Consider the following 242,954-nt stretch of genomic DNA (forward strand, 5'->3'; position numbering starts at 1 on the left):
CCCCTATGGACTTATTGAACTTTTCTTCCTCTAGCCCAGCTTTACAGGGAGAACTGGGTCCACCGGTCACCTTTTCAATAATTAGTATTCTGACACTTCTCCGGACGTGTCCAGGGTCTTTAGATTTCTTCACTCCCGGCTCTAATACACACCTTCTATTAACTATTTTCCAAGGTAGCGCTACCCACTTCCCCGGAGAATAGTTATGGTATTTGTGCCTATTAATTCGTCACAGCACTTAATACCTTGTATTAGAACCCACACTATTGCAAATGTATTACTGGAGAATTACGGATTACCTAATGTCTTATTCCAGTGTTACGCCTAAAATATCACTGTTGTTGACAACAGACATGACCAAAATTATTCACAGTTGTCTTCTTATTTCCACATAATCTGTCACGGTTTCCTGCCCCAATAGGGCATAAACCAACCTCTCTTGATGTTGCTACTGCTAATATACTCAAATCATGTTCAAACAACATTTGAAAATATTTTTTATTTTCTAACCATGGATGAGGCTCTCCTCCAGAACATTTAGGCAACCTTCTATACTAGTACCCAAGCATGACACTATATCCTTCCACTTACACTATACTGCCTCACAGCCAATATGGCTGAGACGTTCACCCTCCTTATGGGTCTGGCTGATAAACCACTACACTAGGGATTTACCCTCCACAGGACCACCCTGTTCAGGACTTACCCCCTCTCTTTACGAGACTTACCCTCCACACGAATGATCCTGCACGGGACTTACTCTCTCTCTAAAGCTACGACCAGTCATACATAATACAATGGGACAACTGAATAAGCTCAGGATTTCTAGGTCTGTGTCCTATAATTGATTCGGCCTATGACTTTCATCTCCCCAAGATGTCAGCTTGAGAAAATATTCACCCCCTTGGCATGTTTCCTATTTTGTTGCATTTCAAACTTACAAAATGAAAATAGATTTTTTGGGGTTTTGTATCATTTGATTTACACAACATGCTTTACACTTGTAAAATATTTTGAATCTTCAATTGTGAAACAAACAAAAAATAAGACAAAAAAACAGAAAACTTGAGCATGCATAACTATTCACCCCCCCCCAATGTCAATACTTAGTAGAGCCACCTTTTGCAGCAATTACAGCTGCAAGTCTCTTGGGGTATGTCTCTAAGCTTGGTACATCTAGCCACTGGGATTTTTGCCCATTCTTCAAGGCAAAACTGCTCCTTCAATTTGGATGGGTTCCACTGGTGTACAGCAATCTTTAAGTCATACCACAGATTCTCAATTGGATTAAGGTCTGGGCTTTGACGAGGCCATTCCAAGACATTTAAATGTTTCCCCTTAAACCACTCGAGTGTTTCTTTAGCAGTATGCTTAGGGTCATTGTCCTGCTGGAAGGTGAACCTCCTTCCCAGTCTCAAATCTCTGGAAGACTGAAACAGGTTTCTCTCAAGAATTTCCCTGTATTTAGTGCCAGTATTCCTAGTCCCTGCTGATGAAAAACGGTATTCTCAGGGTGAAGAGGTGTTGGGTTTGCGCCAGACATAGTGTTTTTCTTGATGGCCAAAAAGCTACATTTTTGTCTCATCTGACCAGAGTACCTTCTTCCATATGTTTGGGGAGTCTCCCACATGCCTTTTGGCAAACACCACATGTGTTTTACCTTATTTTTTCTTTAAGCAATGGCTTTTTCCTGGCCACTCTTCCGTAAAGATCAGCTCTGTGGAGTGTACGGCTTAAAGTGGTCTTATGGACAGATACTCTGCAGCTCCTTCAGGGTTGTCTTTAGTCTCTTTTTTGGCTCTCTGATTAATGCCCTCCTTGCCTGGTCCATGAGTTTTGGTGGGCGGCACCCTCTTGGCAGGTTTGTTGTGGTGCCATATTCTTTCAATTTTTTAATAATGGATTTAATGGTGCTCCGTGGGATGTTCAAAGTTTTGGATATTTTTTTTATAACCCAACCCTGATCTGTACTTCTTCACAACTTTGTCCCTGACCTGTTTGGAGAGCTCCTTGGTCTTCATGGTGCATCTTGCTGGGTGGTGCCCCTTGCTTAGTGGTGTTGCAGACAGGGGCCTTTCAGAACAGGTGTATATATACTGCGATCATGTGACAGATCATGTGGCACACAGGTGGACTTTATTTAACTAATTATGTGACTTCTGAAGGTAATTGGTTGCACCAGATCTTATTTCGGGGCTTCATAGCAAAGGGGGTGAATACATATGCACGCACCAGTTTTCCTGTCATTATTCTTTAGTAATTTTTTTAACCATGTTTTTCTTTTCATTTCTCTTCACCAATTTGGACTATTTTGTGTATGTCCATTAAATGAAATCCAAATAAAAATCCATTTAAATTACAGGTTGTAATGCAACAAAATAGAAAAAACACCAAGGAGGATGAATACTTTTGCAAGGCATTGTATTCCTACCTTGTTCCTGTTCACTGATTCGGACTCTCTAGTGCGACTGTAAATCGTGGTGAACCCTGCTTGCAGTGCCAACTGTAAAACTCACAGACGATTAGTAAAACTCAAACCAAGTTCATTCACCCAAAGACATGTTTGACTTATACCCAAATTTGTGTGGAGTATCCTCCTTCTCTTTAAACATGACATCTTTATTGCTAGGCAGGTTAAGTGATGCAGGCAATAAACTGTTCCTTCTCCCTTAATGTGACCTGACCTCAGCCCCCATTCTTCACTAAACCACATCTCTCCACCCTTATCAGTGCCTGCAACTATGTGATTGCCCTTCCTTTACTGAATACATTCCAAGCTTAATTGCCTCCACCATATACATTCCCGCTACAGATAACCATTAACATTAGGTTTACAAACCAGTCTATGTCACTCAATTATTCCATAGAATACCTGATAATTAACAATGTTTCAAGTTTTGTAGTCATCAGTGGTCTCACAGAAGAAGCTTATGACAGACAGCTTCTGTCAGAGAAGGACCTGACTTTCTAGAAAGCCTGTGATATCGCCCTTGGACTCGAGCTTGCCCACAGCGATACCATTGAGCTATCGGGAGATGCTGAACTTTAGAAAGGAGTTTACAAAGTCAGTGACACACGTGGAGGACAACACTCACAAGTCACACTTTTCTCACTCAAGGCTACACAAAAAAACAGCAGCCCACATCAGAAATGACAAATTCAAGTCACTACAGATGTGAAGGATATAAATCACCACAGTACATGTTGATTCATGTCACAACTGTGGAAAGTTGGACATTTACAGAGAGTATGTATAATAACGGAGCTGTGAGTCGGGAAGCAGGTGCAGATGAAACGTTTAATAAAACAAAACTAGTAACGAGACAATTCCATAAATTCCATATACGCTGGTAAACAAGAACAATACCAACTGGTGAGAAAACACAAGGGAGTGACATATAAAGGGGCGGAAATGATGAGGGTAATGAAGTCCATGTGTGAATCATAATGATTAACAGATGCGCATAATAATGAGTGCCAGGTGTGCGCAATGATTAATCCCAGGACCGGTGGTTAGTATTCTGACAACGTCGTAGGCCGGGGGGGATAGGAGAAGATGTGGCAGTATGTGAAGCTCCAAAATGCACAGCAAGAGCTCACAATGTGTCACACACAACACAAGACGAGGAAGGTACAGTTGAAACAGTACTGGAACTGTTCACAAAATACACAGCTCAACAATGGAAAGATGGAATCTACCTCTGGAAAACCAGTAAACATGCATTTGGACATCAGAGCTTCTGTATCTCTTGTTCCAGAGCGAATCTACGAAGAAAAATAATTCCCTCTTCAGCAGCATCCATCCACCTTTCATCATACATTGTTGACACTATTCCTGTGTTAGGACAGATCCAGGTACCAGTAGGTTGGTGGCACCTTAACTGGGGAAAATGGGCTAATGGTAATGCCTGGAGTGGAATTAGTGGAATGGTATCAAATACATTAAACAGACGGATTCCATGTGTTTGATGCCATTTAATTTGCTCCGTTCCAGCCATTATTATGAGCCGTTGTCACGTTCTGACCATAGCTCTTTTGAGTTTTCCTTGTTTTAGTGTTGGTCAGGACGTGAGCTGGGTGGGCATTCTATGTTGTGTGTCAAGTTTGTCCGTTTCTATGTATGGCCTGACATGGTTCTCAATCAGAGGCAGGTGTTAGTCATTGTCTGTGATTGGGAACCTCCTCTCCAGCGCTGCCAGAGTCTCCCGTCTGTCAAGAGCTGCTAGAGTCTCCCGCCTGTCCAGAGTTGCCAGAGACTCCCGCCTGTCCAGAGCTGCTAGAGTCTCCCGCCTGTCCAGAGCTGCTGGAGTCTCCCGCCTGTCCAGAGCTGCTAGAGTCTCCCGTCTGTCCTGAGCCGCCAGAGCCGGCAGTCTGCAGGGAGCCGCCAGAGCCGAGCCTGCCAGGAGCCGCCAGTCTGCAAGGAGCCGCCAGAGCCGCCAGTCTGCAAGGAGCCGTCAGAGCCGCCAGTCAGCCAGGATTCGCCAGAGCCACCAGTCAGCCAGGATCTGCCAGAGCCGCCATTCAGCCAGGATCTGCCAGAGCCGCCATTCAGCCAGGATCTGCCAGAGCCGCCATTCAGCCAGGATCTGCTAGAGCCGCCATTCAGCCAGGATCTGCCAGAGCAGTCAGTCAGCCAGGAGCGGCCAGAGCTGTCAGTCAGCCAGGATCCGCCATTCAGCCAGGATCCGCCAGGATCCGCCATTCACCCAGGGTCCACCAGAGCTGCCATTCAGACAGGATCCGCCAGAGCCGCCAGTCTGCAAGGAGCTGCCAGAGCCGCCAGTCAGCCAGGATCCGCCAGTCAGCCAGGATGCGCCAGAGCCACCAGTCAGCCAGGATTCGCCAGTCAGCCAGGATCCGCCAGTCAGCCAGGATCCACCAGAGCCGCCAGTCAGCCAGGATCCGCCAGTCAGCCAGGATCTTCCAGAGCCGCCATTCAGCCAGGATCTACCAGAGCCGCCATTCAGCCAGGAGCTGCCAGAGCCGACAGTCAGCCAGAAACTGCCAGAGCCATCAACCAGCCTGAGCTACCTCTCAGTCCTGAGCTACCCCTCAGTCCTGATCTACCCCTCAGTCCTGAGCTACCCCTCGGTCATGAGCTACCTCTCAGTCATGCGCTACCTCTCAGTCATGAGCTACCTCTCAGTCATGAGCTACCTCCTCAGTCATGAGCTACCTCTCAGTCATGAGCTGCCCTTCAGTCCGGAGCTGTACCTCAGTCCGGAGGAGTTTCCTCAGTCATGAGGCACCCCTCAGTCCAGAGGCGCTCCTCAGTCCAGTGGGGCCCTTTGTTAAGGTTCCTAGGCCAAGGTCGGCCCAAAGGACGCTAAGGAGGTGGACGCTAAGGAGGTGGATAAAGACAATGGTGGAGTGGGATCCACGTCCAGTGCCAGGGCCGCCACCACGGTCAGATGCCCACCCAGACCCTCCCCTATAGGTTTAGGTTGTGCGGTCAGAGTCCGCACCTGGGGGGTACTGTCACGTTCTGACCATAGTTCTTTTGTGTTTTCCTTGTTTTAGTGTTGGTCAGGACGTGTGCTGTGTGTCTAGTTTGTCCGTTTCTATGTATGGCCTGATATGGTTCTCAATCAGAGGCAGGTGTTAGTCATTGTCTGATTGGGAACCATATTTAGGTAGGTTGTTTTGTGTTGGGGTTTGTGGGTGGTTGTTTCCTGTCTTTGTGTTCTCTGCACCAGATAGGACTGTTTCGGGTTTTGCCACGTTTGTTATTTTGTATTTGTGCAGTGTTCACGTTATCGTCTTTCACTAAACATGTTGAACACGAATTACGCTGCATTTTGGTCCTCCTCTCTTTCGACGGAGGAAAGACGTTACAGCCGTCCTCCCCTCAGCAGCCTCCACTGCAGTCCGGTATAAGGGGAAGGAGTGGACACTACCACTTATCATTGTCAAAGAAGAGAAGAAAATCAAGCTGAACTGCGGAAACATTAGTCTGAGAAATTACAAACCAGTGAGTCAGGCTTCGCTTACAAACATGCTGGAGAAACACAAATAACTTTTCAAAGATGGCTATTGCGAGATACGAGACTTCACGTCAAAAGTCAGAGTGCAAGAAGGAACCGAGCCCATCTTTCACAAACCACATGCTCTTCCAGTAGAGAAAGAACTGGAGCCCCTACAGAAGAATGAGATAGTCACGAAAGTGGAGGGGTCACAGTCAATCGCTACATACTACCAGAGGAATATACACTGCTGAATGCTTAAAATCTGTTTGCCACTCTAGTCGGTGGGAAGGTTTTCAGTAAGCTGGACCTGTCGTTTGCTTATCAGCAACTGACCGACCAGAACTAGCTAGACTAGTGGTCACGAATCTCAAAGCCATTCCTTGTTGATCACCAAAAATGTATTTTAAGAAAAAACAACGATAAAGCTTTGCGTTCCTATTTTTTTGGATTCACGGTTAGTTGAAGGCTTTGAAATCTAATACTCATACTGGATTTTACATTCTGCATCCCTTTTTTGCCTCCCAAGTTTACTATTTTACAAAACAATATGAATCTACGGCATTACTTATACATAGGACAAAAGCTTTCATGTAAAATACTAAATAAAACAAATTATTTGAACATCAATGTGCAGCTAGTGTGGTTACAAAGAAAAAAACGTCTTATTAGTAGGCCCATGACTTGGTTGGGACTCAACCCCTTGTCTATATGTCTCAGAGTTCCTGCTGAGCTATCATTCAACTCTGAAAAAGTTTTTTTCAAACGCCTCTTAATTTCCTCAATCAAAGTTTGTACCAACAGATGTAGCCAGTTGAATATGCATAAAACGCATTCTCCAATTGCAACGTCTGCCTATGCCCACACATATTGTCTAAAGAACATTTAAAAAAAATAAAACCCTCAAACACCAAGTTAGGCATAATGCTATCTAATTTCAAAATAGCCATCATCATTGTCAATCATGAATGATCATTCTTCAGGTTTTACTGAAGAAATGTCAAAACTGCATCTCCATGCCAATCATTTGCTTGACCTCAATCAGTTTAATGGGAATATGCATTTAGATCTTCTTGAATTACTGTTTTATGAGTGAATTAGAGTACATGGTGTTAACAAACTATTATACTTTATTGTATTTTGTTTCAATCAAAGCATATCCTGCCTGGAGTTTTGGTGCATGAGAAAATCATTTGTATATTCAGCTTCAGCGAACCATCTTAAAATCTCATTAGAAATTAGACATTTTTGGTGTAATAGTAATGTTACATACCTACTCATTAGAAATGTAGGGTGTAATAGTATGTTATATGCCTACTACGCTATGGTATTATATTCGGTTATGTTATGTAAAATGCAAATGAATTATTATGTGAATCATTGATTCAGCTTTGATATAACGTTACTAAACGAGCACCATTGTTAGAAGTGATAATTCTATTTCTATTCTATTTGTAATTGGAAATAATACTAATTTGTAAAGATAATGAGTATGATTTAAGCGATTGGAGCGCCGATCGTTTTTTTATGGTATTTTCGTGGTAATTAAATAAAATTAATTTCGAATGTATCTGAATACATTTTCCAGAAATTGTTTTACTAGCTCCGTTTATTCTCAAATTGAAAAAGTGATGGAGCACAGCAAATCGGCATCGAAAGCTTGTCAACATTAACATATTGTAATGAAACAGCAGGGAGCAGATATCGAACCCTCGATCTTCGAGCCCGAGGTCCGGCGCGCTATCCACTGTGTCACAAAAGCATGCTCGTGCAGCAGAGTCGATTTCCGCGATTATAAACCCATTGTCGTTTCAATATTTTGACTACATAGAAACTGCATGGGGCAAAGTTGCCTTCAATGAGGAAACAAAAATAGGCAGAAGGGAGGTCTGCAAAATAGTTCACAGCAGTGTTTTTTGAGAATGTTTGGTAATGCTATTCTCATTTAGTAGCTCACCTATCCCTTATTCAGTGGTGCCTATAGCCTAGTCCTCGGACATCAGATCCTGTAGGCAACCCATCAGGAGCCCTATACAAGAAACAGCCTACTGAACAATGGCACGAAAGTCAATACCAATATCAGCTAATACCAGTAGAGGTCGATGTTTGAAAGCAACTCAGAATCGAAAGAACCGAACCCATGTCGAAATCAGTGGGAACTCGCATTTTGCAGCACACGTTTCAAAAAAAGCATGTGATCAAAAGAAGCATCGGACATCATTGATCACGTGGTAATCTTACTCTGAAACAAGCATCAGTACATTATATCGGATCAGTAGTTCTTTGAAAACTGCATCGGAGCTCCGGTATCTATCTATCAAGCGTCCCTTCACGAGCTAGTGTTGACATTCACTGACCGGCTACTACAGCCTGGGATTGTCTTCTCCGAGACGAAACCGTGACAACCGAGAGGCTTGGTCGTGCGTTGAGAATGGAAAAGCACAAAGGTATGGGCATAATGTATCTAAACTTCCAAAGTGAATTGAGGAAACAACGTATGAGTGAGTCTGTGTTGTTTTTCTAAGCGCCTGGTCCTGTAGCCTTCTGGACCTTACTCAATATCTTGGATTGTGCAGTCCTTTTGCAGTGTAACGACAGTTAGAGTGCAGTTTAACTGCAGTTCAACTGCAGTTATTCTGCAATTACTGGGTCCAAAATACCACAGTGGAGTGCAGTTTCAAAACTGCAATCTTGTTTTGTAAGGGCAGGAACGCAATCAGATTAGAATGAGATTCCCTTGGTCCGACAGTGTTAACCCTCATGAAAAAATACTATAGTATTCACAGTAGTGTTTTTGCGGATTTTTCTGTAGTATCCCATCTAAAGTCTGCAAAAACACTACAGTGAACGCTATTGTTTATTTTAGTGTACTGTAGTATTTACAGTTAACTATAGTATAAATACTGTAGTAAACAAACTGTAGTAGTATATACTATAGTAATTGTAGTATACTGTAGTATTTACTGTAGTGTTTTTGCAGATTGTAGTAGTATATTGTAGTATTTACTGTAGTGTTTTTGCAGACTGTAGTAGCATACTGTAATGTTTTTTGCAGACATCACTGTAGTACTTACTATAGTGTTTTTGTTTTATTATCTTTGACATAGAAGTGGAGACTTTCTCCATGACAAAATCTACTGGAGAAATGCTAAAAGAGCAAATTGTCAATAACAGGTAGATGGGTCTAGGCTCTGAACCGATAATTCATCACTTCTGCTATTTTCTATAACCTGTTGGGGAAACAAAATGGTCTATACATGATATGTAGGCTTCTCACTTATGGGTGGCACACATTGGATATGGGGGAGGGGAATAGGCAGGGTACAGTATATGTAAATTAAATACTGTAGTATTTATACAGTATTTATTACTACAGTAAAAAAATGAGTGTTTTTGCATACTAGCGTTTTTGCAGACATTTGCAGATAATATTTACTAGTATTCTACTATAGTATTCTACAGTATACTATAGAATTATATAGCAAGTACTACATTTGATCGAGGGATACTACAGTGTGTAGTATAGTATTCCACAGTTTACTACATACTTCTACAGTAAGTACTGGAGTATTCTATAGTAAACTGTTTTGACAAGTAAATATCTGTTCTCTCTGCTTCCTCTGGGAGGAACAATGTATATGTTTCATCCCTCCATTCCCAACCCTCCATTAATGGTTTCTCTCTCGTAAATAAACACAAGTTCATCCACAGCAGTCACTGGAGATGAATTCCAGTAGCAGCAATTGTTCTCCCAAGATTCCGCAGATTCCTGCGGTTACTTTTCTCTCTGAGAATGTGTGCAGCAGTTAATGCTTTATTATTACTCACTGATAGACCCTGAGACGTGGGTGTTTAGGGAATACATTACCACCTTGACTATTATGACTGCATGTAATTAATTGCATTACAGACACAGATCAAGAAAACACACATGGCTTATAAGTTATCTTACATAGGATTCGTTTTACTTCAGGACCCCAACCAAAGTAGAATGGTGCTTCATATATGGCTGTCATCATTATCGTTAAATTTAGCCCAGTGGGAAATGTTGATTTGAAACTCTTTTCATCATATGGTTCATTTAGTGCCTCAGACCTAGGCAACAGGTAAAACAAAAGTGGTACACATCTCGAGGTCCTAGATGCTGTGAAAACCCCTTGTGTATTATTCACATACCTCACTGTGTGGGAGGCATTGGCCTCAGAACAATGTAGTTGTGAGAGTTTTGACGCAGTTCTCTTTCACTTCATTATTTGTCTTCCTCTTGAGAAAACTGAACATCTATGCTATGTGATGTAAGCCAATGTAAGCAGGATTTATATCCATGCACACAACCTACATGTCAAAGGCTGCGTTTAGACAGGCAGCCCAATTCTGATATTTTATTTCCACCAATCACTTCCAATCTTTTCACGTCAGATCTTTTTCAGAGCTGATCTGATTGGTCAAAAGACCAATTAGTGAAAAAGGCTCATTCAACAAACAACTCATTCAACTAATCAAGGGCTTGGCAGTTAATTGATTAATGGAATCTGGCATTTTAGTGTTCGGGTAGAACAAAGATGTGCACCTTCTGGTGGATCGAGAAAACCCTCTTTTAGGGCATCTATGTCACCAGGTACGTCATCTAAACCTCAAAGTTATTGGCTGTGTTCAAGAGCATCAAAATCGTGATGTATCATGGGTAAATTGTGACTGATTGACTGACCTACAAATAATATTGAGTAGTTATTTATGATAAAAGGTGGTCAGTCTCGACCCGCCTGTAAAGTCAGCTGCAATGTCGAACATCTGCAATTACCCTGAATATTTGAACACTGGATGGGCTTTGAACCTGTAACCTGCCTTTTTGGGTTTAAGGTTCAGTGGGTTTGCCTGGTGTTGGTATGTAGAGGAGGCTGGCTATAAGTTCTCACTGGGAAAGGGGTGCGTGGGTAATTCAGGAAGCCGAACAGGACAATAAAAATGATGAAAAGAAGGCTCTCTTCCTGCTCAGCAGCGGTAGGGCGCTGAGTTTCTTTGGGGGTTGTGTGTGTGCTGTGTTGCCCTGTGGGTTTCACACATTGAAACATGCTTTTGGGTGATTCCTCGTGTGTGTGTGTTTGCACGTGGCAAGCGTTTGTACATTCACTCTGCCAAAACAGTACACAGTTGCAGTCGCTCAAACTTCTCGATAACTTCAAACAGTCTAACCAGGACTTGTGTCGCCTAGGCTGGTGTGCGACCAGTGGAAACGTTGGTTTGACATAGGCTATCCAATCTCTGGGGTTAGTTAGGGACAGTCAATAAATTACACAATATAAATGGGACAATATCTTCATGTTGCACATATTTTAGTTGTCTCATTAAATGCTTTACATATTTGTATATGAATTGTTATAGTTGGTTTGAATTTTTTGGCGCCATTGAGGCAATCTCCATTTTGGAGTAGTCAATTTTCCTTTTTTCTTTCCTTTTCTTTTCTTTCTTTCTTTCTTTCTTTCTTTCTTTCTTTCTTTCTTTCTTTCTTTCTTTCTTTCTTTCTTTCTTTCTTTCTTTCTTTCTTTCTTTCTGCCTGCCTGCCTGCCTGCCTGCCTGCCTGCCTGCCTGCCTTTATTTAACCAGGAAATGCCCATTGAGACCCAGAGTCTATTTTTCAAGGGAAAACTGGCCAAGGCAGCAGCAACAATCAATACATTACATAATTAAAACATACAACATGATCCAGCCTAAAAAAATAATTTACACTCCTCCGTAACAGAGTCTCCCATCAATATTTGATATTAATTCAGTGGCACTAACATATCTAGATGAAGCATGGATTGTAGACTTTTCCATGCCTCTGGTGCACGAGAAGAGAAGGCAGTCTTGCCTAATACTGTGAATGTCCTTGGGACTTTAAGTAGCAACCACCTAGCAGACTGGGTATGGTAACTGCTGGTTTTGAAGGAGACCAGACTACAAAGGTAAAGAGGGAGTTTACCCAAAAGGGCTTTGTAGATGAACACATACAAATGTATATTTCTGTGCATATAAAGTGAGGTCCAACCTACCATTTGGTACAAGGTGCAATGGTGGGTGAGTGACTTGGCACTTGTAATAAAGCGCAAGGATGCATGATAAACAGAGTCCAGTCTCTGTAAGACAGAGGATGCTGCATGCATTTACAACACGTCACCATAATCAATTACAGAGAGAAAAGTGGCCTGAACAAGCTTCTTTCTAGCTATAAGTTCCCACTTATAGCTAGAAAGAGGCTTGTGCAGGCCACTTTTCTCTCTGTAATTGATTTATTACGAAAATAAAAACCCAATTTCAATTTAAGCTTTGTCACAAGATTATCCACATGAACTTTAAAGGACAACTTGTCATCCAACCAAATACCTGGTATTTGTAGGATGACACTTTTTTTCAATGGATAAGCCACCAGATGTGACAATGCTAACCTTCTCTGGCAGAGTTCTAGCTGTGGTAAAGGTTATGAATTTAGTTTTTTGTACATTCAGGACCACTTTGAGACCATAAAGGGAGGCTTGCAGTGACTGAAAAGCAGTCTGGAGCTCTTCAACAGCCTGAACCAGAGAAGGAGCACATTAATATATGACAGTATCATCATATAGATGTACATTTGCAGGTTGCATCCCATTTCCCAAATCATTAATAAAAATTTAGAACAACACTGGAGCTAAAATGGAACCCTGGGGCACACCTATATTAATCTCAAGAAAGCTAGTCTTGTGATTGTCAGTATATACACATTGTGTTCTGTCAAAGATTATTCCTGAACCAATTTACTGCCCCTTCACTGAGACCAATGTTTCTGAGTCTAGCTAGCAACAATTCATGGTCAACTGAATCAAAGGCCTTTGATAAAGCCACAAACAGTGAGCACAATGTTGCTTTTTATCAAGTGCATTAATAATGTCATTTTCCACTGCCATAGGTGCAGTTGTGGTGCTGTTCCCCGATCTAAAGCCAGACTGAATCCCGCTCAGTATGTTCTTTTCAATTAATATGTTTTGAGTTCACTAGGGATTAATAGACTTTGGCCAGGATAGGGAGTTTGGCGATAGTTATTTGCATCTGAGGGATCTCCTCCCTTTAGCAGTGGGAGGACATAAGCTGATTTCCAAATGCTGGGTATGGAATTGGTCAAGAGCCTCAAGTTGAAAATGTGAGCCACAGGTTCAGTAATAATACCAGCTGCTATCTTTAAGAGGTAGGGGTCCAGGTTGTCTGGACCTGCAGACGTTTCAGTGTCTATTGCCTTTAGTGCTTTATAGACATCCGTTTAAGAAACAAGCTCAAAGTTAAAATGGTTCACATGAGGGCCTATATCATAGTTGACTGTAACAGAGCTTACATTAAGAGGCCTGGTCCCCACCATTATTAAAAACTGAACCAGCATATATGAAGTGCTTATTAAAAACCTCTACAGTATTGGCTTTATCTTTCACTTCATCCGTCCATTCGTCCATCATTAAATGGTCAGGAAGGCCAGATAATACATTAGAACCTGATACTGATTTGATTAGCTTCCGGAACTTGGTAGGGTTGTTTAGGTTCTCTGTGACTGCTTTTAAATAGTAATCTGATTTGGACTTCCTGATCAAACCTGTGCATTTGTTTCTTAGCACTCTGAAGGATGCCCAGTCAACAGGAGCATTTGTATGTCTAGCTTGAGCCCAATATATATTTATCTTTCTAATTAATTCTGCCAAGTTATCTGAAAACCAGGGATTGTCCCTTCCACCGATTCTACATTTCTTCACAGGGGCAAGCTTATCACAAGTGGACACAAATTTCATATAAAAATAGTCCCAGGCAGTGTCAACATCGGGAATCAGACTTACTCTGTCAATATTATGGTACAGATCATGTAAGAATGCTTGCTCATCAAACTGTCTAAAATGTATTAAAAAAAATATAACGGGGTTTTGTTCATTTTTGTATTTCTAACACAAGCAATTGCACAGTGATCACTGACATCATTACAGAATATCCCAGTCGATGTGTATTTGTGAGGGGTATTCATTAGAATAATGTCCAATAGAGTTGATTTGTTTCTGTGCTCTGGGATTCGGTCTTGTCGGCATTAATTAATTGAGTGAGATTCAGAGAGTCATACAGTTTTTAAAAGAGTCCGATACAGATGTAAGCATGTCCCAGATCAAATCTCCTAAAATAACGAATTCAGAGTCATTTAACTTGTGCAGGACATCAGAAAGAGAGCTTGGTGCATCTCCCGAAGCCGAGGGCGGTCTGTAGCAGCCGACTACATTTACATTACATTTAAGTCATTTAGCAGACGCTCTTATCCAGAGCGACTTACAAATTGGTGCATTCACCTTATGACATCCAGTGGAACAGCCACTTTACAATAGTGCATCTAAATCTTTTAAGGGGGGGGGGGGGTGAGAAGGATTACTTTATCCTATCCTAGGTATTCCTTAAAGAGGTGGGGTTTCAGGTGTCTCCGGAAGGTGGTGATTGACTCCGCTGTCCTGGCGTCGTGAGGGAGTGTGTTCCACCATTGGGGAGCCAGAGCAGCGAACAGTTTTGACTGGGCTGAGCGGGAACTGTACTTCCTCAGTGGTAGGGAGGCGAGCAGGCCAGAGGTGGATGAACGCAGTGCCCTTGTTTGGGCCTGATCAGAGCCTGGAGGTACTGAGGTGCCGTTCCCCTCACAGCTCCGTAGGCAAGCACCATGGTCTTGTAGCGGATGCGAGCTTCAACTGGAAGCCAGTGGAGAGAGCGGAGGAGCGGGGTGACGTGAGAGAACTTGGGAAGGTTGAACACCAGACGGGCTACAGTGGTGTATGAGTCCTTATTTATTTAGTTCACTTTATTGGCTGATCTCTCCTGATGACCAGGTTGGACATGACTCCAACAGGGTCACTATATGACCCAACCCAAGGAAAACTGTTAAGGGACCTTTCATTCAGTGACATTCTGTTTTTTCTAATAATCTCGCAAATCTCCTTTTTGGACAAGATGGACTTTATGACCAAAATGATCCTATTTACACTTTGTAGTCAATTTGTCACATTAAATGTTTCTCCTTTTCAACACCAATAGATAAACAAACTATGATCTTGTATATTCTTTAGGGTTAGGAAAGTATTTATGACTTAAACTTTTTTTAAAATAGTTTGGAAAGCCTTTACGCACAAAATAAAGCATACAGTGGTTTGATTCATCCTGAAAATAGCCATATTCAATTGTTCAAGCTATGAAATATTGGAAAGTGAGAAAAGTGTACAGTAGGGGTTGAAAAGATTTCCTTTAAATGTACCCTAATAATACTCACTAATCATGGAACCAGTCATTGTGAACCGTGCGCCAGGCTCCAGGTTTAAAACATTCTCGAAACTATAAATCAACTCGGTAGGTTTGGCGATATATTTTCATTTGCACATGGCTATAGAATTCTATAGCTTGGGTCTACAAATGTCATCCCTGCCAGTTACAAGGTCAGCATTTCATAAACTTCACTTTGGAAAAGGTGATATGCTTCAGTTTACTGCCATATGACTAGTTTCACATTTGTCTCCAGCGATCATGAGATAAAATAGATAAAAAACAATTGTCATTTATGTTTACAAACCTCTTATCCAAATGGCTTACTCATTTACCTAGCTTTTATCAATAGCTCTTATCAATTTGTAAATTACAGTGCATGGAGAATTTTTATTGGAAAAAACTTGGAACCGACAGGTTGCTCGACTTTATTCATTGTTTCATCGTGGTGGTGTCATTCTGAGGGAATTAAGACATGGTCAGAGTACATAATGTGTAGACACACCTCTGCCACACCAACAATTCTTTGATCTCCCTCCCAAACAAATAGCGGGTGAATAGCATGCTACTCTCATCACTAAGTTCAATGACAGAATACGCATAAAAAGAGAATTATGTTCCATTTATGTGCACTTAACTCGGGGGTCAGAATTCCCCTCCAATATGCATAGTATTTTGAAGACACCTTGCATTCATGTGATTTAGTCAATTTCAAATTATGAAAAATGCTTTTCCTCTGCCACAATTGAAGTGTTTACTTCCCAGGTGTAATGCAAGGCATTATGCTTGGCATAGGAGGTTAAACTGGGATATGAGGTTGTGCAGCGCACAATCGGCCCAGCATTGTCCGTGTTAAGGGAGGGTTTGGCCGGGGTAGGCCGTCATTGTAAAATAAGAATTTGTTCTTAACCGACTTTCCTAGTTAAATGAAGGTTTTAAAAAAAAGAAAGTGTTAGAAATGTGTTCATATGCTTACCCTGTCCCAATGCTCAATTTACTCCATATTTTGTTAGAAATAATTAGGCTTGGGCCTGGGTATTTGGAAAAAGCCACTGGATGGTTTTTCAATACCGTCAAAACTATTTATTTGGAGTTTTTCAATAAATTCTTATATTTGTAGCTACTTTTTAAGTTAAAACCTGCAGTCAACTTGCACAATACGTTAGGAGATAAAGCAGATTGCGTTCTTCATTTCAACTGTCACATTATTGTACATTATGAAGCTTACCGTAGTTCACTAGAACAGTTGAGCCTCATACAAATGTGTTTGTTTGTAAATGTTCTATATCTATCTGTTGTGCAGCACATGAGGTGATGAAGTTACACTTGTATGTAATTCACAAGCAAATATTTGCCGTCAGATATCTTAGAATGTAATTTTGTCAGAAGTCAGAAGCTCTGGATGAGTTATCTGTACAGTTGCCATTTTTTTCCCTGTGCTTCCTAGAATTTTTTTTTCTCATCCGTTCTTCTCCCCGCTGCTTCGTGTACACATGCTGCTCATCAAAACTTTGATCATTTGCACAGTTTCTCTCATTCACTTTGGCTTGTAAATATCCACACTCACTGAACATGACATTCAGTAGCTGCTAGCTATGCTTGTATAACTTTAGGAGCAGGGTTTGCCTGTCTTTGCAATTAGTTTATTTTTGTTTTCGTTCGTTAGCATTTAGCTGGCACGGTCTATGTGGTTTTGCTATTATTTTGTGCTAATTTTGTTAGCATTCTGGTGCATTTTAGCACCCCTTTGTGTGCTATGCAGGTAATACCGTACATCCCAGGATGAGGGAAGGACGGTATGACAATATGAAAATCTGGATACCGCCCAAACCTAGAAAGAATACTATATGTCCCATGACGTACTGATGCTGAATATGAAAAATGGCTCAACATCTCCCCCCTACAGACAAAATCGGCATTGTAGGCAATCTAACCAATCACAGCCCCCCTTTTACTTGTATCATTGCACATCCGGCAAATCACAAGCAGAGGTCAACCATTTGTAATCCATTTTAACATTCACTCTGTTGGTTATGCTTACAAATTGGATTATAATTCTAAAAGTAACGAAGATCCCACTCTGAAACTTTGATATGCCTGTAGAGTAGATTATTTTCAACAATATGTAACGACCCTGGGTTTATAAGAGCAGAAATCGACTCTGCCACGCGAGCATGCTTTTGCGGCACAGTCGATAGCGCGCCGGACCTCGGGCAAGAAGGTTGAGGGTTCGAGACCTGCTCCCTGCTGTTTCTTTATATGGAAAATCTACCAAATCTACATGTTTATATTTTCTATATTCAGGTTTTATATTTTTCATACATTTATTTCAGAAATGTGTTATTGAAATCAAAATACTACTCATTACATAACAGGTGGTAAAGCTTCATATGACACAAACTTTTGCTTTGTAGCACATACAGAATAATCATTATGGAGGACAAAATGTCAGAAATATTCCAACTTCAATGAATTATTTCTCAATTATGCTTTAAGATACAAATGTCAATTAAATGTCAACAATCCTTCCTTCAAAGGACCCTTCTATGGATTCAATTGTGTGAAGAAAATACATTACAAAAAATACAAAAATACATATTTGTTATAGTTTCATGAAGAATCTCCCTTTTACTCATTGGTAGAATCCACACCTGCATTCTTTTTTAATACTGTAACGGTTGTCGTTGGTGGAAGAAGGAGAGGACCAAGGTGCAGCGTTGTACGTGTTCATGATCTTTAAATTCCACTGAACACTAGAACAAAAAGAAACAAACGAAACAGTCCTGTCTGGGACAGAGACAGAAAACAACTACCCACAAACGCCAGGTGGGAACAGGCTACCTAAGTATGGTTTACAATCAGAGACAACGATTGACAGCTGCCTCTGATTGGGAACCATACCAGGCCAAACACATAGAACTTTAACACACAGAACATAATAACATTTAGAAAATGGTTTTATGTAAAAACCACACTTTCTGCAATGTTGTTCAAATAATTTGTTTTATTCTGTTTTAAGTATCCTAACTAATGTCATAGATTTAGTTTGAGTTTCTAATTTGAAGGCAAAAAAGCATGCAAACTTTTTTTTGAATTTTACCCCTTTTTTGTGGTATCCAATTGTTTAGTAGTTACTATCTTGTCTCATCTCTGCAACTCCCGTACGGGCTCGGGAGAGACGAAGGTGGAAAGTCATGCGTCCTCCGATACACAACCCAACCAAGCCGCACTGCTTCTTAACACAGCGCGCATCCAACCCGGAAGCCAGCCACACCAATGTGTCGGAGGAAACACCGTGCACCTGGCAACCTTGGTTAGCTCGCACTGCGCCCGGCCCGCCACAGGACTCGCTGGTGCGAGATGAGACAAGGATATACCCTCCCTAACCTGGACGAGGCTAGTCCAATTGTGCATCGCCCCACGGACCTCCCGGTCGCTGCCGGTTACGACAGAACCTGGGTGCGAACCCAGAGTCTCTGGTGGCACAGCTGGGGCTGCAGTACAGCACCCTTAACCACTGCGCCACTGAGACCCCGGACCTGGTATTCCAGGAGCCATGGTGTCTTGATAGAAACAGTAGAGAAAAAAACGTGTCTATTTAATTACCACATGTTGCTATTCATTGCCGGACAGCAGTCATTAATGTGCATTGTGAACAGATAATTAATCTCAGAGTAATGCCTTCAGAAAGCCTTGGTTTCCCATCGCTACAAACTAGTAGCCTACTCTGCAGACACTGTTGAATAGATCAGTAAAATGTACCTTGCCTTGAATGCAACCATCTAATCTAGGACTACGAAAAGGGGACACAAATTGTACAATATACAGTTGAAGTCAGAAGTTTACATACACTTTAGCCAAATACATTTGAACTCAGTTTTTCACAATTCCTGACATTTAATCCTAGCAAAAATTCCCTATCTTAGGTCAGTTAGGATCACCACTTTATTTGTCAATGGCTTCAGGAAGAAGCATAGCACAATTACAGCAGCCATTAAGGTTTTCAATGATATCCCTGAAGCCATTGACAAAAAAGCACTGTTTCTCTCTAAGGCTTTTGATACAGTTGATCATGCTATACTAAGGCAGAGATTGTCTTGTGTAGGTCTTTCAGAGCATGCAGTTGCATGGTTTGCTAACTATCTGTCTGATAGAACTCAGTGCACTCAATTTGATGAGCTTATGTCTGTTAAATTGTCTGTCTTGAATATTGTGCCCCAAGGCTCTGTACTTGGTCCTCTCTTATTCACTATTTATATAAATTATTTAGACAAAAATGTCCAAAATGCACAACTTCATTTTTATGCTGATGATACTGTTATTTACTGTTGTGCCTCGTCTCTTACAAAAGCTTTCCAGAACATGCAAACAGCTTTTTATACTGTTCAACATACCTTGTGTCAATTGAAGCTTATCCTCAATACTGACAAAACTAAACTAATGGTGTTTTCTAATGCAAGAAATAGACCTCTGAAGCTTTCACCTATTACTATCTGGCAGGGCAAGGAGATTGAGGTTGTAACCTCATATAAATATATTGGAATTTTAATTGATGACGGCCTCTCTTTTAAATTGCATATTCAACAACTTATAAAAGAATTGAAGCTGAAATTGGGATTTTATTTTAGGAATAAGGCGTGTTTTTCTTTTGAAGCCAGAAGGAGGATAGTATCAGCTACATTTATGCCTTTACTAGACTATGGGGATATTTTATATATGAATGCTTCCGCGTTGAGATCAATTGACACTCTTTACCATGGCACATTGAGATTTATTTTAAACTGCAAAACCCTTATGCACCACTGCACTTTGTATACCAGGGTTGGCTGGCCTTCTCTAGTCACTTGTAGGCTCAGTTACTGGTATACTTTTATTTACAAAGCCATTTTGGGTTTACTACCTTTTTTATTTGTGCATTTTTATTGTTCAGAAATGTGGTGGGTACTCTCTTTGTTCGCTGGACTTTATCCTGCTAACTATTCCAAATGTCCGAACTGAATTTGGTAAAAGGGCTTTTATGTACTCTGCGCCATCGTCTTGGAACACCTTACAAAATACTTTTAAACTGGAAGAACTTGTCCCGATTGGTGTTTTTAAATCACTGATGTAGAATTTTGAGGCTGATTCCCCGACCTGTCAATGTTTTTAATTTGCTGTTTTATACTCTTGTGAATTCAATGCTTTTTACTAGATTACTTGTAGTTTTTCATGTTGTCTGTACTTTTTTTGTAATGACTTGTGCTGCCTATCTTGGCTAGGGCGCTCTTGAAAAAGAGATTTTAATCTCGTTAAATAAAGGTTAAATAAATAAAATACAATTTTAAGAATGTGAAATGTCAGAATAATAGTAGAGAGAGTAGAGATTAATTTCATCACATTCCCAGTGGGTCAGAAGTGTACATACACTCAATTAGTATTTGGTAGCATTGCCTTTAAATTATTTAACTTGGGTCAAATGTTTCGGGTAGCCTTCCACAAGCTTCCCACAATAAGTTGGGTGAATTTTGGCCCATTCCTCCTGACAGAGCTGGTGTAACTGAGTCAGGTCTGTAGGCCTTCTTGCTCGCACACGCTTTTTCAGTTCTGCCCACAAATGTTCCATGGGATTGAGGTCAGGGCATTGTGATTGACTTTGTTGTCCTTAAGCCATTTTGCCACAACTTTGGAAGTATGCTTGGGGTCATTGTCGATTTGGCACACCCATTTGCGACCAAGCTTTAAGTTCCTGACTGATGTCTTTAGATGTTGCTTCAATATATCCACATAATTTTCCTACCTTATGATGCCATATATTTTGTGAAGTGCACCAGTCCCGCCTGCAGCAAAGCACCCCAAAACATGATGCTGCCACCCCCGTGCCTCACGGTTGGGATGGTCTTCTTCGGCTTTACAAACCTCCCCCTTTTCCTCCAACCATAATGATGGTCATTATGGCCAACAGTTCTATTTTTATTTCATCAGACCAGAGGACATTTCTCCAAGAAGTACAATCTTTGTCCCCATGTGCAGTTGCAAACCGTAGTCTGGCTTTTTTATGGCAGTTTTGAAGCAGTGGCTTCTTCCTTGCTGAGCGGCATTTCAGGTTGTGTCGATATAGGACTCGTTTTACTGTGGATATAGATAATTTTGTACCTGTTTCCTCCAGCATCTTTTAAAAGGTCATTTGCTGTTGTTCTGGGATTGATTTGCACTTTTCGCACAAAAGTATGTTCATCTCTAGGAGACAGAACGCGTCTCCTTCCTGAGCGGTATGACAGCTGCGTGGTCCCATGGTGTTTATAGTTGCGTACTATTATTTATACAGATGAACGTGGGACCTTTTAAGCGTTTGGAAGTTTCTCCCAAGAATGAGCCAGACATTTAATTAATTTCACCTTTATTTAACCAGGTAGGCAAGTTGAGAACAAGTTCTCATTTACAATTGCGACCTGGCCAAGATAAAGCAATGTGGAGGTCTACAAATCTTTTTCTGGGGTCTTGGCTGATTTCTTTTGATTTCCCCATGATGTCAAGCAAAGAAGCACTGAGTTTGAAGGTAGGCCTTGAAATACATCCATAGGTACACCTCCAATTGACTTAAATTATGTCAATTAGCCTATTAGAAGCTAAAGCCATGACTTCATTTTCTGGAATTTCCCAAGCTGTTTAAATCACAGTCAGTTAGTGTATGTGAACTTCTGACCCACTGGAATTGTGATACAGTGAATTATAAGTGTAATAATCTGTCTGTAAAGAATTGTTGAAAAAATGACTCGTGTCATGCACATAGTAGATGTCAGTAGAAGTAGAAGAAATTTGTGGAGTGGTTGAAAAACGAGTTTTAGTGACTTCAACCTAAGTGTATGTAAACTTCCGACTTTAACTGTAACATCCATCTAGCCTGGAAGAAATGATTGTTCCAAGAAAAACTTTCCAGTGGTACTGATCCAATAATCCACCGATTATGATTTGTCAACGCTGATACCGATACCGATTTGCGCGCTGTCTGTTCTCTCTGAGAGAAAGACGCGCAGGCTGGCAGCTTCTCTCCAAGCGATGCTCCACAGGATCCTAAAGCCATCCGTTACGCTAAACAGCCGCTGCATTTGAATCGGGATTGGAATGATTTCAGTCTACTTTTTTGTACACTACTATTACATTTTTTGGTTTTGAACTAGGCCATACCCTGAAATATCCAACTGATGCCCCTGGTTTCTCCCTCTCACCAGGCTTCATAAGCTTGTAAAACTGTTATTTGTCTTGCTGTGTATGCTGTGCAGTGTGTAACTGTGGTTTAGAGAGGTCTAAACCACAGTTACACATTGCACAGAATATACAGCAAGATAATGGTCATTTCATGTAAAAAATAAAATACTATAGAATACTATGGTAAAAATACTATAGTATTCACTGTAACATTTTGCTCACTTTACTGTAATATTCACTGTAGTGTTTTTGCGGATATGATTGTAGTATACTGTATTATTTACAGTTTGCTATGGTTTAAAAAAAACATAGTATAGTAGTATTTATTGTTATATTTATAGTTATAATGTTTTTGTTTGATTATCTTTGACATCGAAGTGGGGGCTTTCTCCTTGTGGAAGCCTAGTGGACAAAAATAGCATGTTTTCCATAAACTGTAGGTAGGTAGGTAGGTAGGTTCTGAGTGTATAGTTCAAAGCTTCAGCTCGTTTCTATAACCTGTAGGGAAAATAATATATGGTCTATTCATGGCATGCAGGTTTCTCATTTATGGGTAGAAAAAATGGGGATATGGGGTAGGGCAGTGGTTCTCAATGTTGGTCCTGGGGACCCAAAGGGGTGCACATTTGAATTTTTGCTCTTGCACTACACAGCTGATTCAAATGATCAACTCATGAGGCTTTGATGATTTGAATCAGGTGTGTAGTGCTAGAGCAAAAACAAAAATGTGCAGCTCTTTGGGTTCCTAGGACCAGGATTGAGAACCAGTGGGGTAGGAGAATGGGCAGGGTGTATGCAAATGAAGTACTGTAGTAGTATTACTATAGTTAAGACACTTTTGTGTTATTGCGGACATCACAGTAGTGTTTTGTACAGTGTTTCTTTTCCGGATAATACTGTAGTATTTACTATAGTATTCTACAGTATACTGCAAAATTATATAGTACGTAATACACATGATAAAGGAATACTGCAGTATGTAGTATAGTCTTCTACAGTTTACAACAGAGTTCTGAAGCAAGTACTGTGGTATTCTATAGTAAACTGTAATATTTTTTCCATGTGGGTAGGTCAGATGTGTAGGCCTACAAATGTTTTGTGTGTTTGTCATTTTTGCTCACTCACATTTGCGTATGTGTGCCTGCATGCGGGCTGTAGTATAAGCTGTGAGACTGTATCCTACTTCAACTCACAAGCATACAAACTACACATACATAACCATATCTATTTGACTTGAATGAAAGACGGATACATTACTCATGTCATCGTGTCCCTTCACACTCATGATTGTGGTCAGAGGCTGCCTTAAGGCCCTATGCCATGAGGAGTTTTGTTTTTGTAAGATAAGGCAGGGAAGAAGGGAGTGAGGGAGAGATAGAGGCATAGCAGGATGCTTTAAAGAGGTGGCATCGGGTACAGTCAGCTTAATTGAATCAACAGTGTGGGGGTGACATATTATTCACCACTGTGTAGATCCGTTTGTTGGAAGAACTGCATCAGTGGCATAGAACTGTGAATCGGTCATTGAGATGCAATGGCTCTACGTTCTGGGGCTCTGCTGTCCACTTCCTTTTTAACATTTGGGCAATTCCGTGACAGAGTGCCCCAAATATATTTATGATGTTTTGGATCTTCCTGAAATGAAATCCATAAAATGGTACTTTGAGGGAAGGAAGCCCGTGTTGGTTTCATCTGAAACCTTAACCATGTGTTCTAAAATATGAATAGTGTTTAGAAAGGAGAATACACCTGATTTATTATGTAAATATCTCAAAAGTGACCTCTGATTTTGTTAACTTTTAGACATATTGTTAACTCCACAAGTACATCAAATTGGGTCTCTGCTACTTTTGAAGTTATAATACATTGTTATGTGCCCCACCAACACAGTGAATGTGAAAATGGATTCAAAGGGAACTCCCTCTGCTAGTGATTTGCTGAATGCACAATCCTAAAGGAGGGCTTTGATTGGATAATAGCCTATAAAGTCAATTTATAAAATGGGTCATATCTTCAAAGTATCAGAGAGCCCATTTCTGGAAGATCTAAAACAACAAAATGGAATTGCGCCATGATATTTGTGTCTCACATAGCACATTTGATGTGACTAGTTGATTTTTATGTTCTAGAACCCTGTGTGTTACTAATTTAGGCTTAACAAAGTTGATTTACGTTTAATGGATGACCTGCTTCACATTTCCACCCCCGTCTTTTTTAAATAATTTTTTTATTCATATGAATCTATTCTTTTAAACAATTATTTTTGACAAAATGAACGATTCACTTTGCCATTGTAGTAGTTTGGATTCAGTTCAATTGCGGTGAATCGAATCATGTGAATCAAAATAATAATTTGTGAATTGCGAACAGCAATTTTTGGAATAAATATTAGCTGTAGTCTTCCTTTTTGGATTATGTAGCTGGAAAACTTGTTTTGTAGATACCTGAAGTTGATCTGGGCATTCAATTTATGGGACATTGCAACTCGAGATGCAAGTCAACCTGCAAAGTAAACACTTCTAAGGTAAGATAAATATGACTAAACTAGAAAAGATACATTTTCTGAAGAAAATGTGTGTGCTTTCTTCAGCTGTCTAAAAATATTTCTATGGTAGGGCGAGATGTATTAAACGCCCACACCAGTAGAAATGATATTTTTCTAGCCGATGATCTGAGTTTACCCATGCTGTTGCACAACGATTTACATCAATATGTCATCGTTTTAGTCAAAGTATGATTTGTAGTGACAATTTCGAACTGCCCATTGTGCAAATCTGTGTGAATGCGGTGTCTTTCCCTATGATATGATGTATAAATTATTTTGTTTCAGGGCAGGGGTTTATTTGAATGTTACCAATCACCAGCATGGCATTGTTTATTAATCAGAAACAGCTGCAAAGTTATTCCTCTTTGCGACTGATATGAGCCAAACAGCCTTGTGTCCACTTGGCCGCCTGAGCCATGGAGCAAATTAAAATAGGAGGTTCCAGACATTTTCCGTAACCTATAATTGGATAATTGGTACATTTTCACTTATTTTTTTAACTAGTCTGAAATAGTCGGTATAAAAAATATATATCTGAACATTTTAATTGCGTGGTATGATAGCATTTTGCAAACCCACTCCCCCCGTCGCCCCAAGATGAATGGTTTTGACCCATAAAGTTTTACGTCACTGCTTTGATTGGTGTAATGTTAGCTAGAAACCAAAAGTGTCTATTCAGATAACGAAAAGGCACCCACGAAGGAAAATTCAAGGAGCTTGTCATTTGCAGCATGCATTATCATGAGAAAAGTCATTGTAGCCTATCATTTCACTTCCCGTGTGAGAACCATCAGCACGAGCTGACTTGTACCGCAGCTGAAGCCTGCCAGCAGCCTACCTACCAAAGGTTGCACAGTGTCCATTACAATAAAAAAAATGGATATTAGCTATCTTTCAATAGTTATCCATATTACTGGAGCTTAATCTTATTCTTTCTAACTATTTATATGGCGTATTTGCGGACCATTTTGGCGACCAGTGGGTCAGTAGTTTACATGCACTCAATTAGTATTCGGTAGCATTGCCTTGAAATTGTTTCACTTGGGTCAAACGTTTCTTGTAGCCTTCCACAAGTTTCCCACAATAAGTTGGGGGAAATTTGAACCATTCCTCCTGACAGAGCTGGTGTAACTGAGTCAGGTTTATAGGCCTCCTTGCTCTCACACGCTTTTTCAGTTCTGCCCACAAATTTTCAATAGGTTTGAGGACAGGGCTTTGTGATGGCCACTCCAATACCTTGACTTTGTTGTCCTTAAGCCATTTTGCCTCAACTTTGGAAGTATGCTTGGGGTCAATGTCCATTTGGAAGACATATTTGCGACCAAGCTTTAACTTCCTGAATGATGTCTTGAGATGTTGCTTCAATCTTTCCACATAATTTTATTTTCTCATGCTGCCATCTATTTTGTGAAGTGCACCAGACCCTCCTGCAGCAAAGCACCCCCACAACATGATGCTGCCACCCCCGTGCTTCACAGTTGGGATGGACTTCTTCGGCTTGCAAGCCTCCCCCTTTTTCCTCCAAACATGACAATGGTCATTATGGCCAAACCATTTTATTTTTGTATTATCAGACCAGAGGACATTTCTCCAAAAAGTACAATCTTCTTCCCCATGTGCAGTTGAAAACTGTAGTCTGGCTCTTTTATGGCGGTTTTGGAGCAGTGACTTCTTCCTTGCTGAGCGGCCTTTCAGGATATGTCGATATAGGACTCGTTTTACTGTGGATATAGATACTTTTGTACCTGTTTTTCCTCCAGCATCTTCACAAGGTACTTTGCTGTTGTTCTGGGATTGATTTACACTTTTCGCACCAAAGTACATTAATCTCTAGGAGACAGAACTCGTCTCCTTCCTGAGCGGTATGACGGCTGCTGGTCCCATGGTGTTTATACTTGTGTACAATTGTTTGCACAGATGAACATGGTACCTTCAGCCGTTTGGAAATTGCTCCCAAGTATGAAGCAGACTTGTGGAGGTCTACAGTTTTCTTTTTCTGAGGTCTTGGCTGATTTCTTTTCATTTTCCCATGATGTCAAGCAAAGAGGCACTGAGTTTGAAGGTAGGCCTTGATATACATCCACAGGTATTCCTCCAATGGACTCAAATGATGTCAATTAGCCTATCAGAAGCTTCTGAAGTCAAGACATAATTTTCTGGAATTTTCCAAGCTGTTTACTGTATGTAAACTTCTGACCCACTGAAATTGTGATACAGTGAAATTATAAGTGAAATAATCTGTCTGTAAACCATTTTTGGGAAAATGTCTTGTGTCATGCACAATGTAGATGTCCTAACCTACTTGCCAAAACTATAGTTTGTTAGCAAGAAACTTGTCGAGTGGTTTAACAACAGGTTTTAATAACTCCTACCTAAGCATATGTAAACTTCCGACTTCAACTGTAGATGGGAGGGCAATCAATTCACATATGGATCAAGGGCACAGCTGGGAGCTGATTTGGGTCTATAACAAGCAGCAACAGTGATGGACTTATTCCTGGAGAGATGGATTTTTAAAAGTTGAAGCTCAAGCTGTTTGGGTATAGACCTGGATAGTATGACAGAACTCTGCAGGCTATCTTTACAGTAGATTGCAACTCTGCCCCCTTTTATCAGTTCTATCTTGACAAACAATGTTGTATTTGGGGAAGGAAATTTCAGATTTCTTTGGTGGCCTTAAACCTGGATTCAGACACGGTTAGGACATCAGGTTTGGCAGAGTGTGCTAAAGCATTGAATAAAGCAAACTTAGGGAGGAGGCTTCTGATCTTGACATGCAAATGAGAGCGCCCGGGGACACGCAGGGCCTGGGTTAACCTCTACATCACCAGAGGAACAGAGGAGGAGTAGGATGAGGGTATGGCTAAAGGCTATAAGAACTGGTCATCTAGTGCGTAGGGAACAGAGAATAAAAGGAGCAAATTTCTGCATGTGGTAGAATAGATTCAGGGCATAATGTACAGAGAAATGTATGGTATGGAGCTACCTGTGACATGTTCAGCATGTTGAGCAGGACTAGGGCTCCTCAGTAAAATAAATAATGAGAGCTACCCTGAAATACAGTATACAAGCCATATTGACATTAGAGGGAGGCATAAAGCAATCACAGGTGTTGATTGGGAGAGCTAAGACAACAATGGGTAAGACAACAACGGGTAAACAACTAGGACAACAACAACAGGTAAATGGCGATGAATGGGCAGAGAGGGTCATTTAGCTACACACAGGGCTTGAGTTCGAGGCTGGGGCCGACAGATAAACAAAATGAAGTATTGTGTTAATGAACAGTCCAGCAGGCATCAGCTGTGTGGCCGAGTGATCATAGGGTCCAATGAGCAGCAATAGATGAAACAGGGAGCCGTTCGGTAGTCGTTACTATGCTGGGTGAGTGGGAGTTCAGAAAGCTAGCGTGCCTGGGCTTGCAGATGGGTCTTCACCAACATCCACGACGCAGAGGCCGGTTGAGAGCACATCAGCCCGAATTCCAGCAGACCAGTCGTGATGGATCGGCGGGGCTCCGTGTCGACAATGGGTCCTGGCCAATTGGCAAGAGAGGTATTGTAGTTGGTGTACTTAGTTTGCTAGCCCGGGAGATTGGCCTAGCTCGAGGCTAACTGGTGCTTGCTTCTAGTCAAGGGCGTTAGCCACAATAACCACTCGGTAGCAGCTAGGTAGCTGCGATGATCTGGTGTGATGGTCAAGAGCTTGCAGCAGGAATCCGGCAATGTAGTTGGAAAAAAATGTGGTCCGATATGCTCAGGGCGGATATCGCGCTGTGCAGACTGGCAGGTATTATCTGGGCTATCCAGGCTGAAGAGGCTGGTGTCTGAGCTAAAGGTAAAGTGCTAGCAGTGGCTAACAGTGACTAAATAGCTAGTAGCTAATTAGCTGGCTAGCTTCTGATGGCTTGCTTCAGATGGAGGTTCCAGTTATAAGGTCTAAAAAAAATAGGAGATCCGTACCACATTGGGTGAGGCGGGTTGCAGGAAGGTATATTTAATTGGAAAATGGAAAAAAAGGGATTTAAATATATTAAAATGTATACTGAAGAAAACAGAAAAAAACAGAATATTTACACGGGACAAAAACAAACACGTCTTACTGCTACGCCATCTTGGATGTAGATGATTGTATGCCATCTATAAATACAAATACAGTTGTTAAATTATGAGCCTAGTTGGTTTCGCCACTGAAAAAAGACAGTAACCTTCCGAGAGATGAGTTCGGATTGATCTGCCATGGAGTACGCTTCTGTCTATAACATGAACTGGTCAGTATGTGTAGGTAATCCTTTCTAACACTGCTTTAAAAAAAAAGATATCACATTGTAGAACTGCATAAGTGTTGTTCTCCAATTTCTGGAGGACCGAGTGGAATTAGAATATGATATTTAAGGAGATGGAGAAAATTCAGGGTTTGATTGCAAGTCAGAAAGAGAACACACAGAATGCTGTTGTGTAAAACACCTGTTTCTGGATTACATCTTCAAACTAAGGGTAACCATGGCATCCGTGACAAATAGGGAGAAGCGTCCATCCATGTATTGGGGTAAGATAGTCTAGCTAGCTACATTTTCAGATATTATATGTTTCTAATTTTGTTATAAAGTCGTTCTTATTTCAAGTTAAAGTGTACTTTTAGCTAGCTAGCTAACGTTACGTGCATGATCTGTGTAGGAATATTATTCGTATCTCAGAGCCATTTGCATTGCTAGTTATAGCCTAATGTTAGCTAGCTAATTTCTAAAAATCAATCCCCTATACAATGTTATTACAAAACAGGTTTTAAATTCTCTGTTAATACCAATACGGAATACTATCAAATGCTTCTCAAAGATGCCCTCTGGTGGTCAAACTAGCAATAACTTGCAGTAACAGAAAAAATGGCTGAGAGTTAAATGATGTGCCACAGAAGCACGCAAGGTGTGCCACAGAAGCACGCAAGGTGTGCCACAGATTGACGCAATTTTTAAAGGTGTCTCTTTTCAACACACTAACCCAATAGGCTACATGTAAATGTATACTTTTCACAATCTGCGACAATTACATGGACCAGGCATTTTTACACAGAGAGCAATTTCACCAGTCAGTCAAATACACGTAATAGCCTAGTTGCTTTGATGATCAGAACGTGCTGTTGGTATGTTAAGGGCGCTTCCACGAACAAGTGTTGGAGCACGTCCAACTAAATCTACGATTTTAATTGGCTGCAGAAGTTGTGCCAGGATGTAATCACTGCCACCTTGTGAGGTTAGCAAAGGGCTAATGTGTGTCATGTGATCTGATGGGACCTTCTACAATTTCGCTTTCTGTCACATGCAAGTAAATCGAAAATGTTTAATTGTCTGATGTGCATTTTGTGTGTGAGAACCGGTTTAACTTTAAATTCTTGCTTATGTTCGCATGTAGCAGAAAGTAATGAACCACAACTTGAAACAAGACAGTAATAGTAATTGTTGGTCAGAGCACTCTACATTGTATGGGGAGGGGAACTCATCTTACCCACTGCCAATGTGTAGCAGCACCCACCTTTTCTTCTTTAGGCTTTACTCACAGATAAGTTAAGTTTCTAACACTGTCCAAAACTGACAATGTTTGTTCTCTCTGTGTCCTATTCTAGTGCTGGATCTACTCCTGGAGGAGCTGCAGCGCTTCCTCCTGATCCTGGATCGGGAAAACCTGAGTGGGAATGCCACTGTGCAGAAAGGCATGCTGTCTGACCTGCTGCAGTCCTACAGATGCTCCAACGGTATGTGTAACCAGTGGAAATCTGACATGGCCCAGCAAACATGCCCACATTGGCGTGAGGTGGGCCCAAAGCGGGCAAATATATTGGCCCCATGTAGGTTTCCGACATTGGGCCGATGCGCCTTGCTCATCGGCTCATTGACTGCCCTTATTGGTCCCCAAGATAAGCTCATGGTAATGACCATATCGGGTTCCCGAGTGGTGCAGCGGTCTTAGGCACTGCATCTCAGTGCTAGAGGCATCTCTACAAACCCAGGTTAAATTCCAGGCTGTATCACAACCAGCTGTGATTGGGAGTCCCATAGGGCGGTGCACAATAGGTCCAGCGTCGTCTGGGTTAGGGTTTGGCTGGGGTAGGCTGTCATTTTCAATAAGAATTTGTTCTTAACTGACTTGCCTCGTTAAATTAAGGTTAAATAATATATGTATTGTATGTTTGTATGGCCCACCAGGCACGTGCACAGATACGGTTATACCTGTGCCGAGCACATGCCCCTTTGCCCTCCCACTCACCAAGTGCCCTTTTGGGTGGTGTTATAACTTTTGTTGTTGTGTACTGTCTTTGTCATTGTTCTAAACCCACTGCCCCCAAGATGTTGTGATGTCGTCAAGTTCGCCACCCCTTACCCTGTCCAGTGGTTAGCCCTGTACAGAGCTCACGTGTGCCCGGGTTGCCTTTTTCTCAGTCCGCCCTGTACAGAGATTGTGTGGGCCGGGTGTGAAAACATGCATGGCCTGAGATGTGGTCACTGGTCATGTGTGTAGCGAGCTACCCAGTTTAAAAATCAACAGTAGACTACTGCCACAGCAGCATAACATTTGATTAACACTTGATTTATATCATCATCAATATTCGGTTTGGTTTGCAGCAGCATTTAATTTATTTCCTTATAGAATCAAAGCTGCGGAAAGCCTGGTGAATTTAAATACATTTGCCAAAGTTATAGAATTACTTCTGTCAGTTCAGAAAGAAATTGGATAATTCTACACCATGAGTAGAGGCGGCAGGGGCGGCAGGTAACCTAGTGGTTAAGAGTGTTGGACTAGTAACTGAATTGTTGCAAGATCGAACCCCGAGCTGACAAGGTAAAAAATCTGTTGTTCTGCCCCTGAACAAGGCAGTTAACCCACTGTTCCTAGGCCGTCATTGAAAATAAGAATTTGTTCTTAACTGACTTGCCTAGGTAAATAAAGGTTAAAAATATATATAATTTAGACACAGAGGATCAATAGCTTCTTTTAAAACATTGCCTAGCTGTGGATTGTGTGTAGCCCAATAACAAAGGATAGCCTACAGTGGGGAATGCACTGTTAATCTGTCAGACAAAACAATATTTCTAATACAATCGCGTGCAAATGGCTCTTGCTGAAAAAAGAAGACCGTAATCTGTGTGCTATCAACATCCAATAGGCCAATTGCAAAGTAGGCTAAAACAACAGAGAGAGAGGCTTTTGGCACTACTTTGTAAAACAATGTTTGCTCACAATTAAAAAAATGTTTTTTTTTTTTTTTAAGGCCTCCTGTGAGGATGGGATAAAAACTGAATAATATAAAATAGATATAGGACAAAACACACATCACGACAAGAGAGACAACATAACACTCCATAAAGAAAGAGCTAAGACAACAGCATGGCAGCAACACATTAAAACACAGCATGGTAGCAACTAGGGATGCAACGGTACAGTGGGTCCATGGTTCGGTATGTATCGCGGTTTGTGGGTCACGGTAACGGTACGGTTTCGGTATCTTTATATTTTAGAAAAAAATAAAAACACATCTCCCTTTAAACAATGAACTCTTTATTTTGCCAAGAGACAAATACAACTTTCCATTCAGAAAAGTGTATGAAATCAAGGGGAAAAAAACATTCAAATTAAAAGTGCTTCTTAGCTTTGACAACCTGTAGGTGCTTTGCCTTCTCTAGTTTAAATAAACATGGTACATACTTGTATAGGCAATATGAAATGTAAAAATAACTTGAATTGCAACATCAAGTTGGTACCCTATATGAGATATCTATTCCTTTATGTTGAGGTTCTTCTTTAAAAATATAAACACGTCAACATTCTCTGAAGTCAGACGAGAACGGCTTGCACTGACATTGTCCCCTGCAGTGGAGAAAACTCTCACTTGCAACAGAGGTTCCCGGGACACTGAGGCACATCACATTTTAACGCACATGATAAAAACAATATCATGAAAAATAATTTTAAAAAATAGGTAATACCTGATGTTCATGCTCCACAATTTCTTTGATGAGATCCTTGTAGACTCTGTCACAGCAGGCTGGCTCGGGATTTAAACCTAGGATCAAGAGCTGTAGCTCTGTGAAGGTAGTCTGGAAGATCCCTGTCTGTATCTTCTCTCCAAGTCCTGAATGATGGCTGCCTTGGCCTCCCTGATGGTTGCACTATCCTCAGGACCTGGTGCCATGGATTTGAGAATCATTGTCTTTAGAGGGAGAATCATTGATGAGGTGGGACTTGTTTCACTGCTCATGAGAGTTGTCATTATTTTCAGGGGGCTGGGTAGCTGAATGAGTTCTTCTGCCAGCGTCAGTTCACTGTCAGTCAGCATGGCTATGTCTTTAACTGAATTCTTCACAGCCTTGTCCCTTACTGCAGAGTAGATGGCCGGTTGCTGATCCACATGACGTTCCAGCATGTCATGTATGGTGTTCCAACGGGTTGTGACATCATGGATTAATTTGTGCTTTGGTATATCTAGCATCTCTTGCTTGACTGTCAACTTGGTGAGCACTTCTGCTTTCTGAAAAAAAGTCACCAGTTTTTCTGACCTTCCCCAGGAGGCGGGACACTGCCTTGAGAGAGACTGCCCTCTTGGCTGCGAGGTTCACGATGTGTGTAAAACATCCAATGTCGGGCCCAAACCCATCAGCTTCATGGATGGCATTCACAATGTTTTGTGTGTAGTCTGTAGTGGCTAGGATTGTGATATTTGGTCTCTCTAGCTTCCACTCAGTCACATCATTCATTCATTCTAGGGCTGAGTGTGTGCTTGTATGACTCTCATACGAGTTTGCACGTAGCTCTTCATCTCCCAATCCAGTACGTAGTTAACCGTCACAGTGAGGTAGCTTTGAGTTGCTCTGGCGGTCCAACTATCAGTGGAGAGAGTTAGATAGGTTGTCTTTCAATTTGTTTTCAATTTCTCTCTGTGATGTTTCATAGAGTTTGGGAATTACGTTGCTGCTGAAATGTGTGCAGGAGGGGACATTGCTACGCGGTAAAACATTTTTTTTTTTATCAGGTGACGAAATCCCGAGTCAGTAACCACCGAATAGGATAGGGCTGCAAATCTTTGGCTATGAATACTCCCACTGCTTTCGTTATTTCTTTATGATTTTCTGAATTTGTCTCAAATTGTTGTTAGAAGGCAACAGCGAGAGATTTGTTGTATTTTTGCTAACGAGTGGACTCTCCTTGCTCCAGCTGCACCTGAAAGGGATACGGCTGGGTGATGGCGACGTAAATGACACATCATGTTAGAAGTGTTTCCACTTGAGTAGCCGACAGTGGCAAAGCAATGCTTGCAGACTGTACTTGGTTTGTTTACGGTCTTCTTACCCTCGCCTCTTCAAATTTGCTTCTCTCTGTCTCACTAGCGCACACCATTGTCACGTTGGAGCTGAGAGAATATTTGTTTTTAGTTTCCCTTCTCTTCATGGGTCCCCTTTAGGAAGGTTTCCTACTGATGTCATTGCAAATCGTCCATTGGCTGTTTAATGGGGAGGGGGTTGCAGTCACTGCGGTTGCCACATTTTGAGACATTGCTGTGAAGTTTTTCAGTCCACAAGGAGCCCCCTAACGGCTTGGGGCCACAAGCAGTTGCCTGCCTTGCCTGTTCACAAGCTGAGTGTTTGGTTCTGTGGATCTGAATGTACAACGTGTAAGTCGCTCTGGATAAGAGCGTCTGCTAAATGACTTAAATGTAAATGTAAATGTAGTATGCAATGGATTAGGGAGATTCCTACTGCTTGAGCTATGTTGTTGATGTAAATTGAGAAGAGCGTGGGGCCTAGGATCGAGCCTGAGGGTACTCCCTTGGTGACAGGCAGTGGCTGAGACAGCAGATGTTCTGACTTTATACACTGCACTCTTTGAGAGAGGTAGTAAGCAAATCAGTCCACAGACCCTTCAGAGACACTAATACTCCTTAGCCGGCCCACAAGAATGGAATGGTCTACCCTATCAAAAGCTTTGGCCAAGTCAATAAAAATAGCAGCACAACATAGAATGACATCATTTAGGACCATTAAGGTTGCAGTGACACATCCATAACCTAAGCGGAAACCAGATTGCATACCCGAGAGAATACTATAGACATCAATAAAGTCAGTCAGTTGATTATTGACACATTTTTACAACACTTTTGATAAACAGGGCAAAATAGAAATTGGCCTATAACAGTAGGATCAGCTTTATCTCCCCCTTTAGGTAAAGGATACACCGTGGCTGCCTTCCAAGTAATGGGGAAACTCAGAGATAGGTTTGGCGATGATGGGGGCAGCAACCTTAAAGAAGAAAGGGTCTAAACCATCTGAACCAGATGTTTTGTTTGGGGTCAAGTTTAAGGAGCTCCTTTAGCACCTCGGACTCAGTGACTGTCTGCAGGGAGAAACTTTGTAGCGGGGGAGGGGCAAAAGGAGGAGCATCGGGGATAGTCCCATTAAAAGGGGTGGGAGATGAGAAAATGTTGGATGGGCAAGGAGGCATGACAGAGTCAAATAGGAATCCTGACTTAATAAAGTGGTAATTAAAGAGCTCAGCCATATGCTCCTTGTCAGTAACAACCACATCATCAACGTTAAGGGACATGAGCAGCTGTGAGGAGCGTTTATTCTCCAGTTCTTTAACAGTTTTCCAGAACTTCTTGGGATTAGACCCATAAGGAGAGTACTGCTCCTTAAAGTAACTAACTTAGGCCTTCTGGATAGCTTGAGTGCACTTATTTCTAATTTGCCTGAACGAGAGCCAATCAGCCTGAGTATGCGTGTGTCGAGTGATTTGCCAAATGGAATTCTTGAGGTGTTGTAACTCTTCCAGATCACGGTCGAACCAGGGACTGAACTTGTTTTTAATTCTCAATTCTTTATGGACACGTATTTGTTAACGATACCACTGAAAATATCAAAAAAGAAGATCCAAGCATCTTCGACAGAGGGGATTCATCTGATTGTATACCAATTTACAGAGGCCAGATCATAAAGGAAGGCTTGCTCATTAAAGTTTTTTAGAAAACATCTAGGACAAGTCAGGACAGATTGTTTCATTGAGTAGCCTTTATGAACATAGGTTGTAAAACAGTGATCACTTAGGTCATTACAGAAAAACACCAGACTGATACCTATCAGGATTATATGTGAGGATAACATCAAGGGGAGTTGCCTTTTCTGGGTGTTTGGAGTCATACTTTGTGAGATTGGTAATAATCTGAGAAAGATGTAGGGAGTCCCATTATTGCTTTAGGAATTGGTCTGGTGGTTTAAGCATGTCCCAGTTTAGGTCACCTAGCAGGACAAATTCAGACTTAGTGTAAGGGACCAGGAGAGATAGGGCATTTCGGGTGGCTGATAACACCCAGCAACAGTCAACAAAGAGTTAATTGAAAGTTTAATGTGTAAAACCAGCAAATCAAATTGTTTGGGGACAGACTTGGTGGAGACAACTGAACACGGAAGGTGTTCCTTTGTAAAGATTGCCACTTCACCAACTTTGGAAGATCCGTCTTGCCAAAAAAGGTTAAAACCAGAAAGGTTAACATCAGTGTTCAAAACACTCTTTCTTAATCACGTCTCAGCAATGACCAACATATCTGGATTGGAGCTGTGAACCCACACTTTCAATTGATGCATTTTAGGTAATAAGCTTCTAGTGTTAATGTTAAGAAATCCAGGCTTTTACAAGAACAGGGATCAGTGAAGCAGATATCAGAGCATAAATCAGAATTGGGGCTAGCAACAGTAGATGGGCCAGGGTGTACATGTACATTTCCAGATATAATCAGCAGTAATACAAATCAGGGCACGGCAGAGGACAGGGAGAGCTCTGCAGTGTTGATTTATAAAATTTGCATGTGCATTAGATGGCAACAAGATCATATTGCACAGCAATTTCATCAGGTAACATGAATACAAACCTGTCGAGAGGTGGTTAGAGTAGGATGGGAGGCCAAGAGTTTGTGTATCCAATAGACAGTCAGAGTCTGGAGTGTATGAACAAACATAGACTGTCCTACGGTTGGGTAAACAAGCCATATAACAACTTGGGGCTAGCCATTCTAAGTTCAGAGTCACTCGCCTCAACAGTGCATGTGTGCTGGAGGCGAGCGAAAGCTCGGGACAGAAAGGGGAGTGTGGCGAGGGTACCTATACCAGACAGGGGGAGACAGGCCAGGGCAGTCAATTAACAGATTGCCAGGTGGGATCCAAGCAGCAGTGCAGCAGGCAACTGGAGTAGCTGTCACACCCACTTGAGAGAATATTTTTTTCAGGAGGCAGATTCCTTGTAGAAAATCCCAGCTAGCCAACTAATATAGATAGCAAGTCTTTGTCCGTCTTTTCCACATGGAAAAGGAGGTTGTTAGCTAGCTATAACTTTTCAGTGTCTGCAAATGGTCCTTTACGACGTCCAAACAAAGTTGTCCTATGGCTGTTGTATTTTGGGGATTCTGAGGAGGATATCTTCTCTGCACAGATGGAGGGGGCTTCAAAAGCATCTGCATTTGGGTTGGGAGGGGCTGTGAATCTCTTGCCATTGTTAGGCTCAAGAGTTTTCACACCTTTCACTTCACACTTCAGTGCTAGTTTCTGTCAGATTCTTTCCTAGCAGTTTGGTAGCCTTATTTATTAAGGACACAATGCAGATAGCCCGGTTAGCCAATGTGTGGGAGCACTGGTTGGTCGGGCCAATTGAGGTAGTATGTACATGAATGTAAAGTTAAAGTGACTATGCATATATGATAAACTATCTTCTGTATACCACCCCTACCATCTCACAACATAACTGATTGGCTCAAACGCATTAAGTGGGAAAGACATTACAAAAAATGTACTGTATCTGTTAATTGAAATGCATTCCAGGTGACTACCCCATGAAGCTGGTTGAGAGAATGCCAAGAGTGTGCAAAGCTGTCATCAAGGCAAAGGGTGGTCATTTGAAGAATCTCAAATATAAAATATATTTTGATTTGTTTAACACTTTTTTTGGTTTCTACATGATTCCATATGTGTTATTTCACAGTTTTTATGTCTTCACTATTATACTACAATGTAGAAAATAGTAAAAATAAAGAAAAATTCTGGAATGAGTAGGTGTGTCAACCTTTGACTGGTACTCTCTCTCTATATATATATATATATTTACTGTAACACCTTTTTTGGGGGTAGGCACAAAACTACCTTCATACTTCCATATTTTTTTTTATTATCCGGTGCCGGTTACCTTCATAGGAGTCCCGTGACACTTGTGGGGGGTCATAGAGCATAGAACACCATCGTGTTCGTGATAATATCCCCTTTCCACGTTCCACAGAAGTTCCTATTAGTTTTTAGCCCAAACGGTTCGGAAGCTATCAAACAGAAGTTGCCACACTGACGGTACCGACTTCAAACAAGTCTCTTGACACTTGTGGGGATTGTACAGCAAAACAGAGAACACCATCGTGAGAGTCTCCCCTTTCCATAGTTTGCAGGTCAAAACGTTCGGACGCTACAAAATGTAGCGCTACAGACGCTACATTTTCGGTATTTATCATGGTCAATGCAGCACATGCAACAATGTTGATAACAATGATGCTGTTTTCACATTGCTTCTTAATATAAATCCAGTAGTGTTCTATAATTACACTATTAGTTTGTGTTTCTTACATCTGCAAACAGCTAATATGTATATTCTTAGCAAGTGGAGCCTCTATGCTAATCACTAGTTAGCTGGCTGGCTAGCTAGCTAGCTAATATATGTACTGAGTCAGCACAAACATAATTAGCTATACAGCTTGATAATACCAGTATTTGTGTAGACCTAAATCAGCATGTTGTTTGTGCAACAGAATCTTCTAAATCAAGGAGGAATTTGCGAAGCATGAATATGTTAGCTTCATGAAGTAGCTAAGAGAACATTCAATTGAAGATTATAGGGTCCCCTAGGAAACACTTATCAACACTTTGGTTCCTACCCTGTCACAAGATCTCCTCCCTGGCATTTTAATTTGTTGTCATGTTAAACAACACTGTATTCAAAGTGCCCACTATTATTTTCTAACTGTAGAATTAGATTAATCATTATATTTCCATGATTCCAACAGTTCACCCAAATGTTTTGCTCTAAATTGCAAGTGAAATTGCAACATTTGGTTAAAAAGAAGGCCTAGGGGTCTTCCCGAGTGGCACAGTGGTCTAAGGCACTGCATCGCAGTGCTAGCTGTGCCACTAGAGATCATGGTTTGATTCCAGGCTCTGTCGCAGCCAGCCGTGACCAGGAGAGCCATGGGGTGGCGCACAATTGGCCTAGTGCCCTCCGGGTTAGGGGAGGGTTTGGCTGGCCGGGATGTCCTTGTCCTATGCTTACTAGCGACTCCTGTGGCGGGCCTGGTGCATGCACTCTGACACTGTCTGTACCTGTAAGACTGTAACTACCAATTGGATACCACGAAAAAGGGGTAAATATATATATATATATATATATGAATGGAGAAGACTTAGACTGTATGTGTTGAGAGTAACACAGTATTCATTAAGCACATTTTTAACTTGTATTATTCAAAAACATTAAATACTGTCAAAACAATGTACACCATGAGATGATATTTTGGAAATATCTCCCAGCCCTATTTTAGCATCCCACTAATAGCAGGTTTCCACTAGTTTTCACTACTTCTACTCATGGTCTCTAGCTGTCTGTTGGTCCTCCCGTAGTTAGCTAGCTGATCTGGTGAGTTTTTTAACTAGCCCGTTGCTTACAGCGCTGCATGCGGTTCTGGCTAGAAACCTCTGGGCTGAACCCCACTCGGTTTGCTTGGCTAAACTCGAGCTATGCTGTTTCTTCAAGTGTGTTACACCAACATGAAGCACAATCCTTTACATTCCCCTTTAAAATATACACCGAGCTAAGCGTTTTACTTCGAGTTGCTTAGTTTACACACGAGTCAGCACTTGGCATTAATACACGCTACTTCCACTCATGGTCTCTGTCAGTCAAAAACATTTGGCGGTAGCTAGCTGAAGTGCCGAGTATATGAGCTATCTAGTTGGCTAACAGCAGTTTTTAACTAGCTATACTCGAGCGGTACTGTTTCTTCAAGTGTGTTACCCCAGCTGTTAAGCACAATCCTTTACATTCCCCTGTAAAAGATCATCAAAGCTGTGTGTTTTTTATGTTAAGTGACTTGGTTTACACACACCGAGTCAGCACTTGGTATTTACACGCGCTTAGCTAGCTATCTATCATCACTCAGCCAGCTAATTAGCTAATATCCCTGTTAGCTCTACTTTCCCTACCCTGAGAGTATTTAGACCACTCCCCTGGTAAATAAAGCTTTCTGTTTCTACTTACCTGTCTTCCAGCTATTGTTACCCCGATAGTCTAGGATTACTCCCATGTCTTGTCCGAATCTCGGTCAAATAGCAGCGTGTGTGTAGCTAGCTAGCCTCCTCCCTGGTAATTCCTGTTTTCTGTTTTCTTCCGTTCGTTTGAAACGATGTCCTCGAGTGCACCGACCAAGAAGTAGAGAAAGCAGCGCAAGCCTAGCAGGCCGGCAATTGCAGCCACTACATGTCACAGTCTGACTCCCTTAGATCTGTGCTACTTGCCTTGGCGTAGACCACACTTTGGCGGCTCTCGTTGACTCTGCGAGCTGATGGGCCCCGGTGTCATCAAAGGTAGATCAAGGTACATGGTAAGTATTGCCCAGGCCTCGTTCTTGCTTGAGGTAGATTTTGTTTACAACAAAGTTCCAAAGCAGGGAGAAGCTGTCCAAGCTTTCCATATGCCCCTCTACTTGAGCTCCTGGCAAGATTAGGTGGTCCATCTTCCCAGGGGACGAACCTTTCAGACAAATCCAGAAGTGAGGACGGCGGCATGTCTCTTGCTGCTTCAGGCAACGCCCCACTCTGACCAGGAGGTGGATTACACCCCTGAGGAAGAGTGGCTCCGGTCAGCTTGTGCTGCCCAGCCAAACCAAGGAAGTAGGGCAGGATCCAATGGGCATGTTCGACATTGCAGCCAACTTTAAAGGCGAGTCGAGACCTACAAATCACATTCCATCCTAAATATCTACTCAATATTGTTTGTAGATCAGTCAGTCACAATTTATCCATGGTACATCTCCATTTTTAATGCTCTCGAAACACGGCCAACGACTGATCTCCCTTTCTTTGAGGCACTCCGATGCACTGTCACCAAACTCGAGGTCGGGTATCCTACGCCTCCCCCACCTACAAAGAAGACTAGGATGGTTGGAATCACCCCTCAGGGTAATTCCACATCCTTCCCACAATGTATACCATCCTTCCCAGACTGTGTGTCTTCCAGGATGGAGCCACATAAGTCACCTTCTCCGGTGACAACCTACCCCCACTTGGATATTTATGGCATGGAGTCATTGAGATGGTTCAGCTCTCCTGTCGTGGAGCCTTCCCTGGTTGAACACCTCGACCCAAGGCTCGGGGAGCCGGCTGAGCCCCTCTGACCTTAACAACCAGAGTCTCCTCGGGAGTCCTGTGTCAGGTCACTCCAGAGCCCCCCATCCCATAAGTCCCTGTGGGGCGGGTCAACACCACTGTCCCCCCAGTTCAGCTATCTAATAAAGAGTTCCCATCACATCCAGGCCAATGGTCCGAGGTTGATAGTTCAGAATCTTTCCATTCAAAACAAGCAACCTCTTGAGGGCTACCTTGTCTAACCAGCAGGTCTGAAAAGTTATTTGTTCTTTCCACGGGACAGGTTGCCCACATGCGCAGTCCTACCAGGGAACAGGTGACTTCTCTTGCTCCTCATCTGGAGCAGTGGCGCACGTGTACAGTCTCTCCCTAGTTCCTACGCACCATAGGCCAGGGGTACAGACTACATGGGAATAGTGCAGTCCACTGCACAGGTGGAAGCATCCTGAGCACTCAGACAAGATACCGTCTCTGTTTGCCAAGGGAGCCGCACGCGTGGTGCCAAGTGAAGAACCTCACCAGGGCTTCTTCTGCTATATCTTGGTCCTCACAATCGTATCAACTACATTTATTTCCCTCAACAAAGTATTTTTCAGCAAACGTCTGTGCTAATTGGAATAGACAAGCGCCGTGAGAGTTATTTAAGATCCTCTTCAAAGAGGTAGGTTTCAGATATTTTTGGAAGATGGGTAGGGACTCTGCTGTCCTGACTTTAGGGGGAAGCTAGTTCCACCATTGGGGGGCCAGGACAGAAAAGAGCTTTGACTTAGCTGAGCTGAGCGGGGGTAGGGGTGGGTAGGGGTGGGAGGGCCATCGTAAGGGTGCGAGGGCCAAGAGACTTGAGGTGGCGGAATGGAGTTCTTGGGATGGGCTGTAGGGTTTAAGCATAGCCTAAGGATTTACGGCACCTCAACAAGCGTCTGAAGGACAGTAGACCACAAGGATTGCCTATTCCTTGCAATGAGAGATCACAACATCCCTCACGCTAACCCACTAGAGGTCAGACGGGCTTCTGTACGCCTTCCCTCCCTTGGGCCTGATTCCCCCCACTCTGGACAGTGAAAGCAAACAATCTAGCCCTCATCCTGATAGCCCTGCCACTGTTAAGGTCTACTTGGCAGCAATCTCAGCCTGCCATGTAGGATTAGGTGAGATGACGATTGGGGCTCACCCCTTTCGTTTGTGGTTTTATTTAGGGAACGCACTTCTTATAAGATGGACAGTTGCTTGCCTTGGCCAATGCCAAGCGTGTTAGCGACCTTCATGTGCTCTCGGTTCAACCTTCATGCACTCAGTTTGCCCCCGACTATTCCAAGGTTATGAAACGTCCTAATTCTGCGTTCATTCCTTGTCATTTCCATGACTCATAATAGCCTAGTCGAGCCACTGATATCTCCGTCTCAGACATTTGTGTACAGGCTAGTTGGGCTTTCCCTCACACCTTTGTGAGGTTCTATTGTCTGGGTGTCACTGTGCCACAGTCATTGGTGCTGGAGCTGAGTAGGATGGATCAGGCTCACTAGCAAGTACACCAACACAGGCTTCTCAGGAAAAGGGCTAATGGCAATCGGGGAGTTTTGCAAGTGTCCCGTAGTGAGATGTCAAATCGAGTCGACTGTTAGAGAACTATGAGTTAGGGTATGCAATCCAGGTTCTGTGAAGGAGATTAGGGAAACATTTTCCCAGATTGCCTCTCTTGCACGACTCGTAGAAGAGGTAGTTTGTTGAATGAGGAAACAAGAGCATTGTGGGTGCAATATATACACGCGGGGCTCACACCCACAAAGCGTCTGTTAGGCATGATTTGAATAAAGTTTCAGTAAATAGGACACGAAGGGGCGTGTCCCATAATGAGATGTTTCCCTCATGTCTTTCAGACAACCGGGGTTTCATACTGTAACCCATAGTTTTTTCTCCTCAGTAGTTTGTATCTCTCTCACAGAGTGGTGTGTTTCCATGTTCTGGTCTTGGGCTTCTCCTTACTTCCTCCCCTGGCTCCAAACTATCATTTTTCCAAGGCTGCTTTTATCCTCCTGGGACTTTCACTTCCTTTGAGTAGCTGCTTATAAATAGCATTCATTTCCATCCTCCAAATCTGTTTTCACTGTACCAGGAAAACATAGTCTAATTCTGCTGCTGTTATATTTCTCTCCTGATATTTATATAAAAGGAATGTCCGTTACTAGAGTATTTATTACTGGGGTTACACCAAAATCATAGTCCTAGGTTTTTCTCTGTGATTCTCTTGGTACAGCCTCAGTGAGATCATTGTCAAATATATATTTGAGAATGGGATCATTTTGGAAAAATAAACAGTGTTTTTTGAACTTGTTAGCCATGAATAATTATAGTTCTATGGCTAACTCATTATCCCCTTTTTATATGATATCTTCTGGATAATGACCCAAACTTGTGCATTTGTATTATCTTTTATATGTTGTTTGTTATTTTGGCCAGATCATCATTGCAAATGAGAATTGTTACCCAACTCACTAACCAAGTTGAGAACGAATTACATTTGAGATATTTTAATTAATAACCAATATTCTTATATCAAAATCATCAAGCATAATAACAGTTCTAATAGTTAATAATAATGGCGCCAGAGGAGTGGCTGCTGTTTACGGTCCCCTAAACCAATTGTGATATTGTGTGTGTTGTTTTTGTGTGATTTGTAACTTATTTTTTCAAAATGTCTCTGCCCCCGTCTCTTATTACTGAAAAGAGCTACTAGGTATCAGGGCAGCGACACCATACTGGAAGATTTTTTCTTTCACGAGTCGAACGTGAAAGATTTACTTCAGACGCCCGACAAGGCCCTCATCCCTGTCATTCGCAGGAGAACGAGATGTGGATATCGGGACGTAGGTCTGGGTGCCTTGTAAGGAACCGACAGCGAGTGGTTACCTGCCTTTACCATCGGTCCTATTAGCCAACTTACAATCATTGGATAATGAAATGGATGAACTACGAGCACGCATATCCTACCAACGGGATATTAAAAACTGTAATATCTTGTGTTTCACAGAGTTGTGGCTGAACGACGACCTGAATAACATACAGCTGCCTCCGGGAAGAAATGGGTGGTGGTCTGTGTATATTTGGAAACAACAGCTGGTGCACGAAATCTAAAGTCTCAAGTTTTTTTCTCGCCTGAGGTAGAGTATCTCATGATAAGCTGTAGACCACACTATTTACCAAGATAGTTTTCATCTATATTCTTCGTAGCTGTCTGGATTACTGCAACTCGCTGTTGGCTGGGCTCCCTGCCTGTGCCATTAAACCCCTACAACTCATCCAGAACGCCGCAGCCCATCTGGTGTTCAACCTTCCCAAGTTCTCTCACGTCACCCCGCTCCTCCGCTCTCTCCACTGGCTTCCAGTTGCTCGCATCCGCTACAAGACCATGGTGCTTGCCTACGGAGCTGTGAGGAGAACGGCACCCATACCTCCAGGCAAACAGGCCCTACACCCAAACAAGGGCACTGCGTTCATCCACCTCTGGCCTGCTCGCCTCCCTACCACTGAGGAAGTACAGTTCCCGCTCAGCCCAGTCAGTGGAACAAACTCCCTCACGACGCCAGGACAGCGGGTCAATCACCACCTTCCGGAGACACCTGAAACCCCACCTCTCTAAGGAATACCTAGGATAGGATAAGTAATCCTTCTCACCCCCCTAAAAGATTTAGATGCACTATTGTAAAGTGGCTGTTCCACTGGATGTCATAAGGTGAATGCTCGCTCTGGATAAGAGCGTCTGCTAAATGACTTAAATGTAAATGTAAATGTATTTACCACACAAACCGATGCTGGCACTTATGATGCAAACAGTAAAACCTCAAAATGGCCATATTTGCAAGGAACCTAAAATCCATATTTCCTCATTTCTACCAGCATGTTAAATGTGCAACCAGAGGGAAAAAAAATCTCTAGACCACCTTCACTCCACACACATAGATGAATACAAATGAATACAAAGCACTCCCTCCCTCCATTTGGCAAATCTCACCATAATTCTATCCTCCTGATTCTTGCTTACAAGCAAAAACTAAAGCTGGGAGCACCAGTGACTCAGTCAATAAAAAAGTGGTCAGATGAAGCAAATGCTAAGCTACAGGACTGTTTTGCTAGCACAGACTGGAATATGTTCCGGGATTCTTCCGATAGCATTGAGGAGTACACCACATCAGTCACTGGCTTCATCAATAAGTGCATCGATGGCGTCGTCCCCACAGTGACTGTACGTACATACCCCAACCGCACTGAGCTAAAGGGTAGAGCTGTCGATTTCAAGCTGTCGATAACCCGGAAGCTTATAAGAAATCCCGCTATGCCCTCTGACAAACCATCAAACAGGCAGAGTCAACACAGGACTAAGATTGAATCGTACTACACCGGCTATGATGCTCATTGGATATGGAAGGGCTTGCAAACTATTACAGACTACAAAGGGAAGCACAGCCGCGAGCTGCCCAGTGACATGAGCCTACCAGACGAGCTACATTACTTCTATGCTCGCTTCAAGTTAAGTGATACTGAAACATGCATGAGAGCATCAGCTGTTCTGGACAACTGTGTGATCACCGACTCGCCGTAGCTTATGTGAGTAAGGCCTTTAAACAGGTCAACATTCACAAGGCCACATGGCCAGACGGATTACCAGGATGTGGACACTGAGCATGCGCTGAACAACTGGCAAGTGTCTTCACTGACATTTTCACAACACGAAGGTAACCTGCTTAAATGGTTACCGGCCCATAGCACTTACGTCTGTAGCCATGAAGTGCTTTGAAATGGGGGTCATGGCTCACATCAAACACCATTATCCCAGAAACCTTAGCCCCAATCCATTTTGCATACTGCCCCAACAGATCCAATCTCTATTGCATTCCACACTGCAAAAGGAACACATATGTGATAATGCTATTCATTAACTGCAGCTCAGCGTTCAACACCATAGTGCCCCCAAAACTCATCAATAAGCTAAGGACCCTGGGACAGAAACACCTCCCACGCTGATCCTCAACACGGGGGGCCCCTCAGGGGTGTGGACTCAGTCCCCTCCTGTATTCCCTGGTCACTCATGACTGCATGGCCAGGCACGACTCCAACACCATCATTAAGTTTGCTGATGACACAACAGTGGTAGGCCTGATCACAGACAACGATGAAACAGCCTATAGGGAGGAGGTCAGAGACCTGGCCGTGTGGTGCCAGGACAACAACCTCTCCCTCAGCTTGATCAAGTCAAAGGAGATGATTGTGGACTACAGGAGAACAGAGCACGCCCCCATTCTCATCGTCGGGGCTGCAGTGGAGCAGGTTGAGGGCTTCAAGTTCATTGGTGTCCACATCACCAACAAACTAACATGGTCCAGACACACCAAGACAGTTGTGAAGAAGCCTATTCCCCCTCAGGAGACTGAAAAGATTTGGCATGGGTCCTCAGATCCTCAAAAAGTTCTACAGCTGCACCATCGAGAGCATCCTGACGTGTTCCATCAATGCCTGATGTGGCAACTGCTCGGCCTCCGATCGCAAGGCACTACAGAGGGTAGTGCGTACGGCCCAGTACATTACTGGAGCCAATCTTCCTGCCATCCAGGACCTCTATACCAGGCGGTGTCAGGGGAAGTTCCTAAAAATGGTAAAAGATGCCCGCCACCCTAGTCATAGACTGTTCTCTCTGCTACCACACGGCAAGCAGTACCGGAGCACCAAGTCTAGGTCCAAAACGCTTCTTAACAGCTTCTACCCTCAAGCCATAAGACTCCTGAACAGCTAATTAAATGGCTACCCAGACTATTTGCATTGCCTCCCTCCCTCTTTTACACTGCTGCTACTCTCTGTTTATTATCTATGCATAGTCACTTTAACTCTACCTACAACTACATATTACCTCAATTACCTAGACTAACCTGTACCCTCGCACATTGACTCTGTACCGGTACCCCCTGTATATAGCCTTGCTATTGTTATTTTACTGCTGCTCTTTAATTAGTTGTTACTTATCTATTTTTTACTCAACATGTATGTTTATTTAACTGCATTGTTGGTTAAGGACTTGTAAGTAAGCTTTTCACTATAAGGTCTACCTGTTGTATTCGGCGCATGTGACAAGTACAATTTGATTTGATTTGATTTTCTAGAACATTCACAAAACAGGCTACACTCTTAGAATTAATGTTGACTTGAGGATCCCTGGAGATCCTCAAGGAGCCCTGGACTTTCTCAAGGAGCCCTGGACTAGTCAATGACATCATATTTGCACCTTTGGTTAGTTGAGGGTTCTTGGAGGATCATTTAATGGTTCAATGTAGCAAAGGGTTCTTGGAGGAACCTTTTCGGTGGCGCTTTAAGAGCATTTTGAATTCATTTTGCCTTTGGATTTGCCTGTCAGACTCAGCAATGGAGTCAAGGACTGATGTAGCTTGTCTAACTGTACTTAAATTGTATTTCTAAATGGAATTTCCTGGCTTATTATTTGCAGTTGAAGTTTATTTATAGTAAAGTGTATATATTGTATATGTCAGAAGACAGAAGGCGTGGCTAATTGGGGGCATGGCTTTCAAGAAGTTATTTTAGGCCATCCGTGAGAGTAATTGTCATTCCTGTTCATGTGTGCAGTTGTATAGTCATTAAAGGTTACAATCATTGATATATCTATGATTGACCTATTTCCACCTCTATTTATCTGCCTACTGACTTGAAATTCAACAGAAAAATATCCATTCACTACTCCTATAAACAAATGCTTTGCCAACCATGCTCCTCCCCTCCACAAAGTCGACCAATCAAAGACGGAAGCAATGGATAGAAGAGGGCTGTCCCACCAAGACCAAGCTACATACTACTTAAAGGTTAAAGGCTGACATAATGTGAACTTAAAGGGCAAAGTAGTATTCCATTACAATAGTCACCATTTTGTTACAATGTATTATTGATAGTTATTATGATATTAAAATACTAATGTAATGCATTTACTATAATAATAACAATAATAATCATGTCAGTAATAATATATTACAATTAAGGTTCAAATTTGAACCTCTCTCCTCACAAAAGAAGTTCCTGTTTGAACCTTTACAAATGTGAACTTTTTCTAGAGGGGTTCCTCGAGGAACCTTTTTGATTCGAAACGGTTCACCCACAGTGACATCATCATTTTGAATCCCAAAAGGTTCTTCGAGGCTCCTTTTCTTCTCGAGAGTGTACACTGCAATAGCCAAAGCCAACTATCCCCGTCTCAAAAAACCCTTATCGTATACTTTGTATGTGACTCTTTCTCCTCGGAGCCCCCGCAGACACTCGTGTTGTACAAAGCATTTGACAACTGATGTACAATGCATTTGACGTTGATTGTGATTAGGGCTGTGGCGGTCACACAATTTTGTTAGCTGGTGATTGTCAAGCAAATAACTGTTGATCTCACTGTAATTTGAACGTTTATTAACATAAAAACATTTAGCATCTCCAGGCTTCCACACATAGCCTACAAGCTATTTTAGAAAGTTGAATACATCTATGTAATATAGCCTACACCTTCACAATAAATCCATTATTTATTTTAGACTGGTCTGAAGAAGCATGATTTGAAGAAAATGTAGTCTATTTCAGAATAAAATAATATTGTACTCTTGAGTTGTCCTGATGTGGCAATGTCAAATGGCTGTGGGCTACAACAGCTGTGGGCTACACTAGTTAATTTAGCTTATAAGATTAGCTTATAATTCCATGGCATTATTTTATATTATTTTATTATTTTATACTATGAAGAATACAATTGAACAAATAATATAAATATTTTCTCCAAACGATTTGAGGGAGTACGCAGATGCGGCTATTCTGTGTTGAGTGGTTGACAAAGAAATTCTTTCACTTATATAACTCAATTTAGAGTTATTAATGTAACTTTAGTTGTTCTACAAACATTGGGCTATATGTTTGGATTTTTAATACATTGTAAGGCTGCATGATGAGACTCCAGTGATGATTTGAAAAAAGTCGTTTGAAAGGCATGAGCTCTGCTTAGTTTTTTTTGCGCACGTTTTACACACTCCAAAAGTCTCTCATTCACAATTTGACAAGCATTTGATAATGCCTCGAATTTCATGGCGGCATTCCCTTTGTGGCTTTAATACACCCTAAAAAAATCCTTGCCTTTTGCGGCCCGAAGTGCTGTGTTGTGCCCTTCTCCCTGAGTGTGCTGCGCAATCCGAAGCGTCTTTTCACTCACACGGCTCTCCTTCACATGATCAGGTCTTTCTCACAGGCTACAAGTTAAGACAGACACATCGGCGACGCAACTGCGCGTGTCCTTATTCAATTCCAAGGTGCATATTGAAGATATTGGAAGAACTGTCTACATTTACTTTTCGTCAGCCAACAAGATGTTGCAAAAGCACGAGCCTATATCACCTTACTATATCCCCCATAGTACAAAAGTTGACATGTTCTATTCTGTGCGAGAAATAAATATTCCAAACATAGTCTGGGACAGTTGTGGGATGCGATAGATCCCAAATGAATACAACCACTAGCATAAAAAAAAACAGATCAGAAAGTTTAGCTTAAAATGTTGATAAATTCTTAGGCTATTTCCTCACATTATAAGCGCAGCAATGCACACATGGTAGTAGGCTATAAGCACAAATATTCCATTAGAGGAAAACACCATTATCAAAAGTGACCGCAAATGCAATTATGCATGTAATGCTTTTATTATAAAGGTGCATTTGATAGTGATCTTCCCCAAACTAGAAACTCACGCGCTGCTTATATATGCCAGTTAGGCTCTACATCCCTTGTAAAGTAGATTAATGTGTTTCATTTTAAGAAGTTATTTGGCCACTTTAGTTGTGATACAAACCTTATTAAAACATACAGGCCTATGGTTTAGGCTACATGAGGTGTGCGACTATGATTCCAACAAAAAGTCATGGTTTCTTATGCTGGGCATCATTCACAAGTGTTAATATGTCATTCACAAGTGATAGGATAATATTGTCACCCATCAGACTATGTTTGATTTAATCTTGTCTTTCCATTTACTAAATAATATATGTGTGAAATTTGTTTTGATTTAGAATTTACCATTATCATGCACCTGCATTGTGACAGGGGCAGTGGGGATAAATACATGCCATCTATGCATTTAAATAGCGAATGGAGGATGCTTTTTCCCAGAGTTTATTTTCATGCCAGCCAGGGAGGCTGTTCTCCTGTTGTAAATATAAGCAATGCTAATGACCAGCAGCAGCATCAGAGCTCAGAGACGTCTAATTACCGTGGTACTAAACGGTCATGTTGAATTTGACTGCCTTCATGACTCGTGACCGCCGGTGTGGTGGTAATACAGTCACCGCAACAGCCCTATTTGTGATACTATTGATAATATTTTTCTGATACAGAAATACTTCCACAACTGTTGTACTGTCTCCCCACAAAACTTTTGTAGTTATTTGTTTGGGCATAACAACTATTTTGTTATATCACTACATGTTTGCCAAATCTGTTGTACTTCAATTGTACAACTTGAGTGTGTACAGGGCCATAGTGTAGTCTTTACATGATGTGTAACCCTTGATCCAAACAGATATAGTAGGATCAGAAAGTGTAAGTCAGGCCTGTGATCTTTACAACCTTCAAAAAGAGGGGAAGTTTCTGACTCATGTCTGATAAATGCACCATGAGCGTGCATGGGAATAATAACCTTATAAAACGTTTTTTTTTTTATCTCTGTTTATCCATAGGTTTTGATCTCACTAGAATGTATATTTGTTCAGGGTGAATTTTGGAATGTTGTTATATAGTAGAAATGTTGATAGACTATCAGTGTATTCATCTCAATAGTAATTTATTCATCTCAGTAATTTATAAAAAATAGTTGTTAATATAGGTTTTGATCTCACTAGAATGTATATTTGTTAAGAGTGAATTTTGGAATGTTGTTATATAGTAGAAATATTGATAGACTCAGTGTATTAATCTCAATAGTAATTTATTAATCCCAGTAATTGATTAAAACTTTGTTGTGAATTACATTTACATTACATTTAAGTCATTTGGCAGACGCTCTTATCCAGAGCGACTTACAAATTGGTGAATCTTATTTTCTTTTGAGTTTCACCTCTGACTTCCGTGGGCTGCCACAATGTACAGTATCATAGCATGATTCTGTTCATACAAAACATAATTCTGAAGTAGGTTGTATCAGCAGCATTCATAATGAAGTATATTTCTCATGTTGATTGATGTTACTGTTTTCTCTCAACTGCTATGTTTCAGGTGGTGGTGGTGGTGGTGGTGGTGATGAGGAGTACATCTACATGAACAAAGTCATTGTGACTGGGCAGGGTCAGGACAAAGCTGACGGAGGTGAGAGTTCAAAGGTTGTTTCCTACAAGGTGGAACCTGCTTGATGGTGTAGCACTCTGTACTTGTTTGGTTCATACATTGTAAATTAGTATTATTGAGGCTTTACATACTTTCATAATCCAATATTTGAGGTGTACTTAATTTAGCTTGAATTTTGCACTTTTGGTATTTGACCTACGTATTTGAACCCAGGTCTGGCTTAAACTCAAGTCACAGTCCCTCACAAATAAGAGTAACATAGAATAAAATTGCTTAATGTCAATCAATAAACCAAGTTTCGCTGTGAAAACCCAGAATTATGCACGTAAAAACACAGTCACGGTTGTTTTGTTGGGACTATGCTCTTCTTAAACCACTGGAAAATTGTATTGCTGCTCATATGAGGTTCACCATTCAATCACAGGTTTTATGTGCTTGATAGGCTACATCACACTTTCCACAGGTGAGACGAAACAAAGTTTCCAACAGTAGCTGTCAGTGGTGTTTAGGAGTGTGAAAACAACCTTTCCACACCATTCCCCCTCCCCCACACACACACTCGTTTCCTGTGTATTTCTCAGTAGTTCTTTCTTTGTCCCCCCTCTTCAAACCCACCACCTGAGGCGAGCCATTTCGTTTGGACTGTGATAAAAAATGAGCAGACCAAACACTAGACTTAACAGACATCTACCACACCGAAGGCCAGTAAAGCCACAGGCTTTTTTTTATAGCCACCCCAAGTACAAGGGTGTTCTCAGATCAAAAAGATGTCATGCATCTAGACCATTTTCTTTATTTGAATGGAGGGGTTGGGAAGGGTGTTTATTATAACATAGACTAAAGACTGCATATGTATGGAAACATTGAGATCCTTTTTTTTGAAGGACACAAAAGGGAATACCTGTCATGTTGGGTGTCTTGTCTAACTTGCATCTCATGTACCCACATGGCTAGACAGAAAGCCTTTCTTTCAACCAACTGTTTTGAAACTCAATATGAGGGTTTGAATGTGTTTATGTCAACAGCATAGTGATTTAGTGATAACAGCCAGATGTATTGAATTTGTGAGCTCTGCAGAGTTGTTTAAATGTAATTTCTGTAACTTTCAGTGACTCCTGTGAATTTACGACTAGAGGTGTCCAGTATAAAGCACTCTGCTTGGGTTCCTATGACAACCCAGATGTCTACATGCTGAGAGGTGGAATGTCTGTCGAGAGGGGAAGACTGCTGTTTTGGCATGTGCATACAGTAGCTTAGAGACAAGGACCCACTGTCATAATGAACAGAGAAATAGGCAAATAACTATTAGGCAAACGTGAGGCAAAATATTAACATTGCTATTTTGGCTAGAAGGCTAATGTAACCAGCATGCATCACCCAGGTGTATGCTACACATTGGTGTTTAAGAAGGAAGGTTATATAGTTCAATATAAATTACAAAGGGGAAGACAATCCCATGTATAAAGTAAAGTCCTTTAAGACCTAGTGAAAAAGATTAAGGCCTTACAAAAAGCGTGCTGTTTTTATCCTGATTGTAATATTATGATTCTCTTAGGCAGTATTCTTCTTTGCATTTGTGAAATGACTTTCTTCCTTTTGATGGCCATTGTTGATTTTCATCTAATGTCCTTCTTCTTTTGTGTCAAAATGACCAGACAACACACCAGATGCCCTGGCCAATGGGAGAGCAGGAAAACATGTCCCTGCCCCACAGAAGAGTCTTCCAGACTTGCCACCACCTAGAACAGTGAGTGATGTTCATTTATCTTACTACACCTTTCCAAATTACACCTAACATCCATGCTAGGACATCCATGAGTATTGAGAAATCGTTCTTTGCATATTGAACTATACAGATTTTAATGGGGTGTCTCTTATCTTTTGATGATACATTTCAGTTATAGATTTTTTTTTTTTTACATAGCATATAATACAACTTTTAAAAGTAATAATATACACACCAAGTGTTTTACCTTGTGTAGGACTACCATTAACATCAAATACTAACGTAACTCACTTGCTAGCATAACTGTTAAGCATCTTTGGCCTCATCCATTTCTAGTCTGGTTTTTCTCACATTCATTTGGTCGTTGTAGCACAGCCATGTTTTTTCCCGTAACTATAAATCCCAGGCCTGCGGTACCATTATTAATCAAGGCTTTAATATGTGTTGTAATCACCCACAGAAACAGGTATTTTATCCTTATACAATTGGAACATTTGTGTGGAAATGAGTGTGTGAGACTTGAGAGGACTGATGTGTTTAATGTTGACTGGGGAGGCTAGGGGTCTCCTGAATTAGCGCTGTGTGAGATTGGAAGGGTCACAGACAGACAGTAGGGTGGGATTATAGCTTTCCTTTGAACACACACACACACACACACACACACACACACACACACACACACACACACACACACACACACACACACACACACACACACACACACACACACACACACACACACACACACACACACACACACACACACACAGAGACACACCCAGCACCGTTTTCTTATTAGCAACATCTGCTGTTGCTGTGGTTTGAGAGCTGTTTTGGTGGCTGGATAGGAGCTCAGTAATGTTTTTCCCCTTGTTCTCCATCAAACAACAAATTTCCTCACACAGCTCAAAAAAAATCTCTTCAGCACTTTACCCCAACTTGGCCAACGCACCGCTGTGTGGAAGGGCACATCTTGATGTTCTGAATGAACCTCGCCAAGAAATGACTGAAACTGAATGGTGGTTCAAGCCCTTGGCCTTGATGAAGTTTACTGTTTTTGTTACAGTTCCCCGTCCTTAGTACTTTACCACAAAGTGCCTCCTGATGTATAATACAGTAGTAATATGTTGTCAGCTCGTCGGGGCAATTCTCCTCCTGTATCTTCTCTCACATCCTCCCAACCAATCCGCTCCTCCCACCGCACATATAAGGTTCCGCATCTGTTGTCCATCCAGTAAGTTTATCCCATTGTAACTTGGTCATTTACACATTTCTCAACTATTTCATTCTAGGTAGAATCTGGCCTATACTGCTGCATCACTCTGTGATTTTGGCTTTGAAAACAGTCTGCTGTTGTACAAGGCCCTTATTTAACTCTGCCACTTTCTGTAGCCTCTGATGTCTATTCAAGTCAGTGTTTTGTCCCATAATTGCACCTTATGTTAAATTCTTTCATTTACGGCCACAGTCTTTTGGCAAACGATGGTCCACAAACAAGTACTCGATCTCCCAACTGTCGTGAAATTCCCTGCCTTCGCTGTCAACTTACCTTCTTTTTGCAATCTTCTGGCTGGCTTGCTGGCTGGCTGGCTTGCTGGCTGGCTTGCTGGCTGGCTGGCTAGTTCTTTTTGATGATGGGGGACATAAAACAGTTGGGCTGTTGCTGAACTGTTAGCGAAAATATGATACAACCCACTCTGGCTGTCTCATGGGTGTGTACACTCTTAGAAAGGATTATTTGCAGAGGGATAGGGTTCTACCATTTTTTTCTACCGTTTTCATCTGAAGAAACCTTTTTGGAAGAAAGGGTTATTTGAAGATTCTTTGGAAGGCAAGAGTGGTTCTACATAGAACCCTTCTGAATAAGAGTGTTTAATTGTTTAATTGCTATATTGTAATTATTTTGCCACTATGGCCTATTTAAATAAAGGTGAAATAAAAAGAATACGCTTTTTTATTGTAATTATTTCAATTTATTTTAAAGAGTCTGAGAATTTGTGTTTACCTCAGCGTTTAAACTTTAACATGAGGAGTTTGTGGAGTCTAAAAAGATAGGTGTGTGGGAATATTTGTGCATGTATCCCTTAATTCCATTTAACATATACAGTACTGACATAGTTAATATCTTTGTCATGATTTCTGTCTTTCAAATGTTGTGATTTTATTCAGAAGAGAGAATGCGTGAACCAGCAGTGTACCATACAGGGCTGCGTGAACCAGCAGTGTATGGTACACTGCAAATTGGCCAGTTTTACCTAGGGTTTATATTGACAAAACAAAGGAGCTAATCGTGGACTTCCAGAAACAGCAGAGGGAGCACACCCCTATCCACATCGACGGGACCGCAGTGGAGCAGGTAGAAAGCTTCAAGTTCCTCGGCGTACACATCACTGACGATCTGAAATGGTCTACCCACACAGACAGTGTGGTGAAGAAGGTGCAACAGTGCTTCTTCAACCTTAGGAGGCTGCAGATTTGTGGCTTGGCACCTAAAACCCTCACACACTTTCACAGATGCACAATTGAGAGGATCCTGTCGGGCTGTATCACTGCCATCAAGGACAACAACCACCCGAGCCACTGCCTGTTCACCCCGCTGTCATCCGAAAGGCGAGGTCAGTACAGGTGAATCAAAGCTGGGACCGAGAGTCTGAAAAACAGCTTCCAAAAAAGTGTTAAACAAATCTAAATATATTTGAGATTCTTCAAAGTAGCCACCCTTTCCTGGATGACAGCTTTGCACACTCATGTCATTCTCTCAACCAGCTTCACCTGGAATGTTTTTCCAACAGTCTTTAAAACCTCTTAAGGATTGGCCCCTTGTTTTCAATTTCCACCTAAAATGTCATACCCAAATCTAATTGCCTGTAGCTCAGGCCTTGAAGCAAGGATATAAATATTCTTGGTATCATTTGAAAGAAAACACTTTGCAGTTTGTGGAAATGTGAAAGGAATGTAGCAGAATATCGCACATTAGATCTGGTAAAAGATAATACAAAGAAATAACTTTTTAAATGTTATTTGTACCATCTGTGATATGCAAGAGAAAGGCCATAATGTATTATTCCAGCTCAGGTGCAATTTAGATTTTGCCCACTAGATGGCAGCAGTGTATGTGCAAAGTTTCAGACTGATCCAAACAACCATTGTATTTATGTTCAAAATCTTGTACCAAGACTGGCCAAATGTGCCTAATTTTTTTACAAATAACTTTTCATGTTCACAACTGTGCACTCTCCTCGATATCTTAACCATCGATAAGAAACATTACTATGCAGCCATATTCATTGATCTGGCCAAGGCTTTCGAATCTGTCAATCACCACATCTTCATCGGCAGACTCGACAGCCTTGGTTTCACAAATGATTGCCTCGCCTGGTTCACCAACTACTTCTCTGATAGAGTTCAGTGTGTCAAATCGGAGGGTCTGCTGTCCGGACCTCTGGCAGTCTCTATGGGGGTGCCACAGGGTTCAATTCTTGGACTGACTCTCTTCTCTGTATACATCAATTATGTCGCTCTTGCTGCTGGTGAGTCTCTGATCCACCTCTACGCAGACGACACCATTCTGTATACTCTGGCCCTTCTTTGGACACTGTGTTAACAACCCTCCAGGCAAGCTTCAATGCCATACAACTCTCCTTCCGTGGCCTCCAATTGCTCTTAAATACAAGATACTAAATCTATGCTCTTCAACCGATCGCTGCCTGCACCTGCCCGCCTGTCCAACATCACTACTCTGGACGGCTCTGACTTAGAATACGTGGACAAATACAAATACCTAGGTGTCTGGTTAGACTGTAAACTCTCCTTCCAGACCCACATCAAACATCTCCAATACAAAGTCAAATCTGGAATTGGCTTCCTATTTCGCAACAAAGCATCCTTCACTCATGCTGCCAAACATGCCAAACTGACCATCCTACCAATCCTCGACTTCGGCGATGTCATTTACAAAATAGCCTCCAATACCCTACTCAACAAATCGGATGCAGTCTATTACATTTACATTTAAGTCATTTAGCAGACGCTCTTATCCAGAGCGTCTATCACAGTGCCATCCGTTTTGTCACCAAAGCCCCATATACTACCGACCATTGCGACCTGTATGCTCTCGTTGGCAGGCCCTCGCTTCATACTCATCGCCAAACCCACTGGCTCCAGGTCATCTACAAGACCCTGCTAGGTAAAGTCCCCCCTCATCTCAGCTCGCTGGTCACCATAGCACCACCCACCTGTAGCACGCGCTCCAGCAGGTATATGTCTCTGGTCACCCCCAAAACCAATTCTTCCTTTGGCCGCCTCTCCTTCCAGTTCTCTGCTGCCAATGACTGGAACGAACTACAAAAATCTCTGAAACTGGAAACACTTATCTTCCTGACTAACTTTAAGCACCAGCTGTCAGAGCAGCTCACAGATTACTGCACCTGTACATAGTCCACCTATAATTTAGCCCAAACAACTACCTCTTCCCCTACTGTATTTATTTTATTTATTTATTTTGCTCCTTTTGCACCCCATTATTTTTATTTCTACTTTGCACATTCTTCCACTGCAAATCTACCATTCAAGTGTTTTACTTGCTATATTGTATTTACTTTGCCACCATGGCCTTTTTTTGCCTTTACCTCCCTTATCTCACCTCATTTGCTCACATCGTATATATAGACTTGTTTCTACTGTATTATTGACTGTATATTTGTTTTACTCCATGTGTAACTCTATGTTGTTGTATGTGTTGAACTGCTTTGCTTTATCTTGGCCAGGTTGCAATTGTAAATGAGAACTTGTTCTCAACTTGCCTACCTGGTTAAATAAAGGTTAAATAAACAAAAAATAAAAAAAATAACATGGTATTATTTCATTGTAATAGCTACTGTAAATTGAACAGTGCAGTTAGATTAACATTAATATTTCCGACAATATCAGATATGTCTATGTCCTGGGAAATCTTGTTACTTACAACCTCATGCTAATTGCATTAGAATACTTCAGCTCAACCGTCCCGCAGGGGACCCACCAATCCTGAAGAAGTGTTTTTAGGAGTTCCCACATATGCTGAGCACTTGTTGGCTGCTTTTCCTTCACTCTGCGGTCCAAGTCATCCCAAACCATCTCAATTGGGTTGAAGCTGGGTGATTGTAGAGGCCAGGTCATCTGATGCAGCACTCCATCACTCGCCTTCTTGGTCAAATAGCCCTTACACAGCCTGGAAGTGTGTTGGATCATTGTCCGGTTGAAAAACAAATGACAGTCCCACTAAGAGCAATACAAATGGGATGGAGTATCGCTGCAGAATGCTGTGGAGAATATGCTGGTTAAGTGTGCCTTGAATTATAAATAAATCACTGACAATGTAACCAGCAAAGCACCCCTACACCATCACACCTCCTCCTCCATGCTTCATGCTTCACTGTGGGAACCACACATGCAGAGATCATCCGCTCACCTACTCTGTCTCACACAAATCACAAATTTGGACTAATCAGACCAACGGACAGATTTGCACCTGGTAATGTCCATTGCTCGTGTTTCTTGGCCCAAGCAAGTCTCTTCTTATTATTGCTGTCCTTAAGTAGTGGCTTCTTTGCAGCAATTTGACCATGAAGGCCTTATTCACACAGTCTCCTCTGAACAGTTGATGTTGAGATGTATCTGCTACTTAAACTCTGCGAACCATTTATTTTGCCTTCAATTTCTGAGGCTGGTAACTCTAATGAACTTATCCTCTGCAGCAGATGTAACTTTGGGTTCTTCCTTTCCTGTGGCAGTCCTCATGAGAGCCAGTTTCATCGTAGAACTTGACGGTTTTTGTGACTGCACTTGAAGAAACGTTCAAAGTTCTTCAAATGTTTTGCATTGACCGACCTTCATGTCTTAAAGTAATGATGGACTGTTGTTTCTCTTTGCTTATTTGAGCTGTTCTTGCCATATGGATTTGGTATTTAACCAAATAGGGCTAGCTTCTGTATACCACCCCTACATTGTCACAACACAACTGATTGTCTCAAACGCATAAACACATTAATTTTTTAACAAGGCACACCTGTTAATTGAAGTACATTCTAGGTGACTACCTCATGAAGCTGGTTGAGAGAATGCCAAGTTTGTGCAAGGCTGTCATCAAAGCAAAGGGTGGCTACTTTGAAGAATCTCAAATATAAAATATATTTTGATTTGTTTAACACTTTTTTGGTTACTACATGTGTCATTTCATAGTTTTGATGTCTTCACTTTTAATAATAATAATAATAACAATAAAGAAAAACCCTCGAATGAGTAGAGGTGGCAAAACTTTAAACTGCTCCTAAATTACAAAATCAAATAGCTAAAAGATCCTTGGTATGAATTTCATAAAACAATTCCATATAGCTTAGTACACCAGATGTTACTATGGGATACTGAAGTATAATTACAAGCATTTCATAAGTGTCAAAGGCTTTTATTAACAATTACATGAATTTGATGCAGAGTCAATATTTGCAGTGTTGACCCTTCTTTTTCAAGACCTCTGCAATCCACCTTGGCATGCTGTCAATTAACTTCTGGGCCACATCCTGACTGATGGCAGCCCATTCTTGCATAATCAATGCTTGGAGTTTGTCAGAACGTTGTTTTTTTTGTTTGTCCACCCACCTCTTGAGGATTGACCACAAGTTCTCAATGGGATTAAGGTCTGGAGAGTTTCCTGGCCATGGACCCAAAATATCGATGCTTTGTTCCCCGAGCCACTTAGTTATCACTTTTTCCTTATGGCAAGGTGCTCCATCATGCTGGGAAAGGCATTGTTCGTCACCAAACTGTTCCTGGATGGTTGGGAGAAGTTGCTCGGAGGATTGACAGGAAGAACAATGATTCCATGCACTACCATCCTTTTGAAGATTCCAGTTTGTTATTCAAACTCAATCAGCATGACAGAGTGATATCCATCCTTGTCCTCGTCAACACTCACACCTGTTTTAATGAGAGAATCACTGACATGTCAGCTGGTTTTTCCGTGGCAGGGCTGAAATGCAGTGGAAATATTTTTGGGGGATTCAGTTCATTTGCATGGCAGAGAGGAACTTTGCAATTAATTGCAATTCATCTGATCCCTCTTCATAACATTCTGAAGTATATGCAAATTGCCATCATACAAACTGAGGCAGCAGACTTTGAAAATTAATATTTGTGTCATTCTCATAACTTTTGGCCACGACTGTACAGGGGTGGTGGTTTTGGTCAAGCTCTTAGTAGTTCTGCCAGGCATGTTGACGGAATCCTTTGAGAAATACTCATCAATACCCGTAGAGTAATTTATGTCACAAATTGTACTACTTTTTCAATCTCAGAAATGAATATAAAGAGAGAAACTAACAAATGCCACAGGAGCTCACTGAAACACGGTGCTCACTCTACGGCGCCATGTTGTCCCTCCAAGAGAAGACTGGTTTAATGTTAAAGGTTATCTTACTTTGAAAATAGTCCTGATCATATAGGCCTAGACGATATCCAAAACAACTAACACCACACTGAATTCATACATTTTAGGTAATTCTAATTGTAAAGTCATGTCTTTCTACTCAATACCAAAACTAATTTTACCAATCTGGGATGTAAAGTATTCAATAACGTCTGTAGCCATGAAGTGCTTTGAAAGGCGGGTCATGGCTCACTTCAACACCATTATCCCAGAAACTCTAGACCCACTCCAATTTGCATACCGCCCCAACAGATCCACATATGATGCAAAATCCACACTGCTCTTTCACACCTGGACAAAAGGAACACCTATGTGAGAATGCTATTCATAGACTACAGCTCAGCATTCAACACAATAGTGTCCAAAGCTCATCTCTAAGCTAAGGACCCTGGGACTAAACACCTTCCTCTGCAACTGGATCCTGGACTTCCTGACTGGCCACACCCAGGTGATAAGGGTAGGTAACAACACATCCGCCACGCTGATCCTCAACACGGGGGCCCCTCAGGGGTGCGTGCTCAGTCCCCTCCTGTACTACCTGATCACCTTCAATGATGAGACAGCCTATACGAAGGAGGTCAGAGACCTGACCGTGTGGTGCAAGGACAACAACCTCTCCCTCAACGTGATCAAGATAAAGAAGATGATTGTGGACTACAGGAAAAGGAGGACCGGGCACGCCCCTGTTCTCATCGACAGGGTTGTAGTGTAGCAGGTTGAGAGCTTCAAGTTCCTTGGTGTCCACATCACCAACAAACTAACATGGTCCAAGCACATCAATACAGTTGTGAAGAGGGCACGACAAAACCTATTCCCCCTCAGAAGACTGAAAAGATTTGGCATGGGTCCTCAGATCAAGAGCATCCTGACAGATTGCATCACTGCCTGGTATGGTAACTGCTCGGCCTCCTACCGCAAGGCACTACAGAGGGTAGTGCGTACGGACCAGTGCATCACCAGGGTCAAGCTTCCTGCCATCCAGGACCTCAGTACCAGGCGGTGTCAGAGGAAGGCCCTAAAAATTGTCAAAGACTCCAGCCACCCTAGTCATAGACTGTTCTCTCTGCTACCGCACGGCAAGTGGTACCGGAGCACCAAGTCTAAGTCCAAAAGGCTTCTTAACAGCTTCTACCCCCAAGCAATAAGACTCCTGAACAGCCAATCAAATGGCTACTCAGACTATTTGCATTGCCTCCCTCCCTCTTTTACCCTCTTGCCACTCTCTGTTTATTATCCATGCATAGTCACTTTAACTCTACCTACATGTACATATTACCTCAGTTACCTCGACTAACCGGTGCCCCCACACATTGACTCTGTACCGTACCCCCTGTATATAGCCTCGCTATTGTTATTTTTCTGCTGCTCTTTAGTTATTTGTTACTTTTGTTTCTTACTTTTTTGGGGTATTTTTCTTAAAACTGCATTGTTGTAAGTAAGCATTTAAGATCTACACCTGTTGTTTTTGGCGAATTTGACAAATAAAATATTGGTTTGATTTGTATTTCAGATGGAATCCTGGCATTAATAATTTAGCTGTGTACTTCCACCACCAGTACAAACTGCTTTCACTTTAAATTATGATGACAATAACAATGTGATCAAATACATTTTTGGGATTATATTATAATGACTGTTATTATGCTAACATAATCATCATGTTTGAAAATGATTGAGCAATTCAATTTGGTTCTCCACACTGTCTAAGTATAAAAGGGATTTCAGGCATTAATAATTTAGCTGTGCATTTCAGATGGAATCCAGGCATTAGACCATACCAGAGGATACCAAAATAGAGCTCATTCTGGCCCCCCAAAAAATTCTGTGACCATACCTGCCCGGAACACCCTGGGGCTGGCTACTTTTTCTATTTGTTTGGCTACTCCATGTACTTATGGAAAACACTGAATGATGGTAACACCAATGTGACATTTGGGGTTATTGAGGATTTTCTTGAATGGAGGCCACAGATGCCCAAATATAAGGCAATTAACCCTTAGAAAATAATTAACTTAAGTGATATGATACATTATTTAGGTCACAATGCTATTTCCCTTCATTTAAATCGAATAACACCAAGTGACACTTTGGATTTAGACACACAAAATGATCAATGGAATCCTCAAATGTTTAACATATTAAAACGGGGGGGGGGGGGATTAGCTAATAACTTTTTAAAAATGTAGATACTTTTGACTCTGAAGAGAATGCTCAAGGTCCTTTGAAATGAGTGACTTTCAAGGCGGTAACACCAATGATCTAAAACTAAGGGACATGCATTATACTAGTGATAAAAATATGCATTTTATTAGTCGCCTTTGTTTTTATTGATCTATATAATATATTACATAATTTTGTTTACTTTCTAGCATTCAAAATAATAGATACAGTGCATTTGGAAAGTATTCATTTTATTACATTTATTACATTTTATTACGTTACACACTTATTCTAAAATTGATTAAATAGTTTTTTCCCCTCATTAATCTGCATGCATTACCCCTTAATGACAAAGCAAAAACAGGTTTTTAGAAATGTTGACAAATAAAAAATAAACTAATATCATATTCACATAAGTATTCAGACCCTTTTTCAGACACTCAGTACTTTGTTGAAGGATGTTTGGCAGTGATTACAGCCTTGAGTCTTTCTGGTAATGACGCTACATGCTCTGGCACATCTGTATTTGGGAGTTTCTCCCATTCTTCTCTGCAGTTATTCGCAAGCTCTGTTAGGTTGGATGGGGAGTGTTGCTGCACAGCCATTTTCAGGTCTCTCCAGAGATGTTCAATTGGGTTCAAGTCCAGGCTTTGGCTGGGCCACTCCAGGACATTCAGAGACTTTTCCCAAGTCCACTCCTGTGTTGTCTTGGCTGTGTGCTCAGGGCTATTGTCCTGTTGGAAGGTGAACTTTTGCCCCAGGCTGAGGTCCTGAGCGCTCTGGATCAGGTTTTCATCAAGGATCTCTCTGTGCTTTGCTCCGTTCATCTTTCCCTCCATCCTGACTAGTCTCCCAGTGTCTGCCACTGAAAAACATCCCCACAGCATGATGCTGCCACCACCATGCTTCACAATAGGGATTGTGCCAGGTTTTCTCCAGACGGGATGCTTGGCATTCAGTCCATGGAGTTCAATCTTGGTTTCATCAGACCAGAGAATCTTGTTTCTCATGATTTCTATAGGTGCCCTTTGGATAACTCCAAGCGGGCTGTCATGTGCCTTTTATTGAGGAGTGGCTTCTGTCTGGCCACTCTACCATAATGGCCCGATTTGGTGGAGTGCTCTAGAGATGGTTGTCCTTTTGGAAGGTTCTCCCATCTCCACAGAGGAACTCTGGCGCTCTGTCAGAGTGACCATCAGGTTCTTGATCACCTCCCTGACCAAGGCCCTTCTCTCCCAATTGCTCAGTTTGGCCAGGCAGCCAGCTCTAGGAAGAGTCTTGGTGGTTCCAAACTTTTTCCATTTAAGAATTAACTGTGTTCTTGGTGACCTTCAATGATACTGACATTTTTTGTATTCCTTTGCCCAGATCTGTGCCTCGACACAATCCTGTCTTGGCGCTCTACGGACAATTCCTTCGACCTCATGGCTTGGTTTTTTCTCTGACATGCACTGTCAACTGTGGGCAGGTAGACAGGTGTGTGCCTTTCCAAATCATGTCCAATAAATTGAATCTACCACAGGTGGACTCCAATCAAGTTGTAGAAGCATCTCAAATATGATCAATGGAAACATGATGCACCTGAGCTCAATTTGGAGTCTCACAGCAAAGAGTCTGAATTCCGAAGGTATTTGTTTTCGCTTTTTCCCTTCTTCATTATGGGTTATTGTAAAACGTTTTTGTTAATCCATTATAGAATAAGGCTGTAACATAACAATATGTGGAAAAAGTCAAGGAGTCTGAATACTTTCCATGGGGATTGTGCCAGGTTTTCTCCAGACGGGATGCTATCTCTAAATCTCCTAAACATGTCACTACAACTCTAAACATCACTACTGGGACAAGCCAATTTGCTTTCCTTAAATACTTGTAATAATGCATAAACAGAGTTTTGCAGTATAAAGGATTTGCATGATTTTTTTATCATTGATAAACAGTTCAATATAAACAAAAACATGTATGATGTGTGACTTTGTATTTTTAAAGTGTTTTTCATGGTTGCACAGGCAAGGGGCGCAAATGCCACCACATTTCAAGAACGACCCGATTTACATTATGAATAATGAAGGAGGTACAAACAGAAAATACAGTTTTACTACTACTGCTAATATACAGTAATTCTAGGCTACCACCAGTAAAAACTGCTTTCACTTTAAATTATGATGACAATAACAATATGGTCAAATACATTTTTGTATTCTATTATAATGACTTTTATTGTGCTAACAACTCTAATTCATTTTCATTGTGTTTGATGATTGAGCAATTCAATTCGGTTCCCTATACTAACCAGTATGAAAGTTGGGACCAAAGTGTCCATAGTTGTGTCACAACTTTCCCTCTAAGTGAGGGAAAGAGCAGGGAGATAGACAGGGACATTATCAGAGCCCTGGACCCAGGATTAACAACACAGCAGCCCTTCTGATTTGTATCACTATCTTCTCCCTCTTTCCCAGCCCAGAGTGAGTGTTTTCGCTGTGCTGAATTCTTGGCATAGGAACGAGGGACTTTCCATGTTCTGGGTGTTCATTTTGTTTTTTTCCCACTCTTTCTCAAAACACTCCCCCCTATTCTTTCCCCCGCGACTGTTATTTTTTCCCTGACTCCTGAACCGCTACCCTGGCCTGCTGTTTCCGTGGTGATGAGGCAGGGGTTATTGTGTGTGTGTATGGTTGCATCCCAAATGGCAACCTATTCCCTATGCAGTTCACTACTTTTGACCAGGGCCCATAGGGTTCTGGTAAAAGTAGTGAGTGCACTATACAGGGAATAGTTTGCTATTTGGGATGCATCCTATGCGTGTGGGGTAGGTGGGGGGGATTCTGGTCGCCGTGGGAAGTGAGACTGTTTGGACTTAGGAGGGTGAAGTCCTAGCAGAGCTGGTTGGGCTGTTATGTTATCCAGAGCGTTGGTGAATGCAACTGTGCTGTGGGGAACAATTTAATGATGCTTTTTTGCCAACGTTTACTGACACCAGCCATATTTAACAGGCGTTGAGCGTCCGTAAATTTGTCAGCTATTCTGCGCTCTGGCACACTCAGACGAGTACGCTGAAATCGGAGTAAATTTACCAGCTACGTCTGTCACAGTGACATCATGAACATTCTATTGAAATGGTTACTTGCATTACTTGCATAGTGGAGTCTTTTGTTTAGACATGTAGCGAGCTAAACAATAAACCATAATCCCAACTCATAACATTATAACCCTGCATGAATCTACAGGAAGCTAACCAACCAGGTTCAATGTTAGCTAGCTAACATTAGGCTATAACTAGCAATGCAAATGGCTCTAAGACAGGAATCATATTTACTACACAGATCATACAAGTAACGTTAGCTAGCTAGCGAGCCAGCCAGTAAACATTAGCTAGTTAACGTAAACGCACCCCATTCTGTACAAATGTGCGTAACCACGATATTCAAACGAGGCTACAAAGAAAACTAATGGGACTGTAGCGACTGTGTTGACTTTAAAATCGGGGGTGTGAACTAGGTTTCTATTCAAGCGTTGATCGACATGGTAATGGCTCTATAGTATTGGAGAAAAGTTGAAAAAACGGACCCTCCGTTACATCGAGACGTGTCATGTCGTAATGTACTGCACGCAAAAAGCAACTTTCTGTCTTACAATCTCTACACCAGGTGTAGCACTTCTCTCATTCTTTAAAAACAAGAAATGGACAGTGATGGGGGTAAGGGAGGGATACCTAGTAATTTTTTTGCGTCATCATTGCATGCAATCATCATTCTCAAAGCTGCTGTTAAAACCTGTTAGGGATAGGAAGAATACTGCCCCCTTTGGAGGAAGTGCGTGCCCATAGTAAACTGAAAAAAAATCTGTCCAAAATTGCTAATATATGCACTTTAAAGCTTCTAAAACCGTTTGAAATATGTCTGTAAGTATAGCAGAACTCACAGGGCAGCCATTCTCCCAAACGATTTCTCTCATCAGGAAAGTTGGGCCAACTTTGACGTCATCGCCCCCATCCTTCCCAACCAGCTATGGATCTGGGATCAGTTTCTATGTCTTTGGCGAGATGTCTTCTTTCAATAGGGCGTTTCATTGTGAAAATCCTGCGATCTTTCACCATTTGGCGGGCAAAGACCTTGGTGTCACGCGAAAATACATGCACTCTCATGCGCGCGTTGCGCCTGGAGTGCCCTTTGTTCCAGGAATCACGACACGATGTCAGTTTGTCTGTTCGAGTTGAGAATTGTTTTGCACGTTTAGAACATCCTAAAGCTTGATTCTGCACTTAGTTTGACCAGTTTAGTCGACATATAATATGTAATTTTGAAGTTTTGATGCGCAACCCCTCGAATTTTGGCTGCATTTCAGCTGGAATTTGTCGCGTTTGCTAACACAAAGACACACGAATTGAAACCAAACAATGTTTTGGGTAAGTACGACTTCTTCCACTACATTATGATCGAAGACCATCAAAGGTAAGGGAATATTTATGTGGTAATTTTGTGTTTCTGTTGACTCCAACATAGCGGAGAAATATTGCTAATGTCTGAGTGCCGTCTCAGATGATTGAAAAATTAACGATTTCTGTAACGTTAAAAATAAATGTGACAAAGCGATTGCATTAAGAAGGAGTGTATCTTTCTAACTATATGTAGAACATGTATATTTAGGCAAAGTTTATGATGTGTATTGCTGTTATCTGGCGTTATCTGGCGGAGTTATCATAATTTCTCCGGACATTTTTGTAGCATTTTTTGAACATGGCGTCAATGTAAACAGACATTTATGGATATAAATTGCATATTATTGAAAAAAACATAAATGTACTGTGTAACGTCCTATTACTGTCATCTGATGAAGATTTTCAAAAGGTTAGTGAATTATTTTTCTTTTAATTCTGCGTTTGTGATTGCATCTTTTGTTCGACAAAATGGCTATATATTAGCTGTGTATTTGGTGGTGGTTTGACATAAATATGTGCTATGTTTTCGCCGTAAAACATTTTAGAAATCTGACTCGCTGGGTAGATGAACAAGGTGTTTATCTTTCAGTTGAGCTATTGGACTTGTTAATGTGTGGAGGTTAAATATTTCTAAGAATATTTTTGCATTCTGTGCGCCACTTTTTGAGTTGAGAGTGTGTGGGGGGGTGCCCTTGGGGAACCTGTAGCGTGGACAAGTTTGAACTTCTAAGATCACTTTAGCACCGCCCTAAAAACCCAATTCAAATTCAAACCTTCAAATAGGTATGTAATGACACATTATGTAAACTCTTTATAGTGTTTTATTTACATTTTAGAGGCGATAAGGTGATAAGTTGGACAGATCAAGTGAAAAAAAGCAATTTTACCAACACAACTTCTCTCCTTCTCACTATCACGCATTAGTTCCGCTTCCCCAACCGCCATTAAAAAAAAGACCCGACGGGGCTCATTGCCTGTCTGAATTATGCAGAAACGGGCAGCGTTTAGGTCATGTAATTGATTCTGTTGGAAAGGGGAGAAATTGTGTTTTACAATGGTATTGACATTACAGTTGATCTGGAAGTATTACGTTTTGGGGGCGCTAAAATAAGGGCAATTGTACGGCCAAGGCTATGTACGAGTTTACTTGAGTTTACTATAGCTAACATTACAATTGAACTTGAAATGAAAACAACTTTCTGACAAAATTAGAAATCTGAAAATGTAGCCCTTCCGTATACATGGATGGACATTCCCCCTCTGTGTCACGGATGCCATGGTTGCATTTGTTTCAAGATGTAATCCGGAGACAGGTATTTTATACAACAGCCTTCCATGTGCTCTCTTTTCGACTATTTGGTTAATAAAAACAAGTCAATATTATGGCAAGAACAGCTCAAATAAGCAAAGAGTAATGACAGTCCATTACTTTGAGAAATTAAGGTCAGTCAATCTGTAAAATTTCACAAACTTCGAACGTTTCTTCAAGTGCATTCGCAAAAACCATCAAGCATATGATGGATGATGAAACTGGCTCTCATGAGGACCGCCACAGGAAATGAAGACCCAGAGTTATCTCTGCTGCAGAAGATCAGTTCATAAATTTACTGCACCTTCAGGGTTCAAGTAACAGACATCTCAATTACATGAAATCCAAATAACAATACATTTAAATTACAGGTTGTAATGCAACAAAATAGGAACAACACCAAGCTGGTGAATACTTTTGCAAGGTGCTATGCATGTACAGTTGAAGTCGGATGTTTACATACACCTTAGCCAAATACATTCAATCTCAGTTTTTCACAATTCCTGACATTTAATCCGAGTAACAATTCCCTGTCTTAGGTCAGTTAGGATCACCACTTTGTTTTAAGATTGTGAAATGTCAGAATAATCGTAGAGAGAATGATATCTTTCATCACATTCCCAGTGGGTCAGAGGTTTACACACACTCAATTACTATTTGGTAGTGTTGCCTTTAAATTGTTTAACTTGGATCAAAAATTACATTTTGGCCCATTCCTTTGGATGACCCATTTTCCATTTGAAAGACCCATTTGCGACCAAACTTTAACTTCCTGACTGATGTCTTGAGATGTTTCTTCAATATATCCACATACTTTTCTTTACTCATGATGCTATCTATTTTGTGAAGTGCACCGGTCCCTTCTGCAGCAAAGTACCCCCACAACATGATGCTGCCACCCACGTGCCTCACTGTTGAGATGGTGTTCCTTGGCTTGCAAGCCTCCCCCTTTTTCCTCCAAACATAACGATGTTCATTATGGCCAACAGTTCTTTTTTTGTTTCATCAGACCCGATAACATTTCTCCAAAAAGTATTATCTTTGTCCCCATGTGCAGTTGCAAACCGTAGTCTGGCTTTTTCATGGCGGTTTTGGAGCAGGGACTTCTTCCTTGCTGAGCGGCATTTCAGGTTATGTTGATATAGGACTCGTTTTTACTGTGGATATAGATACTCTTGTACCTGTTTTCTCCAGCATCTTCACGGGGTCCTTTGCTGTTGTTCTGGGATTGATTTGCACTTTTTGGACCAAAGTACCTTAATCTCTAGGAGACAGAACACGTTTCCTTCCTGAGTGGTATGACGGCTGCATGGTCCCATGGTGTTTATACTTGCGTACTTTTGTTTGTACAGATGAACGTGGTACCTTCATTAATTTGGAAATTGCTCCCAATGATGAACCAGACTTGTGGAGGTCTTGGCTGAATTCTTTTGATTTTCCCATGATGTCAAGCAAAGAGGCACTGAATTTGAAGGTCGGCCTTGAAATACATCCACAGGTACACCTCCAATGGACTCAAATGATGTCAATTAGCCTATCAGAAGCTTCTAAAGCCATAGCAAGTCAGTTAAGAACAAATTCTTATTTACAATGATTTCCTAGGAACCTGTTGTGACTAGGGGGCAGTATTTTCATTTTTGAAAAAAAAAACAGTTTTAAATGGGATATTTTGTCAGGACAAGATGCTAGAATATGCATATAATTGACAGCTTAGGATAGAAAACACTCTCTAAAGTTTCCAAAACTGTAAAAAATATTGTCTGTGAGTATAACAGAACTGATGTTGCAGGCGAAAGCCTGAGAAAAATCCAATCCGGAAGTGCCTCCTGTTTTGAAAGCGCTGCGTTCCAATGAGTCCCTATTGAGCAGTGAATGGGCTATCAACCAGATTACTCTTTCTCCGTATTCCCAAAGGTGTCTACAGCATTGTGACGTAGTTTTACGCATTTATGTTGAAGAATACCCGTAAGCGGCTACATTGCGCAAGTGGTCACCTGATGCTCCCAGAGAGAGTCTCGCGTAAAATACAGAGGTAGCCATTACTCCAATCGGTCCTACTGAAAAACGAATTGTCCCGATGGATATATTATCGAATAGATATTTGAAAAACACCTTGAGGATTGCCATGTTTCTGTCGATATTATGGAGCTAATTTGGAATATTTTTAGACGTTTTCGTGACTGCAATTTCCTGGCGATTTCTCAGCCAAACGTGAAGAACAAACTGACCTATTTCGCCTACAAAAATAATATTTTTTGAAAAAAGGAACATTTGCTATCTAACTGGGAGTCTCGTGAGTGAAAACATCCGAAGCTCATCAAAGGTAAACAATTGAATTAGATTGATTTTCTGATTTCCATGACCAAGTTACCTGCTGCTAGCTGGACAAAATGCTATGCTAGGCTATCGATAAACTTCCATAAATGCTTGTCTAGCTTTGGCTGTAAAGCATATTTTGAAACTCTGAGATGACAGGGTGATTAACAGAAGGCTAAGCTGTGTCTCAATATATTTCATTTGTGATTTTCATGAATAGGAATATTTTCTAGGAATATTTATGTCCGTTGCGTTATGCTAATTAGTGTCAGGTGACAATTCGTTTTTCAGTAGGACCGATTGGAGTAATTCCCAATCTGACCCTCAAACCATCACGGTCACCTAATAATCCCCAGTTTACAATTGGCTCATGCATCCCCCTCCTCTCCCCTGTAACTATTCCCCAGGTCGTTGCTGCAAATGAGAACGTGTTCTCAGTCAACTTACCTGGTAAAATAACGGATAAATTAAATAAATAAAAATTACGCTCCCTCATGTTGGATGGGAAGTCACTAGAGGTTTAACTGCCTTGTTCAGGGGCAGCATTACATATTTTACCTTGTCAGCTCAGGGATTTGATCTAGCAACCTTTCGGTTACTGGCCCAACTGGCACATAATAACATTACCATATATCTTCCAGTAAAACTAATCCTGTCCAACTAGGGCACAATAGGGCCTGACCTATAGCCAGATGTTGAAATCAGGCTTATTTTTGGTTCTGTATAAAAGTTGAAAATAAGTAATCTATAGATGTCTATGTTTGGACCAAATCAAGGATGTTCCAGACCAATCAAACGTCTATGACTGGTTCAGATTTAATCCGGACCGGACCAAAAATGTATGTCTGTGGATGTTGAAATCCAAGCCGGTCTGGACCCCTCCAAATCTGGACCAAACATCGAAGTCTATGATTGGTTCAGATTTAGTCCGGACCGGACTAAAAACCAATGTCTGTGGATGTGGAAATCAAGTCCGGAACGGCACTCAGAAAAGACATCCAAAAGGCGTTGGTGTCGGTCCTTGCTTACTGAGGTGTAGCCTACAGTGTTGCCTGAAATAGAATTTTATGAATGCCCATCTATGCGGTAAGCCTACTGTTTGTAAAACAGGCCGTTGCATTGCCTTTATTAGTCCTGATTCCTGTGTCTAATCAATTTGGCTATTTAAGCTCTGAATATCAGTTACCCAACTTTATCAAATTATATTTTATTTGTCACATGCTCCGAATACAACAGGTGTAGTAGACCTTACCGTGAAATGCTTACTTATGAGCCCTTAACCTACAATCCCAGCATTGATTATCAGCAGGATTTATCACGGGTATTTTACCCGTATTTGTAATGTGTTTACACAGCGGGAAATGCAAAGTATTTTCTCTTTCTCTATGATCAGCTTCTCAGAAAAATGTACAGATACAAACTTGAAACCACTAATCATGACAATGGGGTGAAATTCCTGGACAACAGTTGTCAATTTAAAAACAGAAGAAGATTTAACTGGGCAAGTCAGTTAAGAACAAATTCTTATTTACAATGATGGCCTACCCGGCCAAACCCGGATGACACTGGGCCAATTGTGCGCCTCCCTATGGGACTCCCAATCAAGGCTGGATGTGATACAGCCTGGATTTGAACCAGGGACTGTAGTGACACCTCTTACACTGAGATGCAGTACCTTTTCCCGCTGGGCCACTCAGGAGCCTTAGTGGCTCCTGTCCTGGTTTTAGGATATGTTGTTTGTTAACATGACAGCTCATTTTTTCTTTGATTGAGTGCCATTTAGGTTAGACTATTTGATCAGAGGAAACGGCATGATGTAAAAAGTGTCCATTTAATCCTGCCTAATGAGCGGGCAGGTCGTGCCTATAGCATATTGTCATCACGTTTAATATTTTGTTTATAACAAACTCTGACCATGTGACAGTAACATGGATGTAGAGGACATGACAAATAAACTAAAAACAGGAATATTTATAGGTTGCTCAGGAGGTAAAAGGAAAGACAGATGTGTGGAATAAATGTGACTAAAAAAAGGTAAGGAGCAAGGGCTGCGTGCATATTATGTGTGCCAACCAGGTGCTGTATAGTTTGCAATATAATTTTCCTGACCGTTTGGAACAATGTAAACAACACTAAATAAGTACAAGCATACCAGAGAGTCAATTGTAACTTTTTTTGTCAAGCCTTTTGTTACATTCATTTTTATTTTGTTTAAGGTAATTATTCAAGGCTCGCTATATTTTATTTTAAAACTAAAATGCTTGATTTAATTTCAATCATGAATGACTCGTAAGCTGTGTGACGACCATGAACAAATGAATGATTGATTGATACAGTCGCCTATAAAAGTATTGAAATATAGGCCTGAGTAAGTTACGGTATTAAGACTAAACAGGCCTAGAGCTCGATGGGGGTTATAGAAGGCTGCTATACTAAGCCTACTAATGATAAGAACATTACTTATTATAATAATAATAATGGTAATAATAACAATAAGTAGTACATCAAGAAAATAGAATGTTATTATTATTACAAATGTCATTTTTCAGACAATTTGGAACAGTGTAAACACTACATACATTATAAATAATACCAGGGAGGCTGTTCTAACAAACCAAAAAAGGTGTAAAGCCTTTATTACAGCAAAGCAAAAAACAGCAACATTAGTTTGAGATTATTTTACTGCAACAGTGCTCACTACATTCAAGTTTCCAGAAATAGGCGTTTCAAAGAGCTGTCAGTTAAGGAGAGCGCATGCATATAAGCACTCCACACACTCAACCTGTCTACCTGTCTTTTCAAACTTCCCGGTTGTTAGCCATGAGAGAAAAACACATGTTTCTCAAATTTGGGGCATTTCTATCCCCCAAAAATAGTATGTGTGATATTTTAGTCACTCAAAAGGCTATTTTAAATGGGAATCAGAATGACTGTTTGGGATCTTTCAAACAATGTGGTTTGACCGAAGATTGGAATGTCTTCTTGAGAAGTAGTAGAAATGCTTAATTCTTAATTTATATTCTTCCTGGTGTAGTGAGAAGTCTTGCCAGGCAGTAAATGTTTCAAGCAGTAGACGTTGTGGAGAAACTCAGCAGACCGCTTGCCTGAGGGGATGTTGTAACAGTGTGAATAGTAGATGACTGGACCCGAGGGGATAGAGGTGAAATGCTTGATTGATTTGGGAAAGCTAGGTAGCACAGCCTGTGCTGTGTGCTGTGTTACCTCCCCAAGGCAAAGACATGTGGAATTCCCATCCTAGTCCAGGCAGAGGCTAAGGTCAGAGGAGGATTGGAATTCCTCCCTTTTACTCAGAAAGGAGAGCCAAGTCGAGAGACAGGTGCTTTGACCAATCACCAATCAGGGGAACCCCAAGATTTTAAAGATGTTTCATGGATGTGTGTGTATGTGTGTGTGTGTAATTCAATTGTGTAAGATAGAGCAGGGTTTCTGGAGAAACAGCCCCCCACCCCACACCGCTGACTCAAATAACCAACTCATCATCAGTCTTTGATGATTTGAATCAGCTGTCTAGTGCTGGCGCAAAAAAAACAAAATGCGCACCCAAGGACCCAATTTGGGAAACACTGAGATAGAGTGCAAGAGAAAATAGAAGAAACCTCTCTCTCTCTCTCTCTCCTCCTACCCTTCTGTCTCTCTGCCTCCTCCTTTCCTTCTCTCGCAGGTTATTGTAGGGAGAGAGCCCTTCCCCCAGCCCTCGGCCCCGGCCTGCTTGGAGTTTCAGGAGGGATATTACGAGGAGGCCCAGCCCTATGACTCAGCCATGAACGGTGAGTTTCTGCCCTGTCCCTGATTTTACTGGGAAATTTAAATGACTTTTTACCAAACTAGAGAGACAAAACTCTAGATCACCTTTACTCCACACACAGGGCCTTCCCTCACCCTCCCTTTGGCAAATCAGACCATAACTCTATCTTCCTGCCTACAAGCAAAAACTCAAACAGGAAGTTCCAGTGACGTGCTCAATATGGAAGTTGTCTGGACTGTTTCGCTAGCACAGATTGGAATATATTCCGGGATTCATCCGATAACATAGAGGAGTTTACCACATAAAACACGGCTTCATTAATAAGTGCATTGACGTGGTCGTCCCCACAGTGACCGGCACATACTGTACGTACATACCCCAACCAGAACCCATGGATTACAGGCAACATCCGCACTGAGCTAAAGGCTAGATCTGCTGCTATTCAAGGAGTGGAACACTAATCTGGACCCTTATGAGAAATCCCGCTACGACCTCCGACGAGCCATCAAACAGGCAAAGCGTTTATACAGGACTAACATCAAATCCTACTACGCCGGCTCTGACGCTAGAGGAATGTGGCAGGCTTTGAAAACTTTCACGGATTACAAAGGGAAAACCAGCAGTGAGCTGCCCAGCTTACCAGACAAGCTTTGAGACAAGTGACACTGAACCATGTATGTGAGCACCAGCTGTTCCAGACGACTGTTTGATCTTGCTCTCTGTAGCCGATGTAAGTTAAGATAACGTGCAAATATTCGCCTCCGGACAAGACGCATATTCAAAGCATGCGCTGACCTGACCAGAGTCTTTACTGACATTTTCAACTTTTCCCTTACCCAGTCTATAATACAAACTTGTTTTAAGCAGACTACCATAGTCCCGTGCCCAAGAAGGCCAAGGTAACCTGCCTATCACCCCACATTTATAGCCATGAAATGCCTTGAAAGGCTGGTCATGGCCCACATCAACATCCTAGACACATTGCAATTTGCATACCACCCCAACAGATCCGCAGATGATGCAATCTTTATTGTACTCCATTTTTTTTGGGGGCATTTAGCAGACACTCTTATCCAGAGCAACTTACAGTAGTGAGTGCATACATTTTCATACCCCCCCCCCTCACTTTGTCATTATGGGGTATTATGTGTAGATGGGAAAAATAAATACTTATTTAATCCATTTTAAATTCAGGCTGTAACACAAGAAAATGTGGAAAAAGTAAAGGGGTGTGAATACTTTCTGAAGGCTCTGAATATCATAACCATTGCAGAATAAATTCCTCACATTTTCTGGCAATGATGAGTTCATATTCTTGAAGTAGCCATACACCAAATTACCATGCACATCTCTCATTTAATTGGGCCTTTTAGGCTAGATAGGCTGTGATCATTTCAAACAATTTCATGCTTTTGACAGTGATTGCGGTTTATAACATTACAGTAGAATTTAACAGGTGAACAGACTGTTGATATTTTTGCATTGAAGTGTGTAGGCTACCACTGTTTTGTAGGCCTACTGTAGTTGAAATGTTTTCCAGAGTAGACAATGTTTCAGAATTTGCGGGTGGTGCAGAATATTTAGGTTCAGGAAAAAGTGAATGCAAAATATTTAAATCTAGAATCGGCTTCCTATTTCGCAACAAAGCCTCCTTCACTCACGCTGCCAAACATACCCTCGTAAAACTGACTATCCTACCGATCCTTGACTTCGGCGATGTCATTTACAAAATAGTCTCCAACACTCTACTCAGCAAACTGGATGTGCCATCGTGCCATCTGTTTTGTCACCAAAGCCCCATATACTACCCACCACTGCCACCTGTATGCTCTCGTTGGCTGGCCCTCGCTACATGTTCATCGCCAAACCCACTGGCTCCAGGTAATCTATAAGTCTTTGCCTTTCCTTCCAGTTCTCTGCTGCCAATGGCTGGAACGAATTGCAAAAATCACTGAAGTTGGAGATTTACATCTCTCTATCAAACTTTAAGCATCAGCTGTCAGAGCAGCTTATCGATCACTGTACCTGCAGACAGCCAATCTGTAAATAGCACACCCAACTACCTCATCCCCATATTGTTATTTATCTTCTTGCTCTTTTGCACCCCATTATCTCTACTTGGCCTATTTATTGTCTTACCTCCCTGCTCTTCTACATTTGCACACACTGTACATAGATTTTCTTCTATTGTTATTGACTGTACGTTTATTTATGTGTAACTCTGTGTTGTTGTTTTTGTCGCACTGCTTTGCTTTATCTTGTCCAAGTCGCAGTTGTAAACGAGAACTTGTTCTCAACTGGCCTACCTGGTTAAATAAAGGTGAAATAAATAAATAAATGTAGATGGGAGAAGTATTGAATGTCAGTTGAGGTGAAATGCCTCAATTGTGATGGCGAGCGTGTGCCCAAATTCATTAAGAGCACGGTTAGGGAGAAGGAGACCGAGGTGGCAAGAGTAAGGGCTGTCCAGCATGTCTCCTATCCAGAGGCGTTGAGAAGAGTAAAATAAGGGTGTAACACTGAAGAAAGCATGGTAGTTGGATTAGAGGAACCAGTAAATCTTACTCGCCAACAGGAACCTCACATGTTGCATGTTAAAAAGGTGGACTTTGTATCTTTTATTACATTGGTTCTAAACTGCACAAAGCAAACAAAGAGGAAATCAGAGGAAATAGGCATTGTTGTGAGTGTGGCTGAACATTTCTTTTTACAGCAGAGGCATTACAAGGAATCCTGTCGATGAGTGTTCCATCCTCATAGGCCCTTGCACCTGTGTAGGGATGTGATTTGGACGGTGACTGATGTTTTTATTTTGTTTTTGTTTTGTATACGATGTTAGTTTTTTTCCCGATTTCCCGATTGCCGCCACCTATACAGTAGGTGGAGGCATGCACCTTTTACATTTGTTTGTGGACTGCCATAATACCAGAGAAGAAGAAGTTAGTTTAGGTAGTCTCATTCATTCATTATAACCCTGGCAGTCATTCTGAATGCAGATTGTGGAAATCCATTCATCCTCGATTCTTATAGGAATTAAACATCACATTGCAAGCCTGCATGTGACTTGATGCTGGTTTTGCTTTAGCTTATGCTGGCCACCAGTGTCAAACATAGCAATGGCTGGTCACCAGCGAATTCACATGAAAGCTGGTCACCAGCGAAAACACAACAAAGGCTGGTCTGCCAGTATTTTATTTGTATTTATTTTTACCTTTATTTAACCAGGCAAGTCAGTTAAAGAACAAATTCTTATTTTCAATGACGGCCTAGGAACAGTGGGTTAACTGCCTGTTCAGGGGCAGAACAACATAGTACCTAGTCAGCTCAGCTTCCGGTTACTAGTCCAACGCTCTAACCACTAGGCTACCCTGTCGCCCCGATAAACCAGCTAGACCATAATGGTCAGATCAGCTTGACCAGCCAGACCATACTGGTGTACCAACATAACCAGCTAGACCATGCTGGTCGGCCAGCTTCACTGAAAGGAGTTTTAGTGTGTTGAAAGTAGGACAGAATATATTTGCGGGTCATTTAAGTGGACAGTTAGAATGTTTAATTCAAACAAAAGCCTGCACCCACACTGGCAGTGAGCGGAAGATTACTTTATGCTTTGAATTATGTTTTTTTTTGTTTTACTGTGTTACCGTAACTATACTGTGGCGATTACTTTTTAGTCTCTCTTGACAGACAGATTACTTATCTCAACGAGATGCGCTGGTGAAATGAAGGTTACATTTTGAAAAGCTACAAAAGTGTAACCCAGCTTTGAAAGTTAACCCTGTCATTCAGGTCAAGTCTCCTTTGTTCTTTAGAAGGCTGTGTGTTTGGTTTGACCACAACTTAACAACTTAACAGTAGCCACTTCTCACGTCGCAGGAAATGCACTGGAGGTTCCATTAAATCATCTGCTCACCCACACATCAGAATTAGCAAGCCATGATTCCAACATGAGAATTTATACTATTGGTAAATGCTACACTTTGGAAACACTGTTCGACATGAGTGCATATACACATGCTGGTTTGTGTGCGGTTATTCTCACTCATCTATTCATACAGGTAGGTTAAAGGTTATTAATTGACTATGCGTATTAATGTGGCCATGAAAAGAAAATGTCTCACTGAGCTTAGCTTCTGTTTACTAGCTTATTATTTCTGATAGGGTATGCATCCAAGCTTTTCAGGTCTATAAAATATATAATACAAGAAAATAAATACATTTCATTCCAATTTTTAAGGAGTTATATATGAGTTGCTCTTGTCTTTTCATAGTTTCCTTTATACTGTATAGCATTGGGATAGTGTAACCCTGTCTTATTTTCCGCACTCTTGTCTTCTTCTCCCTTTCTCTCCTTTATCCCTCTCCCTGTAGATGTGGGTTGTTTTGGTCTCCTCGGGAACAAGTAAAGAGCTCAGACAATGTGATCTATGCTGTGATCACATGGGGTACCTGCCTATCAGTGTGCGTGTGTGTGTGCATGCTTGTGGGCTTGGGGGGCGAGGGGTCAACTGTGCATGTTTTCATACCTTTCTGTGATGAGTGTGTAGTCCTCACCTCCTTGTGCGAACTAATTGCCTACTTAACAGGATCACGAAAAGTCATCACACACGCATTTCCAATTGGAATTTCATTAATTCATCCCCCTCATCGTCTTCCACTTCCTCCTTGTCCTAACCTCACCTCTGACCCCCCTTCCCTGTGTCTCCCAGATGACGGCGAGGCAGTGAGCAGCTCCTATGAGTCCTACGATGAGGAGGAAGTGACCAAGGGGAAGTCGTCATTGTCAGCGCAGCACCAGTGGCCGTCCACCGAGGCGTCCATCGAGCTGATGAAGGACGTGCGCATCTGCGCCTTCCTCTGGAGGAAGAAGTGGCTGGGCCAGTGGGCCAAGCAGCTGTGTGTCATTCGAGAACATCGCTTCCTGGTGGGTTGTAGGACTTAGACGGTTTAGATTGTCCCTACCACACACGCGCACACACACACACACACACACACACACACACACACACACACACACACACTAATACATGGAAATACTGTGAGAGGAGAAAAAAAAGGAGAACAAGGGTGACATAGAGCTATAGCCACTAACCACACAGCCATGCTCATAAACCATCCACATTACCCTCTTGTCAAGTGAGGTGCCTTATCGGGTGTGGTGGACAACGTTCACATACTACTTGTAGGCGCTATAGTGAAAATAGCTCCACTTTTACATATACACAAATACATAACCAATTTTGAAATGGAAAGTGCTCTCCTCTCTCTAGTAAGAATATGGTGCCTGACAGACTATCTACAGTGACATGAGGTAGCTATTTGTTTATGTAGTGTCATTTTAGGTGCAGGGTTCAGAAACTTCATTTCTGAGAAAATGTGATTTCCTGTGTAGGAAATGACAGGACATACTGGTTATTTAACATCCATTTATCTGTTGTTAAGGATCATGAGGATCATTAACAATAATTAAAATTTGGTGTCCTAATGGACCATAGGCACGTGCTGTTGTCTAAATTGGCCTAACTTCCTTGAAAGTATAGGTGTTGGATCAAATCAAATCAAATGTATTTATATAGCCCTTCGTACATCAGCTGATATCTCAAAGTGCTGTACAGAAACCCAGCCTAAAACCCCAAACAGCAAGCAATGCAGGTGTAGAAGCACGGTGGATAGGAAAAACTCCCTAGAAAGGCCAAAACCTAGGAAGAAACCTAGAGAGGAACCAGGCTATGTGGGTGGCCAGTCCTCTTCTGGCTGTGCCGGGTGGAGATTATAACAGAACATGGCCAAGATGTTCAAATGTTCATAAATGACCAGCATGGTCGAATAATAATAAGGCAGAACAGTTGAAACTGGAGCAGCAGCACGGCCAGGTGGACTGGGGACAGCAAGGAGTCATCATGTCAGGTAGTCCTGGAGCATGGTCCTAGGACTACTACTATAAGAGCATCTACTAAATTACTCAAATGTAAATGTTAATATGGTCATTTAGTCTGTTTTTTCCCTATGTGACTAAAGGAGGGAAACATGAAACGAAGGTGAGATCTGGTAGTTAATGGAGTGTTGTAATCGATATGCTACCTCGTTGACCCTCCGGAGGACCTTGAAGGGCTCAGCTTCCGGCAGGGCAAACGGGAGGTTCCTGGTGGAGAGCCAGACGCAATCTCCAGGATGGAACACGGGAGCCTCACTGTGATGGCAGTCCGCCTGCTCCTTCTGGCGGCGGACAGCAAGCCAGAAGGGGCTTCGGTCTGGCTCGGGGTCTAGGCTGATATCCCAGGACACACTGGAAGGGAGTCAGCATGATGGAAGAGTGACAAAGTGAGTTCTGGGAGTACCCTGCCCAGGGAAGGAACCAGGCCCACTCCCCCTGCCGGTCCTGGCAGTGACTCCTAAGGAACCTCCCCAGTTCCTGCTTGATCCTCTCCAACTGCCCGTTAGACTGAGGCCGGTACGTAGATGTGAGGCTGGCCGTGGCCCCCAGCTTCTCCATGAAGGCTCTCCATACCCACAACGTGCATTGGGAGGCCACAGTTGGAGATGATGACCTCCAGAAGGCCATTGTGCCGGAGGACCTGCTGCAACAGTGCCTCAGCGACCTGGAGGGAAGTAGCGTGACGAGAGAGGGATAAAACAGCAGGGTTTAGAGAACCACAACAACCATAATAGTGGTAAAACCATCAGTCAGGGGAGATCAGTAACAAAATCTATGGACAGATGGGAACAAGGCCGCTGAGGCACAGGAAGGGGAAGAATTTTCCCTCTCGGAGCATGCCGGAAGATTTGGTTTGGATAGAGGAGTTGACGTAGTGGGCAATATTCTGCACCAGGGTGGGGCACCAGTATTTTGCGGAGATGGATTGAATGGTGCGGGTGATACTTAGGTGTCCAGCGGTGAAGGATGTGTGCGCCCAGGTCAACAGCCGATCCCTTACCCCAGTGGGGACATAAGTGCGCTCCAGAGGACAGGTAGTAGGTGCGGGTTCCCACTCCAGAGCCTGGCGGATGTCCACGTCTACCTCCCAAATCACAGGGGCAACGATTCAGAAGGGCGGAATGATGGTTGCATTTGGGACAGGAACCTCTCCCGAATCATGGAGATGGGACAGAGCATCAGCTCTAATGTTCTTTGAAGCTGGGCGATATGAGACGGTGAAGTTGAATCTATTGAAGAAAAGGGCCCACCTTGCTTGGTGCGGGTTAAGCTGCCTCACTGTCAAATCAAATCACATACACATGGTTTGCAGATGTTATTGCGAGTGTAGTGAAATTCTTGTGCTTCCAGTTCCGACAGTGAAGTAATATTTAACCTTTCTAGCACAGGGGTTCCGCTCGACAACATTCCGCTGAAAAGGCAGCGAGCGAAATTCAAAACTATTTTTCTGAAATATGTAGCGTTCACACATTAATAAGTCCAATACAGCAAATGAAAGATAAACATCTTGTTAATCTACCCGTCGTGTCTGATTTCAAAAATGCTTTACAGTTAAAGCACAACATATGTTAGATCACCGCCAAGTCGAAAAAACACAGCCATTTTTCCAGCCAAAGATAGGAGTCACAAAAAGCAGAAATATAGATAAAATGAATCACTAACCAGATGACACTCATAGGACATCATGTTACACAATACATGCATGTTTTGTTCGATAATGTGCATATTTATATCCAAAAATCTCAGTTTACATTGGCGCCTTACGTGTAATGTTTTGATTCCAAGAAATTTGGAAGAAATACTCATAATAAACATTGATAAAAGATACTAGTGTTATTCACATAATTAAAAGATAGACTTCTCCTTAATGCAACCGCTGTGTAATCTGAGAACTGCGCTCAGAACACAAAACAGCCAGAGGAATATCCGCCATTTTGGAATCAACAAAGTTAGAAACAACACCATAAATATTCACTTACCTTTGATGATCTTCATCAGACGGCACTCCCAGGAATCCCAGTTCGACAATAAATGACTGATTTGTTCCATAAAGTTCCATCATTTATGTCCAAATAGCCACTTGTTGTTAGCGTGTTCAGCCCATCTTCATGAGGCGCAGGCACTTCATCCAGACACAAACTCAAAAAGTTCCGTTACAGTCCTTTTAGAAACATGTCAACCTCTCCCACCTAGTCCATTTATTTGGCGCGTTTGATCCAGAAAAACACTGGTTCCAACTTGAGCAACGTGACTACAAAATATCTCAAAAGTTACCTGTAAACTTTGCCAAAACATATCAAACTACTTTTGTAATACAACTTTAGCTATTTTTTAACGTAAATAATAGATCAAATTGAAGACGGGATGATCTGTGTTCAATACAGGAGTAAAACAAACTGTAGCATGCTTTCTGGTCACGCGCCTCTATCGAATAGTACACTTCAAGTGACCCTCGTTCAAGATGGCCGTACTTCTTCATTACACAAAGGAGAAACCTCAACCAATTTCTAAAAACTGTTGACATCCAGTGTGTAGTATCTGGGATCTACATCTGTTTATATTAGTTACTATGCTGTTACTAAGCTGTAATGTATTACGGCAGTGTTACGTTACTACACCGAATAGGAAATGCACATGCGCACTAGGGTGCCGGGAACTGTAGAGCACGAGGGGTTTTGTCTAAACGAAAACTAGCTGTACTCCCGTCTCCTGCCTGGTAATTTCTCCACAACACAAATATTACACAGTGGAAGCGATAGGAACTGCAAGAAGGTCCCTTAGAAATCTGGATTCCCAATGAAAAGCCATTGAAAAGAGAGTGACCTCAAAAAGAAATCTGAATGGTTTGTCCTCTGGGTTTCGCCTGCTAAATAAGTTCTGTTATACTCACAGACATGATTCAAACAGTTTTAGAAACTTCAGAGTGTTTTCTATCCAATACTAATAATAATATGCATATATTAGCATCTGGGATAGAGTAGGAGGTTCACTCTGGGCACGCTATTCATCCAAAAGTGAAAATGCTGCCCCCTATCCCAAAAAGGTGAACAAGTAATCTAACAATTTCACAACAACTACCTAATACACACAAATCTAAGTAAAGCGGTGGATGAGCGAGTGGCATAGGCAAGATGCAATAGATGGTATAAAGTACAGTATATACATATGGGATGAGTAATGCAAGATATGTAAACATTATTAAAGTGTCATTATTAAAGTGACTAGTGGTCTATTTATTAAAGTGGCTAATGATTTCAAGTCTGTATGTAGGCAGCATCCTCTCTGTGTTAGTGACAGCTGTTTAACAGTCTGATGGCCTTGAAGCTATTTTTCAGTCTCTCGGTGCCAGCTTTGATGCACCTGTGCTGACCTCGCCTTCTGGATAGTAGCGGGATGAACAGGCAGTGGCTCAGGTGGTTGTTGTCTTTGATGATCTTTTTGGCTTTCCTGTAACAACGGGTGCTGTAGGTGTCCTGAAGTGTGGTAGTTTGTCCCCGGTGATGCGCTGTGCAGACCGCACCACCCTCTGGAGAGCCCTGCGGTTGTGGACGGTGCAGTTGCCGTACCAGGCCGTGATACAGCCCGACAGGATTCTCTCAATTGTGCATCTGTAAAAGTTTGTAAGAGTTTTAGGTAACAAGCCAAATTTCTTCAGCCTTCTGAGGTTGAAGAGGCGCTGTTGCGCTTTCTTCACCACACTATCTATGTGGGTGGACCATTTCAGTTTGTCCGTGATGTGTATGCCGAGGAACTTAAAACGTTCCACCTTCTGCGCTGCTGTCCCATCGATGTGGATAGGGGGTGCTCCCTCTGCTTTTTCCTAAGGTCCACGATCATCTCCTTTGTTTTTTTGACGTTGAGTGAGAGGTTGTTTTCCAGACCTCCTCACCTGTCTCGTCATTGTTTGTGTTAAAGCCTACTATTGTTGTGTCGTCTGCAAACTTGATAATTGAGTAGGAGGCGTGCATTGCCATGTAGTCATGGGTGAACAGGGAGTACATGAGGAGGCTGAGCGCGCACCCTTGTGGGGCTCCAGTGTTGAAGATCAGCAAAGTGGGGATGTTGTTTCCTACTTTTACCACCTGGGGGCGGCCCTTCAGGAAATCCAGGACCCATTGCACAGGGTGGGGTTCAGACCCAGGGCCTCAAGCATAAACATGAGCTTGTAGGGTACTATGGTGTTGAATGCTGAGCTGTAGTCAATGAACAGCATTCTTACATGGGTATTCCTCTTGTCCAGATGGGATAGGGCAGTTTGCAGTGTGATGGCGATTGCTTTGTCTGTGAACCTATTGGGGTGGTATGCATATTGAAGTGGGTCTAGGGTGACAGGTAAGGTGGAGGTAATATGATCCTTGACTAGTCTTTCTCAAAGTACTTCATGTTGACAGAGGTGAGTGCTGCGGGGCGATAGTCATTTAGTTCAGTTACCTTTGCCTTCTTGGGTACAGGAACAATGGTGGCCATCTTGAAGTATCTGGGGACAGCAGACTGGGATAGGGAGAGATTGAATATGTCCAGAACAACACAAGCCAGCTGTTCTGCAAATGCTCTGAGGATGCGGCTAGGGATGCCGTCTGGGCCACGTGTAATGTTCTTACTCACGTCGGCCACGGACAAGGAGAGGGAGAGCCCACAGTCCTTGGTAGCAGGCCACGTCGGTGGCACTGTATTATCCTCAAAGCGGGCAAAGGAGTTTAGTTTGCCTGGAAGCAAGATGTCGGTGTCCTTGACATGGCTGGTTTTCTTGTAGTCCGTGATTGCCCATAGACCCTGCCACATCCATCTCGTGTCTGAGTCGTTGAATTGCGACCACTTTGTCCCTATACCAACATTTCTCTTATTTGCCTTGCGGAGGGAATAACTACACTGTTTGTATTTGACCATATTCCCAGTCATCTTTCCATGGTTAAATACGGTGGTTCGAGCTTTCAGTTTTGCACGAATGCTGCCATCTATCCACGGTTTCCGGTTAGGGTAGGTTTTAATAGTCACAGTGGGTACATCTCCAAATCACTTACTTATAAACTCACTCACCGAATCAGCGTATAGATCAATATTATTCTCTGAAGCTACCCAGAACATAAAATTTAAGTGTGGATTCCGATTGGACAGACCAGCCATTGAATAGTTCTTGTCACCGATACATCCTGTTTGAGTTTCTGCCTATAGGACGGGATGAGCAAAATGGAGTCAGGTCCGTATGTACTCCGAGTTCCAGTGGTTAGTGAGAAATGTATCCTTGTGCCCTCCAGCCAGTGTCTCCACTCCTCTAATGCCAACTTCACCGCCAGGAACTCCCGTTAGTGACGTCATAGTTCCTCTCTGCAGGGGACAGTTTCTTTGCGTAGTATGCACATGGATACAATTTCTGTGGGTTACCTTGGCGCTGGGACACGACGACCCCCACACCCACTTCTGAGGCGTCCACCTCCACCACTAAGGGCAGCATAGGATCTGGGTGTTTCAGCAATGGTCGGAGGTGAAATGCCCCTTCAGTAGGAGGAAGGCCTCATCGGCTGCAGGACTCTACACCACCTTACGGGGATCACCCTTGAGGAGAGGCAGTGGAGCTAAAGTTCTTGGCAAACCCCAAAAAGAAGTTGGAAAACCCCAAAAACCGTTGTAGCCCCTTTACGGTGGTTGGGACTGGCTCAACCTTCCTTTCACCCATCATCACTCCCTGTGGCCTGATCTGGTATCCCAAGGAGACAGCGACCTGATGGAACTGGCACTTTTCCGCTTTCGAATACAGGCGGTTCTCCAAGAAGCGCCAACGGACTACTCGGACGTGGGCGATGTGATCCTCCATGGTGTCCGAGTAGACCAGGATGTTGTCGATTATACACAACCACCTGGCGCACGAGCATGTCCCGGAACACCTCGTTTACGAATGCCTGAAACACAGACGGAGCATTGGCTAATCTGTAAGGTATCACCTTGTACTCATAGTGCCCAGACATCGTGCTGAAGACCATTTTCCATTCATCCCGGATCAATTTGTAGGAACTCCACAGGTCCAGTTTTGTAAAAAGAATACATGCCCCGCGAAGCTGTTCGATAGTGGCCGGCACCAACTGGAGAAGGTAGCGGTACTTGGTAGTGGTGGAATTGAGGCCTCTGTAATCGATGCACGGACGTAGACCTCCATCCTTTTTGGTCATGAAGAAGAAGCCTGCCGACGGAAGGGAGGTGGATGGGCGGATGAAACCCTGTTGGAGAACCTCCTGGATGTATTCCTCCATGGCATCGGTTTCAGCCACTGACAGAGGGTAGATGTGGCTGTGCGGAGGCACAGAGCCTGCAAGCATGTCAATGGCACAGTCCCAGGGGTGATGAGGAGGGAGACGGGTGGCGTCTCTTGGAGAAAACCTCCCAGAGATCCTGGTAAACCTCCAGGATGTCGGTCTGGAGGGCAACCACAGGTCTCTCAATCGAAGTGGGACCACAGTGTAAGAAAAAGCAGTTCTTCCAGGCGGTGATTTTCATCCTTTACTAGGAGATGGTGGGGTCATGACGTTGGTGCCACGGGAGGCTCCAACGTCATGACTTTGTGTATGGGTGGGTTGATGATGAGGAAGGAAGGCTTTTCTTGGTGCTTGGGTGCTGGTGAGTGGTGATATGCATTATTGTACCAGATCCCACTGTTCAATTATCCAGGGCTTGGACCTGAAGAGGAGAGCAGAGTGGGCACGAGGTGATGTTCAGAGAGGAGGCACGGGTCTGGTCAATGAAATTCCCTGCGGCACCGGAGTCCACTAGGGCTGTAGAGACAACACGAGGGACAGCCAGTGAAATAGAAACCAGGGACAGTTTGGCAGAAAGCAATGATGATGGAATACTAACACCAACTCCAGGTGACAGATGATCACGGGGCCGCTGCTCTGCCCCTGTGGACCCCGAGTTGAGACACCGCTGAAGCTTGTGCCCCTCCTGGTCGCAATAGGATCAGAGCCCCATCTGTTTCAGGTTACGCTGCTCTGCCGCTGGGAGGTGTGTGGCCCCTACCTACATGGGTTCAGGAAGAGGGGGGCGCTGGTGCTCCCGAAGAAGGTTGTCCAGGCACGCCAACTCTGTCTGGACCTCCTCGCTCAGTCTTCTTCGGGAATAGGGTGCGGAGTGCCGGTTCATTCCATTCGCTAGAGGCTGCTACGGTCCGGCAGGTGAGGATGTACTCTGCAGCGGTCTGGGCACCCTGCCGGAGTTGAAGTAGTCACTCACCTCCCTCTCTGCCCTCCATTGGATGGTTGAAGACAGCCCTGAACAGAACTCAGCTCTTCCTCTCCCAGATGGCCGTAGCCCACTCCATCACCCGCCCAGTTAGCAGGGAAATGACCACGGCAACCTTGGACCTCTCAGTGGTGGGGGCTCCCATCTGATGGGAGAAATAGAGGGAGCACTGGAGTAGGAAGCCACGGCATTTGGATGGAGTCCTGTCATATTTGTCCGGGAGGGACAGTCGGGCATCGTTAACCTGGGCGGAGTGCTGGGTAGGCTGGGGGGCTGGCTCGCTGGGATGACTCATGGTAGGAGGCCCTCTGCTAGTTGGAGGTGAATCCTCTCGGGATGTCTTGCCGTTTGAGGACCCGGAGGACCTCATCCATAGCCGCACCCAGTTGTGCCAGCTGATTGTGGTGTTGGCGGAGTAGGTGTCCCTGTTCGCCGACGGTCTGGGAGATGTCTTTCTCTTCTGCTTCTTCCATATAGAGAGGCAGTATTCTGTAACAAATACACTGCGAGTCAGGAAGCAGGTGCAGAAAATGAGTTTAATGATAAGAATAAAGCAGATAAACAAAACGGGAGACAGACTGAACGTGACCAAAACCAATACTGACTGAGGCTACTGAGGGCTAAATAAAGGGAGAGTAATCCAGGTGATGATGAGGTCTAGGTGTGGGTAACGATGGGTAGCAGGTGTGCGTAATGATGGTTGCCAGAACCGGTGGTTAGTAGACCGGCCACGGCGAGTGCTGGAGCGGGGAGCAGGAGTAGGCATGGCACAATCAAACCCACAACCATAATGCACTCCAACCCAATGTTTCTCAGTCCATTTCTGGGGGCCACCCTGAGTGAGCACATTTGTGTTATAACCCCACACTAACACTAACTGATTCTACTTATCAACTAATAGCAAGCACTTGAATCATGTGTAGTTCTTTCAGAAAGTATTCATATCTATACCTATTCCACCTTGTGTTATGTTACAGCAATTACAGCTGTGAGTCTTTCTGGGTACATCTCTAAGAGCTTTCCACACCAGGATTGTGCAACATTAGCCCATTATTATTTTAAAAATTCTTCAAGCTCTGTCAAATTGGTTGTTGATCATTGTTAGTCAACCATTTCAGATCTTGCCATAGATTTTCAAGTAGATTTAAGTCAAAACTGTAACTCATTCACATTTACTGCGTTCTTGGTAAGCAATTCCAGTGTAGATTTGGCCCTGTTTAGTTTAGTTTAGTTTATTTTATTTTTACAGGGACAGTGCACATTAATCAACGTTTCAGTAAAAGTGCCGGTTTTAGCCAGCCGGCTAATTTTCAACCGCAGTCCCTGGGCAGGTTGTTTTAGTTTATTGTCCTGCTGAAAGGCAAATGAGTATCCCAGTGTGGTGGAAAGCAGACTGAACCAGGTTTTCCTATAGGGTTTTTCCCGTGCTTCAGTTTCTTTTGTATCCTGAAAAACTCCCCAGTCCTTAATGATTACAAGCATACCCATAACATGATGCAGTCACCACTATGATTGAAAATATGGAGAGTGGTACTCAGTCATGTGTTGTATTGGATTTGCCACAAACGTAACGCTTTGTATTCAGGAAAAAAATGTATTGCTTTGCCAGATTGTTTGCGGTATTACTTTAATACCTTGTTGCAAACAGGATGCATGTTTAGGAATATTTTTATTCTGTACAGGCTTCGTTCTTTTCACTCTGTCAATAAAGTTCGTATTGTGGAGTAACTACAATGTTGTTGATCCATCCTCAGTTTAACATTATGGGGTATTCAGTGTAGGTGATAAAACACATGCATTTAATCCATTTTAAAGTCAGGCTTCAACACAAAAAAAAATGGAAACAGTCAAAGGGTGTGAATACCTTCTAAAGGCACTGTATGCTAGTGCTGGGCTAGGACAAAAATGTGCACCTCCCTGGAATGAGTTGCTCCAACCAACTAAGCCATATTTCCATCACCAACCACTGTACCCTCTTGATGTTCCAATAGTGCTACAAGAGCTCCAAGGAGCAGATGCCGCTGTTGGACGTGAGCCTGCTGGGATGCAGCGTGGTCTACAAGGAGAAGCAGCCCAAGAGGAAGGAGCACAAGCTGAAAATCATCCCCATGGGAGGAGAGGCCATCGTTCTGGGCCTGCAGAGCAAGGAGCAGACAGAGCTGTGGCTCAAGGTATAGGGACTGGAGATGGAGAGACTATTGGTGGGGGTTGGAGTCCGACTGTATTGTTGTCACCGCAGTGTTTGAGTCAATTCCATTTTAATTCAGTCAATTCAGGTCGTAAACAGAATTTCTAATTTACATTTTCACAATTTGCTTTTCAATGAGGAAAGTTTGAATTTCTGTTGATTTCCTGAATTAAAATGGAATAAATCCCCAACCCTGATAGTTACAATAATGTCAATGAGGATAATGGATTGGATTGATATATAGCTTTTCCAGATGCTCAGAAAGGGAAAGGGGCTATTGGTCTTGTTTCCTTGTCTCCCCCATCAGGTGATCCAGGAAATCAGCCCTAAACCAGCAGAGGGCTCTGAGATGCAGCACTTTGTGTCCGACTCCTCACGACTCATTTGCACTAAGGTAGAACACCATCAATAGAACACAATGAATTTATTTACTGGTAGTTATGGCTATTGGGTGAGATTGGTTATAGTCTCTCATGGACAGAGACACATAACATAACTGGTATCGTAGCGTATGTCAACAGACTGTGGGATGCGATGAGTAACAAGGAACTTTTTTACGATGCGCAGATTTTTCGTCACCGATCATTTGGTGTTCGCATCTTTAACATTTAACAAAGGAAGGGACATAAAGTGCCTTCAGAAAGTGTTTATACCCCTTGACGTATTCCACATTTTGTTGATACAGCCTGAATTAAAAATGGGTTAAATTGTATTTTTCTTTTCTCACATATATACAAAAGAATATTAAATAAAATCAAGCCGAACAGTTCAAGAAAGAGGACGAAACCGTAGACAAAAGCGTACGTTTCATTTACGTTTTACACAATACCCCATAATGAGAAAGTGAAAACATGCTTTTAGAAATGTTTGCAAAGGTAGATTTTCAAGTCGATTTAAGTCAAAACTGTAACTAGGCCACTCAGGAACATTCATTGTCATCTTGGTAAGCAACTGCAGTGTATATTTGGCTTTGTGTTTTAGGTTATTGAACTGCTGAATGGTGAATGTGTCTCTGTGTCTGTTGGAAAACAGACCGAACCAGGTTTTCCTCTAGGATTTTGCCTGTGCTTAACTCCATTCCGTTTCTTTGTTATCCTGAAAAACTCCCCAGTTCATGCCGATGACAAGCATACCCATAACATGATGCAGCCAAGACCATTTGAAAACATAAGGACTGGTACTCAGTGATGTTATGTTGGATTTGCCCCAAATTTAACGCTTTCTATTCAGGACATAAAGTTAATTTCTTTGCCATGTTTTTTGCAGTTTTACTTTAGTGCCTTATTGCAAACAGGTTGCATGTTTTAAAGTATTTTTATTCTGTACAGGCTTCCTACTTTTCACTCCTACTTTTTACTCATTTAGGTTAGTATTTGTCAGGACCCGGTTACGAACCCGGGTCTCTGGAGTGAGAAACAGTCACTTAACCAACTGAGCCACGAATAGTTGGCAGAACCCAGAAGATGAGGCAGACACAGCAGTACTTGAGACGGTGTATTTAATGAAGTAAAAAGTTAAGTTCTTCAGGAAAACATGTAACTCCACAACCTCAAAAGGTAAATCCACAAGGTGGAAGGTATAGCACAAAAAGCCTAAAAAAATACTCAAAAAACAAACAAACAAGAAAAAAAAACAGAATTCCACAAGAGAGTCCACCGGGATCAACAAGAGTTCACAGAGTACTAGGGCTAAGTGCTAACATACAGACACAGAGCAAAGGACTGAGGAAAACAAAGGGTTTAAATACAATCAGGGGAAACGAGGCACAGGTGCAAATAATAATGGGGATCAAGGGAAAACAAAAGGTCAAAAGGCACAATGGGGGCATCTAGTGACCAAAAACCGGAACAACCCTGGCCAAATCCTGACAGTATTGTAGAGTAACTACAATGTTGTGGATCCATCCTCAGTTTTCTCCTATCACAACCTTTAAACATCGCAACTGTTTAAAAGTCACCATTCACCTCATGTGAAATCCCTGAGAGGTTTCCTTCTTCTCCGGCAACTGAATTAGGAAGTATCTTTGTAGTGACTGGGTGTATTGATACACCATCCAAAGTGGAATTAATAACTTCACCATGCGCAAAGAGATATTATAAACTGGGTGGTTCAGGCCCTGAATGCTGATTGGCTGACAGCCATGGTATATCAGATCGTATACCACAGGTATGACAAAACATTTATTTTTGCTGCTCTAAACTAAATTTGAGAGAAGTAAGCTTTTTGTGCATATTAAAAATGTCTGGGATCTATTATTTCAGCTCTTGAAACATTGGCCCAACACTTTACATGCTGCGTTTATATTTTTGTTCAGTGTAGAAATTAGGCACCTTTGGGGTTTGTTGTTTTTACCCATCTACCAATTAACTTGTAAAAAAAAATGTTTTTAAATGGTGAAGACAATTCCACGTTCACATTATGGGGTATTGTGTGTAGGCCAGTGGAAAACAAAATCTACATTTAATCCATTTTAAATTCAGGTTGTAACAACAAAATATGGAAAAAGTCAAGGGGTGTGAATACTTGCAAGTAAATTGCAAATAGAGGGGGCTGGAGCTACCACCCTGCTTCCGCTCCACGTTCTAGTATATTTTGTAACACGTCTACCCCAGAACTTAATCAAGCAATATTTTAGTTATGGGTTTCCGAGATTAGATTGGTTATAACTTGGTTATATGTTAAAGTTCCAAAGCTGCTGTCAAACAAGGTTTTATCTGACTAGTGTAAGTACAAGTAACTATTTCATCATGGGGTTTCAATAGGGAACATGGGACATGCTTTCTGTTCCCTTGTTGCTGGGAGCTTGTAGAAAGGGCCTGATTGAATCAGATGACGTAAGTGCTGGGCTCGAACAAAAATGCCCACACCTTGGGGGTCCGGCAGCAATGGATTGAAAACCACAATCAATTGTCAATCATGATTCACAAGAGTTGTGTACAATTGTTTATGTTTGAGTAGAGTCTGTGTGTGTGTGTGTGTGATTAAGTTGTGTGTGTGTGTATAGTAAATGTGTGTGTGGTGGTCTCTATACGCAGGGGGAGCTCAGTGAGAGGTACTCAGTTACTTCTGAAAGTGGCAGCAGCACAGACAGCCACGCTGAGACCCTTGAAACTAAAGATGGTGAGTAACGTCTCAGCTCTGATCCTCACCAATTATGGGGAAGTTGCCACTATAGGCTTGGGGTTAGGATTGGGGGAGAAGAAGCTGATCCATCCTAGATCTGTACCTAGGGAACGCTTCCCCCCAGAATGATCCTAACTGGAGGATTTCGCTGATAATAATGTTAAGTCTTTTGGGGATTACTCAAACATGGGTTAATTTAACCATAGTTGGGTTTTTGTTAACTTGCATGCTGGGTTGACCCAGCAGCTGGGTCTTTTTTAATGCAATCTAATCCATAGGTTATTTTTAGGTGGTGTGGCCTATTAGGGGAATTGTTTCATATAGTTATTTTTGGCCACCCGTGACAATACATGTCATTCTTGTTCATCATGTTAAGTTTGTGCAATGCAAATATACAGTTTCATGGAATATTTAATTTTAAAAATTATTAATAACATTGAAATGTACATTTATTGCAACAAAGTGGTAACTATTCCAACATTGGGCTATGCATAGGCTCTTGAAGAACCAATTAGAGCTACAAAAGTATCAGTGTTCAACCTTAACATGTGATACAATACAATACAACAGATGATACAAAACAACAGAACAGATGAACCAGAATGACATTTATAATCATGGGTGGCCAAAAACAAGTACCTGAAAGCCACGCCCCCAGTAAAACCAGGCCTCCAGTCTTCTGATCTGATCTGCTGGGTCATATCTCAAGAACCCAGTATCAGTAACCCAGCCTCAACAACCCAACCATGCTCGTTTAAAGAAAATACCCCAACTATTTGACCCACTGCCTGCTACCCAGCAGTTGGACCATCCAAACAACACATCATTTTCTTTAATGTGCCCTTACTCTTAAATTGAAGATAGTAAGGATAACGTTACCAAGTGTCAATTATAAAGTAAAGTGTCTAGGTTTCCATCCAATTGGTGAGAGATTGTAATGTGAATATTCTAAAATCCACATAAAAACACATTTCCCCACGTTTAGTTCTTTGCCCTAGCACTGGTTCAAATAATGAAAGCTTGATGATGAGTTGGTTATTTGAATCAGCTGTGTAATGCTAGGGCAAAACTCAAAATATGCACCCAGGGGGTGCCCCAGGACAGAATTTGGAAAACCGTGCTTTAGACATCAGCTCGCAGATACAGTGCAGGTATAGCCTAATGCATGATGAGATTATTATGAATGAAAGAGCAAGATTTTTAATTGCCAAACGGTAGCCAAGCATAGATCATCATGTCACCAGAATAAGACCCTCAATATTTATCACCCTGTACTTTCACCACCCTGTGAAGTTCATCATAATTTATTTAACCTAGTAAACTGCATGCTTTCCCGAGTCACAGTGAAAAGACCACACAACATATCATGGTGTGACTCCAAGTTTACTTTGATATGATGGTTATTATATCAATATTTGCATGATGGTTATTGGTTATTTCTCACATAATTAATTTTCCATACACAAAAAGAGCCCACCTTGTCTAGCATATTTTGTTTTGTCGACATTCGGAAAGTTTACTGCCAAATTTGCTGTTTCCATCAGGCCTGTTGCAACATTTTTTATCCGACATGTACTTTACTCGCATAAAAAGGTTAGATGTAAACCTGATTAAAGTAGCTAAGTACTTTCCTGAGCCAATCGATTTTGGGAGATTGCCGATTATGAATATATAAATATACTCTTGTAATGACCTTAACACAATTTACAGTGAAGCATGCATATTTTGTCTAGTACACGCTGAACAGTAGGTGACATTTTTTGTAAGAGTAACTCTTCAGTTATGTTTCAGTCGAGGTGTTATCGTAAGTTTTACTTTTGAGTTACCGGAAAACTTCAATTAAACACAGTCTCAAATAGCCGGCTGTCACTTTTAATAGCCGGTCAACCGCACACGTTTCAGCAAATAAACACCTGTTTCAAATAATCTTAGTGTCTAAATTAATTGCTTATGAGGTTACCATGAATTACCATCGTATTTTAAAGGAGGTTTAATGTTTGATTTGCTAAATTAAATAATTCAGTAATTCAAAGAAATTATGGCAATCATCCATTTTATCACCAATACTAGCCATTGGCTTCTAACAGCTGATAACTGCTAGCCAATGGCAAGCACAAAAACAGTCAACAACTTCAGGAGTACAATTGTCTGATCGCCCTCTAGTGGCCAAAGTATGAAAATGCACTGTCTTAGAGGAGAATAATTATTCTGTCAAGGAATTTTTTTCTTTTTTTTATTGTTTTAGTAGAGGCAATAATAACACGTTAGAGCAGGAAATGAAGCAATGTATTAACATCCTGGAAGTGAACGTTGGAATTAAACAATTACCTATGTGAATGAAATAAGACGCCTGGCTCAAATAGAAGCCTGTCTCTCAGTGCCTGTTGTGTTCAGTGATTTAAGAAAATAAATGCCTGGGTTTTTAATTTAAGTTTTACGTTATGTTTCCATGATTAGACTGAGGACAACACAGTAACTGTCACTACTAGGGGTTTAAAGTCCAGGAATTTTAGAATGGTCCATTTCTAAATGGTTGTTATTGGTTTCAATCAACTTAGTAAGTCATTTGAGAGAATATAGCAGTCTTGTGGATGAATTTGCATCACTCCCATTAACATCAATCCAACCACATAATGTAATGCTCTGCTTAACCTTGTTCTTGATTGTTTACAGAAGTAATCGCTTGTTGGGTCTCTTGGTTTAGAACCTTTTTCTGCCTTCATCCTTTACAGTGAAGAAGAAATACAGTGCAGGTCTGAAGTTCAGTAACTTAATGAACATTGGCAAGAAGAAGACCTCTTCCTTAGACAGTCCGGAGAAATGTGTCGACACCTCAGGTGAGTGGAGATGGCCTCCAGAGATAGGCAAATCAGCCATTACCCTGTTAACATACAGTACAGACAAAGTCACTGGAAAGGATTCAAACAAACCGCAATGCAGTGCAATGTCTGCACATTGCGGTTTATTTGAATCCAGACCTCTCTCTTTTTCACTTTATTTTTCTTGTCTCCTCATTCACCTGCTCTTTGTCTCTGTCATTCCGTCTTCTCTATCTGGTCTTCACTTTCCTTTCCCCTCCTTCTTTCCTTTCAATTTGTTGCCGTGTCTGAATCCTGGCTCAGGAAGGCCACCAAAAATTCTGAGATTTCCATACCCAACTATAACATTTTCCGTCAAGATAGAACTGCCAAAGGGGGAGGAGTTGCAGTCTACTGCAGAGATAGCCTGCAAAGTAATGTCATACTTTCCAGGTCCATACCCAAACAGTTCGAACTACTAATTTTGAAAATGACTCTCTCCAGAAATAAGTATCTCACTGTTGCCGCCTGCTACCGACCCCCCTCAGCTCCCAGCTGTGCCCTGGACACCATTTGTGAATTGATCGCCCCCCATCGAGCTTCAGAGTTTGTTCTGTTAGGTGACCTAAACTGGGATATGCTTAACACCCGGCAGTCCTACAATCTAAGCTAGATGCCCTCAATCTCACACAAATCATCAAGGAACCCACCAGGTACAACCCTAAATCTGTAAACAAGGGCACCCTCATAGACGTCATCCTGACCAACTGGCCCTCCAAATACACCTCCGCTGTCTTCAACCAGGATCTCTGCAGTCAAACGACCACCCCTCATCATTGTCAAACGCTCCCTAAAACACTTCTGTGAGCAGGCCTTTCTAATCCACCTGGCCCGGGTATCCTGGAAGGACATTGACCTCATCCCGTCAGTTGAGGATGCCTGGTCATTCTTTAAAAGTAACTTCCTCACCATTTTAGATAAGCATGCTCCGTTCAAAAAATACAGAACTAAGAACAGATATAGCCCTTGGTTCACTCCAGACCTGACTGCCCTCGACTAGCACAAAAACATCCTGTGGCGGACTGCAATAGCATCGAATAGTCCCCGCGATATACAACTGTTCAGGGAAGTCAGGAACCAATACACACAGTCAGTCAGGGAAAGCTAAGGCCAGCTTCTTCAGGCAGAAGTTTGCATCCTGTAGCTCCAACTCCAAAAAGTTCTGGGACACTGTGAAGTCCATGGAGAACAAGAGCACCTCCTCCCAGCTGCCCACTGCACTGAGGCTAGGTAACACGGTCACCACCGATAAAATCCATGATTACTGAAAACTTCAACAAGCATTTCTCAACGGCTGGCCATGCCTTCCACCTGGCTACTCCAACCTCGGCCAACAGCTCCCCCCTCGCAGCTACTCGCCCAAGCCTCTGCAGGTTCTCCTTTACCCAAATCCAGATAGCAGATGTTCTGAAAGAGCTGCAAAACCTGGACCCGTACAAATCAGCTGGGCTTGACAATCTGGACCCTCTATTTCTGAAACTATCCGCTGCCATTGTCGCAACCCCTATTACCAGCCTGTTCAACCTCTCTTTCATATCGTCTGAGATCCCCAAGGATTGAAAGCTGCCGCAGTCATCCCCTCTTCAAAGGGGAGACACCCTGGACCCAAACTGTTACAGACCTATATCCATCCTGCCCTGCCTATCTAAGGTCTTCGAAAGCCAAGTCAACAAACAGGTCACTGACCATCTCGAATCCCACCGTACCTTCTCCGCTGTGCAATCTGGTTTCCGAGCCGGTCACGGGTGCACCTCAGCCACGCTCAAGGTACTAAACGATATCCTAACCGCCATCGATAAAAGACAGTACTGTGCAGCCGTCTTCATCGACCTTGCCAAGGCTTTCGACTCTGTCAATCACCATATTCTTATCGGCAGACTCAGTAGCCTCGGGTTTCGGATTACTGCCTTGCCTGGTTCACCAATTACTTTGCAGACAGAGTTCAGTGTGTCAAATCGGAGGGCATGCTGTCCGGTCCTCTGGCAGTCTCTATGGGGGTGCCACAGGGTTCAATCCTCGGGCCGACTCTTTTCTCTGTATATATCAATGATGTTGCTCTTGCTGCGGGCGATTCCCTGATCCACCTCTACGCAGACGACACCATTCTATATACTTCCGGCCCGTCCTTGGACACTGTGCTATCTAACCTCCAAACGAGCTTCAATGCCATACAACACTCCTTCCGTGGCCTCCAACTGCTCTTAATGGATGTCATAAGGTGAATGCACCAATTTGTAAGTCGCTCTGGATAAGAGCGTCTGCTAAATGACTTAAATGTAAAAATGTAAATGTTAATAAACGCTAGTAAAACCAAATGCATGCTTTTCAACCGTTCGCTGCCTGCACCCGCACACCTGACCAGCATCAACACCCTGGATGGTTCCGACCTTGAATATGTGGACATCTATAAGTACCTAGGTGTCTGGCTAGACTGTAAACTCTCCTTCCAGACTCATATCAAACATCTCCAATCGAAAATCAAATCAAGAGTCTGCTTTCTATTCCGCAACAAAGCCTCCTTCACTCACGCCGCCAAACTTACCCTAGTAAAACTGACTATCCTACCGATCCTCGACTTCGGCGATGTCATCTACAAAATTGCTTCCAACACTCAACTCAGCAAACTGGATGCAGTTTATTACAGTGCCATCCGTTTTGTCACTAAAGCACCTTATACTACCCACCACTGCGACTTGTATGCTCTAGTCGGCTGGCCCTCACTACATATTCATCGCCAGACCCACTGGCTCCAGGTCATCTACAAGTCCATGCTAGGTAAAGCTCCGCCTTATCTCAGTTCACTGGTCACGATGGCATCACCCATCTGTAGCACGCGCTCCAGCAGGTGTATCTCACTGATCATCCCTAAAGCCAACACCTCATTTGGCCGCCTTTCGTTCCAGTTCTCTGCTGCCTGTGCCTGGAACGAATTGCAAAAATCGCTGAAGTTGGAGACTTTTATCTCCCTCACCAACTTCAAACAGCTGCTATCTGAGCAGCTAACTGATCGCTGCAGCTGTACATAGTCTATAGGTAAATAGCCCACCCATTTTTACCTACCTTATCCCCATACTGTTTTTATTTATTTACTTTTCTGCTCTTTTGCACACCAATATCTCTACCTGTACATGACCATCTGATCATTTATCACTCCAGTGTTAATCTGCAAAATTGTAATTATTCGCCTACCTCCTCATGCCTTTTGCACACAATGTATATAGACTCCCCCTTTTTTTCTACTGTGTTATTGACTTGTTAAAACCTCTTGCTCCTACCTGACACGCAAGCGTCCCGTCTAGACATCTGGAAATGCAAATGCGCTACGCTAAATGCTAATAGTACTAGTTAAAACTCAAACGTTCATTAAAATACACATGCAGGGTATTGAATTAAAGCTACACTCGTTGTGAATCCAGGCAACAAGTCAGATTTTTAAAATGCTTTTCGGCGAAAGCATGTAGCATGTAACACCCCAAAAGACCCGCAGGGGACGTAAACAAAATAATTAGCATAGTCGGCGCTACACAAACTGCACAAATAAAATATAAAACATTCATTACCTTTGACCATCTTCTTTGTTGGCACTCCTTTGTTTGTCCCATAATCACTATTGGGTCTTTTTTTCGATTAAATCGGTCCATATATAGCCTAGATATCGATCTATGAAGACTGTGTGATAAACAAAAAAAAATAGCGTCTTATAACGTAACGTCATTTTTTAAAATAAAAAAAGTTGACGATAAACTTTCACAAAACACTTCAAAATACTTTTGTAATGCAACTTTAGGTATTAGTAAATGTTAATAAGCGATCAAATTGATCACGAGGCGATGTATATTCTATAGGGGTACGTCTGTAAATAATGTCCGGGTAAATCTCAACCAAAATATCCGGTCCGAGACCTGAAGAAATCGTCTGTCTCTTCTTCGTTTGACCAAGAAACAAAGCCTAGGCAAATGACAAGACTGTTGACATTGTGTGGAAGCTGTAGGAATTGCAATCTCGGCTCCAGGTAATTTGCTTTCCCATAGACAATTCATGCAAGTGGCGCATTGATATATTTTCCACTTTTCAGTGATCAGATTTTCCTGCGCTTTTCGATGAAACGCACGTTCTGTTATAGTCACAGCCGTGATTTAACCAGTTTTATAAACGTCTGAGTGTTTTCTATCCACACATACTAATCATATGCATATACTATATTCCTGGCATGAGCAGCAGGGCGCTGAAATGTTGCGCGATTTTTAACAGAATGTTCGAAAAAGTAGGGGGTAGGAGTAACAGGTTAATTGTTTACTCCATGTGTAACTCTGTGTTGTCTGTTCACACTGCTATGCTTTATCCTGGCCAGGTCGCAGTTGCAAATGAGAACTTGTTCTCAACTAGCCTACCTGGTTAAATAAAGGTGAAATAAAAAATGAAAATAACATTTAAAAATTAAAAAAATTGTTGGCATGAAATGACATTTTACCGGGGGTTGCTGAAGATATCGGAGGATGGGCTCAATGTAATGGCTGCAAAGAAAGTAATGGAACGGTATCAAGCACATGGAAACCATGTCTTTTTTGTGTTTGATACACTTCCATCTATTCTATTCCAGTGGTTACGATGACCCCATCCTCCTATACCTCTACCCGCCAGCCTCCTCTAAATCTTACACGGTCAAAGCAAACAGAGGCTCGTTTGCAACCAAGACGCAGAACTTAACACGCAGCTGTGTATAAGCGCTGGATTTCTTAAAACACTACTAACATGTAGTGAAATCCCATGGACTGAAATCCCAGACTAAACCAGCAGATCGGTTGATCTCATGTTGTTACCGTGTCAAGCGAGTCTGATACCAGACAGCTGTGTCTAGGTTCTCTACTCCTGCCCCACAAAAAATATTGACCTATCGGTAACATTGAAAATCGCAAGGCTGGCAATTCATAATAAATACTTATTGTATTTTCATACAAACATTTCATCTTGAATTTCAAACGTAATTAGAATATAATTTGTGTCATTTGAAATACTTTTATCAGACTATGATTTAATGAAAACAGAGATATTAACTGAATCATGATTGTCTGTTTATTGTTACAAATTTTAGATATGGACAGTTCAGAGAGATTTATTTTTCAACCCTTGATAAGAAATTACAATACCATATTAACACAAGTTGTTATTAATGTATTACATTAATTGGAAATGAAAAAGTAAGTACACCAATATATGAGTTTTCCATTCATAAAAATGTGGAAGGTAAATTGCCATCGTAGATGTGCCGTGGTTGTAACGTAGACGCTGGGAGTTGGGGCGCAAGTCCAGGTGGTGAGTTTAATAATAAAGGGACATGAAACAACATCAATACTGCCAGGGAGGAATCAGACTTGTGGAGGTCTACAATTATTTTTCTGAGGTCTTGGCTGATTTCTTTTGGTTTTCCCATGATGTCAAGCAAAGAGGCACTGAGTTTGAAGGTAGGCCTTGAAACACATCCACAGGTACACCTTCAGTTGACTCAAATTATGTCAATTAGCCTATTAGAAGCTTCTAAAGCAATGACATCATTTTCTGGAATTTCCCAAGCTGTTTAAAGGCAAAGTCAACTTAGTGTATGTACACTTCTGACCCACTGGAATTGTGATACAGTGAATTATAAGTGAAATAATATGTCTGTAAACAATTGTTGGAAAAAGTACTTGTGTCATGCACAAAGTAGATGTCCTAACCGTCTTGCCATAACTAGTTTGTTAACAAGAAATTTGTGGAGTGGTTGAAAAATAAGTTTTAATGACTCCAACCTAAGTGTATGTAAACTTCTGACTTCAACTGTAGATAACTCTCTCTTAAACTTCTCAAAGAGTAGGTTTTATTTGTACCAATGATAATATCCACCAGAGCTGGAAAGTATATTGAAAAAGGTTGGCGGCAACCAGGACTTGGAAGTCAACACATCAGTTTTACAGAGTGGTAATACATTGGCCAATAGTGGTGGCAATTGAGATCAGCCTTGCTTTGTGATCTTAGCGCGTGTTGACGGTTTAACGATGATATGGTGACCAATGCTGGTTGCAATAGGCCTTTAAGAACTTATTAAATGTATTATGACGGAAAGGAAAGTATAATATACAATGAATGATCACAATTAGTTGTACAGTCGTAGCCAAAGGTTTTGAGAATGACACAAATATTAATTTCCACGCAGTTTGCTGCTTCAGTGTCTTTAAATATTTTTGTCAGATGTTACTATGTAATACTGAAGTATAATTACAAGCATTTCATAAGTGTCAAGGGCTTTTACTGACAATTACATGAAGTTGATGCAAAGAGTCAATATTTGCAGTGTTGACCCTTCTTTTTCAAGACCTCTGCAATCCACCCTGGCGTGCTGTCAATTAACTTCTGGGCCACATCCTGACTGATGGCAGCCCATTCTTGCATAATCAATGCTTGGAGTTTGTCAGAATTTGTGGGTTTTTGTTTGTCCACCCGCCTCTTGAGGATTGACCACAAGTTCTCAATGGGATTAAGGTCTGGGGAGTTTCCCTGCCATGGACCCAAAATATTGATGTTCCTGGATGTTTGGGAGAAGTTGCTCTCGGAGAATGTGTTGGTACCATTCTTTATTCATGGCTGTGTTCTTAGGCAAAATTGTGAGTGAGCCCACTCTCTTGGCTGAGAAGCAACCCCACACATGAATGGTCTCAGGATGCTTTACTCTTGGCATGACACAGGACTGATGGTAGCGCTCACCATCTCCGGACAAGCTTTTTTTCCCCAGATGCCCCAAACAATCGGAAAGGGGATTCATCAGAGAAAATGACTTTACCCCAGTTCTCAGCAATACAATCCCTGTACCTTTTGCAGAATATCAGTCTGTCCCTGATGTTTTTCCTGGAGAAAAGTGGCTTTTTTGCTGCCCTTCTTAACACCAGGCCATCCTCCAAAAGTCTCCGCCTCACTGTGTGTGCAGATGTACTCACACCTGCCTGCTGCTGCAATTCCCTGAGCAAGCTCTGTACTGGTGGTGCCCCAATCCCGCAACTGAATCAACTTTAGGAGACGGTCCTGGTGCTTGCTGGACTTTCTTGGGTGCCCTGAAGCCTTCTTCACAACAATTGAACCGCACTCCTTGAAGTTATTGATGATCTGATAAATGGTTGATTTTTTTGCACCACTAGGTGCAATCTTACTGGCAATATCCTTGCCTGTGAAGCCCTTTTTGTGCAAAGCAATGACGTGTTTCCTTGCAGGTAACCATGGTTGACAGAGGAAGAACAATGATTCCAAACACCACCCTCCTTTTGAAGCTTCCAGTCTGTTATTCGAACTCAATCAGCATGACCAAGTGATCTCTAGCCTTGTCCTCTTCAACACTCACACCTGTGTTAACAAGAGAATCACTGACATGATGTCAGCTGTTCCTTTTGTGGCATGGCTGAAATGCAGTGGAAATGTTTTTGGGGGATTCAGTTGGGGACTTTGCAATTAATTGCAATTTATCTGATCACCCTTCATAACATTCTGGAGTATATGCAAATTGCCATCATACAAACTGGGGCAGCAGACTTTGAAAATGTCATAGTTGTGTCATTTTCAAAACCTTTGGCCATGACTGTACAGTACAGTAATTACAGGGATAACAAATTCTCTCTTTCACCATTTCTTTCTCACAATCTCCCCCCTCTCTCTGTCCCTCACCACATAATAATTCAATTTATTTAAATTCAGTAGACTTAATTGATATGTCAACAAGTTAAACTTACATTGACAAAGTAAACTTATAACAATACGGTTCCTCTCTCAGGTTACCTCAACGTGCTGGTTAACAGTCATTGGAGGAGCCACTGGTGTCTGATAAAAAATGGGCAGCTGTGGTTTTACCAGGACAAGGGCAAGACTAAAGTGGCCCAGCAGCCTGTGCCTCTGGAGGGATGCATTGTCTTGCCAGACCCCAGCCCTGAGCACCTCTACTCCTTCCGGATCCAGATGGATGGGGCACAGCTAGCCACACTAGAGGTAGGAGGGGGAGGTAGGCAGGCATGGGAGAAGGTAGGCGCTATAGAAAGAAAGTAGAGACCTTATTGATCCGAACTTGGGAAAATGTTGTATCAGCTATCACCATAAAAAAGACCCGTATCAATGAAAACACATGCTCAAAAACACATACGAACTCACGTAAGTCATTGCATGTTAAATAGCAAATTACAACACAAACACACATCTTTAGCCTTTACACTGGATTATTGCATGCTGTACCATTCCATATAAGCATTAATTCTACGCAAATCAGTAATCAAGAAAGCTCTTGTAAAAGCCCTTTACGAAGTCCCTAGTACAGCAGGAGCTGACCTCATATGAGAACCTGGCCCCTGTCCCTCTCCGAAAATCTTACTGAGAACAGTCCCCATTCTGGAAACGCACGCACGCCACGCATACACCAACCCCACCCGCTAGACACATGGCGCCTAGTGCAAAAAACACATACTAGCATTCCTAACACTGAGACTGTGCTGACGGTACAGTGCTCCTCCCAAGAACACTAAACATACTAATTGTACTGTCTGACACACACTACAAACTCTGGCCCAGAGGAGTAAAGGGGAGGTGTGTGTGGGTTGGTTCTTCTATCCTTGTTGGGACCTAAAATCCCCCAAAATCCCCACAAGGATAGTAAAAACAAGGAAAATTCTCCCTCGTGGGGACATCACCCATGACAGGACAGGCTATTTTAAGCTTAACGGTCAGGTTAAGGGATAGGGGTTAGGAAGAATAGGATTTTGAATGGAAATACATTCTAGGTCCCCACAAGGATAGAAGAACATGACACGTGTGCTTGCGTCTGTGTTTTTGTTTAACTATCCTTTTGGGTACCAGAATTCCTCACAAGGATAGTATTTTAGGCTTGGAGGTTAGGTTTAGGGTTAGGTTTAGAATTGGTGTTAGGGTTAGGTATAGTTTTAGGGTTAGGGGTTACAGTTAAGGTTAGGTTAGGGTTAGGGGTTAAGAAGAATAGGATTTTGGATAGCAAAACAAAACTGTGTGTATGTGTAGGGGAGGTAGTGGATGCTCTGGGATTTGTGAGCAAGAGGAACTCCCCTTTTTTTATTTAAGCTTCAGCACCAGCCTGCTTTGGGGCTCCCAAGTGGCGTGGCACTGCATCACAGTGCTAGAGGCGTCACTACAGACCCTGGTTTGATTCCAGGCTGTGTCACAACCGGCCGTGATTGGGAGTCCCATAGGGCGGTGCACAATTGGACCAGCGTCGTCCTGGTTAAGGTTTGGCCGGAGTAGGCACGCCATTGTAAATTCTTAACTGACTTGCCTAGTTAAATAATGGTTAAATAAAAAAAATTGTGCTGTTATGGTCAATGAAATTCCTTTTTTAGTTTTATTTAATGGACTTTAAAAACTAAAATGAAAAAATGTGCTGCAGAAAATTGATAATTAACTAATTTCCTGGGAATAGATGTTTTATTTATTTTGGGTGATCTTCAGACTAAAGCCTTGACATGACTGCCACCTGTTGGTTCATCTACGTATTTTTTATGTTATAATCAAGGCTGTGTTTTCAAAAGGCTGTGTTTTCAAAATGCTCTCCGCTCCTCTCCTGTTTCCTGTCCTCTCCCTCTCCTCTTCTGTCCTTACCGCTCCCATCTCTCCTCCCCTCTTCCCTTGTTCTCTCCTCTATGCCGCTTTCCACTCCCAGGCCAAGTCGTCAGCTGATATGGGTCACTGGCTGGGTCTTCTGCTATCTCAGACTGGGACTAAGACAGACCCTGAAGAACTCACCTATGACTATGTCAACTCTGAGAGGATCTCCAGCATAGTCAATGCAGCCAAGACCTCCTTGTAGTTAGTTAATTCATCACAGTGTCTGTGTGTGTGTGTGTGTGTGTGTGTGTGTGTGTGTGTGTGTGTGTGTGTGTGTGTGTGTGTGTGTGTGTGTGTGTGTGTGTGTGTGTGTGTGTGTGTGTGTGTGTGTGTGTGGTTAGCTGTACAGGACTGTGTGAGAGAAAGCTTATACAGTAATATGTGTGTCTATTCTTCAGTCTGATGCAGGGGAGGTACTCAGAGCCTAGCACCTACAAAGACAGCCTTTCCTCGGCTCCCCACGGTTCAGATGACATTTATGACGATGTGGCTTCTATAGAGGGCGAACTAGAGGTGAGCTCACCACATCAATACAACAACAAATTCAAGAGTATCAATTCAGCCACGTACACACAGTTTATACCACTGATGCACAACCCATTTGACACAACAGCACAATGTCTGCCCAGAAAAGGTCACACAGCGTTCGTGAGACACACAGCACAATGGTTGTGCAAACATTTGTGTGCAGACAAACTCACCATTGTATGACTAGAAATATTTGTGTCCAATGTGTTGCACATCAGTTGTATAACCTGAGTGTGTATGGGGTGTGTATAGCTTCCTGCTCTTTCAGGTTGTACTCTAGTTTGGAGTGCAGAGAGCTAATGGAAACATAATGTATCTCTGAGTGTGTTGATACGTGCTACATTTGGTCACAGCAAATTGGCCAGTGTTAACTAGTGTTGATTTTTTTGTGTAACATTTCTAGTGTTGATTCAAATCAAATGTTATTAGTCACATGCTCCGAATACAATACAGTGAAATGCTTACTTATGGGCCCCTAACCAACAATGCAGTTTAAAAAAAAACAGATCAAGAATAAGAAATAAAAGTAACTAGTAATTAAAGAGCAGCAGTAAAATAACAATAGCGAGACTATATATACACAGGGGGGGTACCGGTATAGAGTCAATGTGCAGGGTCACCAATTAGTTGAGGTAATATGTACATGTAGGTAGAGTTTTTAAAGTGACTATACATAGATGATGATAACAACAGAGAGTAGCAGCGGTGTAAAAGAAGGAGGGGCGGGGGGGCAATGCAAATAGTCTGTGTAGCCATTTTATTAGGTGTTCAGGAGTCTTATGGCTTGGGGGTAGAAGCTGTTTAGAAGCCTCTTGGACCTAGACTTGGCTCTCCGGTACCGGGTTTCGCGTACCAAAACCACGGCCATCATTATCATATTTCCCAGCATGCTCTTTTGCTGGTTGATTTTTAGAATTGTTTATTTCAATATTTATGTTTTCGCATGATTGATGAATTAATAGGCTATTGTTTGCGAACAGCATCAGCTACCCAAACGATTCGTTCTCAAGTTTGAGTGTTGAGCAGAGACAGACTGAGTATGTTTTGGTTCTACAAAGCAGTGACCATCGATAACATTCAATAATAAATTGATTGCTTTCATTCTTGGACCATAAGATCAATTATCAGATCTAGATCATGTGCTGCACATGATAGACGGTGGCGAAGCATTTCTCCGGAGTATCGCATATTAATCCTGCTGTAGAATTCATTGCGGCAAGCAGGTCAAACGAACGATTAAAATGAACGGGTCACTAAAAAAAATGTATCATGACTCTCGAGTCAGTAAAAGGAGTTGTTCAAAAATAACGAATTGTTCACAATCTGCACATCACTAATATCTTAGTCTTCCCAACCTGGAAGTCATTCTGAATGCAAGTTGCGGATTAAATTAAATTCAAAATGTTGTATATCCCCACACTGGCTGGATTACAATAGGAATTACACATCACTTTGTAAGTCATTATAATGTGAGTTTCAAACCTGAAAACCATGAGTTTCAGGCCACTGTATTAGGGTAAAACTCAGCCCTCAGAATCAAATCAAAGTTTATTTGTCACGTGCGCCGAATACAACAGGTGTAGAACCCCTCACCCACAGCCAATAAAATTGCAGGGCTCCAAATACAAATCAACAGAAATCTCATGATTCAAATTTCTCAAACATACAATTATTAGGCACCATTTTAAAGATAAAATTCTCGTTAATCCAGCCACAGTATCTGATTTCAAAAAAGAAAGAAAGCTCCACAAACGATTATGTTAGGTCACCACCAACTCACAGAAAAACCCAGCCATTTACCCAGCCGAAGAGAGGAGTCACAAAAGCACAAATACAGATCAAATTAATCACTAACCTTTGATGATCTTCATCAGATGACACTCATAGGACTTCGTGTTACACAATATATGTATGTTTTGTTCGGTAAAGTTCATATTTCTATAAAAAAAAATCGTATTTTACACTGGCGTGTTAGATTCAGTAAATCCAAAACATGCAGTGATATTGCCGAGCTACATGAATTCACAGAAATACTCATAATAAATGTTGATGACAATGCAGCTATTATACATGAAACTTTAGATACACTTCTCCTTAATGCAACCGCTGTGTCAGATTTTAAAAAAACTGAGAACGGCGCTCAGAGCCCAAACCAGCCAGAGAAATATCCGCCATGTTGGGTAGTCAACATTATTCATAAAAAACATTATAAATATTCACTTACCTTTGATGATCTTCATCAGAATGCACTCCCAGAAATCGCAGTTCCACAATAAATGCTTGTTTTGTTCGATAATGTCCATCATTTATGTCAAATAGCTTCTTTTGTTAGGGCGTTTGGTAAACAATCCAAAAGCGCGATCTGGTCCATTCGGACGAAACGTTCAAAAAGTTATATTACAGGTCGAAGAAACTTGTCAAACTAAGTATAGAATCAATCTTTAGGATGTTTTTATCATAAAAGTTCAATAATGTTCCAACCGGAAAATTCCATTGTCTGTAGAATTGCACTGGAACGAGAGCAACCTCTCAAGTGAAAGCACATGACTGAGATCGAGGCTGTAGGCAGACCCCTTAGTAAAACATCTCCCATCCGGCCCCCCTTCACATGAGCAACCTGAAACCCCGTTCTAAAGACGGCTGACATCTAGTGGAAGTCTTAGGAAGTGAAAAAATAACCCATATCCCACTGTGTACTCAATAGGGGTGAGTTCAAAAACTACAAATCTCAGATTTCTCACTTCCTGTTTGGATTTTTTCTCAGGTTTTTGCCTGCCATATGAGTTATATTATACTCACGGACATCATTCAAACAGTTTTAGAAACTCCAGAGTGTTTTCTATCCAATACTAATAATACTATGCATATATTAGCAACTGGGACTGAGTAGGAGGCAGTTCACTCTCGGCACGCTATTCATTCAAAAGTGAAAATGCTGCCACCACCCACGTTAATGTGGTGGTTCCCACTTTCAGTTTCGCGCGAATGCTACCATCTATCCATGGTTTCTGGTTAGGGTAATAGGTTAGGTTTTAATAGTCATAATGGGTACTACATCTCCTACACACTTCCTTCTGAACTCAGTCACCGTATCTGTGTATGCATCTAGATTTTTTTCACACGCTACCCAGATCAGAGTCCTCGTGATTAAAATAATCCTGTTGCATCGATTCCGATTGGTCAGACCAGTGTTGAATAGGATGAAACACGGGCATTTCCTGTTTGAGTTTCTGCCTATAGGACGGGAGGAGCAAGATGGCGTCGTGGTCAGATTAGCCGAAAGTAGAGCGGGGGAGGGCCTTGTAAACATCCCGGAAGTTTGAATAGCAATAGTTGAGAGTCTTAGTAGCGCGAGTAGGACAGTCAATTTCTTCAGCCTAGTCCTCAGGTTTGCTTTATTAAAATCCTCAGCTACAGTAAATGCAGCCTCAGGATATGTGGTTTCCAGTTTGCATAAAGTACAGTGTTATTCTTTGAGGGCCGTCAAGGTTTCTGCTTGAGGTGAGATGTAAACGGCCGTGGCGATGACGGAGGAGAATTCTCTTGGTAGATAATATGGTCTGCATTTAATTGTGAGGTTGTCACGTTCTGACCTTTATTTCCTTTGTTTTGTCGTTATTTAGTATGGTCAGGGCATGAGTTGGGGTGGGCAGTCTGTTTGTTTTTCTATGATTTTGGGATTTCTATGTTTCGGCCTAGTATGGTTCTCAATCAGAGGCAAGTGTAGCCTGGGTTTCACTGTTTGTGAGTGTTTGTTTCCGTGTCTGTGTTTTTCATCACACGGTACTGTTTCGGTTTTCGTTCGTTTCACGTTTATAGTTTTTGTATTCATAGTGTTCAGTTTGTTTTTTAAATAACCATGGACACTTACCACGCTGCGCATTGGTCCTTCATACGAAGAGGAGGAGGAAAACCCTTACAGAGGTCTTCTAGGTCAGGTGAAGAAAATTACTTGAGTTCCTGTATGTTCCTATAATTGCACCATGAGTCATTAATCATGAAATACACCCCGCCGCCCTTCTGCTTCCCAGAGAGATATTTATTCCTGTCTGCGCGATGTACTGAGAATCCTGCTGGCTTTACTGACTCCGACAGAGTATCCCGAGAGAGCCATGATTCCATTAAACAAAGTGTGTTTCAGGCCCCGATGTCTCTCTAGGATGGAATCCTTGCTCTAAGGTCTTCAACTTTATTAACCAAAGACTGAACATTTGCGAGTAATATACTCGGAAGCAGTGGGTGGTGTGCGCACCTCCTAAGTCGAACCAGCAGGCCGCCTCGAGTGCCTTTCCTCCGCCGGCGATGTTTTTTGTTGGCCTCTGGGGGTAAGTTCTATTGCTCTGGGGAGAGTGTACAAAGGATCTGCTCCAGGGAATTCGTATTCCTGGTCGTAATGCTGGTACTTCTGGTGAGTTACCGCCACTAGTATCCAATAGTTTTTCTTGGCTGTATGTCATGACACAAAACATTTCCTGGGCTAATAATGTTGAAAATAGTACATAAAAAAACAAAATGCTGCAATGCTGCCTTCTTCATCTGCGTCATGTTATCAGTGTGCGTGTGTGTGCGTTGGGACGTCAGTGTAAGTATGTGTGAGTGTGTAGGTAGTGTCCAGTGTGTGTGCATAGAGTCAGTGCAAGAGAGTTGGTACGAAAAAGGTTCAATGCAGTTAGCCATTTGATTAGCTATTTAGCATACTTATGGCTTGGGGGTAGAAGCTGTTCAGGGTCCTGTTGGTTCCAGACTTGGTGTACTGGTACCACTTGCCTTGCGGTAGCAGAGAGAATAGTCTATGACTTGGGTGGCTGGAGTCTTTTACATTTTTTGGGGCCTTCCTCTGACACTGCTGGATGACCACCCTCTGTAGCGCCTTACGGTCTGGTGCCTTGCAGTAAGCAATGATGCAGCCAGTCAAGATACTCTCTGTAGCGGTACCCCCTGTATATAGCCTCACTGCTGTTATTTTACTACTGATCTTGAATGATTTGTTATTAAAAAAATGTTACTTAACACTTATTTTTCTTAACTGTGTTGTTGGTTAAGTGCTTGTAATTAAGCATTTCACTGTAAGGCGAAGCCTGTTGTAGTCGGCCCATGTGACAAATCAAATTTGATTTGATTTATAACTTTATGAGGATCTGAGGGCCCATGCAAAAAATATAAAACCTCCAGTGGGGGTAGAGGCGCTGACGTGCCCTCTTCACCACTGTGTGGGTGTGTGTGGACCATGTTACGTCCTTAGTGATGTGAACACAGAGGAACTTAAAGATTTCGACCTGCTCCACTACAGCCTCATCAATGTGGATAGGGGTGTGTTCGCCCCTCCATTTCCTGTAGTTCACGATCAGCTCCTTTGTCTTGCTGATGTTGAGGGAGATGTTGTTGTCCTGGCACCACACTGCCAGTCTCATCGTTGATCAGTCCTACCACCGTTGCGTCGGCAGAAAACTTGATGATGGTGTTGGAGTCGTGCACGGTTACGCAGTCATGGGTTAACAGCTGTTTCCCAAAACCATTGTTATTAACATTGCACTTGAAAATGCTCGGAATCTAACGTCTGCCTCAGACCTCTGGTAGAACAACTAAGTCAGTCGTTAGATGATTTATACACAGAAGATCTCCGCTAATATGAGTCACATGGTTTATCCATTCTCTGTGACAACCGAAGATAGTTGACTACAAACACAAAGTTGCCAATGTCTTTGCAATTGATACAAACAAGTGACTTATAAAAAATATGCTTCAAATGATAACTGAGATGACTGCATTAAATTATAAACAGTAGGCTGTAGGCCTATTTTAATTAGAAATACATTTCATGTTCAAATGAGTTATATTTTGCTACTTTTGTTACGGCTACTGTCCGTAATTTGTCTCAATTAATTTCATGATGTGTAGTCTATCTAAGAGCTGATCCGTCTTCAGTATTATGAAATAATTATATTGTTAAGATAAGATTTGAGTGGAGAAGGCTGAACCGAGAGCAGCGCTTCATTTATATCAACCAGCGTGTTTCAGGGGAAGGGGGTGTATCTGAGCACCATCAGCTAGGACTTGACTTTGGTCAATCAAATCTCCCCATTCTTGCTAAATTTTGCATGCCTTCTCAAACAGCTACAACTGTCTATAAATTCGCACATCAAGTCCTGTCTTGAGTTGGGCTCGGGGATGGAACAACAGTTGAACATCTGAGCTTGTGGTTGTTTGTGGGGGTAGGGTTGGGTACGTACGTACGTATGTACAGTTGAAGTCGGAAGTTTACATACACTTAGCTTGGAGTCATTAAAACTTGTTTTTCAACCACTCCACAAATTTCTTGTTAACAAACTATAGTTTTGGCAGTTGGTTAGGACATCTACTTTGTGTTTACAGACAGAATATTCCACTTATAATTCACTTGAAATCCTCATGATTGTTTTCGGATGCAGCTTGAATCATTTAGTCACTTGTCATAGACTTGTAAAAAAATATATAATATAAAAGATTTGAGCAAACTCCATTATATACATACTAGCTAGCCCTGTTATGGCCGAATCAAATAAATTGTACTGTACTGAACAACACTGCTTCATGTAAAAAGAGTGCTTTTTACAGAAAAAAACTAAAACTTCTCAAGCACGCTTCTCATCATCATTATTTAATAATCTTGGATAGACAGTGCATGGTTGAGGGTAGGAACACATTTGTAGAAGGAAGAAGGGCTCCCGTCAGGCTGTAGTCTTTACAAAGCCACGTAAAATTTGTCAACCTAGATATCCTGCAATGTTGTGGCAGACAGGAACATCGTTGAGACAAGTCCAATGGCTCTATTAAACAAGGATAACCATATATACTCGCTGCTAGAATGAGTGTGCAATCGGTGAAACACAAAGGCCAAAAAAATTGCTACACAACATGACTCCATTCATTTTTGGAACAGGCAGTAGGTTCAATCAATCGCTGATGTCACTGGTTGATCTCTCTCGGCGCGAGAATTAAAAAATGCAACTTTGGTGCATAATTATGTGTGAAACACCTCTCATCACTCATAATTATGTAGGGAGACTGGAAAAGCAGGATCTCAGTGCTGTGTTGTCCTTCTTTTCTGCCATGACAGGATGCAGAGGAGAGCGGTCTTCTGGATGATCAGGAGAGCAGTGGTCAATGTCGTCAAGACAGCACTGGACCGTGTGGTCAAGATGGCGATGTGGTGGTGGTGGACAGGGCAGGGCAGGACGCAGCGGACAGGGTTTACTTGGACCTCATTCCTGTACGATCGTTCCTGCACACGTCCTGTGGCATAGGGTCCCCAAACAAAGAACCCCCCCGCTCTTCACCTGCCCCCACTGAGGAGCAGCAGGACCTCCCAAGCCAGGTATGGAACCAAATCATTCAGAATCTAAACCCAAGGCTAATACTGTATCCATTGTAATCATGTAAGAATGTCTAAATTATATCTTAAGTCAATTCAGTGAGCATCAATTCATTATCTGATTTGAATTAAGCTTAACCCTGATTTTAATACAAAGGTTTGAACAATACCATTGTTTAGTATCTTGTGCTATAAATAATATTGGTATGGATGTTGTTAGAATAAAACGAGAAATGTTTGTACGTGTAGATAATATAATTCATGAAATGTAATGCATGTCTACATTCCTAGGTTGATTCTAGCATCATATCCGAATCAGAGCTTCCACCATCCCACAATGGAGTGGAACCCACTGCTAACACCAACAGACCTGAGCAGGAGCGCCCCCTGTCTCCCAGCCCTCTACAGCCCTATACCCAGGCTCAAAAGACCTCTCTCCTCAGCCAAGACATCCAGAAAAGGGCCAGTCCAGGCATACAGCACCCCCAGGCCCCTAGTACAACCACCCTTAACACACAGCCCCCCAAAACCCCTCAGAGTCCTGCAGCTACCACTCTTGCATTCAGCCTTCCCCCTCACAGTCCCCAACCTCTCAGAGGCCGGAGTGCCAGCAGTGGAGACCAAAGGACCAAAGTCTTATCCACAGGTGAGAAATGAACCACAGACACAGAGGATATTGGAGAGCAATGTAATTGAACAGTCACTCTAATCAAGTAGAAACTTTTTACACAGAGTGAATGGAAACCGGCACACAATAAATATATCTACTTGTTTATCCTATCCAAGATGGCATAGCAGTTGGACGTGTGTTTGTCTTGTACCGTGTAAATAGTCTGTAAATAGTCTGTTTCTTCATTTTTTTTCATATATATTTTAATCTCACTTTCCATCTACGAACTAAATATACTTTCCTGCAACCCGCCTCACCCAATGTGGTACGGACCTGCTATATTTATACCTTAGAACTGGAACCTCCATCAGCAGCTAGCCAGCTAACTAGCTATTAGTCATTGTTAGCCACTCCTAGCGGTCTTCACATTTAGCTCGGACACCAGCAAGCTTTAGCTCGGTCAATACCTGCCAGTCTGCATAGAGCGATATCAACCCAGAGCATATCAGACTACTTTTCTCTACCACATCACTGGATTCCTGCTGCAAGCTCTGGACCATTACACCGTATCATCGCAGCTAGCTAGCTGCAACCGAGTGGATATTGTTGGCTAACGCCTCTGTCCTGACGCAAGCACCAGTGAGCCTTGAGCTTGCCTCGAGCTAGGCCCATCTCCTGGTTAGCCGGCGAAGTATACCAGCTAATTCTTGGGCTACAATACCTATTTTGTCAATTGGCCTGGACCCTTTATTGTCGACACGGATCCCCGCCGATCCAGCTGATCTCTGCTGGACTGTTCACTAACACGGTATCTCATTTTGTTTATCTGTCGGCCCCAGCCTCGAACTCAGGTCCTGTGTGTACCTAACTAACTCTGCCCATTCATCGCCATTTACCCGTTGTTGTCTTAGCTCTCCCGATCCACACCTGAGATTGCTTTATGCCTCTCTCTAATGTCAATATGCCTTGTCTACTGCTGTTTCGGTTAGTTCTTATTGTTTTATTTCACTGTAGAGCCCCCAGTCCCGCTCAACATGCCTTAGATAGCTATTTTGTCCCACCCCCAGACATGCAGAGACCTCACCTGGCTTAACTGGTGCCTCCAGAGATGCAACCTCTCTCATCGTCACTCAATGCCTAGGTTTACCTCTATACCACTATACTCACATCCTATAATACACTTGTCTGTACATTATGCCCTGAATCTATTCTACCTCACCCAGAAAATTGCTCCTTTTATTCAAGACAACCAGTTCTGTAGCCTTTAGCCGTACCCTTATCCTACTCCTCCTCTGTTCCTCTGGTGATGTAGAGGTTAACCCAGGCCCTGTAGCCCCCAGTACTACACCTATTCCCCAGGCGCTCTCATTTGTTGACATTTGTAACCGTAAAAGCCTTGGTTTCATTCATGTTAACATCAGAAGCCTCCTCCCTAAGTTTGTTTTATTCACTGCTTTAGCACACTCCGCAAACCCGGATGTGCTAGCCGTGTCTGAATCCTGGCTTAGGAAAGCCACCAAAAATTCCAAAATTTCCATCCCCAACGGCGGGGTTGAAATCTACTGCAAAGAGCGTGCAGAGTACAGTTGTAGCCCTTGGTTCACTCCAGACTTGACTGCCCTCGACCAGCACAAAAACATCCAGTGGCGTATTGCATTAGCATCGAATAGCCCCCGCGATATGCTACTTTTCAGGGAAGTCAGAAACCAATATACACAGTCAGTCAGTAAAGCAAAGGCTAGCTTTTTCAAACAGAAATTTGCATCCTGTAGCACTAATTCCAAAACGTTTTGGGACACTGTAAAGTCCATGGAGAATAAGAGCACCTCCTCCCAGCTGCCCGCTGCACTGAGGCTAGGAAACACCATCACCACCGATAAATCTACGATAATCGAGAATTTCAATTAGCATTTATCTACGACTGGCCATGCTTTCCACCTGGCTACCCCTACCCTGGCTAACAGCTCTGCACCTCCCGCAGCAACTTTCCCAAGCCCCCTCCCCCCACACACACTTCAACTTCACCCAAATCCAGATAGCTAATGTTCTGAAAGAGCTGCAAAATCTGGACACCTACAAATCAGCTGGGCTAGACAATCTGGACCCTCTCTTTCTAAAATTGTTGCAACCCCTATTACTAGCTTGTTCAACCTCTCTTTCATGTCGTCTAAGATCCCTAAAGATTAGAAAGCTTCCGCGGTCATCCCCCTCTTCAAAGGGGGAGACACTCTAGACCCAAACTGTTACAGACCTATATCCATCCTACCCTGCCTTTCTAAAGTATTCAAAAGCCAAGTTAACAAACAGATCACCGACCATTTCGAATCCCACCGTACCGTCTCCACTATGCAATTTGGTTTCCAAGCTGGTCATGGGTGCACCTCAGCCACGCTGAAGTCCTAAACGATATCATAACCGCCATCGATAAAAGGCAATACTTAGTGTGCAGCCGTCTTCATCGATGTGGCCAAAGATTTCGACTTTGTCAATCACCGCATTCTTATCGGCAGACTCAATAGCCTTGGTTTCTCAAATTACTGCCTCACCTGGTTCACCAACTACTTCTCAGATAGAGTTCAGTGTGTCATATCGGAGGTTCTGTTGTCCGGACCTCTGGCAGTCTCTATGGGGGTACCACAGGGTTAAATTCTCGGGCCGACTCTTTTCTCTGTATATTTTAATGATGTCTCTCTTGCTGCTGGTGATTCTCTGATCCACCTCTACACAGACGACACCATTCTGTATACATCTGGCCCTTCTTTGGACACCGTGTTAACAAACCTACAAACGAGTTTCAATGCCATACAACACTCCTTCCGTGGCCTCCAACTGCTCTTAAATTCTTGTTAAACTAAATGCATGCTCTTCAACCACGCCCAACGAGCATCAGTACTCTGGACTGTTCTGACTTAGAATATGTGGATAACTACAAATACCTAGGTGTGTGGTTAGACTGTAAACTCTCATTCCAGACTCACACTAAGCATCTCCAATCCAAAATTAAATCTAGAATCGGCTTCCTATTTCGCAACAAAGCCTCCATCTCTCATGCTGCCAAACATACCCTCGTAAAACTGACTATCCTATCGATCGATTCTTGACTTCGGCGATGGGATTTACAAAATAGCCTCCAACACTCTACTCAGAAAATTGGATGTAGTCTATCACAGTGCCATCCGTTTTGTCACCAAAGCCTCATATACTACCCACCACTGCGACCTGTATGCTCGTTGGCTGGCCCTCGCTACATATTAGTCGCCAAACACACTGGCTTCAGGTCATCTATAAGTCTCTGCTAGGTAAAGCTCCGCCTTATTTCAGCTCACTGTTCACCATAGCAACAGCCACCCATAGCACGCTCTCCAGCAGGTATATTTCACTGGTCATCCCCAAAGCCAACACCTCCTTTGGCCGCCTTTCCTTCCAGTTCTCTGCTGCCAATGACTGGAACAAATTGCAAAAAATCACTGAAGCTGGAGACTTATATCTCCCTCACTAACTTTAAGCATCAGCTGTCAAAGAAGCTTACCGATCACTGCACCTGTAAACAGCCCATCTGTAAATAGCCCACCCAACTACCTCATCCCCATATTGTTATTTATTTAAAACATTTTTGATCTTTTTCACCCCAGTATCTCTACGTGCACATCATCATATACACATCTATCACTCCAGTGTTAATGCTAAATTGTAATTATGTCGCCACTCTGACCTATTTATTGCCTTTACCTCCCTAATCTTACTACATTTACACACACTGTACAGTCCTGGCCAAAAGTTTTGAGAATGACACAAATATTACTTTTCACAGAGTTTGCTGCTGCAGCATCTTTAGATATTTTTTTTTGTCAGATGTTACTCTGGAATACTGAAGTATAATTACAAGCATTTCAAAAGTGTCAAAGGCTTTTATTGACAATTACATGAAGTTGATGCAAAGAGTCAATATTTGCACTGTTGACCCTTCTTTTTCAAGACCTCTGCAATCCACCCTGGCCTACTGTCAATTGTCTTCTGGGCCACATCCTGACTGATGGCAGCCCATTCTTGCTCTCGGAGAATGTGTTGGTACCATTCTTTATTCATGGCTGTGTTCTTAGGCAGAATTGTCAGTGAGCCCACTCCCTTGTCTAAGAAGCAACCCCACACATGAATGGTCTCAGGATGCTTTACTGGCATGACACAGGACTGATGGTAGCGCTCACCTTGTCTTCTCCGGACAAGCCTTTTTCCAGATGCCCCAAACAATCGGAAAGGGGATTCATCAGAGAAAATGACTTTACCCGAGTCCTCAGCAGTCCAATCCCTGTACCCTTTGCAGAATATCAGTCTGTCCCTGATGTTTTTCCTGGAAAAAACTGGCTTTTTTGATGCCTTTCTTGACACCAGGCCATCCTCCAAAAGTCTTCACCTCACTGTGCGTGCAGATGCACTCACACCTGCCTGCTGCAATTCCTGAGCAAGCTCTGTACTGGTGGTGCCCCGATCCCACAGCTGAATCAACTTTAGGAGACGGTTCTGGCACTTGCTGGACTTTCTTGGGTGCCCTGAACCCTTCTTCACAACAATTGAACCACACTCCTTGAAGTTCTTGATGATCTGATAAATGGTTGATTTAGGTGCAATATCCTTGCCTGTGAAGCCCTTTTTGTGCAAAACAATGATGATTGCACATGTTTCCTTGCAGGTAACCATGATTGACAGAGGAAGAACAATGATTCCAATCACCACCATCCTTTTGAAGCTCCCAGTGTGTTATTCAAACTCAATCAGCATGACAGAGCCTTCTCCTGACATGTCAGCTGGTCCTTTTGTGGCATGGCTGAAATGCAGTGGAAATGTTTTTGGGGGATTCAGTTCATTTGCATGGCAAAGAGGGACTTTGCAATTAATTGCAATTTATCTGGTCACTCTTCATAACATTTTGGAGTATATGCAAATTGCCATCATACAAACTGAGGCAGCAGACTTCGTGAAAATTAATAGTTGTTTCATTCTCAAAACTTTTGGCCACGACTATATTTTTTAATTGTGTTTTTGACTACGTTTGTTAATCCCATGTGTAACTCTGTGTTGTTGTTTGTGTCGCACTGCTTTGCTTTTTCTTGGCCTGGTCGCAGTTGTAAATGAGAATTTGTTCTCAACTGGCCTACCTGATGAAATAAAGGTGAAATGAAAAATAAATACAAAATCCTAAGGTTGATCCCATTACGATCAAATTGAATTCATGTTTATTTTGTTAGTATAGGCTAGGATAGTCTATACACACAGTTAAAAAAGTTAACAATGTGCAAACTGACAGGCAATAAACTTGAGACAGACTTGTTTTTTTATTATACACTATTCATCCCATCTGGAATGTTTTACCTGAACTATGCACCTATGGATCTATCTATCAGTGTGCAAAAGTCAATATCATTTGTCAAATGTTGGTGAAAGCAATATGGATATTCTGAGGTCAATTGGTTATTCAGGCATATTTTTTTTTTATTCCCTCCACCACCCCCCCTCTTTGGAGGACAAATATCGTTTTTTTACAGCTTTTTTGCTACATATACATACACATTTTGCATACACAATTTACATACACTGCATGCACAATTATTAGGCAAGTGAGTATTCTGATCTTATCGTTATTTCTATGGACATTTTCCAACTCCAAACCATATAAACTTGAATGCTCATCAGATGTAATCATTTTCAGGTGATATGTATATCAGGTGTGCATAATTATTAGGCAGCTTCATTACCTCAGGTAAAATGGGCCAAAAAAAAGAGATTTAACTGACACTGAAAAGTCAAAAATTGTAAAATGCCTTTCACATGGATGCAACACTCTTGAAATAGCTAAACTATTGAGGCGTGACCACCGGCCAATCAAACGTTTTGTTGTCAATAGTCAACTGGGGTGCAAAAAGCCCATGGAGAAGAAAATACGCAAATGAGAGGAATTAAACGTCAAGCTACCAGGAATCCATTATCCTCCAGTGCCACCATATTCCAGAACTGCAACCTGCCTGGAGTGTCCAGAAGTACAAGGTTTTAAGTGCTGAAGCGTCAAGATTGGGCAAAGAAATATCTGAAGACAGATTTTTTAAAGGTTTTATGGACAGATGAAATGAGAGTGACTCTTGATGGACCAGATAGATGGGCCCATGGCTGGATCAGTAATGGACACAGGGCACTTTGAATCAGGCGCCAGCAAGGCGGAGGATGGGTACTGGTATGGGCTGCTATCATTAAGGATGGACCTTTTCGGGTTGAAGATGGACTGAAACTTAACTCCCAAACCTACTGCCAGTTTCTGGAAGATGCTTCCAGTGGTATCTTACGAGCAGTATCTTACAAGCCGTGGTACAGGAAGAAGTCCTCAGCATTCAAGAAGGCCATGATCTTTATGCAGGACAATGCTCCATCACATTCATCCAAGTACTCCCCTGCTTGGCTAGCCAGCAAGGTCCTCAAAGATACCCGAATAATGACCTTGCCCCCTTCCTCACCTGACTTAAATCCTATTGAGAACTTGTGGGCCCTTCTCAAATGTGAGATTTCCATTGAGGGAAGACAATACACCTCTTTGAACAGCATTTGGGAGGCTGTGGTTGCTGCTTCAGTGAAAGTTGATCGTGAACAGATCAAGAAACTGACAGACTCCATAGACCGAAGGCTCATGGCAGTTATTGAAAAGAAGGGTGGCTATATTGGTCACTGAAGTGAGTTGGGAGAAATTATTTTTGTCGTTTAGTTACCTAATAATTGTGCACACTTATATATTCCCCTGAGAAAGACAAAACATTTCCTTTGTTAAATATTCAGGTTAGAGGTTCAACAGCATTTGGATTGACTGAGAGCATTGTTTGTTCAACAATAAAATGAATCCTGAGGAATACAATTTGCCTATTAATTGTGCACGCAGTGTAAATGTAAAATGTTTCCTTTTCTTCCTCTTGGTTCCTAGCCACGCCTGGGGCCATCGAGGTGAAACTGGGGAAGAACAGAACGGAGGCGGACATGCGGCTCTACACGGAAGAGCGTGACCGGCTGGAGAGAGAGAAGGAAGAGATACGGAGCAGCCTGGTAAACCTGAAGAAGGAGAGGAGGGAGACCAAGGAGGAACTCAGCACCTGCCAAGGTACACCATCAACCCCTTGTGCTGGAGCACAACACATAGTTAGCCTTTACACAAGGTCCCTTTCTCAATTCATCTTTCCTCCATTGCTTGCCTCCTTTCTCCTCACCTCCCACTGTGCACACATTGGTTTTAATCAACGTTGTTTCAACCTAATTTGTTAACATATTGTGGCGTGGAATCAACGTGGAAAATACATTGGATTTGAAAAAAGTAATCGACCAGTACTGTTTTCATCTAATTTCAACCAGCATTGTAAACATTGAAATTAGGGTAAAACTTCAACTTAATTACATTGACTAAACGTGATTAACAGGTTGTTGCATCAATCTAATTTCAACATAATCATCAAAACTATGTATACGTGGAATTTGCGTTAAATTCAATGGTATGTTTGAATCAACGTCATGCCATCAACCTAAATATAGAAGGGTATATTGAAATAAAATGTGACACCACAGTCCAACAGTGACTCTTACTGGTATATGAAGAGTAATGCAGTTCAGTGAGAACTGTCTACCATCCAGATGCCTACTTCTATGTATCCTGCTTAGCATTGGAAACAATCTGAGTTTGATTCAGCTGAGCCATCATATTTACATATGATATTTAGACATTGAGCAGCTTCCATACTCATTTGCGTAGACTACCTAATAACATAGAATAGTTTAAAGTAACTAACTTTTGTTACACAAGCTGTATGTGAATTAACATTTGGAGTGAGGTTGGGTTTATGGAGGCGACATTGGCATCTGATTTGCCCAAAGGACACCATTTCAACTTGAAGCTAGGCATACTGTCAATCGTTCATGGTTGATTGGATCATTAGAAGTTTAAAAGTAGTTACCATTAGCCCTATAAATAGCTAAATTCATAATACAGAGAAAATAAATATAAACGCAACATGTAAAGTGTTGATGCCATGTTTCATGAGATGAAATAAAAGATCCCAGACATTTTCCATACACACAAAAAGCATATTTCTCTCAAATGTTGTGCACAAATTTGTTTATGCCCCTAGGTGAGCATTTCTCCTTTGCGAAGATAATCCATCCACCTGACAGGTGTGGCATATCAAGAAACTGATTAAACAGCATGATCATTACACAAGTGCCACAGATGTCTACAGTTTTTAGGGAACGTGCAATAGGCATGCTGACTGCAGTAATGTCCACCTGCTGCCAGAGAATTGTTGCCAGAGAATTGAATGTTCATTTCTCTACCATAAGCTGCCTCCAATATAATTTTTTGAGAATTTGGCAGTATGTCCAACCAGCCTCACAACAGCAGACCACGTGTAACTACGTCAGCACAGGACCTCCACATCCGGCTTCTTCACCTGCGGAATCATCTGAGGCATGCCACCTGGAAAGCTGATGAAAGTGAGGAGTATTTCTGTCTGTAATAAATTATTTTTGTGGGGTAAAACTCATTCTGATTGGTTGAGCCTGGCTTCCCAGTGGGTGGGCCTGGCTCCCAAATGTATGTGGACACCGTTTCGTCGAACATCTCATTCCAAAATCATGGGCATGGTCCTCACTTTGTGCATGGGGGATATGTCATGCTGAAACAGGAAAGGGCCTTCCCCAGACTGTTGCCACAAAGTTGGAAGCACAGTATCGTCTAGAATGGCATTGTATGCTGTAGCGTTAATATTTCCCTTCACTAGAACTAAGGAGCCTGAACCATGAAAAACAGCCCGAGACCATTATTCCTCCTCCACCAAACATTACCATTTGGCCTATGCGTTTGGGCAGGTAGCGTTCTCCTGATATACGTCAAACCCAGATTCATCCGTCGGACTGCCAGATGGTGAAAACTTGTTTCCACTGCTCCAGAGTCCAATGTCGGCGAGTTTTACACCACTCCAGCCAACATTTAAATCAAATGAAATTTTATTGGTCACATACACATAGCAGATGTGGGGCGGCAGGGTAGCCTAGTGGTTAGAGCGTTGGACTAGTAACCGAAAGGTTGCACGTCAGCTCGGGGATTTGAACAAGGTACAAATCTGTCGTTCTGCCCCTGAACAGGCAGTTAACCCACTGTTCCTAGGCCATCATTGAAAATAAGAATTTGTTCTTAACTGACTTGCCTCGTTAAATAAAGGTAAAATAAATCAAATGTGACATTGTTTAAAGTGGCTAGTGATACATTTATTAAAAGTTCATGAAAATAAATAGCTAGCCCTATTGCCCAAAGTTAATGTTTTTAGCAGCCAGCTAGCTTCATCTGGCTAGTGAGGCTCGACCGGTCCGGGTTGTGTTGTGAAGCTAGCCAATAAGGATTAGGCACAATAGTGGAATTTGCAAACCGGTCCGCCTGGCACCTACTACCATACCCGTTCAAAGGCACTAACATTTTTTGACTTGACCATTCACCCTCTGAATGACACACACACAATCCATTTCTCAATTGTCTCAAAGTTTAAAAATCCTTCTTTAACATGTCTACCCCCTTCATCTACACTGATTGAAGTGGATTTAACAATTGATATCAATAAGGGATCATAGTTTTCACCTGGATTCACCTGGTCAGTCTGTCATGGAAAGTTCTTAATGTTTTGTATACTCAGTTGAATATTCTATTGAATATAGGATGAAAAATATGTTTTATGTTTCTGTGTAATTTTCAATACAATTTCAATGTATACATAATTATTTTGAAATTAGATTGACTTAACTTGACTAACAGGTTGTTAAATCAACGTATTTAAGTTGAAGTTTTAGCCTAATTTCAATGTTTACAACGCTGGCTGAAATAAACAGTACTGATGGAAGACTTTTAAAAAATCTAATGTATTTTCCACGTTGATTCCAATCCTTTGACAAATTATGTTGAAACAACGTTGAGTTAACCAGTGTGTGCCCAGTGGGCTCCTCAAAACGCATTGGAGAGGAAGGCCTGAGGGCAGGGACCTTGGACATCTGCAAAGCTGATGTTTTGGCAGTGTCGGAGGTGTCGGAGGTGTAACTGCAGTATGAGCTGACATATCAGTGAGCGGCTGCAATCGAGTGTCACAAACCACTCCCTTTCTTATTATCCCTATTGCGTTTATAAGTTAAAAACGACGGTATTACAGTGAAGAATGTGTCGCTGATCGAATGACTCGTATGTAATAAATAATAAGACACTCATCTAAAGTGAATCGGTGCCGCTCCCCCATATTCCTCCTCAAGTTTACGAAGCACTGGTCTCATCCTCTTGTGGGCATTATTGATGCATTCCAGTTTCCCTAACTCAATGCCTGGGAAGCAATCTCATTTGACAACTGCCTTGTATGCAGTACTGTCACCATCTGACAGCATCATATTATGCTCTTCTAATTAGCTTTGCAGCACTCACCATTGACTATAGCCCTCTCTGAATCTCTGCAACTAAAGTGGGGGGAGTACTTACTATGATGTCTGTCGACATTACAGTCATATCTGCAGGTCTAAATATCAGGGTGTTAACCGTATGTAAATATTAGCATAACAGTGCAGTTCAAGAAAAGTTAATAGAAGTAACACAATAAAATAACAATAACAAGGCTATGTACAAGGGGTAATGGTACTGAGTCGATGTGCGGGGGTACAGGTTAGTCGAGGTAATTTGTACATGTAGGTAGGGGTGAAGTGACAATGCATTGATAATAAACAGCAAGTAGCAGCAGTGTAAAAAACAAATGGATTATCTCTAATTTGTATCCCCTGTAGCTTTAGAATCGTAGCAAAATTGGTTCCTGTTTGGGTCAAACAAAAACACTCTATTGATTAGTTGACATATAGTATCTCCTCACTAGCCAGGCAATGGCTGCATGTTGCAGTTGTTGAGAAGCAAGTACAGCGACTTGAAGGCGACTTCATCCAAAAACTGCATGACCTTTGATCACATTGTAAAGTTAATGCAGTCAACATGTAGGCACAAATGTAACACACTTTGAAAGGCAGTGACCAACTTTTGTTACCGACTTGACAAAATGGATCCGCACGAAAGCGCCCAATAAAACTTCACCCATACGAGTGTTTGAACTTTTAACACGGCTGCAACGTTTAACGCGGCTGCATGGGATTTGCTGGATGATAAAGTCAGTGTGGTTTTGTTGCATCGAATGGCAATGTCCGCAATAGGTATAACACCGGGAGCCGCTTGTGGATTGGACAGCTCTAACGCGATTCCACCTCCGACACTCAAAACAACCGCTATGCAAAATGTCAGCTAAAGAGGATCTGATTGAATTAAGCCTTTACTTAGTGTCTATGCTGTTTTTTAAAACATTCAAGTATAAAAGACAACTTCATGTGTAATCTTTGTTTTGTGTGTTTTTATCCCATACTAAAAAAGTGCACATTTGGCAAATTCTTAATTATTCTAGCCTTTAGTAAGAAACAGTTAACATGGTTTAACATGATGCTTGTTTCATGACTTTCCCTCTGCATATGCCATATGTAAGCTGTAAAGTAAACAAGCATGTCACTTAAAAACATTCTCAATCACTGAGATCGCGATTGGCATCCACGTGTCATTATGATTGTAATTATGTCAGGTTTGACGTTCTGATTGACACATGTCCATGTTACTCAGACCCGGCGCAGCAGGCCTCCCTGGATGCATGCCTGAAGCAGAAGGAGGAGGCGTGCCGGGAGGCGGAGCATTGTCGGGTGGAGGTGGAGCTACGATTGATGGATGTGAAGGAGAGTCTGAGGAAAGCAGAGGCGGGGCCTTTCGTTCTGGGCACCACATTGGACAGCAGCCTCGTGGACACACCCATGGTGTGTAGGTTAACACTGCCTATAAGAAATTTGCCCCTGGATGCTGATCTTGGGTAAATTTCGCATTTCCCCCAATTATGGTTAAGGACAGGCACCACAGGCTAATAGTTATGTTTTTGATTTACTCTAATCAGACTGAAACTTTACCAGCTGAAAGTATACATACAAACAATATTCTTGTAGGGCAAACTTTACCCTGGATCCACGAATACAAAAGAGTGTATCACAAAGCAGAGCCCTATACTACATACCTGTTTTGAGGAGTTAGCGCGGTAACTTTGGTCAACTCTAAGTTCAACTCGGGATAACCTGTACCACGAAAGTGGCTCACCTTTTAGCCAGGTAAATTTCTAATGCAACAAATCCTTCAGAACTACCTGTAACCTGCTCCGGGGCAGGAATAAATCCATTTATCCTGAATGAAGTGCCTGAGGTGAGGACCAGTGAAATCAGATTCCCTCCCTCTCGCATATATTGTCATCATCCCCTTCATTTGAGGTAGACGACTGATTTAAATATTTTATTAATCAAATGTGTTAAAAAATAGTCATGTTAAAAGAAATTCATGTTAGCAGGCAATATTAAGCAAAGTTTCTGACTGATCCAATGAACCATTGCATATCAGTATCAGATATGTCTCCGTCCTGGGAAATGCTCTTGTTACTTACAACCTCATGCTAATCACATTAGCCTGTGTTAGCTTAACTGTCCCGTGGATGGGACACCGATCCCGAATACATTTTTAATGCAGTCTTTGGTTGCTTTGGTGTGCTTTTCAATGCACAAGCACCTTTTTTCCCACTCATATCGCTAAAATAATTATTTTTAGACATAGAACGTTTTTACTCTGCATGAAGTTTCAAATGCATTCTGTCATTACTGATAGGTATTAAAACTTCTTGTGACTCCCCATCCCGGGTCCGGGAGCGTAATCATCGCCTGACACTAATTAGCATAACGCAACGGACATAAATCTTTCTAGAAAAACTTCCTATTCATGAAAATCACAAGTGAAATATATTTGAACACAGCTTAGCCTTTTGTTAATCACCCTGTCATCTCAGATTTTCAAAATATGCTTTACAGACAAGCTTTTGTGTAAGCTTATCATAGCATTATGCCTTGCTAGCAGCAGGCAATCTTGTCACGAAAATCAGAAAAGCAATCAAATAAAATCGTTTACCTTTGAACTTCGGATGTTTTCACTCACAAGACTCCCAGGTAGATAAGTTCATTTTTTCCCAAAATATTATTTTTGTAGGTGAAATAGCTCCGTTTGTTCTTCACGAAAACAGCGAAAAAAACAGCGAAAAATATTCCAAATTAGCTCCATAATATCGACAGAAACATGGCAAACACGGTTTATAATCAATCCTCAAGGTGTTTTTCTAATAGCTATTCGATAATATATCCGTAGGGACAATTCGTTTTTCAGCAGGACCGATTGGAGTAATGGCTACTATTTTACGCGAGAGTCAGCCTGGGAGCCATCATGTGACCACTTACGCAATGTAGCCGCCTACGGCTATTCTTCAACATAAATGCGTAAAACTACGTCACAATGCTGTAGACACCTTGGGAAATACGTAGAAAGCGTACGCTGGTTGATAGCACATTCACAGCTCAATAGGGACTCATTGGAACGCAGCGCTTTCAAAATATGGGGAACTTCCGGATTGGGTTTTTCTCAGGCTTTCGCCTGCAACATCAGTTCTGTTATACTCACAGACAATATCTTTACAGTTTTGGAAACATTAGTGTTTTCTATCCAAAGTCAATTATATGCATATTCTAGCATCTTGTCCTGACAAAATATCCTGTTTTAAAACGGAAACGTTTTTTTTTTCAAAAATGAAAATACTGCCCCTAGAGTCGCAACAGGTTAACTAGGAAAAATGGTGTCACTTCTCTTGCAACAGAGTCAGGGTATATGCAGCAGTTTGGGCCGCCTAGCTCATTGCAAACTGTGTGAAGACTATTTCTTCCTAACAAAGACAGCCAACTTCACCAAACGGGGGATGATTTAACAAAAGCACATTTGCGAAAAAAGCACAATCGTTGCACGACTGTACCTAACCATAAACATCAATGCCTTTCTTAAAATCAATACACAAGTACATATTTTTAAACCTGCATATTTTGCTAAAAGAAATCCAGGTTAGCAGGCAATATTAACCAAGTGAAATTGTGTCAGGGTATATGCAACAGTTTGGGCCGCCTTGCTCATTGCGAACTAGTTTGCCAGAATTTTACGTAATTATAACATAACATTAATGGTTGTGCAATGTAACAGGAATATTTAGACTTAGGGATGCCAACCGTTAGATAAAATACGTAACGGTTCCGTATTTCACTGAAAGAATAAATGTTTTGTTTTCGAGATGAGAGTTTCTGGATTGGACCAAATTAATGACCAATGGCTTGTATTTTTGTGTGTTATTATGACATAATTAAGTCTATGATTTGATAGAGCAGTCTGACTGAGCAATGGTAGGCAGCAGCAGGCTCGTTCATTCATTCAAACAGCAATTGTGTGCGTTTTGCCAGCAGCTCTTCACAATGCTTCAAGCATTGCGCTGTTTATGACTTCAAGCCTATCAACTCCCGAGATTAGGCTGGTGTAACCGATGTGAAATGGCTAGCTAGTTAGCGGGGTGCGCGCTAATAGCATTTCAAACGTCACTCGCTCTGAGACTTGGAGTGGTTGTTCCCCTTGCTCTGCATGGGTAATGCTGCTTCGAGGGTGGCTGTTGTCGAAGTGTTCCTGGTTCGAGCCCAGGTAGGGGCGAGGAGAGGGACGGAAGCTATACACGGGCAATACTAAAGTGCCTATAAGAACATCTAATAGTCAAAGGTTAATGAAATACAAATGGTATAGAGAGAAATAGTCCTATAATTCCTATAATAACTACAACCTAAAACTAATTACCTGGGAATATTGAAGACTCATGTTAAAAGGATCCACCAGCTTTCATATGTTCTCATGTTCTGTGCAAGGAACTTAAACGTTAGCTTTCTTACATGGCACATATTGCACTTTTACTTTCTTCTCCAACACTTTGTTTTTGCATTATTTAAACCAAATTGAACATGTTTCATTATTTATTTGAGGCTAAATTGATTTTATTGATGTATCATATTAAGTTAAAATAAGTGTTCATTCAGTATTGTTGTAATTGTCATTATCGGCTTTTTTTGGTCCTCCAATAATCGGTATCGGCGTTGAAAAATCATAATCAATCGACCTCTAGTCTCAATGAAGAGTTTGGCGTTTGACTAGCCACACGTGCACGTGCAGTTACAAGCCAACTGGAGTTAGCGGCTGGCAGACGAGCAATATCCAACGTCGTAATACGGATGAAGCTTGAGCTGGAATGTGAAGCTAACTGAAGCTAGGAATCTTGAGAAAACCCTGAGTAGATCTAGCTTGCATTGCAGTACGCCCCTCAGCATCACTAAGTTAACTAGCTAACATTCAGAATAAGCATTCAGTTCTTGACTTTCTTGTTACAGGCGAAAGCAGCAACCATGGGTCCCCCACAGACTCCCTCTCCCCCCACAAACTATGGCGACTCCCCTCCTGTCAACTCCGCCACCGCGCTAAAGAATAGACCCCTGTCAATCATGGCATCCAGCAAAGGCAACGTCCTGCAGAAGGCTAAGGTCAGAGGTTATTGTCCGTCCCCCCCACACACAGGCATTTGAGTACTTTATTTGGATCTATAATGAAGGAGAACCCACATATTAAAGGTCATTGATGTGTGCACTTTTTGAGTTGGATGGATGTCCTTTGGTTGGACCATACACTGATTGAAGTGGATTTAACAAGTGACATCAATAAGGAACCATAGCTTTGATCTGGAATCACCTGGTCAATCAGTCATGGAAAAAAACAGGTCTTCTTAATGTATTGTATGTTGTTGATATGATCACACATTTGACTAATTTACTCACATACATACAGTGGCAAGAAAAAGTATGTGAACCCTTTGGAATTACCTGGATGTCTGCATAAATTTGTCATCAAATTTTATCGGATCTTCATCTAAGTCAAAACAATAGACAAACATATTGTTCTTAAACTAATAGCACAGAAGTTATTGTATTTTTCCATATTGAATAGAAAATTTAAACATTCAGTGCAGGTTGAAAAAAGTATGTGAACCCCTAGGGTAATGACTTCTCCAAATACTTATTGGAGTAAGGAGTCTGCTAACCTGGAGTCCAATCAATGAGACGAGATTGGAGATGTTGGTTAGAGCTGCCTTGCCCTGTAAAAAACACTCAAAAAATGTGAGTTTGCTATTCACGAGAAGCATTGCCTGGTATCAACCATGCCTCGAACAAAAGACATCTCAGAAGACCTAAGAGTAAGAATTGTTAGTTATTAAATCCAAGGGTTCACTTTTTCCACCCTGCACTGTGAATGTTTACACGGTGTGTTCAATGAAGACTTGAAAACATATAACTGTTTGTGTTATTAGTTGAAGAAGATTGTGTTTGGCTATTGTTCTGACCTAGATGAAGATCCGATACAATTCTATGACCAATTTATGCAGATTTCCAACTATTTCATAATGGTTCGCATACTTTTTCTTGCCACTGTACATTTACTCTGACTTACTATTCTTACACTGGCCAGAGGAAAGGAGGCAAAATGTAAGACTGCCTCTGAGATTGACATCCTTTAAAGCAGTGGTTCTCAAACCTCTCCTCAGGGACCCCCAGCCATTCCATGTATTTTATTTATTCCTGAGCTTGCACATCTGATTCAACTTATCAAGCTCTTGACTAGTTGAGTGAATCAGGTGAGCTAGTTCGGAGCTACAACAAGTGTGAAAACGTCTGGAGGTCCCTGAGGAGAGGTTTGAGAACCAGTACTTTAAATCAGTGGTCACCAATCAGTCAATCTACAAACATTTCTGTGGAAATCCAACAATTAAAGCCTTGAGCTTCTCTTTTTTTTTTCTCGTCTTGGGCTGTTGGCGGTAGGTGTACTTGAATCAACTGCCCTACATGCCGGGTAGGCAAAGTGTCCCCATTTTGAACCATTTGATTTGGACATGGAGAGCTAAATCAAAGCACCTACTACTGACCAATCGGATAGCTCATATCACTGTGCCTGCAGCTTCCACAACCCCACCCACAGCAAAGTTGATACTAGCCTATGTGAGATTTCATTACTTTTTTAAACCATGACCAGAGAGAGACAGTCAAAGAAAACAGCAAAGAGTGAGTTTGTGTTTAAGTTTTTATTCAGCACTTTCAACACTGTTTTTTTCCAACACCTTTACAAATGTGCTTCTCCCTACAACCAGCGCTACAGCTGCATTGAATGAGTAGCCAAGTATATTGATAGGCCTGCATTTTTATTATTAGCGGCTCGTCGTGTCTATTTTAATATTGAGGAATATTTAACTTCAAAGGAACAACAACATTCATTTGTGTATGAATGTGAAATGTGGTTCTTCTCGAGTTTTGTCATCAGGCGAAAGACATTGTCCCTTCTCTCTGGTCAATCTCACCGGTGGGAGAGAGCAGGGACTTTGAGAGGCAAACCCTCTGCTGTTTTCTCCCTCCCTCTGCTGAGACTGACCGTCAGCTGCATGCAGGTACCATTTAGTCTGGTAAAATAAAAAAAGTACATTATTTAAATGTATGCTCAGCAGTGCCTCGCAAGTAATAAAACTGATCAATTTTGTTATCATGTAGCTCAAGTTTTGAAATATAATATAGTCTGAGAAGAACAATATTGTCAGGGCAAGCATAGCCAATATGCTGTGATAATGTATTAGGCCTACTGCACAAACCTCATTCCTGCAGAACTGTTTTTATTAGGTTAATGCTGCATAGGTTTACATTTTTTAAGTCATGTTTTTTTTTTATATCTGAGCGGTAAGACCTCGGCTTGCATTTTGACTCCGAAAGTGATCTTGACTCAGAAAAGGTTGGTGACCACCACTTTAAAGGCACAATTATTTTTTGTTTTGAGCCTGTTTTCATGGATTAGGCTGAAGAAATGTAACGTCTCAAATGAATTAATTGGAGCTATATGAAGCGCCATGAGAACAACTTAATAACTTCAAACAATGTAAAATACAGAAACTATCATGGTTGGTATTAATGCTGTTCTCTCTGCACACACAGGAATGGGAGAAGAAATCCACCACCTAGGGGTGAGCAAGACTTTCCCTTTGATCTCTGACATTTGAGGTCATCATTATGACCCATGGCCAGGTCAGGTGCTATGCTTTGGCTGCACTGGGGGGCTAGGAAGTAAAGGACACAACCCTCACCACCTCCCTGCCCCTACACCTGCCTCTGTCCAACCAGAGAATAGGACAGAAACTAATGGCTCCACAGAAAGCCAATTAGAGACGAGGCACACCTGTCTACTGGAAAACCAATGCCACTGGACATTTCTAGATTTGAAAAACGATTTAAGTTGTTTTTTTTCCATAAAGTCACATTTTCATATTGTCACATTTTTTAAAAATGTTTAAAAGAGTTTTTTTAATAATATACAGTATTATTTTTGGAAATATGGAGCCACTTTCCTCTTACACCAGCATGCCACAGGGGACGACCCCCCCCTACCATGTCTACCATTTGGTACAGGCTGATAGCCAAGATGTAAATACATATTACACTGTTTTGTTTACTTTTTTTACTTGTATGCTAGCTAAAACTTGCACTTTTATTAAAATAAAAAAACGTAGTACTGACATAAATACTGGCTTGCTGATACATTTTATGTGCATCGTATCATACTCATGTTGACAAACACATTTCTCTGTATATAAACAAGTCATTTTTATATTTGCATACTGTAGCTACGGATATATATATTTTGTTTCAGTCAAAAAATAATCAAGTCTTCTTCTTTCCAGAAAGAAGATGCATTCAATCAATTGTATTTATAAAGCACTTTTTACATCAGCAGATGTCACAAAGTGCTATACAGAAACCCAGCCTAAAACCCCAAACAGCAAGCAATGCAGATGTAGAAGCATGGTGGCTAGGCAAGCACCCTAGAAAGGCAGGAAACCAGTAAGAATCCTAGAGAGGAACCAGGCTCTGATGGGTGGCCAGTCCTTTTCTGTTTGTGCCTGGTGGAGATTATAAGAGCACATGGCCATTTAAGGCCAGAATGTTCAAGATGTTCAGACGTTTATAGATGACCAGCAGGGTCAATAATAATCACAGTGCTTGTAGAGGGTGCAACAGGTCAGTTGGCTTTTCATAGCCGAGCATTCAGAGGTCAAGACATCAGGTGCGGTAGAGGGAGAGAGAGTTGAAAATAGCAGGTCTGGGACAACGTAGCACGTCCAGTGAACAGGCCAGGGTTCCCTCGCCGCATGGCGGAACCGTTGAAATTGTAGCAGCAGGGTGACCAGGTGGACTGGTGACAGCCAGGATTCATCAGGATTCATCCAACTGACATTTACTCCTGAGGTGCTGACTTGCTGCACCCTCGACAACTACTGTGATTTTTTGACCATGCTGGTCATTTATGAAATTTTTACATCTTGGCCATGTTCTGTTATAATCTCAACCCGGCACAGCCAGATGAGGACTGGCCACTCCTCATAGCCTGGTTCCTCTCTAGGTTTCTTCCTAGGTTTTGGCCTTGGCCTGCATTGCTTGCTGTTTGGGGTTTTAGGCTGGGTTTCTGTACAGCACTTTAAGATATCAGCTGAAGGGCTATATAAATACATTTGATTTGATCAGGCCAGGAGGTCCTGAGGCATGATCCTAGGGCTCAGGTCCTCTGGGAGGGGAGGGAGAGAGCGAATGAGAGCGAGCATACTTAAATTCACACAGGACACCAGATAAGACAGGAGAATTACACCAGATATAACAGACTGAACCTTGTCTCCCGGCACAGACTATTGCAGCATATATACTGGAAACTGAGATGGGTGGGTCGGGGGACGCTGTGGCCCCTTCCAACGATACCCCCGGACAGGGCCAACCAGGCAGGATATAACACCACCCACTTTGTCAAAGCACAGCTCCCACACCACTAGAGGGGTATAGCCCATGAAAATCTTCTCCACCGCACAAACCCAAGGTGGCGCAAAACCGGACAGGGAGATCACGTCTTTGATTCAACCCACTCAAGTGACGCACCCCTCCTAGGGACGGCATGGAAGAGCACTAGTAAAGCCAGTGACCCAGCCCCTGTAATAGGGTCAGAGGCAGAGAATCTCTGGAGAGCGACAGCAAGGGCAGTTCGTTGCTCCAGTGCCTTGCCGTTCACCTTTGCGCCCCTGGGTCAGACTACACTCAATCATAGAACCTTAAAGGTTGAGACCGAGTCTGCGTCTCTCACATGGAAAGGCAGATCATTCCATAAAAATTGAGCTCTATGGGAGAAAGCCCAGCCTCCAGCTGTTTTCTTAGGGACAATAAGGAGGCCTGCGTCTTGTAACCGTAGTGTACGTGTAGGTATGTACGGCAGGACCAAATCTGAGAGATAGGTAGTAACAAGCCCATGTAATGCTTTGTAGGTTAGCAGTAAAACTTAAATCAGCCCTATCTTAACAGGAAGCCAATGCAGAGATGCTATCACTGGAGTAATATGATTCATTTTTGGAGTTCTAGACAGGATTCTAGTAGCCGTGTGTAGCACTAAATTAAGGTCTTTTTGTGTTTTATCCAGGGAGCCTGAGAGTAGCGGATTATTTATTTTTTTACCTTTATTTAACTAGGCAAGTCAGTTAAGAACAAATTCTTATTTTCAATGACGGCTAACTGCCTGTTCAGGGGCAGAACGACAGATTTGTACCTTGTCAGCTCGGGGGTTTGAACTTGCAACCTTCCGGTTACTAGTCCAACGCTCTAACCACTAGGCTACCCTGCCGCCCCCTGCCAGATTGCAGTAGTCTAACCCAGAAGTGACAAAAGCATGGATTAGCTTTTATGCATAATTTTTTTAACAAAAAGCTTCAGGTTTTTGCAATATTACGAAGATGGAAAAAAGCTGTCTTTGAAATATTATTGATATGTTCGTCAAATGAGAGATCAGGGTCCAGTGTAACGCCGAGGTCCTTCACAGTTTTATTTGAGGAGACTGTACAACCATCAAGATTAATTGTCTGATCCAACAGCAGATCTCTTTGTTTCTTGGGACCTAAAACTAGCATCTCTGTTATGCCCAAGTTTAAAAGTTTTAAAAAATGTGTCTGAATACCCATACTAGCGTACTACATACTTAAACTGCATTCTATATACTCATCGTCGCATGCTATTTAGCACATACCATTTATTCAAAAGTATGCCGTTTTCCACGTCCGCAACACCTGATTGACTGAGTAGGTGGGGCGGGCTGAGTGCAGGTGGAATTTTCCAAATTCAACAGACACGCATCCCATTAACCAGCCTGGTAATAGCTGCTTTCCAATTTGATTAATTTCTCTACTCTGAATACAATAGGAATACTCAGGCTGGTTACAGGCAGACTATCACATACGAACAATACCGTAGTAGACCATCTATGCGATTTAAATAGGCTTAACACAAACAGATAATTTGGTTCCATTTCAATATATTTATTATTGAAACCAAAGTGCTGTAACATATATAAATTAAATTAAAAAGTACACACACCAAATGTTCAACTCAAAAGACCATTGCACATAAAAACGTGGACAGTCGGGTGAGTGCATCGCAAATTTAGAACCGCTGGACAGCAACATAAACGAGAGCACTGGTTATTGGATATGATATCAAAATGACTGCTAAGGCTTGATCCATAAAACAGGTCGCAGTGGTGGGTGGTATATGGAGCATTGGTGACAAAACAGATGGCACTGTGATAGTCTGCATCCAGTTTGCTAAGTAGAGTGTTGGAGGCTATTTTGTAAATTACATCGCCGAAGTCCAGGATCGGTAGGATAGTCAGTTTTACGGGGGTATGTTTGATGGCGTGAGTGAAGGAGGATTTGTTGCGAAATAGGAAACCGATTCTAGGATTGGAGATGTTTAATATGACTCTGGAAGGACAGTTTACAGCCTAGCCAGACACCTAGGTATTTGTAGTTCTCCACATATTCTAAGTCAAACCTCCCAGTCGCGGCCAGTTACGACAGAGCCTAGGCATGAACCCAGAGCCTCTGGTGGCGCAGCTGGCGCTGCAGTACAGCGCCCTTAACCACAGCGCCACCCGGGAGGTTTGTTAACAGTGTCCAAAGAAGGGATGTATGCAGAATGGTGTCGTCTGCATAGAAGTGGATCAGGGATTCACCCGCAGCAAAAGCGACATCATTGATACATACAGAGAAAAGTGTCTGCCCAGAAATTGAGCCATGTGGTACCCCCATAAAGACTGCCAGAGGTCCGGACAACAGGCCTACGATTTGAGAACTAGTTGGTGAACCAGGCGAGGCAGTCATTTGAGAAAGGCTGCCGATACGAATACAGTGATTGACAGAGTCGAAAGCCTTGGCCAAGCCTTGGTCGATGAAGACGGCTGCACAGTACTGTCTTATCGATGGCGGTTATGATATTGTTTAGTACCGTAAACGTGGCTGAGGTGCACCCTTGACCAGCTCGGAAACTGGATGGCACAGCGGAGAAGGTACAGTGGGATTCGAAATGGTCGGTGATCTGTTTATTAACTTGGCCTTTGAAGACTTTAGAAAGGCAGGGCAGGGCAGGATGGATATAGGTCTATAACAGTTTGGGTCTAGAGTGTCATCCCCTTTGAAGATGGGGATGATCGCCGCAGCTTTCCAATCTTTAGGGATCTCGGACGAAAGAGAGGTTAAACAAACTGGTAATAAGGGTTGCAACAATGGCGGCGGATAATTTTAGAAAGAGAGGAAACAGATTGCCTAGCCTAGCTGATTTGTACAGGTCCAGGTTTTGCAACTCTTTCAGAACATCTGCTTTCTGGATTTGAGTGAAGGAGAAGCTGGGGAAGCTTGGGCAAGTAGCTGCGGGTGGTGCGGAGCTATTTGCTGGGGTTGGGGTAGCCAGGAGGAAAGCATGGCCAGCCATGGAGAAATGCTTATGGAAATTCTTGATTATTCATGGGTTTTTCAGTGGTGACAGTGTTTCCTAGCCTCAATGCAGTGGGCAGCTCGGAGGAGGTGCTCTTATTCTCTATGGACTTTACAGTGTCCCTAAACATTTTGGAGTTAGAGCTACAGGATGCAAATTTCTGTTTGAAAACGCTAGCCTTTGCTTTCCTGACTGCCTGTGTGTATTGGTTCCTGACTTCCCTGAAAAGTTGCTTATCGCGGGGACTATTCGATGCTAGTGCAGTCCGCCACAGGATGTTTTTCTGCTGGTCGAGGGCAGTCAAGTCTGGAGTGAACCAAGGGCTATATCTGTTCTAAGTTCAAAAAATGTTGAATGGGGAATGCTTATTACTTGTATTACTTTTAAAGAACGACCAGGCATCCTCGACTTGCGGGTGAGATCAATATCCTTCCAGGATACCCGGGCCAGGTCGATTAGAAAGGCCTGCTCGCAGAAGTGTTTTAGGGAGGGAGCGTTTGACATTGTTGAATGGTGGTCGTTTGACCGCGGACCCACAGCGGACGCAGGCAATGAGGCAGTGATCGCTGAGATCCTGATTGAAAACAGCAGAGGTGTATTTGGAGGGCAATTTGGTCAGGATAATATCACCTAACAAAACCAACTCTGAAGATAGATGGGGGGCAATCAATTCACATATGGTGTCCAGGGCACAGCTGGGAGCTGAGGGGGGTCTATAACAGGTGGTAACAGTGGAAGACTTATTTCTGGAGCGATTCATTTTTAAAATTAGAAGCTCGAACTGTTTAGGCATAGACCTGGAAAGTATGACAGAACTTTGCAGGCTCTCTGCAGTATATTGCAACTACTCCCCCTTCTATCTTGATGGAAAATGTTGTAGTTGGGGATGGAAATCTCAGAATTTTTGGTGGCCTTCCTAAGCCAGGATTCAGACACGGCAAGGACATCATGGTTGGCGGAGTGTGCTAAAGCAATGAGTAAAACAAACTTAGGGAGGAGGCTTCTGATGTTAACATGCATTAAACCAAGGCTTTTTCGGTTACAGAAGTCAACAAATGAGAGTGCCTGGGGACACGCAGGGCCCGGGTAAACCTCCCCATTACTCGAGGAACAGAGGAGTAGAATGAGGGTACGGCTAAAGGCTATCAAAAATGGTTGTCTAGTGCGTTGGGGACAGAGAATAAAAGGAGCAGATTTCTGGGCGTGGTAGAATAGATTCAGAGCATAATGTACAGACAGGGGTATGGTGGGGTGCGGGTACAGTGGAGGTAAACCCATGCCCCAGATAAGAGAGGTTGCATCTCTGGACACCCTAGTTATGCTGGGTGAGGTCACAGCATGTGTGGGAGGTGGGACAAAGGAGGTATCTGAGGCATGTTGAGTGGGACTAGGGGCTCTGCAGTAAACTAAAACTATGATAACTATCCTAAACAACAGTATACAAGGCATATTGAAATTTTAGAGAGAGATACAGCTAGGCATAAAGCAATCACAGGTGTTGATTGGGAGAGCTAGCTAAGACATCAACGGGTAAGACAACAACAGCTAATCAGCTAAGACAACAACAACAGGTAAAACGGCGATGAATGGGCAGAGAGGGTCGGTTAACCACACACAGGGCCTGAGTTCCAGGCTGGGGCCGACAGATAAACAAAATGGAGTACCGTGATTAATGAACAGTCCAGCAGGCATCAGCTATGTAGCCAAGTGATCATAGGGTCCATTGAACAGCAATAGGTGAAACAATGAAGCCGCTGAGTAGTCTTTACTATGCTAGCAAAGGGGAGACACAGCGTTTAAACTTAGCAGGCCGGGGCTAGTAGAAGTGTCTGTTCCGACGTCCGGTAAATGCCGGTTGAGGGCACAGCGGATAGAGTTACATCAGCAGACCAGTCGTGGTGATACGACGGGGAACCGTGTCGACAAAGGGTCCAGGCCAATTGTTGAAAGAGGTATTGTAGTTCTAGTAATTTAATTTGCTAGCCGGGAGATGCGACTGGCTCGCGGCTATCTGGTGCTAGCTTCGGGACAGGGGTTTTAGCCACTATAGCCCCTCGGTAGCAGCTAGCTAGCAGTGATGATCCGATGCAAAGGTCCAGCTTACGGCAAGGATCCGTTGGAGTAGTGGATTCTAGCCGTGTTGGGTTTAGAGTCCGGGAGGCATCAGCTATGTAGCCTAGTGATCATTGAGCGGGCCGGGAGGTGGGCCTGGCTCAGAGCTAGCGTTGGGGCTGGGCCACTCGGTGGCAGCAAGCTAGCTGTGATGATCAGGACTAATGGTCCAGGGCCTACTGGTAGGAACCTGGTGTTGTAGTGGAGAAAACAATCCGATACTGTCAGGCTGGCAAGTATTATCCAGGCTAAAAGTGTCTGGTGTCTGTGCAGAAGGTAAAAGCCGCTAGCAGTGGCTGACAATGACTAAATAGCTAGTAGCTAATTAGCTGGTTAGCTTCTGATGGCTAGCTTCTGATGGAGGTTCTGGCTATGAGGTCTAAAAATAGCGGATCCGAATCACATTGGATGAGGCGGGTTACCGGAAGTTATATTTAACTTAAAAAATGGAAAAGAGATTGAACATATATTGAAATATATACAAAAAAATGTACATGGGAGAACAACAAACCATGTCTGCACTTCTAACGCCATCTTAGATCTCTTCTGGGAAGGCTTCCACTAGATGTTGGAACATTAGTGCCATCGGGCACGGATGTTGGGCTATTTGGCCTAGCTCGCAGCCGGCATTCCAATTCATCCCAAATGTGTTTGATGGGGTTTTTCTGTATGGACCATTTCTGTATGGACCTGGCTTTGTGCACAGGGGCATTGTCATGCTGAAACAGGAAAAGGCCTTCCCCAAACTCTTGGCACAAATTTGGAACCACAGAATTGCCTAGAATGTAATTTTAGGCTGTAGCGTTAAGATTTTGCTTCACTGGAACTAAAGAGACTAGACCAAACCATGAAAAACAGCCCCAGACCATTATTCCTCCTCCAGCCTTTGCGTGGCATTGCGCATGGTGATCTTCCGTTTGTGTGCCACTGCTCGGCCAAGGAATCCCATTTCATGCCAATGTTTGTCTATGGAGATTGCATGGCTGTGTGCTCGATTTTATACACCTGTCAGCAACGGATGTGATTGAAATAACCAAATCCACTCATTTGAAGGGGTGTCCATATACTTTTGTATATATGGTGTCTTAAACATTCTATTTTCACATACTGAGAATCTGTGATTGTGTGGTTTCCAGCTATTTGTTGATTTTGGTAGCGCATTCCTATATCTAAACTCAGCAAAAAAAATGAACGTCCTTTCACTGTCAACTGTGTTGATTTTCAGAAAACTTAACATGTGTAAATATTTGTATGAACATAAGAATCAACAACTGAGACAAACTGAACAAGTTCCACAGACATGTGACCAACAGAAATGGAATAATGTGTCCCTGAACAAAGGGGCGGTCAAAATCAAAGTAACACTCAGTATTTGGTCTGGCCACCAGCTGCATTAAGTACTGCAGTGCATCTCCTCCTCATGGACTGCACCAGATTTGCCAGTTCTTGCTCTGAGATGTTGCCACTCTTCCACCAAGGGACCTACAAGTTCCCGGACATTTCTGGAGGGAATGGCCCTAGCCCTCACCCTCCAATCCAACAGGTCCCAGATGTGCTCAATGGGATTGAGATCCGGGCTCTTCGCTAGCCATGTCAGAACACTGACATTCCTGTATTGCAGGAAATCACGCACAGAACGAGCAGTATGGCTGGTGGCATTGTCATGCTGGAGGGTCATGTCAGGATGAGCCTGCAGGAAGGGTACCACATGAGGGAGGAGGATGTCTTCCCTATAACGCACAGTGTTGAGATTGAGCTTGTTGTCATTGCAGGCAATCTGATGATGCTGTGACACATCGCCCTAGACCATGACGGGCCCTCCACCTCCAAATCGATCCCGCTCCAGAGTACAAACCTCGGTGTAACGCTCATTCCTTCGACGATAAACCCGAATCCGACCATCACCCCTGGTGAGACAAAACCGTGAATCGTCAGTGAAGAGCACTTTTTTCCAGTCCTGTCTGGTCCAGCGACAGTGGGTTTCTGCCCATAAGCGACCTGGTTGTCGGGGATGTCTGGTGAGGACCTGCCTTACAACAGGCCTACAAGCTCTCAGTCCAGCCTCTCTCAGCCAACTGCGGATAGTCTGAGCACTGATGGAGGGATTGTGCGTTCCTGGTGTAACTCAGGCAGTTGTTGCCATCCTGTACCTGTCCCGCAGGTGTGATGTTCGGATGTACCGATCCTGTGTAGGTGTTGTTACACGTGGTCTGCCACCGCGAGGACGATCAGCTGTCTGTCCTGTCTCCCTGTAGCTCTGTCTTAGTACGGACATTGCGATTTATTGCCCTGGCCACATCTGCCTCCTTGCAGCATGCCTAAGGCACGGTCACACAGATGAGCAGGGACCCTGGGCATCTTTCTGTTGGTGTTTTCAGAGTCAGTAGAAAGGCCTCTTTAGTGTCCTAAGTTTTCATAACTGTGACCTTAATTGCCTATAGTCTGTAAGCTGTTAGTGTCTTGACGACCGTTCCACAGGTGCATGTTCATTAATTGTTTATGGTTCATTGAACAAGCATGGGAAACAGTGTTTAAACCTTTTACAATGAAGATAGGTGAAGTTATTTGGATTTTTATGAATTATCTTTGAAAGACAGGGTCCTGAAAAAGGGACGTTGCTTTTTTGCTGAGTTTATGTGATATCAACAGTGAGGTATATTTTCTGCATGATTGAAATACTGGCTCTCATCAAGCTGCCAGTATCAAGCTGCAAGAAAAATCTTAAAACTGTAGAGCCTGCAACCTGATTCAGGTTGTCAGTCTACCGACCAGGGTATTTACAAACAGCACAGGAATTAAATCATCAACATGTATTGATCACAGCTTTACTAATGCTGCAGAAATGTGCTTTAAAGCAGTATCCAAATCCATAGGATGTCGTGATCACATTATAATAGCCATATCTAGGAAAACCAAAATTCCAAAGGCTGGGCCTAATATAGTGTATAAGAGGTCATACAATACGTTTTGTAGTGATTCATATGATGATGATGTAAAGAATATTTACTGGTCTGTGGTGTGTAATAAGGAGCAACCAGACACTGCACTTGACACGTTTATGAAATAGCTTGTTCTAGTTACTAATAAGCACACACCCATTAAGAAACTGTTCTGTAAAAACTCTTAAATCCTCTTTGATTATGGTTATGGTTATGTTATGTTTGAAAGGGATGAGGCAAAAGGTATGGCAAATAAGCCTGTCAGACCAACTGATTGGCAAAGATATATAGAATAAAGCTTTGGAGCACCTTAAATTACATTTTGGGGAAAAGGGCCAACTTGGCTCCATCATTCATTTAATCAGATGGCTCATTTATCATAAAACCCAACTGATATTGCCAACTACTTTAATCACTTTTTCCTTGGCAAGATAAACAAACTTAGGGATGAAATGCCAGCAACAAACACTGACACTACACATTTATGTATATCTGACCAAATTATGAAAGACAAGAATTGTACTTTTGAAATCTGTAAAGTCCGCGTGGAAGAGGTGAAAAAAATGATTGTTGTCTATCAACAATGACAAGCCACCGGGATCTGACAATCTGGATGGAAAATTACTGAGGATAATAGCGTACGATATTTCCACATCTTCAATTTAAGCCTACTATAAAATGTGTGCTCTCAGGCCTCGAGGGAAGCTAAAGCCATTCCGCTACCTAAGAATAGTAAAGCCCCCTTTACTGGCTTAAATAGCCAACCAATCAGCCTGTTACCAACCCTTAGTAAACTTCTGGAAAAAATGGTGTTTGACCAGATACAATGCTATTTCACAGTAAACAAATTGAAAACAGACTTTCAGCACTTACACAAATGACTGATGACTAGCTGAGAGAAATTGATGAAAAAATGATTGTGGGGGCTGTCTTGTTTGACTTCAGTGCAGCTTGACATTATCGATCATAGTCTGCTGCTGGTAAAACGTATGTGTTATGGCTTTACACCGCCTGCAGTGTGGATAAAGAGTTTCTTGTCTAACATAACACAGTAGAAGCAATTTCCCAGGGTAGATGTTTAGGCCCCGTGCTTTTTAAAATCTTTACTAATGACATGCCACTGGCTTTGAGTAAGGCCAGTGTGCCCATGTATGCGGATGACTCAACGCTATACACGTCAGCTACTACAACGACTGCAACGCTTAACAAAGAGCTGCAGTTAGTTTCAGAATGGGTAGGAAGGAATGTTAGTCCTAAATATTTCCAAAACTAAAAGCATTGTATTTGGAGCAAATCATCCAATAAACCCTCAACTACATCTCGTAATGAACAATGTGGAAATGGTGACTAAACTGCTTGGATTAACCCTGGATTGTAAAACTGTCATGGTCAAAACATGTTGATTCAACAGGGGAAGTCTGTCCATAATAAAGTGTTGCTCTACCTTCTTAACAACACTATCAACAAGGCTGGTCCTACAGGCCCTGGTTGTCGCACCTGGACTACTGTACAGTGTGGCCAGGTGCCACAAAGAGGGACTTGGGGAAAATTGCAGTTGGCTCAAAACAGGGCAGCACGGCTGGCCCTTAAAAGTACACAGAGAGCTAACAGTAATGACATGCATGTCAATCTCTCATGGCTCAAAGTGGAAGCGAGATGCAAACAGTAGAATCAGATTCAAAAAGCAGGTAAAAATACACCTTATGAAACAGCAGGGACTGTGAAGTAACACAAACATAGGCACAGACACATGCATACACACACATGATAACATACGCACTATACATACACACGTACATATTTTGTGTTGTATTTGGATTTTGTGTTGTAGATATGTGGTACTGGAGTATGGGCCTGAGGGCACACACTTAGTGTGTTGGGAATTCTGTAATTAATGTATTGTAATGTTGTTATTAAAGTTGTACAACTGCCTTAATTTTTCCAGAGCGCTGGAAGAGTAGCTGCTGCCTTGGGATCAATAATAAATACAAAACACAATCTGGGAAACATTCCTATCCTACATTGCCCCCAGGCAACCCCCCCAAAAAGTAGCCAAGGCAGGGAAAAAAACTGTCAGTTGCCACCTAGCTCTGTCCCCAAATCCGAGTGTTTTAGCACTGTCCCTTCAAATAAAAATAATGAAAGGGCACCTCGCTCTAACGGCACCAGAGGGTGCTCCGGCACCACTGGTGAGTGAGTGCAAACCAAACCGTGGGCTACTCACCACAAGAGCAGGGAACTGGTGTACATGCGTCAGATAAAGGTGACCTCCTTTATCACTGGAAGAGCCTCTTGATCTTCGTTCCTGGCACTCCCCTGGGGGTAGTGTCAACAAGGAAGGTGATGACGACAAGCTGGGGCGCAGTTCATGAGGAGAATGCAATAAAGAGAGTTTGGACCCCACAACTCTACATTGCTCACATAAATTGCCTTGAATTCCTGACTGTGTTTCTTTCACTGAAACACTTTCTACCCTCCCTTCAGAATTGTCATGTCTTGATCAGAACAGACAACATGACTGTGGTTGCATACTCAACCTGACTGTCTCCAACAGACACGTGTGACTGGTTCTTTGAGCTTCGGAGTTTCAGGTCAATCCCTCATGTGAGATATCTCACTCATACTATCAGAGAACCTACGTGAGTAAACTTGAGTTCTGATTTGCTGGGTGTATTACCAGTAGGTCACAGAAAAAAAGTACTCAAACTGACCCTGGTCAAACCTGGGCATGACAGTGTCTTGATCTGGTGGTCCTCCATCCACACCTTGATTTACCTGGCTGTGTGGCATGGAGTATTGTCCTGCTGGAAAAAAACAGAGCGGAAGGAAGCAAGTTTTCTTCCAGGACAAACTTGTTTGTGGCTTGATTCATGCGCCTTGCTGAAGCACCCCCAGATCCTCACTGATCCTCCACCAAATTTCACAGTGGGTGTGAGACACTGTGAATTGTTGGTCCTCTCCAGGGCTCGCACCCACTGTGAAATTTGGTGGGTGCGAGAAAGAACACGTGCTTCCTTCTGCTCTGACAATGTTCCCCAACTCTGAGGATTGTTATTTCCAGGAGGACAACACTCCATGCTACACAGCCAGGTCAATCAAGGTCAATTTGTGATGTAATACAAATGTATATTGGGTTACTAGAGAAAAAGTAATATAATACTGAGTATAGTTGGTTATTATCATGATCTGATGAATTAAGAATAGAAAAATGATAATAATATAAAACCTACACACCCACACCCATACATACAGTGGAGCAAAAAAGTATTTAGTCAGCCACCAATTGTGCAAGTTATCCCACTTAAAAATATGAGAGAGGCCTGTAATTGTCATCAAAGGTACAGTTAAACTATGGCAGAAAAAAATGAGAAAAAAATCCAGAAAATCACTTTGTAGGATTTTTAATGAATTTATTTGCAAATTATGGTGGAAAATAAGTATTTGGTCACCTACAAACAAGCAAGATTTCTGGCTCTCACAGACCTGTAACTTCTTCTTTAACCTTTTGTGACTAGGGGGCAGTATTTTCATTTTTGGAAAAATAACGTTCGTCAGGACAAGATGCTAGAATATGCATATAATTGACAGCTTAGGATAGAAAACACTCTAATGTTTCCAAAACTGTAAAAAAATATATTGTCTGTGAGTATAACAGCACTGATATTGCAGGCGAAAGCCTGAGAAAAATCCAATCCGGAAGTGCCTCATGTTTTGAAAGCGCTATGTTCCAATGCGTCCCTATTGAGCAGTGAATGGGCTATCAACCAGATTACTTTTTCTCTGTTTTCCCCAAGGTGTCTACAGCATTGTGACTAGTTTTAGGCATTTATGTTGAAGAATACCCGTAAGCGGCTACATTGCGCAACTGGTCACCTGATGGCTCCCAGAGTGATACTCGCGTAAAATACAGAGGTAGCCATTATTCCAAATCGGTCCTACTGAAAAAACAATTGTCCCGGTGGATATATTATCGAATAGATATTTGAAAAACACCTTGAGGATTGATTATAAACAACGTTTGCCATGTTTCTGTCGATATTATGGAGCTAATTTGGAATATTTTTAGACGTTTTCGTGACTGCAATTTCCGGGCGATTTCAGCCAAAGGTGAAAAACAAACGAGAGGGAGCTATTTCGCCTACAAAAATTATATTTTTGGAAAAGAGGAACATTGGCTATCTAACTGGGAGTCTCGTGAGTGAAAACATCTGAAGCTCATCAAAGGTAAACGATTTAATTTGATTGCTTTTCTGATTTCCGTGACAAAGTTACCTGCTGCTAGCTAGATATAATGCTATGCTAGGCTATCGATAAACTTACACAAATGCTTGTCTAGCTTTGGCTGTAAAGCATATTTTGAAAATCTGAGATGACAGGGTGATTAACAAAAGGCTAAGCTGTGTCTCAATATATTTCACTTAATTTTCATGAATAGGAATATTTTCTAGGAATATTTATGTCCATTGCGTTATGCTAATTAGTGTCAGTCGCTGATTACACTCCCTCATGCGGGATGGGGAGTCATTAGAGGATAAGAGGCTCCTCTGTCCTCCACTCGTTATCGGTATTAATGGCACCTGTTTGAACTTGTTATCAGTATAAAAGACACCTGTCCACAACCTCAAACAGTCACACTCCAAACTCCACTATGGCCAAGACCAAAGAGCTGTCAAAGGACACCAGAAACAAAATTGTAGACCTGCACCAGGCTGGGAAGACTGAATCTGCAATAAGTAAGCAGCTTGGTTTGAAGAAATCAACTGTGGGAGCAATTATTAGGAAACGGAAGACATACAAGACCACTGATAATCTCCCTCGATCTGGGGCTCCATGCAAGATCTTATCCCGTGGGGTCAAAATGATCACAAGAACGGTGAGCAAAGAATGCTGAGTTGCATCCAAAGAACACCATACCTACTGTGAAGCATGGGGGTGGAAACATCATGCTTTGGGGCTGTTTTTCTGCAAAGGGACCAGGACAACTGATCCATGTAAAGGAAAGAATGAATGGGCCATGTATCGTGAGATTTTGAGTGAAAACCTCCTTCCATCGGCAAGGGCATTAAAGATGAAACGTGGCTGGGTCTTTCAGCATGACAATGATCCCAAACACACCGCCCGGACAACGAAGGAGTGGCTTCGTAAGAAGCATTTCAAGGTCCTGGAGTGGCCTAGCCAGTCTCCAGATCTCAACCCCATAGAAAATCTTTGGAGGGAGTTGAAAGTCTGTGTTGCCCAGCAACAGCCCCAGAACATCACTGCTCTGGAGGAGATCTGCATGGAGGAATGGGCCAAAATAACAGCAACAGTGTGTGAAAACCTTGTGAAGACTTTTGACCTCTGTCATTGCCAACAAAGGGTATATAACAAAGTAAGGAATACCTAGGATAGGATAAGTAATCCTTCTCAAAAAGGTGACTAATAAAGTGACTGTTCTACTGGATGTCATAAGGTGAATGCACCAATTTGTAAGTCGCTCTGGATAAGAGCGTCTGCTAAATGACTTAAATGTAAATGTAAGTATTGAGAAACTTTTGTTATTGACCAAATACTTATTTTCCACCATAATTTGCAAATAAATTCATAAAAAATCCTACAATGTGATTTTCTGGATTTCCTTTCTCATTTTGTCTGTCATAGTTGAAGTGCACCTATTATGAAAATTACAGGCCTCATCTTTTTAAGTGGGAGAACTTGCACAATTGGTGGCTGACTAAATACTTTTTTTGACCCACTGTATGTGGTGAAAAAAGTATTCTGAGGAATGTTCAGAGTGGTCCTTTTATGGATCATTTGAGTTATAAGGTTAAAGCATTGTAAGGGACTTGACATTTAGAATATTTCCTCCACCCTGGTAATACATGTTTAAATAAGCCCATACCCTGTTAAATAGAACCAATGCGTTTCTGTATTCACCTACTTAACTGTTTAAAGTGTTAGGTAGAGACTTAATTAAAGTGTTAGGTAGAGACAGTGCCAACCCAGTTAATACATATTGATCCCTCCAAAGCATTACAGATTAATCTTAAAATAATAGACATTTAACCTCTTGCTCCTACCTGGCACGCAGGCGTCCCATCTAGAGCTCTGGAAATGCAAATGCGCTACGCTAAATGCTAATAGTACTAGTTAAAACTCAAACGTTCATTAAAATACACATGCAGGGTATTGAATTAAAGCTACACTCGTTGTGAATCCAGGCAACAAGTCAGATTTTTAAAATGCTTTTCTGCGAAAGCATGAGAAGCTATTATCTGATAGCATGTAACACCCCAAAAGACCCGCAGGGGACGTAAACAAAATAATTAGCATAGTCGTCGCTACACAAACCGCACAAATAAAATATAAAACATTCATTACCTTTGACCATCTTCTTTGTTGGCACTCCTAGATGTCCCATAATCACTATTGGGTCTTTTTTTCGATTAAATCGGTCCATATATAGCTTAGATATCGATCTATGAAGACTGTGTGATAAACGGGAAAAAATAGCGTCTTATAACGTAACATCATTTTTTTTAATTAAAAAGGTCGACGATAAACTTTCACAAAACACTTCGAAATACTTTTGTAATGCAACTTTAGGTATTATTAAACTTTAGGTATTATAAGTGATCAAATTGATCACGAGGCGAAGTATATTCTTTAGCTGTCCGTCTGGAAATAATGTCCAGGTAATTCTCAACCAAAATATCCGGTCGGAGACCGGAGGAAATGCGTTGCCTTGCGTCTGTTTGACCAAGAAACAAAGCCAAGGCAAATGACAAGACAAGACAACGTGTGGAAGCTGTAGGTATTGCAACCTCAGCCCAATTAAATGTGGTTCACCTTTATCAATGGGTTCAAGTCGCGCATGGATATATATTTCCATTTTCAGTGATCAGATTTTTCCTGGGCTTTTCGATGAAACACATGTTCTGTTATAGTCACAGCCGTGATTTAACCAGTTTTATAAACGTCTGAGTGTTTTCTATCCACACATACTAATCATATGCATATACTATATTCCTGGCATGAGTAGCAGGACGCTGAAATGTTGCGCAATTTTTAACAGAATGTTTGAAAAAGTAGGGGGTAGGATTAACAGGTTAAAGGGATGGGTGGAGCTGGCTTAAGAGGGTGTGAACAATGATGAATGGGTATAGACAAAGAAGATTTCTCCAGTAGATGAACCAAAACACTTAAGAGCCATTTTCATGTGGGGTTACAAGTTTATCAACTTTCAAAGCAGAGTTACTTTCAAAGCATTGTTACTCAAATACAGTGTATGATATACCATTTTGTAGCTCTGTGTGTCTGCTTTTATCCAATGTAAACAAAAACACATTTTCTAATGTTGCTACATAAGACCGAATTATGGCGTTCGGTCACATACGCACTGACTGTAAAAAACACTGAAAAAAGTCCAAAATAACCAGACCATTTCTCCTTTTTTCTTTCACTTCCCCTATACTGTAGATCCATTTCATTAATATTCTGCCTAATAGTCCTTCCTTTTTTTAAAGTATGAGAAAACACAAGTATTAGTTTATAATGTCTTTGTCTCTATTCGTTGATCATGTATTTTGATTAGCGCTTTCAGAAAGTATTCACTCCCCTTGACTTTTTAAACATTTTGTTGTGTTACATTACATTAAATTGCGATTTTGTGTCACTCAGCTACACACAATACCCCAAAATGTCAAAGTGGAATTATGTCTTTAGAAATATTTACAAATGAATTAACAATGAAAATCTGAAATTTCTTGAGACAATAAGTATTCAACTGTTTTGTTATTTACATTTTTATTAATCTAGGCAAGTCATTTAAAAACAAATTCTTAGTTACAATGACGGCCTACATGGCAAGCCTAAATAAGTCTAGTAGTAAAAATGTTCTTACCCATATCCCATATCTGTACCCCACACATTCTGTGCAATTTTCTTTAAGGTCCCTCAGTCGAGGAGTTAATTTCAAGCACAGATTCAACCACAAAGACCAGGGAGGTTTCCAATGGTTTGCAAAGAAGGGCACCTATTGGTAAATGGGTAAAAAAAAGAGTAGACATTGAATATTTGCACTAACATTTGTTTCACTAACATTATTAACTGTCAATTCTAAATTAAACTCTGCTATTAATAGATATCATGAGCTAGATTGTCTGAGCTGACTTCTCCCTCGTGTGTGTGTGTGTGTGTGTGTGTGTGTGTGTGTGTGTGTGTGTGTGTGTGTGTGTGTGTGTGTGTGTGTGTGTGTGTGTGTGTGTGTGTGTGTGTGTGTGTGTGTGTGTGTGTGTGTGTGTGTGTGTGTGTGTGTGTAAAAATTATGTACAGTGTCTTACAAACCCTTTGACTGTTTCCACATTTTGTTACGTTACAGCCTTATTCTAAAATGTATTAAATTGTTTTTTTCCCTCATCAATCTACACACAATACCCCATAATGATAAAGCAAAAACAGGTTTTTAGAAATGTTTGCTAATATATATTTTTTTAAATGTAGCAAATTTAGGACAGATACAATCTGAATATCACATTTACATAAGTATCCTGTCACGTTCTGACCTTTATTTCCTCTGTTTTGTCATTATTTAGTATGGTCAGGGCGTGAGTTGGGGTGGGCAGTATGTTTGTTTTTCTATGATTTGGGTATTTCTATGTTTCGGCCTAGTATGGTTCTCAATCAGAGGCAGGTGTCATTAGTTGTCTCTGATTGAGAATCATACTTAGGTAGCCTGGGTTTCACTGTGTGTTGGTGGGTGATTGTTCCTGTCTCTGTGTTTGCACCAGATAGGACTGTTTAGGTTTTCATACATTTATTGTTTTGTTAGTTATTTCATGTCTAGTTCCTTTATTAAACAACATGAATAACCACCAGGCTGCATTTTGGTCCACTTCTCCTTCACCACAGGAAAACCCTTACATATCCAGACCCTTTTCTCAGTACTTTGTTGAAGACCATTGGCAGTTATTACAGCATCGAATATTTTTGAGTATGACGCTTCAAGCTTGGCGCACCTGTATTGGGGGAGTTTTCAAGCTCTGTGAGGTTGGATGGGGAGCGTTGTTGAACAGTTATTTTCAGGTCTCTCCAGAGATGTTCGATCGGGTTCTGGCTGGGCCACTCAAGGACTTGTCCCGAAGACACTCCTGCATTGTCTTAGCTGTGTGATTAGGGTTGTTGTCCTGTTGAAAGTTGAACCTTCGCCCCAGTCTGAGGTCCTGAGCGCTCTGGAGCAGGTTTTCATCAAGAACCTCTGTAATTTTCTTTGTTCATCGTTGCATCGATCCTGATTTTTAGAGCGTTGGACTAGTAACCAGAAGGTTGCGAGTTCAAACCCCCGAGCTGACAAGGTACAAATCTGTCGTTCTGCCCCTGAACAGGCAGTTAACCCACTGTTCCCAGGCCGTCATTGAAAATAAGAATGTGTTCTTAACTGACTTGCCTGGTTAAATAAAGGTAAAATAAAAATAAAATTAGCTTCCCAGTCCCTGCAACTGAAAAACATCCCCACAGCATGATGTTGCCACCACCATGCTTAACCATAGGCATGGTGCCAGATTTCCACCAGACGTGACGCTTGGCATTCAGGCCAGAGAGTTCAATGTTGGTTTCATCAGACCAGAGAATCTTCGTCAGCAGGTGTCCCATATGGCGCCGCACAATTGGCCTAGCATCGTCCGTGTTTGGCCGAGGTAGGCTGTCATTGTAAATAAGAATTTGTTCTTAACTGACTTACCTAATTTAATTAAATTAAAAATATATGGAAACAGGATGCACCTGAGCTCAATTTCGAGTCTCATAGCAAAGGGGCTGAATTCTTATGTAATAAGGTATTTCTATTTTAAAAAATTATAAATTAGTAAAAATGTCTAAACCTGTTTTCTGTTTGTCATTATGGGGTATTGTTTGTAGATTGCTAGGGGAAAACAAATATTCAACCCATTTTAGAATACAGCTGTAACGTAACAAAATGTGGAAAAAGTCAACGGGTCTGAAAACCTTCCGAAGGCACTGTATGTGTCTATGTATATGTCTATGGTGTATGTAGAACCCTGATCTGAACCATAAGGGAAACTGGGACTCTGCCATCCCACTATCAGTTGGGGGGCGGGGGGTCAGTCAATGTTTGCTTTTCACCATCACCCACTAATTAGTTTGTAATTTTTGCAGATAAAAGTGTTAGAGCTAGTACGGTATCAATATTATATTTTTTTAAATTGCTAATGAGTATATAGCAAAACTTTGGATTTCACCCCTTTCTCATAATCGAGTGGTTTAGACCATATGGAAGTTTTCATAGACAGGAACTAGAAAAACCTTGAGGGGTCCATGACACAACATCACAAGCACGTTCTAAAAAATATTCCCAAGATGTCTCTGGAACAAACCGGAACTAGACAAAACCTCCAGGGGGCCATGACACAACGTCCTGACATCTTTTGTGACATTCTGGGGATGTCCTAACAACACATTTTTGTTGGCAAGGATGTTCCCTTTGGACCGTCAAGCAATATCCTACTGACTATTAAAATGAATGTCCTGAAAGCGCCCCAAAAAAGTCCTGACATAGTCCTCAGTGACATCCTGATAACTTACAGGGAACTAGATAAAGGTCTCCCAGAGAATGTTCCCTTGGGACCATTACATGACAACCTCAAGACTTGTAAAATTAATGTCCTGAGAATTTCTTAGAAAGGTCCTGACATGGTCCTTAGTGACGTCCTGGTAATTTACAGGGAACTATACAAACGTTCCCCAAAGAAAGTTCCCTTGGGACCCTCATGTTACGTTCTCTTGACCATCATTAGTTGTTCCTCTGTGGTCATTGACTGTCCCATGGACACCATCCTATCAGGACCAGATAATAACATTTTCGTAACGTTCCCTAATGGACATCAAAATACCTTATTATAAGGTTATGCTGCAACCAAACCTGGACCTGTACTTGAACATCCTGTTGTGGTCCCAAGGTTCACGTAATGTTTTAATATTCCTTGAATGTTCTCCATGAATCCCTTAAAGGGAACTAATGGGAATGTCACCTAATGTCCTTAGGATGTCCCCTGTTTGCTGGGTATCAACTTAATGCTCACCAACAAAAATATTCTGTAAAGATATATTTTTGAATCATTATCTGTATTGTTGGATAATATTGCGTATATTTGGCTTACTTTGCTGAAACAGCTCTATATGTACCTTTAAATATGTCAAATAAAATGAACAAATTGATTGATTCATACTATAATATCCCATGTGAGTGCACATCCTTTCCATGTTGAGTATGCAGTCATTGCCATTAATATGGTTGTGTCTGCAAGCTATCAGTAACTAATAAAACTGTCCAAGGCTATGCTCGTTATACATAAACAAAGGGAAGTGGTAGCAATAGAAATAGAATGGATGGTAATGACAGCATGATACGTGCATACAGAGTTGTTGTCCCATACCTTTTCAGAGCAACTAATGTGCTGTAAGGGAATTTGTGCCACATGTAATGTGAAGTATTATTAGGGCTAAACATAAATTAGAGAGATATTCTGCAGTTTTGGCCCACAGTGATTGGCCCACACTCTCGCTGGCTCTAGGGTTCTCTACTCCCATTCATTCAGGCCACATGGTCCAAATTAAGCCAGACCCGTAGGGGTGTATAGTGAAGTTACCTCTAGACACTGATCTTACATTAGTATTTTAATTTCCCTGCTATTGGTTAAGGTTCGGGGAGGGGAAGCTGATCCTATATCTGTACCTAGGAGACTACACCCCGGAGTGGTATGGGTAAAGGGGAACCTTTCTCTCATAGGGTGTTTTCTCTCATTATGTTAATTATTGTGATTACATCATGTACTCCTCCTCTAATCCATGTACACTTACTGTGAAAAGAAACAACAGAAAAAAAAGTATGTCCAAGATAATCAGACCATTTCTCCTTTTTCTTTCACTTCCCATATACTGTAGGTTCATCAGATATTTTTTCCGTCTACAGTATAGTCATTCCTTTTTTTAAAGTATGTCTGAGAAAACACAAGTATTTGTTTTTAATGTCTATTATTTTCTTTTAGTTGATCATGTATTTTGATTAGTGCTTTCAGAAAATATTCACTCCCCTTTTTCCACATTTTGTTGTTACAGACAGAATTGAAAATGGATTCAATTGCGATTTTTCTGTCACACAATACCCCATAATGTCAAAGTGGAATTATGTTTTTCGAAATGTTTACAAATGAATTAAAAATTAAAAGCCAACATTAAGTAAGTATTCAACCGTTTTGTTATGGCAAGGCTAAATAAGTTCAGGAGTAAAAATGTGCTTAACAGGTCACATCATAAATTGCATGGACTCACTCAGTGTGCAATAATGGTGTTTAGCATGATTAATTAATGACTATCCAATCTCTGTACCCCACACATACTGTTCAATTATCTGTAAGGTCCCTCGGTTGGGTAGTGAATTTCAAGCACAGATTCAACCACAAAGACCAGGGAGGTTTTCCAATGGTTCGCAAGAAAGTTCCACTATTGGTAGATGGTTACAAAGATACAGGCGCCCTTCCTAACTCAGTTGCCGGAGAGGAAGGAAACCATTCTGGGATTTCACCATGAGGCCAATTGTCACGTTCTGACCTTTATTTCCTGTGTTTTGAATCTGGACTACACAACTTGGGAGGAGATAGACAGGTGGGCGGTCGACCCAAAGGAGAGTGCCGGAGCCCGCCTGGGATTCGATGGAGCAATGCAAGGAAGGTTACAGGAGAATGAGGTTGGCGAAGCCAGCACGGCAGTGCGACAGGTACGAGAGGCAGCCCCCAAAAAAATGTTGGGGGGGGCACACGAGGTGTGGTACTAAGCCAGGTAGCAGACCTGAGCTCACTCCTCGTGCTTATGATAAGCAGGGCATTACTGGTCAGGCACCGTGTTATGCGGTTAAGCCAGTGCGTGCCCATAGTCCGGTGCGCTATAGGGCAGCCCCCCGAAAGTGCCATGCGAGTGTGGGCATTGAGCCAGGGCGTATGGTGCCTGCTCAGCGGGTCTGGTCGCCGGTACGCAGTCTTGGTCCAGGTTATCCTGCGCCGGCTCTGCGTGCTGTGTCTCCGGGGCGCTGGGAGGGTGCAGTGCGTCCTCTGCCTGCGCTCCGCTCGTGCCGGGCAAATGTGGGAGTGGAGCCTAAGGGAGAGGTGCGTGTAGTAAGCACTAGATCTCCCGTGCTTACCCACAGCCCGGTTCAACCTGTGCCTGCACTCTGGAGGGTCCGGGCTAGAGTAGTTGTCCAGCCTGGGGAAGTGGTGCCAAGGTTGCGCACCAGAGCTCCAGTGCTCCCCCACAGCCCGGTCTTTCAGGCTTCTCCTAACACCAAGCCTCCTGAAGGTCTCCCCAGCCTGGTGGTTCCTGTGGCAGCCCCACGCACCAGGCTGTCTCTCTGTCTCCTCCCTGCCGGAGTGTCCCGCCTGTCCGGCGCCGCTGCCGGAGTCTGAGGCGCCAGAGCCCCTCTGCCCAGAGGCGCCAGTCCCCCTCTGCCCAGAGGCGCCAGTCCCCCTCTGCCCCCTCTGCCCAGAGGCGCCAGTCCCCCTCTGTCCAGTGGGGTCATTGATAAGGGTGGCCATTGTGAGAAAGCCACGGAGGCGGACAATAAGGCGGACTAAGACAATTGTGAAGTGGAGTCCGCGTCCCGCGCCAGAACCGCCACCGCGGACAGACGCCCACCCAGACCCTCCCCTATAGGTCAAGGTTTTGCGGCCGGAGTCCGCACCTTTGGGGGTACTGTCACGTTCTGACCTTTATTTCCTGTGTTTTGTATTTAGTTAGTATGGTCAGGGCGTGAGTTGGGTGGGCAGTCTATGTTTGTTTTTCTATGATTTGGGTATTTCTATGTTTCGGCCTAGTATGGTTCTCAATCAGAGGCAGGTGTCATTAGTTGTCTCTGATTGAGAATCATACTTAGGTAGCCTGGGTTTCACTGTGTGTTTGTGGGTGAATGTTCCTGTCTCTGTCTTTGTACCAGATAGGACTGTTTTGAGTTTTCACATTTCTTGTTTTTTTGTAGTCAGTTGTTCATGTGTACCTTAATGTATTAAAAAGAACCATGGACACTTACCACGCCGCGTATTGGTCCTCTGATCCGTTTCGCCTCTCCTCTTCGGAAGAAGAGGAGGAAATTCATTACACCAATGGTGATTTTAAAACGGTAGATAGCTGAGGATGAATCAACAACATTATAGTTACTCCACAATAGTAACATAAATGACAGAATGAAAAGAAGTAAGCCTGTATAGAATCCAATTATTCCCAAAACATGCATCCTGTTTTCAGTAAGGCATAAAAGTAATAATGCAAAGAATGTGGCAAAGAAATGTACTTTTGTCATGAATACAAAATGTTATGGTTAGGACAAATCCAGTACAACACATTACTGAGTACCACTCTCCATATTTTCAAGCATGGTGGTGTCATGGGTATGCTTGTCATCGGCAAGGACTAGAGAGGATTGTACGATAAAAAGAAATGGAATAGGGCTAAGCTCAGGCAAAGTCCTAGAGGAAAACTTGGTTCAGACTGCTTTCCAGCAGACACTGCTTTCCAGCGGACAATGATCAACAACCAACTTGACAGAGCTTGACATTTTCTTTAAAGAATAATGGCCAAATACTGTACAATCCAGGTGTGCAAAGCTCTGAGACTTACCCAGAAAGATTCACGGCTGTAATTGCTGCCACCTATTTAATAAAGATATATTAGTGTTTTATTTTCCATTGTAGTTTGACATGACAGAGTATGTTGTGTAGATCATTGACAAATTTTAAATCCATTTTAATCCCACTTTGCAACACAACAAAATGGTATCTACATGGGCTATCTACTGTAGATACAGTGGGGCAAAAAAAGTATTTAGTCAGCCACCAATTGTGCAAGTTCTCCAACTTAAAAAGATGAGAGAGGCCTGTAATTTTCATCATAGGTACACTTCATCTATGACAGACAAAATTAGAAAAAACATCCAGAAAATCACATTGTAGAATTTTTTATGAATTTATTTGCAAATCGGTGTTCAACGCTCCTCTTCTGCCATCCACCGGCCTGCTTGAGGGATTTCTGGACGGCCCTCCAGTTCTCCTTCGAGTGCTGCACCCACTCCTCCACCGCAGAAGCCTCGGTCTGACTCAGATGCCACGGTGCCAGGACAGGCTGGTAGCCCAAAACACATTGAAATGGTGACATGTTCGTGGAGGAGTGAGTTCTGGGCCAAGTCCACCCATGGGATGTACCTTGACCACTCCCCTGGCCGGTCCCGGCAATACAACCGCAGAAACCTACCCACCTCCTGGTTCACTCTCTCCACCTGCCCATTACTCTCTGATTGATAACCGGAGGTCAAGGGAGACTGGGCAACGGGAGGAGACGGCAGAACTTAGAAAACCGATCCACAACAACCAGGACCATGGTGTTCCCCTGAGACGGAAATCCACCGACAGGTGAGACCTAGGCCGTTGTGGAACGGGGAGGGATTGTAACTTCCCTCTAGGAAGTTGCCTAGGAGCCTTACTCTGGGCGCACACCGCGGAAGGAAGAGACATAGAATCTCATGTCCCTAGCCAAGGTGTACTTTCCCCTAAGACCCCGCACTGTCCTCGCCCCCCCTGATGACCCGAAGAGGGTAGTGTGTGAGCCCACCGAATCAATTGATCACGAACAACAAGCGGCACGTACTTGTGACCTGTAGGACATTGTGGGGGCACAGGTTCCACCCGTAACGCCTGCTCAATGTCCGCGTCCACCTACCATACCACCGGTGCCACCAGCCTAGAGGCTGGAAGGATGGGAGTAGGATCGATGGGCCGATCCTCCGTGTCATAGAGACGGGACAGCACGTCGGCCTTCGTGTTCAGGGAACCTGGTCTATACGAGATTGTGAAGTTAAATCGGGTGAAGAACGTGGCCCACCTTGCCTGATGCGGATTCAGTCTCCTCACAGCCCGGATATACTCCAGATTCTGGTGGTCAGTCCAGATGAGAAAAGCGTGCCTCGCCCCCTCAAGCCAGTGTATCCACACCTTCAGGGCCTTTACCACAGCTAACAATTCCCGGTCCCCCACAACATAATTACGCTCTGCCGGACCGAGCTTCCTCGAAAAGAAAGCACAGGGGCGGAGTTTCGGTTGCGTACCCGAGCGCTGTGATAGCACGGCACCCACCCCAGCCTCGGACACGTCCATCTCCACTATGAACGCTAAAGAGGGGTCCGGGTGCCCAACACGGGCGCATCAGTGAACAGCGCATTCAACCGATTGAAGGCTCTGTCAGCCTCTGCCGACCACCTTAAACGCACCGGCCCCCCCTTCAGCAGTGAGGTAATGGGGGCCGCTACCTGGCCAAAACCCCGGATAAACCTCAGGTAGTAATTGGCAAACCCGAAATACTGCTGCAGCTCCTTCACCGTGGTTGGAGTCGACCAATTACGCATGGCCTTAACGCGGTCACACTCCATCACCACCCCCGAGGTGGAAATGCGATAACCCAGGATGGAGATGGCTTGTTTGGAGAACACACACTTCTCAGCCTTGACGTATAGGTCATGCTCCAGCAGTCTACCAAGCACCTTCGCACCAGAGACACATGCGCGGCGTGTGTGGCGGAATAAATCAGGATATCATCGATATATACAACCACGCCCTGCCCGTGCAGGTCCCTGAGAATCTCGTCTACAAAGGTTGAAAGACGGCTGGATAATTCTTTAACCCATATGGCATGACGAGGTACTCATAATGGCCCGATGTGGTACTAAACACGGTTTTCCACTCGTCTCCCTCCCGAATACGCACCAGATTATACGCGCTCCTGGGGTCCAGTTTTGTGAAGAACTGCGCTCCGTGAAATGATTCCACCGCCGTAGCGAACCTCTATAATCAATGCATGGACGCAGACCTTCCTCCTTTTTCTTCACAAAAAATAAACTTGAGGAGACGGGTGAAATGGAGAGCCGAATGTACCCCTGTCCCAGAGATTCCGTGACATATGTCTCCATAGCCAACGTCTCCTCCTGTGACAATGGGTACACGTGATTCCTGGGAAGCGCAGTGTTTACCTGGAGGTTTATCGCACAATCCTCCTGTCGATGAGGTGGTAATTTAGTCGCCCTCTTCTTACAGAAGGCGATAGCTAAATCCGCAAACTCAGAGGGAATGCGCATATAGTTCCCAGCTGAGTCTGAATCGACTAGCGCCTTATGCTGGGAAGAGGAAGAAAAATCAAGGAAAAAATACATATACAAACATGTGACCATCAGGGGGCTCTGGGTGAGTTTGATGCTGACTCACCTAGGGTGACCAAGAAGTGTTCTGCCTGCCCTCTCAACTCCCAGACGGGCTCCTCCAGCACCGGTCGGCCGTGTGTCCTCTCCGACCACAGCTGGTGCAGGAGGAGCTTTCCCCCCGGTTCCCCTCGAAGTGGCCCTCCCTAACTCCATAGGAATGTGAGCAGGAGTGCTAGGAGATGGAACTGACAGAACCCTTTTTGAAAGTCCACGGGCAGCTAGCAGATTTTCCAGCCGGATTGACATGTTTATAAGTTCGTCGAGAGAGAGAGTGGCGTCACAACATGCTAGTTCCCGGCGGACGTCCTCCCGGAGGCTGCACCGGTAGTGGTCCATCAGGGTCCTGTCGTTCCACCCGGCCCCAGCGGCCAAGGTCCGGAAGTCCAACACAAAGTCCTGCGCGCTCCTCTTCTCCTGCCTGAGGTGGAATAGTCGCTCCACCACCGCTCGGCCCTCCGGATGGGTGAACTCTGGATAGTGCTCCCTCGCCTGGGTGAACTCTGGATAGTGCTCCCTCACCGAGTCTGGGCCGTTCCAGACAGCGTTGGCAGGAGACGAGGATGCTCACACTCTCTCCTCCCCCGAGGGAGTCGGCCTCACGGTAGCCAGGTACAACTCGAGCTGGCACCCAGCCGCCGCTCCATCGTACTCCCTCGGGGGCGCAAGACGAAGTGCGCTGGAGCCGGACGCCGGGGGAGGGGCCGGAGGTGAAGTGGGGAGACCACTCCTCTCCCATTGGTCCATTCTCTCCATAATCTGGTCCATCGTAGACCCAATCCGATGGAGGATGGTGGTATGTTCCTCCATCGATGGGAGGGGGGTGGCCGCTGCTCCTGCTGACTCCATGCTCAGGGTGCGGGCTTCTGTAACGGTCTGGGCATAGTGGGTGCGGAGTCAGGCGCAGGAGGCAGAAAGTTCAGGATAGCGTTTATTACGCACAGGGAAAAAATAGCGCTCACCAAGAATACCAGGCGCACAATAACAAATGCCCAACACAATACGTACTGAAAAATAGTTAAGCCCGCACAAAGAGCAGGCGGGCCTACCGGCTTAAATAGCCCAACTAATCAAACTCAACATGGAACCGGTGAAACGGAACAGACAAAACCGAGTGCCACCCGAACAGGGAGAACATTCGGTAGGAGTCAGTGACATGAAGTTACATGCTCTTATTTACTGTGTTTAATTGATATGGTTTTGATATGACTAATCATGCAAGTTAAAACGCATAAATAACTGATTAACTTGTTAAGTTCTAAATACCACATTGTGAAGCACATGTTGAAATTGCATGAGATATAAAAGGACAAAAATAAAATCAAAGAGAGAGTGATACTATTTTCTTCACTATTGGTTAATCCATGCTCTTGATATATTTCGTAATTTGAGACTACACTAAATGCGAGAAAGTTCATTCTGCAATCAGTAGAACTTTGAGTGGGGCTGATTCTCAACTCTGTGTTACTTATTTTCAGGAAGTCATCAGTCTATTTCAGTGCCTCAGTCTCCGACACATCGGCTGTGTGTCATTGTTGGTAATGCCTCAGCAAATATACTGCAGGTTTCCATGGTAAAACTGAGGTTGCCTCGAATACTATTTCAGACACAACGAACAGCTTCTCACATCCCTAAAGATGTGTGACATGAGCTGTCTCATATCACATTATGACTTGCCCCAGCATTTGGCCAACATATGGCATTTGGCAGCTGCAGCCCACTTTTACTCTGACAGTGAACACACAAGGCCTTCAGATTTCTTTCATACACCACACAACATTTAAAGGAGATCAGATGTGTCAAAAACAAAACAGTGAGTAAACTTCACAAACAAACAAAGATGTATAGGGTCAGAAAGTGGAGAAAAAATTGAGGTCAGACAAGTCCAATGTTTTCATGCATATACAACCTTTGCCAAGACACCCACCTGACCCCATCCTGCCAAGCAAAGGCCATAGAAGGTCAAGAAAAGGTCAAGGATCATCACACAGTGCTGCCATGTCTGGATTGGATTTCTATGAGCAGGTTAGCCATGTTGCTCTTTCAGAACATTCTAACCGGTGAAACTCTGTGAACTCACAGCTGGTTCACAAGTTACACTTTATAATAACTGAACTAGTTACAGTTCATTATTTAGCCACTGTAAATGTTCATTAATATTTCTACATGTTTAAAATGCATCTTCATTCATTATACATGTTATAAATGCTTATGAATTGTAATGCTCATAAATGTTTACATGTAATGAAATACTTATTTCCTCATAGCGTATAAATTCTTATTCATGAAAGTTATTATTGGCATGCAAAATAAAGCAGGCTTATTGTGAGAGGTGAGCAGTTTATTGAGTATTTCAGAAGGAGGAAAAGGAATCTCACTTGAATAGACAGTACCAAAGTAGAATCACTCCTGATTCAAACTGGTAGGAGAATTCCTACATGCGGTTTCCATCCTTTGTGGTTTTTTAATACCTTATACGACTTGTCATAAGTATCTCCGTCGAAAACTTTCTACATTGACAGACATAAAATATTTTCGCTCAAAGCCCTTGATTCTCTATCGTTGATAGTTTTATTCCAACCTGAATATTTATCTACATTTATTCCCCAACCCTCTCATCCCATGGCCTCTCAGCTCTTTTCCCCTCTCTTCCAATGATTTTGCTTCATATTACCCTCGTTTTACTTCTATATGGTCCTGTGTGGCTCAGTTGGTAGGGCATGGTTTTTGCAACATAATGATGATCACCATGTGGAAATGCGTACTCGCACTACTGTAAGTCGCTTTAGATAAAAGTGTTTGCTAAACGGCATATACCACATCATTTAACGTGCACCCACTCGTATTTGTTCTCCTCACCATCCTTCTCTCCCTCTCACCACCTCCTGCTCATCGCCCATTTATTCCCTCTCTGCCCTTTCCCAGATTGCATGGGACGCCTAGCTGCATTACACTAGCATGTTTTTTTTTTTTTAATGTCACCGGCCTTCTCCGGTTGCTTGCCATTCTTTTTTTAGCCGGCGGCTGAAATGTGAGGGGTCACAATAGGAGGATAAAAAGTGTCCCAGGCGGACCAGGAGGTTGTCGCGAACTTTAGTCGGATCTTCTCCCCTCTCTTCTCCCAGCTCTCCTCCAACCCTCCAAGGTAAATGAATCGAATCATATCTTAATAAGATGGAAATTCGTTATTTTTTCTCCCCCCCAAACACTTATATCTTACTAAGATATTTATCATTTCTTTAATTAGAATAAAAGTATGTATATACATATTTTTTAATCTAGGATAGCTCTGACTGCTTGTACTTTATATTGTGTGTGATATACAATTGAAAGAGCACTGCAAACATTGTATGCTGGCATTATAAAACGTATATGAAACTGCAAGAGCAAATGCATGAGTAGAATTTTCAGAAGCGTTGTTGTTATTATACAGTCAATGGTGCATCAATGCTAATCAACATGTTATGCATGCATTAGACACATCTCTATGCTAAAAAACATTCGTACGAGATGAATCTCTGAAATGCTCACTCAAGCTAGCATACCACAATGTTGCTTTGCTACATTTAGGTCTCATTATTACTTTGCTTTACGCTAGCCTGCTTACACCAAAAAGTGAAAATGACTTACTAATTGCTTTTACTCACGCTGCACACTTTTAACTTAGCCTTTACTGTACTTAATTAACTGTACTGTACTACAGCTACAGCACACAATGTTATCTATATAGATCTGAGTTTGCGACTGAAGGAGGCCTCACACATGCACACACAACATTTACATCACCACTCTGAGAGAAACACGAGGTGCTTTGGTAACAGCTGCCGTGTTCCAATGTTTATATTTAGTTTGACCTATTGGATTGAGTGGTACTGTGACAAGACAGGGTTGGATAAAGGAGGTGTAGTGTGAGTAGTGGAGGGGAGAGGAGGGGGGAGCAGCCAATGGAAAGGTCAGGGTTATCAGAGACTAGAAAATGGAAAAAGTCATTCACATGCCTATCATGGCTGTGGGGGTGGCTGCTGCAACAGATACCAGAGCTTAACATGCAGTAGGAAAGCATGCAAATTATAGACAGAAAGGCAGACAGGAACAGTCACACAGCAATCTAAAATGGACAGACATACAGACAGGAAACATACAGACAGGACAGACATACAGACAGGCATGTTAAGCCTATATATTACAAGAGAGGAAGACAGACAAAAATAGTACATTCGAATAACGTACAGACAATCACCCAAACGGACAGATGCAAATACTTGGCACTTTCTTCATCCATAGCTTACTTCCCTTTTCTTTGAACCTTTCCACATATTGTAATTTTACAGTGAAAGTAGTCTACACTCTTTTCACGTCACTGACTGCTGTTCATGAAATATACCTTTGTTTATTTTCTACTTATCTACTTCTGTATGCGCTTCTGTGTATCTCAAGCCCTCTCTCTCCCTCCAGAATTTTAAACATTGTCACCCCACTCTTTCTCTTCCTTCTGATTAGAGTCAAAATGCCTCACTCATTCCCCTTCCTCACTCCTGATCAGAAGAAGGAGCTCAGTGACATCGCTCACAAGATTGTCGCCAAGGGCAAGGGAATCCTCGCCGCTGACGAGTCTACCGGTACGCAAAGCTGGCCAACAGAAACGGGTTGCACACACATTATTAAACACACACCCATGGAAAGAAAAGGCACCCATATTTTATGACATGCAAAGACATACTCATAATCAGATCAACTACATTGTCACAATGTACACAATGAGTGTTTTCTTCACCTTATTATAACTTCTTCAAAACGTTTCATGAGAACCAACAAGTAATACCACACTTCAGCTTATAATGCTACATTCAAAATGCTACAACCTTTTCATAGTTCAGTTCAGGTTCATTTTAATTCATTCACATGGCTAAGGACAATTGAACTACTGATTTGTGCAAATTCAGAATTAATTTTAACCATAGAGATATAACATAATATTTGTTCTATTTCATTCTGCGAGTCTAACCCTCATTCCCTATCTCTCTTTCCCCCCAAACAGGCAGCGTTGCCAAGCGCTTCCAGAGCATCAATGCTGAGAACACTGAAGAGAACAGGAGACTGTACCGTCAGCTCCTCTTCACCGCTGACGAGCGCGCCGGTCCTTGCATTGGTGGTGTCATCTTCTTCCACGAGACCCTGTACCAGAAGACCGATGCCGGCAAGACCTTCCCCGAGCACGTCAAGTCCAGAGGCTGGGTTGTAGGCATCAAGGTTGACAAAGGTGTTGTCCCCCTTGCTGGAACCAACGGAGAGACCACCACTCAGGGTAAGGAGGAAGAATCGATGGCATTCCCCACTAATGGGAATACAGTACAACAACATACAATCATTTGTTTATAAGATCAAAAATGATTATATATTCTTCCAACCTAGCTAAAATACTCAGTGGCCTAATGACCTAATGGTTAGCGTGTCCTCCCTGAGATTGGAAGGTTGTGAGTTCAATCCCTAGTTGGGTCATACTGAAGACTGTAAAAATGGGACCTATACATCTTCACTTGGCACTCAGCAATAAGGAGATAGCTCGGGTGAAAGGCTCTGCAATCCTGGGCATGTACTTGTACATCAAGCTGCCTTGAGATAGGTTCTGGTTTTCTAGTGCAAGGCTACTTACAAGATACCATACTTATCTCTATTTTCTCTCCCTGCCTCGATCCATTTCTCCGTCAGGTCTGGATGGCCTGTATGAGCGTTGCGCCCAGTACAAGAAGGACGGTTGTGACTTCGCCAAGTGGCGTTGTGTGCTGAAGATCACCTCCACCACCCCCTCCCGCCTGGCCATCATGGAGAACTGCAATGTCTTGGCTCGTTATGCCAGTATCTGCCAGATGGTAAGAATCACACAACCCTTTAAGGCCTCAGGGGTCTTGTTAGTTAATTAGCTCAGGTAGTTAAACCACATTGCCACCAATGGCAAAGTTGTGGGTTAATATTAATAATAATAATAATAATAATATTAATAATATTATCCTATGGCAAGTTACCTTAGAATCATTGACTCGCTTGAAACATGTGGGTTAAACTTTCATGAAATAAGCAATTATAAATGTTTTAAATTCTTATAAATCCCTCAGAAATTATTACACTTTTATAAAATCACTGTATCAGAAAACGCAGGTAAGTGTAGAGCAGGGATGGGCATCTGGCGGCCCCCGGCAGTCAGAGTTTCAACTTACTCTTGCAAGTTAGAATAGTAAAATACACAAAGTGCAATTTTTTTATTTGGTTGTTCATCGGCAGTTTTTGTTATGTCAGTCACTGATAGTCAATTAGTCCATGTCAGCTAAATGTATTTAGATTGATGAGTTAATTTAGCAGCCAGCTATTTAAACGTGTTATCATGGTTGAATTACCGGCCGGGGGGCCCCCACTGATTTTGTTAGTCAGTCTCACTCAGATATCCTATTAAAAATGGCTAAATCTTCTCCCCGCCCCAAAATGAGTAGAATTGCATTTAATTAGTTATAAAATTACAGAATCTTCTCTCCGCCCCATGGCAAAATGTATAGAAATGCATCAAAGTTGCTTTAAAACAGCAACATTTTCTCTACACCCCATGGCAAAATGTGTAGAACTAAAACATTGTCTCTCCACTGTTAAGATAGGGGCCCATTAAAATGTTTTGCTCGCAGGCCCGCGAGCAACTGCAGACCCTCATGATGAGTTCAGATTTTTTGTGGCCCCCACCCACATCAAAGTTGCTAATCCATGCTGTAGAGGGATAGAGAGGATAGATAGGAGGAGAGCCACTCACGACTAAAGCTTTACTGTTTGGACTGTTAACTGTCAAGGTCAACAACATGCACCGTTGGCGAAAAGTCTATTCATGACCTCAAAAGTATTCATGACCTCTTCCTTCTTCTAGCACGGCATTGTCCCCATTGTTGAGCCCGAGATCCTCCCCGACGGTGACCACGACCTGAAGCGCACCCAGTACGTGACTGAGAAGGTCCTGGCCGCAATGTACAAGGCTCTGTCCGACCACCATGTCTACCTGGAGGGTACCCTCCTGAAGCCCAACATGGTCACTGCCGGACACTCCTGCTCACACAAGTATACCCACCAGGAGATCGCCATGGCCACCGTCACGGCCCTGCGCCGCACCGTGCCCCCAGCAGTTCCTGGTGAGCGGCCGACAACACACTGAATACAGCACAATATACAGCACGATACACATATACATTTCTAAACATCCACCTTCACCCTCTCACACTCGATGTTATGACACATTTTCACAAACACAAACTCACTCTCCATGAAAATGGCACTTTCACACACAGTATGTAGTTACAATATTATATAATTTATTATTGTGTATATTTCACATACAATTGTGTTGTATGTGAAATATACAATGTGTTGTATCTTCTTTAGGTCCGTTTTTACAACCAAAAAAAAACCTCTTCTTCCCCTCTTCACCAACAGGCGTCACCTTCCTGTCCGGTGGCCAGTCTGAGGAGGAGGCATCCATCAACCTGAACGTCATGAACCAGTGTCCCCTGCACAGGCCATGGGCATTGACTTTTTCCTATGGCCGTGCCCTCCAGGCATCCGCCCTGAAGGCATGGGGTGGCAAACCTGCGAACAGCAAGGCTGCCCAGGAGGAGTTCATCAAGAGAGCTCTGGTATGAATAACCAAATATATTTTTCAATTGAAAAAAAAAATAGATTTTGCATAAATTCCACGTGACTGTCATATTTTTTGCATTATATATAAAAAGATACAAAATATTGTCATATATTTTGCTCATATTTCAAATGTGATTATTTATGTCTGTACAGTGGCTACATGTTTATATTATAGACGTATAGGAAGCCACAATGTCAATTCCACATCTATAAAATATCAGCAGAAAACAAGTTTATGTTGTTCTTATGTTGTTATTCTTTCCTTCCACAGGCCAACAGCCTGGCCTGCCAAGGCAAGTATGTCGCGTCCGGAGACAGCACCGCCGCTGGAGAATCACTGTTCGTGGCCAACCACGCTTATTAGGCATGGACACTTTACCAGCATCCCTCTCCTAACCCTCACACCATCTCCCTGTACCCGCCACCCTCCCCCACATGGGGAGTGCCATGTCTTATATTCGGCACCTCCTAAGAAGCCGTCTCTACTCGACCCTCTGCAACATTACTCGTTTGGTACCTCAGCATGGAGAAAGAGAGAGAAACGGAAACCTTTCTTTGGGCTCTTGCTTCAGAGAGAAGATTACAAAAAAAATGTGTTCTGCCTCCATTCCCTCTCCCTACCATTTCACACCTTTTTTAAGGTGAAGAGATTCCCATCGTTGTGTTTTTACAAAACATGTAATATTATTCCTGGGTCTGTAACACCTAGCTCAGTATAATGTTTGTAATGGAGCCATGGAATAAAGTATGTATCCACAATATGTCGCTTTGCATCCTTCCTTATTGTATTTCAAAGTAACTGACAATTTACACAACATCGGCGCAATGACTACTTCCTATTTATTTACAATGTACTGTTGGATGTTGATGTCGATACATATTACCATATAAAAAAAAGCAAGATGAGGGGAGACTGTTTAATGTTGACATTCCAACTCAAAGGCTTTTCTCAAGACCAGTATCACTGAACAATGCACTATAGCAAACAAGAAGGAAAATTCTTGCAAATAAGGCATTTTTAAGAATTTATAATAGTAATAACAGAAATTACTGTAAATATTATCAAGAATAGCCACCTGGTGATACCAGCAGCTAACAGAAAATAGAGAGCAAAGCAGTTGACCTCAACATGGGGCTGTTTTGAAAGTACAAATGAGACTGTAAAAAAATGGTGTTGACTGCATACATTAATTGTGTTTCATCATAGTCATCTTCATAATAATAATAATAATAATAATCATCATCATGATCTTCAAACTTGTAAACCTTTATCACACCAGATAAAGAGTAGCAAAACAGATAAATATGGACAAAGCAAGGCCAATTGAGCTACAGTAGACAAAGACAGACAGAAAGTGCAAGAAAGAGAGGAATATTATAATTACATTCAGCTGTGGCCGAATTTTCCTTGAGCGGATGGTTGTACAGCGTAAATCGACTCAGAAATACATATATATTATTTGACAAAAACAGAATGATTTCAAACCTTGACTACAATGAGATACGATCACATATGCCTCTCTATTGAAGCATCGGAATACGTAGGAAAATATTCCTTGAATTGAAATAACTTTGATCTGATTTCCTGGTGATTTTATAGTATTTTATGTCAAACAATGAAAAATAATGAATAAATAAAACATTTATTGTTTTTTCCCTAAATAAAATCACCTGCGAGCCAAATTTGGCCCACGTGCCACCTATTGGGGAATCCTGTTATACAGCAAGAGAAAGGGGGAAAGCTAAATGGAGAGAGAGTGGAAAAGATTGGATAAAATATTGTTAGCGTTTCACCCCATCAGTTCAGCTGCTACTTGGAACTATTCAAACAAAGTGTTAAACTAAGCCATTTCCTCTTTATCAAGTTCCTCTTCTCAAACTGACACAGCCTTAAGACCTCAGAACTCAGACCTCTCCTTCCATTTGTGTGTTCATACGAGCATGACAATGGATTGGATAATACCCCTTTCATTCTACTTATCAGGTAGGCAAAATATATTTACTGCAACATTGCTGGAAATAATAATGTTCAGTCCATTGTCTGCCAATATTTGACTTTTTTGCGGGTCATTTTTGGTATCATCCAATGACATAAAACATGTACATTTGGAAAGAGGTTGGAAAATAAGTCAGGGAAGCTTCTTTAAATGCGTAGCAATTGGATACTAAATCCCAGATGATTGATTGTCTTCCCATACATACATGCTTGATAGAGACTATTATACTTTTACACATACAACTTACTGTTATATATTTACAGTCTTGATTGTGTATCTCCACAGACTACATTTGTGCCAGTTTTTGCAGATCCATTGATATATTTTAGACATCCTGAGTTCTCACATGTCATTTTTTCCTCCACGTAATAAACTCCTACAACTACTATTACCTCTACTACTACTACTACTACAGTAGTGACTTTTGGCTTGCTACACTACTACTAACGTCCTGTTTCCATATAAATCTATATCCATATAATGTAAGGGTGTAAGTAAATGCAAGCGTACATTTTATGTTGAAACCTTGTGGTAGAAAACTCTTATGAAGCCACAGGTTATTGCCTCCCTCAGACCATGTTGGGCTCTCTAGTTCTTTAATAGAGGGCCATACTAGTATTATTGAAAGTGTAGCATGCTTACAGCTAAGCTTTACACATTTTCTAAGCTTTACACATGATACTTAGTGTAATTATGAACCTGTCCATGATGCATAAATATCAGCCCCTTTATCACATTCATAATGTATTGTAAGACTTGTTACAATATAAGCATTAATTACACTGCATGTGCTTGTTATATACAGTACAATGAACAACAATACAAACACAACATGTAAAGTATTGGTCCCATGTTTCATGAAATGGAATATAAGATCCCTGAAATGTTCCATACCCACAAAAAAAAGCATATTTGTCTCAAATGTGTTTACATCCCTATTAGTGAGCATTTATCCTTTGCCAAGATAATCCATCCACCTGACAGGTGTGGCATATCAAGAAGATGATTAAACAGCATGATCAATACACAGGTGCACCTTGTGCTGGGGAGAATAAAAGGCCACTCTAAAATGTTTTTTTCACACAACACAATGCCACAGAATTCTCAAGTTTTGAGGGAATGTGCAGTTAGCAAGCTGACTCTAGGACTGTCCCCCAGAGCTGTTGCCAGAGAATTACAGTAAATGTTCATTTATCTACCATAAGCTGCCTCCAACATCGTTTTAGAGAATTTGGAACTACATCCAACCGGCCTCACAACCACAGACCACATGTATGGCATCATGTGGGAGTGCTGTTTGCTGATGTCAACATTGTAAACAGAGTGCCCCATGGTGGAGGTGTGGTTATGGTCTGGGCAGGCATAAGCTATGGGTTATGGTGTGGGCAGGAATAAGCTATCACCTCATGTTTCAGCATGATAATACACAGCCCCATGTTGCAAGTACCTGTACACAATTCCTGGAAGCTGTAAATATCCCAGTTCTTCCATGGCCTGCATACTCACCAGACACGTCACCCATTGAGCATGTTCGGTATGCTCTGGATCGACATGTACAACACCATGTTCCAGTTCTCACTTATATTCAGCAACATCGTACAGCCCTTTAAGAGGAGTGGGACAACATTCCACAGGCCACAATCAACAGCCTGATCAACGTTATGCAAAGGAGATGTGTCACGCTGCATGAGGAAAATGGTGGTCACACCAGATACGGACTGTTTTTTTGATCCACGCCCCTAAACCTTTTTTTAAGGTATCTGTGACCAAGAGATGCATATCTGTATTCCCAGTCATGTGAAATCCATAGTTTAGGGCCTAATGAATATATTTCAATTGACTGATTTCCTTATATAAACTATAACTGTGTTGCATCTGCCATCTGCCTGTATTAGGGCAAAACGTTGGAGTGACAGTGGAGTCAACCAATCACATTGACTTCACATTAACAAAAGCTAGCTAGCTAGACCATGGGAAAAAGTATGGAAACTTCTGCCTTCTCGAAGGCCAACAGGTCTAGCTAGCTAGCTTTTGTTGTAGGCTAGTTTGCAGCAGCTGCAAACTTTACAACTACTAACTGTAAAGGTTGCAAGATCCAATCCCCAAGCTGACAAGGTCAACCCCTGAACAAGGCAGTTAACCTGTTCCTAGGCTGTCATTGAAAATAAGAATTTGTTCTTAACTGACTTGCCTAGATAAATACATCATACTGTTGAAATGAGGCTAATTGTGCTCCAGATGTGAATATATTTCATGTGCTTTGCGATTGTGTCGGCAACTTTGCATGTTGTCCTACATAATTAATAAATCGTATACCTCCACTACACTACTTCGATATGCAACAGTAGGGATTAAGCAATGAGTATAGGCAATGCCCACTGAAAAAAAGTGAGTATTAGGGTGTATAACTGTGTATATCCTCCACTCACTAGCTGTCCTAGTCAAGTATTTGAGATTGATTTTTGAGATCGGTTTCAATATCTTACACTCTTAAATAGATTCTCATACCTGCTTTGAAAGAAAATGTGGAACGTTTGGGTTGTGGTAATGCTCTTTCTGATATATTGTCTCCTCTGCTTAGTGCCTCAAGGTGCTTTGTCTTTTAACATTGACCCAGTTGCTTGGAAGTATGTCAGCGAACCTGCTGCTGGGTTTGGATACAAGGTGGTACAGAATAACCCATCAAGGTAAGAAAAATCATATGGAGATAAGTCTATTGACTTGGTTTGACCTTTTCTTTCATTTTCAAAAATGTGATTTTCCTCATTGGCCAGTGTATTAGGTACACAAAAGTGGTTCGTAGTGGCTTGTGATATAAAGCAGGCAGACAAGCTTCAAGGTATTCCTGGGCATTTCACGCACGAGAATGGTGCTATAAACAAAAAAAAACATCCAGTCAGTGGCAGTCCTGTGGGCGAAAACAGCTCATTGATGAGAGGTCGAAGGAGAATGGCAAGAATCATGCAAGCTAACAGGAGCGACACAAACAGGCAAATAATGCAGTACAACAGTGTTGTGCAGAACAACATCTCACAACTCATCGGTCCTTGTCATGGATGGGCTATTGCAGCAGATGACTACACAGCTAAAAACAAGAAGTGGCTCCAGATTTTTTCCCCCACGGCACCTTTCCCCCACATGTTTCCATGCCATGTCCATTGTTTTGGTCGAGTTCCATTGACTTCTTTACTGCGTCTACAGTATGTTGTGTTGTAGAACAGCTGACTGAAGACCAGGCATTCAGATCAAACAGATGAGACTTTGTGACTTGTCAGAGAAATATTAGCAAGGCTAGCTATAGCTGCAGCAAAATCGCTAGCTAACAATCTGCAAGGCTAAAACAAAACGTTAGCACATTGTTCTCTGATTGGCTAAATGGATCAGTCTCGTAGGAAAACTTTAGCTCAAGATTTGACATGTTGAAACTTGGAAACCCCAGCAGCCGTCTTGAGACGTTCTAAAACTAGACCGCTCAGATCAAGTAAACTTTGTTCTAAATCTGTATAATCTGTCTTGTCGCTTCTTATGTATCTGAAATTGGCTTAATCATTTTTGGTGTTTTTTTGTCAATTAATATAACATAAATACACCTTTGACCTCTATCACAAGCTTGCTTATAAGTGCCCCCCTGGATCAGTATAAGCAAAATAGGAGGGGACAAGTTTACCGATGTCTGGTCAGAGATTCATCTTGCATACCATTGTCAATACGAGGTATGTATGGTAGAATATACTACTCAAATATCTCTGTTCATTAGCAATGGGACATTTCTTGATTACTGTTGAGCCTACCTGTGCTGTCGCATGAAAACCTTGTAATTCTATTCTTGCCAATTTTCCATCTTTTTTTTACATGTAATGAAAGGAGTTACTTCCCTAAATGTACTATACACATTATATGACTCTAGGACTAACAAAATGTATTCAAAATAGCTTTTGAAGTTTGATAATTGTATGTTCGTTAACAGTAAAATATGGCTGTTTTTTTCATTTCCTAAAATGTTTATATTTTGGAGATGTGAGGTTTTCATCTGACAGTGACAATATACTTCTGTAGAATAAGAGATGAGTTGAGAGACGGTACTTGACTAATCTCTAACAAGAAAATCTAATAATTAAAAAATTGGGGGGGGGGGGGAGTCTAATAACACAAATACAAATCTAGATGTTTATACCGCAAATTCTCCCCTGTTGTGTTTTAAAGAGCCCAGTCATGGGATCAATATGTCTCTTGGTTTGTCAATGACAAAGGATCCCGAGTCACTAAACACCATGGTGAGTGGAATGTGTGTTCACGTCTTAGCCGTATTGATGAAAAACCACAAGGAAATAATCAAATTGCTGCATTGCTTTTCATGATGATTATCATTTTGTTCACAATTTCTCCAACCTTCTGTTCCTTATAGGTATGCGGACCAACCATCCCAAGAGAGTGCAAATCCATCACCACCTACAATGGGATGTGCTTTGAAATTGACCAAAGTCTTAATGTGAAACAACCTGTCCCTTCATCTCTGGAAGGTAATCCAATGTTGTATTTTAAGGTAGTCTGGTTGGTTGAGTCAATATTAAAAGAAAATAGACCTATTGTGGTACAGATGCTGTCTTTTTGTGTGTGTGTGTCACGCCACAGCACGCCACATAATTACGGAGGGTTATCAGTGCCAATTCTTAAATGCAATGCTTAAATGCAATGTGACAATGACAAACGCAATGCCTAAATATTACATTGCATTTAAAGCATTTACCTTAAGCACTAATGGTGACTTCACATTGTTTTTGCTCTGTTCTGCTCTTTTTCTCCACATTTTTACCAGAATGTCCTGGACAAACAGACATAGCCTTTCTATTGGATGGGTCAGGAAGTGTTAACAAATTTGATTTTGAAAAAATGAAAGACTTCGTGAAAGATCTGATCAGGGAATTTCTGGAAAGGGATACTAAGGTAAGAACTACTTTTACATGTTATTATAGAAAGAAAGCTAAAAGATGCACTTTTTTAATTGCAGTCATTGGTGATTACTCAAAATATCATTGGTGATTATGGTTGAGGTCGGGAAAAAAATGATATATTTTCAAATGATTTCTCAATAAACTGAAAAGGATAAGCTATTTATCATCCTTTTGTTTTATTCAAATCACTCTGAATTGAGTGACTTCAATTATAATTGTCCTCAACCCTGATATTTTTTCAAATATGCAACATGTAGTTATTAGTTTATGTAGACTGGCAATTGTATTTGTATTTGTTGAGATCAACAATAAAAATGCCACTGAGGTATTCATATGACTAAGCTTCTTGTTGGTATTTTGAGTGTCTCCATTATACTGATAGATACAGTCACTACCGAAATGAATGGCACCCTTGATAAAGATCAGAAAAAAAAACTATAAAATAAATAATACAAATAGTGAACTATATTGTATGCCAAAACAAAAAGGTAAGTTATATTATTTTATACTAATACAATTTACTTTACCCAGTACCAGGATATTTTATCCAAAAACCCAGTGGCCTCTGCCAGGAGGCTGTAACTTGGCCATAAGTGGCTCTTCCAGCAAGACCATAACCCCAAGCACACATCAAAATTCACAAAGAAATGGTTAATTGACCATGAAATCTAAATTTTACAATGGCCATCTCAGTCTCTAGACTTGAACCCCATTGAAAACCTGTGGTTTGAATTGAAGAGGGCAGTCCATAGGTGTAGACAAAGGATTTCAAGGATCTGGAATTATTCTGTATGAAGGAATGATTTAAGATCCCTCCCAATGTGTTCTGAAATCTCGTAAAATATTTTAGAAAATGCTCAGTGCTGTTATCCTCACAAGGGGAGGGAGGGTACTGGAGTATTGAAAACAGGAGTGCCAATCATTTTGACCTCAATCTTTTTGAGAAAAGAAAGATTACGTGTTTAACAATTTTTTTAAATTTTATAGCAATTGTATTAGTATAAAATATATATATATATTTTTTAAATTCTGAGTGTACAATATAGTTCAGTATTTGTATTTATTTTAAACAGTTTCTTTGTTCATCCTTTTTTTCAATTGTGTCAATTTTACACACGACTGTTCTTTTCCTTCTTACAGTTTGCAGTTGCCCAGTATTCAGGCTATTGCACTATACATTTTGACTTAAATACGTTTAATGTCATGAATCGGGATTATCAAGTGAATAGTATTGCTCAACAAGGTGGAGGGACTTACACGGCAGCATCCATGATAAAAGTTGTGTAAGTGCATAATATTAGACATATTACAGTATATTTCCTCAGAGTCATCATACAGAATATTACCATACAACATGTTAAAGTGAATCTACAACCTTTTCTGATCCAAAAAGCCAAGAGGTCTTTTCAACGAGTAGAGGATCCAGACCAAAGGCAAAGAGGATCATGATAGTCATTACAGATGGACAATCACATGACAGCGGGATGCTGAAAAATGCAGCCTCTGAGGCTGAAGCCAAAAACATTATTCGATTTGCCATTGGGGTAAGTTGTTTGCCTCAATGTTTCTTTGTACACCATACTATGCAAAATAATATCTTATTTTTCATTACGTGTTATTATATTCTTAAAAAAAAAAAGAAATTATAAATTGATCAATGCCTCTTTTGTATTTGAGATTTTGTCACAGGTCTCAATAAAAGTTTTACATGTTACATAGTTGTCCTGTGCAGTCACATTTTTATTACATTTAAATAGACTTTATAGAGTTATTAAAATCACTATTTGTATTTTTTTTTCATTCATATACAGTTGAAGTTTGAAGTTTACATACACTTAAGTTGGAAATATTAAAACTAGTTTTTCAACCACTCCACAAATTTCTTGTTAACAAACTATAGTTTTGGCATGTCGGTTAGGACATCTACTTCGTGCATGACACAAGTGATTTTTCCAACAATTGTTTAGACAGATTATTTCACTTATTTCACTCACTGTGTCACAATTCCAGTGGGTCAGAAGTTTACAAACAATAAGTTGACTGTGCCTTTAAACAATTTGGAAAAATCCAGAAAATGATGTCATGGCTTTAGAAGCTTCTGATATGCGAATTGACATCATTTTGAGTTAATTGGAGGTGAACCTGTGGATGTATTTCAAGGCCTACCTTCAAGCTAATTGCCTCTTTGTTTGACATCATGAGAAAATCAAAATAAATCAGCAAAGACCTTCACAAGTCTGGTTCATACTTGGAAGCATTTTCCAAACGTCTAAAGGTACCACGTTCATCTGTACAAACAATAGTACGCAAGCATATACACCATGGAACCACGCAGCCATCATACCGCTCAGGAATGAGAAGCGTTCTGTCTCCTAGAGATGAACGTACTTTGGTGCGATAAGTGCAAATCAATCCCAGAAACAGCAAAAGACCTTGTGAAGATGCTGGAGGAAACAGGTACAAAAGTATCTATATCCACAGTAAAACAAGTCCTATATCGACATAACCTGAAAGGCCGCTCAGCAAGGAAGACGCCCCTGCTTCCAAACCCCCATAAAAAAGACAGACTACGGTTTGCAACTGCACATGGGGACAAAGATCGTACATTAAGACGAAATGCCCTCTGGTCTGATGAAACAAAAATAGAACTGTTTGGCCATAATGACCATCGTTATGTTTGGAGGAAAAAGGGGGAGGCTTGCAAGCTGAAGAACAGCATCCCAACCGTGAAGCACGGGGTGGCAGCATCATGTTGTGGGGGTGCTTTGCTGCAGGTGGGACTAGTGCACTTCACAAAATAGATGGCATCATGAGGTAAGGAAAATTATGTGAATATATTGAATCAACATCTCAAGACATCAGTCAGGAAGTTAAAGCTTTGTCGCAAATGGATCTTCCAAATGGACAATGACCATAAATCATACTTCCAAAGTTAAGCAAAATGGCTTAAGGACAACAAAGTCAAGGTATTGGAGTGGCCATCACAAAGCCTATAGAAAATTTGTGGACAGAACTGAAAAAGCGTGTGCGAGCAAGGAGGCCTACAAACCTGACTCAGTTACACCAGCTCTGTCAGGAGGAATGGTCCAAAATTCACCCAACTTATTGTGGGAAGGTTGTGGGAGGCTACCTGAAACGTTTGACCCATGTTCAGCAATTTAAAGGCAATGCTACCAAATACTAATTGAGGGTATGTAAACTTCTGACCCACTGGGAATGTGATGAAAGAAATAAAAGCTGAAATAAATCATTCTCTCTACTATTATTCTGACATTTCACATTCTTAAAATAAATTGGTGATCCTAACTGACCTAAGAAAGGGAATTTTTACTAGGATTAAATGTCAGGAATTGTAAAAAACTGAGTTTAAATGTATTTGGCTAAGGTGTATGTAAACTTCCGACTTCAACTGTATAATGCCACTACTCAGAAATTATGATTTTTGAATGAACAGCGACTTTAAGTACCAGTGTCTATTTCTGGATTTCCTCAGGTGGGCAGAGCCTTTTCTTCTTCCTCAGCAAGAAAGGAGTTAGAAACAATTGCCTCCTCTCCACCAAGCAACCACATGTTTCAAGTGGACAGCTTCCAAGCACTTGGCCAAATCAGGGATACATTACAGAACAGCATTTTTCCTATTGAAGGTATGGTTGCTTTTCTTGATGTGTCTGTCAAGCCACTACAGTCCTCATCAGTCCACCACACCATTGCAATCTAACTTTTAATGAAATGTGAATGAGGTGTTTATACCCATCTTGAATATCTGTCCTGCTAAAGCTTGTATGAGTCTACCTCTACCTTAGTTGATTGTTAACGATAACATAATATGTAACCTACAGGACATACTGTATAATACTAACTCATGTGAATGTTGATAGGAATCAGACCATCTCACACTGTTAAACCACTTACGTGAATGTGATATCTCAGACTGTCTTTTTTTTGTATTGCAGGATCTCAGACTACTGGGGACTCTATTAAGATGGAAATGGCCCAGGAGGGATTCAGTTCAGCATACATTCCTACGGTAGAAAATAGTCCCTTGTCCATAAATGGCTCAAGTCCTGCATGCTTCCTCATTGGCTGGCGTGGCTTTCATGCCAAGCACTAATCCTGTTTTCTGGTCACTAATTAAAATATAATTGCATGTAATATAAGTCAAATAAAATGTATAGTCTTCAATTAGTACATTTGCCCATCCTTGCCAGAGAGGATTCCAGATGGGAGCTGTTGGAGCCTTCCAATGGAGCGGGGCTTACCAGGAATACACAGGGAGCACTTTCTACCCTACACCACAACAGAGTCAGAACATGGAACCAGATAGCTATATGGGTGAGAAAATCTACTGAAAAAAAATACCCAAACGTACACTATTATTGGCTCTGACCCTGTGAATTTCCCACCTCAGGGTACTCCATGGCAGTTGCTACGACACACACTCGCCAGTTTACCATTTTAGGTGCTCCAAGATTTAAACACACTGGACGAGTGGTGGTTCTTCCGTCCAGAAACACAGACAAGCCGATAGAATTTTCTGGACAGGTTTGTAGACAACTTAAACATTGTTGACTGAAAATAATGTTGAATATCATAACTTGCGTTCTCCAAAAAAGTATGTGGGTAGCAGCAGACCTAAAGGTAAATCCTGAACCAGTAGCAAATTGTAAAATAAAATTATTACACAGTGTTGCTCCATGATTATTATAGGTGAAGGATTCAACCTGAGAATTTTTGTCCAATGAATTAATGAATGTTGAACAACATTTTAGTTTGTTTGAGATTTGATCATATGAAAGCTAAGTGGGTGTTCCCCAATTTGGCAAAAGAGTTGCCCAAATGGCCCGCCCGGTGAATGAAAGGTGCCTTGTGCTATGTTTTATCAGGTTTTCACTCTCAAAATCACACCTTTTTATAGAAAAATTACAAAGATATGTTTGAAGTCCACAACAATACTTAAACCATATCAGGAGACAGTTCAGTGAGACAGCGTGTAGGTACGTCTACGTGCGGTCATAGGCTCCGAAAGTTCTGGCAGTGTCATTTCTTTTAGTGTGGCTGTTGATATGAGCCAATCCTGGTGACTGACCAATAGGAACACGGCCGGCACTGAATATGCAGTCATGTTTACATGACACATCTGAAATCAGGCTACCTGATGGGATTTTGATGAATGCTCAAAATTGTCAATCAAAATAAAGATGTGATGAAACCAAGATTGAACTCTTTGGCCTGAATGCCAAGCGTCACGTCTGGAGGAAACCTGGAACCATCCCTACGGTGAAGTATGGTGGTGGCAGCATCATGCTGTGGATATGTTTTTCAGCTCGGGGATTTGAATCGAGGGAAAGATGAACGAAGCAAATTATAGAGATCCTTCATGAAAACCTGCTCAGGACCTCAGACTGGGGGGAAGGTTCACCTTCTAACAGGACAATGACCCTAAGCACACAGGAAGTCTCTGAATGTTCTTGAGTGGTCCAGCCAGAACCCGGTCTTAAACCCAATCAAATATCTCTGGAGAGAACTGATAACAGCTGTGCAGCAATGCTCCCCGTCCAACATAAACAGAGCTTGAGAGGATTTGCAGAGAAGAGTTGGAGAAATTCCTCAAATACAGGTGTGCCAAGCTTGTAGCGTCATACCCAAGAAAACTCAAGGCTGTAATCGCTGCCAAAGTTGCTTCAACAAAGTACGGAATAAAGGGACTGAATACTTATATTTTTAAATGTTAATCATTTTGCAAGTATTTCTGAAAACCTGTTTTTTTCTTTGTCATTATGAGGTATTGTGTGTAGATATATGAGGGGAAAAAACAATTGAATCCATTTTAGAATAAGGCTGTGACATAACATAATGTGGAAAAAGTCAATGGGTCTGAATACTTTTCAAATGTACTGTATAAAGATTGTGAAATATTTTTAAGATGCATACTTTCCGAACTCAGCCTAATCATTGCAACAATTCTAGCTGCTTTTAGCAACGCAGGTGTATTTACATACACTAGCGTTGATCCCTATTGTATTGGGTTGCACATAAACAGTCTGCGGAAAGCCAAAAGTTAAATTCAATTTAATTTCAACTTACTGTGCTGGTGGCCAAGACGGTTGGATAGGGAGTTGAGACTAAATATCTAAAGGAATGTATTATTAAACAGACTTTACAAACATGGGTCTGTTGTAGACCCATTTCCTCCATGCTTAGGGATGGATCAAAATGTACAGAATTGGTACTTGGAGAAAAATGGGGGAGGGTCATGCTTGTTCAATTACAGTCAAGGGGAAGGTTTAGTAATTTTAAAATCTAGTCATGTAATTTGTAATTAATGAAATGCCAATTTTCTCAGTGTTTTAGAATTAGTTGCTAGATATCAATGTGTGACGATGCCACTCATCTCTGATTCTCCACCTGCCTCGCAATATCTAGTGCACCTATTGGCTATTTAATTTTTTTAATTTTTTTTAAATTTTATTTCACCTTTATTTAACCAGGTAGGCTAGTTGAGAACAAGTTCTCATTTGCAACTGCGACCTGGCCAAGATAAAGCATAGCAGTGTGAACAGACAACACAGTTACACATGGAGTAAACAATTAACAAGTCAATAACACAGTAGAAAAAAATGGGCAGTCTATATACAATGTGTGAAAAAGGCATGAGGAGGTAGGCGAATAATACAATTTTGCAGATTAACACTGGAGTGATAAATGATCAGATGGTCATGTACAGGTAGAGATATTGGTGTGCAAAAGAGCAGAAAAGTAAAAAAAAAAAAAAAAAAAAAAAAACAGTAAAAACAGTATGGGAATGAGGTAGGTGAAAATGGGTGGGCTATTTACCTATAGACTATGTACAGCTGCAGCGATCGGTTAGCTGCTCGGATAGCTGATGTTTGAAGTTGGTGAGGGAGATAAAAGTCTCCAACTTCAGCGATTTTTGCAATTCGTTCCAGTCACAGGCAGCAGAGTACTGGAACGAAAGGCGACCAAATGAGGTGTTGGCTTTAGGGATGATCAGTGAGATACACCTGCTGGAGCGCGTGCTACGGATGGGTGTTGCCATCGTGACCAGTGAACTGAGATAAGGCGGAGCTTTACCTAGCATGGACTTGTAGATGACCTGGAGCCAGTGGGTCTGGCGACGAATATGTAGTGAGGGCCAGCCGACTAGAGCATACAAGTCGCAGTGGTGGGTGGTATAAGGTGCTTTAGTGACAAAACGGATGGCACTGTGATAGACTGCATCCAGTTTGCTGAGTAGAGTGTTGGAAGCCATTTTGTAGATGACATCGCTGAAGTCGAGGATCGGTAGGATAGTCAGTTTTACTAGGGTAAGCTTGGCAGCGTGAGTGAAGGAGGCTTTGTTGCGGAATAGAAAGCCGACTCTTGATTTGATTTTCGATTGGAGATGTTTGATGTGAGTCTGGAAGGAGAGTTTGCAGTCTAGCCAGACACCTAGGTACTTATAGATGTCCACATATTCAAGGTCGGAACCATCCAGGGTGGTGATGCTAGTCGGGCATGCGGGTGCAGGCAGCGATCGGTTGAAAAGCATGCATTTGGTTTTACTCGCGTTTAAGAGCAGTTGGAGGCCACGGAAGGAGTGCTGTATGGCATTGAAGCTCGTTTGGAGGTTAGATAGCACAGTGTCCAATGACGGGCCGAAAGTATATAGAATGGTGTCGTCTGCGTAGAGGTGGATCAGGGAATTGCCCGCAGCAAGAGCAACATCATTGATATATACAGAGAAAAGAGTCGGCCTGAGAATTGAACCCTGTGGCACCCCCATAGAGACTGCCAGAGGACCGGACAGCATGCCCTCCGATTTGACACACTGAACTCTGTCTGCAAAGTAATTGGTGAACCAGGCAAGGCAGTCATCCGAAAAACCGAGGCTGTTGAGTCTGCCGATAAGAATATGGTGATTGACAGAGTCGAAAGCCTTGGCGAGGTCGATGAAGACGGCTGCACAGTACTGTCTTTTATCGATGGCGGTTATGATATCGTTTAGTACCTTGAGTGTGGCTGAGGTGCACCCGTGACCGGCTCGGAAACCAGATTGCACAGCGGAGAAGGTACGGTGGGATTCGAGATGGTCAGTGACCTGTTTGTTGACTTGGCTTTCGAAGACCTTAGATAGGCAGGGCAGGATGGATATAGGTCTATAACAGTTTGGGTCCAGGGTGTCTCCCCCTTTGAAGAGGGGATGACTGCGGCAGCTTTCCAATCCTTGGGGATCTCAGACGATATGAAAGAGAGGTTGAACAGGCTGGTAATAGGGGTTGCGACAATGGCGGCAGATAGTTTCAGAAATAGCGGGTCCAGATTGTCAAGCCCAGCTGATTTGTACGGGTCCAGGTTTTGCAGCTCTTTCAGAACATCTGCTATCTGGATTTGGGTAAAGGAGAACCTGGAGAGGCTTGGGTGAGGAGCTACGGGGGGCGGAGCTGTTGGCCAAGGTTGGAGTAGCCAGGCGGAAGGCATGGCCAGCCGTTGAGAAGTGCTTATTGAAGTTTTCGATAATCATGGATTTATCGGTGGAGACCGTGTTTCCTAGCCTCAGTGCAGTGGGCAGCTGGGAGGAGGTGCTCTTGTTCTCCATGGACTTCACAGTGTCCCAGAACTTTTTGGAGTTGGAGCTACAGGATGCAAACTTCTGCCTGAAGAAGCTGGCCTTAGCTTTCCTGACTGACTGCGTGTATTGGTTCCTGACTTCCCTGAACAGTTGCATATCACTGGGGCTATTCGATGCTATTGCAGTCCGCCACAGGATGTTTTTGTGCTGGTCGAGGGCAGTCAGGTCTGGAGTGAACCAAGGGTTGTATCTGTTCTTGGTTCTGCATTTTTTGAACGGAGCATGCTTATCTAAAATGGTGAGGAAGTTACTTTTAAAGAATGACCATGCATCCTCAACTGACGGGATGAGGTCAATGTCCTTCCAGGATACCCGGGCCAGGTCGATTAGAAAGGCCTGCTCACAGAAGTGTTTTAGGGAGCGTTTGACAGTGATGAGGGGTGGTCGTTTGACTGCGGCTCCGTGGCGGATACAGGCAATGAGGCAGTGATCGCTGAGATCCTGGTTGAAGACAGCGGAGGTGTATTTGGAGGGCCAGTTGGTCAGGATGACGTCTATGAGGGTGCCCTTGTTTACAGAGTTAGGGTTGTACCTGGTGGGTTCCTTGATGATTTGAGTGAGATTGAGGGCATCTAGCTTAGATTGTAGGACTGCCGGGGTGTTAAGCATATCCCAGTTTAGGTCACCTAACAGAACAAACTCTGAAGCTAGATGGGGGGGCGATCAATTCACAAATGGTGTCCAGGGCACAGCTGGGAGCTGAGGGTGGTCGGTAGCAGGCGGCAACAGTGAGAGACTTGTTTCTGGAGAGAGTAATTTTCAAATTTAGTAGTTCATTAATGTGGTCTCAATCAAATGATCCATAGCCTTAGACTATAGGCTATGAAGTGCATGCTCAGAGAAGCATACAGAAAAGTTATATTTCTAAGATAAATAAATAAAACTAAGCTCCATTACACACTGCAATTCTCTGCTCTGCTTTTGCTGATCAAAACCTTTTGTGTGCTGCCTGATCAATTCTCTGCTGTGTAGGCCTACAGTGGCAGTTCAGGAGGTGAGTCAAATGCTTCTTCTGAAAATATACTTATATTTGGCCTAGTCCCAAAAAATGCAATATCTTGCTGGCAGACTAGCCTATATAGCGTATGTTCTGTTCATTTTGAGAAAGAGAGCGAGAAGATGAGGAGAATGACCGGAGGTCAACTTTATTAGCTTGCTACTACTACTAAAATTGATTTTTTTTTTAAACATGATGTTTCTTGCCCATTATGCATTTTATCAGAGTTATTGACCTCACAATAAGCCAGATTCGAGTAACTTACATTGTGGTGCTGAAACCGCAGGCGTGGCACAATCAATCGGAAATGGACAACTCATGGTGCTGAAAGTAGGCACATTTGAGTAGGCATTTAATGATTTCAACCGTCTTCATGGGCATTGTGTTTCAGCCTATTTCTTGCTATTTAAGTAATTTAAGCCTGTTTGAAATGCAAAATTAGACTATAGACTACGACAGTGCCTTCAGAAATTAATCATACCCCTTGATTTATTCCACATTTTGAGAGTTTCAGACTGAATTCAAAATGGATTATATAGATTTCTCTTCTCACCGATCTACACACCGATCTACCCCAAAATGACAAAGTAAAAACTAATTAAAAAATTTGAGCAAATGTATTGAAAATGAAATCCAAATATTCAGATTTATAGTATTCACACCCCTGAGTCAATACGTTGTAGAAGCAGCTTTGGCTGCGATTACAGCTGTCAGTACTTCTGGGTAAGTCTCTCTAAGAGCTTTCGACACCTGGATTGTTCAACATTTGCTCAATATTCTTGTCAAAATTCTTCAAGCTCTGTTTTTGGTTGTTGATCATTGATACACAACCATTTTTTTCAGGTCTTGCCATTGAGCTTAAAGTAGAATTAAGTCAAAATTGTAACTTGGCCACTCGGTAAGATTCACTGTCTTCTTGGTAAGAAACTCTAGTGTATATTTGGCCTTGTGTTTTAGGTTATTGTCCGCTGAAAGGTGAATTCATCTCCCAGTGTCTGGTGGATAGCAGACTGAAGCAGGTTTTTCTCTAGGATTCTGTGTTTAACCCAATTCCATTCATTTTTTTATCCTGAAAAACTCCCCAGTCCTTAATGATTACAAGCATTTCCAAAAGTGCTGGTGTTATTTGTGTTTCCATCACCAGGCCTGACACTAAGATGGTGCTGTACTGGATGGTCGCTGTTTTGCACGCTCCGACCCAACTTAGCTATTTTGTGATTATTTAGACGTTTTATTTTTGTTGTTATTTCTTACAACCGACAAGAACTCTTGATCGGCAGTTACTTACCACAATTCTGGCATCAACTTCGACTCATCTGCCCTGGGCTCTCTCTGTAATTCCAACCCAATTTTTGGGCTACCCAAGAGGAAACATTGACATTAGAGAGGCAAGAGGGGGGGATTCCTGGTGAGATTAAGGTGAAGGGAAAACCGGACACCTCTTCCCTCCATCCTACTGGCAAATGTACAGTCACTTGATGATAAAATGGATGGATTTTCTACCAATTGGACTCTCAGGACTGCAATATTCTTCACTTTTCAGAAACATAGCTATCGGACAAGATACCCCCCATGGCTATCCAACTCGATAGATTCTCCTTTCAACGGGCGGACAGGACAATAGAGTCGGGGAAATCGAGGTGGAGAGGGGTTTGCCAACTGGTGTGATAATTCCAGCGTGGTGGAAGTGTTGACCCACTGTTCACCCATCTTGGAATACCTGGCGGTCAAATGCCAACCCTTCTACCTCCTGAGGGAGTTTTCAGGTGTTATCACGACTGCTGTATGCACTCCATCTCCAGAGTCTGAGGATATGCTATAGGACTATGAGACTCCGGCAGGGGCTACAGTCCATTGCGGATTACAAAGGAAGATTCATCCGTGATCTGCCCAATGATGCCTCTCTACCAGACTAACTCAATGCGCTTTATGCACACTTTGACAACAACATCAAGTCGGCTGTGAGGGCCGTCACCGACCCAGAGGATTGGGCGATCTTGCTCTCTGAGGCCGATGTGAGAAGGGTCTTTAATCAGGTCAACACTTGCAAGGCTGGGAGCCTCAACGATATTCCAGGGCGCGTTCTCAGACCATGCGCAGAACAGCTGGCAGGCATATTCACGGTCATTTTCAACCTCTCCTTGTCCCAGTCTGTAATCTCCACATGTTTTAAGATGACCACAATCATTCCTGTTCCTAAGAACTCTAAAACTTAATGCCACAGTGACTACCGCCCTATAGCACTCATTTCTGTAATCATGAAGTGTTTTGAGAGGCTGGTTATGGCACACATTAACTCCACCGTCCCAGCCACCCTAGACCTACTCCATTTTGCGTACTGCCCCAATAGATCCATAAATGACGCACACTCAATTGCTCTCCTCACTACCCTCACCCACCTAGAGAAGAAGAATACCTATGTGAGAATCCTGTTCATTGACTACAGCTCAGCGTTCAACACCATTGGCCCCTCTATGCTCGTCACCAAGCTTAGGCTCTGGGTCTGAACACCTCCCTCTGCAACTGGATTCTGGACTCCCTAACGGGCTGACCCCTGGTGGTGAGGGTAGGCAACGTCGCCTCCACCACGAGCACTCCCCCATCCACATCGACGGGGTGGCAGTGGAGCAGTTAGAAAGCTTCAATTTCATCGGTGTCCAAATCATTAAAGATTTAAAATGGTCCACACACACACACACACACACACACACACACACACACACACACACACACACACACACACACACACACACTGACTACAGTGCCTCTTCCCCCATGGGAGGTTGAACAAGTTTATTTAATCTGCTGCAGCATGGCAAGAGGTACCAACAGGTTCTTTAACAGCTTGTCCCCAAACAATATGACTGATAGTCAGTGTAACTATTTTGTTAGCTATTTATCTGAGTTAACCTTATACCTTTATAAACCTTTTATTTCAATCTTTGCACTCTATGCACACTCACAGGGCCCAACACACTGTCACTACAACACACACACAAACACTCACTCCATAATTTGCTCATGCACACATAATATGCACATATATTTATTCAGACTCCTCACATACAAGCTGCTGCTGCTACTCTGTTTATCTTGCATCCTGTTGCCTAGTCCCCTTACCCCTATACATATCTGCCTCCATCATTCCAGTATCCCTGCACATGTAAATATGGTATTGGATGTGACTTTTTAAATATTTTGTGTATATAGGATGCTTACTTACTTTTTTGTGTATTTCATATTTCCAATTCTTATTTCTCATGTTTTTTTTCCAGGAAATCATTGTTATTTATTATTGCATTGTTGGGTTTTGGGTTTGCAAGAAAGCATTTCACTTTAATGTGACATTAAAACTTGAAGTGAGAAGTGTCAACAAACTTTGCATAATCAAAACGGTTGCTTTGTGAGGTGTTAACCATGGAAGGTCTTAAAAAATAAATTTGCATTCCTAACTTGTGTGTAACAGGACAAATATAAGCAGCCCCAAAGTATTGTTATTGTACTGAACAAAAATATAAACTCAACATGCAAAGTGTTGGTCACATGTTTCATGAGCTGAAATGAAATATCCCAGAAATGTTCCTTACCCACAAAAAGCTTATTTCTCTCAAATTCTGTGGACAAATTTGTAACATCCCTGTTAGTGAGCATTTCTCCTTTGCCAAGATAACCCATCCACCTGAAAGTTGTGGCATATCACGAAGCTGATTAAACAGCAAGACCATTACACAGGTGAACCTTGTGCTGGGGACAATAAAAGGCCACTCTACAACACAATGCCACAGATGTCTCAAGTTTTGAGGGAGTGTGAAATTGACATGTTGACTGCAGGAATTTCCACCAGAGCTGTTGGCAAGGAATAGAATGTTAATTTCTCTACCATAAGCCGCCTCCAATGTCATTTTAGATAATTTGGCAGTACGTCCAACCGGCCTCAAAACTCAGACCAGGACCTCCACTTCCTGCTTCTTCACCTGCGGAATTGTCTGAGGGGGAGGGTGGGGGTGCTGAGGAGTATTTATGTCTGTAATAAAGCCTTTGTGGGAAAAACTAATTCTGATTGGCTGGGCCTGGCTCTCTAGTGGTTGGGCCTGGGTCCCAGTCATGTGAAATCCATAGATTAGGGCCTAAAAAATGTATTTCAATTTAATAATATGAACTGTAACTCAGTAAAATTGTTGACCATTGTTTTGTTAACTTCTTATGGATACGTGGGGCGGTAGCATCCCACTTGGCCAACATCCAGTAAAATTGCATAGCGCCAAATTAAATTACTATAAATATTTAACTTTCATGAAACCACAAGTAAAATACATCAAAATAAAGCTTAACTTCTTGTTAATCCAGCCAAGGTGTCAGATTTCAAAAAGGCTTTACGGCGAAAGCAAACCATGCAATTATCTGAGGACAGCACCCTGCATACAAACACATGATAATCAGATTTCAACCAGGAAGGTGTGCGACAAAAGTCAGAAATAGCTATATAATATATGCCTGACCTTGGAAGATCTTCTTCTGTTGGCACTCCAAAATGTCCCAGAAACATCACATCGATAATGTCCTTCTTTATCTCCCAAAAATGTACATTTATTTGGCACTTTGATTCAGAAATACACCGGTTTCAACTCGCCCAACATGCCTACAAAGTATCTAATAAGTTACCTGCAAACTTGGTCCAAACATTTCAAACAACTTTCCTAATCCAACTTCAGGTACCCTAAAACGTAAATAATCAATACAATTTAAGATGGGAAATACTGTGTTCAATACTGGATAAAAACAACGTGAAGCGCGGTCCAGGTCATGTGCACCAAACAGTAGAATTCATCTGGATCCATCTGGAGTGACACTCACAAAGAACAGCCGTACTTCTTCATTTCTCAAAAGAAAAACATCAACCAAATTCCAAAGACTGTTGACATCTAGTGGAAGTCATGGGAACTGCAACCAGATTCCTATTAAAAAGGACTTCCCATAGAAACCTAATGGCAAACAGATTGACCTCAAAAACATTTTTTCCCTGGATGGATTGTGCTCGGGGTTTGGCCTGCCAAATCAGTTCTGTTATACTCACAGATATTATTCAAACAGTTTTAGAAACTTCAGATTTTTTTTTTATACAAATGTACTAATAATATGCATATCCTAGCTTCTCGGCCTGAGTAGCAGGCAGTTTACTTTGGACATGCTTTTCATCCGGACGTGAAAATAGTGCCCCCTATCCAAGATAAGTTATTTATGTATCTTCCACTTTCTCCCAGTCTGGCCCCAAGTCTGGGTAGGTTCATGGCCCAGGATGTTTTGACTTTTTGACCAAACACTGCTACAAAGCCTGACAGTAGAAATGCACCAATAATGTGTGAATGTATGCCAATGCATGATTTAATTAATAGTGAGAATTAAAAAATGAAGTGTTAGTTTGATCTGTCAAAGGTTATTTGTTATCTGGCGGGGAAATAATCATATTTGTGGTTCTCTCATTCTTTCAGATTGGCGCTTATTTTGGTGCAGAGGTCTGTGCAATGGATGTGAATAAAGACTCATATAGCGACCTAGTCCTCATATCAGCTCCGATGTTCACGGACAGAGACAGAGAGGGCAGGGTATATGTCTGTACCATCAATGACAGGGTAATTGGTCAATCTTTTTTTGATTCACCAAATCTGACAAAACAATTGATAAAAACATGTTTCAGCCTGATCACTTTTACTGATTGCCTGTTTTTCTTCCAGTCTGGGGTGGTCTGTCAATTAAATGCTGAGATGACACTGGTGGGGGATGCAGGACAAATGGGCAGGTTTGGAACTTCTCTTGCCCCACTGCCTGACCTGAATAAGGATGGATTTAATGATTTAGCAGTCGGAGCACCTCTAGAGAACGATGGTCAAGGAAGTGTCTACATATTCCATGGGACGAGTAGTGGAATCAGCAAAATCAAATCTCAGGTATGTGGGAGAAAGATAGAAATTGAATGAGGGTGGAGGATATGAGCATAAAGAGAGACAGACAGACATTGTCTCCATTCTTTAAACTAAAGTGTAAATCCACTAGAGAAACACGGCAGAGATAATTGAAGGTGTAATAGAAAATTGGATTATATCTACTGTGTCTTTTTCTCTTTCTTTCCATCTCTTGATAGAAAATTTCAGCCTCAGATGTACAGTCTGGATTAAAGTATTTTGGACTGTCCATCAGTCAGACTTCCCTGGACATGAGTTTGGATTCTCTCCCAGATTTGGCTGTGGGATCAAAGGGGGCTGTTCTCTTACTCAGGTATCTCCAAATAATATTTCGAGCATTGTTTCCATTGGCAATTAAATTCAAGCCAAGTTGGGCAGGCGTTGGGCACAGCTCGAATTGTTTATCCATTGCCTCTAGAATTTAGAAATGGTCATGTTGTTGCTTATGAATTTGCCAATTTAGCTAACACTAATGGACTAATGTTGCTAGCTAACTAGAATTTGTAGAATGCCCTTGCTGATAGCTAAATGATCATAACTAGATAACTAGCTAACAAAATGTTGATAAACCATTTTAATTTACTTTCCATTACCCCATAGTGCTAGTGCTAGTGTGAGCTTGCCAAGTGTTTAGCTTGTTAGTTAGTTAAATGGTTACCATTGTCATTTGTTAACTCAATGAATAGGCAAGCTAGCTAGCTAAATTCTTACCTTGCTTACCATGGCATAGGCTACTAGCTAGCTAGCTAATATATATATATATATATATATATATATTTAAATAAGATGTATCTAGCTTGCTTTCAATGTATCAATATGACCTGGCTAGCTAAAATCCATGATAGCAACATTGGCTAACTAGCTCCCCAGCAAACGGAGGACATCCTAAGGATCCTTCATTTTACTAGTCATTAGGATGTCGCATGATGGTCCTCTGGGAACATTCTCTCAGGGACCTTTGTCTAGTTCCCTGTCAGTTTCCAGGACGGTGTTGAGGACCATGTCAGGACGTTTTCAAGACATTTTCAGGACATTTGTTTACCAGTCGTCAGGACGTTGCGTGATGGTCCCAGAAACAAGTAAAGTAATAAAATGTGATGGGAATTTTACGATAAGTAAGTGTTCAGCTAAAGTTTAAAAAAAAATGTTTTATCAACGGTAACATTTGACACAATCACTTTCGTAGTACTGACTTTTCAATATGACCCCATCTGGGATTAAAACTCACAACCTGATTTGGATTACACTGATCTTTCTGCAGCGCCACAATTTCACCATATCAGTTAAACTGACTATTCTCTCATCATTGATTTGATTGACTTAATTCAGCACTGAGGGTTATCTGTATAGTTGTCTAATGTTGATGGGGGCATATTACTCTATTTTAATGTTACTCGTGAATCACTATGATTAAATACAATAGTTTTTCTTGAGTGAATTTGTTGCATTGAAGTCAAGTGTAGTGATACAGGTGAATTGAGTCAGTGACACAGACATGGTGGCTTAGCAGGGTGATTGGAATGCTGTGAACTAAGAGGTTGTGAATTCAAATCCCAGGATATAATATTTGCCTTGAGGACATAATGTAAATTTGAACATACACAATGTAATCATGTAAGTTGAAAACACTATGTTAAAAGCACTGGTTTGTGTATGTGGGTTTTCCCTCACGTTATCAACAGACCTTTGACTGAATCAGTGGTTCACCAATCAGGGTCATAACGGGCTCTTCAATAGTAAAAAGGTGTGATGTGTAATGAAACTGACTATTTTAAAATGTTTCTGTCCTGATGATTGATACATTGAGGGTCAAATGCAACCAACAGGCTAAATTTAACATGCAGCTGCAGGTTAGCGCTGGACTTCTTAAAATGCGTCAAAGAATTAGATACCAGACAGATTTGTCTTGGTTCTCTACCCCCGGCCCCGATGAAATATCAACCTATCAGGAACATTGAAAATAGCAAGATTAGTAACTAATAAAACATAAATTGTTGGTCACATGTTTCATGAGCTGAATTTTTTTTAACTAAATAAAAAAATCCCAGAAATGTTACATACCCATAAAAAGCTTATTTCTCCAATATTTTGTGCACAAATTTGTTTACATCCCTGTTAGTGAGCATTTCTCCTTTGCCAAGATAATCCATCCACATGACAGGTGTGGCATATCAAGAAGATGATTAAACAGCATGGTCATTACACAGGTGCACCTTGTGCTGGGGACAATAAAAGGTCACTCTAAAATGTGCAGTTTTGTCACACAACACAATGCCACAGATGTCTCAAGTTTTGAGGGAGCGTGCAATTGGCATGCTGACTGCAGGTATGTCCACCAGAGCTGTTGCCAGAGAATTTTTTGTTAATTTCTCTACCATAAGCCACCTCCGATGTCGTTTTAGAGAGTTTGGCAGTACGTCCAAACGGTCTCACAACTGCAGACCCGTGTAACCATGCCAGCCCCGGGCAGCTGATTAAACTGTGGGTTCGCACAACCGAATAATATTTGCAGTCAGAATCCTTCTCAAGGAAGCTCATCTGCGTGCTCGTCGTCCTTACCAGGGTCTTGAGCTGACTGCAGTTTGGCGTCGTAACTGACTTCAGTGGGCAAATGCTCACCTTCGATGGCCACTGGCATGCTGGAGAAGTGTGCTCTTCAGGGATGAATCCCGGTTTCAACTGTATCGGGCAGATGGCGTGGGGTGAGTGGTTTGCTGATGTCAACGTTGTGAACAGAGTGCCCCATTGTGGTGCTGGGGTTACGGTATGGGCAGGCATAAGTTACGGACAATGAACATAATTGCATTTTATCAATGGCAATTTCAATGCACAGAGATACTGTGACGAGATCCTGACGAGAGATCATTGTCGTGCCATTCATCTGCCCGCCATAACCTCATGTTTCAGCATGATAATGCATGGCCCCATGTCGCAAGGATCTGTACACAGTTTGTGTAAGCCAAAAATATCCGAGTTCTTCCATGGCCTGCATACTCACCAGACATGTGAGGAAAGGTAATATCTTTAGGTCCTGTACATGGTCCATTTTGCAGGCAGGTGTGCTATTTTAGCAATAAGCATTATCACTTGATGCATGGCTGAAGCATGGGGTTGCTCATCTGCATTGTTTACCCTAATGGCACTAGAGCCTAAAATAAATGATGCGATTTTTGCAGTGAATATAGGCCTACCGTTTATGCACTCGAATGGCCGTTACGCACTTCCTGCAGTTACTTTTTTTTATTGTCATGCCAGACACATTTTATTGTCATGCCAGATTGTAAAACCCTGCCAATTGCGCAAAAACTGTAGTTGAGAAATAAATCAAACAGTACTGGAAATCTGGGATCCTGCTCTTTTCAATAATTGCCATCAAAAGTGTTGTCTTTTCCGAGATTGCATTTAGGAATGTTGCACAGTGACTGGACTTATTAGAACACATTTCTTTCCATGTAGCAATCAGATGTATGAGGAGTTGCGTGCTCTTGCCACCGGACAGTTGATATTCTGCTGATGAATAATTGGCACAGCTTCGGGAATTAATCTGTTTTTTAAGCAATTATAATGAACCAAAAAATTGAATTTTTACAATATATATATATATATATATATATATATTCTTTCCTGATTGAGTATCCAGGATGTACTGAGGTGGTGCTCACTCGAGATGGAGAAAGAAGGTTTTGACATTCTTGACTCCAATTGGAAACCGAATGCTGGTTGATAACAAGTTTGAAGCATCAGACGTTGGGAAGATTATGAAGGATTAAATACAAATATACATTTGTATTGTCTGTTTTGGAGTGTTTAAATGTACTGGCCCAAGCAGACCATATGAAAGATTGAATAACTGGCCTTGTAAACTTGGCAGATGTGGCCAGGACAGCAGACAGCCATGAATTTTGAGCCCTGCCTATACATACCCCACAAGACATGCCATCAAGGGTCTTTTCACAGTCAACAAGCCCAAAACGAATTCACGTCAATGCACAGTATTATACAGAGCCATGATCACATGGATTTCTCTTCCATCTCCAATTACTCAAGCAGCAAAATTACCTTTTAGATTGATTAAACATCTCATGGAACGGCGGGGACTGTGAGGAAACACAAACACTCTAACACACTATTTTTGTTGTTGTATTTTTTTTTTTTGCATTCTAAATTTGTGTGACTGTCCTTGTCGGATCAGTGTTTTGTTACTTCATGTCATTTTTTTTGTGGACTCCAGAAAGAGTAGCTGCTGCTTCTGGAAAAGCTCATGGGGATCCCAAAACACAAACAATAAACAGCTTTAGGGAGTGGTAATATGTTGACCAATAGTGGTTGCAATTGAGATCAGCTGTGAGGGTGATCTTAGCACATATTGGTTGCAATTAACCTAAAAACTTTTGTTCTAAATTCATCCTGACCCGGTTCTCAATTAAGTCCAAGGAACATAAAAGGAACTAGACAAAAGTCTCCCAGAAAACGTTCCTTGTGAACATTGCATTACATCCAGATGAAAGGAACAAATTATATATTGGGAATCTCCTAAAAATGGTTCTAAGGACGTCCCCAGAACACGCTGGGAACTAGACAAAAACTCCAGGGGACCATGACAGAAAGTTCTAAGAAGGCCCTGTAAACGTCCTTGGGGACGTCCCCTGAACAAACTGGGTACTAGACAAAATCTTCCAGGGAACCATGACAGAACATTCTAAGAGGGTCTTAAAAACATCCTTTGGGATGTCCCCCGAACAAAACGGAACTAGACAAAAACCTACACGAGACCATGACACAACGTCCTCAAATCATCAAAGGGGACGTCCCCGGAACAAGCTGGGAACTAGTCAAAACCTCCACAGGACCACGACACAAAGTCCTAATGACTCATTTTTGTTTGCAGGGTCGTTTCAAGCTAACATTAGCTAGCTGCTAACCAAAAGCGACACTGTTCTAACAAAAGGTTATTGTTCAGCAGCCTGGTCTCATAGTGAATGTAAATCCAGGACACTCAAATTAGTATGATATCTTACATTTGGAATCGTTGCATAAGACAGAATGTTGCTTAAGGCAAAAACACAAGGAGGGTGGGCTTATTACGCAAAGGTAGCTACTTTGCAACTACTTAGCATGTTAGCTAACCCTAACCTTAACCCTTTTACCTAACTCCTAACCTTCACCCCGAACCCAGCTAACATTTGCCACCTATTTAACATTATCAACAAAAAAATTGGAATTGGTAACATTTCATACATTTTGCAAATTCCTAACATATTGAACGTTTGGCAAATGTGTAACACTTTGTACGTAACCTGTCACATGAATTGTAATTTGTCAAATCCAATCCGAAATGGATGATGGGAATCCACAAATTAACACATACCATAAGAATGTAACATATCAAACTAAGTGGAGTGTCATGTCTGACTATTGCAGTAGCTCAGCTAGCTAGCAGCAACAAATCCAAAGCCAAATGTATCAGCATTGAGCGAGTGATCAGCTAGCTGGTGGTTGCATTGTAACGGCGTCACCAGCCTGAACCTAATCCAGCCAGCACCAGTTGTGAATCTGGGCTGTGTTGGCCCGGGACTCCCTGAACCAGCTCAAATTTGAAAATTGAGCCAGCTCGAATTTGGCCCTAATTTAGGTGTCAATGGAAATGAGGCTTTAGAGGCCAATAACTCACCCTTCATTGTGGAATGTACGTATACTTTGAGTATCAAACTGATACATTATATTTTTTTTCTTCCAGGTCCAGGCCTATAGTAACATTGATGGCACGAGTTTTCTTCAACCCACCCAAAATCCCCACCAACCAGGTGGACTGCAGTACACCTCTGAGAAACATTGCTAAAGTCTGTTTCACCATGACCAGACAAACAACAGACACAAAAGGTTTCTGACCTCAAAATTGTTCTTATATACAGTGCATTCGGAATACTTTTTCAAAATTTTGTAACGTTGTAGCCTTATTCTAAAATGGATTAATAAAGTGTTTTTTCCCCTCATCAATCTATACGCAATGTCCCATAATGACAAAGTAAAAAAAGGGTTTTAGAAATGCTTGCAAATGCATTAAAATTAAAAACGGAAATATCACATTTACATAAGTATTCAGACCCTTTACTCAGTCCTTTGTTGAATAACTTTTGACAAAGATTACAGCCTCGAGTCTTCTTGGGTATGACACAACAAGTTTGGCACACCTGTATTTGGAGAGTTTCTCCCATTCTTCTCTGAAGATCATAAGCTCTGTCATGTTCGATGGGGAGCGTTGCTGCACAGCTATTTTCAGGTTTCTCCAGAGATGTTTGATCTGGTTCAAGTCCAGGCTCTGGCTGGACCACTCAAGGACATTCAGAGACTTGTCCCGAAGCCACTCCTGCGTTGTATTGGCTGTGTACCTTCGTCCCAGTCTGAGGTCCTGAGCGCTCTGGAGCAGGTTTTCATCAAGGATGTCTCTGTACTTTGCTCCGTTCATCTTTCCCTCAATTCTGTTAAGTCTCTCAGTCCCTGCCACTGAACAACATTCCCACAGCATGATGCTGCCACCACCATGCTTCACCATAGGGACGGTTCTAGGTTTCCTTCAGACAAGACATTTGGCAAATATTTCAATCTTGGTTTCATCAGACCAGAGAATCTTGTTTCTCATTGTCTGAAAGTCTTTAGGTGCCTTTTGGCAAACTCCAAGTGGGCTGTCATGTGGCTTTTACTGAGGAGTGGCTTCTATCTTAAAGGCCTGATGGGAAGAGAGCTGCAAAGATGGTTATCCTTCTGGAAGGTTCTTCCATCTCCACAGAGGAACTCCAGAGCTCTGTCAGAGTGACCATCAGATTCTTTGTCACCCCCCTTCTCCCCCAATTGCTCAGTTTGGCCGGGTGGCCAGTTCTAGGAAGAGTCTTGGTGGTTCCAAACTTCTTCTATTTAAGAATGATGGAGGTCACTGTGTTCTTGGGGACCGTCAATGCTGCAGACATTTTTTTGTACCCTTCCCCCAGATTTGTGCCTCAAAACAATCTTGTCTTGGCGCTCTACGGACAATTCCTTCGACCTCATGGCTTGGTTTTTGCTCTGACATGCACAGTAAACTGTGGGACCTTACATTGATAGGTGTGTTTCTTTCTAAATCATGTCCAATCAATTTTATTTACCACAGGTGGACTCCAATCAAGTTGTAGAAGAAATATCTCAAGGATACAGAATACACCTGAGCTCAATTTCAAGTCTCATAGCAAAGGGTCTGAATACTTTTGTAAATATGGTTCTGTTTTTTATTTTTAATACATTGGCTAAACATTCTAAAAACCTGTTTTTTCTTTGTCATTATGGGTTATTGTTTGTAGATTGCTGAGGAACATGTTTTATTTAATCCATTTTAGAATAAGGCTGTAACGTTAAAATGTGAAAAAAGTCAAGTGGTCTGAATACAGGCACCGTACACATGCATGCGAGTAGCTTATCCTTTTCATTAAATGCAATCTCTTTTGCTCCAGATCTTCAAGCAAAGATTAACTATACTTTAACTCTGGATGTGACCCGCCAAGCTCCAAACTATCGTGCTTATATCCTTCCAAAGATACGGGAGGAAACGAACACTTTTACATTAAGACTTCAAGAGCAATGCTTCTCTCATAACTTCTTTATTGAGGTAGGTTTGAAACTTAGCCCTCCATTTGGGTTTGCCAAAAAGTTAAAGAAAAATGACCAGTATTAGTATAACCTCATGCCCAACAACACAGCGCTCATATACCAAAAACTCGAATCTGGCATTCAGGTGAGTGAACTTAGTCAGCAAAGTATTTTTAATTTGTCATTATTTGAGCTTGGCTCCAAATCAGAAATAAATGCATAGGCAGGAAAATCTACAGATTATCTATTTTATCTCATTCTGATGATATCTAGTGGGCCATGAGGAGAGTAACTACAATGTTGTTGACTCATCCTTAGTTTTCTCCTATCAGTCATTAATTACTCTGTAACTGTTTAAAAGTCACCATTGGCCTCATGGTGAAATCCCTGAGTGGTTTCCTTCCTCTACGGTAACTAAAGTTAGGAAGGACGCCTGAATCTTTTTAGTGACTAGGTGAATTGATACACCATCCAGAATGTCATTAATAACTTCACAATTTTTAAAGGGACATTCAATGTCTGCTTTTTAAAATTAATCTACCAATAGGAGCCCTTCTTTGCGAGGCATTGGAAAAGCTCCCTGGTCTTTGCGGTTGAATCTGTGCTTGAAATTCACTGCTCCACTGAGGGACCTTACAGATCATTTCATGTGTGGGGTACAGAGAGTGCGTCCATGCAACTTATTATGTGACTTGTTACGCACATTTTACTCCTGAACTTATTTTGGCTTGACATAAGTTTTATTTTTTTACTTATTGACTCAAGACATTTCAGCTTTTCATTTGTCACTGGCCAGGCCAATGACAAAACAAATCTACATTTAATTAAATTACAATTCAGGTTGTAACAACAAAATGTGGATAAAGTCAAATGGTGTGAATACTCTCTGAATGCACTTGGTGACTACCACGACTCAGGATATGACCCAGATGCAGACACAGGAGGCGGATAGTACAGTTCTCAGATGATTTATTGTAAACACGGGGCGGGCAACGGACAGACAAGGGTTCGTGATCAGGTCAGAGTCAGGAAGGTTGTTACGATAAACTAGGAGTGGTGGGTGGAATCAGGCGCAGAGAGCAGGGTTCAGTCATTTGTCAAATGTATTCACCAGCGCAACAGAAACGGTCACGCCAATACACAGGGCGGATACAAGTTGCCAGTCCAAACAAGAGGACAAAAATAGTCCGGAGAAATAAGACACGAACAAATAACACCATCTAACACAGAGTAACAAGAAACAAGCCCGCACAAATACCCAGCAGGCCTAGTGCCCTTAAATAACCTACAAACAAACCCTAATACAAAACCGGTGTACCCAATAACCAAAAACAAACGGAAAGGGAATCGATGACAGCCAATAGGCCGGCGACGACGACCGCCGAGCACCGCCCGAACAGGAAGAGGCACCATCTTCGGCGAGGTTCGTGACACAGGTACACAGGACGGCAGGCAGGTTCGGGGTCAGGGCAGGCAGAGGTTCGTAATCAGGTCAGAGTCAGTCAGGTACAGGACGGCAGGCAGGCTTGGGGTCAGAGCAGGCAGAATAATCAGAACCGGGAACACTAGGAAACAGAATTGTTCCTTTTCTGACGGTTCTGGTTTCATACTCGCAAAGTAGCCTATAGGCCTACAACGTCCCATCTCTCATTGAATTGGACCCACTTTACAGTAGTAACGAGAAACTATCCAGAGCGAGGCTACTGTGTATATGTCTGAATAATCTACTGTCATTTCAAATGTCTCAAGTAAACTATATTTAATTTATAAACATAAAACATAATACATAGTTTCATAACCATTGCAGAATAAATTCCTGGCCACCTTTTCTGTACATGATAGGTTCATATGACGAAGAAGCTTTAGCCTACAACAATACAGCAAACGAGCGTAATTGTCACCATAAAAGTTGAATGATGTGCCTTTTTCAGGTGGAGTTTTAGTGCTCTAAACAGTCAAAAGTATTTTTCGGGATCCAATGAGAGAATAGCAGCTGAAACTTTGGAATAATAATAATAATAATAATAATAATGACATACTATGTGACTATTATGACTATTATGTGGAGTACACATCAAATTGTATCAGCTTTAAGTCTGGGCTTTTATGGCTGTCACATGTCGACAATCTCAAAAGTGTATGCTCATTGGTTTCTCCCCTCTGTCATTACTATACACTCTAAAGGATACAGCCATAGAGCCTTGACATGTCAATGTTAACAATATCACAGTAAACCTCTTTTTAGAGGAGTTTGAATGATAAAATGTCTCTGAAGATTCTATTTTTTTATAGGCTTGCCCAGAGGACTCCCTCAATGAACTGTCCAATGAACTTGACTTCACATTTGAAGGGTTGCCAACATCTCCTGGTGGCCTCAGCTCTAGCCTTTCCCCGCAGTCTCCGACTGCAACATATCATCCTGTATGTTTCTTCTCTTAACTTTTGACAATAAAAACTGTGTCAAAGTTGATTTGAAATCCCCTAAAAAAAGGCTGTTGTGTGGGTGGAGGGGGGGTAAAGATACATCTATATCCTAGTCATTGTGAAGAAGGTGACGTGTTAAGTGAACTTGGTGAACATCTTTCTTCATCCCACAGTTAGGTTTTGAGATCAACTGTGGCGCTGATAACAACTGCATTGACAACCTGAAAGTGGATTTTAATTTCACTAGGTAAGATCACGAGTATTGACTCAGAGCCTTTCTGTTTTTCTACTGGGTAAGATTAAACTTTTTTTTTAAAGAATTATTATGATTAGAATGTCGATTAGAGCGTTGCAGCAGCTGACGAGTAAAATGGATGAAGATGAAAATGATGATGAAGATGGATAGGATGATGATGTCAATGATAGTCAAAGGTTGAGGAAAACAAGCATGATGTAATGACAATGAGAATCATTTCTTTATTACTTTTGCCCTCTCTTTCTCACTTTCTCGCTTTCTCACTCTCAGGAGTTCAGAGGTGAGGGTTGGCATAGATGAGGTGATAAATGTGACAGTGTCAGTCGAAAGCAGGGAAGAGAACTCTTACAACAGCCACGTTATTCTCAAATACCCTGCAGGACTTTCATTCAGGAAGTTCACCATACTCCAGGTAAGAGTACATACAAGGAAGGAGAGGGAGTGAGTCGCTATAAACTCAGTGTTTGAGGGGCAGGAAGGATTTATATTGTTTAAGTGATAGTCATTTCTGTAGGTCCAGTATGTACATTTCCAGTGTTCCATTGGTAATTTCAGTGAACTATTGCCTGAAGTTGACATAAATTGTCATTGTCCTGTCATTGCTCTCCAGGGAAGAGTGGAGTGTAACTCATCAGACAGTGTGGGAAATGTAATGTGGGGACAAAGTGACTGCACCATTGACAAGCCAATCTTCAAAAGCGATTCTAAGGTCTGTCTCACTTACAACATATGTTCATCATTACAATAACAGTAATACGAGACTGTATTGTAATAACATCCCTATTACTTACGAAATAAAACATCCTATTGAACTGTAGTAGCACTGTAGAAGCAATCTGTACTCCCTGCAAAAAAAAAAATGCCATTAGGACGTCCACAGAAAGTCAGGAAATGGTTACCGAAAGTTGTCAGGAAATTGTTTCATGGTCCTGTGGAGATTTTGTCTAGTTACCGGTTTGTTCCGGGGCCGTCCCCAAGGATGTTCTGTAGACATTGTGTCATGGCCCTGTGTAGGTTTTGTCTAGTTCCCGGGGATGTTCCTAAATACGTTTTTAGGGACTTCTCAAGATATAATTTTTTCCTGTCATCGGGACATTGTGTGATGGTCACAAAGGAATGTTCTCCAGGTGACTTTTGTCTAGTTCCCTCCATGTTCCTGGGATGTAATTGAAGGTCAGGTCAGGATGATTTTAGGACGTTCTCAGGACATTCAGTGCATCAGTCATCAGGACGTCGCCTGATAGTCCCCCCCAAAAAAAACATTATACCCACCTACCTGGAGATTCACACACTCGTTTCATTACACATCACCCCCAGTTACTGTTGTCGAGCCCATCAAGGCCCTGATTGGTGAACTACTGATCTATTCACAGCTCTTTGTCTGTTGGTAGGTTTAGGGACACCTACACACAAACAGTGCTTTTAACATACAGTGTTTTCAACATATTTGACACACTTTGACATACATGAATACATTGTACATGTTCATTTATACAGTAAGTATTATTCAACATGTCCTCACCTGGCATTTTAACTCACAACCTCTTGGTTCACCGCATTCCGATTGTCCTGCTATGCCACCATGTCTGTGTCAATGCCTGATTCCACCTGTATTGCTACAGTTTGCACTTCTAAGTAAATTAAGCTTGGTTAAAAATACACTAAAGAAAAACTATTTTATTTATCATAGTGATTCAGGAGTTACATTAAAACAGAGTAATATGCCCCACTAACATTGGACAACTATACAGAAAAGCCACAAATTGCAGAAATAGGTAAATCAAATCGATTAGAGAATAATCAGATTAACTGATAACTGAAAGTCCAGTGCCAATGGCACTCTTTTGCTAAGTGCAGAGATGTGTTATAGACAAGAAATGTGTGGGGGACTTCTGAATATGTCCAGATTTTGTGGTGCAGCAGAAAGATCAGTATATTCCAAATCCAGAGGTTGTGAGTTCAAATCTCAAATGGGGTCATATTGAAATGTAAGTACTCTAAAAGTGATCATGTTCTATGTAATTTTATTGTCATTTACATTGTTTTAGCTGAACAGTGTCCCACTTAGCTCAAACACCCTCTCCCATTTCATTACTTAACTTATAAAACAAATGTCCTGAGGATGTCTTGAGGATAAATCCTTATATTGTCCTCAACGATGTCCTGTTAACTTAGAGGGAACTAGACAGAGGTCCCCCAGAAAACGTTCCCTTGGGACCATCACACAAAGTCATAATGATTAGTAAAAATGTATGTCCCCAGAACAAGCCGTGAACTAGACAAAAAAAACTCCAGGGAACCATGACAGTACATTCTAAGAGCATCGTTTAACCATCGTTGGGGACGTCTCCGGAACGAAGATTTAAAAAAAAAAAAAAAAACAGGGGACCATGACAGAACGTTTTAAGAATGTCCTAAAATCGTTCTTGGGGACATCCCCAGAACAAACTGGGAGCTAGACAACACATCCACAGGACCACGCCACATCATCCTCTTCTCCATTTTGTGACATTCTGGGAAATTCGATCAATTATTATTTGAAGGCCAGGACCTGCCTGAAACGTCTCCTTCTGAACATTGACATTGAATGCCCCAAGGATAACGTTCTTTCAGAAACAAATAGGAGCCTATTTGTAAAATATCAGAGTCGTCACCAAAATACCTTTTTTATAACGTTATACTGTGACCAAACAGGGATCTGTACTAAACATCCCTTTATGGTCCCAATGATAACGTAACGTTTTAAAGTCCATAGAACGTTCTCAGAACGTCAGTGGGATAACGTCTCACTGAAACCCTAAAAGAGAATTTATGGGAATGTCGCCTAATGTCCATATGACATACTTTTTTTGCTGGGCTTCTACAGGAGTCTAAGGTCATATTTTAAATAAACATTGTATCCTCCTTCCCTTCATCTCAGGCTCTCTTAGTAATTTCCTATGGGATTGATAGAAACAGTCAATTTGGCCAAATGATGACATTCACTGCAAATGCCTCAAGGTATGTGCGGTACACACTCAGATAAAGTTATCATGTCTTATGATGTTTTGTCTAGCAATATTTGTAGTAACTGCATTACCCCGTCTCATCCTGTTTAGTGGAAATGCACACTCGCCAAAGAGTGAGCTTTCCAAAGTGAAAGAGATTGGTGTGAAATACAGCATTTTTGTTGTGATTAAAAGGTATGTGCTATTTCATTTTCATACCATATTTTCCTATATGTGGGTTTAGCTCGTTCTACAAATATAGGGCCTTTTATGTCCCTCAGACATTATTTGTGTGTACATTTTTTTTAAACACAACATTTTGCAGTTGAATCACGTACATCAATGCTCTAACTCAGGTGTGTAAAACTCAGTTTGCCCTGGGGGCTGCACAAGGTCCGGAGGGTCGCACTGAAAATGTAGAAAATAGTAAAAAAAATAAAGAAAAGCCCTTGAATGAGTAGGTGTTCTTAAACTTTTGACTGGTAGTGTATGACTCAGGCTTAATCTAGCCCAGCTGTTTGGAATATTTGTCTTCACTAAATCTTCCCCCCATTTATTTAGAAATGAGGATTCAACCAGTTATGTTAATTTCACTGCTGGGAAAAATGATTTGCAGAAACATGTGAAACAATCATTTGAGGTAAGGATAATATACTAATATACAGTATTTATGTGTCATTTACTTCATATGTCTGAAATGTATAGCATAAGTTAAAATACCCCCTTCTTTCCCAGGTTGAAAATTATGAAAGAGGCTTCAATCTTACTGTGATAATCAAGGTGCCAATGAAGCTTGGTGACAAAGACATCTGGGCTGATCCAAATGGTATACAGGTGAGAGGAGTGGAAACTATTTTTTGAATCACCTATGCAACTGATAGAAAATAGGAGAATTTAAGCTTTCTGGTATTGTAAACTTTGTCTAATCTCCCAATATTGAGTGAATTACACTCTGTTAAAATGGGATTAAGTGGTGAACAGTGATATTGAAGAGACATTTGCCGTACTTCGTTTATCAAATTACAATGTGAAAGCAATTGTTTTTTTTAGCTTAGACAGAGAAAAAAAAACATTTGGTTTAGCTGCCCAGTATTCTAGTTTGGCTCTAGGTTGTCTTGATTTTCAGTGTCTCAAACTTAAAAAATGCCTGGGATTGGTAGATAGTCCATACGGAAAGTATTCAGACCCCTTGACTTTTTCCACATTCAGTTCTAAAATGTATTACATCGTTTTTTTCCTCATCAATCTACAGAAAATACCCCATAATCACTAAGCAAAAACACTTTTTTTGAAATTTTTGCAAATGTGTTAACCCCCCCTCCAAATATCACATTTACATAAGTATTCAGAGCATTCACTCAGTACTTTGTTGAAGCACCTTTGGCAGCGATTACAGCCTCGAGTCTTCTTGGGTATGATGCTACAAGCTTGGCGCACCTGTATTTGGGGAGTTTCTCCCATTCTTCTCTGCAGATCATAAGCTCTGTCATGTTTGATGGGGAGCGTTGCTGCACAGGTATTTTCAGGTCTCTCCAGAGATGCTCGAGGGGGTTCAAGTCCGGGCTCTGGCTAGGCCACTCAAGAACATTCAGAGATTTGTCCCGAAGCCACTCCTGCGTTGTCTTGGCTGTGTGCTTAGCATTGTTGTCATGTTGGAATGAGAACCTTCACCCCAGTCTGAGGTCCTAAGCACTCTGGAGCAGGTTTTCATCAAGTATCTCTCTGTACATTGCTCCATTCATATTTCCCTCGATCCTGACTAGTCTCCCAGTCCCTGCCACTGAAAAACTTCCCCACAGCATGATGCTGCCACCACCATGCTTAAACGTAGGGACGGTGCCAGGTTTCCTCCAGATGTGACGCTTGGCATTCAGGCCAAAGAGTTCAATCTTGGTTTCATAACACCAGATAATCTTGTTTCTCATGGTCTGAGAGTCCTTTAGGTGCTTTTTGGCAAACTCCAAGATGACTGTCATGTGCATTTTACTGTGGAGTGGCTTCCATCGGGCAGCTCTACCATAAAGGCCTGATTGGTCGTGCTAAAGAGATGGTTGTCCGTCTGGAAGGTTCTCCCATCTCCACATAGGAACTCTAAAGCTCTGTCAGAGTGACCATCGGGTTCTTGGTCACCTCCCTGACCAAGGCCCTTCTCCACCGATTGCTCTTGCAAGAGTCTTGGTGGTTCCACATTTCTTCCATTTAAGAATGATGGAAGCCACTGTGAAGTTGGGGGACCTTCAATGCTGCAGAAATGTTGTTGGTACAATTCCCAAGATCTGTGCCTCGACACAATCCTGTCTCGGAGGGCTACAGACAATTCCTTCGACCTCATGACTTGGTTTTTGCTCTGACATAACATTGTCAAAAGTGGTGCCTGCCCTCCAAATCATGTCCAATCAATTGACTTTACCACAAGTGGATTGCAATCAAGTTGTAGAAGCATCTCAATCATGATCAATGGAAACAGGGTGCATCTGAACCCAATTTCAAGTCTCATAGCAAAGGGTATGAATAATTATGTAAATAAAGTATTTCTGATTTTTTATACATTTGCAAACATTTCTTAAAACCTGTTTTCACTTTGTCATTATGGGGTATTGTGTGTAAATAGTACTCGCAAAACACCAGTCTCAACGTCAACATTGAAGAGGCGACTCCGGGATGCTGGCCTTCTAGGCAGAGTTGCAAAGAAAAAGCCATATCTCAGACTGGCCAATAAAACGATAAGATTGAGATGGGCAAACGAACACAGCACTGGACAGAGGAACTCTGCCTAGAAAGACAGCATCCCAGAGTCGACTCTGCACTGTTGATGTTGAGACTGGTGTTTTGCACGTACTACTTAATGAAGCTACCAGTTGAGGACTTGTGAGGCATCTGTTTCTCAAACTAGACACTCTAATGTACATGTCCTCTTACGCAGTTGTGTACCGGCGTCTCCCACTTTCTATTCCGGTTAGAGTCTGCTTGTGCTGTTCTCTGAAGGGAGTGATACACAGCATTGTACACGATGTTCAGTTTACAAGATGGCAATTTCTCGCATGGAATAGCCTTCATTTCTCAAACAAGAATAGACTAACAATTTTCAGAAGAAATGTATTTGTTTCTAGCCATTTTGAGCCTGTAATCAAACCCAGAAATGCTGATGCTCCAGATACTCAACTAGTCTAAAGAAGGACAGTTTTATTGCTTCTTTAAACAGGACAAAAGTTTTCAGCTTGCTAACATAATTGCAAAAGGGTTTTCTAATGATCAGTTAGCCTTTAAAAATTATAAACTTGAATTAGCTAACACAACGTGCCATTGGAACACAGGACTAATGGTTGCTGATAATGGGCCTCGTAAGCCTATGTAGATAGTCCATAAAAAATCTGCCATTTCCAGCTACAATAGTCATTTACAACATTAACAATCTCTACACTCTATTTTTGATCAATTTGATGTTATTTTAATGGACAAAAAATGTGCTTTTCTTTAAAAACAAGGACATTTCTGAGTGACCCCAAACTTCTGAACAGTAGTGTGTGTGTATATATATATATACAGTTGAAGTCGGAAGTTAACATACAATTATGTTGGAGTCATTATAACTCGTTTTTCAACCACTCCACAAATGTCTTGTTAACAAACTATAGTTTTGGCAAGTCGGTTAGGACATCTACTTTGTGCATGACACAAGTAATTTTTCCAACAATTGTTTACAGACAGATTATTTCACTTATAATTCACTGTATCACAATTCCAGTGAGTCAGAAGTTTACATACACTAAGTTGACTGTACCTTCAAACAGCTGGGAAGATTCCAGAAAATGATGTCATGGCTTTAGAAGCTTCTGATAGGCTAACTGACATAATTTGAGTCAATTGGAGGTGTACCTGTGGATGTATTTCAAGGCCTACCTTCAAACTCAGTGCCTCTTTGCTTGACATCATGGGAAAATCAAAAGACATTTCCAAATGCCTGATGGTCCCACGTTCATCTGTACAAACAATAGTATGCAAGTATAAACACCATGGGACCACACGGCTGTCATACCGCTCAGGAAGGAGACTCATTCTGTCTACAATAGATGAATTAACTTTGGTGCGAAAAGTGCAAATCAATCCCAGAACAACAGCAAAGGATGCTGGAGGAAACAGGTACAAAAGTATCTATATCCACAGTAAAACAAGTCCTATATCGACATAACCTGAAAAGCCGCTCAGCAAGGAAGAAGCCACTGCTCCAAAACCGCCATAAAAAAGCCAGACTACGGTTTGCAACTGCACATGGGGACAAAGATCGTACTCTTTGGAGAAATGTCCTCTGCTCTGATGAAACAAAAATATAATTGTTTGGCCATATTGACTATCGTTATGTTTGGAGGAAAAAGGGGGATGCTTGCAAGCCGAAGAACACAATCCCAACCGTGAAGCACGGGGATGGCAGCATCATGTTGTGGGGGTGCTTTGCTGCAGGAGGGACTAGAAACGGGGCCGTGCATTATCATGCTGAAACATGAGGTAAAGGCAGAGGATGAATAGCACGAAAATGGGCCTCAGGATCTCGTTACAGTATCTCAGCATTCAAATTGACATTGATAAAATGCAATTGTCTTCGATTGTCTGTAGCTTATGGCTGCCCATACCATAACACCACTGTTCCCAACATTGACATCAGCAAACTGCTCGCCCACACAACGCAATACACTCGGTCTGCCATTTGCCCGGTACAGTTGAAACCGGAATTCATCCTTTTTGCTTTTTGTAACATTTCTGGGATCTTTTATTTCAGCTCATGAAACATGGGACCAACACTAGACATACTGTGTTTATATATTTGTTCAGTGTATAAATACATTAGTAATGATAAATGCACAAATAGCACAAATATGGAAGGTGTATATTGCAGGTTTTATTTCAGTTTTGTGATGATTGGAATTGACAGGAAACTTTTGTGTTTCAGATTCAAGGTTGTCAAAGACACAAGAATGAGGAACCTTCTGCCACAGACTTTGTGGACCAGCTGCAGAAAAATCATGCTGTGGTGAATAGTGCTAGCCCATTTCAGTTTTATAATGTCATCCACTTCTATTTGAAATAATATTCCTCAACAACTTCCTGGTATTGCAACTTCCTGGTATTGCAACGGTCACACCTAACACCAACTTGCCTTGAGTGTCACGAACAGTAGCAATGACAGGGTTTCTGCTAATAGATTATTTATTTAACACATAATCTAATGGCTAAACATATATTCTAGAATCTTTTAGATGTTGAAGCCAAGTGTTGTTACAGGTGTTATTACAGATTTGCTGCGTCTAGAAATGCTGTTAAATGTAAACAGAATTACATTTAGGTAGTTGCCTGATTCTGTATGAAGGCAAACTTAATTAAGAAAAGGTATTCACAACCTCTTAAAATGTGACTTTTAAAATGCTTGATTTGTGTTACACTTTATAACTCATGAATAACCCATGATAAATTGTCCATAAAGGAGTATAAATGCTTTATAAATTATAATATATGTTATAAATGCTTACCAACTAAAATGCATATATAAATAGTTGTAATGCTTATTCATGGGTTAATAGTAAATAATGTATTCTATTATATTAATGTGTTCGATTGTCATTAGTTCAAAAGTGATCGCAATTATTTTTTCTTCCTCCTATCCTACAGGACTGCTCTGTCGCAAATTGTGGGGTGTTCATGTGCAAAAGCTTCATTCGAAATTTGGATCGTAACTCTTATAACATCACTGGTAACCTCAGCTCTCAATGGATAGAACAGGTAAGAAAGGATGGAGGTATGGATAATTGTATACAGTATTTTCCCCCAATGCTAGCTGTGCTAATTTACAGAACACATCTCCTTACTAACATTCCTCGCTCTTTCTCTCTGCTCTCAGATTGGTCTTGAGTCTGCCCAGTTCAACTTGGTCAGCAGTGCCACTGTAGATTATGACAGAAACCAATACATCTATTATTCTTCGGACTCCAAAAATAACCCACCTATACAAAAGGTAGCCTTTTAGATGTTATCTCCTCAAATCGGGGTTGAGGTCCATTGGAATTTAAATCAGTCAATTCAGGGAGTGAATTTAATTTAAAATCCAAATATGTAAAAACGTTTGGCTTCTCCTTTTCAGCTTATTGCAAAGTTATTATTTTTTTTTTAAATGTTTTACTTATTGAATTGGAATTTCAGTTTACTTCCTGAATTGACTGCCTTCAATTTCAAATTGACTCCAACCCTGCCGCCCAGTAAGATTGATAACTTAATTTAGCTTCAGTTGAAAATACATGCTTTTGTCATCCTCAGATTGAAACTCAGGTGGAGGTGTATCCTGAGGTTAACTTCACAAAGGGGGTCATTGGGGGTGTTGTGGGAGGTCTGCTGCTGTTAGCTTTGATCACAGCTGGGCTTTATAAGGTAATATTCATTACATATTTGGTATAATCAATTTCACTCTCATATGTTGAATATCTACAGTATACTCAAAGGTTTTAATGTACATCACCATTTTATATTAAGTAGTTCTAAAACCAGGGTCGTTTTCATATCCATGTAATGTGCCATGTACAGCATACAATGCCTTCAGAAAGTATTCATACCCCTCAACTCATTCCACATGCTGTTGTGTTACAGCCTGAATTCAAAATTGATTAAATAAAAAAATCTCACCCATCTACACACAATACCCCATATGTGCAAAGATGTTTTTAGATTTTTTGCAAATGTATTCAAAATGAAATACAGAAATATATAAGAGTCAATACTTTGTAGAATCACCTTTGGCAGCGATTACAGCTGTGAATCGTTCTGGGTATGTGCAATCAACACGATGGGAGACAGAGAGCACTGTGATAGACTACATTCAGTTTGCTGAGTAGAGTGGTGGGGGCTATTTTGTAAATGACATCGCCGAAGTTAAGGATCGGTAGGATGGTCAGTTTTATGAGGGCATGTTTGGCGGCATGAGTGAAGGAGGCTTTTTGCGAAATAGCAAGCCAATTCTAGATTTTATTTAGTATTGGAGACACTTAATGTGAGTCTGGAAGGCGAGTTTACAGTCTAGCCAGACACCTAGGTATTTGTAGTCGTCCACATATTATAGGTTAGAACCGTCAAGAGTAGTGATGCTAGTCGGGTGGGAGGGTGCGGGCAGCAATCGGTTGAAGAGCATACACTTAGTTTTTCTAGCATTTAAAAGCAGTTGGAGACGACGGAAGGAGTGTTGTATGACATTGAAGCTTGTTTGGAAGTTTGTTAGCATAGTGTCCAAAGAAGGGCCAGATGTATACAGAATGGTGTCGTCTGCATAGAGGTGGATCAGAGAATCACCAGCAGCAAGAGTGACATCATTGATATATAGAGAGAAAAGAGTCAGCCCGAGAATTGAACCCTGTGGCACCCCCATAGAGACTGCCAGAGGTCCGGACAACAGGCCCTCCAATTTCACACACTGAACGCTCAAGTTGCTGCAGGGGTTGCTGAGATGTTGGCCAGGGTAGGGGTAGCCAGGTGGAAAGCATGGCCAGCCGTGGAAAAATGTTTATTTAAAATTATCGATTATCTTAGATTTATCAGTGGTGACATTGTTTCCTATTCTCAGTGCAGTGGGCAGCTGGGTGGAGGTGCTCTCATTCTTCATGGACTTTACACTGTCCGAAAACTTTTTAGAATTCGTGCTACAGGAATCAAATTTCTGTTTGCAAAAGCTAGCCTTAGCTTTCCTAACTGACTGAGTACATTGGTTCCTGACTTCCCTGAAAAGTTGCATATCGTGGGGGCTATTCAAGTGGGCTAGAAAGTGAGCTGCCTTCAGGGGATTTAAGTGTTTGAGAGTGAGTTGGAAGAAGACATTTCATTACGTTTCTAAGAGTTTTCCACACCTGGATTGTGCAACCTTTGCCCATTATTATTTTGAAAATTCTTCAAGCTCTGTCAAATTGGTTGTTGATCATTGCTAGACAACCATTTTAAGGTCTTGCCATGGATTTTCAAGTAGATTTAAGTCAAGACTGAAACTCTGCCACTCAGGAATATTTACTGTCTTCTTACTAAGCAACTCGTGTATATTTGGCCTTGTGTTTTAAGTTATTGTCCTGCTGAAAGGGGAATTAATCTCCCAGTGTCTGGTGGAAAGCAGCCTGAACCAGGTCTCCAATAGGATTTTGCTTGTACTTAGCTCCATTACGTTTATTTTTTATACTGAAAAAATACCCAGTCCTTAATGATTACAAGCATACCCATAACATGATGCAGCCATCACTATGCATGAAAATATGGAGAGTGGTACTCACTCAGTAATTTGTTGTGTTGGATTTGCCCCCTGAACACTTTGTATTCAGGACAAAACATTAATTGCTTTGCCAAATTATTTTGCAGTTTTACTTTAGTGCCTTGTTGAAAATAGGATGCATGCGTTGGAATATTTGAATTATGTACAGGCTTCCTTCTTTTCCCTCTGTCCTTCAGGTTCGTATTGTGTAGTAACCACAATGTTGTTGACCCATCCTGTTTTTTCCTATCACAGCCATTAAACTCTGTAACTGTTTTAAAGTCACCATTGGCCTCATGGTGAAATCCCTGAGCGGTTTTCTACATTCCTGGGTGTATTGATACACCATCCAAAGTGTAATTAATAACTTCACCATGCTCAAAGGGATATTCAGATTTTTTATGTTTACCAATTGGTGCCCTTCTTTGCAAGGCATTGGAAAACCTCCCTGGTCTTTGTGGTTGAATCTATGCTCGACTGAGGGACCTTACAGGTGGGGTACAGATGTGTGTGTGTGTGTGGGGTACAGAGATGAGATAGTCATTCAAAAATGACTACCTCAAAAATCATGTTAAACACTGCTATTGCACGCATAAATCCATGCAACCTATTATGTGACTTTTGAAGCTAATGTGTAGTCCTGAACTTAATTAGGCCTGCCATAGCAGAGGGGTTAAATAATTATTGACTGAAAACATTTCAGCTTTTAATTTTTTAAATATTGTAAAACAAAAAAAATGATTCCACTTTGACATTATGGGGTATTATGTGTAGGCCAGTGACAAAGTAATACATTTTAGGCTATAACACGACAAAATGTGAAAAAAAAGTCAATGGGTGTGAATACTTTCTGAAGGCACTGTGTATAGTAGAGTTCTGCATGAGTCCGTTTTTTGGAGCCACACCCGCCCCACGCCTGCCACAATTCCGATACCCACTCGACACCAGGACAGATTGTTCTCCACGAATCAACCCACCTACAAAGAATTGTTCCAAGAGATTATCTGTGAACCTGCCAAATTGCATCCATTTTTTAAATTGTTTTTTTTAAACTCCAGACAGTAAGCCCATTGATTTTCCTAATTTATGCATGTTTATTTAACCGTTGGATAAAGGAAACCATACAAATTATTTATTTTTATTTTCACAATGTGGCACATTGATAACTCAATCGCTTTGAGCAATAGCCTGCTTATATAGTGATAGGCTCATCTGCCCCATCCAGCATACCTCCTCATCAAATATCAGAGACACGGGCCAGCCAACAACTTGTTTTTGTTTTTATGTTGGGTTATCGTCATCCTGTCCTCTGTTAGTTGTGTAACCAAGTTCAGCTAGTAGCTAGTTCTACTAACCTACTATGTTTATGTTATTTATTTAGTTGAAAAAGACGATCACTTGCAGTTTTTTTAGTTTACAACAACTCAAAACCTTTGCAGGCAAAAATTGTTTTGGTTATCAAATTGTTTAATTGAAACTTAAATAAAGCATTGCCAGAATTGAATATAGCCTGCAACAATCTTCTAACCTTTGCCAGCCACACCAGTCTAACGCAAATTATATGACCAGCGTATGGTGAATGAACGTTTCAGTTGTGAACGCCTCTGCACGTGTACAAATTAGAATGTTTCAGCACCAATAATAGACAGTTCCCTACTCCAAGGAAACAGTGGGTACCTGGGCCGATGCAGTAATCTAATATGTAGTACGCATTCTTATACTCTTACTATGCAATAAATTTGCCAAATAACGTCATAATCTCTCTCTACACATGTCTCTTTCTCTCAGGCTGGGTTTTTCAAAAGCCAGTTGAAGGAGATGATGCAGAATACAACAGAAGATGGACCAGGGGGTGATGGAGAAGCTGCCTCGCCTGAATAACAGCAAACAATTGGACTTGCTCACTGAATGTGTACAAATATTAAAGAGGAAGTTCAGGATTTTACAACTTGATGTTAGATGGTTCCTCACCGAAAAAGTAGTCTATGGGTCAGGAAAATCAGTAAATCATGGTTCGGTTTTCTTTAAATCTACTACAAACTTCAGCTAACTTGAGCCACTGCTAACAAAAAAACGATGCTCGTGATAGATGCAATCGTGCAATTTAGAAATGTTATCGGCCAAATCAACTACATAGTTGGTTTTTCGTTACTTAATAAACTTTTACCGCATAATGTTACCATGTGGCAACATATCATTTATCTTTACCCCCTTACTTCCCTAAATGAAAAAAATACACCATGGCCTTTTAACTAGATAATAACTAGCTACCACGCACATAACTAGCTAAGAGCTAGTTATTCATTTGCTCCACAAATGATTCTCATAAAACAATCATCTTTACATCTCCCCTTCCCCCCCAAAAAGATAACATTTGGCCAAGACAACATACGACTTTATTTACATATGCATGGAAAATACAATTAGTTCTATATGTATAATATTATAATATCCATTACATAAATATATAATAGGGCTAGATTTAATAGTTGTTTTAAGAAAACATATTTTCAGATAGTGTGAATGAATAAAACAATACAATTATAATTCAAACACCTCATTTTTATTAGAAAACCCAAATATTCCTGATATTAGTATAAGAGTATTACCAGTGTTTCGATATGGCAACATACAGTTAAATAAAACTTTAAAATATATTTTTTCAAACACTGTTCTACATTTGTTTATTTGAGGCCATTTAAAGTGATAAAAATGGAAGTGATAGGGGGCATGGTTCTATAATCATGCGTGCAGTAAAGGGTGATTTGGCCATTATAAATCATTTGCACAATTCCCACTATCACTTCCATCCAATTTGTAAGTCGCTCTGGATAAGAGCGTCTGCTAAATGACTTAAATGTAATGTAATGTAAATGTAATTGATTGTTAGCTAACAGTGGCTAAATTTAGCTGAAGTTTGTAGTGTGTGACCACTGCATTTAAGCTGGTACAACATTGACATTTTAATTTAATTAACATTTTAACTTCCCATTATTACCAACAAGATGGCCACCGGTCCACCCCTGTTGAATGTTAACTTGAATGGGAATGTCTATTCTATTATCTATATTTCTGTGATTTCAATAGGTTTCCTATGGAAGATTGACAACAGAATTTAGAATAATGGATATTGCCATTCAAGTCAACATTCTTTGATGGGTGGACCTGCAACCATGTTTGTGGTACCATTTGAAAGATACAATTTCAATTTTATTCACATTTTAGTATGTATGGAAAAATATGTATGGAAAGATTATTTCAAATCAAAAGAGGTCAAAATGCACCAAAGCATATGGATCAACTCAGAAAGTTATTGTAAATAAAAAGTTACTGCCTATAACTATAAACTATCTGCCTATAAGATACTGTAAAATGCTCAGTAACCCCTTTACAGTGCCGTTCTTCTCTATTGTCGCATGCTCTTACAAAGACTGCAGAATTGGTAGTGGACAAAAGAGGTGCTCAACCTCAATTAACATAACCATAGACCACTTAAACTGGTGCAACACTTCCACTAACTAACAAATACATATTGTAGACAACGCCCACAAATATGCTAATAGGGAGCCCCCTGCCAGTTTTTTTTTTTATTTACATTTTACCTTCATTTAACTAGGCAAGTCAGTTAAGAACAAATTATTATTTTCAATGACGGCCTAGGAACAGTGGGTTAACTGCCTGTTCAGGGGCAGAACGACCTTGTACCTTGTCAGCTCGGGGGGGTTGAAATTGCAACCTTACGGTTACTAGTCCAACACTCTAACCACTAGGCTACCCTGCCGCCCCAGTACATTGCCTCCACCTACAATTCAAAGTGCATAGATGATTGCACCTTGTATTCAAAACATTTTTAACCATTACACTAGATTACCCATAAAAGTTACAAAACAGTGCCATTGTAACGGCGTTCGTCTGTTGAAGGAAGAGAGTCGGACCGAAATGCAGCATGTTGGTTACTCATGACTTTAATGAAATGAATCGCGGTACATGCAATAACTTATAAAGACGAAAACAACAAACGGAACGTGAAACTTATTACAGCCTATCTGGTGAACACTACACAAAGACAGGAACAATCACCCACGAAATACAAAGCGAAACTATGGCTCCCTAAATACGGTTCCCAATCAGAGACAAAGAGAATCACCTGACTGAGAATCGCCTCAGGCAGCCAAGCCTATACAACACCCCTAATCAGCCGCGATCCCAAACAAAACAAACCCCAATACGAAAACAACAATTAAACCCATGTCACACCCTGGCCTACCCAAACATATAACAAAAACACAAAATACAATGACCAAGGCGTGACAGCCATGTGAGTACCTCTGAAGGTGCCTTATGTGTATATTTTACCTTTATGTACCCCAGGGAACAACACTGTACCCTAACCATACCCTTATTATGTTCTTGGTAATAAATATGTACCTGGTGGCAATGCAGAAACATCAACACACCTCTGACCAAGAGGTTGCAAGTTCAAATCCCCACAGCATATATTCATACTTTACATTAAGTGTCCCAGAGCCCTGCTATTTTTTATGTTGGTGTTGTCAGATAATCTTACTTTGCCCACCCCCAATGTCATACCCAGAGACCTGGTCCTGAAGCAGGTAATTCAGGTCGCTGGCAACCTAGAGGTTGCAGTAAAAATACAGTAAATATCATCATTTACAAGTTATTTTAGGGCAATAACACCCTAGTAAATTGTATATTTACTGTATGTTTACTGCTACTCAGTAGCCAGTGTTTACTGTAATATATAATAATTATAGATAATTTATAACAGTCTGAGAAACCTTTAACAAAGTGCAGAAATGTATTCTTTCCAATAAATCTGTGGCTAATCGCTGCCATGCCCAAAAAGCAGAACATTTCTGGTTGTAAGTTCAAATCCCAGGAGAGGTTGAATCCCAAATGTACTTTTAACATCTTAATTCAGGTGTAAAAAACATATTCAAAAATATTGTAATTTCAGATGTTTGAAGCTTGTGTACAAAAATGAAAGTTAAAGATGCAAAAACAATGCTTAAGAATGGGACGCATAGAAATAGCACACATGGAACACATCTAGCACTTCTTAGACTTGCTTTCAATGATAATGACAGATCTATAACTCACATTTCTATGTGAATTTGGTCAGGTCACCCAAAAGGTTACATATTGCAGCTTTAAATTAGGAATCTTGCAGCTTTAATTTAATTTTAACATTTCTTGTGAAACCTTCTGGTATTTGTATGGCACAGACATTGTGCTACATAGTAAATGTTTGTTTTATTGTTCTTCACATTTAATTGACACAGTGACTAGATAGCTTGCTTTAAATTCATCCCCTATTCTTGTGCTACTGGGAAACCAATGATCATGTTCATAATTCCCTCCAATAACGAATGAATCCAATCTTCCAACTGGCAAGATATCCATCTGTTTGTTGGAAGATTGGATTTGTTTTTGGACATGATCTTTGGTTTCCAATTTGCACAAAGATAGGGGATGGATTTGCAATAGCTTAGAGCTTACAGAACATGTCATGAGTTAGTTTAGTCTATTGAAACATACCAAGCATGACAATAAATGTAAATATTTCTACAAAATAAACTGCCAAAAAAAGCTAAACATTTCTTGCATTTATGATAAATAATCATTTTCACATGTAGTTTGATTTAACAATATACAATTATTATATTTAACAGACAACATCAGTAAAATAATAGAATGTATGGCAGCTTATGTTCGTTGTGTACTTTACAGCTGTACAACTGATGTTAAACATGGTCGTTTTGGAGCAGTGACTTCTTCCTTGCTGGGCGGCCATTCAGGTTATGTCTAAATAGGATTTGTTTTATTTTGGATATAGATACTTTTGTGCCTGTTTCCTCCAGCATCTTCACAAGGTCCTTTGCTGTTGTTCTGGCATTGATTTGCACTTATCGCACCAAAGTACGTTCATCTCTAGGAGAAAGAACACGTCACCCACCTTTCTGAGCGGTATGACGGCTGCGTGATCCCATGGTGTTTATATTTGCGTACTATTGTTTGTACAGATGAACGTGGTCTGGTTCATCCCAAGGATGAACCAGACTTGTGGAGGTCTACAATTTTTTCCTGAGGTCTTGGCTGATATCTTTTGATTATCCCATGATGTCAAGCAAAGAGGCACTGAGTTTGAAGGTAGGCCTTGAAATACATCCACAGGTACACCTCCAATTGACTCAAATTATGTCAATTAGCTTATCAGAAGCTTCTAAAGCCATGAAATCATTTTCTGGAATTTTCCAAGTTGTTTAAATGCAAAGTCAACTTAGTGTATGTAAACTTCTGATCCACTGGAATTGTGATACAGTGAATTATAAGTTAAATAATCTGTCTTAACAATTGTTGGAAAAATTACTTGTGTCATGCACACAGTAGATGTCCTAACCGACTTGCCAAAACTAGTGGAGTGGTTGAAAAAATGAGTTTTAATGACTCCAACCTAAGTGTAAGTAAACTTCCTGACTTCAACTGTACATGAGTGTCATCGGCATATAGATTAATTTATACTTTCTTACCTCATCACCGATATTGTTTTTGTTGAGAGTAAACATTAATGAACCAAGTATAGAAACGTGTGGCACCCCTTTAACCAACTCCAATGGCTCTGACTAGATGCCGTAGACTCTAACAGCCTGACTTCTATCCTTTAGCTAGTCATGAAACCAACTACAGGCATCCGATCCCAGTCCTATTGACGACAGCTTAGTGTCAAAAGCTTTAGAAAAATCTATGAACAAAGGGGGCACAGTACTTTCAATTATCTAGGGCATTAGCAATATCATTTACAACACGTATAATGGCCGTAGTGGTACTGTGTTTAGGTCTGAAGCCAGATTGATTGCTAGAAAGAGTATTGTTAACAGTTAAAAATGATTGTAGTTGCCTATTCACCAGAATTTTTGCCAAACAGGAGAGCTTAGAGATGGGACAATAATTATCCAATTCACGACCATTCTCCTCCCTTGAGGAGTGGTAAAACAAAATATGTTTTCCAAGCTTTAGGAATCTTTCCTACGACTGTTTGATTAAAGATGTTTTTTTTACACGACAGAAATTAGTTGTTCCGTCTTCTGCCTCTAGGTCACCAGGCTGCTCGTCAGGGCGCACACCTGTCACCAGCATTAAGAGCATAATGACACTCACCTGGACTCCATCACCTCTGTGTTTATCCTGCCCTGTATATGTCACTCCCGTTGGGTTTTTCCCCAGTCATCATTGTTGCTGTTTCATGTCAGTGCGCTCTTTGTGTTTCTTGTTTTGTTATTTTATTTATTAAATGTATTCACTACCTGAACTTGCTTCCCGACTCTCAGCGTACATTGTTACAAGCCTACTCTGCTGACACTGAAAAAACAGATTAGTAAAAATGACTTTGTCTTGAACATCTAACCTAGGCCTACGAAAAGGGGAGACACAAATTGTACAATATGATGTCAATCTAGCTCGGAGGAGGAACTAATTCTCCCCCAAAAAATGTTTTCTCCAAATGTAATTCAATTTACTGTAGGGGAAGCGTATCTTTTCCTAGCCTGTTTGGCACTCCGCATATGCCAACAGCTGTTGGCTAGGCTTTACAAGGCCTACATAAAATTCAAAGCAATCTGCGCACTGTCTAAACGGCTGACTGGCAAAGCAAACTGTCTGGCACAGCCGCTGCTCTCTGCTTTCCAAATGTAAGAGAAAGTTGGCGCTGGGTGGCAGCTTCTCTCCGAGCGACACTCCACATGGTCCTAAAGCCAGCCAAGCCAATACGTTAAACAGCCATTGCACTCTAATAGGGATTTGATTGATTTTACTCAACTTTTTTGAAGCCGTCTTTAAACATTTTGTTCTTTAGCTGGCATACCCACCTGACACCTGTTTTCAGGTCACTATAGTGTAAAGTAGCCTGTGTTCAGAATGACTGGGTTTATCGCGACTTTTGTGCTCCAATATGGCGGAGGGTAGCTTAAGAACCTTCATAACAATGGCATGACGAGGCCGAGTGACGGAGGTGCTACCTATGAATAATGCTTTATAACTTGTACATAATTTTTTGAAGAAACAAACATGAAAAGTATGGGTAACACTTAAAGTATCCATTTGTGAGCCTTTATAATGTCTTAAAACAAGGCTTATAATATACAGCATGTAATGCCTCTCTATGCATAAAATTGGCAACTGTCTCAAACTGGATGTTATTTTATCCCGATCATTAAGTGCTCTTTGTAATACATTATTAAGGGATCATACATGACAAGTCTTACAATGCATCAGTGCTAGAGCCCGGATCTCAATCCAATTGAGCACGTCTGGGACCTGTAGGATCTGAGGGTGAGGGATAGGGTCATTCCCCCCAGAAATATCTGGGAACTTGCAGGTGCCTTGGTGGAAGAGTGGGGTAACATCTCACAGCAAGAACTGTCAAATCTGGTACAGCCCATGGGGATGTGATGCACTGCAGTACGTAATACAGCTGGTGGCCACACCAGATACTGACTGTTACTTTTGATTTTGATCCCCCCTTTGTTCAGGGACACATTATTCCATTTCTGTTAGTCACATGTCTGTGGAACTTGTTCAGTTTATGTCTCAGTTGTTGAATCTTGTATGTTCATACAAATGTTTACACATGTTAAATTTGCTGAAAATAAATGCAGTTGACAGTGAGAGGACATTTCTTTTTTTGCTGAGTTTATAAGAAGCCTAATTATAATGATGACATATTATAATGATCATAATAATAACAATAAGAAGGAAATCAAGAAAAAGGAGGGTAGAGGAGCGAGAGCTGCTTGTGTGATAAACAGGTAGTGTTAGATTACAATATTTTTTTCTGCCCATTTTCATCAGTGTAAACAACACTAACTAACTGGTAAGTAACACCAGAGAGACTGTTCTAATGCATTTTTTTTACGCTTTTATTAAAGCATAGCCGGATTTGAGAAATTACTTTATCCGACATTTTGCAGTTGCGTGAGGCTTGGTGTTCATGTGATCAGAAAGCTTATTAAGCAATCAAACAGGCAACATAATCAGGATCTGTGTTATTCCTGTATATATAATATGGATGATTTAGAAAGACAGGCACATTTAACAGTTAGGCCATTGATTATAGACCTAATTGAGTTGGTGTTTCCTAAATTTTCGCTATTATGCACCTATAGGGAAAGGCGCCAATTAAGTGGCACATTGAAGATTATTTCAGAACCGTGGACAGCTATATTTTTCAGTATCTGGCTGGGTGACTCACTCATTTCTGGCTTTCATTCAGAATAAGTTATGCTATAAAGCAGGGTTAAAGACACATTTTTTCTGATTGTCTTTAGTCTCTCTCTTGCTTACAGCTCATTTCATTTGAATTATTATGTGGACATAATACAGTTACATATTTTTAGAGGTTGATGCATTTTTCATCGGGGAAAATCAGGTCTGTGAAACTGAGTTAGAAATGTAAAACTTTAGAGTAATTAAGCATCAAATACATTGCAAGTTTGCCCTTTTTGGCATTTAGGCTACACTTTACACTCAACTGTGACTGACCACAGCATATATCTGTAGTCTAAACTGTGGCACAAATTGGGGGATTCCTCTCAACTATCCAAGCTATTAGACTGTACTTTTGTAAAGTAATGGAGGTGTGGATGTTTCTGTCAGAGTTTCTCTCTCCTCTTGCACTAGATTCCTGCATCAGGCAAACAATCAGCTGGCGGGTGGTCCCGGAGTTGAGAGAGAACTTGGGTATTCGGTGGAGCGGCTGACTGACGGCTCCGGCGGCTCCTGGCTGACTGGCGGCTCTGGCGGCTCAGGACAGACGGGAGACTCTGGCGGCTCAGGAGAGACGGGAGACTCTGGCAGGCTCAGGACAGACGGGGACTCTGGTGGCTCAGGGCAGATGGGAGACTCTGGCAGGCTCAGGACAGACGGGAGACTCTGGCGGCTCAGGACAGATGGGAGACTCTGGCGGCTCAGGACAGACGGGAGACTCTGGCGGCTCAGGACAGATGGGAGACTCTGGCGGATCAGGACAGACGGGAGACTCTGACAGCGCAGGGCAGGAGGAAGGCTCTGGCAGCTCTGGACAGGTGGGAGCACCTGTAGGGAGAAGACGGAGAGACAGCCTGGTGCGGGGGACTGCCACCGGAGGGCTGGTGCGTGGAGGTGACACCGGATAGACCGGACCGTGCAGGCAGGCTTGAGCACCGAGCCTGCCCAACCTTACCTGGTTGAATGCTCTCCGTAGACAGGCCAGTGCGGCGAGGTGGAATAGCCCGCACTGGGCTGTGCTGGCGAACCGGGGACACCATGCGTAAGGCTGGTGCCATGTACACCGGCCCGATGAGACGCACTGGAGACTAGATGAGTAGAGCCGGCTTCATGGCAGCTGGCTCGATGCCCACTCTAGCCCGGCCGATACGAGGAGCTGGAATGTACCGCACAGGGCCGGGGACACCGTGCGCTCCACCGCATAACACGGTGCCTGCCCGGTCCCTCTCGCTCTCCGGTAAGCACGGGGAGTTGGCTCAGGTCTCCTACCTGAGTTAGCCACGCTCCCCGTGTGCCACCCCCCCAAGAAAGTTTTTGGGCTGCCTCTCGGGCTGCCAGCCGCGCTGCCTTGCTGCCGCCTCATACCGGCGTCTCTCCGCTTTCGCTGCCTCCAGCTCTGCTTTAGGGCGGCGATATTCCCCTGCTTGTGCCCAGGGTCCCTTTCCGTTCAAAATCTCCTCCCAAGTCCAGGAGTCTTGTGTTTTCGGTCACTGCTGCCCGTTACCACGCTGCTTGGTCCTCTTGTGGTGGGTGTTTCTGTAACGGATTTCCTCCTCTTCGTTTGAGGAGGAGTAAGGATCGGACCAAAGCGCAGCATGGTAAGTGTTCATGATGATTTTTAATTAAAACTCAGAACACTAAACAATAAATGACAACGTGAATTTACAAAACCGAAACAGTACCGTGTGGCCCAAACACACACACGGAAACAAACACCCACAAACCAAAAGTGAAACCCAGGTTACCTAAGTATGATTCTCAATCTGAGACAAGTAACGACACCTGCCTCTGATTGAGAACCATACTAGGCCGAACACAAAAACCAACATAGAAAAACAAACATAGACTGCCTACCCCAACTCACGCCCTGACCATACTAAAACAAAGAATAAAATAACAGAACTATGGTCAGGATTTGCCCTCAGGCTTCTTTCTTCAATATAATCATTAATTCAGAAGGTTAAACCCATAGTTCTTAGGCCCACAGTAAATGAAATTCGATTACCAGGTTCATTTTTCATTAAGTTATAATAATCCATGCCTTCTGGGAATGCTATGAAGTCCAAAAGGTATGGGGTGGAGTTAGAAAGTTCACTATCAGAAGTATTACAATGTAAATGTACTTTTAATCTGTCTGTCTGCATATTTCAAGACGTGTCATGAGGGTGCAGTGAGATACCTGATTGGGTTGGATGATACTTTTCTTGTCAATAATCTTTAAAGAAGGTATACTTAAAAAACTGGAAACCAACTAATCCTCAGTCATTTACAAAATGGAAAGATAAAATGCTTTAGTATCTAAATATTGAAAGTCCATGGGCAATGGAGAGAAACAAAATGGTGCAGTTTGAGGCCATGTTGTGGAGAGTGATGCAGGAGCTGGCGATTTGGGTGTGAGCATGTGGGTTTTAGCAATTATGATGTAGTTGATGTTTGTGTGATGTTGTCGTTTTGTGATGTAGTTGATGTTTGTGTGATGTTGTCGTTTTGTGATGTAGTTGAAGTTTGTGTGATGTTGTCGTTTTGTGATGTAGTTGAAGTTTGTGTGATGTTGTTGTTTGTATGTGCATGTGTTGTATTGTTTTAAAAAATTCAGCTCCGAACACGAATCGAATGATTAATTATGAATAGTTTTTATTTATTTATTTCCTTTACATTCTTCATTGTCACAATGTCACACAAAAATTAACACAACATGAGCAGATTAACTTGGTCAAAACATTTATTTCTTAAAGAATATCAGAAAGAATTTCAGTACTTGTTTATTTTGATCCAAAGCCACAAATGGGTGAGTCACTCAGCTTTATGCCGACAAATATAGCTTTATACTGCAACATAGACAAGTAAATAGGCCAAGCCTAAACAAATACATTACATTGCCTAAATAACTAGTACATTTGATAAATAAAACAAATAAATTAAATAGCTCAGGCCTTGAAAATATGGGAAACATTTTCTGTCCGTATCCTCACTGGACTCTCATTCAGTTTCTTCTTCAGGTCAGCAAAGAAGAACTCCATGTTTCAGAAACTCACTTCATATAGAGGGGCGATCAGTCTTTCCACACTGTGGTAAGTAAGCCAGTTACATTATGAAAATATTATCCAGTTCCAGTCCCTAGAGGGGAAAACTTTGTAGACAGAGAGATAATAGCAACATAATATTCAGTGCTGTCTAATTTGAGTGTTATCACGCTGGTATCAATGATTCGGGAGACAGACTCAGGAATGCGTAATAGGGTTTTTAATTAAATCCATGTAAAGGCACGAGGACGAAGACCAAACAAACACGTAACAAAACACAGGGTAGAAACCCAAAACAAAAGAGCAAAGAGTACCTTGAATAAATTACACACGTGCAAAATGATTAACACACAGGACAAGACCCGTAATCATCTGCGCAATCCACAATGGCACGAAAGTCAAAACACACAGCACAGGTACTCACATGCACCAAATGGTGTGGTGGGGGGATTTGTTCCTCTTCCGATGGGTATAGAATAGGCTACAACCTTTTAGTGTCAATTAAGGACCTCTTACACTGTAAGAATGTGCCCAGTCTGTCATTATTTCGTGTTGGGACACTATGTACAGTCCCTTGAGAAAGTATCCACAGCCCTTGACTTTTTCCACATTGTATTGTGTTACAGCCTGTATTTAAAATGGATTAAATTGAGACATTTTTCTCTCTGGCCAACACACAATCCCCCATAATGTCAAAGTGGAATTATGTCTTTTGACCTTCTTTTTTTTTACAAATTAATTTGAAAAAATTAAGAGCTGAAATGTCTTGAGTCAATAAGTATTCAACCCCTTTGTTATGACAAAGTTTAGGAGTACAACTGTGCTTACCAAGTCACATAATATGTTGCATAGCCTCATTCTGTGTGCAATAATAGTGTTTAACATGATTTTTGAATGACTCATCCCTGTACACCACACATACAAATGATCTGTCGGTCCTTTCAGTTGAGCAGTGAATTTCCAACACAGATTCAAGCAAGGGAGGTTTTGCAATGCCTTTGAAAGAAGGGCACCTATTGGCAGATAGGTAAAAAAAATAAACAGACATTGAATATCCCTTTGAGCATGGTGAAGTTATAATTACACTTTGGATGATGTATCAATATTCGCAGTCAACTACAAAGATACAGGCCGCCTTCCTGAATCAGGTGCCGGAGAGGAATGAAACCGCTCAGGGATGTCACCACGAGGCCAACGGTGACTTTCAAAGTTACAGAGTTTAAGCTGTGATAGGAGAAACTAGCAATGATCAGCACCCTATCAAGTTTCAGGTATGAGTCAGATGCAGACCGTGTTAAAGTAACAAAAGTGTATTTCTAGTACGAGGGCAGGCAGAGGTCTGTAATCCAAAAGGGTGCAACAGGTCCAGAACGGCAGGCAGTGTCAGGGTCAGGGCAGGCAGGGGTCAGTAATCCAGAGTAATTCACACCTTTTAGTAATCCAGAGAGGTGTGGCAAGGTATAAAACTGCAGGCAGGCATGCAGGCAGGCTGGCAAGGGTCAGGACAGGCAGAATGGTCAAAATCGGGAAAGACTAGAAAACAGGAACAAGAACAGACAGGAGCAAGGGGACAACCACTGGTAGGTTTCACGAAACAAAATTAACTGGCAACAGACAAACAGAGAACACGGATATAAATACACTGGGGATAATGGGGAAGATTGGCGACACCTGGGGGGTGGAGACAAGCACAAAGACAAGTGATCAGGGTGTGACACAACCAATTTGAGAGCTTGAGGAATTGTATATTGTACACAATCCAGGTGTGCAAAGCTCTGAGAGACCTACCCAGAGAGACACACAGTTGTAATCACTGACAAATATGATTATAACATGTATTGACTCAGGGATGTGTAAATTATATATTTCTGTATTTCATTTTCAATGAATTGGACAGAATTTCAAAAAATATGTTTCACTTTGTCATTATGGGGAATAGTGTGTACAGTAGATGGGTGAGAGAGAAAAAGGCAATTTAATAAATTGTTTCACTCAGGCTGTAACACAACAAAATGTGGAATAAGTCAAGGGAATGTGGAATAAGTCAAGGGTTATGAATACCTTCTGACGGTACTGCATTCAGAAAGTATTCAGAACCCTTCCCTTTTTCCACATTTTGTTACGTTACAGCCTTATTCTAAAATGTATTAAATAAAAATGTTTCCTCATCAATCTACACACAATATATTCAGACCCTCCTAGGCTACTCGGAGGCTAACCCTGCGCTGCTCCCAAACTGTTGCTTGAATACTGTGTCACTTTTTCGAGGTAGAGTGGGTAAATGGGGAGCTAAAAAAGGGACTTTTATATAAATGTGTTGTTATGAATGACACAGCACTACTCATGAAGGTGTTATGCCTGATTTCACGAAGGTGTTATGTATACCCCTTTCAAATAAAGTGTTACCCTAAAATGCATAATTCATGTGTACCTGTAAACATGTACCACAAGCTGGAGTAGCAGAGCAGCTTAGAACGAAACATGCAGCTATGAGAAAACATCAAATCTTTTCAGTTGAAATAAACAGTCATTGAATTCCACAGGAAACGGCCCATTTATCTGTAACAGTCTGGATGATGTACAGTTGACGTTGGAAGTTTACATACACTTAGAATGGAGTCATTAAAACTTGTTTTCAACCATTTCACACATTTCTTGTCAACAAACTACAGTTTTGGCAAGTCGGTTAGGACATCTACTTTGTGCATGACATGTAATCTTTCCAACAATTGTTTACAGACAGATTATTTCACTTATAATTCACTGTGTCACAATTCCAGTGGGTTAACAAATGGTTAACATTGAGAGATTTACTCACCTCAGAATCTACAGATCCCTTGTGTAAGTGTATATATTTTTGATACTCACTCCTATTTATTATAACCTTTTGAATGTAGATTATAGCTTTATTATGAGTCATTGTAATGATGTAGTTAATAGAAGCATAACCCTTATTATGATTTAAGCTCAACTGTAATGCTTCCTTTAAAATGGTATTATTATTATCACACAAGTGATAAAAGGATGGAATGTAAAGGAAATTAAACTGTGCATCTAATCTATGATGTCATGAACAATCCTTGGTTCCTGCCTGTGTCTGGTCAATATATGAGGGGGGTCATGGCCCCTCCAGATGAACAACTGGCGGATCACCCAGAATATGTTCTTTAAGTTAAGATAGGAGACGGAGCCAGTCACATGTAGGAACCATTACAATGAGTCAAGTTTCTGTAAATTTAGGTATCAGAATATAATGCTCTATGAAAGGAACGCCCCTTGAGAGCTCACTTCAGACTTATGCATCTAAGTTTGACTGTGACCTCTCTAGCTTGCTGACCAAAAAGAGTGATTATTTTAAGATAGACTTTGAGTGTTCCTATGTAAGAATTTCCATGTCAATTCAACACATAATACCCCATAATGACAAAGCGAAAACAGGTTTTTAGAAATTTAAAAATAACTGAAGTACATTATTTACATAAGTACTCATGACCCTTTGCTATGAGATTCAAAATTGAGATCAGGCGCATCCTGTTTCCATGTATCATCCTTGAGATGTTTCTACAACTTGATTGGAGTCCACCGGTGGTACATTCAATTGATTGGACATGATTTGGAAAAGCACACACTTGTCTATAAAAGGTCCCACAGTTGACAGTGCATGTCAGAGCAAAAACCAAGCTATGAGGTTGAAGGAATTGTCTGTAGAGCACAGAGACAGCATTGTGTCGAGGCACAGATCTGGGGAAGGGTACTCAAGCATTTCTGCAGCTTTGAAGGTTCCCAAGAACACAGTGGCCTCCATCATTCTTAAATGGAAGAAGTTTGGAACCACCAAGACTCTTCCCAGTAATGGCCTCCTGGCCAAACTGAGCAATCGGGGGACAAGGGCCTTGGTCAGGGAGGTGACCAAGAATCCGATGGTCGCTCTGATAGAGCGCCAGAGTTCCTCTGTGGAGATGGGAGAACCTTCCAGAAGGAAAACCATCTCTGCAGCACTCCAGACGGAAGACATTCCTCAGTAAAAGACACATGACAGCCAGGTTGGAGTTTGCCAAAAGGCACCTAAAGACTGATGAAACCAAGATTGATCTCTTTGGCCTGAATGCCAAGCGTCATGTCTGGAGGAAACCTGGCACCATCCCTACAGTGAAGCATGGTGGTAGCATTATCATGCTGTGGGGATGATTTTCTATGGCAAGAACTGGGAGACTAGTCAAGATCGAGGGAAAGATGAATGGAGTAAAGAACAGAGAGATCCTTGATGAAAACCTGCTCCAGAGCACTCAGGACCTCAGACTGGAGCGAAGGTTCACCTTCCAAAAGGGCAATGACCCTAAGCACACAGCTAAGACAATGCAAGAGTGGCTTTGGGACAAGTCTCTGATTGTCCTTGAGTGGCCCAGCCAGAGCCTGGACTTGAACCTGATCAAACATCTCTTGATGTAGTTGAAAATAGGTGTGCAGTGACACTCCCCATCAATCCTGACAGAGCTTGAGAAGATCTGCAGAGAATAATGGGAGAAGCTCCCCAAATATATAGTTGTGAGTTTACATACACGTAGGTTGGAGTCATTAAAACTTGTTTTTCAACAATTTCACACGTTTCTTGTTAACAAACTATAGTTCTGGCAAGTCGGTTAGGACATCTACTTTGTACATGACACAAGTCATTTTTCAAACAATTGTTTACAGACAGATTATTTCACTTATGATTCACTGTAGAGATGAACGTACTTTGGTGCAAAAAGTGCAAATCAATCCCAGAACAACAGCAAAGGACCTTGTGAAGATGCTGGAGGAAACAGATACAAAAGTATCTATATCCCCAGTAAAACGAGTCCTATATCGACATAACCTGAAAGGCTGCGAGGGGAATAAAAGCCAATTGCTCCAAAACCGGCATAAAAATGACAGACTACAGTTCGCAATTGCACATGGGGACAAAGATCGTACTTTTTGGAGAAATGTCCTCTGGTCTGATGAAACAAATATAGAACTGTTTGGCCATAATGACAATCCTTATGTTTGGAGGAAAAAGGGGGATGCTTTCAAGCCGAAGAATACCATCCCAACCGTGAAGCATGGGGGTGGCAGCATCAGGGTGTGGGGGTGCTTTGCTGCAGGAGGGACTGGTGGAATTCACAAAATAGATGGCATCATGAGGTAGGAACATTATGTGGATATATTGAAGCAACATCTCAAGACATAAGTCAGGAAGTTAAAGATTGGTCATAAATGGGTCTTCCAAATGGACAATGACCCAAGCGTACTTCCAAAGTTGTGGCAAAATGGCTTAAGGACAACAAAGTCAAGGTATTGAAGTGGCCACCAAAAAGCCCTGCCCTCAATCCTATAGAAAATGTGTGGGCAGAAATGAAAAAGTGTGTGTGAGCAAGGATGCCTACAAACCTGATTCGGTTACACCAGCTCTGTCAGGAGGAATGCACCAAAATTCACCCAACTTATTGTGGGAAGCTTGTGGAAGGCGCCCCGAAACGTTTGACCCAAGTAAAACAATTTAAAGGCAATGCTACCAAATACTAATTGAGTGTATGTAAACTTCTGACCCACTGGGAATGTGATGAAAGAAATAAAAGCTGAAATAAATCATTATCTCTACTATTATTTTGACATTTCACATTCTTAAAATAAAGTGGTGATCCTATCTGACCTAAAACAGGGAATTTTTACTAGGATTACATGTCAGGAATTGCGAAACACTGAGTTGAAAGGTATTTGGCTAAGGTGTATGTAATCTTCTGACTTCAACTGTAGGTGTGCCAAGCTTGTAGCGTCATACCCATGAAGACTCAAGGCTATAATCGCTGCCAAAGAAGCTTCAACAAAGTACTGAGTAAAGGGTCTGAATACTTATGTAAATATGATATTTCTGTTTTTATTTTTAATACATCTGCAAACATTTCTAAAAATATTTTCTTGCTATGTCATTATGGGGTACTGTATGTAAATGATGAGGGCAAAAAACAATGTAATACATTTTAGAATAAGGCTTTATCGTAACAAAATGTGGAAAAAGTCAAGGGATTTGAATACTTTCCGAATGCACTGTATATATAGAGATTATTAGCAGGACGTAACATATCAAATCAAGTGTTATTTGTAACATTCTGACAGTGAAATGCTTATTTACGGGCCCTTCTCAACAAGGCAGAAAGAAAAATTTAAAAATAATAACACAAGGAATAAATTCACAATGAGTGGCTATATATCTTATACGGGGTACCATTATCGAGTCAATGTGAAGGGGTGACCAGGCAACACGATAGATAATAAGCAGTATCAGCAGAGTATGTGATGAATCAAAAGTGGTAGTCAATCCAGATAGTCCGGGAAGCTACTTAGTTAAGTATTCAGCCTTATTTAGCCTTACTTAGTCTTACGGCTTGGGGTTAGAAGCTGTTCAGCTTCCTTTTGGTTCCTGGCTATTTTTAGGGCCTTCCTCTGACACTGCCTGGTATAGAGGTCCTGGATGACAGAACTTTTGGCCCCCGTGATGCACTGGTCTGTACGCACTACCCTCTGTATAGCCTTGTGGTCGATTGCCAAGCAGTTGCCATACCAAGCCGTTAGGAATCCAGTCAAGATGCTCTCAATTGTGCAGCTGGCCATGTCAAATCTTTTCAGCCTCCTGATGGAGAAGCAGCGCTCTCATGCCTTCTTCACGACTGTGTTGGTGTGTGTCGACCACGTTAATTCCTTAGTGATGTGGACACAGAGAAACTTGAAGCTCTTGAACCACTCCACTTTACAGCCCCGTCGATGTGGATGGCGGAGTGCTCAGACGTCCGTTTCCTGTAAGTCAGCTCTTTTGTCTTGCTGACGTTGAGAGAGAGAGGTTGTTGTCCTGTCACCACTGAACCATTTTTTTCTACTGTCAAACAAAAGCACAATGTATTTCTGAATAAGAAGTCCGGTTTTTATATCAGTTTCTATGTTCGCTCATCTACATGTGTTTTAAATGCCAAAGTATTTCTATGAGGGGAATCACTCAATTTGGGCACCATTCAATGTGCAGATATTAATGTCTGTGCACAAAGTCTGATTACACTGTGCTGTACTCTTCTGCCTACTCTGTGAAACAGGCTATAGCTGATATTTGTCATACAAAAGCTATTGTTGACAAACCGGTACTGAATACAGATAAAACAATGTATATGCTATTCTCAATAGCCCACAACATTGACTCCACAGACATTAAAACTTGTCATGGCTAGGCGTTCCCCTAGGGGCGCGGGAAATTCAAAAAATATTATTTAGAAATATTTAACTTTCACACATTAACAAGTCCAATACAGCAAATGAAAGATAAACATCTTGTTGATCTACCCATCGTGTCCGATTTTTAAAATGTTTTACAGCGAAAACACAACATATATTTATGTTAGATCACCACCAAATTCAAAAACACACAGCCATTTTTCACAGCCATAGATAGTCACAAAAGCAGAATTATAGATAAAATGAATCACTAACCTTTGATTATCTCCATCACTCATAGGACATCATGTTATACATGTATTGTGTGTTTTGTTCGATATTGTGCATATATACAGTATATATATAAAACATCTCAGTTTACATTGGCGCGTTACGTGCAGTAATGTTTTGATTCCAAAACATCCGGTGATTTTGCAGAAATACTCACAATAAACATTGATAAAAGATGCAAGTGTTATTCACAGAATTAAAGATAAATGTATCCTCTATGCAACCGCTGTGTCAGATTTTTTAAAAACTTTATGGAAAAAGAATCATCTGAGAACGGCGCTCAGAACCCAAATTAGCCAAAGAAATAGCCGTCATTTTGGCGTCAAACAGAATCTACAAAAAAAAACTATAAATATTCACATATCTTTGAATATCTTCATCAGAAGGCAGTTCCAGGAATCCCCGTTCGAAAATAAATGACTGATTTGTTCCATAAAGTTCCATAAAGCCCATCATTTAGCTACTTGTTGATAGCTTGTTCAGCCCAGCATTCAAACCTCAAAAAGCACGAGCAAATTCCCCCAGACAAAAACTCAAAAAGCTTTGTTACAGGTCGTAGAAACAAGTCACATGATGTATGCAATCCATATTTAGGATGTTTTAAACATTAATCAGCAATCAGCTTCCAACCGGAGAATTTCATTGTCTGAAGGAATGCATTGGAACGTGAGGACATCGTGACCGCGCGCAATGACACCAAGGCTTTCTGCCAGACCACTCACTCAAAGAGCTATTATGAACCCCTCCTTTATAGTAGAATCATACAACCAGAATCTAAATATGGTGACATCTTGTGGAAGCCCTAGGAAGTGCATGCACATCCATATCTAAAATGGACATTGGCACTGTTTTCAAAATCGAGTTCTCACTTCCTGTTTGGATTTCTTCTCAGGTTTTTGTCTGCCATATGAGTTCTGTTATACTCACAGACATGATTCAAACAGTTTTAGAAACTTCAGAGTGTTTTCTATCCAATATGCATATATCCCCATTTGGGAAAGAGTAGGAGGCAGTTTATTCTGGGCACGCCTTTCATCCAAAAGTGAAAATGCTGCCTCCTAGCCCCAACAGGATTTATTAATATCTGCACGTTGAATGGTGCCCAACTTGACCGAGTCCTCTCATATACAGTGCCTCAGAAAGTATTCATACCCGTTGACTTATTCCACATTTTGGAATAGGTTGTTACAACCTGAATTCAAAACCGATGTAATATTTCTTTTTTCTACACATAATATCGCATAATTGTGAAAACATGCTTTTGAAAATGAAATACAGAAATATATAATTTACATAAATAGTCAATACTTTACAGATGTGAGTCTTTTTGGGTAAGATTCGAAGAGCTTTGCACACCTGGATTGTACGATATTTATCCATTATTCTTGAAAATATTCTTCAAGCTCTGGAAAATTATACACAAGCACTGTTTGGTGTGGTGGTAACAAATTCACCTTTTGATTAGACACCTGGAGCTCGAATTGCAGACAGCATCATGATTCATGAAATTTCATTCTACTCAATATAAATACATTGTAATTTAGATTTGGTATCAGACTAACTTTTCTTATGATATTGCTTGCAGAGCATACAGGCTGGCAGCTTATCGCCAGTTCACCCTATGGGGACAAGGGACATTTGGACGAGGTGTACGGGCATGTCATCCCTTTGTTTGTCATCTCTTCCGTATAAGGCGCACATACCCAAAAGTAAAAGGAATTTACATAGGGTTTGAGTTTGTATCAGAACTCAGGATAAGACCCAGACGCAGACAGCTAGAGCCACAGATGTTTATTGACCCAAACAGGGGGCAGGCAAAAGAAAGGTCAAAGTCAGACAGAGGTCCGTAATCCAGGGCAGAGTCAATAAGGTACAGAACAGCATGCAGGCTCGGGGTCAGGATGGGCAGAGGTTCGTAAACGGGTCAGAGTCAGGCAGGTACAGAACGGCAGGCAGGCTCGGGTTCAGGGCAGGCAGAATGGTCAGAACCTGGGGAAACTAGGAGACAGAACTTGAGAAAGCAGGGAGATGGGAAACCACTCCTGTAAGACCTGACAAGACAAGACAAACTGGCAACAGAAAAACAGGGGACACAGGTATAAATACACTGGGGATAATGAGGAATATGGGCGACACCAGGAGGGGTGTGGAGACAAGCACAAAGACAGTTGAAACAGATCTAGGTGTGACAGTTTGAATAGAACCAGTTAATTTAGTAAATCTAGCCTTCTGTAATTTTTTCAAGATAGAATGCCTGAGCCTTATGTAAAAATATAATTAGTTAGCTTGCCCACTATAACAAGTTCAAGTGTAACCAGAGAACCTTGCTTTAAAAATGTGTTTGAGCCCATCAGTTGTGTTGTGACAAGGTAGGGTTGTATATACAGAAGATAAGCCTATTTGGCCTATAAGCCCTATTTGGTAAAATATCAACTCCATATTATGGCAAGAACAGCTCAAATACGCAAAGAGAAATGACAATCCATCATTATTACTTTAAGACATGAAGGTCAGTAAATACATTTCAAGAACTTTGAAAGTTTCTTCAAGATTTCAAATAAAAATTACAGTTAAGAATCAGTTAACTGATTCTTAACTGAATTGGTTCTTAACTGATTCCATATGTGTTTTTTCATAGTTGTGATGTCTTCACTATTATTCTACAATGTAGAAAATTGTAAAAAAAAATTAAGAAAAATACTGGAATGAGTAGGTGTGTTCAAACTTTTAACTGGTACTTGCTTAATTAATTTGATACATTTTATGGTGTTTCTATTCCATGAAAAACCAGAAAACCTCTTGGTTTCTTTTAGAATGGAGCGGAAAATATGGTGCTGTACAACATGATGGTAGGCAGTACAGTGCTGGGCTATTTAGCTAAAGAATCCCTGTGTTGTCAGAGAACAGCAATGGAGAGAAAGGAGTAGGCTGTCTTTGTTCTTAACTGATTCCATATTTGTTATTTTATGGTTGTGATGTCTTCACAACATAGTTGTGATGTCTACTACAGAATGCGGGACAAGTGGGAGACCGAGGTTCAAATTCCCGCTTGTTTTCATTTAACCTAGAGTGAGCGAGAAAAAGGCCATTCTTGAACATGGGGTGAGACATTCTCACTAATTTGTAAATAAAGCCAGTACAACATGATGGTCGGGAGTAGGCAACAGGATTGGAGGATTGTAAATGGTTTGCCTTCATTAGACATTACTCAACACAAGTGAGACTCATTTCGCCTATGGTAGGTCGACAGTATATTGAAAAATATAGAAAAAATATTTTTTCAATGACGTGACTCTCTGCCTATAATTACATTTCGAGGATTGGAGGACTCTAAATAAATATCTAAGGGGCACTTTCCATTAGGATCTGTGAGAATATCTGAGAATATCTAAGGGGATTTTATATCATTCTAAATTAATTAATAGTAATAATCACTTTGTTTAAAAAGTAACAATATTTTAGAGATTTAGTTTTCATTTAACCTAGAGTGAGCAAGAAAACAGCAAAAAAAGCAGACATCACTTGCTTATATTCAGTCAACACATATCTCAAGAATATAATGGCATACTTGAACATGTTATTACAATTTTTTAATGTTATTTTCTTTTCCCAGAAAGGGGATGTATCTCAGTGGTAGAGTGCATGCTTTGCATGTACGAGGTTCTGGGTTCAATCCCCAGCTTCTCTTAAATGTTTTACATTTTCATTTACACAACTCCTACTTTCCAGAATGTTGAAATTCTAAGGAGGAAACAGAGATGTGCTAAGTCATTTGGTCTTGTAATCTGAAGAACATGCGTTCAATCCCTGTTTGTATATTTATAGGACAGAAGTGGTATTGTTTTCTTTTTTTTTTAAAGTATATTTATTTTTATTGAATATCCAAAACATACAATATACTTGCAGTGAAGCCGCTCAACAACTACATCATACCAGTCATCCAACAGACTCCCATTCAGAGCGACACACAGAAGCATCCAGGGTTAATGCCCTGCTCAAGGGCACGTTGACCGATCTACCACTAGGCTAAAAAACGTGAACCCAAACCCTCCAAGATCCACCCACAGTTCCCCAATAGTTGTCCCTCAACCATTCGAGACCCCTCCCACAGTCCCCCCAAGAAAAGAAATGAAAAAAATACAATTAACTCCATTCACCGTGCCAAGAACCCCCACAATGCACCAACAACCAAGAGAATAAACTAAAGAGAAAAAAGGAAAAGACAGAAGAAAACAGAAAACAACAAAGCAAAACAATATATAAAACAAAATAATACATTTAAAACAAAAGACATTAAGGTCAACTAAAATCATAACAGCAATGCCAATTGTATATGTTTGTGCCAGACATGCACATGTAATAGTATATGTATATGTTTATGTTTATTTGAATGAGAGTGTGTGTATATGCATGTGTACAAACACCTGCACGGCATTAGTTGCAAAACATTACACTGCCCCTCAGTGTAATTCAAACTGACTTTTAATTGTGTATTATTTTGACTTAAAAATAAATAAAAAACGTTTTTCTTTGACCATCATTCTATCTCCCACACAGCAACTCCACTCACACGTGTCTCCAATTCCACATCCCAACCCTCAGCTTCCCTCAGCCCATCCCATCGATCTCTGCTGGCCACCCACTTCGGGTTTCTACCCAACCCATATCTTTCAACTATGCTGTGATGTTTAATGTACAATTTCAATCTATCAAATTGAATAGAATCCACAGATTGCGAGTTGAAGATAAATCATTTTACTAAGAGTATTAGTATATTAGTAATTGACTGAACGGTCTCTCCAGATCTCCTAACATTACTATATCTAGGGTAAATTTTAGATCAATGCTATGCATTTTCAGCCGTCCCTGAACCTGAGACCAGAAGCAGGCTACCTGAGGGCAATACCAAAATAAATGGTCTATTGATTCTGTATCCCCACAACAGAATCTGCAGAGCTTCGATGACTTCATTCCCCATATATTCAACATTTAGTTGGTGGCAAGAATTCTATATAATAATTTTAGCTGAAAAGCACAAAGTCTTGAATCTTGCGTTGTTTAATATATCAACTCATACACCCTGTACCATGGAATCTGTACATCTGTACAATCTGTAATCTGTAATCTGTATGGCACAGTTGTCAACATCCTGGTCCTCAAATGAAACTAGTATACTTTCCTATTTATGCTATTTTTATTCCTCCGACAGATTTGATCCTTTATATTGGGCAGACAGACCAGTTCCCTACCTCCTCCCACTGTCACCTACCTCCTCCATTTTTGGGGTAATGCTGTAATCAATTGGTTGTGCTCTTGGATTGAGCAGACCTTCCTGTACAATTCTGATAACTCCATGAAGGACATAACTCTACCATTCCAATTTACAATATAATTTAAGAACAGAATACCCTTTTCAGACATCTTTCCCATAAATACAGGTATTTTATCAACCAGCACATATGAGTTCAGCCATATTATTTGTTCTATCTTTTAAGGGGATTGAAACTGAAATTGTAACCAGCTCTGCAATGCTTTTTTGAAAAAGAGAGATACTTTGAAAAAAGCATCATTTTCAATGAATTCAAAATGAGACATGGCAATCTGCACAAAGGCAAAAATGCCTTTTTTTTTAAATGGATGAGCTTTTCTTAGTAATCTACTTTAGGGTTAAAAAAAAACCTTTGAATGAGTGAAGCTTTTAGAGAGAGGATTAAGTGCCTTTTATATTTAATCATCTCAACCCACTCAACTCATATTCATTACATAGATAGGCACCTTTTATTTTGTCTGGTTTAGCATCCCAGATAAAGTGAAATATTTTTTGCTCATATAATTTGAAAAACGAATCATCAGGAATTATCCAGCGCCATAAGTAAGTGAGTAAACTGAGATATGACTAAGGAGTTAATCAGGGCAGTTTTTCAATAAAGTTTTCTATTGAAATTGATTGTGGAGAGCTTATTTCTATCTTTTGTGATATGAATACCGAGTATGTCTACTTCACCATCAGCCCATTTTATAGGTAAACTGCAGGGTAATGTAAAAGTTGTATTTTTTAAAGATCCAATGTTCCAAAGTTATCTAGATCTTCAATGAGACATTGCAGGGGTCTAGCTTGCGGACTTAATATAAAACTTGAGTCATCGGCATACATGGAGAACTTTGTTTTTAAGCCTTGGATTTCCTCAGAGTTCTTTGCCATGAGGTGCCATGTTGAACTTCCAGTGACCAGTCAGTATGGGGGAGTGTGAGAGCGATGACACCAAATTTAACACACCTGCTCCCCATTCACACCTGAGCCCTTGTAACACTAATGAGTCACATGACACCAGGGAGGGAAAATGGCTAATTGGGCCCAATTTGGACATTTTCACTTTGGACATTTTCACTTAGGGGTGTACTCACTTTTGTTGCCAGCGGTTTAGACATTAATGGCTGTGTGTTGAGTTATTTTGAGAGGACAGGAAATTTACACTGTTATACAAGCTGGACACTCACTAATTTACATTGTAGCAAAGTGTCATTTCTTCAGTGTTGTCACATGAAAAGATATACTCAAATATTTACAGAAATGTGAGGGTTGTACTCACTTTTGTGATATACTGTATATATATACTGTAGTTAAAGTTGGAAGTTTACCTACACCGTAGCCAAATACATTTAAACTCAGTTTTCCACAATTTCCAGAAATAAGTCTCACTGTTGCCGCCTGTTATAGACCCTCTCAGCTCCCAGCTTTGCCATGGACACCATATGTGAATTGATTGCCCCCCATCTATCTTCAGAGTTCGTTATGTTAGGTGACCTAAACTGGGATATGCTTAACACCCCAGCAGTCCTACAATCTAAATTAGGTGCCCTAAATCTCCCACAAATGATCAAGGAACCCACTAGGTACAACCCTAAATCCAGAAACATGGGCACCCTCATAGATATTATCCTGACCAACTTGCCCTCCAAATTCACCTCTGTTTTCAATCAGGATCTCAGCGATCACTGCCTCTTTGCTATGGATCCGCGGTCAAACGGCCATCCCTCATCACTGTCAAACGCTCCCTAAAACACTTCTGTGAGCAGGCCTTTCTAATCGACCTGGCCCGGGTATCCTGGAAGGATATTGACCTCATCCCGTCGGTAGAGGATGCCTGGTCGTTCTTTAAAAGTAATTCCCTCACCATCTTAAATAAGCATGCCCCTTTCAAAAAATGTAGAACTAAGAACAGATATAGCCCTTGGTTCACTCCAGACCTGACTGCCCTCGACAAGCACAAAAACATCCTGTGCAGGACTGCGCTAGCATCGAATAGTCCCAGCGCGATATGCAAAATTTCAGGGAAGTCAGGAACCAATACACGCAGTCAGTCAGGAAAGCGAAGGCTAGCTTTTTCAAACAGTAGCTGTAGTTCTAACGCCAAAATGTTTTGGGACACAGTGAAGTCCATGGAGACTAAGAGCACCTCCTCCCAGCTTCCTACTGCACTGAGGCTAGGAAACACTGTCACCACCGATAAATCCACAATGATCGAGAATTTCAATAAAGCATTTCTCTACGGCTGGTCATGCTTTCCTCATGGCTACCCCAACCCCGGCCAACAGCTCCGCACCCCCCGCAGCTACTTGCCCAAGCCTCCCCGGCTTCTCCTTCACCCAAATCCAGATAGCAGATGTTCTGAAAGAGCTGCAAAACCTGGAGCCGTACAAATCAGCTGGGCTTGACAATCTGGACCCTCTCTTTCTAAAATGATCCGCCGCCATTGTCACAACCCGCTTTACCAGTCTATTCAACCTCTCTTTCATATCGTCTGAGATCCCTAAAGATTGGACAGCTGCAACGGTCATCCCCCTCTTCAAATGGGGTGACACTCTAGACCCAAACTGTCACAGACCTATATTCATCCGGCCCTGCCTTTCTACAAAATAATAATAACAGATCACTGACCATTTCGAATCCCACCGTACCTTCTTCGCTGTGCAATCCAGTTTCCGAGCTGGTCATGGGTGCACCTCAGCCACGCTCAAGGTATTAAACGATATCATAATCGCCATCGATAAAAGTCAGTACTGTGCAAGGCTTTCGACTCTGTCAATCACCATATTCTTATCGGCAGATAACAGCCTTGGTTTCTCAAATTACTGCCTCTCCTGGTTCACCAACTACTTCTCAGGTAGAGTTCAGTGTGTCAAATCGGAGGGCCTGTTGTCCGGACCTCTGGCAGTCTATGGGGTTACCACAGGGTTCAATTCTTGGGCCGACTATTTTCTCTGTAAATGTCAACGATGTCGCTCTTGCTGCGGATTATTCCCTGATCCACCCCTATGCAGACAACACCATTCTGTATACATCTGGCCATTCTTTGGACACTGTGTTAACAAACCTCCAAACCAGCTTCAATGCCATACAACACCCCTTCCGTGGCCGCCAACTGCTCTAAAACACTAGTAAAACTAAATGCATGCTTTTCAACCAATTGCTTCCCACACCTGCCTGCCCGACTAGCATCACTACTCTGGACAGTTCTGACTTAGAATATGTGGACAACTACAAATACCTAGGTGTCTGGCTAGACTGTAAAATCTCCTTCCAGACTCATATTAAACATCTCCAATCCAAAACTAAATCTAGAATCGGCTTCCTATTTCGCAACAAAGCCTCCTTCACTCATGCCGCCAAACATACCCTCGTAAAACTGACCATCCTACCGATCCTCAACTTTGGCGCTGTCATTTACAAAATAGCCTCCAACACTCTACTCAGCAAACTGGATGCAGTCTATCACAGTGCCATCCGTTTTGTCACTAAAGCCCCATACACCACCCACCACTGCGACCTGTATGCTCTTGTCGGCTGGCCCTCGCTACATATTCGTCGCCAGAACCACTGGCTCCAGGTCATCTATAAGTCTTTTCTCGGTAAAGCTCTGCCTTATCTCAGCTCACTGGTCATGATAACAACACCCACACGTAGCACGCGCTCCAGCATGTATATCTCACTGGTCATCCCCCAAAGCCAACACCTACTTTGTACACCTTTCCTTCCAGTTCTTTGCTGCAAATGACTGGAACGAATTGCAAAAATCGCTGAACATCAGCTATCTGAGCAGCTAACCGATCGCTGCAGCTGTACACAGCCCATCTGTAAATAGCCCATCCAATCTACCTACCTCATCCCCATATTGTTTTTAATTACTTTTTGCTCCTTTGCACACCAATATTTCTACTTGCACATCTTCATCTGCACATCCATCACTCTAGTGTTAATTTGCTAAATTGTAATTACTTTGCTACTATGGCCAATTTATTCCCTCACCCAATTTATTGCCTCCTCATGCCATTTTCACACATTGTATATAGACTTATTTTTTAAAATTATATATTTTGTTATTGACTGTACGTTTGTTTATTCCATGTGTAACTCTGTGTTGTTCTTTGTGTCGCACGGCTTTGCTTTATCTTGGCCAGGTCACAGCTGTAAATGAGAACTTGTTCTCAACTGGCCTACCTGGTTAAAAAAAAGGTGAAATAAAAAATTAAAATGAAAGGCCTCAGAGCAAATAGCCTTGATTGTTACTCCCATCTCATTCCTCGCTCTCTTCCACGCGTCACTCAGCACGCGCGTGGGTGTGCTGGCAGGATGTACTGTTTTTTCATCTGTATATATGAATTACAAAATCATGTTTCTAGTCTATTGCATAGTTACAATGTGTAATAATTGATGTCCCAGGAGCAGGAGTGGTAAACACTGTTGAAGTGTATAATTGTAATACATACATGCCGACACAGCATCATTCACAGAATTACATTTGATACACCTGGTATTGGATATGACAGAAGCGATCTCCTCGTAAATTAACTTTATGACAAAAAAATATGCTCAATCGTTTGTCTCTACATTAACTAACATATTCCTCTCAGTTGTACATTTTTTGCTTGACTCGTTATGATGTTATAACTACTTACATTTGCCTCCCCGTAATGTTTTGTCAGCCATCTTTGCTGAAGAAAGTCACCAGGGACGGGTGGCTCGCATCAAATTCTTCATTGGAACCACTCGATATGATTTGTCATATAAAAACCTTGGGACCAAAATGCATAATGAGTGCTCTAACTCCCCCTTGTGGTGGTCTGGAGCAATGAAGCCGTGACGCTGGGTATCTCTAAGTCCCGCGGTATAAGCATGCAACTTTTAAAGGAGGAACCACTGTATATCCTTTATTAAACAATTTATGTAAATGATGCTTTGGTCCTCTTATTGCTCACACAATTTCTATTTGGTGCAAAATGTTTAAACAGCATGATTGGGCATCAAAATGGCATGCCTTTCAATCTGGAGGGCAACCTTATGCATCTCCCCAATGGTCTAAATGTGGAATCCGTACCCTGACCGATATCATGGTCAGTAAATATCCCGTAATCCGAACCATTAATTACACATTTTAAGTTTGTTAACAGACTGTATTTAATGCCAATGAAATGTTTTACAATGAAATTGGCCCCAACTCCACACTGTTCACTGTGTCCCCTAAATCAGGTAGGAGCATACCTTCATATGATGTGGGAGTGCCCTGCAGTTGAATGCTTCCGGGGAAAAGTTACGGAATTCATTTTGAAGTGCAAAAATGTAAATATTCCATGCTTGCCATTATGTTACTTAACATTGGTATTGTTGTGGGGGTGGGCAGGGAGGGATTTGGGGGAATCTAAGAGGAGACTCAGGGGATGGATGGGTGGGAGGGGACCTGATAAGTAACCTTGGTTGATGGGTGGTATAGGAATGGGTGGGCGGCATGCATTCTTCGGGGGGGAATAGGTCAGGGTTATCTTTCTATGCATTTATTTAAAAAATGTTTTTACCTGTAACCCAAAACTAAATAAAGAAACGAGACTAAGAAAGAAACGTGTGTCAAATACAACATTGAGTAAATTACAGAGAGTAATTGAAAACACAAACTAGCTAGACTGATCATCGTATAATCTCCAAACAGGGCTTAACACACAGTAATAATAACGACTGTCTAGTTACTGTCACACCCTGATCTGTTTCACCTGTCTTTGTGCTTGTCTCCACCCCCTCCAGGTGTCGCTGATCTTCCCATTATCCAATGCGTACTTATACCTGTGTTCTCTGTTTGTCTGTTGCCAGTTTGTTTTGTTTCATCAAGGCTACCAGCGGTTTTCCCGTGCTCCTGTCTGTCTCTAGTTCCTGTTTTCTAGCCTTCCCGGTTTTTGACCATTCTGCCTGCCTTGACCCTGAGCCTGCCTGTCGTTCTGTACCTTGTTATACCACCCTGGATTACTGACCACTGCCTGCCCTGACCCTGGGCCTGCCTGCCATTCTGTACCTTTCGGACTCTGCTCTGGACTTACTGCCCTCTGCCTGCCCTTGACCTGTCGATTGCCTGCCCTCCTGTTTTTGTAATAAACTTTTGTTACTTCGAAACTCTCTACATCTGGGTCTTGTCCTGAACCTTGACAGTTACAGCTAATAAAGTTAATGAATAATTGGTGAGGGAGGTAGTAAATACTTTATTGTTAAAACTTCAAGCAGTGGGTCTGGCTAATGGTTAACCACAATCAAAATGAAAGATCATTATAGCGGCTGGCCAGATAGCTGGAACAGGGACAGATCAGGAAAGAAAGGTGTGAACTGCTCTCACTGCTCTCTCCCTTTCTCCCCCATCAAATTGGCAATACAGTCCTTTCCCTTCATTCAAATCCAAGGGTAGCCTTCCTTGGGTGTTTGCCTACATAAGCTCAGTGGGGTTACCCACC

General features: G+C 41.7%; 3 protein-coding genes across 5 annotated transcripts; all 3 read left to right on the forward strand.

The window, feature by feature from the left end:
* Positions 1–8,014: 8,014 nt before the first annotated feature.
* afap1l2 (actin filament associated protein 1-like 2) lies at positions 8,015–133,007 on the forward strand. 3 transcript variants are annotated; one of them, XM_035744951.2, is made up of 19 exons: positions 8,015–8,410; positions 30,592–30,720; positions 51,689–51,778; positions 53,413–53,504; positions 74,848–74,953; positions 79,641–79,855; positions 90,088–90,267; positions 90,592–90,678; positions 93,320–93,404; positions 96,140–96,244; positions 104,058–104,269; positions 105,960–106,102; positions 106,303–106,417; positions 113,529–113,786; positions 114,075–114,429; positions 121,352–121,525; positions 126,089–126,276; positions 129,790–129,939; positions 132,424–133,007. In XM_035744951.2, exons 1-19 carry the CDS (start codon positions 8,395–8,397, stop codon positions 132,448–132,450), a joined length of 2,727 nt encoding a protein of 908 aa, XP_035600844.1. In that variant the 5' UTR covers positions 8,015–8,394; the 3' UTR covers positions 132,451–133,007. The 3 variants fall into 3 exon arrangements, with proteins under 3 accessions (XP_035600844.1, XP_035600833.1, XP_035600853.1); XM_035744940.2 differs by having other exon boundaries at positions 8,034–8,410; positions 105,960–106,105; XM_035744960.2 differs by lacking the exon at positions 8,015–8,410 and adding an exon at positions 10,480–10,581 and having other exon boundaries at positions 105,960–106,105.
* A 29,608-nt stretch (positions 133,008–162,615) lies between these two features.
* LOC118363770 (fructose-bisphosphate aldolase A-like) lies at positions 162,616–168,044 on the forward strand. The gene is made up of 7 exons (XM_035744984.1): positions 162,616–162,760; positions 164,116–164,234; positions 164,654–164,920; positions 165,325–165,485; positions 166,520–166,778; positions 167,080–167,279; positions 167,555–168,044. Exons 2-7 carry the CDS (start codon positions 164,123–164,125, stop codon positions 167,645–167,647), a joined length of 1,092 nt encoding a protein of 363 aa, XP_035600877.1. The 5' UTR covers positions 162,616–162,760; positions 164,116–164,122; the 3' UTR covers positions 167,648–168,044.
* A 1,099-nt stretch (positions 168,045–169,143) lies between these two features.
* On the forward strand, positions 169,144–218,702 carry LOC118363764 (integrin alpha-M-like). Its single transcript, XM_035744974.2, has 30 exons — positions 169,144–169,267; positions 171,862–171,967; positions 172,890–172,993; positions 173,484–173,554; positions 173,686–173,800; positions 174,097–174,224; positions 175,373–175,515; positions 175,626–175,776; positions 177,726–177,876; positions 178,186–178,259; positions 178,441–178,564; positions 178,641–178,774; positions 189,348–189,488; positions 189,591–189,803; positions 189,998–190,131; positions 195,556–195,698; positions 197,300–197,454; positions 199,728–199,856; positions 200,033–200,106; positions 200,386–200,527; positions 200,726–200,824; positions 203,036–203,115; positions 203,214–203,297; positions 203,664–203,742; positions 203,838–203,936; positions 208,048–208,128; positions 208,764–208,874; positions 208,993–209,106; positions 209,406–209,516; positions 213,157–218,702. The coding sequence occupies exons 1-30, from the start codon at positions 169,225–169,227 to the stop codon at positions 213,247–213,249; spliced, it is 3,426 nt and encodes a 1,141-aa protein (XP_035600867.1). The 5' UTR covers positions 169,144–169,224; the 3' UTR covers positions 213,250–218,702.
* Positions 218,703–242,954: the final 24,252 nt, after the last annotated feature.

The sequence above is a fragment of the Oncorhynchus keta genome, chromosome 3 (assembly GCF_023373465.1).
Source record: "Oncorhynchus keta strain PuntledgeMale-10-30-2019 chromosome 3, Oket_V2, whole genome shotgun sequence".
NCBI classification, from domain to species: domain Eukaryota; kingdom Metazoa; phylum Chordata; class Actinopteri; order Salmoniformes; family Salmonidae; genus Oncorhynchus; species Oncorhynchus keta.

Bases quoted from the DNA above. Each gene is read 5' to 3' on its own strand.
- LOC118363770 (XM_035744984.1), top strand. From the start codon at position 164,123: ATGCCTCACTCATTCCCCTTCCTCACTCCTGATCAGAAGAAGGAGCTC. The intron at 164,921-165,324 runs GTAAGGAGGAAG...TTTCTCCGTCAG, and splicing joins CGGAGAGACCACCACTCAGG to GTCTGGATGGCCTGTATGAG. The intron at 165,486-166,519 runs GTAAGAATCACA...TCCTTCTTCTAG, and splicing joins ATGCCAGTATCTGCCAGATG to CACGGCATTGTCCCCATTGT.
- LOC118363764 (XM_035744974.2), top strand. From the start codon at position 169,225: ATGACAATGGATTGGATAATACCCCTTTCATTCTACTTATCAG. The intron at 178,260-178,440 runs GTAGAAAATAGT...CATCCTTGCCAG, and splicing joins GTTCAGCATACATTCCTACG to AGAGGATTCCAGATGGGAGC. The intron at 203,116-203,213 runs GTATGTGCGGTA...CATCCTGTTTAG, and splicing joins TTCACTGCAAATGCCTCAAG to TGGAAATGCACACTCGCCAA.
- afap1l2 (XM_035744940.2), top strand. The intron at 106,106-106,302 runs GTTAGTTAATTC...TCTATTCTTCAG, and splicing joins GCAGCCAAGACCTCCTTGTA to TCTGATGCAGGGGAGGTACT. The intron at 126,277-129,789 runs GTGTGTAGGTTA...TTCTTGTTACAG, and splicing joins GCCTCGTGGACACACCCATG to GCGAAAGCAGCAACCATGGG.